At 37.8% G+C, this 288,358-nt stretch overlaps 4 protein-coding genes and 1 long non-coding RNA gene across 7 annotated transcripts in view; all 5 read right to left on the bottom strand.

Annotated features, from left to right (window-relative positions):
• LOC309513978 (twitchin) overlaps nucleotides 1-3,338 on the bottom strand; it is a gene marked incomplete at its 5' end in the record, with an annotated part of 28,989 nt that extends 25,651 nt beyond the window's left edge. Inside the window, one exon of the mRNA XM_082190099.1 lies at nucleotides 3,122-3,338. Within this exon, the coding sequence (XP_082046225.1) occupies nucleotides 3,122-3,338 (217 nt within the window). The remainder of the gene's footprint in view (nucleotides 1-3,121) is intronic.
• A 2,535-nt stretch (nucleotides 3,339-5,873) lies between these two features.
• On the bottom strand, nucleotides 5,874-14,636 carry LOC309513699. Of its 2 annotated transcripts, XR_014211515.1 has the most exons (4): nucleotides 14,431-14,636; nucleotides 14,151-14,231; nucleotides 8,921-9,245; nucleotides 5,874-5,997 (listed from the first exon to the last, which is right to left on the bottom strand). It is a non-coding gene; the product is annotated as an uncharacterized lncRNA (long non-coding RNA). The 2 variants fall into 2 exon arrangements; XR_014211516.1 differs by lacking the exon at nucleotides 5,874-5,997 and having other exon boundaries at nucleotides 8,637-9,245.
• Nucleotides 14,637-15,512: 876 nt separating this feature from the next.
• LOC309513977 (immunoglobulin-like and fibronectin type III domain-containing protein 1) lies at nucleotides 15,513-42,775 on the bottom strand (the record flags this gene model as incomplete). Its single annotated transcript, XM_082190098.1, has 26 exons — nucleotides 15,513-15,535; nucleotides 16,625-16,897; nucleotides 17,080-17,146; nucleotides 17,253-17,293; nucleotides 31,656-31,982; nucleotides 32,094-32,390; nucleotides 32,713-32,905; nucleotides 32,998-33,083; nucleotides 33,487-33,795; nucleotides 33,954-34,082; nucleotides 34,196-34,375; nucleotides 34,787-35,083; nucleotides 35,662-35,955; nucleotides 36,069-36,210; nucleotides 36,355-36,479; nucleotides 38,412-38,834; nucleotides 39,637-39,909; nucleotides 40,518-40,680; nucleotides 40,770-40,883; nucleotides 41,179-41,356; nucleotides 41,517-41,565; nucleotides 41,678-41,719; nucleotides 41,830-41,929; nucleotides 42,251-42,390; nucleotides 42,486-42,608; nucleotides 42,727-42,775. 26 exons carry the CDS (start codon nucleotides 42,773-42,775, stop codon nucleotides 15,513-15,515), a joined length of 4,437 nt encoding a protein of 1,478 aa, XP_082046224.1.
• Nucleotides 42,776-48,287: 5,512 nt separating this feature from the next.
• On the bottom strand, nucleotides 48,288-77,316 carry igfn1.1 (immunoglobulin like and fibronectin type III domain containing 1, tandem duplicate 1). Its single transcript, XM_082189664.1, is given in 28 exon segments — nucleotides 48,288-49,190; nucleotides 49,448-49,774; nucleotides 50,552-50,848; nucleotides 51,802-51,994; nucleotides 52,257-52,342; nucleotides 52,451-52,759; nucleotides 53,008-53,136; nucleotides 53,218-53,397; nucleotides 53,501-53,797; nucleotides 53,924-54,217; nucleotides 54,310-54,454; nucleotides 55,014-55,135; nucleotides 58,378-58,734; nucleotides 59,880-59,999; nucleotides 60,894-61,497; nucleotides 61,502-61,767; nucleotides 62,576-62,848; nucleotides 63,315-63,483; nucleotides 64,017-64,130; nucleotides 64,250-64,430; nucleotides 64,625-64,670; nucleotides 64,821-64,862; nucleotides 65,464-65,563; nucleotides 65,999-66,138; nucleotides 67,379-67,498; nucleotides 69,171-69,200; nucleotides 71,094-71,181; nucleotides 77,176-77,316. Coding segments are annotated over 27 exon segments (4,995 nt in total). The 5' UTR covers nucleotides 71,143-71,181; nucleotides 77,176-77,316; the 3' UTR covers nucleotides 48,288-49,185.
• Nucleotides 77,317-98,744: 21,428 nt separating this feature from the next.
• On the bottom strand, nucleotides 98,745-282,639 carry grm4 (glutamate receptor, metabotropic 4). Of its 2 annotated transcripts, XM_082189601.1 has the most exons (12): nucleotides 282,255-282,639; nucleotides 229,564-230,459; nucleotides 181,504-181,720; nucleotides 162,014-162,149; nucleotides 159,223-159,377; nucleotides 157,946-158,086; nucleotides 136,037-136,237; nucleotides 125,007-125,143; nucleotides 123,218-124,153; nucleotides 111,444-111,693; nucleotides 101,738-101,770; nucleotides 98,745-100,076 (listed from the first exon to the last, which is right to left on the bottom strand). In XM_082189601.1, the coding sequence occupies exons 2-11, from the start codon at nucleotides 230,089-230,091 to the stop codon at nucleotides 101,751-101,753; spliced, it is 2,721 nt and encodes a 906-aa protein (XP_082045727.1). In that variant the 5' UTR covers nucleotides 230,092-230,459; nucleotides 282,255-282,639; the 3' UTR covers nucleotides 98,745-100,076; nucleotides 101,738-101,750. The 2 variants fall into 2 exon arrangements, with proteins under 2 accessions (XP_082045727.1, XP_082045726.1); XM_082189600.1 differs by lacking the exon at nucleotides 101,738-101,770.
• Between the last annotated feature and the right edge of the window lie 5,719 nt (nucleotides 282,640-288,358).

The raw sequence follows: 288,358 nt of genomic DNA, 5'->3' as shown, positions 1-288,358 counted from the left end.
TGACTTTCTTCAGCAGCTGAAGCAATGGCCCTGTACTATAATGCTGGGATGAAGAGGATCTGGGGTCCTAACCTTAACCCTTTATTCAGATTGCTCATCTTTCCTGAACATTTGTCAATCGATCTTGAGAGTTGAGACTGTAACAGTCTATCCAAAAGCCTCCCCTTTTCACTTTATCTAAATTTTTTTCTCTAGTACACAAAGACAAAACACATCCAAACAAGATAAACAATTTTGCCTCTCGAGTGCGTTTAAAATAATATGTCTAGAGTTTTTTTCTTTTTCAGATTTTATCTTGAATTACGTTTTTTTGTTTGTTGCTAAATTACAGCCTCAGTCACCATTCTCTTTCATTGAATGTAAATTGTAAGTTCTGCCTAACTTTTTATGTCTTCCATGCAAGAAAGTAAGTCATAGAGGTTTGGAATGATACTGTAGGAGTAAATTGAGATTAACATTACTTTTAACGTCCGAGCTCCTTCTTCCCAGAACTTGAACATTGTTAGTTACGTTTGATCACTTACAGTATATTCACTTGCTTTACTTCATTCCGTTGAAATAGTGCTGAATTCCTTATCACACAGGTCACTTTGTTTGACAAATTAAAATAATAACGCAGCGCTGTTTTACTAGGTTAAAACAATCATACTAAAATACATTTGAGTGTGTTGAAAGTTAAGTTGTAACGTTACTCTGTGCATTTGCTCTGTGGCTGCTATGAGACACTTGTTGCACACTGCAATAAGCTAGATCGATATTAGAATATTATATTAATAAAAGATGGATGACTTGTGTTGTTAAATTGCATGCAATTAATTTTGTTACTCACGCTAAATCAAGAAAACAAGAGATTCAAACAATTAGACTAACCCAATAAAGGTGTCCGAACAGTAGATCACCTGTCTAATAAAACACATACTATATTAAAGCGTCTTTGGTGTTTCCATGGTTTCTACGGAAGTAAAACCATGAATTCGAGGGTAATGCGGATATGACGCCATTGACAGGTGACGCAACGATACGGGCCGTTACGCTGGTTAAAATAGCTGATTTCTCTGGATTTAAACTTTATTGGAAACTTTTGGGATAATGTAAGAACAAAATATAACAAAATATATAACATTGTTATAGTGTTTTTTTATTTTTATATTTTAGTCCAAAAATCTTACATATTGTGCCTTTAATTCTGTGTAACACATCCTCAGGTAAACATAATGATCTAAATTCAGTTAAGAGCCGGTGTGGATGGGAGTGAATCTCGTAGCAGTAATTAATGATGTATGGCAGTAGATGACTTGTTAAATGTACATCTGACTTTCCATTGTGGTAATGAAATTATGTTCTCAAGTTTGCTCCCAGTGAATGAAAACCATTATGTTTGACCAAATTTGTTTCCATTATTTGTTCATAGTTCAAGGACTGATGAAATTCATAACAATAGGTGAGCTGTGAATTTCAAATGGTAAATTATTCCTGATGGTTTCCTGTGTTGCATGTCAAATAAAATGGAAACTCACCTTTAAAATCCCGCTGCTCCTTCAGCTTCTGCTTTAAGAACATTTGGTGGACTGAATGGAAGACTTCCATGCAGTTGAATCAATCAGCTGTCGCATTAAAGCTTTTATTTGAGAAGCTGAGGTGGGGGGATGTCCAGCCCATGAAGCAGATATTCATATTCATATATCATTTTATGATCCTGACTGAATGTGAAGTTAACTTTTATTGTTTTCTGTTATGTCAGTCATTGCAAAAAGGTTGTTTACCATCTTATTTTGATGTTTATCTTTTGAATTGAAGCTTATCTCAGTCTTGCTGTTGAAAGTAAATTATTGTTTAATCAAACTGATAATGAACTCCATCCCAGCATCCCACTTATTTTGCATAGCTGAAATTTTAGAATTATGATTTCAGTTGAAGAGTTTTTAGCATTAAAGTCATACATTTGTCCTAAATGTAGACACTTGCTCGATACAGGCCTTGCCATTTACAGTAGGATGACGATCTCTTGTAACATGACCGAACATATTGCATGTTTATTGGACAATTAAAATGTATCTTGAATGGCACTTAAAATGAAGACCTTAGCTGCTGGTTAAAGTGTTATATGAACGAAGCTATGACTGGTGATTTTCGACTATTGCATTGCGATTTATCTAAATATAAAGCTTTTACAGATACAATTATAATATTCAGGGGCTCATACTGATATGAACACTGGGTCTTGTAAAAAAATATATATATTCATGTGGCAGCATATTTCCCTCACAGCCCTGAGGGAAGGTTTCATTTTACATTGACAGGGATTTACCAAGCTTGACATGCCCAGACAGCTTGTCTCAAAGTCTGGAGCCAGGCAAATTGCAAGGACCTGTGCTTGAGTTAGCCTGAAGACATCCTTGGACTTCTGGAAACTGAGTACACAAACGTCACCCTACGACCTGAAACACCTCCCAGTGCCACAAGGTATGCAGAAAAATGAGTTTGTTTATTCTTTAGCAAAGTCATTGATAACTTCATGACTTTTGTGCAAAGTCTATTGTACTAGACCCAGAGCAGGTTATCTTTGCGGTGGTATCATACTTGAACTTTTTGGTATATAAATGCATTATGTTTCATATCTAAAAGCTTTTGTTGAATAAGGGAAAACTGTAATGACCTATGCTCAGATTTTCTTTCTTTGCTTTTTTTTTTTTTTTTTTTTTTTAAATCACCATGCAGAGAAGTTAAAAACAAAAAGCAGTTTATTTCCATTTCATTAAACACGTCACATTTGAGTCTTATAGCTATCACAGCGCTAATATATTGTTATATTATTAAGATTCTGTTTTTATCTAATAAAATATCACAAAGAGTGATAGATCTATATATCTTCCAGGCCGATACTGTAGTGCTTTTCACAATGCATATTGCATATTCAAAGTAGCTTTACATAAAATAATTCACTGTATATTGGTTTGCAGTACACAAGCTAGCTAAGGGTCAGCACTGAATTTCAATCTGTGAATAAATAAAAAAGAATGAAATTAGAATAAAAATGAAATTTATGATGGCACTTTATAGTAGCAATAACATATTCAAATGAGCATGTCAAATGTGGAAATAATCATTACATCTAACATACCTTTCACTCTTAGTTTGGTGGAACATTCTGCTCTGGCAAATGAGTTGACCGCCACCACTTTGTACTCACCGTTATTTTCTGGCCCAACTCGCATGATGTACATTGAGCAGACGCCATATGCATTTGTGATGTAGTAGGTGTTGTTGGAGTTGATGCAGTTGCCATTGAGGTACCATGTGACATGAGGTGTGGGGAAGCCACGGACAGCGCAGGTCATGTACAACTGATATCCCTGCGGTGGACTGTGGACTTTCAGTGGAACCAAAATGGAAGGACTTCTCTCAAAAGTTATTTTAGCCGGAAAGCTTGTGACCAGTTGCACTAGAAATAAGAACGAAAAATTTTTTTTTCCAAAAAATGGAGAATTGTACTAGTCCTTCCTACTTTACTGCTGCGACCAGATCATTGAGTCAGTGATGATTCATTCAGAGTTTTGAAAATAAGGGCAAATGAGTAATTGAAAAGATCTATAGTAACTTTGAATTATTTATTCATAAGGCAGACATTCACTATTATGCACCAAGGACATTTTTGTTAGTTGTTATGGCTTCAGAAGACTTGGACAAATCATACATGCGTCATATGAACTAATGGTGCGTTTACTTTACATCCTTCTTTAATCTTGAAAGCCTCAGTCCACATTCATTGTAATTGCATCAAAATGAGCAACGAGTACAAATCTTGAAATTTCTACTTTTGTGTTTCACTGAAAAAAGACAATCATTCAGGATTGGAATGACATGAGAGTGAGTAAATGACAATTTTCATTTTAGGATAAACCGTTCCTTTCAATCAACAGATTATGGTGATATACTGTGATGATAAAAAAAACAAAAAAACATTTGATTAGACAATTGAAGGAAATGAGCACTAATTAGTTTGTTCTCTCCAGCAACCCACCTCTCAGTTCGTTAATACCCTACGTTGGTGATTTAGATGGATCAGAAAATCCCATATAATTTTTTGCATAGACTCAGTGGTATTCTCGACCGGATTGGACAGAGGCAGTGTACTGTTGCAAAACAAAAGGTCAGCTATTGTACGCCAAAAACGTGAATCACGTTCATCCACCAGTCGGTCGTCTTTCTCCTGGTCTGGAGATGGAGTCCATGTGATAATGACTTTACCATAAACAACCTGTTCCAGCTCCACTGGGCCTGGAGGCTTTGGTTCATCTGTAGAGAAAGAAAGGAAGCGTTCATGCTGCAGGGGTTGGCAAACTTGTGAGGCAATGAAGGTAATAAATTGGCCCATGTGTGATCAGATAAAAACTGCACACCAGAGGACCTTGTAGTGGTGCATATTGGGCACATGTTTCATTTAGTCATTTAAACAGCCTCACAGAAATAAACTCATTAAAAGTATTTGGCTGTATACAAATTTACAGGGGCACTGTATTTATGGAATTTACAGGATTGCTTGTTGACGTGAGGTCATTGCCCCCGCTTAGAGCTGCTCCTGGATGCAGCAAGGCCTAATTATTAGTGTGATAAACTGGACAGCATAGTCACATTCACAGTGGTTATGCACTTTGGCTTGCTATTTTGTTGCTTTTTGCTCTCAACATAATATATAAATGTCACTTAAGGGCAAACAAGGTTTTGAACTGGGGATTGTGCATGCATACATACAAGGGGGGTTGTTGATATGGCACAATGATTTAAGTGGCTGCAAGGGATTTCTCCAATGGAGCATTGCATATGACATACTTAAATCAGTCTCCCTACATTCTCAAACTACTTGTGAATATCTGAATATCTTGCAATAATTTTCAAATATATTGTATTGTACTTAACCAATAACCATAAAAATATTATATATACCTTTGCCCCCTATTTTCATATGTATTTTTATTTAAATCAAAATGTAACTTAGAGCTGTTAAGGTTGTTTAATAGCTTAGAGGTCTTTTATTTTTATTTATTTTTTTTTATCTTGGGGACATTTTTGACACATTTGAGGTGTCTGACCCATTCGCATGCTATGCAGTAATGTTTTACCATATATTCAGATAACTTACTTACCTGCCACTCTAACTTCTATGTCAAAGCTGGACTGTCTAGAGTTCTTTGCCATGATGGTATAAACACCTGAGTCTGAATACTTTGACGAGGGGATGACAAGTGTGGATGAGTGCACACATTGATGATGTTGACCCAGGGGGTCACAGGTTTTTCAGCCATGTGATGTCAGGTTGCGGAGAGCCCTAAACATAAACACAGTTTGAAATGAAATGATAGACTGAATATTGTGACCGATTATAGACATTGAGCTGAACTGACCCTATATTAAGCCTCGCATCCCTTGGCTATTGTTGCTTGCAAGCTTTACAGAACATCTTATAACGTCCTGCGAATTTGCATTTTTTTTTCGGTACAGCAGGTACTAAAAGTGGTAAAAAATTAATGGATAATATTTGTATGAGGGCTGGAATGAAGTTTGACATTGCAAATAATTTTATCAGCTGTTAAATTGATTAAATTAGGTTGAAACTGCAAACGTCCATCAAGTTATTAATATTAAGTTGCATGTACATGTTCTTACTCATGTTAGACATGTTCATTTGGGAATGAGGGCTGACACAGCATGCACAATAAATCTAAGTACCTCATAATCGACTTTGATTCTGATAGAATTTCCTGCTCTCCTGCCTGACTGAAAGTAAATGGTTGGAAAGTAAAGAAGGACGAAATGTTCAATTTAGTAAATTTATAGTCTCTTTTAAGAAACTATTATGATCAGAACTTACTGTTGGGGTTTTTAGCACAGATCATCACAGAGGGAGCACTGTGTTCTCCAGCCCCAGACATATTAATGGCTGCACTCTGAACTCGTACTCTGACCCCTCAGACACATCCTTCACTGCATACTTCAGAGCTGTAAGAAGCAGATTACTTTAATTGTCAGAGTAGCACGTCAAGTAAAGCCAGTGACTTGATAACCAACATCGGAGATTCATAATTAGTCTACTGTTGGTGAAGTCATGACACACTATTGTACCATTGTGCTCATTACGACACGTTTGAATCTTGCCTTTATCGTGTGGAGATTATTTTTAGGGGAAATTGTCAGTTTTTATAAAAATGGCATGCGGATGTATCAAAGCGGGTCCTTTAGGTGAGGGTAGGTGAGATTGTGTTAATTCCGTTTGGAGAATTGGGATAAGCTCAGTGTAGCCTATTCCTGGAGTAAATGATAATGATAAGTAATTGTGCTTTAATTTAAAGAAATATTTCATAAACGTTTAATAGTAAAATATATTTTCAGCTGACGAGACGTTGGTTTATGCAGTTTGGTTTCTGTTGTGATCAAGCCGCTGGATATGATGTGAGGAAATAGAAAGGCGGTAAGCTCTTGAAACTGATTGGAGGCTTCTATGAGAATGCATAAGAGATCCCTCAGGTAAAGTGCTAGGCTATTTAGACCCCTGCCCAGGGGCTATTATAGGATTTCAGTCTTAGGGGGTCTGAGCCTTCTACCTAAACATGAGCGCTTGTGGCTCAGAGTAATATTTCTTGCTTTACCATTTGCAAATTTGAATCTTGCTCCCTTGACTTTTATTTTGAATACACAAAATAAATGAAGAGTGTATCAATAAGAGTGACATTGGTTTGATTTCATTTTCACTGCAGGGTGAGTGTTCAAATGAGAAATGAGAGAGCAATGGGCTCTCTGTGCCATATATTTCCATAATGGATACTACTTAATTTAAAGTTGTTTTTAATGTAAAGTCTTTTTAGTGTCTATAATGAGGATTCAGAGTGAAATAACCTCAGATAGCTTGCTGCAGCTGCTGTTTTTAGCAAATGTGAAGAGAAATCATAATAATCGCTGATTTGTATGTAGGATTTCATGTCAACAGTCACCAATGCACAAATGTAATGATGACAAGATGCAGCTTGGTGTGCTGAAGTGTTTTGGTTGGAAAGTACTCAAGAAACACGTTACGAAATATTGCATATTTATGAGACCCAGAAGAATATGTAAATCATTAGAACAGTCCAACCTCACAATTCTAAACACTGTCAAGTTTTTGTCATTTAAAAGTTATCCATGTCTTGGAAAACTTCTGAATGAACTAGTTTTATTTAAATCATAAACATTATTATATTATATTATATTATATTATATTATATTATATTATATTATATTATATTATATTACTTATATGGTGGTTTTATCTAAACTGAGGCCATTTAATCATAAAACTATTGTTTTCTAACTACATAGTTTAAAGGTACGGAAAAATAATTTTCATTTACTTTGGAATCTGCATCTGTCCACAAATGAATATCATATTTCTGGGATTCAAACCCTATAATTCTTGTTTAATTGTAACTTAATGATTACGGTTCACTTGCTATACATTCATTGGGTTTATTAGCTGGAAAGTTCATGGCATTTGTCACTTTAGCTATGTCCACTCTTGATTTTTTTTTTTTGATTTTTTTTAACAACTATATAAAGCTGAATTATAGGGTTTGGGAAGTGACAATTAACAATTATAAAGCATATAACTCTTGTGTAACTGAAGTTGAACCAAAAACCATTTGATTTTGAAAGTGAAGCCAATAATCTGCCCATGTGATCATAATTTGTGTGAAAAAATAAAAGTTATGTTTTGCAGAAATGTACAGTAGGTAGAGTCACTCTTTTGCTGTACCAGTTTTGGGAAAAAAAGGTACCTTGAATAGGGTCATTAACTGGGTTCTATGGTGAAGTCCATGTTAGGACAAGTTTTGATTACTTGCTTAAGATTGTAGAAAAAAAGAGCGTATAGTTAGAGGTCCAGTTTTATTTATGTATTTTTTAATTAGTTTATTTATAATATGTAATTTATGTCCCTTAATGATCAGCGCTCATGCAGTCTCTCACTCAGAGTTCCAGCCGTGATGCTTTCCGTCTCCAGAGGATCACTGATACCCAGCGAGTTCCCAGAGTAGATTCGGTATATGTATTTCTTGCCATGGGACACATTTCTGTCTCGAAAAGACAGGCGGTTGGCTGATCTATGCCATACCTTCTTCCACATACTCTGCCCTACCTGCTGACCCTCAACAAGGCAGTTTGTCACTTCAGAGCCACCGGTGTCACTTGGTGGATTCCATTTAAATTCAATGACAGAAGATGAGCTGTCAATCACTTCTACTGGCCCTTGTGGTGGACCTGGTTTGTCTGCAGTGCAGAGTTATTTGAAATACTTAATGTGTCAGTTTAATGTTAATGCATGAGTCTGTATGTAAAAGGCGGAAGGCTTATAAATATTTATTTCAGAATATTTTCAATATAAAATACAGTTGAGTAGAAACACACCGACCACGATAAGCCTAGAGAAGGCCTCTGCGGTACCAAACGGGGTTTTAAGCTGGATCCTAATTTCCCCAGAGTCAGATCGTTGGCATTCTTTTATCTAAAACTCTGGTTTAGTTCCTTTACTTCTTTTATTCTGCCTCCATCAAAAAGCTCTGTGTCATCCTTATATTTAATTTATTAACATTATCCCCTGGTTTCACAGACTTAAGTGTAGTCCCAGACTAAAATGCATGTTTGCGCTGTTTTAACTGAAAGCAACATGCTCTGACATATCTTAAAATATGTCAGTGGTATTGTTTTGTCTCAAGATGCACACCAGTAATGTTTTTTTTTTTCTGAGGTATGTTTATGAAAGCTACTTAAATGTCCTAATTGATCTAAGGCCTAATCCTGGCTGTCTGTTTTCTCAATATAATAAACATTAACTTATTGATGTTTAAACTAGTAATATACAATTGTAAAAAAAAAAAAAAAAAAAAAGCTATACCTCCAGCTGTTGCCATGGCGTCAGTCTTGCACTCAGTCACTTCAGCCCGATTCTGTCTTGAGGATAAATCTTTGCAGCTTTGTATTACTAACTCTTGTTTAACTTCAACTTTAGAGTACAACTAGCATACAGACAGAATGAAATATAAAGAGCAATTACAAAAGACATTTTAACACATAAATCGATAATTTATAGTATCATTAATTCACCGTCTCCCCATCCCTGTTGGCTTTGTTGGTGCTCAGGTTACAAAAAAGTTCTGCTGGTTCACATCTGACAATATGTACATTTGACTTGTCTCCACTGGTGAAGTGAGTTCTATCATCTAGAAAAAACACGATATTAAATTATTATTAATAATAATAGTAATTATATAATGCATATATTTCTTCTTGAAATACTGAAACAGTTGAGGAAAGAAGGTATGAAGGCATGGATCAGAGATTTAGTGTCTTGAGCTTAGAATTGGGAGGAGAAATGCAATATTATGAAGGTGGAAGAATGCAAGTTTATCAATGATGTGTTTATTTTGTATCAACTGTAGTTGTGGTGTTCATTAACACAACATGCTGTAGCTGTACTTTTTTAGGTTAAAACGTCGTCAAGTCACGTTTATTTATATAGCGCTTTTTACAATACAGATTGCATCAAAGCAGCTTCACAGTGATAACATGAAAATAATACAACAAAGTTTGTTTCTAGAAGAAAATGCTAAATTACATATTTCCTGATACCAGTATGTCATATCAGATCAAGCCAAGTAATTATGACTATGTTGTATGATCAGAACTTTTCCAGGGACTGAAAAGTGATGCATTTTTAAAAGATAAGGTGGTTACACTTTATTTTTTAGGTGCCCTTGTTGCAGCATGTACCTACTCTATAATTGGGGTTAGTGATCTGGATACACTTTATTTAACAGTACATGTACTTACAGTGTACTTACCCATGAAAGTACTGGTAAGGGTATGTTTACACGACAACGATGTACTAAAAATGACAACGTTGTCAAAGCGATCACCATTCACACGGATCTGAAAATACGGCTAAAAATGCTGTATTATGCATGCCAGGCCAGTAGTTGGCGATGTCACTTTGCAAAGAGAAACCCAACACCTATAGACAGAGCATGTAATACTCATGCACATAATGCCACCGTTTTCACAAATTCACATTTTTGTTGTTTACATGGAGACGATAAAGGTATCATTTTCAAAACCTTGCACTTTGAAACCTGTTTTCAAAGGCTTGCGTTTTCCGGCCCCCAAAACGCCATTGTCGTGTAACCAAACGGCCACAACGTCCCTGGAAAAGTTCACCACGTGGCTACGCGGATGTGATAAATAATTCTGTATTATACATTAAGGCCAGACAAGTTGTTTGTTGAGGGTTGATTTGTAAAGGACTACACGCCTGCGCACATATATATATATATATATATATATATATATATTCAAACGCGCATACCTATGGACTGAACACGTGATGCGCATGTGTTTGCACAGAGGTCGCATAGGTTTGCCCAGAGATAACTGATAATCGTTTGCACATTGGAACCTATTTCCGGGAGTGCGTTCTCGAGCCACCAGGCATTGTTTTGTGCGGATGGGCGGCCGGAGCGTGTTGAGGGTTTTCTGTTAGAATGGTGTCGTGTTAGCGGCCCCTAAGTTAATAACTAATGATCTTCGCAATGGAAGTGAATCAATCAATCAAAAATAACTTTAGCTGGACAATGACTTTATCCTAGAGCTGCTGTAAAGCCAAAACAATCTCTGTTACTGCAATTTCCTATTATCACTGTAAGGGCCCTATCTTGCACCCAGCGCAATTGACTTTGTACACCGACGCATGTATCATTCCTATTTTGTACCCGATGCACAGCGGACTTTTCCCTCCACAGACGCACGTTGGTAAATTAGGGAATTTACTTGCGCTCCCGGGGGCGGTTCAGCGAAAAGAGGAGGCGTGTTCCGGCGCAAACGTTCCCTGGTGCTATTTTGCAGTTCCAGAAAAAACAGTTCAGGCACCGACCAGGAAAAACCTAGTCTAAAGTCAGTGGCACGTTTTCAGTGGCGCGTTCAGATGCTATTTTAAGGGCGCATGCTTAGCCATAATGTAGCGTGTGCACGACGTGCATACTTCGCTTCTCTCATCTACACACAGACGCAGCAGTTCCAATTTTTGCAAACCATACATAATTGCAAGGAAAAATATTACCACACAAGGGAAATCATTGTGGTGTCCATGAAGATGTGAAAAAATAGGCATAAAATCTAGCTTACACATTTACCCAAATTATTATACGTTTGTTTAACCGAAGCTAATTTGGGTGAGTTTCTCCCATCCCCATACAATGTCACTTCTCTGTCTTTTACGGCCCTGATGAGAACGTCGGTCTCCTCGGCTGTGAACCGCTCCTGGCGTGTGCCTGGCAAATCCGTCGTTATAAGCAGTGGCGGTTCTACATTGAATTACACCCTGGGCGAGACCCCCTTCGAGCGCCCCCCCACCCCATAAGAAATTGTTCTTACCCCATTGGCAGATCATGTTTTGCTTGTTTTAAGCAAAAACTCAATTTTTATTTATTTCCCCAGAAAACAAGACTTAATATCTTATGTCATTTTACTACTTTAGTAAAATAACGTTATGCATCTTTATTTAAGAAATGTTTGATATTTGGACTGGAAACAAAAGCATTTTTTGCAGTGTAATAACTGAACTTGTAACAGTTTTGTTGCAAAGCACAATATTATGGTGAAATTAGATCTTGTGTTTGAGTTAAAACCGAATTATTGTTAAGCATAGCAAGAATCATAGCAAAAAGGCTAACAAATAAGAGTTATACCACCAATTAATATTGCCCCTTCATTCATGACATGGATACCGTAATCATACAGAGAAAACATAGTTGCATACCTTTATCTTTCGCTCGTTTCTAAATTGGGCACCTGATGGCTTTGACCTCTCTTGTCCATCTCTTATTTGGCACTCGACATCGACAATCAACAGATTTCCCCTGATCCCCCCCACACCAACTGTCACTCACGACGAGTCAAGACTAAACCAATTCACCTTGGTAGTGGTGACCAAGTAATCGTTTTGTATTATCTATTTTTATTAGCCATTCAGACAATTCAGAAAAACAAAAATGTGCAGGAAATATAGAGGCCTGTATTTATAATATTATGAATGAAATGTGCGTTATTTGGAAGAAAGTCGAGGTGTGACTGACTTAGATAACTATATGGATCCCCCCCCCCCCCTTTGTCTGTTCCATTTGGGAGAGACCCAGAGGTGAACTGTCATCCGCGCCCGTGCCTCCTCCCCTTTCCCCTTCTCAAACAAACAGCTTCTGTGCACGGCATCTTCTCAGCAAGCAGGGGCGCAAATTTGCCAATTCCCCACACAGTGAAATGATAGATAATAGAAAACCGCTTCGCGGCGCAGATTTTTTATTTATTTATTTTGCTCGAGCCGGCGGCGCCGCCCCCCCAAAAATGCCGCCCCGGGCGATTGCCCGGTCCGCCCGTGCCAAAAACCGCTACTGGTTATAATAGCAATCCGCCATGGAACAAGCGCGCCTGCTCTTAAAGGGAATGTGAGATGACGCTCTGATTGGTTTATTGCACGTTACGCCCAAACAACACCTATGAGTAATGTAGCTACTTCAGACCAACCCTTTTTAGATTTGCAACAGCGCCCGAGATCCACCCACAAAGTTACTTGCGTTTCGCGTTTGATACTTGCGTTTCAGATCGTTAAAATAGAGCCCTAATGCTGCTTTGAAACAATTCATATTGTTAAAAGCTCTATATAAATGAAGGTGACTTGACTTGACTTAAACATACCCTAAGGTAACTACATGGGTTAAAGGGATAGTTCACTTTGAAATTAAATTTTGGTATGTTTTAGCTTACCTCAAGGGCATCCAAGATGTACAGTAGGTGTCTTTTTTTCTGCAGTAGTTTCAATTTTGATATTTTTAGGTCAAACCGTTCTTGTCTGTCAGTCATATAATGCAGGTCGATGGTCACTGTCTCAAAGAGCATGCACAGAGTCCAAATTAAAACAATTCCCCATCGTCCAAATTAAACAATTCCCCATCGTAAGTACACATTGATGGCCTAAGACACGAAATGAGCGGTTTGTGTGAGAAAACGAATGCGACATCTAGTGTATATATCTATACCCGCCCGCGCTCTCAGATCACTCGGACATGGCTGTGTATAAGAGGTAAAAACGATATAAATACTGTTCGTTTTCTCACACAAACCGCTCGTTTCGTGTCTTAGGCCATCAATGTGTACTTACGATGGGGAATTGTTTAATTTGGACGATGGGGAATTGTTTTAATTTGGATTCTGTGCATGCTCTTTGAGACAGTGACCATCGACCTGCATTGACTGACAGACAAGAACGGTTTGACCTAAAAATATCAAAATTGAAACTACTGCGGAAAAAAAGACACCTACATCTTGGATGCCCTTGAGGTAAGCTAAAACATACCAAAATTTAATTTCAAAGTGAACTATCCCTTTAAGGTTAGGTTTAGAAGTAGGTTCAGGGTTATACCTTGTTATAACCTAGTTATTGTAATTGCTATAATAAGTACACAGTACATGTGGAAAAGGACTGTAAAATAAAGTGCTTTTAGTTTCTTGTAATAATGCATAATTTTACTATAGTAAGTACATCATGTAAGATGTTTAAGACACTTGTGTTACCGAAAACAAAATGTTATATAATAATGGTTGTAAAGTTTATACATAATTATATAACCAGAAAAAAAACAAAAAAACAAGGACTACACAAAAGCTCTGTCTATAAGAAAAAACGATTAAGACAACGTGGAAAATATGAAAGATTGCAGGTTTACTAACCCCAAACAAATGGAAACTTATTAATACAGTTGGATACATCAATTATATTTGAGTTATAAATCACTTGCCTAAACTGCCTAAATTACATCTCTTCCCCAGTAAGGACCATTCATCTTGTCAGTTGAATGTGTAGTGAATAATTGCTTCAAACTGTTGGCATCAGTCTAATCATGTGCTGATCATCACAGTGCCACACTGTGGCTAAGTGTGAATAAAGCACTGAAATAATGTCAGAGCCAAACTTGCTCACATTAATTGAAGTTAATGTGTTAATGAGGACAATAATGACTTTTGTGGTTGTACAATTATAATTTCTCAAATAGTATTAAGTACACCATCAAAATATATACCGATTGAGTCTCCAGACAGCAGGCCTCCATCCGAATCTGTAGTCACACCTCCACTTTTTGACAATTTCTCACCTGAAAATCCTGACAGTCAGAGATAATTTAAAGATCAGTCAGAGATTTAAGAGTTTATGCACACCTTGATTTTAATTCTGTTTTTGGACACTTATGTCACACTTGAAAATGTATGAATGTCTGTAGTATGAATATCAGTTCAGATGTGGTGTCTTTGTGGCGAAAGATAAAATTTCCCTTATTGAAATTAGTTGTGTGGTTCTCCTACCTTTTCCTGTGTCTTTTCCACTAGTGTCTGGTACACTCCTTGCCAGCCCAGTGTCTTCAGAGTCTTCTCTCCTGACCTCTTTCTCTGCATTAGAACAATCTCCAGAAGAAGATGGCAAAGCACCACTGTCCAACGCACCTGCTACTTTTTTCTCAGCACTGTTTTGAGAGCCACAATTCTCTCATCTCTTTCATTCTTTAGCTTGACCTGCTGTTCTTCAGTGATCTTTGCCAAGTCAACTCCTGCCCCTCCGGCTTGGGTTGTTTTTCAGGTTTATTTTTGCCTTAGAATCTAGATTGCTATCGGCTGGTTCATGACATTAGACAAATGATGAATAGGACATGGCAAAACAAAACAAAACAAAACAAGAAAGCATACAAGAATATAAAATAAGATATATTGTGCACAATATACAAGTCTTTTCAGAGACATATTATTGTGGACTATAACAGTGTTTGGGAAACTGAGTTACAAACTACATTTAATTTACAGTAGTTCAGCTACAGTAAAGCTAACCTTTTAAAGAAGTAGCTTACAGTTTAAAAAAAAAATCTTTTAGATGTCACAGGCCCCCAAATATCATCATAAGTGTAAGGGACTCCCATCCCAAAAGGCTAATATATTACCCTATATTTTCCTTTATAAAGACCCATTGTGAAAAATTTATATTATAAATGTGTAAAATATGTTTTGGAAAATATTGAAGTATTATGTTACGTTATTGCATTTTTATTGCAAGACTGTAGGCTACTATTAGATTTTTATTGATTCATTTTATTTATTAATGTATTTTAATTAAATTATTTATTTAATTAATTAAAATTATTTAAATTCTTACATATCTTACATATTCTTACATATCTTAAATTTTTTACACTTTGTTTCTATAAACTTGTCCACAGGCGCTCTAGAATTCCTTTTGCGGGCCCCTCTGGTTCCTCGGACCACAGTTTGAAAAACCTGTTTTAAGGTACAATATGGATTATATAATTATCAAATTACATTCGTTATTTTAAAAATCAAAATCATGTATATCTGGAACAGAAATAATAATCTTTGCTATAAAAATGATGAGTCTTATATTATCCAAGTTCATCTAACAGAACTAAAACACCCAAATTTGAAACACTGATTAAAAAACAGTGTGAAAAAGTAGCAGTATATACAGTATAACCAAATATTTATGTTTCTAAAAAACTAAATTAAATGACATGCTTTTATAGGAACACTATTGTGTGATGACTGGGTGGTGGTGGCGCAATGGATAAGACACATGCCTTTGGTGTGAGAGACCCGGGTTCGAATCCACTGTGAGACACCAATGTGTCCCTGAGCAAGACACTTAACCCCTAGTTGCTCCAGAGGCGTGCGACCTCTGACATAATTAGCAATTGTAAGTCGCTTTGGATAAAAGCGTCAGCTAAATGAATAAATGTAAATGACTCATATGTGACACATATGAAGCAACTGATTGACTAAAATGAATTCGTTGATAGTTTGTGTGGTTTGTGTCTTCTCTTAACTGGTTGTAAGTACAATATGACATAAAACCTTAATGTTTGGAACATAGTTTACTGAATGTGTTATACCAGTGTTTCACAACCGGTGGGTCACGGAGTGTTTCAAAGAAACAACAACGAAAAACTTGATTCTAAATGGTTTTCTAACAGGAGACTTATTTTGAAAGACGTGTGAAGGCTGTTGACTCTTCTATGAAAAGCAGTTTATGTAAAGTGTACCTGACTAAAGCGTCAGTATCTGCAGTCAGATTAGATGTCAGGCTATATGTCAGTGTCATTAATCTAACATTATTTATTATTTTTACGAAATAAAAAGTATCTCACCTCAGAAAAACAAACTATTTAATAGTCTTACCTTATACTGTTTATTCATCAGCATTAGTATTTGTATTCTTACTATTTATTTGTGGGGTGGTATTTGTGTGTGTGTATTAACCATTTTTTTGTTGAACATTTGGGTCGCAGCTGAATGACCATGGCCTGTGGATCCCATGGCCAAACCAGTTGAAAACCACTGAGCTATACCATCTTGAAAACATTTGAACTGCTGTGACACTACTAAAAATGTAGTTCAGTTGGCAATGTTGATGTATACGACCAGTTACTCCCCAACACTGATTTTAGTCACTTATTGCAGTCACACCAAAGATGTTTTGAATATGTTGAGATCGTACCTTCCTCTATCAGCCAGGCATTGCAAGACTTGATTCCAACCACAGACGCATAGATGCCTTTATCTACCTGTACACAGTCCTTCACCACCAGCCTATGGATCAGTTTGTCTTCGGACACAGTGATGTCATATTTCTCTCCCTGTTTTAATCTGTTGTTCTTTCCAACCCACATGATTTTAGATAAAGGTTTGGAGAGGATACACTCAAAAATGGCATCATCCCTCTCCATGGCTTTCACATCCTTTAACTTGACCAGAAAGTCCACCATTGGAACTATGAGAAAGTACTCTTGGTTACTTAATCTCTTAATTATTCTGCATCATAAACAAGGTGGTTGAATGTAACTCACTCTTAAATTCAGTGGAGAACACATTGATGTCCTCTATGTCCAACTGGTAAAGGCCAGCATCATCTGGGACAAGGTCCCAGCCTAATTGTGAAGGCGTATATCTTGCCTACTTGTTTCAGGCTGTGTTTCATTTCTAGATTGAGATCATGAGAAAATGGAATCATCTCATCACCCTGAGGGAGAAATAAAATCTCACAGAGATGTTCAGCATCGCTTGCCTTGTACTGAAATCTTGTGGAGATATGAGCTCACATGTGTTATAATAACAATTCAGTTTACCTTGTAGATGAAAATCCTACTGCTGGAGTCCAGAAGGTTACCTACAGAAGATCAAGTTCAAAAGAAGCAGTTCCATCAGGATTCAAATCAGTGTGTTTGAGGTTGGAAATGCTTTTGATGAACTGTGAGTAGAAATATCATTACAACATAATTTTGCATAAAGATGTATATCCCCCCCAAAAATTTAAAGTGCACCTCTGCTTGCTCTTGTTCTCTTTCCCTTTTCATCTCATTCAGTTTCTTCAACATCCAGCGGAAGTCAGCCACCCCATATTCTGTACAGATGCACTCATAAGCTTTCTTATCGGAGCTCAGCAAAGTCTCGCAGAACTTTAGGTCAATTTCACCATCTTTCCTTACTTCGGTTTTCGGGCGAACCTTACTGCAGGGTTAAAAGGTATTTCACAGTAGATTAAAGGAAAGGTATAGCTAGGATATGGGATATATTTTAGGAAAGGGTTGAGAGGGATATCAAACTTTTAAACCTAATTTCTTACTATATATTTTTTTCAACCACTGAACTTTATTAAAGCTTGTGGGACCTGGTCTACCTAGCTCTCCAAGGCAGTTCATATGTTAGAAAGATGCAGTGTTGGTAATGCACTAGTCACAGAAAACGCCTAAAATAACTTTCTCTAACACGATAATATTTACAACATATTTTCCTTTTCAGGACAGCCTTGAGCTATTTTGGATCAGTTTCAGCTGAAAAATGCATGAGCCAAAAAATCTAATAACTGATTTATGTTATAAAGTTTCTTACATTGCATAAGGTATCACACATATTATTAATACTCACTGGACTCCTGGTTTGCTTTGTCTTTCTTGAAACCCACTAAACTGTAAATGACACACACACATTACAAATGTTTGGGGTGATGAATTGCTGTGTTGGGAATGGAAAGTTCCCAATTTTCATACCTTCAATGACGTTCAGGATAACAGTGACCATAGCCTTTCCAAATTCCTTAGTAGCAAAACATTTATGTTTCTGCTTGGTGTGGAGAAACATCTGGCATTTAGAAAAAGAACATGGAGTAGAGTCTAAGGAATGCACATTCTGGAATATACTTTTACCTTGTGAGCTGAAAACTCAGCTCAGCTCAATATATGTGAATATATATAAATATATTCTGTATATGTATATACAGTGGAGGACATTTCGGAATATAAAAAAGATTGACCCCTCAGTTTGACTGCTGCGATTTACTGATCTTCCACTCAGTGACCATCTCACTTCTCCTGACTATTTGGTCTCCTTTTATAACTTTGAACTACAGCAGCTCCTTGACACCCTTGGACCTCTTAAAACTCGGACTGCATTATTCACTCACTCTGCGCCCTGGTTTACTCCTGAACTTCGCCAGCTCAAAACCAGAGGCCGGCGATTGGAATGCCTTTATAAACGAACTGGACTTATGATACATAGAGAGCTGTATAGTGAACATGTTCATCTTTATAAAGATGCTCTTTATGCTGCCAAAAATGTTTTTTATTCACATTTGAGTCTGGAGATGGTTATACTAAAGCACTGTTCTCAACTGTAAATCGTATTCTGAAAGCTCCTGACACTGAAAGCTTCCCGCACACCTACTGCACTGCTCATTGTGATAAATTTATGTCTTTCTTCAATGAAAAAAAAAGTACCATCCACCAACATTTGGCCTCTTTGGCTACCCCTTACTGTAGTTCGCCACACAGTGTCTCATTCTTCTTTCAACTTGCCATCCGAAGAAGAAATTTCTCAGTTAATTTACAAATCTAATTCTTCCACATGTTTACTTGATCCTATAGCAACTCATTTGGTAAAGGCCTGTTTTCCTTCACTTTCTTCTTCTCCACACTTCTCTTAGCTCCGGCATTGTTCCATCATCTTTTCAAATAGCTGCCTTAACCCCAGTTCTTAAGAAACTTGGTGCAGACCCTAACAATCTAGATAATTTCCGTCCCATCTCAAATCTTCCATTTATTTAAAAAAAAAGCTTGAAAAAGCAGTGGCAGCACAGGTTCATGCTCACCTTAGTGTAATAATAACTTCTATGAGTGTTTTCAGTCAGGGTTTTGTTCTAAGCATAGCATGGAAACTGCCCTAGTGAGAGTAACTAGTGATCTGTTAATGGCTGCTGATGGCGGATTCTTATCTATTCTTTTTTTACTTGACTTGAGTGCAGCTTTCGACACAATTTCACACAATATTTTCTTGAACCGTTTATCCGATATTGGTATCACTGGTATTCCTTATGCCTGATTCACTTCATACCTTTCAAACCGTTCACAGTTTCTACAACTAAAAAAATTTAATTCCCTACCTTCTTCTGTTAGCTGTGGTGTCCCCCAAGGTTCTTTCCTAGGTCCCCTATTGTTCCTAATCTACCTTCTCCCACTCGGTAATATCTTTTCCAAATTTGGTATTAAATTCCACTGTTACGCTGATGATACACAGCTTTTACATATCTACAAACCCTGATTCCATTCTCCCCCCTGTCTGTCTTACCAACTGCCTTCACGAAATAAATGTCTGGTTTTCTGCCAACTTCCTCAAACTTAATGGCACTAATTCTACTCTCTCCAAGTCCTGCAGTTTTTCTTTATCCATTGACGGTTCTTCCATTTCTCCTTCCCGCCAGGTTAGGAACTTGGGGGTCATCTTCGACAGCACCCTTTCATTTGACATTTGACATTAATAACATAACCAGGTCTTGGTATTTTTATCTCCACAATATTGCTCGCCTCCGTCCATTTCTTACTCCACGTAGTTCCGCTATTCTTGTTCATTCGCTTGTCACCTCCTGCATTGATTACTGTAATTCTTTTATCTGGTTTACCACACAGATCTCTTCATAAATTCCTGCTGATTCAGAATTCTGCAGCTCGTATCATAACCCGGACTCCATCTATTCAACATATTACCCCATCACTCCAACAGCTACATTGGCTCAAATTCCGGATTGATATTGATATTATATTATATTTTAGAACTTCCTGAGATTTTTTTTATTAAAAAAAAAATGAAAAAATGTCCATGTCATCACATTGTTTAGACTAGAGCATAAGAAACAAATGGTAAAAAAAGAAAAATTATATTTGTATTCTTATGTTATGCTATGTCGTCTGTAGTGGACACCAGGACTCAGTTGTTTAAAAAATAAAGTGACATGAAATTATATGTATAGGCAAAAACAATAGGATTTTTTTTTTCAATCACCAATACATTTTTGGGTTTCAGCATTTTTTTTAACCAAAATTTGTATAAAGATGATTCTCAACTATGTTATGAAAAATATGACGGAATGAATTGATACGCCATTTTACTTTATGCAATATATGGGTAAAATGGCCATAAATTAATATTCCCATTTAATGCAATGTATCTATACACTGTATCTAATTTGCACATTAATGTATTCTTGGAGCAACATTTAATAAAAAAAAGAAGTGTAATAATTGGAGTAATAATTAGCAACATTTTAATAATAATATCTAATATTTCATAGGAATATTGATTATAATTTATTTCCATATTCACTTGTGTCTCCCAAAATGCCTGATAAACATGATTTAAGTTCTGATGTCCTCTACAGTGGACATGTATGAAATCAATGCCCTGTTCTGTAACAGAAAGTCATTTTTTGATTTGAAACCCCATGACGTTTTCATGAGATGTTGGGTTATGAAATACAATTTGAAAAGTAGTCTGATTTAAATTATAATTACATTATATTATAATTTATATATTATCATATTTCCATAAGAGTGCGACATTTGATCAATAAATTAATGTCAGACATTTTTAAAGACCAAGGAGAAGTTGTTTTCATGGTGAAACCTCCAAACATTTGGTGTCTCAGAAAAGCCCTGAATGTGCTCTTTACAGGACACCCAGGATGTGACATGTATGGTGTCAGAGAAATGCACTAAAATATAATGCCCACTACAGTGGACAAAAGTCTATTCCTGGGTCCCAGGAGTGTGATTAGCCTATAAATTTGATTAGTTTGTTTGATCGTCTGAATAATCTAATGGATGATGGTAACTTAATGAGGAAAATGAGTAATTAGTCTTTTTATGTACAGTCTGGTTTTACTGCAACAACATGATTGTAAATAACCTGTAGGGGTGATCACCAGGGCTGGTAATGCAAATTTTAGGGTAATTTATCAAACTAGAGCAGTGAAAGATTTGTACTTTTGTTTATTTACCAAGAAAATAAATCATTTCCGTTGACAGATGATAAATTGTTTTTAAATTTGCATTTCCAAATAACCACTATTCATTCTGACCATTGATGGATATGGATCTGCCTGGTGACAAGGAAAAAAAATTGGTCTCCACACTGAAAATATGACCTATAATTTTTGAAACCGTGCCACTGTCACACCAGAAATTGCTTTGCGGGATAATAGCGAGGCTTCGCAGAAGAAATTGTTGTGGCGGAGTCAACATAAAGGTTGATAGAAGGTTTTTTCCCCCTTTTTTTTCGGAAGCCAATCAGTTCACAGGAAATATTATTATAAAACTTGTCATGTTGCATTCAGGCCTCTGCTTTTATCTCCTTTTTGTAACGGCAATATGATTTGACTAATTTGATAAACTTCAGTTCATTTAACCCTGTTTTTTCAGACTGGACCTTTTTACGTTTGTGAGAAATGACTATAACCAAAAATACCCCCCACAAAAATTTCTTCAACAGATTATTTTGGTTTACCTACAAGTGTTTACACATACATTTATACTGTATATATATAATATTTAAAATAATTTTTAATGATATAAATACAATTTGAGTAGTTCAATCCTTATTTTTTCTGACCAGAAGTGCTTGTGAAATCTATTAATTCAAAGTGCTCTCTGTTAGCATTTTTAAGTGATTTTATGTCTTTCAAACTTGTCCATGTTCATTAAGCAGGTAAGCACTAATCTTAATATCATAACCTCAAAACATGCCCACTGCCCTCTGTGACTCTGCTAATCAGACGTTCTCAGTCTGTAAATCATTCACCTTATTCTAGAGCCTCTTAAGATCACTTGATCACTGAGACCCCAGCATTACTTAGAAGAATTACAGCTGATGACAATGTTTTCCTGGCACCTTCAATGTACTTAAAACCCCTGCTGTGCAGATGATTCATTGAACTATCATTCGTCACTTGAACAGGTTCCAAATGCTGTCCGATGGGGCCGATCTTCACGAGACTCAAGTGCGGTCATGAGTTGGGCCAGACAGTGTATGGTATGTCTTCTCAAAGGGAATGTAAACTATGCCTGTTGGTGTCAGGCCTTTTTTTAACCAAGGTTTGAGCCAGGTGACACAAAGTGTCATTGAGTTAAAAGGAGCCTTTTCTGTCTCCAATCATTTGCCTTGTTGTGTATGATGGGAGAAGTCAGCAGGTGTCACTCATATTTTGGCCTCTAGCATTAAATGGAGATCAACACATATCACTGCGGCATGTATTGCTGACATGTTTTGAGTGATGTCCGGACTCGCTGAGTTCTTCCTCTGAAACATAGGTTAGAAGACGTTGCCAGTGAAACAAATTTGGAAGTTGGAAATTTCATTTCAGTACTGTCTTTTTTTAATTTATTTTTTATTCTTCTCAGTAGAATGCAGATGAAAATTTTGATGGAAAAAGCGACCATTTTTGTGTGGGTTATGGGTGATGGAAATGTGTTTTGGCATAGAAAGGAATTGGTAACGTTGACTCTTATAAGATGTCTCATAGTTTTCTACACTGAAAAATATTTTTTGGAAGTTGTAAATAAAAGTCTTTCAGTCTTTCTACTTCAATATTTCATGCTTAATTTAATGTGTTGAATTATGGGTCTCTGTAATCATTTTTGAGATATATTAGATATTTACAATATATCAATATTGTCAAAGTAAATCCTAAAGCACATTTTTTTTGGTGTATTGTAAGACATCATTTACATAAAACATTGGTCTGCTGTATTTCAGTTTCAATAATTGTATATATTGAAAAGGCACTTTAAAACACTGTGTGCCTTTGACCTATCAGGAATATCTAATAAAGATATATTAGGATTTTGATTTATGCATCTGAAGTAATCTAAAATGGCATGTGTGTGACATTATAGGGTTCCCCAGGCTGGCCTTTTTAGGCTTGCAGCAGGTTACACAGTCACTTGATAGGGTCACATGTCACATGTAAACAAGATCATACCATCGTAAATGTCATGATGTTCAGATGAATGACTAACCACCTTTTACATTTCCTCGACTGTCCAAAAAATTATTTAGAGATGCCCGTCTTTAAAAAAAAAAGACTTTGAAAGGCATTGACAACTCATCGCACCCTGTAAAAAATGTCTTCTTCGAAGTTGTAAATAAAACACTTTGTCTTGCTGAAAGTAGAAGGTGCTAATCTTTGCTTTGTCAGACATGCATGTTCAGACATTTGGCCCCTAAATCCACTGGGAGCTGCTCTTTTCTTGGCTCAGGAAGTGTGGCTGAAAATGAGCCTGCGGTTCACTGACAGAACACCATTGAGATCAGATGCCTGATGCAAATCGGGGTTAGTTTTTATGGGCCACGTGGACCGCCAAGCATGCTAATGTTAAACCCGGACACCTCCCACACATGTTCTTGGCTTTGGCAGGATCATTAAATCATTTAAAGCAAAGCTTACGTATAACACTACTAGAACACGGCTCTGTTCTAAAACATGTGCTGCTTATGTAGGATGTTTTACAAGAATCATTATGCTGCTCTAAGATAACTTTTTGTTTAGTTGAATTCTAAGGCAGCATCGCATGGGCAATCCCATGGTGCATTGCAGTGAGCTCAGTGAAAAAAAAAAAAAAAAAGGCTGACAAAGCAAGTTAATTTAATAACAAAGAGTATAAAAATAGTTTGATAATTAAATATGGATTTTTTTTTTCATGTAGTGTTTGTTTTATGGTATTCAACAGTGTTATGGTGTACAATTGTGAGAGAGTCTCCCATTAAAATTGTAAAAACTTAAAAGTGCTATTTGTACAATACAATGTTGAGCCTTCTAAAACAGTCACCTTTGAGGTTCCATTTCAGTTAGGATGCTGCCTAAAGAGACCGGAAGATGGCACATTGGGTATGAGAACAGCCAGCATGTCTCAGCTGACTATAGCTGTGTCTCATTTGGAAGGCTGCGTCCTCCGGAGGTCGCATTTGTCAGCTGCATATGTCATTGAGGCGGCTTCATTTCAGTAAACTGACCACTACATTACAAAGTCATTAAGAAATGACAACAATTTATGCCATAGGAATAACGGTCAATTTTATATGGTTACTGTTCCGAAATAAAACATCCTTTATGAAGTAAATGCGACATCCGGAGGACGCAGCCTTCGAAATGAGACACAGCTTGTGTGTGGATCAAATAGGACTTTAAAATGCCTTGGAGGAGGGGACAAATGTCTAACGACTTTGAACTCCAAAAATGAGGCAGTTTGGATCCTCTTAGCAACTGAATCCCCTGTCCTTTTTCTGGATAATACAGAAAGGTTTTTTTTATTTTATTAAACCAAAGTCATTTAGCAAGGACACCAAATAAATGTACAAACTGTAGCAAGTACAATCCTTCTTACAGTCTTTGGCAGAAAAAAATATATATTGTTTTTTTTAAAAGGACTTTTGTGATAATTTATAAAATGAGTTATACATTACCAATCCTTCTTCCAAAACGTGTTTTCACCTTACCCTGATTCACCATGGTAAGCCTATTATAGAGTCTCTCTCTCTCTCTCTCTCTCTCTCTCTCTCTCTCTCTCTCATTTAGTCATGAGAAAGAACATAGTCACACAGAAGCACAACAAAAACAATGTTCTTCCGCAAAATGCATACAGTTTTGTTTGTTTTTGGGGCCAAAAGTTACATAATGTACCTTTAAAATTGTTATCATAATAATTAGGGCTGTCAACTGAATTAATTTGAACTGACTGAATACATAGGCTAATACGAACGTGCACGGGTGATGTCATCGTTTTCACAAAGTATTTGTAGTGGTCACACTTATACTAAATTAACTAACTATTAACTATGACTTTTGCCTCAATAAACTCATAATAACTGCTTATTAATAGTAAAGTAGTTAAGTTTAGCTATTGGGAAGGATTAAGGGATATAATAACTAGCTTCCAGCCAAACGAACATACGGATTCCACTTAAATCTAAAGCACAACTTATGTGAGTAATGCGAAGTACTGCTGATATTTACACTACGCCATGACGCACCCAACGCTATCTCACGACCAATTCGTATGAATTCGTACGAGTGAGTAAAATGTGACTGATTCGTACGAATTTGTTCAACCTAACTCGTATGAATTCGTACAATTTGTCTAAGCCCCAGTGATGGTTAGGTTTAGGGGCAGGGTCAGAGGTAGGTCATTCATACGAATTGGGCAACTTGTAAAATATGTACGATTTAGCAAAAAGTGAGGAGTGAGCTCATATGAATTTGTACGAATTAGCCACCTCGTAAAATTCGTATGAATTGTCGTGAGATCGGGTTGGACGCACCACTTCCAAACTTCACAAGTAGTTTAAGTTGCGCTGTAGGCGTAAGTGCAATCTGTATGTTCGTTTGGCCGGAAGCTAGTTATTTACTTTATTTGGCCCTATTTTAACGATCTGAAACATTAAATTGACAGCTCTAATATGATTTATTTATGTATTATTTAAATGTATTGTCCTTGGTGTTTCACATAGACTTCAGACATTAAAGAAAGGCTATTTGAGGAGTTTGTATGTAATGTTACAATCCAAAATCAATGTACCAGAGTGTGTGGAGGAAAATGTTTTAGAGCTTATAGTAAAAGGTTAAATACACACATACAGGTGTGTTAGGAGGACATCGTCTATGTTTTGTCTGAACAGTATAGCGTGAGTCATCTCTGAGCTAGCAAATCATACATTAGCACCAAACAAATATTTGACACATAAACAGTTGATTGAGATAAACAAATCCAGCGTCTGCAAAATGAAATGAATCTACTACTGTGCAAATCCGCTTCACACAAAGAGGTGTATCTCTATAGGTTTATATCTCACAATTCTGACTTTATAACGCGCAATTGTGACTTTATATCACGCAAAATATCACGTAAACTCGCAATTGAGATAAAAAGTCCCAATTATCTTTTTAAAATGTTTTATTCTGTGGCGGAAACAAGCTTCCATAATATCTATCTGTCTGTCATCTACATAGATACGGTATATGGTTTCACAATGCAGACATTTTTCTTATTAACACTGTAGATTGTGCTGTATTTTTACAGAGATGTTTTTAAAGGGTTGTGTTACTGTTGTTTGTACCGTCACGGAATGTTACGTAATTTATAACAGGTGTTTGAATGGAGTTATATCACTTGTCTGCTGAATAACGTGGAATATTTATCACCTAAATGTAAATTTTTTGCTCATTTGGTACATTAAACAATGAGTCAGCGATGAGTCAACAGTGATTTAAACTGTTTCCAGACATGGCAGGCCGGCATAGATGTTTTTCTTCAAACAAGCTTCAGTCACAGAAGGCTCGATTTAACCAGTCGGTGGTTTCATAACAGCAGGGTTAGCCGATGTTTTGTGCCCTTCAAGGTCATTGCCAACAGAGTCTTGCTTCAAGTTTGTTTTTAACTGCCACTTTGGAGTCTCTCAGTGCCGGCAATTATAATGGCTAACATCCAAAAGGTTCATTTTATAATTTCATGGGAAAAAAGAGGTGCAATAAGTTCCTCTTTAAGTACCTGCAATAAATCAGATTTGCTGATGTCCAAGTTTCAGCAGAGTAGATTATGGTTTACATTTGGATGTAGCATATCAATCACTGAAGAAAATCCAATATATTAATTTCATTAAACTGCCCGTAAGATGCCAAGCACCGGGTTCGCACGAGGACACGCGGGATTGGCTGGAAACTCCTCGCAGTGAAACTGAATTTATTTGATTCTTACCACAGGCTAGAGGCAATGAGAAGTAATGACAAGTGTTTTTAAGGTCTCAGCAAGAACACCAATACATTCTGACCGCTGTCAGGCGGGGATGAACATCGCTTTTGATAAAAGACACCTTGGGGGTCCTCTGTAGGATCATAAGACATTTTTGCACTTCTTTATGTGGTGCGACACACAGCACAAGGGACGAGAATACAGAAACAACCTGGAAAATGGAAGTGTTGCGTATGAAGAATATCCAAAGAAGGCTTTTGTAAAAACCTTTTTTGACATTTTTTTGTGCTTTACACTTAAAACAGGAAGGAAATGGTCTGCAAACTAAGAAATAAGTAGACAAAGGTGATTACAAAGTCTCGTGCCATTATGTGTTGATTAAAATGTCAAACGTGTTTGCATAATATAAAATTCCCTAAATCCTCCTGGAAAAGTAATAGATTTCTGTGGGACAGTGTAACAAGATGGTGGGATGTGTACATATGGATATGAGGATAAATGTTGTTTCTCTAAATATTAATGTCATCGTCTCATCATATGTTTTATTTTAGGGCTTAAAAAGTTGAGCTATCTCCTTGAAACCATTTCATAAACTCCGACTGGTTTATTAATAAATTATATTATGGCAGCTGTGAACACTGCTGAGGACAGTGTGACACCTATTATGTAAATTACAGCTGACCTTTCTATGATGAGTGGTCTAAACTAGTCATTTCTTAAGTAAAGAGGCAAACAGTCTGAGGCTCTTCGTCCAATATAACTCAATGGATAAATTCAATAACAAACCAACAAATTGGAGCTGCAGTTAAACGGTATTATCACACTTAAAAATATAGTCCTTTGTGCTAAACCTGGAACCAGTTGAGATCCATAAATTGAGGTTCCTATAATTTTTGAACCCTTGACCATGGCAGTTAACCCTTTTTAATATAATTTAATATAATATTACCTCATCACAGCAAAACTCAGAAGGTATGTCATTGCTAAATAGTATCCAGCATATATATATATATATATATATATATATATATATACATACATACATACACGCAATACAAATGTACAAAATATATTTTATATAAAAATGATATCAATATTTTTGATACCTGTATAATTGTCCCTACGTGACTGTGCTACTTTCACGTCTTCCATATCACTGTGCGTAGTCTCTTCCTTCTCAGATTAACAATTTCCATCTCACATTAATCATTTAAACTCAAGTCAATATTGAATGTCCATTTATTTATGTATTTAGTAAGTAGCCTTTTAATGTACAGTCAGCCGATCATTATGCTACAAATAAACCCACACAAACCCATGCACATTTTCCCTCACATGTTTAATAATACAAATAATTTTAGGAAATGTTCATGCTCTTTAAATTCTTCAATGGAGAATTACACTTTTTTTCTTTTTCTTTTTACTTTCTTTTACTTTGTAAATCAAGGCCCTTTTAAGTTCATTACAAACGGCTCAACTTGTGTTAAAATATACTGTGTGATGTAGCCTAACCAGGCAAACAACTGGAAGGGTCAATAAAGCACATTGAGCTAATCTTTGATAACTTGCGCAGTCATCTGTCTAGTTTTGCTTTGGTCAGTTCTCTGGCCCATTGGCTACAGTCCTCTGTTGTGTGCGTCTTATCCATTTACAAATTATAGCCAGAACCCACATGCCAAAGTGCATTTGTCCTGCGTTATGTTTGAAGATTTATTTCCATTTGTTTTCAATAAACCTTTTATATGTACATACTAGTACATACTATGCATATGCACTTGGAGGGACAGATATTTTAGGAAGGGTAGTATAAGTTTTAGTGCTTGGTGCCTTTGAAAGCATTTATTGCCACGTCAAGCTCCAGATTGAGCAGGAAATAATGTTAAAAGTAATACTTTAATTTGACAAAATAGCACAAGATTGTGTCTACTTTCTGTCTGCTGACAGATTTTCAGATAGGATCACTTAGTGTTCTGCAAACTACTAGAGGCCTGCACTCCTTGTCTGCAGAGGCACTGCCAGCTGTCCGCTTGACCCAGTCCCTCTCTAACCCTGCCACACACTAACCCATCTGCCACCAGGTTTATGTGCATTCCCATATTTACTACTAGCATGCTCTCTCGTCTCTGTAGGGGAAAGTTAATAATGGAAAGCTATAAAGCAAGACCCAAGGCCAGGTCTATGAAAAATAAAACACCTTTATGCTTTTTATTTATTTATTTATTTCATACATTGGGTGACATGTATTTGTAAATGCCTCAGAGTAACATATTTTGTACTGATTTTGAAAATGCTTCTATGGGGAGATTTCAACATTCCTTACTGGTATGGGGGGATTTTTATGATCATGTTTTATGGCCAACTTCAAATATTTACAAGGAGAGATATTGAACAACACTGACATTTGCAAGCAGGTTTACTAGCTATTAAAAGCAAATGTTACTTGTTTTCACTTTTAAGTGTTTATAAACGTTGCCCTAGTGGGGTAACGTAAAACATAATAGTATAACATAAATTTGGAGACCAATATTTGAGACACAATTGAGGCACTACGTATCTGTAATTCACTCCTTTTAATTATTGAGGGCAGTCAGCCAAATTAGGGCAAATTAATACAATGATCAAAATGGCAAAAAGTTGCATAAACTCATTGAGATATTAAGCAAAATATTGTACTGAATTGGCATTATGAAATCAAACATTAGCATTTGACAATAATACTCTTAAAATATTTAGCAGATGTTTTCAAATAATCGATGATGAGTCACAGTCTTTCACATGTCACAGATAGTTCACTCTGAAAAAAAAAAAAGCAGAAATGATTACTTATAAGGATACAATGCTTTTCCCAATGTTTATAGTAATGTCCAATAAGCATACATTCACACTACCGTTCAAAAGTGTGTGGTCAGTAAGATGTGTGTTTTAAAGAAGTTAAAACTTTTTTTCAGCAAGGATGTATAACATTGATCAAAAGTGTCAGTAAAGACATTAGTAATGTTACAAATGTTCTTTTGAACGTTCTATTCCTCAGTTTCCATAAAAAACATTGAGCAGCACAACTGCACAACTTTTAAAATAAGAAATGTTTCCTAAGCACCAAATCAGCATATTAGAATGATTTCTGAAGGATCATGTGACACATAAGACTGGAGGAATGATGCTGAAAATATTTGCCATCACAGGGATAAGTTGCATTTTAAAATTGTAATAATATTTCAAAATATTACTGTTGTTACTGAATATTTGATCAGATAAGATTCAATAAGGTTCAAAAACATTATTTTACCAACGCCAAACTTTTGAACGGTAGTGTAGGGTACAACAGGGCTAAAGGCACACCGGGGTAAAAAGTGCATTCGATTTTATTTTCCTCTAAACCACTAGATGGCATAAAAAGTGCACTTTCCAAAACATCCGCTTGTGGAAATTTAGCTGATCCTTAACGCACGCGATCGCGGGCAACAGCGCAAATTTGATTCCATAGTTCATGGTAAACAAAGCAACAGTTTTTCAATAACGAAAGAAAATGTAAAAGTATGGTATTTGGGTAAAAGGTGCCCCTGCTGTTGGGGTGAAAGGCACATATAATTAACATGATAATAAACAGCTGGCTGACTTTTCCATTTGTTGACATGACATGGTTAGATTCAGATGGTAAATATCATATATCACATTAGGGGCCCTATTTTAACGAGCTGAAATTAGTATTAAGCGCGAAACGCAAGTAACTTTGTGGGCGGGTCTTGGATCACTGTTGCTATTATACCGGCGGGATAAATGACTCTTGCGCCCGACGCAAATTCACATTCCCTTTAAAAGCAGGCGCGCTTGTTCCATGGCGGATGGCTATTATAACGGCGAATTTGCCAGGCGCACGCCAGGAGCGGTTCACAGCCGAGGAGACCGACGTTCTCGTCAGGGCCGTAAAAGACAGAGAAGTGACATTGGGGATGGAGAAACCCACCCAAATTAGCTTCGGTTAAACAGGCGTATAATAATTTGGGTAAATGTGTAAGCTAGATTTATGCCTATTTTTGCACATCTTCATGGACACAACAATGATTTCCCTCGTGTGTTAATATTTTTCCTTGTAATAATGTATGATTTGCAAAAATGAAAACTGCTGCTTCTGTGTAGATGAGAGAATCAAAGTGTATGCGCGTTGTGCACTCGCTACATTGATTATGGCCAAGCATGCGCCCTTAAAATAGCATATGAATAACATGCGCAACACGCGGAATTGTTTTCTAAACCTGCAAAATAGCATCAGGGAACGTTTGCGCCGAAACACGCCTCCTCTTTTCACTGCACCGCCCCCGGGAGCGCAAGTTCATTCCCTAGTTTACCCTGTTGTACCCTATATATATTGAGCATCTGCACAAATATAAATGTAGCTCAAACACTTATATAAGACAGAGTCAAACTACAGCTGGTATTTTCACACATATTCTGACAACATACCTAAGATTGTCAGCTGTGTGCTGCATTCAGCACGGCCAAAAGAGTTTTCTGCCACTGCTTTGTATTCTCCGTTGTCTTTGGCACCGACTCTCAAGATGAGCATGGAGCAGACGCCACAGGTGTTTGAAATGTAGTAGTTGGTGTTAGTGTTGAGGCTGACGTTGTTGCGGTACCAGGTGACGTGAGGTATGGGGTTGCCTCTCACGGCACAGCTCATGTAGCACTCGTATTTCTCCGGGGTAGCGTGCTTCTTCAGTGGAACCGTGAAAATGGGTGCAGAGTCAAAGTTGCAAGGTTTAGATGGGGTTAAGTTGAGGCTGAACTTTTCTGCAGGAGACAGGAAAGCATGCTAAATACATCAAAGAGTATTAAGGAGTAGATTTAATTTTTTTTTTATCGAGAGCGGATCAAAAGAGGTAGAAGCACCAGCCAGCTCACCTTTCTTTCTTATAATGCCCCATGTTTGGGACTCAGATGGTTCTGAGAGGCCTATGTCATTTTTGGAGTACACACGGAACTTATATTCTCTTCCTGGCATGATGTTAATTGCTGTGAAGTTGTTGTTGAACAAGCGGTCAGCGACTGTGTGCCAGGTGCGTTTAATGGAGTCCCGTTTCATCACCATATAGTGCAAGTGATTATCTCGTTTCTCATCAGGAGAAGCATCCCAAGAAACTGTCAATGTGCCAGGGACATTTTCTTCCAGCTCCACTGGGCCAGGTGGCTTGGGATCATCTGCAAACATGCCAGGTATCCACACAATCCATAATATTCCTCAATATTATTTTAGAGATTTTGCCAAGAAGAATGTGTTCCTTGATAAACATGTTTTTTTGGTCCTGGAATGACTAATAACAATCTCTGAAATCAGAGGGAAATTATTCATAAGTTGTTGAAGCCCCGGCCCTAAATCTAACCCTAAAATCTGATTGGCTGATGCTGTTCCTGGATGAACAAGTACAGTACATTTATCCAGAGACACATTCTACGTGTGAAATCACAGTAAGCAAATTAGATTTCAGTCCTGATGCATTTTGCATTTAATATTATCTCTCACCCGTCACTCTGATCTCAACACTGAACGTCTCCTGACCCACTATGTTCTTGACGATAATGGTGTAGATCCCAGAGTCAGAACGCTCAGCAGATGGAATCAGGAGCTGGGATGTCCCATCTGCATTGCTCACGGTTACACGTTTGGACACAGGCGTTCCATCTTTCAGCCAGATTATAGTTGGCATTGGGGATGCCTGCAAATGAGATTTCATATTTTGTTATTAAATTTAGTAAGACATCTGAGGATAGGAAAATGTCAGTTTAGTAAATACCACCATTTTGTTACCTCAAAGTCTATGATGACCCGAGCAGAATTTTCAGCTCTTACAACCATAAAGCTCTTCATTTTGCGATTGGTAAAATTTGGCCTCACTGAAAAAGAGATTTGGAGAGTAGCAAATGTGCTGAAATGTATCATTTCAATGACAACTCTCGGAATAGTTTTAGCGTGTTATTGAATATGGCAATGTTAATGTATTTGGTCTTGGGGACTAGATCTGCTACGCTGCTGCTGCAGAGCAAGTATGAATTTGCTACTGCTAATAGATACACAGACACACTGCTGTTAGCATGTATAATAAGCTGCTTCTGCATAAATAGACATGTACATCCTGTAGCAGATCTAGGCAGGTGGAGCTGGGGGAGGTGGAGGGATTCTGAGGAACTCTGCAGGACTACCTTACAGCAAACTAAAGTATAACAAGAAATGTAAATACAGTGATGCACGTCCAACCTTTTGACTGTACACATTATAAAAAATATATTCATATTATACCAGGTGGAGGCATGGCAATGATGTAGTTGTCCAGATCTCGGGGTTCCCCGTCACCTCCTTCATTGGTTGCAACTACTCTGACCCAGTACATAGCCATAGACTTGAGGCCAAGAATTGTATAGGAAGATGAAATGAGTGGGTTGGAGTTGCAGCGACCCCATTCTGTGTTCTCAGCTGGCCTTAATTCCACAAAATAACCTTTGGCTTCATCCTGGACACCTTCCTCTTCCTTTGGTTTTGTCCAACTCAAAGACAAAGAGGTATAGGTGGAATCTGTGACTTTCAGGTCAATGACTTTACCAGGGGGTTCTGAAATCCCAAATTGAAGTACAAAAAGGTCAGGATAGTTCAGTTGTAGGATTATTATTTTTCTTGTTTTTTTTCAGCAGATTTGGAACACATTTCATCTTGCACTACAAAAATACTTATAACGTGTTAATATGATAATTATGTGAGTATCGACTTACTTTTAGGATCTCGGGCTATCACAAATTCAGAGGGTGTGCTTGGTTCTCCAGCACCAGAGAAGTTGATGGCGGACACGCGGAATTCATATTCCATTCCTTCAACAACCTCTTTCACATCACACTGTTTGCCTTGGGGAGGACAACGAGTGAAATAAGCCTAAGTAAAAGTCTAGCATGTTTTATAGAACTATACGGCAAAACAAAAATAGATTAGAACTTTGAGAGCCAAAAAACAAACAAACCTTTGATTGGCTCATCAGGGGGGTTCACTTGACCCCATAAGTTGCTGCCCCGTTTGCGTTTCTCTATATTGTAGCCAACAATGTTGGTTCCACCAGTGTTGCTTGGAGGTGACCATGCCAAAGTGATGCAGTTCTTGAAGGCACTGACCACTTTGGGTGTAGATGGTGGTCCAGGATATGCTGTAACAAATGAGTCCTTTTAATACAACAGTTCCTGCATGATTTGGCGGGGGGAAAAAAATCGAATTTAAATTATTCTGATAAAAAATTGTGATTGTGATTTAAAATGTTTGCCAGGTTTGCTGTGCTTGTATTTAGGGCTGCACAATTTGAACCGAAACTTGACGGATCATGAGCTGATTGTGTGTAATTGAACACAGTGCTGCGCTTAACTCTGAAACACACAGCACGTACAGTATATTTATTTAACTAAATCCCCGCCTTTGCGATTTAATAATCATTATCATGATATCAGTTGTATTTTAATTAGTTGTGCAGCACTACATTTCTGTGATAAATTTCTGGATGTTTATTTACATTTTCAGTAAGATCTTAATGCTGTACTTAAGATCCAAACACATGGAATCTCACCTTTGGTGCCAGCCTGGATGTCAGTTGTCTCAAAAACATCACTGGTTCCCTCTGCAGTCAAGGCCCTGATGCGATAGCAGTACTTTCTTCCGTGGTCCACATCAGTGTCCTTGTAATGGGGCTCTACGGGGATGTTTCCAATCTTTGTCCAGGTGTTGCGTCCAATTTGGTTACGCTCCAAATAGTAGTTCATTAAAGGAGAACCGCCATCATCTTTTGGGGGCCTCCACTTGAACTCCACACAGGATGCTGAGGCTTCTAATACTTCAACAGGTCCCATTGGGTTGGTGGGTTTATCTGAAGTACAAGAATGAAATGCCAGGTTCTTCTTGTTTTTGTTTTGTTTTGTTTTTCCAAAACAAATGTATTATGGATTAAGAATTGGATTATATTTGTAAATTCTTTTGGGACAGGTTATTTGAAATTTTCCTTTACTGTATACCCAGCTAATAAAAATATATTCTAAAAACATTTTGTTAACGTCCCGTTAATAAAACATTTTTATTTATTTATTTGGTTATGTGAAACATAAGGAAACATTCCATTTTATCATACTTCAAGCATTATGGGAATGTTACTTTTGAATGTTACTTTCTCTGAACATTCAAAAACAAGTAGTAACATTTAAAAAAACGTCCAACTAAAACATATTAGGAAAAAAATGCTCCATGAACTATGTGTGCTTTATTACACTGTTAAAGACCAGATAACTTTGAAAGAACTTTCTATTAACATTACTGTAAGAATGTTTGTTCATAACCCTGAGAAAACCTTGCCAGAACGTTAGCTTCATGAGAATGTTCCCTGTTCCCTGAAACACAGCATTCTTCTTAATTACATGTTACATGATATTACATTGCCTTTCAATTACCAACCTAGAACGATGAGTCTTGAAAGGGCTTCAATGGTTCCATACTCATTTTTGAGCTTCAGCTTTACTTCTCCACTGTCTTTGCGTTGACACTTCACAAGTAGAAGGCGGCTGTGACTGGCCGATTTCTCAATCCTAATGTGATTATCCTCAAGCATCTCCTCACCCTCTCTGTACCACTGCACTTTCATTGGCTCGCGACCCACAAACTCCAGTTTGAAAGTTGCATTTTGGCCAACCTTGATTATTACAGGCTCTGAAAATTTAGCCAAGTCATCTTGATTCATCCTTGGTGGATCTGAAATGCAATATACAATAGATATTCAATGTAAAGTTTCTGACTTGTTTATCAAATAATGCGCCTACATATTTTACATGATCAGTCAAAGATTAATAACAAATATTAATTACCTTCCACGACCAAAATGGCCTCAGTTTTACGTCCATCTGCCTCAAATCGGTACTTTCCATTGTCCTCCTCTGTGCAGTTTGTTACAATCAATTTATGAACTGCTCCATCTTTGACTATCTTCAGATCATCTGTGGCTGTTATCTATATGGATATTTCAACAGAATATTTGCTCACTGTATAAAATCACAGCTCTAGATCATGTCTAAATGAATAATATTGATTTGTGTATTGGTAATGAAGATAACTATTACACTGGACCTTTGAGCATTATAAACCTGTGCTTACCTCTTTTCCATCTTTATACCAAATGCCATCGCATTTATCACGGCTGAGTTTGCACTCCAATTCAGCTGACTGACCGATGATGGCATGAACATCTGACAGCCCACTGATGAAGTGAACTCCCGGGTCTGAACAACAGGTGCATTGACAACAGTTTGACGATAAATATTTCTACTTAATATCGTAAGTAAATGGTGCATTGAGCAGATCTACAGAAAATAGACTGTAAATAGACATGAAAATAAAAAACATCTCAAAACTAAATGAATTTTGTTCCGTTTGGTTTCGCCATGGGTTGTCGCACATGTATTTTTCGTGAATTTAAAAGCATACACCATGGCTATTGTCACACCTGTCAGCTGGAGTGCTGATGATAGCCACCAGAGGGCAGTCACCATGTCTCCTTAATCAAATATTGAACTACATTACCCATAACACCTTGCCTGGACTCATTATGTTTGATTACTTTCAGCTGTGTATCATTATCCTTTTAAGCTCTGCCTATGGGCTTGTTCGACTTCATGCAGCTCTGCGCAGAACGATCGGCGGCTGACTTGAAGCAGTGCATGCCGGTTAGAAATTTTGTCCGACTTGATACAGCGCCGACGCCACGTGACTGTGACGTATGGCATCAAAGTACCGCGAGAGCGTTTCGAGAGTAGCCGGAGAACTCAGCCAGCGCAGCTTCTCAAGAGCGGCTGCACTGGGCTGCAGGAGGGCTGATGACGACACAGCTGTTCCACGATTGGCCGGATTCACCGCATGACAACGATCACGTGTGTTTCGTGTTTATTCGAACACCTTTAGTTCCTCTAATGCTCTCAAATCAGTTTATTATAACAGTGAACACTCTTTTCATGTCGTTGTCATGTTATATTGTGTCATGTTTATCAAATTAAAACTGCTTAAAAAACGTAGACTCCACTTCATTGATAGTTGCTTATGTTGAACTTTATTCTTGTTCAAACAGACGCTGTATGAAGCAGTACATAAAGTATTGAATGAACATGTCTCATGAAATGAAACATCTGTGTATTATTTGGCAAATATTGCATTTATTTCACTGCAGCTGTGGTAAAGTATGCAAACACCACGTGAGCGGTCACTACGGGAACCAGAAAGTGTCCGACTTCACGTCTCCGTTTGCAGCTCCTCCCCGCCTGCACGCGGCTACTCTCGCCGATCGGTTACATCCAGCCGCAGCCGATGTCGAACACACCTAATATTAGCCTTGTGTTTTCACTCACTCTTTGTGAAGTCTTGTAAGTGTCACAATGCATTTCTGAGTTCTCTCTTTCTCTCTTTCTCTCTTTCTCTCTTTCTCTCTTTCTCTCTTTCTCACTCACACTCACTCGGTTTCTTGGATTTCCCTGTGTTTTCTCACCTGTTTTTTGGGGCGGGATTATCTGCCCTGTGTTTTGACAATTTTTCTGATTTTGGATTATGATTCTGGATTGAATAAAGCTACATTTGGATCCTCAACCTCTTATCTGTGTCAGGGCAGTTCATGACAGCTATGTCTGAAAGTGCATCTTTTGAGTAGGTACTTATTTTGAATAAGTAAAATGGAAAGTATGTGATCTTGGTTGCAGCCTTTGACTGGATAAGCCTGAATCCTGAGCTAATGATTCATTTGAGCTTGTTCTTTTTTTGTGAATCAAAAACATACAGCACGACAAAGAATATTCGATTCCCGAGCGAATTACTCTTATGAGCCATTTTTGTTTCACGAGTTCACACTTGCATATAATTAGATCGAGTAAAGGTTTATATGTATTGAGAGGGCTCCGAGCTTGGAATTTGGCCTGAATTCCCGAGTACTGCAGGTTCTTTTTAGTGAAAAACATACTTTGATCACAATTATTGACTGGCTGTTCATATGAAAATGTGTAGTCAAAGATACATATTATGAGATTTGTTAGTGGTATTTTTTTATATAAAAAAGGAATTATGAAATATGTAATGTTTTACATTTATTATCTAACATTTCTGTTTTTTGTCTTAATTTCTTCCCCAAATTCCAAAGAATCAGTAATGGAAATGGTAAATCAGTATCTCACCGATAATGGTGTCTGGGATTAAGGGCCCAGTCCTCACTCTCTTCCTTGGCTCCTCGCTGGGAGTCTCTTCCTCTGGTGGAGGTGGAGCAGCTTCCTCTGGTTCTGGCTGTTCTTCCTCCACCTCTGGCTCAGGTTCTGGCTCTTCTGCTACAGCTCCAGAGTCTGGTTTAGGTTTAGGTTTAGGTTTAGGTTTAGACTTTGGTTTTGGTGCTTCTGGTGCAGCAGTTTCCTCCAGTTTCTGTTCCTCTTTTGCAGCAGCCGCCTCAGCCTGAATCTGTTTCAGTTGCTCCATCCTCTCTTCACGATCCTTCTGCAGCTTCTCCTGTTGCTCCGCCGCAATCTTGATCAAGTCTGTGCCTCCACCTCCTGCTTGAGTGGTTTTGCGTGCTGCCTTCTTGCCCCTCTGGTTTGGATCTGGGTCAGCTGTTTCAAGGGCAGACCAACATAGGAATAAGGTGTTAAAATTCGGGTCATTGAGTGGAAAACTTGCTGGATGTCTACATGACACTGCACACGTACATCCAGCTCTCAATGATATAATGGATATAAATGGTCGTTTAAACAATGTAAGCAATCAGTTTTCTTCTGTGCTATTTTTGCTATTTTACTTGGAATTGAGTTCTTGTCAGGTTGGTCAAATCAATGAATTAACTATTAAATCAATTAATTAACTACACTTATTCAGTCCCACAATGCACCGCAATAACGTGTACAACCGTTGTGTGCTCAACGGCTAGAGAATACCCATAATGCACTGTGAGAGTCACACGTGAAGTGAATTCCCACGTCTGACCAGAAGATGGTGCCTGCACCTGAATCATCCATCCATGCATCCATTTTCCAATCCGCTGGTCCAATGTGGCTACAGCGTATATCATACAGGTATAAATTACTTTTTAATTAATTATTACATTTTTAAATTAAGGTTTCCATGGCAGAGTTCAAGATAAATCTTTTCAAAACTACTGGAGCTGCCAATTTGCTACGTTTCAAATGATTATTAAACAGCAAGCACAAACTAAGCAAAAGCTCTGAATTCACACACTCGTTTTCATTCACTCTTTCAAGTGGAGTAAAGTAGGGAATAGTGAATTAGGGTATAGAATTAGAACACAGCATGGGAGTTAAATAGCTCTTACTGTATATGCAAGGATACACACACTTTTACATGTTTGTCAGTTAATCCGATAAATGTAATATGGTTGATATCTGAATTTGATCTTACGCTCCACTACCAGCCAGGCGTTACATGACTTCATCCCAGCCACAGCTGCATAGATGCCCTTGTCCACTTGCATACAGTCCTGCACCACCAGTCTATGGATTAGCATGTCCTCGGAGACCGTGATGTCATACTTTTCACTTTGTTCCAGAGGAACGTTCTTGCCTATCCAAGAAATCTTAGGGAGCGGAGCAGATAAGACACATTCGAACACGGCATCCTCTCTTTCCACACACTTCACTTCCTGAATCTTTACCAAGAAGTCTGCCACTGGAACTGCAAAGGTAAAGACATCAAAACAAGCATGTATTAACCTAAAACTGTACTTTTTATGTGGTAACATCTAAATGAACTGGTTTGATCAATCAGAATAGTTGGATCAAAAATGTTTATTCTGTCATTGCTTATTCACCCCCATGTTGTTCCATCAAGTTTTTTTCTCCCTTCTGTTTAAACTGAATCTCCAAGCTGCTTTTCAATCAGAGAAATTGAATAATTTACTGTACACTGTCAAACTCCAAAAAAGCACCCGAAAAATACTGAAATGTAAATTGCCATTGCATTCATTTGAATGGTTTGAATTTGAACGCAATTGAATTTTAAAGTGCAAAATAGATTTGAAAGCTACTGTGTTTAATGAAATAAATCGCCGGTAGTTCAACATATAAATCATGTCTTGAGTCATGTTATAGCACTATCCAATTTGATTTTATATATGAAAAAGAACAGTTCAGGCATTCTCCACAATATTGTGTTTTAGATATTATGGAACATTATGGAAAGATATGAGGGTGATATAATGCTGGCAGAATGTTAAAACTTTTTTAAAACAACTTTTTAATGTTAAACACTATAAATGATCTTTCTAAATCCTTAAAGCTCACTTTTGAAGTCAGTGGAGAAGATATTGACCCCCTCAACATCAACTTGATACAATCCAGCATCTTCTGGATTCAAACCATGTACACTAAAGATGAATTTTCTGCCGACTTGACGCAGAGAATGCTTCTCATCTGTTTCATTGGTAAATGGAACCATAACACCATCCTGTGACAAAAAATAAACTAAATATTATTATTATTATTATTTTATTTTACTGTAAAATGAAGTAATTAAAAATGCGTGTGTTGTTTAACCTTGAAGAGAAAGATTTTGGAATTGGGATCTTTGAGATCCATCTCAAATTCAAATTCGGCACATCCAGGCGTCTTGATTTCAATATGTCTCAGGTTGCTCAGGTGTTCAATGTACTGTTAGAGGAAAAGCAAGTTAAAAATATACATTGAAACTTTCAAAAGATGCCTCTGAGGTTAGATTTACCGAGGCATTTAGCACATACACTTCCTGGGCAAAAATAGTAATAGAGACCAGTGAGGTATTTCACACGTCATTCATTTTCAGAGCCTGAGTATTTATATGTTGAAAATTATGACATTTGTTATTTTGTTTGATGGATTTGGTTAAGCCTTGGCAAGACCTTTTTTTTAATGAGGTGTATCACTTCAATGATACATAATGATTTTTCACTGTTCATTTGTAATGCACCTGAGACTGCTGCTCCTCTATTTCCCTTTTCTTTTCATTCAGCTTCTTCAACATCCCACGGAAGTCAGTCACCCCATATTCAATGCAGATGCGCTCGTAGTCTTTCTTATCAGCGCTCAATAACAGTTCCCAAAATTTCTCGTCAACTTCTCCATCTTTCTTCGCTTCCTTTTGTGTTCTACAAACACAAACACAATACACCATGAACACGTCTTCCCGGGATGTCCAGGGTCAGGCTGAACACATGCATCTGCTTTTGCATTTCAACAAACATATAAACCATTCAAAATGCAAAATTTGTGCTAGAATCATCATTGGTATGATCAGCAAGAACTTACCGAGTCCTCAGGGTCTTTTTTAAATCGACTACTGCTTTTTCTCGTTGTTCTGAAAATAAATAGAGTTGCACTATTCATCTTTATTCTCAAAGAGAGGTTGTATTTGAAATACTTTTTTGTTTTGCTTCAGTGATTCACTCAAGACTTGAATGCAAACAGACCTAATCGTGCCTCCTGCATTGCTTTGCTCTTCTTGAACCCAACTGAAAAAAAGGAGAATTTTTGTTTTTCTCAGCACAGCTGAGGCAGATAACTGATTCACTTTTTTATTTGTGCTTGCACAGGTACAGTTGGAAGAGGTTTTTCTACTGACCTTCAATCACATTGAGTGTGACCGTGACTACAGCACGTCCATACTCATTATTTGCATAACACTTGTACGTGTCTGCTTGATCAACTCCAACATTGGGCATCTATTAGACACAATTTGTTTTTTATTAATAATACTGTATTTTTATTGGTTTGAATTCACAAAAGCAAATGCAAGTAAAAGCTTAGAACTAGATACACTACATGGCGAAAAGTGTGGAAACACCTTTACGTTTGGCTATTGTGGCCCTTTTCTTTTTCAGCATGGTAATGCATGAACCCCATTGAACAGTATTGGGGTGAAGCAGAATACATTTTTAAATTAAAAGTGTTTGTTAACTTTTTTTTGGCCATCTAGTGTATTTTTATGACGTTTTTTTGAATGCATTTTAATGCTATTGTACAAGTTGCGGACAAAACGGCACCTGAAATTGATGTTCTCCTGAGACTGGATCATACAAAGCAATATATCTTCCTGGATCAGATGTATCTCCGTTGTTTCGAGACCATGTTACGTCTGGTGTTGGATCTCCAGTGATGATGGCTTTGAAAAATGCAAATTTCCCTGTGTGAGAGTTTAACAAAGTCAGTTGAGTACTTCTGAAACACAGTCATTATTTTTTTTTAGCATTAAAGATGCTTTGAGCTGCTGTACTATACCTTCCTGAATAGTCAAGGCGATGGGTTTGCGGGAGAAATCGGGATGACTTTTTCCTGCCGGGATTTCCTCCACAAACTGTGTGATCATTACTCCTGGGACTTTAGATCGCTTCTTAATGGCCACTGAGGAATCAAAAGTGAGCAAAAAGTTAAAAGCTGTGATACTTCATACATTAAATCAATGGATTTTGAAAAAGTTCACAGTGAATTTTTTTAAAACTGAAAATAGAGGAATATCTACCTTGCCCAGGAGCAGTGGGTTCCACTTCTTTACTTTTTGTGAATTTCATCTTGGCATATGGGATTCAGAGAACTCAGTCCTGTAGGATGAGTAACAGTAGCGATAAAAAAAAATCATCAGATCCATGAACTTTTGTTTTAAAGGAATAGTTCATCCAAAATGAATGAGGAAATAAGCACATATTTATATTTATTTTTAAACATCCTTATAGTCTTCAAACCTGTATGACTTTCTTTATTCTGTAAGGGAAAAAATACATACAGATATCTGGAAGTGTTTTTAGAAAAGGAATATTTTACACAATTTCATACTCTGTTAACTCAAGAACTGTTGTGACCGGACCATTAAGTCAGTGGTTTGAACTCAAGAATTGGATCAGAGAGCAAATCGTTCTTTTGAGCTGGTTCTTTTCAATGAACCATTTGATCCGGTTCACAAATCGGTCTAAATGGTTTGTTCACAGATGGGCTGATTTGTGGAGTAATAGAACCATTGAACCTCACTGAATCAATGGTTCTCAAGTTCAGCTCATTGGAGTTGAAAACTATGAGTGAGTAATAAATTCAGTTTTGGTCTCTTCAGATGGTGACTGTGAATTGTATGGATATTTTTTGTTAAATGTGAATTTCTGTGTTCTACAGAAATAAAATGACGGGTTTGAAGTGTCAAATAATGTATTTAATTATTTATTAAATTTTTTGGTATTTAAAATTTGAATTTTACCTAAACCCAGTTGAAGTGAATTCACTTTATAACTACTGTACTTTTGGTGTGTCGGTTGGTCTGATCAGGCAGACGCAGTTAATCCTTCAAGTTTTGTGATTTGTTGTGAAATAAGGGCAAAGTTCAAGAATTTGTTACATTTGAAATGCTAGATGTTGTTCTGATGAGCGATCGTAATGAATATTTGACTCTGATCATGTGTGTTCCCTAAGGCAGGGAGCATGGAGCTTAGCGGCAGGGTTAAGCTAAGAGCTTCTGTCAGCTTTTCTCTACAGCAACACGAACACTCCAGCTGTCTAGAATGTAATTCATGGTCCAGTCACCGGGGGAAAAAAGCTGGCAACAGTGTCACTTACACCGATCCGCAACCTCAGGATTTAAGCAATATGTCTACTACAGGAATGTAATGCTGACACATTTTGAGTAAACCTCATCTCCTGAAGTCTCTATTAGATGGGTTTGTTGGAATGAAAGTAGAGACAATAATTGTGTCTGGAGGTGGTGGCTGTAAATTAGTAAGAGAAATGCGGCAAATATATTTTCCTTGGATTACAACTTGGATTTTTATCGACACAGGGTTTCTAGAGCTTGCCAGAAAGCCTTGTTAGTTTGGTTTCTGGTGAACTGAAGAGTGGTTGTGACCCTACATGTATATTGTATGAAATACTAAATTGACATACTGGAAACTGTATTCAGAGATTTCAAAAGTGTATGTATTTAAATTCATCAAACGCAGTGCTGTAGCTGCTTGGAATTGATTCACATTGAACAGTGTTATTGAGAACAGCATAATAAAGATGCATCAAAATTGCTGCTTTCTGTAGAGTAGTCATTTAAAGTGACAGTAAATTGTGGACTTCACTTCTCAATTAACACTATATGCACCCACCGGTGTGAGTCAAGTAACCCTGCATGTTTTTGTCTGTTATAGGTCACATACCTCATAAAACTATCAATCAAAACACCTCTGACGCACACTCTCATCTTAAATGCAGAGTGCTAACATTTTTCAAGAGCTCTATTTCTCCTCAATCTTCTGTGATACTATTCCCAGATGAGTTTCATAACTGCTAGATTGAAAGGAAAGATTTCATAAACAAAATGATTGGTTTTCCTTTAATATTTATGTGCAGCAGTTGTGTATATGTATAAAAAATGGATTGGTAAGATTTTTTAATGTTTTTGAAAGAAGTCTCCTCTGCTCACCATGGCTGCATTTATTTGATCAGAAATACAGTAATATTGTGAAATATTATTACAATTTAAAATAATTGTTTTCTGTTTGAATATATTTAAAAATGTAATTTATTTTTGTGATGGCAAAGGAGAATTTTCAGCATCATTACTCCAGTCTTCTGTCACATGATCCCTCAGAAATCATTCTAATATGCTGATTTGCTGCTCAAGAAACATTTCTTATTATTATCAATGTTGAAAACAGTTGTGCACAATTTAGTGAATAGATGATTTTTGATGAATAGAAAGTTCAAAAGAACAGCATTTATTTGAAATAGAAAGCTTTTGTTACATTCACTATACTGTTCAAGAGTTTGGGGATCTCCGAATGCAATGTAATGAACTGAGCTTTCCATCTTTACTCTCCTCATGTTACACTGCATTTGGAGATCGACTACTTTTGACTGACAAAATTCCAGCCACCGGAAACACTAACTGATAAAGTGAGTCGGACAAAACCTTTCTTTTTAGTAAACTTTGTGTACACAAACAATGTTTTCAATGCTCTAGTTCATGTGTAGAGCCCCTGGTGATACTTCAAGCACAGTTTCATGTTGTGTCGAGCCTCCTTAGTGTTTTAAAAATAGCGATTTTGATGCTATCATTGTAGTGCCCCTAGCACTCCCATTCAAAAGGCATTTTGACCGAAAACAAAAATACGGTCAATCTTAAAAGTGGCGTTTCCATTCTAATTACGCTTTTACACGAATGTTTGACTCGGGTAGATTAACAAAAATAGCCTAGGTTGCAATTTGGCGAGAGTTACCCTTTAGCGGACCCTCGCACACGCTGAAAGTATAAAGGCCGTATTAGGTCCTTTTTTGAGTACGACTACGAGTACGAGCGCAGTATCGGTATCGTTGCATCCCTACACACACACACACACACACACACACACACACACACACACACACACACACACACACACACACACACACACACACACACACACACACACATATTTATTGTATACATACATACAGGGATTAAGGCAGACAGAACACATTATAATCAAACTACTATAAATTTGGTGTTGATTTATAGTGTAAGCAGTACATCAAGATAAGTTTATCTGCAGACAGCTTCTTATCAGGGATAACCATATTTGTAGGAGATGAAAAATAGCCATGCCTAGCAACTGAGACATATGATTGATTTATAAATATGCCCAAGGGAGGCCTAGAAAGGGTCTTGAGTCTTAAGATGTCAACCCCCAACTAATGGAGGCAAGGCTCCTCTTACTGCTCTGACATTTTTTTTGTCAGATTTTATGACTTATTGAATTATCTTTTCCCCTTCTCTGGTTCCCCTGCTCTTAGGATTGCCTGTGGTATTTTATATGCATAAACAACATATTGAGACAGGTTATCAGTTATTGGTCTCATCATCATCATTATTCATTTACATAATTATACATGTTCATTTGTTAACATCTATGACATATGCATACAAATACTTACATACATATACAAAATAGTCTATATTGTGAGGATATTGTGGGTTGTTATTTTTCTCTATAATCCATAAATTCTGACCTATTTTCAGCATTACATTTTCCCTAACCCATTAAAATTAATTGCCTTCCAGTATAATCGACCAGCAGAGTCGGTGGTTGCTGTGTGATTTGAGACCAATAAAATAATGGTGTAAAATAAAGATTGTTTACATTTATAGATTAATGTAAGAGCTGCATGTCATACAATTTGCTCCATACTAAGAAAACAGACGGTGTAGCAACTGTCATCATAAAATGATAATAGGAAACCACTTTTAAGGGAATAGGGACCATCATGACAGTTTATTGGCCCAACAGATAACTATATGCATCTTAATGAGAACTCTTCACTATAGTGGGAATCTAACATTTTGCATCTCTACTGTTAAGAAATAACAATAATATTGTGAAATGACATAAAAAAGTATTGATACCACTTTATTTAAAGCATTTATGTTAATGGTTTATAAAAATAATGTATGTTATAATACATTATATCTTTTCATAAATAATTGCAATAAGTTCAAATGCATTATATTTGCAGATTCCTTGTTACATCTGAAATTGGTTGTTTGTCATGTGTTTAAATGCATTATACTTTCTAAATGTTTGTTCGGTGATTACAAGTATTATAACTGTAGTTACAATTATTCATAAGACCATACAATGCATTGTGAGGCGCATTACAAGGCATAATTAATACATTAAAATACTTTATAATGCATTATAAATAAAGTCTTTAAGTAAAGTGTTACCACAATATTTTAGCCATTTACTAAACGAATCAATACACATGCTGCTTTTGTTTTCTTGAAAAAATGCTCATATAGGTGGCTCAAAATGTTTCATCTAAATTCAATGAAGATGCTTTACAAAAAAGCACCCAAAAAAGCAAAAAAATTAAATAAAAAATCAATACATAGTTATGGCTTTTATCCATTGATATGGAGTAGTCCAGGGCCATCATTAACACTTCAGGCAACCCCAACCTGTGCTGATTGGCCAGGTGCATAATTATTATATTATAAATACTAAACATTGCATTGGCTACTTACTTTGTGCCCCGTGCCCCGTGCTCTTTGTTCAGCTTTGAGTGTTGACTTCTCCTTTGCTACCCAATTTGAGATGGTCCTCAAGGTGTCCTGTTGCTCCTTCGGGGTGTTGGCTGAGGGATAGGCTTACCCTTGATCAAAGACATGAGTGTGATGAGGATCTGTGACTCCTCCCTTAGATATGGGTCCAGGCTGGAAGATGAAGCTTAGAGAGTCTTATTAACTATCCACTGAAAAAGAAACTCCAGGAGCAAACGCGCAGTGCAGCAGTGACAGCGGAGGAAGCAGCGTCCTCATGATGTGAGAAAGGTAAGCTTCTGCTTCTCAGAATGATGCGTAGAAGCCTACTGATATTGATGATTTCATTCTAAAAACTGTGTATCATTTGGCGTTATAATTGTGTACCATTTAAAAAAAATGCTGCATGGGTCATAGGAGACGGCATAAGAACAACATCTAGTTTATATTGACAAAATAAATTGGTTCTCTCTTGAAGTTTTAAATGAAAAGCCATTGTTTTGGGAGATAAATGATTCTTAATGATTTATGGGTTGCATTAACTTTTAATTGGCCAAGTCTGAAAATCCTTTGCTTGTTGGATACAAGTTTAAAGTTACAATGGTATGGTCAGGCCAGGGTGTTATGGCCCATATATGGATAAGAAGAGACAGAGAGGTCATAACTCATTATGAAATAGTGACTCTTAAGTCTGACATATGCACATGAGCACATACATAACTACGCCACAGGAGCACAGTACTGATGTTACATTTGCCGAACACTGTCAGACCATTTAAAAAATGTTGTGGCAGTAAAATGCTCCAAATATAACGCGGACAAGCATTTAAGTACTTTTAAGTGATGACTTTATGGTGACATCGGTATGCATTCATATGGCACTTCTGTATAATATTTCTTTCTTTTTGTCTCTTTCTGAATAGATGTGTTCAGCTCTTGAGAATTTTAGGACCTTGTGCTTTGTGAATTCATACGCAAGAGTAATGGATTTATAATGATAAGTCACTTTGCAGGTACAATAATAGTTCGTACAAGTGCACTGTTCAAAGAACCTGAATATTTTATTTATTTACACCAAACCATATCTGAAGAAGCAAAAGCTTCTTTTACGCTTTAGCATTTCCATACGAGCAAAAAAGGAAAGAAAATGAATGCGAGCAATCGAAACTTTGCACATATCTTTTTTTTTTTTTACTGTAGTACAGTATAATTGGTTTTGTCAAAGTGTGAAAGAGCAGGGTACATACACAAAAGAAAAGAATAAATTATTTCAGAAATTAAATAGCATAAAAGAACAACCCCCCCCCCCCCCCCCAAACCCTAAGCTAAAGTGGTAACACTTTACAATAAGGTTTATTAGTTAACTACCTTAGTTAACATGAACTAAGTGTGAATGATACTTCTATAGCATTAATCTTAGTTGATATTAATTTCAACATTTACTAATACATTATTAAAATCAAAGGTTGTATTTGTTAACATTAGTTAATACACTGTGATGTGAACTAACATGAACAAATAATAAACAGCTGGATGTGTATTAACTAACATTAACAAAGATTAATAAATACTGTAACAAATATATTGCTCATAGTTAGTTTATGTTAGTTAATGCACTAACTAATAAACATTATTGTAAAGTGTTACCGCTGAAGTAAAATCATTGTCAAACAGGATTAGGTAAGCATGGCGTATTAAGAATCAGCCACCCAAGAAGCACACTTCCTTTATGTTTTTGTGCTATTAAACACAGTAAGACTATATGTAGTTTTACCACATGCATTTGATTTGAACATTTTTGTATAATAAGGCCACACAGTGTATAGTGTTCGCACAAGCCACATCTTTCTTCAAAAATATGTAGGGCCTAAAATCCAAAAAACAACATGATGATTGGAAAGATGTTTGTTTTGACATCCTCCATACGCCATGGTTTTATTCTGAAAAACAAATAAAGAAAACATGGTTAAGGTGTTAGATTCAATTTATCTAAGGTGTTATGTATGAAATGTTCTAAATATACTGAATTTACTTTGTAACTTTTATGAGTTAACACTTAAATATTTGAAATAGAAGTGTTAACTTCTATTTAAAACTTTTAAAATTGTACTTGAAGCTTTGGGAAACCCAGCTGTCCTCTGGTGCTTAATGGTGTAATTTTCATCCAGTGAGGCGAGTTCTTTATGTAGAGCCTTACCTCTCACTGTGAGATTGGTGGAGCACTCTGCTCTTCCCAGCGAGTTCTCGGCGATGATTTTATACTCTCCCGTGTCTTTGGGTCCAACCCTGAGAATGAGCAGGGAGCACACTCCACAGGTGTTAGTTATTAAGTAGTTGATGTTGGTGTTGAGGCTGACGTTGTCGCGGTACCAGGTGATGTGGGGTGCGGGGTCGCTTCTCACGGCACAGCTCATGTAGCACTCATAGCCTTGTGGGGGTGTGTGGATTTTCAGGGGGACCATAAACCTCGGAGGCTTCTCTAAGTTGCAGGTCTTGGACTCTGGGATGGTCAGTGTGAATTTTTCTGCAAGAGATGAAGGATTAATGTGACCTTCACATGTCAGTGGGTGGGTGAAGGGTCACATTGTAGTGCATGTGCAGGCAGAGTGTTCACAGTAAACATAATCAAATATTATTTCAACTTAAGTAAAATATTGTTTCAACTTAAAATTTGTAATTTTAGTCAACTTGAAATTAGAAGTTGTACTTGCGACAACTTGGATATTTGAGTTGACTAAACTTCAAATTTGAAGGCAGCACAAACACTTATTTTTTAAGTTGAAACAATTTTTTTTGTAGTGTGTAGCAAAATGTGCATAAGACTAAACGCATATACTGTGGTTCTAAAATAGTGAGTGGCAATCCAAAAACAGGTTACAGGTCTGATACGGTTGCGATTTTAGGGGGAAAAAAGATGCTAAAAGCAAACAATAGAATGAGACTAACCATAGAGTGTTACCATGTAGAATTATGGAAGCAAAATAAATCGGCTTTTTTACGTTTAACACATTGGCGGTGGAGAAAACACTTCCCATATAATTTGTTGTTGAAAGATATTAAATCAAAATGTTTTTTGCGGCCAATGTCAGATACATCACCACCTCAGATTTTTTACCTTTAGTACACATAGCATATTACTTTTATTTACACTTTATGGGTAAATAAAAGTATTTACATATAGAGCAAACAGTATCTTCCATGATTTGCACTCAGTATAAATATCAGTATAAATACTTTTTTAGAAAATGACTGAACATACATAATGCTTGTAGTTTGAATAATCACTCCCTATGTCACAAACCTTTCTTTCTTGTGATTAGCCATTTTGGTGACTCCGAAGGGGCAGACAGGCCAATGTCATTTTTGGAGTAGACACGGAACTGGTATTCTCTCCCTGGCATGATGTTACAGGCTGTGAAACGGTTGTTGAAGATACGGTCTGCTACAGTGTGCCAGGTCCTCTTGGTGGAGTCTCTCTTGGTCACAATGTAATGTAGGCGATCATCACGTTTCTCGTCTGGGGATGGTTCCCAGGAAACTGTCACCGTGCCCGGAACGTTCTCATCCAACTCTGCGGGACCTGGGGGCTTTGGCTCATCTACATCAAAACAATCAGTAGTTCATCCGGACTGGCGGATCAAGGCTATTAGATGTACATTCCTCTACAGAGCAAGCGTGGTGGAGCATTTTTTTTTTAATTTTTTTTTTTACTATCTACAAATCTATACTGCCATTTAAACTTTTGGGGTGAGTAATTTCTTTTTTTAAAGAAATTAAAACTTTGATTCAGCAAGGATGCATTAAACTGATCAAAAGTGACAGCAATGATTTTTTACATTGTTTTGATACATTTATATTTCTAATTACTTTCTATTTATCAAAGAATGAAAAAAGTATCACAGTTTCCATACAAATTTTAAGCAGAACCACTCTTCTCCACATAATAATAAGAGATGTTACTTGAGCAACGAATCATCATATAAGAATGATTTCTGAAGGATCATGTGCCACTGAAGACTGGAGGAATGATGCTGAAAATTCAGCTTTGCCATATCCAGAAATAAATCAAAATTTGTATTACATTAAAACTGAAAACAGTTATTTTCATTGTAAAAAATATTACTGTTTTTACTGTATTTTTGATCAAATCAATGCAGCCTTGGTGAGCATAATAAACTTTTGAATGGTAGTGTACATTTTTGTTATGTTAAAATAGCTTTAACTGTCCCCAGCTTAATATGTAGAGACTATAAGTAAGTCATTCATACGATGATTTCCCTGAAAAGTATAAGCATTATATGGCTACAATACTTACAAAACATTGATATGTTTAAGAATTCTGACCAGCCCAATATAGCAACATGGTTTGACCAATGGTGTGAATTGGGGACGTGGCTGTTTTTAAACCAGTGACAGACTGGGACCATTTAGAAACACATATTTTCCGTTTGGTGATGCTACAGTTGTGCCACAGAAATCACAAACTATGTGTAAAGGATTTAAGATGGTATCTTAAAGATGATAAAATACACACTGGTACCCTCATCTTACCTGTAACTCTAATCTCAATACTGCAAGTCTCTTGTCCCACAATGTTCTTTACTAGGATGGTATAGATTCCTGTATCGTTACGCTCTGCAGATGGGATCAGGATCTGAGAGCCTCCCTCAGCATTGCTAATAGTGACACGTTTGGACACAGGGACACCATCTTTAAGCCAGATGACGTCAGGCCGAGGGGACGCCTGTAAAATAAAAAGTAATATAGGGCATGTATCGGACATGTGGCCTAAGCAAAACATAGTTTTCATGAGGTGAGTTGGAAGGATCTGAAAAGTGAATGGGGAGGGAGCACATTATAGCATGGCTCATGAATATTAATTAGGCTACATAATGGTCAGCAAGTATTCCCAAATGATTTGCTGATGCAAGTATAACATGTCATGATAAAGGTTGCTACACCCCTGGTTTGGTCTCTAAAAGCATGATTTTAGTACTGCTCATTACCTCAAAGTTGATGCTGACTCGTGCAGAATTTCCAGCTCTGACCACCATGAAACTCTTGAACTTAGCATCTGTGAATCTTGGTCTCACTAAGAAAAAATATTGCATTAATGGTGTGACATATCCGTACAGTGATGGAAAATGAGGGGTAGATCAATTTGCATTGCTGACCATATAGACAAGTTGATGCTACTCACCTGGAGGAGGCATAGCCAAGATGTAGTTGTCCAGCTCTTGTGGCACTCCCTCTCCACCTTCATTGACGGCGGCCACTCTAACCCAATACATGGCCATTGATTTCATTCCCTTTATAGTGTAGGTGCTCATGATGATGGCATTTGAGTTGCATCGATCCCACTCTGTGTTCTCAGCAGGCCTGATATCGATAAAGTACCCCTTGGCCTCATCCTGAACCCCGGGGTCTACTTTTGGTTTAGTCCAAGACAAGGACAAAGTATTGTAGGTGGAGTCCGTGACTTTAAGGTCAATGACTTTACCAGGAGGTTCTGATAGGATATTGAGAAAAAAGCATTTGCATGAGCAAATTTTGAACGTTTATAAGAGAAAATAGGGAGAAGTGCAAATTAAGTTCAAATTAGCTTGTTATTCCAAAAATTCTGACCTAAATCCACTATTTTTGCATATCTTTGAGGGAGGCCATGGTTCATTTTTCAAAATGCACAGCCTTGATAATACTTTTGCTTAATTCCTCTTCCCTTTTTTAAGATAATGAGCTACCTGACAAATTACTTACTTTTTGGATCTCTTGCAAACACAAATTCTGAGGGGTGACTTGGTTCACCAGCTCCAGATATGTTGATGGCGGACACGCGGAACTCATACTCCATTCCTTCAACTACATCTTTTACAGCATATTTCTTTGCTGTGGAGGGTAATTGACAGGTTAAACATTACTATCAGACAGTAGTTCACAGTAGCTTGTGTAGAAATGTGATAAACCAACCTTGGATTGGCTGCTCTGGTGGATTGACTTGGCCCCACAAGTTGCTGCCCTTCTTGCGTTTCTCTAAGTTATAACCCAAAATATTGGTTCCTCCGGTGTTGGTTGGGGGAGTCCATGTCAGGTTGATGCAGTCTTTAAAGGCACTTGCTACTTTAGGAGTAGATGGCTGACCAGGATATGCTAGAAGGAAAGACATTTGACAGGGTTTGACCTTCTGAAATAGTCAGGATGTTGACTGATAAGCACAGAAGTAACTCAGAGATTATTTTTTTTAGTAAGTCACCTTTAGTGCCAGCTTGCACATCCTCTGTTTCCATCAGTTCACTGGTGCCTTCATCACTCTGGGCTCTGATTCGGTAGCAGTATCTCCTTCCATGGTCAACATCAGTGTCTTTATAGTGGGCTTCACCTGGGATCAGGCCTATTTTTTTCCATGTGTTGCGACCAATTTGGTTGCGTTCAAGTATGTAATTTTTAATAGGGCAACCACCGTCATCTTTTGGTGGTCTCCACTTGATCTCGATGCTGTTGGAAGATGCTTCAATGATCTCCAGAGGTCCAAGTGGGGTGGTTGGTTTATCTAAATGAGGTAAAAACTTGAACTTTGGTATATGTTGAACAAAATGGTGTATAAACTTGTTGGCAATCTGTGCTACATTCTTATTAAAAATACAGCCTGTTTAATTAGTTCGCTTTTTTTACTTACCAAGTACAACTAGATTAGAAAGGGCTTCCACTGTGCCAAACTCATTTTTGATTTTGATTTTGATTTCCCCAGTGTCTTTACGCTGTAATTTGGTGAGAACCAGACGGCTTTCACCCTCTGAAATCTCAATCTTGCAGTGAGCATCTGGCATGATTTCTTCACCATCTTTGTACCACTGAATTTTGCATGGCTCACGGCCAATAAATGGAACTTTAAAGGTGGCTTTCTGATTGTGTTTGACCACAATCGGTTTAGCAAATACTTCAAGTTCCTTGGCATCGAATCTTGGTGGATCTTAACACACAAACAGAATTATAAGTGTAAACGTGAAATTCAGAACATTTGCATATGCATTAGCACAAATTAGCAAATGTTAGAAAACAAACCTTCAACTGCAATCACACATTCGGTTTTACGCCCATCAGCCTCAAATCGATATTTTCCAGAAAATTCTTCCGTTACTTTAGCAATTTTCAGTTTGTGAAGGACCCCGTCTTTACTGATGGTTATACCCTCAGTGGCGTCACCAATCTACAGAGAAAAGTAAAACAACAGTGTATATGTTTGTATACACACACCAAGGGACAAATTTATTACCAGCTTGGGCCAGCGCAAAACCTCTTTTGGCATTAAAGAACTACAGTCACGATTTACTAAAAACACACAGTGAAAATTGAAACGCTGAAAAGCCGTGGACAGGGTTATTTTTGTGGCTGACCTTATTGAATATAGGACTTTCCCTTTCAGACGCAAAATTTATGGGAGGAGAGTATTTAAATGAATCATGCAAGGTTTGCGCTAGTCAATTTACTGGTATTTGCACCATTATTTAACGGTCTTCAACTATGTTTTAAAAAAGACGCTAATTTGAGCTGCTCTTGGTAGATTGCGTTGGTCATTATGGAAATGATCCGGCTTCTTGATCTGTGTTCTTTAATTTGCGCATCGTCAGTAGATCATGCGCAGAACTTTCCACCCCCATCAGCGCTTTTTTTGGAATTGTGCTCTCACGCTATTTTTCCCTATTTAGTAAATCTAACCCGATATGCCATGTTATACTGTATATACATATATAATATGGCATCTTTACCTCGTCGCCATCTTTGGACCAAACACCCTTACAGTCAGCACTGAGTTTGCAGACCAGTTCAGCCGCCTCTCCCACAATAGCTTTGCAGTCTTCCAGCCCAGCAGAAAAGTAAACACCAGGATCTGCAGGCGATTTGTGTAAAAAAAAAAAAAATTGATGCATGGGAATAATTTCTGATCATTGTTCAAGCATGGTTATAATTTTGCTGCAATGTATGTGAATTTTAGTCCACTACTGTAGCAATTTTACAAAGGTTAAATTTTACACTTATGTACTGAGCTACATATTTTACAGCATGTGTTAAAATACCTTAAATAAATGTCATTCAAATGTGAATGAAAGATGTGTGGAGGGTGGTGGGGGGTGAATCAGATGACCATTGTCTTGGCATTATCTTCTGTGCTGACTTCTTACAATCTGTATCTTCTTAGAACCCATGTCATGATGATAATGATAATTATGAAGCATTTCTGAAGGGCTGCTACACATTTCAACTGACTTATTTCGAACTGCATTGTACAGCCATTCTTTTCATTCCAATAGTGCATAATTATCACTTTTGGGTTAAGTTGTTTAGTTGAAATAATTCTCTGAATTAGCAGTCCCTCTAACTATTCTTCAGCTTCACCACTACTGGGCAAATAATTGAAACCTTCTGCTTTTGGTTGTATTATCAAATATTGTTGCTTTTCTAATGACAATTAGAATACTTTCCAGTTGTTTTTCCATTTCGTATTGTTTATTCTCTGAATGCCATTCAAATAGAATGTGTTCTTGTGGTGAATTTTCTCTAAAATCTCCTGGTAAATGATTGAGTCACTTTCGTGTGAAGAATGCCAAGTGTTTTGGCAATTAATAACCTTTGCTGGTATGACTTCTGTTTGAATCTTCGGGTCTTCTAAGGCACATCAAATCTTTGTCTTCTCATAAAGTTTCTGAGGTCATATTTGGTTGCATTTGTTATTATCATGTCCCGGTTCCTCTGATTAGTGAGCGAGGTGATTTGCCTTTAGCAAGATGAGCAAGCGTGATGAGGACAAGCGCATACTGATATACACAAACAGCAGACACACAAACAGTGTATAAGAAATATCTGGCATATTGCAGACTGGGTGGATGCTATTTAAGTTATAATTGAATCTTACAAGAAAACATAATTTTTTTCCACAAAGGTATTGGTCCCACCTCCGATTATATAAAGATTGTTTGTTTTTTTTCCACTTAATTTATTTTAAGGAATAGTTTACTTAGAGATGTCACTCCAAACCTGTATATATATAGTCCAAATCAATCCAAAACAGGTAATCCAATGAATTTATCACTTAATTTAAAATATAAAAAATTAAATAAAATTAAAAATGATATCCAGTACTGTATGAGAGCATTCTTTCAGAATTATTTTGTCTACCACAGAAAAAAATAGCAGCAAACAGGTTTGGAATAACATGAAGGTGAGCAATTAATGACAGAATTTTCATTTTTGGCTGAATTATTCCTTTAATAAACAAAGTTATCCAACACCCACTGGCACCCAATGTGAAAAAAAAAATGAAAAAAAGAATTCTCCCGCCTACTCAAATCAACTGAGCTTGTTCATCAGATATGCCTTCACAAAGTTTCAACAAGCACATTATGCTGAAGAAACTGCTGATATGAATATGCATATGCTTACAAAGCCAGTTCTATAGCTGTGGAACCCAAGGGCATAATCTTTAAATGAAGAGCGCTTGGGACAGTGGATCTGACTAAATTTCTCAATGGAAAGCCGTCAAATCTGTGGTGAGATGTTTGGTCCTGCAGAAATAAGACCCAAAACACAAAGCATGTCTAATGGTTGAATTAAAGCTAAAATATACACTCACCTAAAGGATTATTAGGAACACCTGTTCAATTTCTCATTAATGCAATTATCTAATCAACCAATCACATGGCAGTTGCTTCAATGCATTTAGGGGTGTGGTCCTGGTCAAGACAATCTCCTGAACTCCAAACTGAATGTCAGAATGGGAAAGAAAGGTGATTTAAGCAATTTTGAGCGTGGCATGGTTGTTGGTGCCAGACGGGCCGGTCTGAGTATTTCACAATCTGCTCAGTTACTGGGATTTTCACGCACAACCATTTCTAGGGTTTACAAAGAATGGTGTGAAAAGGGAAAAACATCCAGTATGCGGCAGTCTTGTGGGCGAAAATGCATTGATGCTAGAGGTCAGAGGAGAATGGGCCGACTGATTCAAGCTGATAGAAGAGCAACTTTGACTGAAATAACCACTCGTTACAACCGAGGTATGCAGCAAAGCATTTGTGAAGCCACAACACGCACAACCTTGAGGCGGATGGGCTACAACAGCAGAAGACCCCACCGGGTACCACTCATCTCCACTACAAATAGGAAAAAGAGGCTACAATTTGCACGAGTTTACCAAAACTGGACAGTTGAAGACTGGAAAAATGTTGCCTGGTCTGATGAGTCTCGATTTCTGTTGAGACATTCAGATGGTAGAGTCAGAATTTGGCGTAAACAGAATGAGAACATGGATCCATCATGCCTTGTTACCACTGTGCAGGCTGGTGGTGGTGGTGGTGTAATGGTGTGGGGGATGTTTTCTTGGCACACTTTAGGCCCCTTAGTGCCAATTGGGCATCGTTTAAATGCCACGGCCTACCTGAGCATTGTTTCTGACCATGTCCATCCCTTTATGACCACCATGTACCCATCCTCTGATGGCTACTTCCAGCAGGATAATGCACCATGTCACAAAGCTCGAATCATTTCAAATTGGTTTCTTGAACATGACAATGAGTTCACTGTACTAAAATGGCCCCCACAGTCACCAGATCTCAACCCAATAGAGCATCTTTGGGATGTGGTGGAACGGGAGCTTCATGCCCTGGATGTGCATCCCACAAATCTCCATCAACTGCAAGATGCTATCCTATCAATATGGGCCAACATTTCTAAAGAATGCTTTCATCACCTTGTTGAATCAATGCCACATAGAATTAAGGCAGTTCTGAAGGCGAAAGGGGGTCAAACACAGTATTAGTATGGTGTTCCTAATAATCCTTTAGGTGAGTGTATATATAAAAAGAGACACACAGTAAATCCTTTGGGAATGCTGTGGTAGTGCGACAATTAAATGTTTGATAACCACCCACTCAATTAAAGAAGTTTTCAGATAAACAATGTGCAAAAATATCAAATGATGTGAAAGACTTGGAATAGGAAGTGTTTGGATAACTTTGTTTCAGATTATGTGATTGAATTAGACTCAGAACTCCACAATTATTCCTGATTGTTCTGAATGACTGTGAATAATGACAATGCTTCAATGCAACTGTCACTGCAACTTCAAACATCTCTTACCAACAACTGTATCCGGAGCTTGTAGGCCATGTTTTTTACGGCCTGAACGCTTGCCAGCTTTTGCTGACTCATCCTTTTCATCTTCAGCACCTTTTTCTTCCCCTGCAGCTTCAGTGCTGCCTCCTGTTGGGCCTCCGGGACCTGGTGGCTTCCCGGGTCCTGGTGGGTCCCCAGAACCTGATGGGCTGCCAGAACCTGGTGCGCTACCAGACCCGGATGGGTTCTCGGAACCTGAAGGGTTGTCAGAACCTGACGGGTTTCCTGAACCTGATGGGTTACCGGAACCTGATGGATTACTGGAACCTGATGGGTTGCCAGACCCTGATGGGGTTTCTTTATCTGATGGGTTACCTCCACCTTCAATCATGCCATTTGGTCAGTCGTGAAGCATTTTGAAATTTGACATTAATAAAATAAAGAGGGTTGAAAAGAACATTTAGGATAAAAAGAAGAACACACAACAAAGAAGAACATTTAAGAGAACAGTGGCAAAAACCACCACAAAAATGCAAACAATTAACATTTTCAGAGGTCCAGTCTCTAAACGTGCTTTAGATTGAGTGTATGTACAGTAGTTTTGTTTCTGTTGTGTCATGAAGGGTTATTCCAGCCACAATGAAATCTCATTGGTCCAAAATCCTGCTATACATATCTGTGTATTATGCATATTATATATTATAAATCAATTTATCAAGATCAAGATTTATATGCCATATAGTACTACTATAATGATTTATTTATTTATTTTTATTCCAGAAAAAGTTTCCATAACAAAAATGATGCACAACCAATCAGAACATGATGTTATGCAGAGCTTGATATGTGGCCAATGAGATTTCACAGTGGGTGGGGCTACCCAGTATGGCACCACAGATATAGAAACCAAACAACCAGAATATTGTTTTCGAAACGTTACACTCTGACTCTGAAAAACGCTGACACACCACACAAAAACACACAATACAGGTACACGAACAACAAATAAAGAAACAAACAAACAATAAAGACAGACAAACCGAGCAGCACATTAAGCTGGTTTGCGAATTTGTGTGGTAGAATATACATTTTGAAAAATGTTAATTTTATCGAACATTCGATGATAGAGAAAATGGAAACAGATTTATTTTTTGATGTAGAGTTTTTTTAGTTTTATGTTGTCATTTTACTGGTTCATATTATTGGAAATTGCATTAGTCTCTCCTCTGCTCTCCTCTGTTTTCCCCTATGTTAAAAGTAGTATTACTTAAATATACACATTAATTATTCTTAATCACTGAATATTAATAATCATGCATAATTATTATTATAAAAAAAAAGTTAATTCACAAGTTAAGATTTTATCAGTCATTCAAGAAAAAAATATTTGTTTGTGTTACTGTTGATAATGGAATTAATTTTCTTAATGGAAAAGACACTTTTTAGTTAAAAAAACACTATTTAGTTTCTGTAATCATTTTAATTCATATGAGCTGGATTTAGTGTGTTCATCCCCACACTCTTACCAATCACCGTGTCTGGTATCAGTGGGCCTTGTCTTACACGGGTACGGCCCACAGCTTCCCCTTCCTGCTTACAATGCTCCTTGTTCACATCTGGAACTGGGCTGGGTGTGTTTGAGTTTCCTATCATGATTTTTGATGTAAACTGTAAATTAATCAACATAGGATGTGTAACGATTTGATTGTGTTGTGTGTGTGTGTGTGTGTGTGTGTGTGTGTGTGTGTGTGTGTGTGTGTGTGTGTGTGTGTGTGTGTGTGTGTGTGTGTGTGTGTGTGTGTGTGTGTGTGTGTGTGTGTGTGTGTCCCACTAGAGCTAAAAACACCTGCAGGATGTAGGTATGTTATGATGATAACTGCTTATGTTTGTGCAGAGTAACATCCGCTTATAAGCAAACAGAAAGTTGTGCAAAGATGTTGCACAAAACAAAGTTATATTGCAATAGCCTGTTAAATGATGGCAAAAAGTATTTAAAAGGGTATCAAAATTGCTGTTGATTTTAGAGTTGAATAGAGTGTGTATGTATATAGCTTTGTTTCAAATTACATAACATTAAATAATATATATGACAGTATGATAGTAGACTTTTACATTATCAAAAAAAAAAAATAATCTACTTCAAATAAATGGTGTTTTTTTAACTTTCTATTCATGATTCTAATTCATCAAAAATAATGATTTCTGAAGGATCGTGTGACACTGAAGACTGGAGTAATGATGCTGAAAATTCAGCTTTGCCATCACAGAAATAAATTACATTTTAAAATATATTTAAATTGAAAATATTTTAAATTGTATCAGTCTTTTACAATATTGCTGTTTTTACTGTATTTTTGGTAATTAAAAAAAAAAAAATGTCAAGATGATTGCAGACCTCTGGTTTAAAGTTTGGCCTGCTCTATTTTCTGTAAGAACCAACCACTTTTGCCATGTTACAGTACATATTTTTAAAATAAGAGATTAAAGCGAGAAGAAATCTAGCGTAAATATGTTTTGTGTCTCCTTGTATAATTTCTTACCTATAACAGTCTCGGGTACAAGAGGTCCTGCTCGCTGACGCTTTTTGTCTTCTTTGTCACCTCCTCCCTCACCACCGCTTCCACCAGAGCCATCAGCTCCTCCAGCCCCACCAGCAGCTCCAGCTCCACCAGCACCACCGGCTCCTCCAGGACCACCAGCTCCACCCGCCCCTCCAGCTCCACCAGCTCCTCCAGCTCCATCAGCTCCACCGGCCCCTCCAGCTCCATCAGCTCCACCCGCCCCTCCAGCTCCACCAGCTCCTCCAGCACCTCCGGCTCCACCGGCTCCTCCACCTTCTCCGGTACCAGTAGTTCCTGTAGCCCCCACCGCCCCTGCAGCTCCACCTCTACCTCCAGCTCCAGCCTTCTCAAGCATTGCTGCCTGTGCAGCCATTGCAGCAGCTGCCGCAGCCCCCGCCGCAGCAGATTGCTCAGCACTCAGGCCTTCGCTTAAGGCCTTGAGTTCAGCCTGCTTCCTGGCCTCCTCCTGAGCTTCGACTTTGGCTTTAGCTGCTGCAGCCCGTGCCGCTGCATCTGCCGCGGCTTTAGCATCAGCCTCAGATAGACCTTTGGCTTTAGCTGCAGCAAGAGCATCTTCTGAAGCTTTAGCAGCAGCTGCAGCCGCGGTAGCTGCAGCCGCCTGAGCGGCCGCTTTTGGCTGCTTCGGCTTCAGCTTTGGCTTTGGCTTTGGCTTCAGCTTGAGCTGCCTCTCGTTCAGCCTGGAGTTTCTTAGCTGCCTCCAAAGATTCTGCCATCTCTTTCTTGTGCTTCTCAGCCTGCTCAGCAGCAATCTTCTGCAAGTCGTCTCCAGAACCGCCTGCCTGAGTGGTTTTACGGGCTTTCTTCTTTCCCTTTGATGCAGGATCTTTGTCAGCTGGTGTGGAAACAATATTACCAATAGATTCAGTTAGTGCTTATTACATTTATTAAGGATTTACATCATGTTAATTTGACACAAATGATTATTACAAAAATAAAATAAAACAAACAATAGATAGTCTTTATTTGTGGACAAATTTTGAAAATATTGACATGCTATTATTTGTGATTTATTTGAATACCTAATCAACAAATAAAAATTTGAATCGATTTTTTAAATAATTAACGAACATATGTTCTAATAAAAGGGCTGGGATCATTTGTGATTGATTATCAATGATATGCATATCATACAATTTTCCATTCATTGACAGCCCAGTTGTCTAATAGAACGGCAGTCAATTTAACATGTAAATTTAGTACATTTTGGGGACTCACTTGCAATTAATAATATGTGATAATTTGCTATTAATTTAAAATGCCCCTATTATGCTATTTTAAAGGTTCCTAATTGTGTTTTGGAGCTCTCTTACAACAGGTTTACTCTATTTGCATCATAGTTTAAAAAAACTGTTTAATTTTCTCATAATAAACTTTGCACCTCACCACATTTTTTAATTAATCTAAAACGACTCGACGGATAAATCAATCTCTATAAATCCCTCCTTTCCACGAGGCTACTCTGCTCTGATTGGCCAGACGGCCCAGTCTGTTACGATTGGAAAGGGAATATTTGAAAAGGGAATATTTGAAAAACCATAATAAGGGCACTTTAATTAATCCGCATGATGATGTATTTAATTTGATTACATTTTTATTAATTGACAGAACTTTTTTCTAATAATTGAAAAGGTTGTACTTACCTTCTACAATCAGCCAAGCACTGCAAGACTTAATGCCGGCTAGAGCAGCATAGATTCCAGCATCCAAAGGCATACAATCAATGATTCTCAGACGGTGGATCAGTTTATCCTCTGAAGAAGTAATCTCATATTTTTCATTGTTAGAGAGAGGTGTATTTTTTAGGGTCCAAACTATCTCATTAATGGGCTGAGTTAAGACACACTCGAAGATGGCATCCTCTCTCTCTTGGGCCGTCACCTCCTTAATCTTCAGGGCAAAGTCCACAGGGGGAACTGTGTGTTAAATATGGATAAACACACATCAGTCAATCCATGATGGCATTATGCATTCTGTGAGAGCGCTGCTGAGTGTTTTGGATGCTGGTGTACTGGTGTCTCCACTAGGCTTAATTTTCAATGGAAATACTTTAGTAAAAAATTTGCTTAGGGTATAAATATTATTATAATGTTAGAGTAGAAGCAAAACATGATTTAAATAGCAGACCAGAGACCAGAAACATCACATTCTGAATTTAATATAACTTTCGCAAGTGCGACCAAACAGATGCATCCAGTGTAGACAGCTCCATTGATTATAATGGAATCGATTTAGTTTTGACGCATCATGGCACTTAGCTCACATCCACTGTGTGTGGACGTGGTTAACCAGCTAGACCAGCATCAAAGAATTCAGAATTCATGCTGGTCTTTTCAGCAGAGGGTTTAATGACAAATAAACAAATGTGGTGTGAAAACGTACTCTTGAAATCCGTTGAAAAGATATTGACACCCTCAACATCCACTTGATAGATTCCTGCATCTTCTGGATTGAGATTTTTAACAGTGAAGATATACTTCTTGCCAACTTGTTTTAGACAGTGTTTCATTTCAGCATCAGCTTCGCTGGTGAATGGAATCATGACACCATCCTGAAAAAAAGGGAAACAAACTTGTATTTTTTTTATTTTTACATGATGTATGTTCAAGGCTGGTGCTCATAATAATGCTGGATGAATGGATGCCACTTGTATAGCATGTTTTCTCTATATAAATTTGCAAAGTATTTTCATCTGCAAAATATGTGCAATATCAGAAACCTTCATAGCCACGCAAAAATTATAAATAAATGTAATGTAACCAGCTAACAAAATTGTAGTCAAAATAATTCAATTAATTTTGGGTTGGGTGAATTCAGTACAATGGCAGTACGCCACCTACTGGACTGAAGTGTGAAGCACTGGATGGAGCGCTGGAGGGCAAATATGTCCGCCACAATTCTACTGTTAAAATTTCTTAAATGACTAATGTTTTTTTGTTTTGTTTTGAGATATACTTGTATACGAAGCAATAGTAAGTGGCTGTCTATCGATTGTCAGAGACAATTTCAATGTGCTCAATATCATGCATTGATTGTTTGTAACTAGCATTGATCTACTATATCACACCTTAACACAGTTCTCACCTTGAACAGAAAAATGCGACTGTTGGGGTCTTTGAGCTCCATTTCCAGTTCAAAGGATGCAGCACCCTCAGGTTTCACCTCAATGGGTTTGAGATTACTGAGATGTTGGATGAACTAAATCAGTGAAACAAACAGAACAGAAAAATTTGTCTCCACATGCAGTTGAGCATCCAGTCATGAAAATGTGAAAGCAATTCTTTGTGAAACCTTCTGTCATCCTGGCAGCTCTTTACCTGTGCCTGCTCCTCTTCTCTTTCCTTCTTCATCTGGACAAGTTTCTTTAGCATGCCACGGAAATCAGTGATTTTATACTCAGAGCAAATATTTTCATAGTCTTTCTTCTCAGCACTCATCAGCAATTCCCAAACTGAATCGTCAATGTCACCTTCCCTTTTCTCCTCACTTTTGCCAGCACTTTAAAAAGATTGTGATGACAAATATGAGGCCAAATGCTAGCACTTAACTGGGTTAACGTGACTGATGTTATAATATGAGATGGGCTAATTAACTATGGCAAGAATCATGCGTATGAATAGACCCTAATGAGAAACTGCACAGCTGATAACATGGCATTAATGTGTAATGTAATGGAAAAAAAAAATTCTCACCCTTTCCTGAGCCTCTTTCTAAACTCTGTTGGGTCACCTGCTACAGCTTCAAAATGCAATCAACAAACAGAAAGAAATGAATGCTTATGTGCGGCATACTAGATGTCACACAAATCCCATTAAATCGCTTTTGGTATAAACTGCCATCCTAACCTGAAGAAAATCCACTAGCAATATGTTGCCACAATTGTCTTACCTTCTTCAGACTTTTTCATTGCTTTGTCTTTTTTGAATCCAACTAAAAAGAAAAAGGAAATTTTGTGTTTGGAACTTTTTTCTCTGTTACTAGCTCTACTTTTTTATGAATAGAGGGGTCATCGGATGCCCATTTTCCACAAGTTGATATGATTCTTTAGGGTCTTCATGTAATGTTTGTAACCTACTTTGGTTAAAATTCCTCAATGGTTGTGTAAAACAACACAATTTTTACCTCCTCGAAAACAGCTCTGTTCACAGCGACCCGTTTCGGTGCATGTCTCTTTAAATGACAATAAGCAACTGCTCACCCCACCCCTTTCTTCCGTGGGGGGTGTCGACACAAGACTGCCTTGTCACTTGTCAGACAGTATACAAATGGCTGAGGGAAATATGCTAACACGGGACAGTCGGTCAGTGGTTGTGGGCAGGGCATGAGCAATATGACATCATATTGCTCAGAAAATCCAAACGGCTTGATTATTGAGAGTTTTTAGGCTTTTTGAGGATAAAAAAAAAGGAGTGAATGGATTTTTTTCATCGTATGTTGGTTGTGTCCACACACTGCAAAGACACATTTAAATGCAAACACCATATAAAAGTGAATTTTGCATCCGATGACCCCTTTAAGAAATGTGTCCTACCTTCAATGACATTTAGGACAACAGTGCAAACAGCCTTCCCATACTCATTTGTGGCGTAGCATTTGTAAGTGTCGACTTCATCACCACTGACTTTAGGTATCTGCAAGTAAATAATCAGAGAAATGGGTTCGTAGCTTTTATTAATCTTGCATAATAATTGAATAACAATGATAATGAAATGAACATTTAAAGGTAAAGTGTGTAATGTCTGAGAATTGTAAAAATAGTAATGACGGTTTCCAAACAGGTTTCTTGATCACTCCCCCCAACCTCTACCCCTGGGTAGCAAACAAGATGTCCCGCCCCAAAGTTGGGCCATTGGTTGTGACAATGTTGCTGTGTTAGGCTGCTCAGACAACAGAAAACAATGCCTTGATGGCACAGAGAAACTGAATTTACACTATACAAGGGAATGAACCTACGAATCAGTCTCTTCATATTAATCTGGGATATATATTTTATAATTAAAACATTACACACTTCACCTTAAATATTGAAGAGTAGTTTAAAAGTAAGGCTAAAAGCCTGTGCATACCTCCAAAGTGTGTTCACTTGTTGTGGGGTCAAATTTGTTCTGAAACTTTTGGGGATCATTCATTTCTCCTTTGGCTCTACGCCAGGATACAGTGGGTGTTGGATTTCCATTCACTTTGGCTTTAAAAATGGCCAGCTTTCCTGTTTTACAAAGATTTAAATTTGAATTCTTTATCAGATAAATATTGAAAGGCTTTCAAAAACAAATTGTGAAAATTATTGGGGTGTAGAATTCTTTTTTCAGAAGTCAACATAACTCTTGTGCCTTGATATCACTGTCCTTGTTATGTCAAATGTGTGTTGGACAATTACAGATTTTACAGTAATCTTACTTTCATTCTTTAACAATTATGTGTACATTTATTTGTCCAGGTACTTGTAAAAAGTTTGTACACACTTAACTAAATTTATGCCTCTCCATTATTAAAAATGGTTGATGGCTTGAATGATTGAAATTAGTTTGAATTTCTGTATAAAACAAACATTCGAATAACAAGTCAAACTAGTACCCGACATACTGTAGACTATTTAAAATACATCCCAATTGGTTGGGTAGATATCCAGAGAACTAGCAATATTTCATAGTTTAACCCCTGGTTTCACAGACAAGGCTTAAGCCTAGTCCCAGACTAAAATGCATGCCATATCTCAAAATATGTCAGTGCCATTGTTTTGTCTCAAGATGCACACCACTAAAGTTTTTTCTTTTTCTTTTCTTTCTAAGGCATGTTTATAAAAGCTACTTAAATATCCTAATTGAACTAAGGCCTAAGTCTGGCTTAATCTAAACCCTGTCTGTGAAAACAGGCCTTAATGACTTTATTATTCTTATGAAATGGGGAAAATAGCTATGATAAAAATGAGTGCGTTAGAAAAGGTTACAGTTTTGACACTATTGAGTTTTTTTTCTTTTTCTGAGAGGATCTTAATTGTATTGCAGTACCACACTATCAAAGTCAAATAGTTTAAAATCAGGGACAATAAATTGCAAAAAAAATCCATAGCTTGAAAGGTCAGACGTCATTATAAGCGTAAATGAAAGCATGCATTACACATTTGTGGTCTTGCTCTGTGCATTTCAAACTAGCATGAAATGGGATATATGCTATTTGATTTCCTTTCCTCTGTGCATATTTAGCTGTAGTCACATGTTAAAGCGGTAGGACAAGCAGCAAACCTGATAAATCACTCATACTGTAAGTCTGTGTTAAGTCTGTGTAGCTGCACAGCTTAGACATTTAGGGCAGTAAATATGTGTGGTAATCCTCTGTACGTGCTCATAGCTTGTTAATTTCACATCCAGGATCGTTTAGCTCTCAACTGTCACCTCTAATCATATTTGCATTCACTTTTGCAGTTTCTTCTCTTTTAATGTGCTTACCTTCTTGAATGGTTAAAGCGATGGGTTTACGTGTGAAGTCGGGAGTTGTCATCCCCTCAGGAAGTTCCTCAACATACTGTGTAATCATAACACCAGGAACCTTAGATCTCCTTTTGATGCCTGAGAGAATCCACATTCAGGGTACAATGTCAGAACTTTGGGGGGAAACGACAAAACAGCAGGTGCACAGTGACGTAACATGCTGACTGAATCATATGCATGAATGTATTGCCTATGTAAAAAAACTATTTACAAAACTGTGTACAAAATACCAAACATTTTTATTTGGCGTTGAAATGTTTCCAGGAGATAATATCTAAGACATCCAATGATATTTGAACCATGAAAATGTCCTCCTTGATTTGCTTTTTTTTTGGATTGGAATTTTTTTTTTTTAAATAGAGGAAAGAAGTGGGGAAGTTGTCACTTCAGTGAATATTTCTCAGAGTAGGCTTATTTTTGAAAGTCAATTCCTGTGTAGTCATTTGCCTTAAATGTATACCATTATTACCCAAAAGATATAGTTCACTGAACACGCGTTGAACTTTGTGACCTTTCCTGTAATGAGATATGTTGACACACTATAGCCTAGTCTCGTGTAGCCAGATCTTTGCCTAGCGTCTCCTGCCCGTAAATTTAGGTAGGCTATGCAGATTCTAAGCTGAACACATGCAGACAAACTTTTGGCAGAGTTTGCTTTATTCAACCTGAGGGTGGCGCTCTAATGTTGATTGACAGGCTTTAAATACACAAGAGGCATGCATAAATGTAGAAAGCTAGCTTAGAATTGCCTTAATGTAGTATTGCCTCCAGATTTTGTTCTATTACAACTTATGGAGGACTTCCAGTGACGAAAAGAGACAAACATAAAACAAACACAACATAATAAAGGCTATTCACATAAGCAACATGAGTATCAATTAAAGGATTTATACTTTCATTTATTTGATACGTTACTCCGCATATCATATACACATAGCCTAACTGAAGCGGATTGATATCGTTTTTGTCGGGAGCGGGGTTCAGGCTACGTCAGGTAAGGTACAATGTCAGTAGGCAAAAAACTCCCTACAATATTTAAGATGTGGAAAATTATAAGTGTTCTAGAAGTTTTATGCAGCTTTTTACAGAGGGTGCCATTGAAAACACGGTAAGTCTATCCCACACAGCCTCGCTTTCACAGCGCTGCTCTGAATAAGGTCCATGGCTCTTAATAGAGCATGCTGCAGTTCCATTTTTCACCACAGATTTACATTGGGAAAATTGTGGGGCGCTGTAGAGCTGGGAAGCTCTATAATATATCCTGCTAACTGTACAAGCTAACCTTATTTGTTACAGAATGCAGTACAATTTTCAATTTATTATTGATTCAGTTTAATAGAGGTCTTTGTTTTGAATGAATATTTTTGGTGGTGCCCTTCACTGCCCCTACAGAAGAGCTTCGGCTGCCTTTGCTTAACGATAGCTGTGAACTTCACTAACTTTTTTAAAACATAGCATTTAGTTTCTCCTCTAATTGCTGCAGAATCTGAACTTTTAAACATGTTTTTTGTCCCTGGCAGACCGTTAAAGATCGCCACACACTAGGCTCCCAGATAACCTCTAGAAGTCAGCCAATCAGATTCAGAATGACAGCAATCTGAACATTCATATGCACATTATATCGTTTGACTGGATATCATGATATGATATGATATGATATGATATGATATGATATGATATGATATGTTATGATATACTGGATATCATGACATGCATGCAAATTCAGGTTGCTGTCATTCAATTACCTTACCTTGTCTCTTAGGAGGTAGAATTTCCAGTCCTGGTACAGTATAGCCACAACATTACAGTACAACAGCAACAAAGGAAGGGGAAACAAAGAAGGAGAACACAAAATTGTGAATCCTGGCTTCTTTTTTTCTGTGACAGGATTACGGACAAACACAAATGTAGGCTACTCAAAAATACAACTAAAAAACACAGGACAAGGGAGAAGACGGGGAGATTAAAGCAATAAAACATAATTATTCAATCCACTAAGGAGTTGAATGTGAGATTACAATAGACAAGACTAAAGAAAGAGCAGACAAACTGGGAAGGGAATAAAAGTGTAAGACCTGTTTCACACAGCATACATTAGCAGCAGTTTTTTATTCTGGCTACAGTATTCACACTGTAGCCTATAGCTGGGATTTTCTATGCAAATCATATTTCGGCTGAAAATATAGGATATTATAAACCAAATGATCTGTTCTTTCTCAAATATGGATTTTTTTTGAGTTACTGCAATATATAGCAAATTATGAGTGAACATATAATCACTTACCAGTTACATTTAGTAAATCTGGCATGATTTGAGGGCGCTGTGGAATACTTTATTTTGATTGGTCAATCACGGGTTTCAGCAGTGATCTGTCATCCATGGTGTATCCCCATCCGATTGTAGTGAACATCGACCCAAAGGTCTTGACGTATTAATATTACTGCAGGGTTGTTATCACTGATTGTATTGTACATTGTAATGGACTATTATTATTATAATTTTTTTTAAACAAAAGTTTTAATATAATATATATGCACTTCTTTGCTTGCATTTGCGGTGTGAAACAGGCCTGTTTTTAATGTCCTGCAATTGATATATTATCACCCATCATAATAAAAAAGAAGGGGTTCATGAATAACATAAGAGAAAAAAAAGGAATAAAAAATGTAATTAAATAAGATAAAATAAATCCCCTTCTCAAAGCAAATGAAATAAATAAAGCAATTAATCAAAGAAATAATCAAAGAAAATAAATGTTAAGTGGGTGGATTTGGTGGAAGTGGAGGAAAAAAAACCCATGTAATGATGTAAACTGGTTTGTTGAAACGTAAGAGCTGTGAGTTGTGCATACAGGTTTGAATCCAGCCTGGTTCATTTCGCCCGCTCTTCTTTTCTCGCTCTATTTACTGTCCTTCACAACACAGACACTTCACATTCAGGTTGGTTGATGGTCGTCCCTCGCATCCATGGTTACGCGATTCAAAGAAACCCATGCTGAATGACAGCAAATGCTCACAGGGCTGTTTAGTGAGCTTCCAGATGAAGGACACACTAGGCACTGATAAAGGCTCTGATTCATAAGCCACATTCACAGCCTCTTCTTCATTTGCATCTTGTGCACAGTGGCCAGTTTCCAAACCCACAACCTACGACTTTAACCAGCTGTTTGATGGTTCATGTGTTTAAATAAATGTGTGTGGCTAGGTTAGATTCAACACTTGCTTTTATCTCGCTATCTTGCTCTTCTAACCCCTCAGGGACTGATATATTATTCACTTTGCCATGGAGAGGAGGTCATTAGATTTTTATCTGGAAAATCCGGCGTTGCCTTTTAACACAGCTGCTTACCGTGGAAGAACTTTCCGAAATGAGACTCATGTCCTATCAAGTGTGTCAAATTCCATTGCTATACTTTCATCATTATGAATACAATGAAAACTGATTAACTAAATTACATCCTCTGTGAATAGTTACCATTAAGAAAGAGAAAGAATTACACAACAAAAAAGGAGATTTTTTTTCACTATCATCCGTGTTTCTCCACTAGCAAGTCTTCACGGAGAACATGGCTGGATTTGTTGTTTCAGTAATTCAGTAATAGAGCATTTGGACAAGGTTCGGTGCCGGTGTCAGCCTGCCATATGGGAGAGAGAACAATTATATTGTTCTTACCGCCTTGCCCGGCAGCAGTTGGATCTAAAACCTTGGCTTTTTTCATCATCTTGATGCAGTCCAATGGCTCAAGAATTCAGAAGTATCTCTGGGTAAGAGAAAAGCAATATGAAAGGTCAATTCAATTTCAGTCTTATTAAACATTTGGAGAGATTAAAATGTTTGCACGGGATGCAATTAGAAAATGTATGAAAAAGCGAATTTTATAAATCAATCAGTCTTCTGAAGAATTTATCCCCATTAAGCAGACACCTCGAAATAGGTGCAACTATTATTTGCACATTTAAATAACCTATTAAGTCCACACAGTTTAGGGAAAAGAGCAATTCAGGTGAAATAGGCACAAAGACGGAGCAAAGTAGGACGGCAGTTATCCCATCTGTTGGGATGTGATGCAGTGTGACAGTGCGGTGCATTATGTTCCATTAGAGAGGCTTTGGGCCTAGTCAGCAAAACCTCCACGGCTCTAGTCATTCATCTTTTCAAATCCACTCACATATACAGTTCAGATCCAGTCAGTGTGTCCTCACTAGTATACCAGCACTAGCATAGCACTAATATGGGATTTTGACATGTTCGGATTTAACTGTCTACTGCAGGGAGACAAATTGGCTTTGAGGAGGAGAGCTGAAAATATTTTAGTGAGCATGTGTTCGAGATTTGTAGCATTGTTCCAAAACCTAGTGTGCTGTCTACTGCCTACATAGGGGGGTGTCACACATTATGTACAGTATGCATCCATTTGTGCTGTTTTAAATGTGTGAACACTGTTTTTGACTCATGTGCACTGAGTTTTTCTAAGACACTATGACAAGGTAGCTAGCTCCTTGTGAATAAAGGAACGCATCCTTGAATGTAAAAGGGACCTAAGGCAGCGTCCTAATTGAAATAAAACCTTATAAGTGACTGAATTGCTACCCCGCATGCCACACATATAGTGCTTGTTGCGTTAATCACTCACAATTGATTTCAACAGAATTAGCCGTTAGCATGTTGCTAAGATAAAAGTCTATGCAATATATATCACACACCTTAATATTTCAGTAAAATAGGTCATTTTTTTAATTAAAGAGGCTATATGTAGAATTCACAAACCCTTGAAATTAGTGACACCGATCGTGGTTAAGTGAACTGCAGCCAGCAACCTATTGCTTGCGCTTGCATTCATGCTCCTTTTTTGCCTGTGTTTTGACCCGGAAATTCAGTGCTCTTTCAGAAGCGCCCCCTACCACATAACAGTGAAAACACGGAAAGACAGAAAATGCCGTCAATGGCGGGGAAAGAGTTAAGAAAGCATCTGATCTTAGTGATGTGGATATGTTTGCACCAGCTCTGCAATTCACCGTCATCATGTCGAAAGATGAGGTAAATCAAATTACACTGTTATGATAGTTTGATTATAAAGTATATTTGATTGAGACTATAGACTACATAGATCTGGCTATGTGTTTGAATTAATCCCTTTTCTTTGGAGGACACATTGACATTACAGTATATAATAGCTTATGGCATTACGGCATTATCCTGAACATTGTAAGCATTAATTTCAATGCAAGGACACCTTGAACAGAAGAGAGACTCTCAGGAGCACGTGTAAACGTCACATCCTTTCAATTTTCCTGGCAAAAACATCCTTCAAAAAGTCGTTAAAAATCATTCTACAGGCATTAGACAACCTAGGATGTTTAAACGTTTTTAAGTTTCATTACAAGCTTTTTACACATTGCACCAACAAGTGATTCATTCATGAAAATTCTTACATATAGCCCTCTTACTTGAAACAATTTTCATGAATAGTTTTCAGAACTGAATAATATATATTTTTTTTTATTCTTCACGCAGCTCATCACAGTTCATTACAGGATTCCCAAATTGAAAGTTAATTTCTCAATGAAAGCTAAGTTTGGCCAAACAAGGTGAAATGGTGAAAGAGGTTTTGGACAGAGCTTGTTTATTTGGAATGATCTTGTAGTCTAGGGCCTTCAATGACTCTTGTCCTACTCTAGTCATTGACTCCTGCTAATGGTAGTCTCAATCTCATCTCCGAAACAGAACAACGCAGGTTGTTTTATGCAGTGGCTGTCTTTTTTCATAAATAACTATGAAATTGCATTCTGTGCTACATCAGTCATCTGACCGAGTGGCATATTCCATACACAATAGCATGCTGATTGGCCTCTTATACACACTGCACAGAGCATAATGGGATATAAATGCAAGCGTTTTGTGGATCACAATCTGCTGAAATCGGACGTTTGAGTGTCATCCTTCAACATGCATGTGATTCATTGCACTCATCATTATGCACGGTTTGGCTTGTCATTTCTGTTGGCGTTAAACCTGCCAGCTATTATTTCAATTGGTTGCATCATGAATAACACTATGACAGTTATATTACTGCTTCGGATACAAATTTTGCTAATAATTATCAGCCTCAGGTTGAACAAGTGAATGCATGTACTGAAGTCATGTTAACACTTTACAATAAAGTTCATACAATGAATTTGAATTAAGCATCGTGAACTGAAATGAACCGTATTTATTAATCTTGATCATTAATCTAGATGACTGTTAATTTCTACATACATTTATACCATTTAAAGTAGCATAAATTAGCATTATTCATGAATTATCTTATTAACAACAAACAATAGTATATTTATCAATTAAAATATCAACAATAACCTAGATTTATGAATGCTGTAAAAAGATGTTGTTTATTGTTATTTGATGATACCTAATGCATTACAATAAGGTTCAATTCATAAAATTAGTTAAAGTTTTACCAAAACTGCGATATCTATTATCCCACTGGTCTCACCTGGTGGGTCTGATAGGGTCACAGACTGCCATGAAAAAACAATGCTAAATGGAAATAATAAAAGAAAAGTAACATTTATACTATGGTGTAGCAAAAAAAATTATAATAATTACCATATAAGCTTTTAATAGGGAGGAGATTACACTTCCTGTATCTTTTGTTGTTCAACAGTTGTGCGTCCAGCCAAATACGTTATTTTGATGCAGATTCATCTTTCACTTAGTAGAAGCAGCCAAATTCATGCACAGGTTGAGACATCACCCATTCTCAAAAACATGGACAAAATGACATAAGGTAGGACAAACTGGATCTAGACTATATTGCAATACAGATCAGTTTAAGCGAGAGTAAACATGGATTGTGCCAACCACAATTTGTTTTGGGCATAGATCACAAAACCATCAAAATTCAAGAGGCATGTACAAAACAAAATGGTCAATTTCCCATAGTTTTGTATGAGAAACGCTTTCAGTATTGTGTTGATGTTCAGTGTGAAATCTGGCTGCTAGAACAAAATTATTGCATATTCTCTGATTACAGCACAAGGTCTCTTGGACTGGGTTAGGGACAAATTATCAGAGAGACAAATTATTTGAACATGCCAGTTTTCAGTAAGTCCTAAGCAGCCATTGGCTTCAGCTCATTTTGGAAAACGAGCTATCTAACCCTCCTGAGCAAAATACCCCGACACTGAAGCTTGCCAAGCTGAGGGTCTTCAGTTTACATGCAACCTGAGCTTCACACCACTCAGCGCAATCACATGCTTATATGGGGACAAGAAAGCACTTCATTTCACTGCCATCTTGGGCATTCTACTCCTAAATGTAGGTATATTCCCATCTTACTTAACAAATTAGTGGTTTATTGTGCAAAGTTCGCCTGTGTTAGTATAGCTTCCAGGGGTTTCCACCTGTATCTCAGATCAGAAGAACTGCTGCATAAAAGGAGACATTTTCATCGTGCTGAGAAACCGATGAGAAGTTATGAAGCATGAGAAGCCATGCTTCAAAACATAATTACATGCCAGCGGCAGGCCGTGCTGTATAGCAGTAATAACAGTGCATGAGTAAACTACCACTTCACACGACTATATGAAAAGCAAGTCTAATGACATGCTCAAGTTTTAAACTATACCACTAACCCTTTTTTCCTTTCTGTGAATTGCCCTGCTGACATGTTTAGTAGGACACAGTCATTTGTCAAATTATAGGCTACTATGCCAGCCTAGCGCAGCCCTCGGTTGGCGCTAGTTATTTACATTTCGAGAACCGGCGAAGTTCAGTAAGAGAGCCACTTAGAAAGTAATAGCATGCATATCATTAATGTACAATGTATTAGGTGACATTTATGCGAACACCAATGGGTAAGTTGTACTTTCGGCTTTGCCAAGGATCCTGTCTGAAATGTCTAAAATTACATTTTCTCTCCAAAATTGACTAATTTTTAAAGGTATTTAACCATCATGAGGAAAATGTTATTAAAAATAAGTCTAATTTTCACAAAAGGGATTATTTTAGTAATCCCAGTATCTCAGCAGTGCATAAGTAAGTTTCTCAAACAGCACACTAGCCAGGCATGCATTTAATCTAATATTGATGGGAACATTGAGTCTATTTTTCCTTTTAGGGAAGGCTGGCAATGAGCCCCTCAGGTCTTAGATTGAAGCAACACATGTTTTAGGTGAGGAAATGACCACGTTATAAATCAGCCTGCTTGTCAGTACTTTATTTAGAGTACAGAAGATGCGATTCCACAGGGTGTTTAAGTGAGCAAAATGACTTTTAGTAATAGGCAAAGCCAATTTTGCTCTGTCTATCACCCTCCTATATTTCTCTGATTGGCGATAAAATCTCTTGCTCTGTCCTTTCAGCCTTTCCCAGTTAAAATGGCTCCTGTGGATAGACTCTCCAGGCTTCTCAAATGTCCCCATGCACCTCTTAAAAATCTGTCGCTCCCAGAAGACAACATTTAAAGATAAATGAATGTCTGCCAGTGACAAGCTTAACTGGTAAATAATAATTGCTGAGCCAATTTGTTGTTTATTTCCAGTTTCTATATTTCTGGAAGAGCTTTAAAATGTTCAGATGTGTTTTCAGCACTTCAACACATAAAGCATCAATGCAGATGCCAGCATTAGGAGTTTATGTGGATTCACTTTATAGTCACACTGAATATTTTAAAGCAACTCCCATAGGTACACATTAAGATTTTATTGTTCCATAAGGTCTTGTTGCTTTTTTCATACACAGCTTCTACTTCATTTCTGTCACATCGATATTTTTGTAAATTCTGTATCTTATAAATTATATGTTTAATATGATATATTGAGGTTGTGTTTTTGAGAGTTAGTAAGTCAAATTTGAATGATTCACATTCAAACCAGAACGTTGAATCCAGGTACGAAATGGGTGCTATAGTCGCTTTTATAATCCAGACGTTCTTTATTAGTATCCCACATTATTGAACGTTACACCATTACTTGCATGCTTCCTCTGTTTTTTTCTCCCACAATCGCATTTTTCATTACAATAGTATCTTTCGCATGATTTGTTAAAAACTCAAAAGCACTGAAAAAGCACTGAAAATGATCAGTTCACTAATCATTCATCAGAAGATAATTTTTATTATTTTAAATATGTTACATGGCACATCTATCATGAACATCTACCCAATGATTCAAAATCCTTCATGTGCATTGGCTTGGTTTGATGTGATACTTGTATCTATAGTTAGAACATCTCTGCAACTGTTCTGATGTGACTTCATGCCACCTGACTAGTAGCTATCACAGATTCCAGAAACCCAAGTCGGGAAGACCAACTCGAACGATTCTGATGTGTGGCCACCAAATTAGTTGTAAGAAACTGCATTTAAAACATCTATGTTATGTTCAATAATGTTATGAGACTGTGTAAAGTAAGTCTATAAACAGGGAGTAAGTCTTTAAACCAGAAGAAGATAATTTTAGAGTTTAGAGGTGTCAGAATTCAAAGTAACATGAGGTTGTCAGCTCTGCATTGTAAAAACTCCACAGGCGTTATATTAAGTCAAAGTACATTCATAGTTCAGTACACCCAACAGAGAGGAAAACTTAGTTTGTGTTCCGTAGAAAACATACAAGTGTCTGTTGAAGGTACACCGGGTGGCAAGAGACTGTGGCACAATACAAAGGTATGAAGCTCTTATTGTTTTCCTGTTCTTTGTGCACGTCTCTCAGTTCTGTCACAACAACAACAAAAAGGCTATAAAAAAAATCCATACCTGTTCACAGTTCTCTGTGTTCCGCTCTTGCTTCTTTCAAAGTGCTCTGGCCTCTTCTGATATTTGAGTGCTGCTTCCAAGTTGTCCAAGGTAATAAATCCTTTGAGTTTGTGTGTGTGTGTGTGTGTATGTGTGTGTGTGTGTGTGTGTGTGTTGTTCCATGTATTCAACCTTGGCTTCCGCCAAAAGCAAGTTCTCCTATTGGAAGGGAGGGTCTCTGGGAAGAATCCTCATGACACCTAACTGTTATGAAATGACTTTTGAAATGATTTCATCTTGATCTTACCTAGGAAGTGCATAGTATTACTTCAGACTGACAGTCAAATACCGGAATGAATTGTGGGTTTATTTTAGGCTTTATGCCTCAAGCAGCATTGATTAACTCAATAGTTCAAAAAAAAAAAAAACCCTGATATCTCAACAGCGTGGTTGATGTTTCTGCTCTTTAATTCCTTGTAATGTTTTTTTTAAGAATCATTTGCAATACAACTTGGCAAAAAAATAAAATAATTTATGTCACTGATAAAAAATGAAGTTAGCTGCACAGAGAACATGTTGTGATCTAATACAACAATACAGAGTGTTCTTACAAGCACCACTGGTTGTTTTTCAAAGCAATCACAGATTTTAAAACATCATCTTTTTCAAAGTCCTATTTTTTACAAGCTGCTTTCTAATATATCATCAGTGATCATTCAGTGAATCAAGCTGCAAAGCCCATTAAGGAAGAGGAGAAGACATTTACTGTTGCTCATATTTAAAAAAAAAAAAAACAACGTTTTTTTTTTTTTATATAGTGGAAAATAATACTGTAGTATTTTTATAGTTCTTTACACTGAGAAAATAATGGTTATTTTATGAACTGTTCACTGAAAGGTTGTTCAACAAAATGGTTCTTCTATAGCATTTCTGTAAAAACCTGCTTTCTTCTGTGAAAATCTTTATTTTTAAGAGTATAAAGAACCTTTAGTGCAATAGAAAGGCTCCATGGATGTTAAAGGTTCTTTGTGGAACTGTAAATGCCAAAAAAGAATCTTTAATTTTGAGTGATGCACCTAATCTTATTATTATTATTATTACATTTTTTTGCAAAGTCCTAAAAGTTTTGGTTTGTTTTTTTATGCAAAAAATATCCCAGATTGTTTGGCCTAAGACTTTTGGACTTTATGCACGTATCTTATATATGTGACATAACATTATGAAGCAGTCTTGAAAAAATAGCCAATCATAAAATACATGACATTATTATTTTACATAATTATATTCATTTAGTAAACAATCCCCTAGGCAATTATGTTTGTGAGTTTATCATTTGGTTACAACCATGGAGTGGAGCACAGATTGCATTTAGGTGTTAGGAAAGATACACTCCTCTCATTTCAGCCAGATAAAATAGGCATTTGTGTTAGAACATAAATATAATCTCCTCCATAATTATCAGCATGTGTTTATGGCCACATTTTAGATGTAAAAAGTATAGTGTGCATTAGTGTGTCCATGTTAGTTTGTTGATACTCGTGTTTCACTGTAATCTCCTTGACATTCTCTGTGTTCAGCTCCTGTGTACTTGGAATTAAACCCAACTAATAAACCACTGAATTGCGAGTGTAACGGCTTGGATGTTCTGGATAGCAGAACCACGTGAAGGCTGACCTGGAGCACACATGGTAAAATGTGGGAAAAGATGGCTAATCCTCTTGGAGTCATGAACGACAAAGGCCACTGGGTCATGAGTTTTTATTACCTTCTCATTAAACTGCACCATGGCCTTGCTGCTAAATCTACAAATGGAAGCAGGACGAATGGGTATTGGATAACATTGTGCACTGAGCAAAGTTATGTAGGAATGTCTACAGTGAAGAAGCGTGTTCTTTGTTGATGAGTGAGTGATTGATTGTTATTCGGCGCTCAGTTACAAATCGTACATATTGACCTTTTTCAGATTTCCAGGTTTGAGCGGAAGTCGGCATAGTTGCATAAATTTCCATAGCGGTGAATGAGAGACTACATATAACTATTTGTTGTGTTCCCAATAGTGTTTTCACAACTTGATGATGATGTAATCCCCAGCTAGAAAAACATATGACCCTTTCACATATTTGTCGGACATAGCCAGACCTTTAGACTGACTGCAGAAGGTCTGGAAACCATATCAGATTTCATTGGCCAAGGACTGCCCATTAGGATGAGCAAAGCAACCAATCACAGTTCATTTTGTTTAGCGTCATGTTTAGGTGTGATGTCCCTAAAATAACAAGTTTGGAAGTTTACTGCAACAATGTGAACTTCACATACTTTTGAAAATCAAGCATTTAGTTGATCCTGTTAAGCCAGGGTTTCTCAGACTCTGTCCTGGAGGGCCACTGTCCTGCACAGTTTAGCTCCAACCCTGATCAAACACACCTAGCTGTGAGTTTCTAGTGATCCTGAAGACATTGATTAGCTTGCTCAGATGTGTTTGATCAGGGTTGGAGCTAAACTGTGCAGGACAGTGGCCCTCCAGGACCGAGTTTGAGAAACCCTGTGATAAGCGTTCATTGTTACAGTTGTAAACACGATGGTATTCTTCTTCAATGAGAGGTTTGGCGTTAAAGCGGCTTTGTTTCCAGGTGGAACGTTAAAGAACTCGACACACACTTCTCCCCGGAAATCCTGGAGAATTCAACCAATCAGATGACGACTGATTGAAACTCCAGCAGTGTTTCCCATTTTGTGCGCCATATGCATCAGACGTTCAGCCGACGGTCCGTGGGTGTTTCCCTAGCCATGACTGCGTCCATACTCTCTTCTTTCGCTTTCTCCCTGATTTTTTTAGCGCATATAAAAAACACAATTGGCAAAGTGTGATTCATCTTGCTCTATTTGTTTACCAGCGCATGCTGATGAAGTTTTGTCCTTCTATACTAACACTACGACTGAATGGTGCCATCACCGTACAGTCTACATACATGTCGTACCCAAGTTTATTAGATCCATGTCGTACACTGTAATTTGTAATGATCTTATAGGATTGCCGAAATCGCACAGTCTGTAGCAGGCATAAAACACACACTCATTGCGACCCATTTGACAGATGCATAATTTTATGGTAAGTTAAAACAGCCTGAACCAGTGACGGACAATTACAATACAGTGAAATAATCTAACTATTACTATTACCAATTATCTAGCCCTCAAAACATTAATAAAAACTAATCATAACTTGAACCTAGAACTGCCGTCTTAGGCCACATCCACACGAAGCCAGAGCTTTCCCTATCCGATATTTTTTTTCCCCGTTCCAAAAAAAAATTCCGTAAACACGGCGTCGTCTCAAGAAATATCTGCGTACACACGAAACCACTGAAACCGACTCAAAACGATGTAGTATACATGCCAGACCAGTATGTGACGCTGTAATTCTGCCACAGACATACACTAAAAACGGAGAAGAAGACTTAAAGCATGCGCAATTGCTATGGCTGTATACAACAATAATATTAGGCACAGTAGCTTATTTTTTTCTTTTCTTTTTTCTTTTTTAAACAAGAACTTTGTTGAACAATATGAAAAACCATAAATGTAGTTGCTGTGACTTAACGGTGTCTGACTAGTTGACACTTGGTGTGATGACATCATCGTTTCACAAAATGTACGGATTGGCCGTACACACGAAAACGCAAGGGGCGGCGTTTTCAGATTTATCCACCTTGGGACCCGGTTTAAAAAAATAGCGGTTTCAGTCTCCGAAAACGCCGGATCCGTGTGGACGAAACACCAATACGATAAAAAATGTATACGTATACAGCGAAACGCGTCTCCGTGTGGACAGGCCCTTAGTTCTTCTCACATTTGACAAAGTTCAAGTGTCAAATGTGCCAATCAAAATGTGATTGTGTAACAGATTGTCTGTTTATAGCCTAGTATTAATGCTAGAAAGCCAATGCTTTGCACTTGGCAATTAAATTATTTTGTTCATGGAAGCACTATTACTCTATGCAACAATTTGCACCATATTATGTTAAACATGTAATGAACATAATATTTGCACCTTCAGTGATGCTTTGCATTTGGTTTACAAGTTTCCATTTATACAGTATATGATGATCTCTAACGAGTGAACACAGCTGGTGGCCCTGGTAGTAAATGAACAATGCTCAGAGAATTACAGCATTGCCCTACACACTGAATGCCATGTTGCACGACTATAATATTCTGCATTGTTGTCACTGTTGTATGTATTCTCTTCTGAAGTTCAAAAGGAAGTAATAAACTGAATGCTGCAAGAAGTCAACTATGATTTGTAATTAATATATACATCCGTTATAGACGATCTAACAGAATATGTAGATTTTTGCATTAAATTACTTATGCTTGTTAGCATTGAGAATATATATTTAAAGACATTTTTGTTATACTTTTTATGTCAAACTGTATTGTTTTAATATATTATGGAAATAAAAGAGATGTGATTTTTTTGCATGAATTAATAAAAAACAGTGGACAACATAATATGCAACTTGTAATTGTCTTGATCCGGCATTATTCTCTATCTTGAACCGCCTCACTTGTTAATTAATTAAAACATCGTTAGGAAATGAAAAAGTCAATTATTTTTTTCCAGGGTGTTAATTTGTGGTGCATGTGCAAATGAGGATGGAAGTGGAAAAAGTCGGATTTCAAGGTGTTAAGCAATCTGCAAATAAAGTGATTAGCCATGGACATTTTTATCTGGATTAAATAACAAAGACGAGTCATTACAAGAAATGTATTTCAATGCAGACAAATATTTGTGAACTAGGAAGATAGTGGTTATATGAGACAAGATTTATCACTTTTGATCAGTCCAACATACACTGTATAAGTCAACCACCGATGCATGTCTGAATCTTGTGTCATGTTCTGAAGGGCTCATTTGTTTGCATGTCTCCTTTCTAGACCTAATACATATAATAATAATAATACAAAACACTTCACAATAAGGTTCATTAGTTAACATTAGTTAACTACATTAGTTAGCATGAACTAACAATGAACTGCTCGTATACCACATTTATTCATCTTTGTTAATGTTAATTTCAACATTTACTTTATTAAGATCTTGTTAACATTATTAATGCACTGTGAACTAACATGAACAAACAATGAACAGCAGTATTTTTATTATATAATGTTAATAAATACAGATTTATTGTGTATTTATAAAATACAAATGTATTTTATACATTTGTATTTTAAATGTATTTCTCATTGCTAGTTAATGTTAGTTAATACATTAACTAATGTTAACTAATGAACGTTATTGTAAAGTACTACCAATAATATTATTAACACACGAAGTAAAGTAAATTATTTAATTTAAATGATATTATGGTAAAGAAATATTACAATGTCAAAAGAAAAGTCAATGCTTTAGCAAGAGAGAAAGGTCAGGCATATACTGAGACCAGATTTGATTTGATGGTGGTGATCTGAGAACCCCGTTTTACTCAACTGCGAATCCAACGTGGATTTTATTTAGCCTCCTCCATCACATGCTCTCACTCATCAACACTTTTCCCAATTTGACAGCCTGTCAGCACTTCAGTCATTTCCCTTATTTGTTTGTGTTTGATCATCCACACCCCCTCTTGTTCTATAAAAATAGATTTATTTGCACCATCATCTGGACTGTAACAGCGATATGGCATGTTTTTTTCTCACTAGCTATATGGAACTGATTTTGAAATATAATTGAGTCTTCATAACTGAAGTTACGAGCAAATTTAAACAAAATGATGCAGCACTCTTGATGCTTTCTGATGTTTTATTTTTGCTCCAATGGCCCAGAAAATCAAAATTTTGTGGCGAACAACTATACATAAACCTTTATTTTACAGCTAATGTTTGCACGGTTCATGCCTCCCAGGAGGCAATTGGTTTTCTAGTTAGTCGTTGTAGAGAGTCTCGATGAGTTGTAAGCAACTGTTAGTGTGACATCACTCTCAAACCCTTCAAGTGGCAAAAGTCACCAAATGAAGCCCTAACACGGAACCCCTGATTTACAGCACCTTCAAGGCAGCCATTCCAGCACAGCTTGCACAGAACACAACTCCAGACAACATGTAAATCAGCAGTTATTTTTAGGGAAGACTGGCTGTGGAGAGGTTACTGGAAGGTGGGAAAAGTTTGTCACTTACACATTGTGTCAAGGTAATCCAGATCTATTGACACCCCATGATGTTCTCATCATATAATTGTAGCCCGTTTATGGAAATTGATATATAAAAACACTTTAAACATTGCAATAACAGTGCAATTATAATAAATCATGTTTATCCTAGAATGCTGATTTTGTACCTCAAAATCATTTTGATGTTGCTCTAGTTCCAGGTTGAAGTTGGCAGTTCAGCAAGGGCCAGCAGGGGTCAAATCGAGCCGAAACGATCCGGAACAGCATTCTGGCGCCTTTGATGAGAAATTATATTTTTGGTTGTTTGTTTGTGTAATCTAATCCATCCATGTATGCTCCAGGCCAGTTTTTGAATGACCCAGTATACAATTTCTGTTCCCATTTATCGAGTGTACAACGTTTTGGTCTATTAACCCATTTAATCCCAAATTTTTCCCAGAGATGAAATTTATGAGTTTGTGTGGTATTTGCAAGTATATTAAACAATCAATGTCAATAATGTAAAAAAATATTTGAAAAGTCCATGAAAATAAGAGTTTTATCTCTGGTCACAATTGTGACCGGCGGTAGAACACAGGGAGTCTAAGTCTATGGGGTATATAATAAATTAAAAATCTCCAGAAATTAGTTTGAAGACAGAATTCAATTGTTGAAGTGATTTATTCGATTAACAAATAGTAAAACATTGTCTGGCCCAGTTTAAAAAATGACAAAATAGCAATCCTATGCAGCAACATGGCACAAATATTTTAATTAAATTATGATGAAATAATAAATTATAGGAAATTGCTTAGAATGCAATCATTATAAATGATGCAAAATACTTAAATTACAAAATGAAAAGAAAAAAACGTACAGAAATAAAATAAATAAATTAAAATAAACAAATTAAAATAAACAAATGATTAAAAATTAGCCTATGGTAGGAAACATGTAACAATGCCAAGGAAAATGTAACAATTCATGAATAACAGGAAAGCATCACAAAAATTATCAATCAACAGTCACAACTGTGTGCTGGTGTGGAACTCATTATATATCACCTTCCTAAAGAAATAACAGTGGAATTATATATTATTTTTTTAAATCACAACTGTGTCCTGCCTACCTGTGTTTATCAGCCAGTGGGCAACACCATCAAACCTGGGTATATCAGTCACAGCAGCTGACATTGAGGATGGCCTCCCTTGTCCTTTTGGTGCAGTACCAAATATTTTCAGGAGACTTTGGGCAACTACTTGCTGAAATCCAAGGAGATCATAGTCACAATTCATGACATCTCTGTGGAACAGCCAACTGTTGATCACAGCACTGTGTAGAGTCCAGGCATGTCATGCTTGAAGTTGCATCCACCTGGAACACCAGCTTGTTCAGCCAAACCCATCACTACACTGGGCCCATGACCTAACCCAGTCTCTGGAAGACAGAGCATATCCAGCTCCAGCAGCCATATCACCCTGTAGTCCAAGAGTGGTCTCCCACTGAAGCTAAGGGCTGAGGCTGGTTAGTACCTGGATGGGAGGCCTCCTGAGAAAACCAGGAGTTGGTGCTGGAGGAGGTGTTAGTGAGGCCAGCAGGGGGCGCTCACCCTGTGGTCTGTGTCGGTCCTAACACCCCAGTGTAGTGATCGGGGACACTACTGGCAAAGAGGACCGTCCTTCGGGTGAGAATAACGGTGCTCAGAGAGTCACTCTGGGGTCATTAAAAATCCCAGAATGTCCTTCGAAAAACAGTAGGGGTTTAACCACGGCATCTTGGCCAAATTTGCCCCTAGGCCTCTGTCCATCATGGCCTTCTAATCATCCCCATATACTGACTGGCTTCATCACTGTCTCCTCTCCACCAGTAAGCTGGTGTGTGGTGGGCGTTCTGGTCCAATATGGCTGCCGTCGCATCATCCAAGTGGATGCTGCACATTGGTGGTGGTTGAGGAGATTCCCCCTTCCATATGTGAAGCGCTTAAAGTACCCAAGCACTTTATAAATGTAACAAATTATTAATTATTATTATTATTATTAAGTAAATCCAAAACTTGACTTAAAGTCAGTCTGAAAGAGAGTTCATAAAAATAACACAGAATTACATATGGGGAACATAGACTCCCTGTGTTCTACCACCGGTCACTATTGTAACCGTCTTCATTTATCTGCAGTTTCACAACAGAATAAAGCATGTATTAATTTAATTTCAATGTGTATGTATAGGTAACCCTTTCATGATGATATGTGCAAAAAATGTATAAGCTATTCAAAAAGGAACTTAGTATTCTTACCTGTCCTTTCTGAGCTTTTATGTCATCCTTTCGTTAAGACGACAGTACCAAGAAATAAATGTGTGTGGTCACATAACCAAACAAACTAATCATGTTAGACCTGCCATAAACTCTTATAGACATCTTACATTTTCATTATATATGAATATGTACTTCATAATATGAGTTACTTTTTAATTTCACACTAAAATATGCAAAGAAAAATTGTGGTCACAATTGTGACCAGTGGGATTAAATGGGTTAAGTGCAGCATGCAGACGGGTATTTACAAAAAAACTTTAGCTATAGGCAAATATGCCTTTTTGTTGATGATTTTAATGTTGCCTCACCTCCAAAATTACACATTTAAACACAGTATACGAGTTTCCATCACCATTTCAGATATGACTGGACAACTTTTTGGAGTGAGCAAGAAACCCTTCCTATAAACAACATTAATGAGATGTGAGATGACTGAGAATTTTACATAAAATGTTTGTTCTAAGCCTTTTTGGGAAGAAATAACAGCATTCTAAATGTATGTTGTTGTGCAGAGGACAATCTAAAGTAGTTTTTTTAGGCTGATCACAGTGTTTGGGGAGAAAATAGCATATGTGCGTAATGAAATGTCAACTGCTTATCTGTGAATCTCAGCTCACGAGGATACATTTTTAGTTAATCAGTTGGAATTGCTGCATCTTGCAGTTATAAATATGTCATGTCGCGCATGCAAATAATAATTTCCAAATAAAATGATTCATCATGATAATCTGTAAATACCAATGCTGTCTTTTTCTGTCTGTAACAGTTTAACTGATGATCTTACAGCGTAACCAACTGATGATTTTGATAACAAACACAATACCATATATACCATCTTAGAGGGAATACATACAGTATTTCAGGCACCAATTAAAATCAAAACCTGAAATCTTATTTTGGTTTTTCAGACTGGATTAAATTCTTATTTGTTTAAACCGCTGCATGGAAATTTCCACAGGCTGCCCTTTTTTGCTGTATTGCAGAGAAACTTGTTTTTATGTTTTGTACTCATGCCTGTGCTAACTTCTCAGTGGTGTGTTTATGTTGGAAATCTAGTTCAAGAGTCTATTAACCAGCTCTCCCATGGCTAAATGATAACCAGTGCAGGGTATTAGACGGCTTCCAGCAGGTCAAGGCCTGATTCATTTTAAGTCACTGTGTGTGGGAAAATGAATTGCTTCCAAAAATCAATCACATGGCTACCACTGTTTTATATTCTTCCACATTCACATTTGACAGTGCCAGGTGCACTTGCAGTATTCTTAAAACAGAAAACTTGCATAAAACTGCAATAAATATTTGAAACCAGAGCAGCGAAATTAACACTAAGCTATACAAACATAAATTGTATATTGTTTCTATGTAATAAACATCTTGTTTTATATTTATCCATAATTTGTGTTTCATTTTGTTGTTACTTAAATATGTAAAAATACAAATATATGCTTATATTTGCAATAAACGTAAGACATATTATTTGATTGTTATTGTTATTTCAATTTTGTCGCTATAATTAAACATTTGTGTGCGTACATATGTGCATATTTTGCAATAAATAAGATATATTGTCTATATCTTTATTTCTTCATTAATCATTTATTTATTCTTTATTTAGATTTCAACACCTTTAAATCAGTTGTTTTGTTTATCCATTGTACCTTTCCCTCATTGAAGCTTGAGGACACAGTCTTTGTCTTTTTGTCTAATTTTCAAATACATTTTTGCTTCAAATCAAAGTTTATAATGTTATGATTCAGTTTGTATCTGGTTGGTTTAGTTCGTGGCTTACAACTCTTTAATGAAGAATACACCTTATATATTGTTGCAGAAGCACCGACACTAATAAGGAAACAGCTTCTTTTGTTGCACGTCGAGTTAATAATCATTTGGTGGAATTATCTTTTAAGTCTGCTATTGTTGAGTACAATCAACTTGGATTTTTAAGTTATTTCAACTTAAATTACATTAAACTGACGAACAGACGAAGTATATAAGACATATGGGGCCCTATTTTAACGATCTGAAACGCAAGTGTCAAAGCGCAAAGCGCAAGTAACTTTGTGGGCGGGTCTCGGCGCTGTTGCTATTTTCCCGGCGGGATAAATGACTCTTGCGCCAGGCGCAAATCTAAAATGGGTTGGTCTGAAGTAGCTTCATTATTCATAGGTGTGGTTTGGGCGTAACGTGAAATAAACCAATCAGAGCGTCATCTCACATTCCCTTTAAGAGCAGAGGCGCTTTTTCCATAGCGCATTGCTATTGTAACGGCGGATTTGCCAGACGCGCGCCAGGAGCGGTTCACAGCCAAGGAGAGCAACGCTCTCGTCACGGCCGTAAAAGAGAGAAGTTACATTGAAATGGAGAAACCCACCCAAATTAACTTCGGTTAAACACGCGTATGATAATTTGGGTAAATGTGTAAGCTAGATGTATGCTTTTATAATAAATTATCTATCTATCTATCTATCTATCTATCTATCTATCTATCTATCTATCTATCTATCGTAATAATGTATGATTTGCAAAAATGAAAACTGCTGCTTCTGTGTAGATGAGAGAATCAAAGTGCGCGTTGTGCACACGCTACATTGATTATGGCCAAGCATGCGCCCTTAAAATAGCATATGAATAACATGCGCAACGCGCCACTGACTTTAAACTATTTTTTCCTGGTTAGTGGCGCAATTGTTTTCTAAACCTGCAAAATAGCATGAAGGAACGTTTGCGCCGGAACACGCCTCCTCTTTTCGCTGAACCGCCTCCGCGAGCGCAAGTGTATTTCCTAACTTACCGACGTGCTTCTGTGGAGGGAAAAGTCCGCTTTGCGCGGGTGCAAAATAGGAATGATACATGCGTCGGTGTACAAAGTCACTTGCGCTGGGTGCAAGATAGGGCCCAGGGTGTCATAAGTTATTGACTAAGTTCATTTTTTTAGTGTAGGGATAAATAAATATATTTTGAATGTTTATAATATTTGCCAGTTATGACCTTTTCTGTCATTACATTCATTCCCAATGGATGCAAGACTTTTTCACACTGGACTCATAAGACGCATGTATTCAGAGCAGAAGCTACACACACCCATTGTGCTCTCACACTGCCAGTGTTTCTAGCTGATCATGAAGTCCTACATTACGTTTTTGCAAATATATGAGTACATTTTACAGTTTGCATTCTGTAAAGCACATCTGAGTGACTAGCAGTGACCAAGGTGAGTGGAGCGTAGCTCTGAGTCAATTGTATAATCCGAACAAATATTACCCTGATCTTCACTTTGAAAGCTGACACCAGAACAATCCCAACCTTGAACTCTGCCCAAAAAGCCTGACACATTACTAAGAGGAATGGCATATCACGAGTACCATATAAACGACTGATCGCGTGTATTAGGTTTATATTAAGCCTGTAGTGCTGCAGTTGCCAGTCACTCCAAATCCACCTGGATGTACTATCAGAAGAGTCTTCATTAGAGAGAGAGAGAGAGGAGTGAGTGGGTGGCCTGAATGGTATTTTCTGTACATCATGTGATCTGTGAGGGGAGGTTGAGCCGTGTGGGGGAGGGGGTGGGGTGCTGAAAACCGAGACGTCTCTATTTACAGCTGCAGTCGATATATGCTTCAATTTCCCCCCTATCCAACAGCTAATCGGCGAGCTATTTGCCTCGCGCTCAATGTGTTTTTTCGTACATTCTCGTGTTACCCATTAGGCAAGGTGGTTTCCCCGTCTCCTCCTAATATTCAGTGTCCTTGTTTTTTTGTCCTGTCTCTTTCTCTCTCTAGGTGTAACACCAATAGCTGGTTGTCGACTGTGAATTCTTTAGGTCTTAAGCCAGAATCTTGCAAACACAGTGTCTTCTCTGTTGACTTGACCCTACAGCCACTGGTGCACTCGTGACGTCCAATTAATGGCACTAGATCCTGTTTTACAACGTGAATAAATACTTCTTAAAGGTGAAAGTTCACCGGGACTTGCCTTGGCTGCATGTCAGCGGTGAATCAACACAGTCTTGTGATAAAGCGGACAGCCTGGGAGTATTATAGGCCTGGAATTCTTCAAGCCTGGTGAGTCAAAGCTCCAATCTGCAAGGCTGTAAACCAGTGGACAACCTCGAGGGGCTTAATATTCAATTTTGATGTATGTGCTAGAATTACTAGACGACAAATAGACTATATGATGAATGTACTGTAAATACTGTACTGTAAGAAGATAAATATACTGTGCATAGTGCCAACAAAAAGACTCGCATAACAGTGGGATACATAAGCTGTTATGAAATAATTTAATCAATGTACAGTATTTTTATGTAACACTTTTTTAATAATATATTATCTATCTATCTATCTATCGATAGATATATCTATCTATCTATCTATCTATCTGAACTATATAAAATTATATATATATTAAAAAAAACTCATTATTGAAGCTTAACAGATGTGGTCATTATGAATTTTCATTGTATGGAAAACAGCTGAGATTATGACAGAAAATCTTTGAACGTAAAATCGCGAGCTATAGATACTCGTATTAATGTGTTAGTTGTTCACTAATACCTTTTTAATACCTTTTGCTTTCTAGTCCTTATGGCTTCTATTGACGTCTTACAGAACAAGTTAACTATTTTGTAATTAGAACTCATTTGATCTTTTGGAATTCAGTGTGAACATGATTCAGATTGATTCAGATCTTTTGACATTTTTCAAGTTGTGCCCAACTATAAGGCATCCATGGTCCGTGAAAACAAATGTTTTTAATTACACTAGTAATTTGGTCGCTTGCTGGTCTGTATCTTGCATTTCGCACATTACTCAGACATCTATTTCCATCTTTCAACTTGTGTAAATTAACACTGTCACAACACCAACATGGAGTAATTTGCAGTGTACAGCTCCCTAATCGAGATGTGATTACCGTTTATATCCCCTCGGGATTGGTGACAAGTGCACTGGTCAAAATTACACACTCTCAATCTGCTGACAAGTAAAAAGCAAGAAATTACACCAGATACTTGGGTGACAAGCTGGAGACTGGCTGTTAATCAGAGCAAGTGTGGTTCGCTGGTAATCAATCAAACAGCTGTGCAGTGTGTTTACCCAGAGGCACTGAGTGCACACTGGCACACTGGCCTCCCAGGGCTCTGACACAGCACTACACTCTGGATTCCCCACAGGGCAAAACATATTATATTGACAGTGCTTATTGCTTCATCAAACCCACCGCATTTGTCATTAGATGCAAAATATAATTACATCAGATATTACATCTAAGACATGTCTACTTGACATCTGTGTGCTGCAGACTCAAAAACATGGCTATTTGATTTTACACGTTTTTTTTAAAGGTAAGTGTTGCACATAATTGATGCGTATGTTATAGACAAATAATACGCACGCACGCACATTGTGTTTTCATGTTTTATGGGGACTTTCCATAGACATAATGATTTTTATACTGTACAAACTGTATTTTCTATCCCCTTTCACTAAACCTACCCATCACAGAAAACTTTCTGCATTTTTACATTTTCAAAAAAAAAAATTAAAAAAATCACTTAGTATGATTTATTAGGATTTCGGATATTGCCATCTTTGTGGGGACATTTTGTCCCCATATTGTGGTTTACCAGAACATACATGCACGCGTAGCCTGGGAAAACCCAGACAAACTTCCGACAAATTTAGATTTGCTCTGCAAGTAGTCTGGCAAAGAGCCCATTCAAGCCGATTTCTAATCCGTCCAAATCGAGGCACCAATCAGAAACGTTGAGGCGGGCTTTACACGATGACGATCGCTATGATTGGTTTTATGTCTATCCAATGCCCAGAGGCATTTGAGCGACGTCCGTTGGTGAAGCGCACCAACTTTTAAATGCATTATTATATTCAAATTGCAAACACATGAGGACAGTCTCCAAGAAAGACCCACTGGCAGATGAACGTGCTACTACATTTCTCTCCGAAACGGTAGGAAATTAAATTAGATTTAATAGAGGATTTTAACTGTGACAAGATGATTGACAGGGCAGTTTATGTGACAGGATGCACGCGACAGATCCGTCCGATAAAGATGACGAAGTATTATGTCCCAAAGCTTTCCTACTTTTTTGCTACACATTCAAAAGTAAATACCTTTTCTTCACAAAAAGAGTACATACTTTTATGGCGTAGTGTAACTTAGGCGAATTGGGACGCAGCATATGGCTTTACACGATGACGATCGCTCTGATTGGTTTTAGGTCTATCCAATTGCGCCCAGAGGCATTTGAGCGACGTCCGTTGGTGACGCCCCTTTGGAAATGAGTTATTAATGAAGCTTTGCCAGACCATAACTCAGTTACTACTGAGAATGGTCTGGTTTTAACCAGGCTAATGCACGCGGCACACACACAAACCATTCAAAGTTTTGGGATCAGTATATATTTTTTTTTTATGTGTTTAAAAGGAGTCGCTTCTGTTCACCAAGGCTGCATTTATTTGATCAGAAATAGTCAAATGGTCAGAATTTAAGTATTCATTTCTTTAAATACAAAATCTGGCCCCAAACTGACATGATGGTGACTTCAAATAAAACAATTTAATGCTAAACAAATCTGTAAACACAATTAAACCCCACATGAATTATGAATCCGGGCAAGACCCTAATAAGCCCCCATTTCTTGCCAATGGTCTATGTAATGACTAAAAGAGCTTATGGTCACACTCCACAAACACAAGGCCTCTGGTGAAACTTCTCAAAAAGCTAAATTCACTAAGGCCCAGTGCAGCAGCTCTCTTAAGCAGTTATGAGATGAGCCCATCAATTAGATCTGAAGGAATTAGTAAGTGTTCACTTCTGTGCACAGTTATTGTGTAGAGCGGCTGCAGGGGAATCCCCACTGGAGAAGCACAGCAAGTTTGGGTTAAATGACTTCCTCTGGAGCACAATAATAATAATAAAGCAGAACGTGATGTGACTAACACGTGAGACCACATCCACAGTTCAGCAGCTCTGGGATCTGCTCAGCTGCTACGCCTGATGTAGTTTAGTATGCATAACTGAGGGAATATTTTGAGTGAATTTATGCTTTTGGGAGGAAGGGACAATTCAGCAAATACACTTGACCTAATTCCTTATTTTAGGATCCTGTTGAATTCTCTCACTGTTCACTATTGTTTAAGTGACTGGTCTGCAAATTTCTGCAGATGTGTTAGAATTGAATGCCCTAAACTCTATTCGTAACACAAGTTATTTATCAGAAAGTCCAGGCTGCTCTTTTTCATTTAACAATGGAGGACAATGGTGACCAGTGGCTTTCAAGCTCCAACAGGGTAAAAAGTTTCATAAAGAGCTGATCTGAGGTCCTGAAGCTTTGCGTTCTGTCCACATATAACACAAAGGAAGATATTCTGAAGAATGTAGGAAACTATGAACAGTTCTGAGGCACCATTGACTTCCATAGTATTTATTTGTTTGTGTGTGTGTGTGTCAATGGTGCCCCAAAGCGGCCTGGGCTGCGTTTCCCGATAATGTTGTCTCTTAGCGCGTTATGAAGACTCTTAAGGTATAACTTAACTGAAGGTATACCATTTCTAGGCGTGTTCCCCGAACCATACCTTAGGAAGCTGCTTAAGATATACCTTCTTACATGTGACGTTACCGGGTGCTGTCCGTGGCGATGGTGCTGAATCTGCTGATATCGATGGCTCGAGAATCAATTATTCTCTCATGCAGGGGCTGTTTCACTGCATTATGTGAGAACGTGGTGTTCTTTATAAAAGAAGCACTTCAGAAATAGTTGAAATTGCATTTATTAGGACTCATGGGATATAATAAAAAATAATCCAAACTATAATAGCCTAGCCTACATATTTTTTAATTGTTTCATATATTGCTGCCATAATAACTATTTCACATTTTTACGTGCTTTCTTCTCTTTCTCATTTTTGTTCGCTGAGGTGGAGCTGTGATGAAATATTGTTATACTTTCCAGCATTTCAGTAATAAAAGTGTACATCTTACGTATGGTGCTCAGCAGTGATCAAAAAGGATTTAAACAGTGAATTTTGAATCTCAGATTCAATTAAATTAAATTACCACACGACCGGTTTGTCAAAAAACAGTAGGTTGGCTAATTTGGCCAGGGATTTTTACGTGGGTTTGGTGAGAAAAAACACTGACATTATGGATTCAGACGGCAATAAAATCACTGACTTACCCCTGTAAATGTTTAAAAATACCGGACGAGCCCATGAGAAACAATATTAGCGTCCGAATAGGACTTAACTGACAGTAGCCTATGCTTTCACAGGCCTTTGAAAGCGCTCCGCGGACGGCGCCGTCTTTTAAAACAACTATTCGCTGTATCGCTGCCATAGTTTGAGCAAACTCCCCACCACAATCATTCCCTTTAAATAGACTATTAAGCCTTTAATGGTTTGCCAGCTGATGTACCTTTGGATAATATAATTAAAAATCTAGCAACAATCAGTGTAATGACAATTCTATTCTTTGCATGAAAACACTTGAATTCGCCTAATTGAACACTGTCTGGGTGTATTAAAACTTCAGAATAATATTCGTTTAGACCTGAAACAGTGATAAGGTAAAGCTAAGAGTGGTCCAGACCAACCTTCCGAATGTATGACTTACAGAAGGTATACTTAACTAAGAACGTTTCGGGAAACGCATATTAACGATAAGTGCAGCTTAAGGTGTAACTTAAGAACAACGTAGCGTTAGGAAGGATTCGGGAAACGCAGCCCTGGTTACAAACTTTCTTCAAAATATCTTCCTTTGTGGTCAACAGAACAAAGAAATGTATAGGTTTGGAACAACTTGAGGGTGAGTAAACGATGACTGAATTTTCATTTTTGGGTGAACTATCCCTTTAATGTGAGGAACAGATCACAATTTGAGTTGTATAGCCCTATTCGGACGGGATTAACTTTACAAGGGGAGTAATGTAATTTTACCACAGGACGTCTGTAATAATAATGGCCAATTCACACGGGATAAGATATCTCAGTAAAACCAGCAGAAGTGGGAGGGGTAACTCGATTTGCGGATTACTTTGCTTCCTGGTATCACTTGCGCAAACACATATAACCTATATATCAAACAGTTATGTCCGGTCGAACGATGTATTAATTAACTTCAGATTGGATTGTGTTGGTAATAGGCACTTACCTAATGCTAAAAGATGTTTCGTGCCTCTAACAAGTGCTTTCGGTCTTCTTTCTTTCGGGACTAAAATCAAAGAGAAGCTCTGGTAATAATTACTTTACTCCACCTCTCCATGTCAAACTAGTCCCGTCCGAATAGGGCTATAATCTTCAAATCTGGCTTTAATACCTTGTTGATTGTTCAAATCTGGTTTCAGGAAGCTAGGTAGTACTTCAGACTATTGATATGAAGCCTTCATTTTTATTCTGGCCACGATAACCTACTTAGAGAAGAAAAAGATCGTCTAACATGTGACCAAAGTGGCAAACTTGGCTAAATCAATTGATTAAATAAACCTGATACCTAGTAAACACACAGAGATATGTGACACTCAGACATTGTATAAAGCAACCAATAAAAGAGGAGCTAAATGGCAATTATGTGTGCAATACAGAATCTATGAATTGCACACAAAATTGTCATTTAGGAAGCATGGTTGAGGAAACCATGAGGAAAGGTAGAGTTCAACCCGCAAAGGCTGCTGACAATCTTTTATTTTTTGACATTTTAATCATAAGACACAGTAAACTAAATAAAGAAAAAAAAAAAGAAAAAAAAAAAGCACACTCTCTTCAGGAGGAGTCTCTAAGGACCTGCACCAGCTGCCATTATGACAGATTGAAGCTCGGTGCAAATTGCTTGGCCCGACTATAACTTGACACCTCAGTAACAGTAAACAAAGCCGCTTTTCATCACAGCACATTCCCAACACATGTACGCTTGCAAACACACATTTACACAACCTAATCCGTTAGCCTTAAGTGTTTGTGAATCCCTCTTTAAGGCAGAAGGAAGGGTTAGCGCTGCGAAATTAGTCTGAGTCAGGGAATTTAAATACCTTAGTGTCTATTTTGCTTGAAAGCTCGGGTTGTTCTTACTATTTACGCAGCAGCGTGCCAGAATGTGATAGCCTAGGCTATATGAGACCACGGTGCACGTGCTAAACACACATCCACAAATTACCACTATGAGGTGCTGTTTGACTGAATTCAACCTGAGCTGAGCTGTTTGTTTCAATTTCTTTGTTTTGCTCCTATGTGTCCAAATGCATCTGAATGCAGCTGATTTGAAATGAAATCTGAGATGCAATGTGCATACTGAGCTAAAAGAATCATACATATCTCTAGTAATAGGCCTAACCCGAGTAAAGCGTTAGGCTAAGTGTGCTCAGTTTGTTTTGGAATAAAAAATGGCCAAAGAACATTTGTTAGTAGCTATATAAAAATAATATGTGCTGATTGTTTGAAATTAGTCTGCAAGCAAAACCGCCAAACATTGTAACTTACGTAACATCTGCAAGTATCAAATGTATGGTAGTATAAAAATAAAGATTGCATAAACAAATGTGCAGTGGGGTCCAAAATTCTGAGACCACATGCAAAACCTTCGACACCTGGAAGAATCTGAATGTTTCTGCTTTTGAAAGATTAATGAATAACAAATATTTAAGATTCTGCCCCCTGAAAATGCTGGGTCTAGAATCTAAGGAATCATTATCACATTATTAATAAATTATTACATGGCTCTGTGGAAGATTTGATTCTGATTGGTCAGTCGCAACATTCTGTGGTTGTATAAACTAAACTGTACAGTATATTTTGAGTCTTGTCCCTGGCAACCACTGTCCTACATTGTTTCATGTCTCGTATATAGCAGTCTTCTCACATATACAATTATTTTTAACATTTATATTTTTTGTTTCCATTTATTATCTTTATTTATTTGTTAAGTAGCCATGTAACGATCAGGATAATGTACAGTTGATACAGTTCAAGACTCCGTTCGCTTAATACCTCTCAGGTGATTTGACAGATGAAAGATCTTCTAATTTTGATCATTGATCTCTGGCTAATTTGTTTCTTCAAACGAATTTGCAGATTTGATTCAAATATCTGGATTATGTTTCCTGATATCACTTCATGTTCTTGTGTTCACTGGAAAGGGCATATATATCGTTTCACTCGTGATTGGCTGGCGTCAAGACAGCAATATTATTAAAAAGGTAAACAGCCAAAAGGGCAAAATGGCCTTAATTAATGATCTAATGAATAAAAGTTCTATTAGCTCTTATGTGCCAACAAACACGCAGCCATCTTTAGAATTTTGTGTTTGAAGTTGAACTTCCGTTTTTGCGGTTGCTCTGTCTAGATATTTCTTTGGCATCGCTGTCGAAGAGTAATAAGCCGGTGAAGTGGATTTACTTATTTTAGAATTAACGAAAGTTATCATGGGCATTGTAATGTTTGAAACGGATGTCATATCAAACATCAGTAGTAATTCATTTCCTTTTACACTTGAAGAATATTAAGCTCATTAAAGGGATGGTTCACCCAAAAATGAAAGTTCTGCCATTAATTACTCATCCTCATGTCGTTGCAAACTCATAAGACTTTCGTTCATCTTCAGAACACAAGTGAAGATCTTTTTGATGAAATCTGAGAGCTTTCTGTTCCTCCATTGACAGCTACGCAACTACCATTTTGATGCTTCATAAAGAGATCGTAAAACTAATCCATATGAATTGAGAGGTTTAGTCCAGCTTAGAGACTTGATCACTTTATATGATGAACAGATTGAATTTAGGCTTTTATTCACATATAAACATTCAAAGTTCATTAAGTTCATAAGCGAACTTAAATAGAAGCTCAACAGAACATGCTTGGGGTGCGAAAACAATTAATTATCTGTTTCTCCTGCACTGCATTAAACCACCAATAGCTGTCATCTTTCAAATGAATCCACGGTTCATACTAACTGTAAGCAGCCTAATATGTGTAAGCCTCTGATAAAATCATAACATCATTATTCTCTCACGAATAAATCTCTCAATAAAAAAAATTGCCAATTTTTTTGGTTATAGTCTATTTATTATATGGTCTATTTTTTTTTAAATACATTTTTAAATAAAATAATATTATATTTCTTATAAATAAATGGTAATGCATGTTTCACTCATCTACAACCCTTGTTAACAACCCTCTTCAGCTTACATACTACAACGTCTCCCCCCCACCCCATACACCCCCATACACACACACTCTCAGTATTGATCTCAGAGTACATGACCTCCTTTGCACAGCATCCTGATCCACCCTTCACTCTACGCTCTTTCCATCAATTTCTAAGCACTGTCAGAGAGATTGAGCAGCATTCCAATCAAGCCCCTGTTTTATGTCCTGTATTCGAGACAGACCTAAATAAGCCTAACATCGGCTATAATTTATGTCTGCTAGCGATGCCGTTATACATCACTGGCGCTTTTCTTTATAGCACCTGTCTTCTACTCTGTTGCCGCTGATGGCAGATACATCTCACACTTAATAATGGGGCCTTCAGAAATGCACATTATGATAGACGGCTGCCTGTTGTAAAAGCAATATATTTCAGAAAAAACTACATTTCTTTTAATTTCCACTGTGCCTCTGTGCCAGGTTGTCTCTGAATCTTCAGGACTAAGTGCCTTCTTGAAGGAGATTTTAAATGCACTAAAGATAATATTTTTTATTTAGTTATGAGAATAACCCTTTTGTGTTTTTGACCAATAATACATATACAAAGAAATGCAATAGAGTATTAGCCCATGACGAGGAAATGCAACTCTCAAAAAAAATTTAAGCTTATAATGCATGTTTCAGTTTAGGGTTTGTCTATTATTACTAAGCTTGTATAACTATTATTGTTTGTCGTATTATTATTATTCTTGTCACAAAAGCTTGTGCTACATAACTGAATCATCACACAATTTGGGTTTATAGAAGAGAGCTGCGCTATTACTTTTCGAAGCAATCCAACATTTGGGTTTTGCCTGACAGAAGAACAATGAGTGAAAAAGATCTAGCAATGAGCCCAAGCCATATGTGACATAAACATTTGACATCGCAAACAATGCAGAGATGATTTTTTTTGGGCAGAAAACAATGCGTTTTGAAAAATTTCTTTATTAGAAATTATTTATGTATCAAAATTAACATGCTTCACATACCTCATATGTCTTATTTTACAAATACTTTAATTCAGGCACTGTTTCTGACGATTTTTTCTCTTTTAGGATGAAAAGCAAACATTAGCAATCGGGAACACACATTAAGTTGCCATTTATCACGGTCAACATAGACATTTTATTCTGCAGCACAAACAGTGCAAAAACAAAGAGGAGAAATCATAAGAACTGAATCTTGAATTCACAAACATCTAAAGAGACAAATCAGCTTGTCTCTATCACCTGACATTTCCAGATACGAATACTGAATCCTGTCATCTACTCTCTCCGAGCTTCTCAGAACCATTCCTTTACTTGAAGGTGTAGTTTTACTTGAAGGTGATGCTTTTAATTTCTTTAAAAGTCTTCGGTAGCTGCATTCTTATGAAGGTAACTTACGCGCGCCCTCCTGGTCCAGTGGATGTTGGTTCTAATATCTCGAGCGTTCCTTTCCAAGCCGGCGTCACGCCATTTCTAAATTGTGATTTTTCGATTTCGCACAGGTGACTGTGACAGCTATAGCACATTTTGACAACAGGGCAGATTTGAGTTCCTCAAAGGTGTGTACTTATGCACAAGCAAACATTACTCCAAAGAGCACTTCGTACATCTTCAACAGTTTCACAAGGCCCATGGTGAGGTAACAATACAGCAACATACTTCAACAGCATTCCAGAAGGTTCTTTTTTTTGTTGAAAAAACGAAAAAGAAAGAAAGAAAGAGAAAAACAACACAGCACAGGATGTCAAAACCAGCATGCTCAACATCTGTAAACAATGGTCACTGCCTTTGCTGTTGTCATCACCAAGGAGAAAACAAGAAGAAAAAGCTCCAAATGTTTTTTTTTTTTAAATACTTTTTTTTTCTTTTTCTTTTTTTAGCCACCACATAGTGTTAGCGTCAATGAAACAGCAGACACTGACATGTTGTCCTTAATTAGTGTGTATCACTTTAACAATGACATCTGGAATAGATAGAGCAAGCTGTAATGGAATAGTCTGGGTGACAGACCGTCATTCCAACATCAACGTCTCAACAGTCACGGCCTCCCCAGATGCTCCCTGTGTGACTTCACATAAGCTTCATTAATGGAAACATGTCTGTGGAGGTCCCCCAACCATCCGCTGTTTCACTTCCATACGTGACATAACGTGAGAGTGATTTATCTTGAGATGCTGTCTTCCAGGGGTCACTTCTGGGATTCGGTAGTGGCCTTTTATCACTTGGCTAGATTGCATGGTTGCTGTAGCTGATGTACGTTTGTTTAGGGCTGAGTCCTGCAAGGGAAGAGAGAGTGTTACAAAAATAGATCATTTGAGTCTCAGAAGCACTTAAGCATGAACGCAGCTGCTTTATTAGAATTTCACAACCTGAAGTGTGTGGGGGGTAATTCGATAACACTTCGATTGTCCACATTCTACTATACTGTATTTGCAACTACATGCCAACTACCAGTCAGAGTATTAGTAGACTGTCTGCTTAAAGGTTCACCCAAAAATAAAAAATTTGTCATAACTTACTCACCCTCAAGTTGTTCCAAGTTTCTTTCTTTTGTTGAACACAAAATATTATATTTTAAAGAATGTTGGTACTCAAACAGTTGACGGTAGCCATTGGCTCAATAGTAGGGGGAAAAAAACACTATGCAGGTCATACCATCAACTGTTCTTTAAAATATAATTTTGTTCAGCAGAAGAAAGAAACTCATACAGGTTTGCAAGTACATGTCAACTTATTCTACTAACCCTAACCTAACAGTCTTACTCTAATGAAAGTGAGTTGACATGTAGTTGCAACTGAATAACAGTTGGTTGACATGTAGTAATTTGGTAGGATACGCACTAGCGAAAACCTTTATCAAAGCGATATGACACAGTTTTAATTTCTTGTCAGGCCAGGTTGCAATGTGAAGACTCCTTCTTTGATACTGCTATTAACTTGCCAGAAGTCAAGTAGCGTGTCTCTTTTGATATCAGACTCTGTCTTTCTTGAAATCAAAGTGCAAATTACTTGACTGAGACGGTTGTCACCTTTTGCAGAGGAGGGCCTTTTAACACCTTCTAAAAACATGCCAGTTACCAGCAAAAAGTGACAAGTCTGCTATTAAAGCATTCCATCAACAAAAACCCAATCAACAGCATAATCCTGTCATTCGGCATCCATCTTGCAATAGCTTTGTCGTACAAACAATCACAAAGGGTAGCACGAGTGACATTGCCTTCAGCTATTTATGTAATGACCTTGCCAAAGAAGGAGGGTCAATGGAAAATTCAAGCTCATTGCATCATTATATGGAGATCAAAAGGTTACCTCATGCAATCATGCAGGGCCGTTTGAATAAGGAAGGTGAAGTGACATTTGACCCAACACTATGGTGCGGTTCTCAGTCTGGACTGTCCCTCGGCGTATGGAGCACTGACCCATAAGTGCAGTCAGATAAATAGCTCCATTTCTGCTTAGAGGGAGGGGCGTTGACACAAAACGCAAACTTAAATGATTCTTGCTCTATATAAAATATCATTGGAGGTGCTTGATTTTATCTAGCATAGATTCATACTGCTCTATTTTTAATGCTTTCCCAATTTGTGTTTGTGTTTATGCAATCTAGGCCATGCACTGTTCTGAAAGTTTTCATACCTACTCTCTATTGGTTGAAAAATGCATAAAAACAAATTTGTTGCTATCTTTAGGTTTTTCCCCAGTATAGTGTTTCTCACCAACAAAGCTCTGTGTAAACAAGTGATTTGCAAAAACAATGCGGCATGCATGCTTTTTGTATTTAGCAATTCTAACAAATGTCAGCGTATTCTCAATGCATTGTCTATTATAAACTAATTGAAATGCACAGTTTAAGCATTAAAGCTAAATTGAACATAGTTGAGTTTAACAATTAGGTCCAACAATAAGCCAAGCAATAACCAATAATTAAATTCTTTACCTGTCTTCACTGTTTAGTTATCATCAACACATCCTGAAACACAGGTTGAGTGGTTACATATATTAGACAGGTTTCATTTAAAATGACTTTGCAGCATTCTATACATCTATAACATATGACTGAAAAATAATAATAAAAATTCAAACAATGGATGCTGCTTCTTGACTTGGTTTTGCAATGCACAATTCAAATGCAACACATTGCAGGTATTACATGTTTGTCAAATGGCCATGAAGAAAGAAAAAAAGCTTTTGAACCTTGTATACAGATGTTTCTGCAGTATGCAAGGTTTGATTTTTTTTCACAGTGCATCAATCAATGTTGGATCCAAATGATTATTTTCAGATGCATCCTATTTGAAATGCCCTTCAACCCCCTGAATGCTCTCTTTAAAAGAAGTTTAAGCTTGAGCGGTACATTATGTTCTTTTAAAGTGTTTACAACAATTTAAGCATTTTCTTTATCTTTTTCTTTATAGGTTGATTCATACTCAAGTACCTCAACCTCGAAGATGCACTTCATATTCACAACCTGAATAATGTTCCCTTTACTGTAGGGTTACATTTTTTATCCAGAAAATATGTGGTCTTTATTTTAATGATTCACAGGCAGAGCACAATTGTAAGATAATTGTGTCCTCATCAGGACAATTGTTTTCCATCTGGGTAAATTGGGATCGTCCACGATGCAGGGACAGGATACTTATGCAAAAAGCACATTTCAGCAAGTTTTCAAACACAACAGTGTTATAATAAAATCATTTTGAGTTCCAGTGTTTCAGAAACTCTTTGTGAGGTAGATTTCAATGTAGGATTTGCAAAGGTTGTGATTGTGAATACATTTGCAAGGCACAGTATCAAGCTACTGCAAATGCCAATCATTCTAAATAATTTAAAGATAAAACGCATATACCAGTATATTAGGCATAATGCAGTCGAATAAATTACACTTCAGTAGTTTTTTATATGCTACAAGCAAATGTATGCTTCACAAAATTATAATACAGCCTATAAGCTTACATAAAAAGTGCATCACTAGCATTGCCACTGGTCAGAAAAAGAGTCACTTTTTAGGGAAATCATCCTACAAATTGGCTTATTTATAGCTGTCTTTGCTTATTAAGCTGGGGTAGGAGAAAGCAACATAAAAAAACAAGTGAAAGTGACTTAAAAACATATTTTCACTAACATAATTTTCTCACAAATACAAACTTTTGCATACATGCTGCACACGTTATAGCAGAGTTTGTGTTGATTATAGTGTAATCAGACTTTAGCCAGAAAATTAATTATTTAATTAACATTTAATTAACAGAAATAAGCAAAAATGTCTGGGCATATCAAAACACCTCCAGAGCCCAGAGGGTTAAATACTGTTTATGCACCAAGAATAATAGCATATAGCAATAAATAGCATCTTGTTTACAATGTGCAGTGTAAGTGCAAATAATAATAGATGTGAATCATACAGAGAGTAAATAAAATGTTATATGTTATTTGTACTAAACGTAAAATATCAGAGCAATGGTGGGTGGAGCTAGTGAAAATATGGTCTTTGGCTATTTGCAGTCAATGAACTGTAAATAAACATTGCTTCAGAAAGCAGTAAATGGTAAAATAATGTGCGCTACAAGCCAGTGTGTTTATGATTATGATCAATTTAAATAATACAATAACAAATAACTGTTTGCAATATCAAGCAGCATAACTGATGCTGTACAGCTGGAAGAAGATGACCAGAAGCCTTGAAACATTCAAGTTAGAAATGGCCACACCAGCTCACATTAAAAAAATGGTGAATAGAAAAAAAAAAATACACTATTTGAATTAGGAGAAAATAAGCCCAATGGACATAGGACCTCTGGGATGCTAGCTAGATACTTTTAAAAACAGCTTTGAGAGTTATAATAACCACTGGGTGTTTATGACGGGTTGGGTATTACACAAAATAATCTGTGTTTATGTGTTCTGGAACGAAAAGTACAATATTGTGTATAAATGTGAACATTTGTATCTCAGAGATTAACAGTAATATCATTGCACGTGTGTTTAAATGATAATATTTGAGCTTTGGCTAAGCCCATAGATGGATAAATGAACAAGCATAATTTGGTGCTGAAAGAAGTTTATTTCAAAGTAACATTATGAACTCCTTTGTATGCATGAGCCCGTTCGGCTCTAGCTCTGTGATCATTACATGGACACAGCAACTCACACTAACACGCTCTTAAAAGGACAGTATGCATCCTATGATTTGAAGTTTTCTGTATTTTCTGTCTAGATCTAAAAATCTTGCAGTCTCATTTACAGCAAGCCAAAGTAATATACTAGAACAGGTCATGTAAAGCTTAACAGAATAAAACAGTCTACAATGTTAAGTCTCTCTCTGTATTGATAAACTCTATAGTGTGTGGCCACCTATTGCAAACACAGACGTATACGTTTCTGTGTTATAATTGAACCTGTTGGGGCCCATTTGGCCTCAAGGCCCATTGAACTTGGATATGCAGAGGTGCTTTTTCTCTGACTCAATATGCCCTGAAATTAAACGACCTTGCACAGAAATTGTCAGGAGGCATTAAAAATGTAATTGTCATTAAAAGGTAGCCTGAAGGAATATGCTGCATAAATTAATCCTAACTATTAAAAAAAAGAAAAGTAAACCAAAGCCTAACAAAAATGGAATGAGTTTTAGATATGTGTACATATCTAGAAACATCAAAGTATGCGGCATAATATTTTAACCACTTTGCTTTGTTTAACAACAGAAAAGATATTCCTGATATTAAATTGCAAAAGTCTGACTTTCTTTGTTTTTGGGTCCAGAATCGGGGAATCTGCAAATTATGTATCAAATTACTATATGTAATACACTGTAAAAATGAATACGCTATATCTAATCAATAAAATTGTGGCAACAGATTACAAGCAATATTATTAATTCAATTTAACAAATTAGAATTGAGTAATAATTAATCAAATTAATTCCTTAAAAGGTAACCATTTAAAATGAGTAAAATAAAATAAAAAAATTAAACAAATTAAACCATTTTTTTTTATATATTGCCAACATTGAAGACACCTGATGTTAAAGGTATAGCGGAGGATCTTTCCAAATTTTAGATAAGACCCGCCCTCTCCACTTTTTGAAAAGTTTGATTGATTCACCAGAATGATTGACAATTAGGAGGACCAATAGTATAGGTTACCCACCAGGAAGTAAAACATCCTCCGCTATACCTTTAACAAGCAGAATCACTGAAGGAGAAAAGTCATCATTATGGTGATCAGTGTTTGTTTTAGTTGGGCTCTTGACCTTAAATCATTTACTTTAGATTTTGTTTGGCTGCTGTACCTGAGTTACAACAGCCAGATGAACAAAGAGAAAAGGTGATCTGGTGGTGTTGGTTGTATTTTAACAATCATTATTTCACAATCATTTGACCTGAATCACTGAACTCATATAGAGCCCAAATTCTGAGTTAGGTTTACTTTATTAATTATAGCAGCTCTGTCCTTGTAAAGCATAATACTTTAGCCTTTTCAATGAATCCATATGATCAAATCAATAAAAATAAAAATAAAAACTTCAAAAACAAGTTATGATGTAGGCACACACAGACATCAAGAATTCGCGTATGAATCTCAGCAATGGTGACAAACAGATCACCTCTGATCATAAGCTCATTATTTATTCATGCAGCAATGTATGATGGGAGCCATGCATGAGTTTTGATTGGTGTCACCCAGAATGCACTGCAACATGCTTTATAATTGTCGCCATTGTTGAGATTCACAGGCTGATTATTGATGTCTGTGTGTCTTAAAACTAAAAAAAAATATATATATATATATATATTTTTTTTTTTTGTAAATGAGACATGTTTAAGAAATCTTTGGATTACATTGTAAAAGTTCAAAATATTATGCTGTGCAAGAACAGTGTATATCACATTAAGGATTCAATGCAAAATAAATAAAAAACTACATAAAAAAAAAATAATAATAATAAATTGTTTAAGCTGTTGCACACTGCAGAAAACTCTCTAGCCAAGGCAACAAAATGTGATATTGAATTGATATCTTCAATTCAACAAGTCATTCATTAGAATGGTTATATTGTGGTCAAGAGACTATTTCAAGGAGATCCACAATGATCTTTTCAATCATTCAAATCCTGACACATAAAACGGCTTATGTAAAGCAGACTTCGTATGCTATTAATCATATTTACAACTCACCCAAGAGCAAAACTCTATTCCTTAGAGAACACAAAAGAAAACCTATTGATAAAACGTTTCTATGAGTTTGATCAACTGACCTTGTCATTCTCATCCTCTCAACCTCATTCTTTGGCAAGTTTCTATGATCTTTGCAGGCAACATCAGACACACACATTATATTTTGATCTTGTTTGCATGCATGCATCACTGAACTCAATACACATACTGCATTTCAATGATATCAAAGACGGACTGTTACTTCAGGATGTATTGGTAGCAAGGTGTCCTCTATATCAGTGATAAAACTGCTTGCCAAGTACTGACTTTTGTAGATGCACTAATGGAGTGTATGACTGTGAATAATATGTCACAAATACACACTGACACTATACGAATAGCTACATCAAACATGTCTTGTGCTCATCTTGATTAGTCTCAAGATCCTTTTTTTGTTACAACCAGCAGGTGAGATGACAAGAATTGTGACTTCAGAAGTGTGACATTAGGAGCTTCCGAGAAGACAGAGTAAACTATGCCACATATGTGTTAAATGTGATACTGTGAAGACTAGTCACCTGCGAGTTAAAAACCGTGAAGAAGCAATGGGTGTGAAATGCGTCATGTTCCTTTTGTTAATGGCTAATCACCTAAATAGAAAGCACTGCTGCAAGGTACACAGTGTTTCTTCAGGGGTTGCGTGCTGCCTTTTTAGGCAGCATAAATAATCAAAACACAATTTAATTATGATATTGCTTATTGCACAAGCCAGATAAATAAATAAATAAACAAACATCAGTGTTGCATAAAATATATTATTGTAAAAAATACTATTGAATAATAAAAGGTCCCAAGACAGTGACCTAAAACAGACCTACTTTTTGAAGACCTCAATTTGACCTCTCCCTTAAACACTGGACTGAAATCTTCTCTAAAATCCACAGAAACTGCATTTATATAACAAAATGCATCAGATCATTCCAAAACAATGCCAGACAGACTTAATCAAAGTCAAACATCATTCAACTGCATAATTCTATATCATGGGTAAAATGATACCCATCAAAAGCAAGCAGAAATGAGCAGTTATGCCTATACATATACTTCTATATCATATGTCTATGTACGTTGTAGAACAAAACGTCAAGGTATCAAGGTACATACTGTTTATGGTCATTCAGCTTTTGATTTTGCTGCTCCAAATGATTGGAATGTGCTACAAAAGTCATTGCAATTAGAATCATATATTTCAATCTGCATTTAAAAAAACTACTAGGGAGTGTTTTCATTACAGCTTGTAAATGTTTTAAATGAATGCATGTGTGTGTGTGTTTTGTAATGTATGTTTGTATGACTTTTAGGAGATTTTAATTCTCCTGCCAGGCTGTTGTTGAAAATAAGAACTTGTTCTTAAGTGACTTGCCTGGTTAAATAAAGGTTAACAAGTTGTGTTTACCACAGGCTTTATTTTACCCATAAACTGAAAAAGTCCATTACAAACCCTTTAGGAAAATCTCGAGGGAACCAGTGGCAAATCAGTCTTCCGGGATTTAACGTGATCACTGCACCACTCTATTGAAACAAACTATCTTTTTTAGTCATCTTCAAAAAATCATGATATATTTGACTCCAATTGACATCTGTGTTATTGTATCGCACCAATGCAAATAATAATGGTGATTTCTGCCTATAACATGCACACAAAGATGAGTCCTTGCTTGACTAGAAACACAATTAGGAACTACATAATAATTCAATGTCATGTAATTCACTAACACTTTATAGCAATGTTTCAATCACATTACACTACATTAAGACACTTAGCAGACACTTTTATTTAATGCAATTCAAATCTTAAAGGAGGATCACAAATCAATTAGAATCAACAAAGAGATCCTATTCCACCATTAATGCATTCATGAAATGTTAGACATCCCTGAGCCAAGGAGAAATTATTTGTTAGCTAGCTTTTGCTTTAAATGTAAAGAAACTGCCTGTATTAAATGACTCTGGAAAGATTTTTTAAAAGGGCACATGCTAATGTAGTCACTGACTCTAATACCTCATTTACAAAAGCACATTGTTCCACTGCAGTGAATTCAAAGTGGTGCTATAGAGAGCAAACAAAGCACAGAGCACATGAAACTCACACTGGTGATGGTGGTAGTCTGGCATGGTCATGCAACTGGTGTTAAATATTTGCTGAAAACATTCAGTGCTAACCAGTCATGCTTAATTGGGTGAATTTTCATCTATGTAGCAACATTCATTACACAATTTAACTCTGTTGTCAAAACATTTATCTGGATGTCTCCCTTAATTCAGAGCTATTTGTTACTAAGACCCACACTATGATTTACTGGGTATTGCTACATTGCTAAATTAATACAAAATGCAACATAATGAAAGCAGAGTGGATGCGCGTTGCTGTGAATGCCAAATGCAATGTAATGGAAGAAGATAATTTGTTCCTTCCTAGTCAAACATGATACTTTGAATCTGCTTAACACAATTTTATTCAAGCACTATAGTCAAAGTAAAGATATATCTTAGGAAAAGTCTTAGTAAATTCATATCATAATTAATTTGAATATTCTTTGTGCATATCTCTGACTGGACTAATATTTATTTATGGTTTCTCAGCTTACATGGCCCAAAAGCAAGGGGTCAAGGTATCGCTGGTCAGCATGACCCTGTTAACCCCTGCTGGTAGATGTGACACCATCTGGCTGCAAATAAACAAGTTGCTTCAACTGATGACAATTCAACATCATCTGTTTATTCTGAGGGAAATTCTTCTTGTAAGCAACATATTTAACTATATTATAGTACATATTTTACCATATCTATTAAAAGTGTGAAATGGATTTATATTTTTTCCCTGTCTGATACATTTGACATCATAGGTTATAGTAACTAGTAGGGTTAGTTGCTAATAGCAGGATGATTTTAAAGTCACCATGAAATCAACAATGACAGTTCTTGTTTTCTATAGAATATTGCAGTATTTATTTTAAATGATGTATCTGCGGACATTATTTTTATTTCATGTGCAAAATAACTAAATAAAGTCTTCTCAAATAGATATGAGAATGAGATATGTTCCAAGATGACAGACAAGATGTTATAGAATAATAATTTAATGAAGACCCAATTGTGACATTTTGGACAAAAACTGACATTCTACCTATTTTTAGATGTAACTGAAAACGTACCAGCGCGACATTTGACAGGTTTTCCCAGATCGCATCACATATAAAAACACATGCAAAGCAGATGGCACATTAAAAAAAATAAAATAAAAATTACTGTCTACTGAGGATCGTGTATTCCAGATATAGCATCAGAAATTAGCACCTCTTCTCTGTTTCTCAGGTTTCTCTTAATGAAGATGTCATTTGGGGCGTGCAAAATAAAGTGTAGTGTCAATGCAAAAAATACTTTAGGATAAAGGTAACTGTGTGCAGATTAATACCACATTATATTTAGAGAACAAAGCCATATCTAAATGTAACATACGTATGTTGTCATATTGAAAATGTATATACATTTATTTTTGGCTTTTTTTTTGTTTGTTGTTGCCTTGATTGATATAGGATAGAAGAGAACTATCAGGAAGTGAAGTGGGATAGAGAGAGTGGAAAAGGATCAGGATAGGTATCCGAGCAGGGACTCAAACTCAGCGTAGAGCAACCGCTCTACATGGAGCGCTGGCCAGCCACCGCCAGCATTTTTAAAATAATTTTCACAAAAGTGTAATGGCACCCAGAATATTTGGTGGTATGAATATCTGAATTTGCAATATATAAATAGAAAAAACAGAGCCTCTGCTTAAAAAAAAAAAACAATAAAAAAAAAACCTGTTTCATTCTAGCTTCATGCATTTCTTTTTTATTAACACTTGGGTATGTGGGTAAGTTTAGTAAAAAAAAGCAAAATTTTGAGCAAAAAGCTGAGAAAATCGCATTTTGTCAAAGACTACATCCAGATCGGATTCAGAACGATGATCAAAACACAGATGGAGTAGATCGAGTCCATCAACACCCTCAAAGTTCACAGTCCTATAGCTCGTCCTGGGTTGACATTTCATTCGGTAACATTGTGTAGTTGTGATTTATATGCTGTTTAAAGGGTAACTCTCACCAAATTGCAACCCAGGCTATTTTTGTTAATCTACCCAAGTCAAACATTCGTGTAAAAGCATAATTGGAATGGAAATGACACTTTTAAGATCGACCGTATTTTCGTTTTCGGTCAAAATGCCTTTTGAATGGGAGTGCTAGGGGCACTACAATGATAGCATGAAAATCGCTATTTTTAAAACACTAAGAAGGCTCGACACAACATGAAACTGTGCTTGAAGTATCACCAGGGGCTCTACACATGAACTCGAGCATTGAAAACATTGTTTGTGTACACAAAGTTTACTAAAAAGACTATTTTGTACAACTCACTTTATCAGTTAGTGTTTCCGGTGGCTGGAATTTTGGCAGTCAAAAGTAGTCGATCTCCGAATGCAGCGTAACATGAGGACAATAAAGATGGAAAGATCTTTTCTCTCCTCATGTTATGTTGCATTCATACTTTTTGTCGAGCCTCCTTAGTGTTTTAAAAATAGCGATTTTGATGCTATCATTGCGTTTCCCCTTGCACTCCCATTCAAAAGGCATTTTGACTGAAAACGAAAATAGGTTAAAATAGGTCATACAATCAAAAGCTTAAGAGCTATTCAACAACGAAAATATTTGTTACCAATTTTTTTCTTTACTAATCTGTTCAGCCCTGAACTTAATCAATCAATCAGGGCATTAATGAAAAGTATAATTATGCGAACTGGGACTCTCTTGACTCTTGACTGGGACTCCACTCTTGAAGATGGAGGCTACAGGTTTGCCTCTGCTTTAGAGTGTAAGTTATTTCTGCTGCGGCAGCAGGCTTTTTTTTACTGCTGTATTACAAAGTTGTTTATGAGCTGCTGTTTTATTGATATTCAAATTAGCAGGAGATGGGTTTCAGCAAGGACTGTAGTACCGATTCAACTGATTTGCCTCTTGATGATTTAAAAAACACACTTCTTACAGCATCTCGGATGCTAAGCGGTAAGATTCTAACATAAAAACATTTCGCAAAATGAGGCAGATGATTAGGGGTTGTCTTGTTATGATCATCACACTGATGCCATTAAATGTCTTCATTGCATTTCATGGCATTATTAAATCAAAAATGTAATTTAATGAAAACAGTTTTGTCAATTTTGGGCGAATTAAATCAAAAAGAAATCTAAAGTTTTTGCATTAAGACTCATAACCGGACTGCTGAAGCATAATTTTGTTACTGACTCCAAATTTGGATCCATTATCCAAATGGATCCAAGTGAGCAAGAGAATGATGGTGAATAAAAAAAATGTAAGATTACAAAAACAGGTTTATGGCAGGATAAAAATCGTTGTCAATAACAATAAAGTGTTTATCCTCAAACCCACTCACCCTGAGTTTCCAGGTTTTCACACAGCTCCGACTTGGCTTCTCCGTTGGGCCGCAGACTGGCCTTGGGGTTGAACTTGTTAGACATGGTGGCGGCAGTGACCACAGCTTTCAGGCTGCGAGTGCTGCGCTTGGCCACATTCTGCTCCGGGTGGAAGAGCACCACATAGACTTTCGGCATGTACAGCATCCCCAGAGACACGGACGCGCTCAGACTCACTGAGATGGTCAGTGTGGTCGTTTGTATGTACATCTGCAAAACAAAATCACAGCATATTTAAATGACAAATCACTGAAAACAAAGCCATTATTACATGGCATACTGGGTTGTAATTGGTCAATCACAGCTTTCTGTGGCCAAAAAATTTCACATAATGAAACTGTATATTTGTCCGTTGCCCCAGGCAACCAATACCCAGCAGTGTGCTAGTTTTATATCACACCACAGTCTATTTCTTCTCACATAATAAAATAATTTTCACTAAAATCAATATTTGAAGACCATTTATTTACTTATTTGGTAGGAAAGAAATAATGTAAGGGACAAAACAGGTCATTATCACAAAATAAACTCCTTCAGGATGATACAATAGCCCTCTTCTTCACAGTGGGGTCCTGTCAGGGCTGTATTTTGCAATAATGAAGACGTGTACACATGACCTGGGACCTTCTTTTCACGAGGGCTTGTTGACATAATATCCCCCTGATCTAACTGACACAGTCAATATGTCAAGCCTCAACAGCCATAACCTTGTGACTCAACATGCCCAAAGCATCACCGTCACCACATTTGAATATGCGTAATTCTCTACTATATAATATGCAAATGACTAGAACGTCAGAATACAGAGTATTCATGATATAGGAGGTAGCCTAGATGATGTACTGCATTTGCTGAGATTTTCAAGTGTGCAACCATCTGACACTTTGCTATCCCATGAAGCCATAAGCAATGAGAGGTATATAGGTTAGTGGTATTATGATGCTGAACAGTGCTATAGGTGCCCAAAAAAAATATGTTCCTTGAGTTTAATTGTGCTGTATTTGACTGCAGCAATCAGCTATTTTTACGCTCACACTTCAGGGAAAATCCATCCTTGTGTGACTTCATTTTGTCACATGATTATCATGATGCTCAATGTTTCTCAACTTCTACAATTGATACAGCTTTCTCCATATTTTATGTTTAATATAGAGTGGAATCCAAAAGTAAATGAACAGAAACAATTTTGGGGGGGATTTTGAACAATTTTAGAACAAAGAATGTTTTGTTTAACAATTAATAAAAGATGAAAAAAAATATATAATATCATTTGTAGAGTAAAATGGTATTAGATAAATAAAGAATTAAATTATTATTAACCGTTTAATACATACAATTATAATAAAAATGAATAATTACGATTATAAACAATAATAAAAAATTCTATAATAATATATTAACAATAATACATTAATTTCAGTGGACCCCACTGTATAAATGACGAGCAGGATTTCTCCGCACGACGCCACAGAAGTAGAAACCAAGCGACTGATAAAGCTGTTGTTTCACTTGTCCTGGCTAGTTAGCTCAGAAACTCAGATTAACATGCAAGTGACTGCTTTCATCGCTAGTCGCTTTGTCGCACCGTGCCCGGTTAGGACGCGGTGTAAGGCATTATTACTCAAATAATAAGAGTGTAATCATGATTATTTTTAACCAACCACTTGGAGCGACACTGTTTATGGCATATTTTCAGTGACACACAAAACAGATACACACACACACACACACCAGCACTAATGGCTCCAGCCACTCCATGGAACTGCTGCGAACCCCCTGCTGTTGCTTTAGAACGCTGCTGTGTGTTTTGGCTCTGGCGGACGTGACCTCGGCTCTGGCTCCACTGTGTGCTGTGATTAAGTGTGACTCACTGCTGTGATCTCCATCCAGAGGGACTGACTGGAAAGCAGTCTCAGCACAAGTCGACAGGAAGGGTTAGGACCACATCAGCTGTGCTGGGGCTCTTCTCGAAGAAGAGACAGATGGCTACCACCCAGCACTGGCCACTAGGCAATCCTAAAGAAGTGTGTCGTTCAAATATAGTGCAGTGTCTTTAAAAAGGCACTTATTAGCTAGTCACGACACCAATGTTTCAGTAGTCTTGACCATGTTGTTTGCAGAGCAATTTAATTTTCATTACACTAAAGCCAAAAGAAGTGATTATAATCACAAATGATATCTGTAAAATGTTTAGTTTGTATTAAACATATAGAAAAAAAACATGTATCTTTTTCTACCAACTATTAGAGCTACTAGATATATAAGTCTGAAGAAGAAGCTATTTTGATACCACAGCAATGTTATGCTACTAAACACTCCTACATTTAATTAAAAAACATAATACTATAAATACATTACATATTATAAATACATTTAAATAAGATTATAAGTAATAATATTTAGTTTAATATTATATAAAATAAAAACAATGCCATGCAATTAATTAATTCGATTATTTCAATTCAAGTCAAGTCAAGTCAAGTCAAGTTTATTTGTATAGCGCTTTTCACAATACAGATTGTATCAAAGCAGCTTCACAGTATTAAATTTAAATAATACAACAAAGTTTGTTTCAAGAGGAATTTATTGATTGATAAAATTAAATTAAATATCCCCAAAATATCCCCAACTGAGCAAGCCAAAGGCAACAGTGGCAAGGAACCGAAAAACTCCATCAAGTGACCTAATGGTGTCCTAAAACTCCATCAGGTGACCTAATGGAGAAAAAAACCCTTGGGAGAACCCAGGCTCAGTCGGGGGCCAGTTCTCCTCTGGCATTTATGAGCTAGAGGCCGGATTGTAGTTTGAACTGTGGGATTATATGAATGCCTGGCTGAAGAGATGCGACTTTAATCTAGTTTTAAACTGGGAGAGCGAGTCTGAGCAACGAACAGTATCAGGAAGACTATTCCAGAGTTTTGGAGCCAAATGTGAAAATGCTCTCCCTCCTTTGGTGGTTCTGGATATCCTAGGTATGACCAAAAGCCTTGAATTTAGTGATCTTAAAGAGCGCGATGGATTATAGGGTGATAGAAGATCCGTTAAATAGACTGGAGCTAAGCCGTTTAGGGCTTTATAAGTCAGTAGCAATACCTTGTAATTAATACGGAACTTTATAGGTAACCAATGCAGTGATGATAAAATCGGTGTTATATGATCATATTTTCTTGATCTCGTAAGAACTCTAGCGGCGGCATTTTGGACTAACTGTAGCTTGTTTATTGAGGATGCAGGACAACCAGCTAATAAGACATTACAGTAATCCAGTCTCGAGGTCATGAATGCATTAACTAACTTTTCTGCATCAGAAACTGATAGCATATTACGTAGCTTAGCAATGTTTCTAAGGTGGAAAAAGGCTGTTTTTGTAACATATGAAATATGATTTTCAAAAGACAGGTTGCAATTGAGTATAACACCCAGGTATTTTACTGTAGAGGATAAAGTAACAGGACATCCTATGATGTTAAAGTTGTATTGTGCGAGGTTTTGTGGGCGGTTTTTTGAACCGATAAGTTTTACCTCTGTCTTGTCTGGATTTAATAAAAGAAAATTACGCGTCATCCAATCTTTTATATCTTTAACACACTCTGTCAATTTGGAAAATTTTGCGTTTTCATCCGGCCTTGATGAAATATATATTTGAGTGTCATCAGCATAACAATGGAAACTTATTCCATGTTTCCTTATAATATTTCCAAGTGGCATCATATATATTGAAAATAACAGAGGGCCTAATACAGATCCCTGCGGCACTCCATAGTTTACTGGAGTTATGATCGATTTTTCTCCATTTAAATAGACAAAATGGTAGCGGTCAGATAGGTATGATTTGAACCAGCTTAGTGCTTGTCCTTGAACACCAGTATAATTTTGTAGTCGATCTAAGAGTATTGTGTGATCTATAGTATCGAACGCAGCACTAAGATCGAGTAAAACTAGTATTGAGATACAGCCTTGGTCAGAAGCTAAAAGTAAATCATTTGTGATTTTAACGAGCGCAGTTTCAGTGCTATGATGCGGTCTGAATCCAGACTGAAACTTTTCATAGATATCATTTTGTTGCAAGAAAGAGCCCAGTTGAGCGGACACCACTTTTTCTAATATTTTAGACATAAATGGAAGATTTTATGACATATAGAAAAAAAACATGTATCTTTTTCTACCAACTATTAGAGCTACTAGATATATAAGTCTGAAGATTTAATTCAATTAATGCCCAGTTAATTGAAATAAAATTACAAATAATAATATTAGATTGAAAACTTAAACTTAAAAAAAACGTACAAATGATACCCATGGCAACTAACTGGAATACGTTTTAAAGTACTAAGATTACTAAAATGGAAATAAAAAGTTAAATAGAAATATTTTTTAAAAGCACATAAAACGATGACTAAAATTATAATGAAAAGGAAAATATAAAAATATAAACTAAATCAACATATTAGTAAATACTATAAATAATTCAAGAAAATGCATGGCTGTGCACATGGTTTGGATGATGAGATTTTGACCCAAATCTGAAAACTGTCACATGCCAGCTAACATCCACTTATGTTAAACTGGCTTTGTTAACATTTATACCTCCCAGCCACCCAGCAACCAACCAGAACACCTTAGCAATAGCATTAGCAATGAAATTGCAGCCACTGTTTTGACGTGGACAGTTTAAACTCTGCTCACATTTTCTTCAGTAAAATACAGTGGAAAGAGGGACTGATAAGATATGTCGCTTGCCACAGCTCAATATGTCAGAGGTCTAACCAAAAGGCCATGGCTCAGATAAAAGCTATTGTTAAATATGATCCCTGGTTACTTCAGTCAGCAGAGCTACACTTTCAAATTTAACCAGAAAATGTATGGCAGGGCTCCAACAAATCACCTGAAAGGACATGACTGGTCCATGCATAGTGATTAAACAGGCTAGAAATTATTAGCTTTAGTCTATACGTCGAAAACTCTCACTAATCTTGCTGAACCTGAAGTTGCAATTACAGTCACAAATGAGGATTTAATGGCGCAAACGACAAACGATTCATAGCGGTATCTCATCAATGCCTCCGCCTCGGGCCCTGTATGTGCAGACAGCACACCTGCAATCTAATGAGGCTTTTGAGAAATACTGAGATGAGAACTAGACAGTGAATCAGCGTTAGTCCTCTGAGACGGTCTCTGTTGTCTCTACACATACAAAGTGTTCCACTTTTTTGCCCTCGAATTGAAACCACAAGTTAAAAAAAAGCAGCTGTTATTGCACTCGCACATATAAATGGATGACTTGATAAAACGTACAGCGGAACACCATCAACTTTAATAATACAACAACTGATTCAGCTACTTCTTCACCTGCTGCTGCCAAATTATCTCTTGGGATAAAGAAAAAAAAAAATTAACTGTCATTTTTTTTAAAGGAAGTAGGTCTTATGTCAACATCAAAAGCTTTTTAAGAAAGAAGTAGGTCTCATGTTAATAGTGGCGCTGTGGAAAACATCATTCAAACGGATGTGAATGTTTGCCATTCAAATGAACAATGAATTATGCACATTTAAAATCATTGAATATGCTGTATATACACACACACACACACACACACACACACACACACACACACACACACAAAACGTCATTCTGTTAGATTCCATGCTGCTCTGAATAACAGAAAAAAAATCCAATGTTTCATTTTTCTAGTGCAGGGATGGGCAAAGTCGGTCCTGGAGTGCCGCTGTCCTGCAGAGTTTAGCTCCAACCTTGATAAAAAACACAACATCACTTGCCTCTAGCCTTAGCAAAGCCACTTGAAGGCAAGCCTGCAACCTTAGCTGAAAAAAGCGCAATGCCAGCTAGCGCAGCGGTGTGCAGGGAAAGAGACAAGAGGCCGTTTTTTTTTAATGGATGTCAATGGAGGAGAGGCTTCACTACATAATAAACAGAATAAACCGCTATTCTAAGGAAATAGCTTATCATTTAATGAATTGACAGCCCATTGGCTAATCTTCAACATGTTTGCTCTTAAACGTTCATTTTGAATAGATCTATTGCTAGTTTACACACACACACAAAAAAAAGTTTTATAAAAGAAGTCATGGACAATTGCGCAAAAGGTATGATTCAGTTTACAGCACTTCTCATTCATTATATGGTGTCCGCAAACAGTGATTGCCCGTCGCACAACTTCATGAAATTCAATGACGTCAAGGCTGTAATGTGATTGGTTAACAAGGCACGCGTGATCAAAGAAAGCCATTATACTTTCTGCAATGATAGAGCCATGGACCCTCTTATCTCCTTATAAGAAGACCATGGCTGTGTCAGAAATCACCCTACACCCTTAAATTTAGGGCACTATTTGAGGGGACAGCCATTTTTAGTGATGTCAGAAACCATAGTGGACGTTATCAAGTGCACTCATCCAATCCCACAATGCACCGCAATAATGAGTGTACAACCGATGTACATTCAACGGCTAGAGAATACCCATAATACACTGTGAGAGTCGCAAGCCGAATGAATTCCCACGTCTGACCAGAAGATGGCGCCCGGACCTGAATCATCCATCTATCCATTTTCCAAACCTCTGGTCCAATGTGGCTACAGCGTAATATGATACAGGTATAAATTCATTTTTAACTGATTATTAATACGTTTTATACATAGTTTACATGACAGAGTTCAAGATAAATATTTTCATCTTACTACTGGAGCTGCCAGTTTGCTAAGTTTCAAATAATTATTAAACCGCAAGCACAAACTATAAAAAAAGCGTCTGACCTTTCGGCACACTCAACCAGTGTCAAAATCACCCCTTATACCCTCATTCACTATTCCCTACATTGCTCCACTTGTAGGAGTGAATGAAAACCGAGTGAGTGAATTCGGACACTGAGTGCTGGAAAGGCTGCTGCTTTTGGATTGTTTGTGCTTGCTGTAATCATTTGAAAGAGCAAACTGGCAGCTCCAGTAGTAATGAAAAGATTTATCTTGAACATGGAAACCAGCATATATAGACCTTAATTAAACAATTTAATAATCAAGTTAAAAGGAATTTACACCTGTATGATATTATGCTGTAGCCACATATTGGACAAGCTGTTTGAAAAATGGATGGATTGATGATTCAGCTGTGGCCGCCATCTTCAGGCGAGTTGCGGGAATTCATTTGGCTTGACTGTCACAGTGCATTATGGGTATTCTCTAGCCATTAAGTGTACATCGATTGTACACTCGTTATTGCGGTGCATTGTGGGATTGAATGAGTGCACTCAATATCCACTATGGTTTCGGACACCATTACAAATGGCTGTCCCCTCAAACAGTGCCCTATTTAAGGGTATAGGGGGTGACTTCGGAAAAGCCTCAGTGTCCAAATTCACTCACTTGTTTTCATTCACTTCCTCAAGTGAATTATATTAGTGGACTAATGTAGGGAATAGTGAATGAGGGTATACGGGCGATTTCTAACACAGCCCATCTCTTGCCTGAAGACATTGATTTGCTTGTTAAGGTGTGTTTGATTAGGGTTGGAGCTAAACTCTGCAGGACAGCAGCACTCCAGAACTGACGTTGCCCATCCATCATATATCTAGGCCATCCCTGAACTTCATAATGAATTAATTCTATATGTCACTATGTTAATCTACTTTCTTCTATGTTAATGCGCAGAGACAACTAACTATAAGCAAGCCATTCGTAGGTTGATTTTTCCGAGGGGTGTAAACATTGTGGCTCGGTGATGCTTTCAAAATAATGCTCTGCTTAATTGAACTACCCAGCCTAAGAACTTCTGTCTCAACCAATGGCATGAGTTTGGGACCAGGAGTACCTCTTCGGCTAAGCAATGCTTGACTGGGTGGAAATAAATGTACATGTTTATGCCTTGAGCATTGGCCATAATACATTATTACTTTTTTTTTTTTTTTTTTTACACTGTAATACTATTATGAATGCATCTTCCTTTATTTTAATTCATAGCAGATAGTACCAGGTTTACAGTGTAAAACTTGCATTAAATTATATCTGTGGGAAGCTGTTTAATATTTCAGAAAAAAGCTCTCATGGATCTGTCTTTACAAGGTGCTTATTTAGGTGACAGCAAATTAATGACAGACTGAAGGAGTTCAATAGCGGGAATGTCAAAGAAACTGACATTTAACAGAGGTCAGGGCCCCCCTCTACCAAGCCTGTCACACACATTGATACACACGTATGTACATAAGAGATGTTGACCTCGCTCAGAAAGAGACAGTGATTACTCTGTCAGCAACACAAAGGAGGAGAACCCCTGCAAGTGAACCCTAACGACATGATGGCACTCTAATGATAGCTTCCAGTTTTGGAGGTTGGAGATGCATACAAATAGCAGGTCCATGTAAGGCGATACACTAGACTTAAGATATTATCAAGCTTCTTCAAAACCAACATGAGAGGGGATGTGATAGCATCAAGCATCAGAAAGAAGGAATTGTATGTTTTGCTTACGACATCAACTTGTCCAGGGAAATCCCATCAAAATGAGTCGTCTTCGCAAAATCTGGCACACTCAAATTTTGTATTTGAGGAATTAAAGTTTATTGTCCCTGACAAATAAAATGCAAAAACGTCACGCTCATATAATCGCCTGATAAGTTGTGCAATCAAAATGCTATTTGTGGGGATGAGGGTTTGAAATCATGAAGATATTCTAGATGCATAAGTAAACTAACTGATTGGACTTGATTTTCGTTATACAGACGATCAGAACTACGAAAAGTCCCATAGACCATCAATGAGGGGGTCAAAACTTTTATACAATAACTCTAATAGAGTTACATCCACTATCTATCTACTATCACAAACAATGCCAAGAAGCTAGTTAAGGACATGTTAGCAACGTGCTAAGGCTTTGTCAAGCCAACATAAAAGTTTGTCCCAAAGATCTTTACCTTCTACTTAGTCATGCTTTTTGATTGCACATTTTTTTATTAAACCATTAAAACAGAATACAGAAAATTAGAAAGGACAAAAAATAATTCAGAAAAATGAAACAGATTTTGGGGGAAAAATAAAAAGAGATTTAATAGGGATCTATCTATCTATTTCATGTCAAAGCACACATGAACAGACCAAAAAGATTTTTTAACAGCTTTAATTTTGGTCTATTCCTCAAACAAAGCTATTGTGTGATTTCATAATGCTTGGAATAATGATGCATAATATGGGCCACTTTTACAATACCTTTATGGTGATTGTGGTCTTTTTTGGATCAGTCGTGTTCTGTGTGAGTGAGTAATGACAAAATTCTTTATAAGGGGGGTTTGAACTATTCCTTTAACAAGGACGCTCTAGGTTTCCAATGTTTTCAGAGTGTTAGGCTACAGTTTTTACCAGAACTGAATATATTTAGGATAGAAACAGCTGCTTAACTGCATTCATTTTATTGCTTTTGTATCTATTATAATCCATACGTTTGTTTTTAGATGCAGACAATGATCATGATTCTCTTTTTGACTGAACAGTTTTTTTTTTATATACAGGCTTTTTTCAATGATCGGATTTCGGGCATGCTTTCAAATTTACCCAACAAAGCAATCAAAAATCCATCTGGATCCTTCTAAAATCCAGGAAGGAAGCATGCTAAAGCCCTTATACCACAATGAGACCTACCTGCCAGACTAGCTCATTTAAAAAATCTTTTGGTTAAACCACAATAAGATGACCTCGCGATTAATCATTTGACAGGCTGATCAAATTCAGCTGGGACCAGACCAGCTGCCCACATTCAAATGCTCCAGAAAGCCTCCAAAGACATTCATTATTCACTTTGACATAAGATGACAAACAACTGATGGAGCCGGCATGCTGATGAGGCGTCTGGCAGAAATCGTGTGACAAGTGCACAGGCAGAGAGATAAGGTAAATCACAGGCCAGGAGGAAGTGAGGCATTTAATTGCTCTAAAAAGACATGTCATCTCTGACTCGCCAGGCTTTATTGTGCTTGCCAGCCTGGATGATTGTGAGGTGCTCTTGTTTTGATATGTTAATTCCCCTCTGAAAACACTGTTTGTTGAGCACACAGTGGCGGGATTGTGTCATATGACGCATGCTTTATTTTCAATGCGAAGCTAATTGCTAAAACTTTTTCTTCAGTCCTGGGATGTACAGAGCAGAATCAACGTCAAACTCTGATTACACCATGAGAAGATTGGTAGGCTTTGAGTGAATAACACTCAAAAATTACCAGCATTTTACAGGATTCAGAATGTCACTGTGCATTCAAAGCATCATTTTCTATGGTAACTACTGTATAAAAATCATAGTGCGCTGCATTTAAACAAAATTAAAATAAACCAGAAAAAAAAAAAAAGGCAACTGTTTAATTTATTCATGCTGGGATACTGAATACCAGCAATACTGGAATGATCTGTAGATCAGGTCTATAGTAGATTGACCAATAGTAGACAACTGAAATGTCAGCCATAACATTGCAATTAGAATATCAAAACCCATTTAAACAACTTCAATAGCACACTGAATTGCTATCTTTCGACATAAAACTAAGCTGCAATATTTAAACGAGCCATCATTCAAGTGCTCAAAGGAACATGACACATTTTTAATTTGATAACATAATTCCTTCATGTTTTTCTTTAACTCATCATTGCCATCCGACCGTAAAAAGTAAATTTGAGACAGAATGCATTCCGATCACTCAAATGATCAACACTAATTGCTATATGAGTCAAATAAAATTTTACTGAAAAGTAAAAATGACTATGAAAGTAAGTCAATTAGTTGCCAGAAATACTGTAAATTCACACTAAAACCTTTTACGGTGCAGATAAAAAAAAGCAGATGCTGGGAAAAAGAGAAGGGAAGAGAGACCATGCGATACAGGGTCACGTCATGATTTTTTTCTGATCAGCAGAAAGATAGTTATTTGTTTATTTTTGTTTGTTGTTGGCAGACACTAGTCTAAGCCAGCATGCAATTACCAAAATCAGTTCATACAATCTTATATCTGAATGATTCATTCAAACAGCGGTTAAAAATGCACAGTGGGAAACTGAGTTTAAAGCAATAATAGCTCCCTACCAACAAGTATAACAATACTCATATTGCTGAAATTGCTTGTTCAAGGCTTTGCTAAGGGAGACACTAATTAAATAAAACTTAAATTGAAAAAGGAGAAAGCCCTTATCTTAAGCTTCAGAAACAGAAGGTCCCAGGTTTTCTAATTGAAATGAGTAATGCAGCCAATGCCAGGGTAGTTGCATATTTAATTCGGCCTCGAAACGAAGAGCAGAGCCTTTTTTTTTTTTTGGTATTCCAAGTCAGTTAGTGCTTGTCAGTTGATTACATCATCTACAAAAAGCTGACGCTCAATCTCCTTGCTATTTTCAAAGTCTCTTTTATCTTTGAGAGCAGTGCTGGATGGGCAAAAGAGAGTGCCTTTGTTTTTCCCAGCCGCACATGTCCTTTTCAATATTAGAAGGAAACCACGTGAGTTCTTCGCTGTAGCGTAAAACCTCATGATTCTCAATTTCTCTTTGAAACAAACTGTCTGTTTTACCGCTCTGCTTGATCTAAAGCCCAAATGAACATAGTCAATTTGGTCCTGCTGGTCTGTTTTTTGCTGAAAATGGACCGTGCTGAATGGCATGTTTTGTGGGAAGCTGAGGCGGTAAATGCTGTCATTACTTTAAAACGCTTGATTCGCAAGGTCTTGAGGAGTTGCGCTCACTCATCTACTCTTACCTTTTCCGTCGACTGCGATGTCCCGAAAAAAATGGGGATGAAAGCGAGCCAGATGATGCAGGTGGTGTACATGGTGAAGCCGATGGGCTTGGCCTCGTTGAAGGTCTCGGGCACACCTCTCGTCTTGATGGCATACACGGTGCACGTCACCATCAGCAACATGCTGTATCCCAGGAGGCAGATGAGTGATAAGTCTGATATGTCACACTTTAGAACTCCACGTGCCATCTCTGGGTTTACCGTGCGCTGGTCCTCATAGTCAATGAGAGCTTGAGAAGGGGCCCATGCGAACCAGATGCACACCCCTAGGAGCTGAATGGATATCAAGCTGAACGTGATTACCAACTGCGAAGCTGGGCTGATAAAGCGTGGTGCACTGACCGTCATTTTTCCCTGCTCGAAAATCCGATAAATCCGATTCGTTTTGGTCAGCAGCGCCGCATAGCTGATACTCATTCCGAGCCCCAGGAAAATTCGCCGTAGTGAACAGATCCCTACATCTGGGGTCGAGATCATCAAGAATGTGGTAGCGTAACACAAAAAGATTCCCGTAAGGAGGACGTAGCTGAGCTCACGTCCGGATGCCTTAACAATTGGCGTGTCATTGTAGCGAATGAAGGTGACCACCACAAAAAGGGTGGCCATGATGCCAACAATAGCGATCAGGACCGGTATAACAGCCCATGGTGAGCTCCACTCCAGCTTCACAATCGGGGTGGGCTGGCAGCCTGTGTGATTCTTGTTTGGTCTTGAATTATAGCGGCACATCTTGCAGGTGTAGAGGTCGGCCTGATACTGGTAACCATCGCAGCGCTCGCAGTGCCAGCAGCAGGAAATGCCCTTAACTATCTTCTTGCGCCACCCGGGTTTGCAGGGCAGACTGCAGATGGAAGTCGGCACCTGCTTCCCTCCACCTGGCCACTGCATCGTCCGTGTCTGAATCACAAAAACAAACACTATTTACCATTCATCTTGGCTAGAGACAAGAAACAATGTTTAACATCTCAAATGAGTCTTTTCATTTCCTCATCCACTGACTCATTAAATTAATTCTTGGGGATCTCAAAGGAGCAATTTTAAACTGCATTCCTCAAGGCTATACTTCAATCCTTATTCATAAGCGATGTGTCCGTCAAGTTCACCAAAAACTCTATCATTGTTTGCCAACCCCATATGCTGGGTTTTTTTTTTCCCCGTGGAACAATAAAGAACATTTTTGTGAGGAATTATTGTGCAGCTTTTACTGTGCAGACATAAAACGACAGTTTAAAGTGATCAGGAGTTGTAAATCTGAAAAAAATATTCTGAAGCCATGTTTGAGGAAGAGATCGAATTTAAGTCTTTATTTAATAATTACTAACATCACTGACAGTAAAGTGTTATTTGTTCACGTGCATACAATTTTATGTGCCATTTTTAAATCCTGTGGCATAAACTTAGCCTCTATGTTAAGACTGTGACTTAAGATCTAGTTTGACCAACTTGCAGTTAGTTAGGGTTAATCAGTTTATGTGACCTTCAGAGTATAATAGCATTATTTTAGTCTGTTTTTCACACAAAGCTATTCGGAAGACTGCACACACACTTTTAAAGTGTATGTGTTGCCCTGTTTGGAGCTTGAAAAAGCTATTGTCACTGTTTACTGTTGCTGTATGGTAACAACTGATAAAGATTCTGAAAAAATTTGTACTTTTGTGTTCCACGGGAGAATATAATAACAAAATACGGGTTTGGAACGGCATGAGAATGAATAAACAAGGTATTTTTAAGTAATCCTGAATACGCTTACATTTAGGTAAAGTTTGTCAGTCCAGTGGCCGATGATTTTGTATTCAGCTGTTTTGTTCTTTATCTGGTACTGGTAGATATCGTAACGTCCTGGGGCATCTCCGTTCTCATTGAACTGGACCGGATTGCCAGCTATGCCTGAAGATGTGAGCAGAGAAATCTGATTAAAGACATGCAAAAAGTGTTCCAACACCATATACCTTCACATTAATGAGCAACCGCTCATGTATGGACATATCTAGGTCAGTGTCCAAAATCCGTGAACGAAATTCAGCTGAGATTGATGGTGAGCTGGAACTGCTATATGTGTAAGCTGCACTAAATTTGCTTACAGTCAATTTAATACAACTTTTGCCAAATACATAGATTTAGAGGCTTTTAATGCTATATTTTACACTATAGTGAATAGCCATGAGCTTTTTAAAGACACTTATATAATATAACAATGAGCACTGTATCTGAAGGACCCGAAACAGAAAGGAAAAAAACACCTTGCATTACCACTGCTTCTGCTTAGTATAAAATGCATGGGCATATTTATTTACCTCCATATACACAAGCTGAAATTCCCTTTGCAGATATCTAACCTCAAGTACATTGAGTGCAATTTCTATTTTGCCAAAGCAATAGCTTATGGAAGGAGGCAGGCGAGGAGGACAGGATAACAATGGTGCTGCATCCCATGATGCATTTTAGATTAGGTGCCTTATTCTGTGGAAAACCCTGCTGTCTCAGGCTTTAAAGTTTTGGTTAAGCTATCTGTATTCCAAGCACCTGACCGTGTCCAACTTAATTCCCTGGACCCTGTGCAGCCGAATCTACCAAACAATAGCACAAAAAAAACGTGTTTTCACTACTCAAATTTTGGTTATAACTATTCTGAGGCACAAATTCTCACTGAAATCTAAAGGTGATTATCAGCAATGGTGGATTTCTGTAGATGAATATCCATTCTTTGTGCAGGCTTGGAAGCTGCGAGAGGCTTATTTCAAACTCTGATGAGTCAACCGCTCTGGATTAAGGAATTAAGATTTTTTACAGCCATGCTTGGTGGCGGTGCAGCACACCATATAATGCAGACATATGTAAAGGATTAAATATTCCTCAAAACAACAGTGTGCACATGAAATGACTGAGATTCCCACAGTAAGCACAAAAGGCCAGATTTATTAAGTTTGCGGCGGCGCAAACCCTCTTTTGGCGTTAAAAAACTACTGTCAGGACTTACTCAAGACATGCAGTGAAAAATTTGTCCTGAAAAGGTGTGGACACGGTTATTTTTGTGGCTGACCTTATTGAATATGCATTTGTAGGTGTTTCCCTTTTAGACGCAAAATTTATGGGAGGAGAGTATTTAAATTAATCATGCAAGGTGATTTACTAAGGTTTGCGCTAGTCAATTTACTGGTATTTGCAGCATTAATTACTGCCCAAGCGGCAACATTCTAGTAGTATGATAGTGACACTGTAAAAATCTAGTTCTCTTACGAGAGGTCTATCGTACTGCGTAAGATATCTTACGCTAGGGGAAAATCCTTTTTCCGCGAGATATTGAAGCCAAAAATTATCCTTAATTTTGTAATAATGCAAAACGCGTTGCGGCAGCATGCAGACATAGGCGAGGCAGCTCGCGCGCCTATTGGCTGCTCTGCGGCAACTGCAGCAGCCTATCGAGCGAGGCCTGGTGTGACGCCAGACCCAATCAGGGCACTTCGCGCCCGCTGCGTCACGTCCCGCCGAAATGGGCGTGGTCTAGGCCTATAAATACCGCTCGCAGGCAGCTATTATCTGATTTTTCATCCTTCAAGCGAAGCACACGCATCGCTGGAGCTGGATAAGAAGCCGCGCCGTCTGAAAGAGAGCACCTTCAGCGGGACGAGTCACTGAAGTCGCTGGCCGCGCCGCCTTCCTTGCCTTCCTGCTGCGCTATCCGGCGTTATATCCTTTCTCTGCTACTGTGTTTATGTATGTGTGTGTGCTCGCCGCCGCGACACACACTCCCATTGCACTAAAAGAGCTGGGCGTCTTTTTCAAGACGCCCCTTTTCCTGATCACGCAGCTCTCGCACTCCCCCCCCCCCCAACCCGCAAAGCTTGACGGTTCGCCCGCTTGCCTTGCCTGCTTGGGGGACGATACCTGTTCTCCCTCTGTTCGAGCCGCGCACACCGCGCCGCTCACAGAGGATGTCAGGAGCGGGCGGTCACGGGGCTAGCTTTCTCTCTCCCTCTGTTCAAGCCGCGCAAACTGCGCCGCTCACAAGGGAGGCTGGAAGCGGACGGTCGGGGTTAGTTTTTCTTTACGTTATAAGAAAGCTACCCTGCCTTCTGCGCCCCATTCATGCGTCACTCACCGGCGAAAGGAGAAAGGTGTGTTTTTAGTCCCTCCGAGGATGGACTGACCTTGAATTTCTCATACATTTCCCAGTTCCCTGATCATGCGACTGGAAATATCAATATTGCAGCAGGCGAGCCTGTTTTAATACAAGCGCGCCTGCAAGCATACGCCGAAGAAAGCATGTGACGCTCTTATATGCTCGTGCATCCGAAAACCTTTGTGTTCCCCCCTGTGGCTCAGTGGCGGAATCATTGGTTTTCCTCACGAGAGACCGGAGTTCGAATCCCGGTCTAGCGGCAGTTAAAATTATGCCGCCAATGCTTCGCTCTGTCAGTTCCCTGAAAAGCGACTGCAGATGTGCATTTTGCAGCCAACGAGCGCGTTGCACAACCCGCTCGCCTGCACCCAAACACCGTTTCTATGGTTTCCGTGCGTCACTGGCGAAAGGAGAAAAGAGCGTTTCTGGTCCCCCCGCGGACGGACCGACCTCCTCTTTCTCGTACATTTCTCATTCCCCTCTGAAGTTCGGGCGACTGGAAATGTCAGTATTGCAGTGAGCAAGCCTGTTGTAATACACGCATGCCTGCAAACAAACGCCAGCACGTTGACGCTGTCTTATAATACTCGCGCTAACTGAGTTACAATGTGTCTCCCCCTGTGGCCCAGTGGCAGACTCTCAGGTTTTTGCACGCGAGAGACCCGCGTTCGATCCCCGGGTCTACCGGCAGATAAAATTATGCCGTCAATGCTCGCTCTGTCAGTTCCCTGAAAAGGCGACTGCAGATGTGTATTTTGCACCCAACGAGCGCGTTGTACAACCCGCTCGCCTGCACCCAAACACCGTTTCTATGGTGTTCCGTGCGTCACTGGCGTAAAGAAAAAAAGGGAGTTTTTCTGGTCCCGCTGCGGACGGACCAACCTCCTTTTTCCTATACATTTCCCATTCCCCTCTGGAATTCAGGCGACTGGAAATGTCAATATTGCAGTGAACAAGCCTGTTGTAATGCACGCAGGCCTGCAATAAACGCCAGCATGTTGACGCTCTCTGTTTCTATGGCAACTTCTCGCTCGTTCAGTTTCAGTAAATGTGACTGTTCCAGTGTATCCTGCAGTAAACAAGTCGGTTCTGTCACCCGCTTGCCTGCACACAAACGCCGTTTTTACGGCTACCCAGATAAATCCCATAAGTGTGAATTTTTCTGGTGTCCCGGCCACGGCCGATGGTGCTTTATGTGTAGAAAGAATGCCCACTGCCCAGTGCCCATCTCTACACACAAGCACAGCCCGTCACACAGGGCTCGCGCACATGAATCGACTCAGATCGATTGCGCTTCAAACATGGTGAATGTGCCCACTAACACCACGTTATGCATGTCTCACGGTTTCTGTAAAAACGAAACCAACGTGCATTCGCTTCACTCAAGCGAACGATGCTTTCAGTGTGGTAAATGTGCCCGCTGTCCCGCGCCCACATCCACACATAGACATGACAGTTCCTACGGGAACCGCCCAGCCCTCCCCCTCGCGGTTGACCACCGCAGAGGAGTCGAGCGCGGGCAATCTGCCCGCTGTTATCAGCGCGCCCCATGCCTCAAATGTCACGAGCGCGACGCTTGTGTTACAGCACTCCGAAGCCTCCCCATCGCTGAGCGAGCGGAGCGCGCTTCGTATTCAACCCCTAGCTATTCATGCGGACGCATGGGCAAAGCTGCCCGGGGTTTCGAAGTGGGTGCTGAACATTATAGAAAGAGGCTATTCGCTACAGTTTCGCCGACGCCCTCGCCGCTATGTGGCGCGCGTCGAGACCACGGTAAAAACAGAAGTAGCACATTTACTTCGAGCCGAAGTGGCGAAACTATTGAGCAAAGGGGCCATAGAGCCTCTCTCTCAAGTTCAGAGCGAAGGAGGGCTATACAGCAGATACTTCCTGGTACCGAAAAAAGACGGGGGTCTCAGACCCATACTAGATCTAAGGCAACTGAACAAAGTGCTTGTGAAGCGACAGTTCAGGATGCTCACGACCAGACAAATCCTTGTGCAGATTCGCCAAGGAGATTGGTTTGTGTCAATAGATCTGAAAGACGCGTATTTTTCAAATACAAATAGCGTCACGTCACAGGCGATATTTGAGATTCGCCTTCGGGGGCCAGGCATATCAGTACACAGTCCTGCCGTTCGGTTTGTCCCTGGCACCCCGTACATTTACGAAGTGCATGGATGCGGCGCTCGCACCCCTCAGAATGAGAGGCATGCGAGTACTGAACTATTTGGACGATTGGCTGATTCTAGCGCAATCTCGCGCAGTGCTCATAGAACACACGACCATTTTACTCGATCACCTCGAGGATTTGGGTCTCAGTGTCAATTGGGCGAAGAGCTCTCTGTCACCCAGTCAGAAGATATCTTTCCTGGGCACAGAATTGGACTCGCTGTCCATGATAGCGCGACTATCACCACAGCGCGCGGTAGACATTCAACGCACAGCGAACTCGTTTCGCTGCGGCGCGTCTGTCCCGCTCAAGAAATTTCAGAAGATGCTAGGTCTCATGGCCTCAGCATCATCAGTGCTCCAGCTGGGCCTGCTCCGCATGCGCCCGCTGCAGTTTTGGCTGAAAGCGCGAGTCCCACGCAGAGCGTGGGCATCCGGTTCGCTTCGCCTCAGGGTCAATCAGAAGTGCGTCACAACTCTGAAACCTTGGAGAGCGAACGACTGGTACCAATCAGGTGTAAGCCTGGGGACTTCCTCGAGGGTGAGAGTGGTGTCCACGGACGCGTCCACCTCGGGATGGGGAGCGCTGCTCGAGGGCAGACCGTTCTTCGGCCAGTGGTCGGAACGGGAAAAGCTCCTGCACATAAACTGCCTCGAAATGACCCACAGACAGTCCAACTGCTGTGGAAGAAATTCGGCAGAGCGGAAGTAGACCTGTTTGCGTCTCAAGAAAACGCTCACTGTCCGGAATTTTTCTCCAAGAGCAGGAACGCGCTGGCCCATGTGTGGCCCCGCCGCCCGCTCTATGCTTTTCCCCCCGTCTCTCTCCTGCCTCAGGTGATAGAACGGATCAGGGAAGAAGGATGCTCAGTATTGCTGGTGGCACCGTTCTGGAAAAACCAACCTTGGTTCCCAGTCGTGATGTAGTTAGCAAGTACTGCCCCGTGGCCAGTACCAGTGAGGAGAGACCTCCTCTCACAGGCCCACGGCTCGATCTGGCATCCTCACCCGGAACTATGGTCCCTTCATGTCTGGGCCATCAACGGGTACATGTTGGACTCCCTAAAGGAGTATTAAACACGATCACGCAGGCTAGAGCTCCGTCTACGAGACGGCTCTACTCCTCGAAATGGTCAGTGTTTTCGGGCTGGTGCACAGCCCGTGGTGTGTCACCCACAGACTGTGGTGTGACGGAGGTGTTTTCCTTCCTACAAGAGCTGTTGGATGAGGGCAGGGCCCCCTCCACGCTCAAAGTTTATGTGGCGGCTATAGCAGCGTTCTCAGGAACAACGCTTGGTCAGTCAATAGGAAGGAACGATTTAGTCATCCGCTTCCTTAGAGGGGCTAAGAGACTGAATCCTCCCAGACCTCCCTCAGTCCCCGTATGGGACCTTTCTACGGTTCTGGAAGCCATGAAAGGTGCGCCATTTGAGCCTTTACAGTCAATTGATTTGAAACACCTGTCTTTCAAGACGGTGTTTTTGCTGGCTCTCGCTTCAGTGAAGCGCATAGGGGATCTACACGCGCTCTCTGTGAGTGCGGCGTGCATGGAGTTTGGGCCTAATGACTCAAAAGTTATACTCAAACCTAAGCACGGTTATGTTCCAAAATCCCTCAACACACCGTTTAGGGCGCAGGTTATCTCCCTGTCAGCCCTACCGGTCCCTGATGAGGAAAGAGACGCGAGCCTCCTTTGCCCAGTCAGGGCATTATGAGCTTATGTGTCTCGCTCGTCTGTTTTCAGACAGACGGAGCAGCTCTTTGTTTCATTTAGCGGGCGTTCTAAGGGACTAGCCGCGTCGAAACAGAGCCTATCCAGATGGATAGTTGATGCTATAGCGCTGGCATACGCCTCCAAGGGCATGCAGTGCCCGTTGGGTGTCAGAGCGCACTCCACGAGAGGCATGGCCTCTTCGTGGGCCTGGTCAAGTGGGATTGCCTTGCAAGATATTTGTATGGCGGCAGGCTGGGCCTCCCCGTCTACATTTATAAGGTTTTATAACCTAGAGGTTCCCGCCCTGCAGGCCAGGCTGCTGTCGGTCTAAGTTTACCAGTATTATCTGACCTGATGCTATCAGCTCAGAATGCTGCGTCTACTGAGCACAGCTCAATGCTCGACAGTAAAAAGTAGCAGCACGAGATGTGCCTGGGCAGACTGTGTAAGACCCACATTCCCCCATCAGTTCAGGCCGTACCCCGCCCTGTCTGTATGAAATTCGCGTCTCAGCGACGCTGCCATATGTGGAAGAGTGCGGCTTCGCCCCTCCCTCTTCCCGGACTCCCTGTGAGTTCCCTGAGTGATTGTGCACTATATGTACCCCGGGCTTTCGCCCTTGGGTCTTTGGTGTCAGATCTCAGCATGCACGGCGTTTTGCATTGGGTCCCCTAGCGTAAGATATCTTACGCAGTACGAGAGACCTCTCGTAAGAGAACGTACTCGGTTACTAACGTAACCTCGGTTCTCTCTAGAAGAGGGAACGAGTACTGCGTATCTTGCCGTGCATGCACACGCTCTGGTTGCTTCGATGATGAAAAACCAGATAATAGCTGCCTGCGAGCGGTATTTATAGGCCTAGACCACGCCCATTTCGGCGGAACGTGACGCAGCGGGCCCGAAGTGCCCTGATTGGGTCTGGCGTCACGCCAGGCCTCGCTCGATAGGCTGCTGCAGTTGCCGCAGAGCAGCCAATAGGCGCGCGAGCTGCCTCGCCTATGTCTGCATGCTGCCGCAACGCGTTTTGCATTATTACAAAATTAAGGATAATTTTTGGCTTCAATATCTCGCGGAAAAAGGATTTTCCCCTAGCGTAAGATATCTTACGCAGTACTCGTTCCCTCTTCTAGAGAGAACCGAGGTTACGTTAGTAACCGAGTACGTTATTAAACATACAGAGCAAAACTAGCATTATTTTATGGTTTTTCCTCATGTAGTACAGGGCTTTGACTCTACCAGGAAGATGGCACTAAACAGTGAACTGTCCCAAGACATATATCCTTATTAGAGCCGTGAGTGTACTCCACGGCATCAAAGGGTTGAGTTGAGGTTTCATCTGAGGTTCATTTGATGAGACATTGTGCAGTACTTCAAACAATGGGATCAGGGAGAAACAAAGGTAGACTTAGCTCTAGAGAGAAGGCTTACAACTCAGCCAAGATATCCTTCTCATAGATAGATAGATAGATAGATAGATAGATAGATAGATAGATAGATAGATAGATAGATAGATAGATAGATAGATAGATAGATAGATAGATCTACAGATAGACAGACAGACAGATAGATAGATATAACTACAGACGGACAGACAGACAGATATATAGACAGATAGATAGATAGAACTACAGACAGACAGATAAACAGACAGACAGACAGACAGATAGACAGAGTTGCAGACAGACACTCGTTGAGCGCCAAAAACAAATAGCAGCCGCCTTTTACAGTTCCTCCTGAACCAAAAAAAAAGAGCTTATGCTGTGTTCACGCCAAGCTGTATCCGTAATTACAATATGGCAACCTGTGAGCTGTTCATGTCCTCAGTCTGGGATTTATGCGTTTCTATTTCAACACTATCAACAACGAAATGAATCTGCAGCAGTCAGTTGGTACAAGTAAGAGCTCTGTAAGTTGTTTATGTTCATTATTATTGTGATGTTATGTGCTTTGAGATATGAGGTAATATAACGCCGTCTCTCGTCTCGTGACGCTTTGTAAACTCTGCTGTGTGCGTTCATGTGTTTTGAAGGAGTGGCGGCTTTGGAGAGCTATCTGAAGGGAGGGTGGGATCTTTTGCTTTCAAAGCTAGCATGCTATTGCTAGCCTGTCCGAAATTGCCTACCCTACCTTAAAAAATCCTTAAATTATTTATTTTATTATATCCAGGACTCAAAGTAAATTCAAAACAAACTTGTACAATTGTTTTGTCGTTTTCAACCAACCATCAGCAAAACTCTGAAACCCATTTTGGCAGTAATTTATGTTGTTAAAAAAGACAATGTGGAGGAAACCTGCAATTTGAGCTTTGGGAGCAAAACCAGCAGTTTAAAGGCCATCACACTCAGTAGACTTACAAAGAAGAAACCATTCTAGACGAGAGTGAAGTCTGCATGGTCTTCAGAAGAGTATAGAAGCAAACAGAAGAGTGATGGGGCCGCCTCGCTTAATCTCAGGCTATTGAAGACTCTAACTAACCTCACTCAAAGTCGTTTCAAGAGAGGAGGACAGGGTTATGTGTGGAAAGTAGCGCTGGAAACAAGCAATGCCGAGTTACTAGACAGTTTTGTGAGATTTGACCTGCTGTGTGTAGCCAAAGCTGTTTCAAAAGCAAAACTGTCCCTCTCATCAAGGCAAAAAAATCTCTGCCAGCTCAGCTGCTGCTAACGTCTGCCATGGCCACTTCTGAACTGGCAGGAGAAGTGTTGCAAACTGATTGCATTCTGAACACTCTTATAATTATCAACATATCTGTTTATTAACAGTAATAGGATAACACTGAGTAATACAAAAGCTGTTGATTTGCTGTAAATAGGGTTAGAAGTGTAAGATATAGAAGTGCTTGTAGAGCCTCTTTCAACTCAAGAATAACATTAGGATAATTCTAGCATAACTAAACATTAAACACTATCAATATATCATATTATAATTATAATAATTTATCAAGTCTACCCCTTTTCTCATCTTGCACAAAACCATGTACATTTCTAACTTCAGCTTTTAAGTGTCAATTTCTGATGAAAACGATTTCAACAGTGAATTTTACATCCCACATTATATACAAATTAAATTTATTTAATGCTGCAAACAGTTTTACCTTATTGTTATTAAAATAGAAGTTTATTTTTCTTAAAAAGGGCCACTAATATTTATATACACATTACCGTTCAAAAGTTTGGTGTCAATAAGATGTAAAAAAAGGATGCCAGGACGCATTAAACAAAAGTGACGGTAAAGACTTTTAACAGACATTGTTATAAAAATACTTGTTACAAATAAATGCCGTTCTTGTGAACTTTCTATTCATCAGAATCCTTATTAATGTCACGGTTTCCACAAAAACATTAAGCAACTGTTTTCAACATAGAAGAAATGTTACTTAAGCAACAAATCAGCAAATTAGAATGATTTCTGAAGGATCATGTGACACTGAAGAGTGTAATAAATAATCGCTGCTAAAAAAATCAGCTTTCATCACAGAAATAAATGATATTTGAAAAGATATTAAAATAGAAATAATTGGTGAGTTATAAGAGACTTCTTTCAAAAACATATAAAAATATTAGCAAACCCCAAACTTTTCAAACAGTAGTGTATACACTTCATTTTGAAAGGAAAAAGCTACTCACTGGATTTTCAAAATTTCCGAGGTTAAGCAATCTTTTAAAGAACCATCACCTTTGATGCACTGTCTATTACTCACATAGAAACAACCAAAGTGTGACAGGTGGTTCAACATGACAGTCAGACCTTTGCTTTATGTAAAAATGGACATAATAAGCTAGATACCAAAGCTTAAGCCACCAGACCTTGAAAACAACATACCAAGACCTAAATAAATGTGAAGAGCACAAAATTACCGTTACCGATTACCGGCTCCGTTCGACCACGGAGTATAATTCATTAAAACATCAGTTCTTAACTGGTTCCCGAAGAACTCCCCAATCAAGTGTTTATATTCTGAGCTAACATCCAACTACCGCGGTAATTGTCAGGCACTTCATTAATTCAATTAGATCTGCATGTTTTCTGCTGGAAAAACGTTATGGCCTATTCAAAAGCAGACGCTATTGACTCAGTAAAAAGCTCAGTAGAGAATCATTCTATCAAATGCACTAATGATTGAAGGGCACTTGGTCAGAGAAGCATGTGACAGATCAATTTGCATAACAGTTGACCCAGTTGATTTTTTTTTTTTTTAAATTACCCCCGAAAGTCATATTCTATTAGCCGGTTACACTTCAGAACTGTAGGCCACATCATCACGGTCCTCTGAGTAATTGTGAATACTCAGTAAATTAATTAGTCATACTGCCATTGATAGTCCAGGAAGAACATGTCCAAAGGGTGTTGTGAGCCCACTGCAAACTGCTTTAATTAACACATACATGGCTCTGGAGGAACCTTGGCTTGGGTACGCTAAGCACATATCAAAATACTTTTCTGGGGAGCAGTCGGTCCTTCCTCAGGGCTTCTGTTGTTTCTCACAACTCTAATCCGTTACAGCAGCTAATCTTTGTAAAACCAATTGTTGACAATTTATAACCAGGGTGGGGCTTTAGAAAAAGGATTTTTGGACAGCTTTCAAAAACGTCTCCTGTGAGAGAGTCGTTTTAAAATTGTTGTGCTGCGATGAAGAAACTTGAATTCACCATCAGAGGGATAATTATGCAAAAATCCCTTTTCTTAAGCACCCATAAACAGATGTTTGCTCTGTGCTGGTAGGTCTGTGGAAGGACAAACAGAAGAGCAGTAATGCAGAAGGTAAACAGTTTACCTGAAATCTTGACAGCGCGGATGTACTTTAGCAGGAGGGTTCCATCAACAGGGTCCATTTTGGAGCAGAGTCCCACCTTGCCAGGGCACAGGTCTCTGTGCATGTTGTGGAGGGCGTGCGCCATTGCGTACACTGCGTCAATCACGAACATCACCTTTCCTTCTTGCTCATAGGACGAGTCTTTTCCGATCCGCTCTTGATCTGACAGATGAAAGAAAACGTGTGTGAAGTGTCATTAGATTTTGACTGAATTGTCACACTTACTCTAGTTTAGGAGAGCACTGGAAAAGAGGCTGATGTTGCACAGCTTGATGCTTTCTATACTGAGTTACTTGCCACATCTCACTGTTAAACCAGCTGTGAGCTTGAGGCAAGACTTAGGGTGTATCTCTGAATTTAAAAAAAAAATTAAAATCCATAAAATAATAAATGTTTTATATATGTGTAACGGGGTTCAATGTTGTATTGCAAGGAAGGAAGAAGACAGGGGTCGGCGTGACTGAAACACTCACTTTAATTGCAAAATAAAAAGAAACAAATAAACAAAAGAGGCGCACGTAGCGCATTCACCGTGCCACGCACAGTAATAACAAAGAGGACAAATAACAATCACAACTTTCATTCAAACACAGCGTACAGGTGAGGTTCCAGTCCAACTCTCTCTCCCATCTCCTCCCGCATGCTGGCTTATAACCGGTCTCTCCATGCCAATCACTGCAATCAGACACAGGTGTTCCTCATTTTGCACTTGACCTACTTACTCACCGATCAGCCCCCTCCTTTCTCTCCTGCTACAGACTTCGCAAAACCACGCCCCCCTCGCCACATACCCCCACCGCCCGACTCAGGCCGGGGAGCCATCCGGCCTGCAGCCTCCCCCCCCCTCCTCCTGGAGAGGAAGTCAGCCACAGCCATCTGTACACCCGGCCTGTGGATCACCTGGAACTTAAACGGCTGTAAAGCGAGATACCAACGAGTGATCCGCGCGTTGGTATCCTTCATGCGGTGGAGCCACTGCAGGGGAGCGTGGTCCGAACAGAGGGTGAACTCCCGTCCCAGGAGGTAATAGCGGAGGGTGAGAACGGCCCATCTGATGGCCAAACACTCCTTCTCTATGGTGCTGTACACCGTCTCTCTCTTAGAGAGCTTTCGACTGATGTACAGCACCGGCCGCTCCTCACCCTCCACCTCCTGGGACAGGACCGCGCCCATCCCCCTGTCCGACGCGTCGGTCTGTAGGATGAAAGGGAGAGAAAAGTCAGGGGCATGTAAGAGCGGTCCACCACATAAAGCAGCCTTTATCTGGGTAAAAGCCCGCTGACACTGCTCCGTCCATTGAACCGTATCTGGTACCTCCTTTTTAGTTAGATCAGTCAGCGGGCTGGCGAGGTCCGAATAATTAGGCACAAACCTTCTGTAATAACCCGCCAGCCCCAGGAACTGTCTAACCTCCTTTTTGGTCTTAGGTCTCGGACAAGTCGCAACCGCTGCCGTCTTATCAATTTGGGGACGCACTTGTCCATGACCCAAGTGGAAGCCCAGATACCTTACTTCCACCCGCCCAATTGCACACTTCTTCGGGTTGGCCGTGAGCCCCGCCCGTCTCAACGTCTTCAGGACAGCCCGCACCTGCTGCATATGACGCTGCCAGTCACCACTATAGATGATGATATCATCCAAGTAGGCAGCGGCATATGCAGCGTGCGGTCGGAGAATCCTGTCCATCAGACGCTGAAACGTTGCCGGAGCCCCGAACAACCCGAAAGGAAGAGTGACAAATTGGTGTAACCCGAACGGCGTGGTGAAAGCTGTTTTTTCTTTGGATAAGGGAGATAAGGGGATCTGCCAATATCCCTTGGTTAAGTCCAATGTCGAATAAAAACGAGCAGTACCCAGCCGATCAAGCAATTCGTCAACCCTTGGCATTGGATAAGCGTCGAACTTCGACACAGCATTCACCTTCCTGTAATCTACACAGAACCGGATCGAGCCGTCCGTTTTAGGAACTAAAACTATCGGGCTCGCCCAGTCACTGCTAGATTCTTCTATTACTCCCAACTCTAGCATCGCCTCTAATTCGCTTTGCACAACTTTCTTTTTGTGCTCTGGCAGTCGATACGGCCGGCTGCGAACCACCACGCCCGGCTCTGTCTCAACGTGGTGTTGAATGAGGTCCGTCCGACCAGGCAGGGGCGAGAACACATCAGCAAAATCTGCTTGTAAATTACGCACATCAGTGAGTTGGGATGGTGAGAGGTGGTCTCCCCCAGCGGCCAGGGCGAGAGATTTTGTTTTGACATTCGCCTCTGGACCGAGATCCTCCTCTCCACTCACTACCATCGCCAGCATCACTGATTCCACCTCAGACCATTTTTTAAGCAGGTTGAGGTGGTAAATTTGATGTGCCCCGCCCCTATCTGTTCGTATTACCTCATAGTCAAGATCTCCAATTCGCCGTGTAACCTCAAAAGGTCCTTGCCACTTTGCGAGTAATTTTGAGCTAGAGGTAGGAAGTAATACAAGCACTTTCTCTCCCGGTGTAAATTGACGCAGTCTAGCCCCCCTGTTGTACAGCCGACTTTGCTTGTCCTGAGCCTGTAACAAATTCTCCCGTGACAGCCGCCCCAAAGTGTGGAGTTTTGTTCTCAGGTCCAGGACATACTGAATTTCATTTTTACTAGCTGAAGGTCCGTCCTCCCAAGTTTCCCTAAGGACATCTAACACCCCGCGGGGCTGACGCCCATAGAGAAGCTCGAAGGGGGAAAACCCCGTGGAGGCTTGAGGGACCTCCCGTACAGCGAACAAGAGGGGTTCTAACCACCGATCCCAATTTTTGGCGTCTTCTTGTACAAACTTTCGAATCATGGATTTCAAAGTGCGGTTAAATCGTTCGACCAGCCCGTCTGTTTGTGGGTGATAGACACTGGTCCGGATCGATTTAATGCCCAATAATTCGTAAAGTTCGCGTATCGTTCGTGACATAAACGCCGTGCCTTGATCGGTGAGAATCTCTTTCGGGATTCCCACCCGGGAGATTAGTTGAAACAGAGCGCTCGCCACGCTATTTGCGGAAATATTGCGAAGCGGGACTGCTTCAGGATATCGCGTTGCGTAGTCCACCAGGACTAAAGCAAAGCGATGTCCCCGTGCTGACCGTTCTAATGGCCCGATGAGGTCCATACCAATTCGTTCGAAGGGGACCTGCATCAACGGAATAGGGCACAATGGTGCTTTTGGGTTGGCCGGTGGATTCACCAGCTGACATTCCCGACAAGACGCACACCACTTGCGTACATTCTCGTGAATGCCCGGCCAAAAGAATCGGGCCATGAGACGGTTTAGTGTCGTTGTTTGTCCTAAATGCCCGGCCATTGGATTAGAATGAGCCGCCTGGAAAAGCATTTCCCGACGGCTTTTGGGTACCAACAACTGAGTTGTATCCTGCTTTGATTGGGCATCTTGGGTCACCCGATACAACTTATCTTTTATAATTGTAAAATACGGATAGGTGAGCGGTTGGTCTGGGTGGAGAAGCTGGCCGTCGATAGAGCGAACCTGATCAAAGGCATGTTTCAGCGTGTCATCCTGGGACTGTTCCAGGGGAAAATCATCGCGCTCTGAGAGAATGGTTCTCTCCAGTGCGCTCTGTTCCCCTGAACCAGTACCCAGAGGTTCCGGATCAGCTTCTCCCAACTGAGCAGTCGCCACCTTCCTTTTATCTTTTTCTACCCAAGAAGCATCCGCACATAAATGACCCAATAATTCATTAAACGCTGGCCAATCCGTCCCCAAAATCAGCGGATGCCGGAGATGCGGGTTAATCGCCACCTCCACACTATGCTTTTGTCCCCTAAATTGAATATCCACAGGCATTAACGGATAATTCACCACTTCCCCGTGCACACACCGTACCTTAACCATGCGGCCATTATCCAATGCCTTAGGTTGAATCAGGCTTTGGTGTATAGAGGTTTGGTTACAGCCTGAATCCACCAGAGCCTGAAAAGTACCCCCCTTTATACTCACGGGTATTTGGTACAGGCCAGCTTGATCGGGGGCAGCTTGCGGCGCATCGGGGACCCGGATCAGCGTCCCCACCTCCATCACCGGACACCGATCGATAAAATGACTCGGGTCCCCGCAGCGCCAACAAGCCGGCCCGGACCTCCCCGCCGCTCCAGTGGCAGGAAGCGGGTCAAGGGATTGGCGTGGAGAGAGAGGTAGCGCAGCCTGGGGAGAGAATCCCCCCCTCGATGGGCCCCCTCCCCGGGGAAGAGGCCTGGGGGCAGATACCGGCTCCGCAGCACCCCCTGTCCTCCACCTTGGAGCCGGCCGCGGCGGCAGATTCACCCGGTACCTGGGAAGGGGAGAGGGCTTAGGGGGGGGGGTAGAGAGAGAAAGAGAGAGAGAAGCAGATGGCAGGGGTTCGCCGACCCCCGGGCACGCCACCATTTGGTCCTCCGCCAGCTGGATGGCCTGGTTCAGCGACGTCGGGCGGTGGCACTGGACCCACTGCGCGGTCTTTGTTGGCAACCGCGCCACGAACTGCTCCAGCACCACACGATCGATGACTTCCTCGACGTCGCTTCCGTCGGCCATCAGCCACTTGCGGCACGAGTCCCGGAGCTGTTGGGCCATGATGAAGGGTCGGCCAGACTCCTCGAGGTTCAACGTCCTGAACCTCTGGCGGTGTTGTTCCGGAGTCCGGCCAACCCGCTGGAGAATGGCCCGCTTTAAATCCTGATAGACCAGGAGATTCTGGACTGGCAGTTGGTGTGCGGCCACCTGCGCCTCTCCGGACAGCAGGGGTATCAGCCGCATTGGCCAGTCCGTCGAGGGCCATCCCCGGTCCTCAGCCGACCTCTCAAACAGTTCCAGAAATGCCTCCGGATCATCCTCGGGGCCCATCTTGTTGAGAGGTATCGGCGAGGACGAGTCTTTGTCCGATGGGGGGACGGCCCTAACCTCCCGGTCTATCCAGCTCCGGAACAGCTCGCGGTCTTCATGCTGGCCTCGGAGGAGCGCCTCGAACCGTTTGTCCTGCTCCTCCTTTATGGCCAGCAGATGTTGATGTTGTTCCTGGTGAAGACCAGCGAGCGATTGGATGATGTCCGCAAATGGTGTACCTGGCGGAGTCTGCATGGCGGCGATCTTCTTCCTTCCCGGGTTTCGGCACCAGTGTAACGGGGTTCAATGTTGTATTGCAAGGAAGGAAGAAGACAGGGGTCGGCGTGACTGAAACACTCACTTTAATTGCAAAATAAAAAGAAACAAATAAACAAAAGAGGCGCACGTAGCGCATTCACCGTGCCACGCACAGTAATAACAAAGAGGACAAATAACAATCACAACTTTCATTCAAACACAGCGTACAGGTGAGGTTCCAGTCCAACTCTCTCTCCCATCTCCTCCCGCATGCTGGCTTATAACCGGTCTCTCCATGCCAATCACTGCAATCAGACACAGGTGTTCCTCATTTTGCACTTGACCTACTTACTCACCGATCAGCCCCCTCCTTTCTCTCCTGCTACAGACTTCGCAAAACCACGCCCCCCTCGCCACAATATGAAATAAAATAATATTTCCTTATTTTACCAAAATACAATAATAGTAGTTCTAATGTGATGCAATAGAAATATTTCAACTGTTAAAATCCTCAAGATTGCATTTTAGTTAGGAGCTAAACACAAATGTGTCTTATTTTATGAAATTTTAACAAATTAACTGAAGTATTAAGCAAAGAGCTTTTGAGGACAAGAGGAACATGCTTGTAATATTTACCTACTGAAAAAGACAACTCAAAATATAATAATTTAGAGCGCATTGCTTCTTTAACAAGCATTGTGTAGAGTGGTGTTACAGTTTTATCAAGGGTAAATCTTTACACTTCAAATTAATCAGCTTGCCAACAAGAATGCACCAGAATGAAAATTGACATTAAAAGTGAATGCTCCTACATAAATGAATGCAGATGGTTAAGAACAAACAGTAAGCAATTTCTTGATCAATGACAAAACCTGGTTCTGAAACACAGACAGTAGGATGTAATTCTGCCAAAAAGAAGCGCACATTTCCATTAAGGTAGCAGCTCAGTGTTCTATCATCCTATCATATAGATGATGGACACATATGGAATTGTAGTAAGACTTCTATAAAACCATTACAGATGTACGGATGTAAGAATGAACTGAAAAAGGCACATTATAAATCTCATCAAGCTCTCTTCACAAGTATGAGAATTTTAAATGCCTAGTTGCTATGGATACACTAATTTGAGATACCATTAGAATATGTAAAGAAGCATCATTCTAGCATTTTTGTCATAAATGTTTCATAATTAGGCCTAAAACGTTGTGACAATTATGATATAATATAAAAATGTATATTCAGGCACAGCTCGGGTCATGAATATTACTTATGTGATTCACTGAAAGGCGTATATATACAGTAACATCTTTTTTTTTTTTTCTTACATATTACCAATTAAAAGCAATGCATAAAATGCTTACAGTACAAATATTACTAGATAAATAATTGCAGAACATAAAATAGAATGAATAAATAAATAATTTAAAATAAAATGTTATACCATTAGAAAATACAAAATTCTTTATTTTCTCACCACACTGTGAAAAATTATATGATCAATAAGTTATGACAATATATGTTTTTTACATTGCTTTAACTCACCAAAATAAGTTGAGCAATTTTCAACTTTTTTATATAACTTATACAAGATTAAACTCATTTAAGTCATTTTAATGTAATTTAAGTTGAAATTACTTAAACATCAAAGTTGATTGTACTTCAAAATTGCCGATTTGTTATGCCAAAAATCATTGGGTATTAAGTGAAGATCATGTTCCATGAAGATATTTTGTAAATTTCCTACTGTAAAGATATAAAACATTTATTTTTGTGAGTGAATGCAGCACAATCGCCATTTTTTTGCACCCTCAGATTCCAGATTTTCAAATAGTTGTATCTCGGCCAAATATTGTTCTATCCTAACAAACCATACATAAATGGAAAGCTTATTTATTCAGCTTCCATATGATGTATAAATCTCAATTTCAAAAAAATTTACCCATGTGACTGGTTTTGTGGTCCAGGGTCACATATATTAATTCAATTAATTAATCTGCATACTTAAAAAAAAAAAAGGAGGGGCAACCAGTTGGCTTCTTACAGTACTGTACAGTTGTATGTGTAAAAGGTTGTTTTTGAAATAATTTCTACAGGGCTTGTTAAATAGTATTTAAATAGAAAGGGGAAGAAAATAATCAAATATACAATATGCCACGAGTTGTCATCTCACATGTTCAGTTATCCAAGTCCCGTATCTTGCTCTTCATGCCACGGATAAATGAAAGAGGTCTGGTAACACACGAGGGTGGAATAATAGACAGGGAGACAGCAAGCAAGATTAATTATCTCTCAGCGCTCATATAATCATGCCAGACAGCTGTATATTCATTAGAGCTGGAGTTGCTCAGCATGTTTTTTTTTTTTTTTTTTTTTTTTGTAAGGTCTTAATTGCAAAGGAGCCGTTTCAATTATGACCCTGCCAGAACAAACCGGAGAGATAGCTGTCAGATGTCAGGTTGGCAGATTGCAGGGTACACTCTTTAGAATAAAGCCTGTGCCATTGTCATTTTGAGTTAATGCCAGCGTTTACAGTACTTTTACAGTATTTAAAACAACTGCAAAAACTGAAAGAACAATCATTACTCCATACAATAGGATTCCTTTCAGGTTAATGCCACTTAGTGCAGTATTTTACTGTTGTTGGAAATTTCAAAAGGCTGGTTTCCTCTTTTACTCAATACTATTTGCATGTTCGCCCAAGACAAACCCATCCATATCCCTTCTCTTCCTACATTTGCAAACCTTTTCTTATCTAAACAAAGCCAGAGTGTTTTTTTTTTTCTAGAAGCTGCTGTTAGTAAAGAAATGTCTGTCCTATTCTTCTATGGTTTCTAATCACCAGCACTTCAGCTTTGCCTTAAACAGAAAGCCAAAGGCAATTTAACATCCTCGACAGTCCTTTTGCATCTTGAAAACCCTAAATTAAAGAGGCAGGTTTTGCTTGTGTAATTGTTCACCACAAGCAACCATTTGGGGGGTGGGGGGTGGGTGGTCGGGTTGGGAAATGTTCGACTTCCGCCGTGGAAAAACTCCATTGTAAATCTTTCACACTGGGGGAGGATGGCTAGCCCACACACTTCTTAATGCTCTTCGTACGCAAACACACACAAACGCATTAGCACTCTCTCTGGCAGACGAACACACCCATTCATGCCGTTTGTGTGCACACAAAATCCTTCAAATGCGACAAGTTACAAGTTAACTCCTCATCTGAGCACATTCACATACGCAACTGTACAACTTGTTAACATTATTTATTAACATTCACTGATTTGCTGAAAAACCTTGTTTTATTTAAATTATTTTTATGAAATAATTCAAACACTAAGTACTGTGACAACACTGAAACAAAAATAAAAATAAAACAGAATTAAAATAGCAGAAAATAAAAACCTATTTATTTAATTAATCAATAAATATATTTATTTAATCAATAAATAAAATAATAATAATTACTAATAAAATAATATAATATAATTAATACATACATACAATTTAAAATTAATAAAATATTTAGATTTTATCTTCATATGGGGCTTTTTTTTCACCAAATAATGATATATCTGATTAATTCAATTACATTCACTGCATACTTAATGCATTTTGATCCCAATTCAAAATAATTCATAGAGATCAAATACATACATACAAACATACATACATAAAAATAATTGTAAATAATTAAAAATGAATAAAACACTGATTTTATCTTAATTTGGGGCATTTTCTCACAGAATATTGATACAAATGATTCAATTGATTAGCATTCATAACAAAAAAAAATTTAATAAAAAATAAACAAAGCAAAGCGAAACAAAACGCTTTAAACACAAAATCCTACAAATCCGACAGATACAAGCACAAACTCCTCATCCTAGATTCTAAACACATCCAGGATGGCTATAGAGCCGGCCGCCGTTTGAGGAATCCTTTGCAATTAAGGGAGGCATCTCACAGAGTTTGTCGGGGGCTGAAAGGTGGCAGAGATGGTGGCCGTGACAGAGTAGCACGCTCATAACCTTCCGTACCTCTCGCTGCTCCAGGGCTTTAAAGACACTAGATGTCCTGCTCTGAGGGCTCATGCTCTCACTGGGAATAATGGCTCTGACTCTCCCCATTTGCCAGAAAAACCTCCAGAGTCCTTTGTCTCACTTAAGTCTCTTGTTTGTGGTTTCGGACGAGTGATTTTTTTTCTCAAAGGGTTTTGTGGAAACTCTGCTGTAGCCTTAACCTCAACAATGGTAAAAAAAAATCTTGATACAAAGTGCTTTTGATTCAGACACAATGTGAGCGGTCTATAGAAATGGTTGTGGTGTGCGCGTTACTCAAGGAGTGCCAGACTCTGAATGCACTTACTGTATAAAAGCAATCCATTAACTTCGACGAATGAATTAAAATATTCAGCATGGAGATAGCTGCTATAATTGATTCAAAGGACAGAACGACTGCTTTAGATGTTGCATACATTAGTTTTGGATCTCGGACCTCAAAAATCCCTCCAGCAATCAAAGAAGGGTAATTATTTCTGCCCTTTCAAAAATAATTCAGGTAATATTTTGTTGAGAGGCTTCAGGCTTTTTGTCTTAGGTCCATACAATTTAAATATTAATAGTACATTTACATATACGTAGAAACGTACGTTTTCTTCAACAGTCTGTTTAAATGTTTGTTTTACATTGTAAATCATTCTTTAGCTTTTATGCCAACTGTTACACTTACTACTCAAGGGCACATTTTTGATGACTCATGTATTGCTCTTTGTAGGGATTTACAAGCCCACCTCTTTCATCCGTACACAACATTTAGGTGGGATGGTGATAATAGATGGAATCTGCATCACCTCTGCATTTATCAGTCATCTCCTCTGGATGAAAGATGGGTCTTTTTGATCAACGCTCCCATGCAAAGCATTTAAGACATATGATGTCTCCTCCACCACGCCTGAGGGAGGTTTTGTTGGGAACCAAAGAATCTAAAATTTCTCTATTAAAGCTTGGCAATCCAAATCCAATGAATCGCCCCTGGGAGACATCCCTTAACACTTTTTGAATACAAACACGGGCGTCTTGTGTCTTATCATTGTTTTAGAAATAGCCCTACATGGGAACCATATATTTATTTCTTAAAAATAAGCTAGCAATTCACTAAAACCTCAACAATACTTTACTCAATCCAGGGGTTTTCAAACATTTCCCTGAATATGATGATAACCTTGCAAGGAACCCCAAAATATATCCCATTTATTAAGACCCATTTATGTTGTATGAGAAAAAAATATTAAAATATAAAATTATTTATACAGTATTTCCAAAATGAAATAATTGACTAAATATTGCAATTATTTACGTTGGCTTTAGTACAAATGAATAGTTCAGCCATGAAACTTTATTCACGTTCTGATTGGTTGTTTTATTGTAACTTCCACAGTCAATTGATTTCACGTTTCCAGCACTACTTCCCTTTATAACCACGACTCATATTCTTATTCTATCCCTCCGCCTTCCCAGCACCACCAGCCTAGATCTGCTACAGGGGGTCTTCCCTCTCTCTAGTATAGCAGCAGCATGTTTCTATTCAGTTTATGTTCTGAGTATTTAGCAGAAGCAAGCCGTACTTGCACTGCAGCAGTGTAGTAGATCTAGTCCCCCACGACCAAACCCATGTACATTCCATTTACATCAACAAAATGTCACTATCCTGAGAGTTGTCATGACTGAAATAGCATACTGACCCGAGACGGGCATAAATACATGGAAATGTATTTTAAATAAAAATACAAAATACTGTGTGGAAAAAATGTATTTAAATACAAATACAAAAAAAACACAAAATACATGTGAAATTGGCCATCCAGTGCAAGTATAGGTCACAGTGAATGAAGAAACTGCATAGGCCTATTGACTTTTAATTCCTAACCTCATCTCTGCTATCATTCTTTCTTTCTATCTATCTTTCTTTCTTGCTGGCAATTACAACTAAACTTATGCAAAATAGCAGCCATTTATATACTTATTTCTGACCAGGTTACAATGTTATTGTATCTATTACTTGAGGTGAACACTATTAAAAAATTCATACTGTATGTAAAACTGTGGGAACCTTTTCTGCTATCTAGCAAAGAATATGGATGGGCGATATGACCCAACATTTTAAAGCTGCAGTCCATAGTTTTTCCTCTGTCACCATCTCTGTTCGAAATCTGCAATTGCAGTTATTTGCGGAATTATCAACTTTACGTGGGTTGTGCCTCGGCACGGCACAGCGCGGATGAATCCAATGTGCGGCTGTCAGTCACCGCGCCGGTGTGGATTCTGTCATTAGGAATCACAGATTATACTTTTGGGAAGTATGACCAACATAAGAATTTTCACTGGAAAATGTAATCTGACATCCGCTTTTGTTCTGACCAACTAAGGGGAAAAAAGCATTGAGGTAAATCGCGCTACTTAAATCTAACGATCGCTTATCATATCACGTCAAACCGTACAAATTATACTTTGTTCTCAAATTGTTAATGTTAACAACATCAGCAACAACTACATTTAATGCCCTTCCGATATTATCCTTGTTTTCGCATGAGCCCGGTTGCAGTCTATTTTTTTCTGTAGCCACTCCGAAGTCCGAAGTCTTTTGCGTTTTACAACGGGTGAATCTACAGTTGTCACTGGTGATTGTCGTTTGAACCTTTCTGGATTCGCCATCAAATTGATAAGTTTAATTATATCAAGTGCTGTGATCAGCTATAAATCTCCACCCCCGACATCCTCACACGCAATATAGCCTACTAGCCGAGACACCTTGTTTATGTGTACAGAAATGACGTAATGGAGCAAAGACATGGTCGAATTTCCCGCGGAAATCCACAAGTACCACTGGAATTAAAAACATTATTACAAGCTTACCGTTTTGAATCGAGCTACGGCAAGCAGATAGTTTTGAACACTGGCTGGTTATGTACCTGCTCAAAAAAAATTTTGGGATAATTTGCTTCTTTTTCCACTCCAGCATTCCAATAATTCCTAAATTGCCCACTAAAAGCTACACGGATAAATTTGCTCACCCCACAAATAGGCCTATCTATGTAAATGATTTAGAAAAAGTTCCATCGATTCAGACTTTATATCATCGCTATGATATGTAGTGTCATATCACCCAGCCCTAATATGCAGTAATGCTTTAAACACATTTGACAAGCTAATTGATAAAAATCAGCAACCGATCAAGACTGATTGGCTATCGCTATTTTCCCACTTGTCTGTGCTTTAAGGCAAATCGGAATAATGAACTATTTTGTAGAATTGATCATGACATCCTCATCTTATTCCAGAAAAATCACTGATCCAATGCTGAGTTGTATTGCAGCTCACATGCATGAATGTTGGGGTTGTCTAAACTAGTTGATGCACGAAATTGTACAAAAATACTCATTTTAAATGTATTTAAATACAAATTAAATTAGATTTTTTCCAACGGCTTCAAAATACAAAATATCTGAAATACTGCCCATCCCTGATAATGACAAATGTCATTATACTAAAGATAAATCTAAAATATCCACTTTGTACTAAGTTTAATCTAACAACTTAAAGGTGAACTAAGTAACTTTTTTTACCTTAAAGGGTTAGTTCACCCAAAAATGAAAATTCTGTCAGTAATTACTCACCCTCATGTTGTTCCAATCATGTAAGACTTTCGTTCATCTTCGGATCACAAATTAAGATATTTTTGATTAAATCTGAGAGCTATCTCACTCCTCCATAGGCTTCCAGAGGGACCGAAACTCGCCGGCCCAGAAAGTCAGTGAAGAAAATGTTGAAATAGTCCAAGTGACTACAGTGGCTCTACATTAAGTTTATCATGCGACGACAATACTTTTTGTGCGAAAAAACAACAAAAATAACGACTTTATTCAACTATTAGTGTTCTTCAATGTGGGCCTCTGACGAGAGTTCACGGGAGCGCCACGACACATGCGCGAGAACTGAGATTACGGCGTTCTTCTTCTACTACTACTTGTTACTGGCTGCTCACTCCTTAGGAGTATTATCGCCATCTACTGTACAGGATGACGTCCCGACATTGCCGGGAGCGCAAAACGGTCTGTTTACAAGCAGCTGAAGACGCGCGCTGTATGTAAAACTGTATTCGTAAATATGTCCGCAGATTTCGATGTAGATGAAGATTTGATTTTTTTTTTAACCAACCATACTTATTTGAACCAGAATACACAGACATTGAACTACAAGAGATGGAAGATGCTGCAACACAACCGCAGTCTGCTTCTGAAAGACAGAGAGCATTGGACAGCTGATGGTGTAAATGTAATCAGTGCCGAGCGATGCCTTCTGAGGCCATCCTTAAAAATATTTTGGTTTGCCGTAACAGCCAAAAAAAAAAAAAAAAAGGGGTCGGTTGGTCGGTCTATATATAGCCTATATTCTTTCGCAAGTTAACGCAAGTTTACAACCGGCAAGTCGTTTTTTTATCAACTTAAAAACCAAAGGGGACTTTTTTAGTCCAAAAGGGTAAAAAAATTATATGGGTTGGTCCTAAATTGACAGGGTCGGTCGGGTTATGGCAAACAAGACTATTTTTAAGGATGGCCTGAACAGGAGAGCGTGTGCTGCATCGATTGGGACATACAGTTACATACATTACGAATACAGTTTTACAAAAGCAAAATAATATAGCCTAATATTTGATGATTGATCGAAAATCGTATCTCTCCCCCCACATGCTCACCTGCAAGACGCTCCGACATTAAATTTCTCTGTAGGCTACTGTAGGCTTTTTGTAGAAAGCCTTTCTTTAAAGTGAATTTCGGTATTAATTGTAGCATGCAGGCAATATAATCAGGACACCCGGCGCCCGCGCGCTCGTCTCTTAAATGAACCAAAACTCTACATTGAATCTTTAAAAAAAAAGAAGAAAGAATATAGGCTATATATAGACCGACCAACCGACCCCTTTTTTTTTTTTTTTTTGGCTGTTACGGCAAACCAAAATATTTTTAAGGATGGCCTCAGTAGGCATCGCTCGGCACTGATTACATTTACACCATCAGCTGTCCAATGCTCTCTGTCTTTCAGAAGCAGACTGCGGTTGTGTTGCAACATCTTCCATCTCTTGTAGTTCAATGTCTGTGTATTCTGGTTCAAATAAGTATGGTTGGTTAAAAAAAAAATCAAATCTTCATCTACATCGAAATCTGCGGACATATTTACGAATACAGTTATACATACAGCGCGCGTCTTCAGCTGCTTGTAAACAGACCGTTTTGCGCTCCCGGCAATGTCGGGACGTCATCCTGTACAGTAGATGGCGATAATACTCCTAAGGAGTGAGCAGCCAGTAACAAGTAGTAGTAGAAGAAGAACGCCGTAATCTCAGTTCTCGCGCATGTGTCGTGGCGCTCCCGTGAACTCTCGTCAGAGGCCCACATTGAAGAACACTAATAGTTGAATAAAGTCGTTATTTTTGTTGTTTTTTCGCACAAAAAGTATTGTCGTCGCATGATAAACTTAATGTAGAGCCAATGTAGTCACTTGGACTATTTCAACATTTTCTTCACTGACTTTCTGGGCCGGCGAGTTTCGGTCCCTCTGGAAGCCTATGGAGGAGTGAGATAGCTCTCAGATTTAATCAAAAATATCTTAATTTGTGATCCGAAGATGAACGAAAGTCTTACATGATTGGAACAACATGAGGGTGAGTAATTACTGACAGAATTTTCATTTTTGGGTGAACTAACCCTTTAACTGAACAGCTTCGGAGTCATTGGAATGGTTATATTACTTATTTCGGGTTGAATGGTGGTCGTTTCGCACCCCCCTGGTGCCCGTGAGTGGAAAATACGCACTTGCAACTTTGAGCCGGCGGGCCGCCGGCCGCTGCGTCAGGAAGTCTCGCGTGATATCAGGTCTCGCGATGTAAACAATTGCTTTACGGCCAAAATAAATCTGCTAAAATGATGTCATTATTGCGCTCCCTCACGCTGTCCGAACCCGAATGAAGAAGACGTTTTAAAGAATGTCCCATCTGCTTTGATGTCGTTGATCTATAGCCTCTGGTGTCTGAGAATCACCAACGAGTTTTTACAACAGTGTTGTCAAATATCTATTCCGAAGCTGTGGGGGGAGCTCTAGAGAGAAACCTGCGAGCAAAAAGCGAGAATACAGCGAAGAAATCCCGAAGCTACTGAGTGCTGCTTTAATGCAAAGAATTTAATTAAAAATACATTTGAATTTGAATTTTACTTCTACCTACTATTAATGTTAGAAGCATAGCATGAAAACATTTTCAATTTAATTCAAATTCATTCATTTATATACCACTTGTTTGCACCTGGTATTAAGAAGCGTTTTGGTCGATCGGATCACAAGAAGATGAAGCTAAATACATATGTAAATGAGTTTTAAAACATTTTGAGCTTGTCCACTTTCGACCACTTTCCAGTCAAAAACGCATTAGACCGGATTGCTTTCGTAGTGTAAACGCTCATGTGGTCGAATGTGTTTGAACAGCCACAGAAGACCGCCTACTCTCCGCCTACTCTCCGCCTACTCCCCGCCTACTGACTTAATGCATAAAAATTATGGGAAGCATGCTAGCCAGACGGGATTTTAAACTTTGTCGGCTGAAGACCCAAGTTTGGTTTGAAGATGAAAAATGTACCAAGCACAATGTTCTCTCACCATTCCTGATTTCTATCACGCACTTGATATTTCGGCCTTGCGGCTGACAGAGCAGAAACGAAAGCTGCTGTTCTCCATCCGTTTTTTCTGTTATCTCCAGACTTATTTTGCCCATTAGATCGAAAGATCTGAAAAAAACTATACATTTACCCACCCATAGACTCTCCACGAAGAAATCAGGACAGAAGTGGTTGAAAGTGAACAAAAGAGATGGATTAAAATACAGGTGTAAACTGATATGTCTCTCCCTCGTCTACTTGTGATCCGATCGACCAAAACGCATCTTAATACCAGGTGTAAACAGGGCCAAACTTGCCTTACAATCCCCATTGAGTGTAAGTTGCAAGGAAGGAGAGATGCAAATAATGATAGAGCTTGTGCTGAGGTTGTGTTCACGGGTACAGCTTTGCTGTATATTGCTTTGCTCAAAAAGCAATTAATGTGCAAATGTTTGTGGAGTGACCACTCTTCTTAGTTTCGCTTCCTGCCAACACTATACATCTCAGTATGGTGGAAAAAAGTTATATATTCTTCACTAGTAGTTAACTTCAGGAGATTCACTTGGGTAACACATTTTTAAGTTTCTGTGCTAGGTTTTTGTGCTTCCTCTACAGGACAGGTGGTGTTATAATGGCAAATTTTGCACACACATATATGTTTTTCAGATTCATAAAGCCATTCTCACAAACTCTTGGACCTGCTAATCTAAATTAGCAGAAAATTGCTTACAAAAGCTTATTATGCAGAGCCTCATCTGCATACAATTTACATATACATACTGCGATCCAGACAGGTGGTAGTACCATATTTAACTTAATTTATAGTGTTAAGAATGTTTAGATAATTTTGCTGAAAATAAAACAAAGACTCTGATTAAGAAAAGTATTGCTGCACAGTAAGTGCTGTGCAGCGGACCGATGAAAGAATTTGCTCACCATTTTCTTAAACACTGCTTAAGTGTTTGAAATTAAGTGGCACAGGGCTGCACAATACAGCAGATCTGTGTGCATATTTACAGCAACATCATGCTTACATCCATGAATACCAATGATCAAACTGATCCAGACAGCTGACAAAAGATGTTTCCGCGGACCAATGGTCCATTCGACTCCAGAACTAACAACTCCATTTCAAGCTAAGTGTGCATTATACATTGATGTTTATTTTAAATAATTGTTTGGTCCGTTTTTTGAACTGAGAACGCAATTTATGCAATTTAGAACAAGCCACAATTCCACAAGAAATCCTCGCTTTGGTTAAAAATATACTTCTCATGGAATATCATGGGGAAGTTCTAAATGCAGTGCATCCATTACCAATCTTTCCACTTTATAGCTTATAAAAAATTTTTATAAAAAAATATTTTATAATTCCTGAATGACTGCATCTGATTTGAGTGCTTAACCCTATACATACATTTATAAAAACTAGAAATGGTACTTTCTGAGGGCCATTTTGTAGGAAATATTTGGGCCACTACACCATATATATTCTGTAACAATTAATTGAGATGCTTACACTGGAACTGCTTTTTCTGGTCATTTGGCAAAAACAAAAAACAAAAAAAAATGGATCAAATTAAACCTTTTTGCCAGCAGCAACATTTCCCTCCAATATTTATACCTTTTGAAACTAGTTAAATGAGGCATTTTGTGTACAATCAATACCCAGGCTAATATATATTTATCAGCATCAGTCAGTCCGATGCTACTCAGCTTTCAGACAATGTGCATGTAGATAATTACTGACTATCTGATGCATATTACACACAAAAAACTGCCAAGAATAAGAATGGTGCTATGCAATTTCATTAAGCCGCTTAGTAGCCTGTAGCAACTAGATTAGTGGTTCTCAACCATTTCTGCTTTAGGACCCAAGTGGAGCACCAAAATGGAACCCAAATTGTAAAAAAAAAATGCATTGGTCTTTTATACGTTTCTAGGCTTATTTATTTTCCAATCCTATCAATACATGATTATTTGACTATTTTTGGGTCACTACCCCACCGAAAACACTGAGTATAAGCTATAAAATGGACTCAAAAGTCAGGCTGCACGTCACCCCTACTCAAGAGAGCAGTGAAATCATGTAACTACAGCAAACAGATGTCAACAAGTTAAAGTTTGTCCTCCCATCCTCTGATATCACAGAGATCCATCTCAACATGTGCAATCCATAATCACAAGCTGTTCCCTGCATGGAGAATTTCCTGTATGTTCAACCCTGATAAAAGCAGAGCCGAGTGCTACAAACAGAGAAAGACAGAGAGCGAGAGATAGAGAATGGGAAGGAGGTAGAGAGGAGGGGAGGCAGAGAGAGCTGAACGCTGAGATATCCAGCCTTTTAATCCGACAGTAACCAGAGGGCTTTTGTGAGGGCTGGAAAATCGCAGCATTGATGTAGAGCACTCTTCTATCTCTGGCTGCTGGATCTTCGATAAGCGTGGGGGTCAACACAGTCTTTATATTCAAGCTTTGCATTCTCTCTGATAAAACAGCAATGCTATACATTGCACTCATTAACTTGCTATCGAATGCATTATCTAAATTAAATTCAACATGATGCATACATGTGATTTTGTACTAAATCTAACAGACACTACCATGCAAAAATGTGGGGTTGGTAAGATCATTTTAATGGGTTTGAAAGAAGCAATCCATTGCTCTGGTCTTCAGTGTCACATGATCCTTCAGAAATAATTATAATATGCTGATTTGCTGCAAATAAACATTTCTTATTATCATCAACGTTAAAAACAGTTGTGCTGCTTTAATTTTTGTGGAAACCATTATTTGACAAATAGAAAGTTCAAAAGAACATAAAAAAAAAAAAATAGAGTATGGAAAATTTAATGATCAATTTAATTTGTCCTTTCTTAATGAAAGTATTGAAAAAAATCTTACTGACCCCTAAAAATGCCATTTTAAGCTTTTTAAATCAATAAACCAATAAAGTCATTTGATTGTGGGGTCAGATCTTGATGTCAAAACTATACCACAGTCAGATAGCACATTGGGACTCATTTGTGAAACATGAAACGAACAATTTGTGTAGCAACAGTTTTCCGAATGATTTACACAGAAATTGGTCTTGCACGTGTTTCATGAATTAGGGCCATTGAACAAGCTGACAGCACGTCAATAAAGGCCAAAAATCAGGCTTATGCCTCAAGGTGAAAAATATATTTGTGCCATTTGTGTTTTGCTTCAACCATTAACCTTTCTACAAAAAAAGGAACACTTTAAATAAGAAATATGACATCAAATGACTTCATCACTAGTTTTTCTAAAGTATAGCACTCTCCAACAGTGACATCAGTGGATTAAGTTTCAGCGGGGGACTTCCCTTGAGCTCGATGTGTTCTCACTAAGCTCCAACAGCGAATGTGAGGAGGGAACGGCAATATACTGGCAAACATTGATGTGATTGGTTGATTACACCGTCAGTGCACAAATCCACATCAACGGGTCAAACTGATGGAACAGGCCTGACTAATTACAGAGTAAACAACTCAATCATTTGGTCAACACTATGTTCAGGCACGTCCGAATCAAAGTGAACTTGAAATGACTTGAAATTATCTGTGAGTGAGCCACGTTTGTGAGCACTCAGCCTGGTTAAATTGAAGCTGCATCTCTGTGCCTGTGGCCATCATTACATCTGCAATGTTTACCAAAATAAAAAAAAGAAGGTGAATTCAACTAATAATAATAATCACCAAAAACAGTTAGTGATAAATATAATATGCATTAAATACTTATTATATGCTTACAAAAATATTATAGTTAGAGATGCACCAATATTTAAATTGTGTCCCATACGAAAAGGCAATAATTATTTTCAGGCTATGGCAATAATCTAAATTGTCAACATTATACTATTTTGACTAATCAAAAATAAAACAGTACAATTAGTGATTTTAATCATCACAACATACAGGAATGTACAGTATGGAAAATGTACATTAGAAGGATTTCTGAAGGATCATGTGACACCGACGATTGGAGTAATGATGCTGTACATTATTTTTTTTTAACTGTTATAATATTAATACACAATATTACTGTTTTTTGATCAAACAAATGCTGCCTTGGTGAGTATAAGATACATCTTTAAAGAACATAAAAATGGTATATATATAGTATTGTGCTGCTTGATTATTGGTATAAGCTAAATGCGGTTTCATAGGTCTTTAATCTGAAGTTCAACATCAAATAAATAAATAAATACTGCAAATAATACCTTGCATAGTGTATGTAAAACCCAGCTCACAGCTAATAAAATGAATGAAAGACAGTGTTGTCATAGAATCAGCTTTGATTCATACCCCAAATATGTTTCACAGATCCTCCATCACATTAGTCATTATCGAAAATGTCAGCTGGAATTCAGGCAAATCTGTGGGTGCCTGTTGACTCATGCATTAGCATTGTCCCTCTGAGGCTATATTTGAGGCTACACTGTAGTCTGTCTAGATGACAAAAAAAACAACAACTCCTCACTGTGCTTATAACACTATGCAAATCAAACTCAGAATTTTAACGGAAAGTACAGGTCCTGAATGCATGACATGCTAGGAACCATGCTAGCTAAACCTTAATGGAAAATACATGCAGATCTAGACTGTTAATCTCCATCAGCAGTTATTACAGCACTGAAAACACCCAGACCCTGGAGACCGTCGCTATGCTAACTCGAGACTCCACGCGAACGATAAAGGTTTATCCAGCCACAGCCGTAGTGGCCTCCGGTTCTGAATCCGTGCTTTCAGACAAATATTACATCCTCCCTTTGAGACAAAGCTGTTAGAGGATGCGACCCAGTTAAGGCTGCATTGTCTTTCACCATGAAGTTGTTTTCTTGAACTACAGTAATAAAGCTGTGCAAACAGTCTTAACACCATTTTCATTTCCCACGTGGCATTATAAATCTGCTACAATGTGCATGGCAAATGCCATGTTCTTTACATGAATAATCAAGCCTGATTTCAGCATTTAGTATGTGCAATACACTCACACGCCTCGTTTTTTTAGATGTGAACCATTGGGTGTTGCAAAACCATGCAAGAAATATATTCAAACACAAAACTACCACAGAAGAAAGAAAAAGTTGTGCTCAGTGGCATGTTTTGCATCTCATTCAAGCACACAGAAAACAACATACCATGTTTTTTGATCAAGTGAATAGAAGCACGGCATTTAATCACCAATGGCTATTCAAGAATGTAAGGTAACAATGATGAATTTTCTTGTGGGTGCAGCAATTAGCATAAAGAAAAAGTGATTTATTATGTTGTGGCGGAGCGATGGATTTTGTTTCAGGCCAGATACTTCTTGCAGCACGCTAAAGGCCAGCCATTACAAGTGAGCCCACTGACAAGGATTATGCACGGTGACATTTAGCGCGCTGAGATGTTACAGTGAGCCCCTTTGCCACAGTCGCATATAATTTGGCTTCCGCCGTCTCTAGGAGGTCACCGCACCGACACTGAACCGAGAGGTTAATATCCTGCCCTGCTTACTGGTGCAGTGCAGTAAGCGCTGTAATGCTCGGTAGGCTACAAGCTGAGAATTAGATGCGCTACCGTAACCACCCTCGAAAAGGTCTGCCGGCGGAAACCCCTCCTCGTAAGATCGCAACCTGCACTGATTGGATGAAGCCTGAAATGTGTTGCTAGGAGTCAACCTTTCTCCACAGCCAAACGTGCGGGCTCTGACCAGGGCTGAACTTATGACTGACGGTGCCGCCAAGGGCGGCTCTTCCCCCGAGAGAAGGCTCGAATCAATTAAAGATCATCATCTCTTTTCCAATTGGCTGGATTGCATTGGTTCTGTGTGCTTAGCGTAGGGATGCTGCTGCTGTGCATCAGAAAACATCAGACATAGAACAGCTTTTCTGTGGTATGACTAATCAGACTCTGGTGTAAACAAAGGCCCATTTCAGGCGATCTGAGAAAAGCAGGCCTAGTCTTTTACGATAGATTTGGCTTCTCCCTTTTCTCACTTTCTCTCTTTTATGGAGCTCTGTGAAATGGAGTATTGCCAGAGGGAGAGGGAGAGATACTTACTTGTGCATTTCTTAATGCCAGATCCCTTCTTCAAGGCATGGCGGCTGAGCTTGCAGTTGAAATTGTTCTCCCAGAACTCTGCAAACCAGATATTCCTCCGGTTGTTCTCGAGCGTGCGGCTGGTGAAGTAGCGATCAAAGCCTGAGGGTAGATCGATGAGATCTGTGTCACTTTAATGCGCTCTGTCAGAGTCAAAAGCTCTCAGCCAATGAACTTCAGAGAGCAACATGATTTGACGGAACATTTGCATGTTGCATGTAATTTTTGTCTCACCGAGAATGTTCTATTTTGCTATGAAAAGTTCACCCAAAAATGATATCATCATTTACTCGTCCTCAAGTCATTACAAATAAGTTGCTATTTTTCTGTGGAACACATAGGGGGCATTTTTTGAACAATCTTCATGCAGTTTATACTGCAGTTACCACAGCAGTTATTTTGTTGTAAATTAACTGGTATATTTTCATTTGATTAAAAGCTTGATTAAATTGTTACAATTTTATGAAGTCATGTCATTAGACAATTTTTATGATAAATTAGTTTTGAAGCATATAACAGAAAAAAAAAACAAGAAAAAAAAAACACAGAATTTGGGGGGAAATGGATGGTTTATGGATTTAATGGGCCCCATATTAAAAGTTAGCTTACTCTGTGGAGTTTACTTGCATGTAAACAAAATGTTACGTGTACATGCATTTCTTTCCTTGTTAAAGAATATTGTGATAAATATCAATATAAAATGATGTGGTATTGTGTTGTTCTGAAATAATAATAATAATAATTTTTTTGCCATATTGTTCAGTCCTACACACAAGATACTTGATGATGTCATTAACAATTAATCAGAATGCACCATATTTAAATGGAGGCTTTTCAGTGAATTACGACTTACAATTTGGTCCGTTGATCACACAAAACCATAAAATGGCTTTAAAAGACTTGGAATAAAAGCATACAAGTCGATTGACCACTTCTATAGTGCTCTTTCAGAGCTTGCTGGTACTTTTTTGTATGGAAAAGTGCTGGATGAGGATATTTCAAAGTCCTCTTTTTGTGTTCCACTGAAGAAAGTAAGTTGCATATTTGAAGGAATTTTTGTTTTTGAGTGAACTATTCCTTTAACACAATGCATGCATCATAACTTGTTATGATTACTAAATGCATCACAAGTAGCTAATGTGTTGTCATAAAACATTAAGCACACGCTCTGGTTCAGAACTGCTCTCTAATGGATGAGAGCAACCACTGACAAGTGGAGGATTTAATCTGTCACTTGCCTCTGATGGACTGTCGTTTGGGTAAGATGGTGACAGCTCCCTCTGCCATTTCCTCCTGGTGAAGCACTGGCGATATTTTCGAGCCCCAGCTATCTGACCCCACCCACAGGAAGTGACCCGTCTGATTGGCTTTTTTTGCTGCCTGGAGTAGCCGTCTGTTAAAAGATGAGTGCCAGTAAAAAGTTGAATATACAGTAGGCTTTTCTACCAGGCTCTGAGTCACATCAACTCTAATTACTTGTTTGCAATTATTGTCTACTTTCTGTGGTGCTTTGGTGATTCTCCATTTACAGTAACTGCAAATCAATGTGTTATTGAAAGGTCAGTATTGACACTGCTCAGCGCAGAAATTTCTAAGCATTCTCCGTCAGGCACAGTAGCAATTGATGTCAAAATTAGTCATGCACAACTGACAGCAAAAGCATTTCCCCAAGATAATAATGGCTCAATAAAGTATGTTTCAGGCGGTGCACACAAAATCATTTTCTGTCTTTTAAACAGACACAGACACATCTTCGCATGCAGTTTTCCATAAGCCGTGGAATACATTTTCTGGGCTTATATGCTAGTAACTTATCAACATTTTAATAACTGAATTAAATTCGCCCACATCTTTGCCGGCTATGCCCTTGCTGCTATTTATTTACCTACATTAAACATGAGATGCCATTCCCAACACATTTTACTTTCAAAATGAAGCAATAACTACAGGGGTTGGAGAATGAAACTGAAACACCTGGTTTTAGACCACAATACTTTAATAGTCTGGTGTAGGGCTTCCTTTATCAGCCAATACAGCATCAATTCGTCTTGGGAATTGTCCTTCACAGTGGCCAGAGGGATTTTGATCCATTCCTCTTGAAGAACAGTGGCCAGGTCACTATGTGATGCTGATGGAGGGAAACATTTTCTGATTTGCTCCTCCAAAATACCCCAAAGTGGCTCAAAAATATTTAGATCTGGTGACTGTGCAGGCCATGGGAGATGTTTAACTTCACTTTCATAACCATCAAACCATTCTGTCACAAGTCTTTCTGTGTGTATTGGTGCATTATCATGCTGATACATGGCACCCCCTTTAGGGTACAATGTTTGACCATTAGGTGCACATGGTCCTCCAGAATGGTTTGTTAGTCCTTGGCAGGGACGCGCCAATCAAGCACAGTAGAGAAATGCCATGATATAGCAGCCCAAACCATCACTGATCCACCCGGTGCTTCACTCTGGACAGCAACAGCCGGGTGTTAAGGCTCTTTGGGGCTTCTCCACACAGGAACTCCCATGGATGTGGGAAAGACAGTGAAGGTGGACTCATCAGAGAACAATACATGTTTCACATTGTCCACAGCCCAAGATTTGCACTGTTGGCACCATTGAAACATTTGGCATTGGCATGAGAGTCCAAAGGTTTTGCCTAAGCATCCCAACCATGAATATTGACTCTGTGGGGCTCCCGATGAACAGTTTTGGTGGAAAATGGAGAGTCGAGGTGCATGCGCATTTAATTCTGCATTGAGTTGGGCAGATGTGGTTTTATGTTTTTTGGATACAACCTGGGTTAGTACCTGGACAGACAGCTTTCTCTTGCGTCGACAGTTACTGTGGTTCGTCCTACGTGGTGGTATGTCGACATTATTCTGGATACATTAGCTCTAGAAGTCTTGATACACCTCAGAGACTTGCTGTCCTGGTTACAGATAAGCCAGTGAGACGTGCACTAACAATTTGTCCTCTTTTGAGCTCTAATATGTCATCCATTATGCTGTGTGGATTGCAATATTTTATGTACAGCTAGGCTATTGCTCAACTAATTCAACCTTCACACTCTGGGCTTATGGAATGTAAAATCAATGAAGATCGGCCACCAGGCCGCACATATATAGGCATGAAACCTCCAACACTATATTGGTCAGTATTTCAGTTTCATTGTCCAACCCTTGTACAACAAAAGCCTAATACAATTCCTAAATAGCCATTTGGTTATTGGTTAATATTAATCAACAATCTGCATGGCCGAGGTGACACCAGCTAAAAAGGAAACTTGAAGCAAGTTATCAAGTTGTTACATTCTAATGAAAGATATTTTTGGAATATCATGCAAAATAAAATCAAGAACATGTATAAAAATACAAAGAGTCCATTTTAATTTCATCATGTTGTCTATAAAGTTTCTTTTTTTCCATTAGGAAAAACATACTTTCTGAATTACAGGTGCATCGATGTGAACATGGATAAACAAACCATTATGATCTCAAGGACAATGGCTGACAAACAATAATTAGATAAGCATGATTAAACAGTCATCCTGAACGCTCAAGCAAGCAACAAATTGAAAAAGTTGGACCATAATTATTCCTTCAAATTAAAACGATTATTATTCAATGGATGTCTAATAGCACATTTAAGTGAAGGCTTTTTGTCAATTTTCATGAGAACAGCTGGGTTCTAATAGTTCTGATTAGGTACTCCAGGTGCTCATTGCTGGGGCATTGTAGACCTTCCCATGGGGCAAAATTAAACATGTTATAATAGAGGTCAGGGAAATTAGTTTTTCACCTCTATGCAGAGTCCTTGTTGTGTGTTTCAAATGTTAGATTAGAATACAATACACATGTTGGTATTTCTTTTATTAACTTTTTAACTCTGCAGAAGCCAATTAATTGCAGAAATGAGTTTAACTGCTTCGTCGTAGCCACAATAAAGAATTTCTACTATATAATTCCTGGAAAAAGAAAAATAGTATAATCCTTTAAGATAGTTGTTAATTTAAAAAACAACAGAATCCACTCACCTTATATCATCCTCATTTGCAAATATAATAACAACCCTCGCATTCGGATTTTCTCCCAGTCTCTGAATTATCTTATCAAACTCCCCTGGTTTTGGCTCACGGGGGATTTTCACCGACTGTGAGATACACACACTTCCTGTGAAAAAAAAAAGGTGTCATGATTACTAGTTGCAAAATAAAGAACAACATGTCGGAAAACTCCCATCGAACAGCTTATTACTGGTAGTCCTGTCCAAACTCACTGCACTGGTTGAGGGAGACGTTGCTATGTTTGGCAGCTCAAATATATTCTGTAAAGATAGGCATTTGTTACCGTAAGGAGCTATTTCAAACTGATCTGACCTTTAAAAATGACTTGGTAGTGTAACCTAGTGCAGTCAGATCTATTCCGATAAATATTAAATCATAAGCTCATTTAGATGTGACCACATAAAGCATATTTTTAGGTTACCTGAATTTTTTTTTTTTTTTTGTGTACTCGAATAGTACAATGTTCTAAATGCACCACAGAGCCATAGGGCCCTATCTTGCACCCAGCGCAAGTGACTTTGTACACCGACGCATGTATCATTCCTATTTTGCACCCGCGCAAAGCGGACTTTTCCCTCCACAGAAGCACGTCGGTAAGTTAGGAAATACACTTGCGCTCCCGGGGGCGGTTTCAGCGCAAAGAGGAGGCGTGTTCCGGCGCAATCGTTCCCTCATGGTATTTTGCAGGTTTAGAAAACAATTGCGCCACTAACCAGGAAAAAATAGTTTAAAGTCAGTGGCGCGTTGCCCATGTTATTCATATGCTATTTTAAGGGCGCATGCTTGGCCATAATCAATGTAGCGTGTGCACAACGCGCATACACTTTGATTCTCTCATCTACAGAGAAAGCAGCAGTTTTCATTTTTGCAAATCATACATTATTACGATAGATAGATAGATAGATAGATAGATAGATAATTTATTATAAAAGCATACATCTAGCTTACACATTTACCCAAATTATCATACGCCTGTTTAACCGAAGTTAATTTGGGTGGGTTTCTCCATTTCAATGTAACTTCTCTCTTTTACGGCCGTGACGAGAGCGTTGCTCTCCTTGGCAGTGAACCGCTCCTGGCGCGCGCCTGGCAAATCCGCCGTTACAATAGCAATCCGCTATGGAAAAAGCGCATCTGCTCTTAAAGGGAATGTGAGATGACGCTCTGATTGGTTTATTTCACGTTACGCCCAAACCACACCTATGAATAATGAAGCTACTTCAGACCAACCCATTTTAGATTTGCGCCTGGCGCAAGAGTCATTTATCCCGCCGGGAAAATAGCAACAGCGCCGAGACCCGCCCACAAAGTTACTTGCGCTTTGCGCTTTGACACTTGCGTTTCAGATCGTTAAAATAGGGCCCATAGTGTTTATACTCTACAATGAAGTCAAGTGGCTTGCTTTATCCGTATCATTTTTTCTGCACTGTCGACTGAGATCAATACCAGACCCCCTAAGACCAAGGCCAAGACCTGCCGGTCCAAGGGACCTGAAAAATAGAAGATACTGAATTTATTGCAGCATTCAATCAATGAGATACTTTGTATAGTGGCTAAGTAGCCATTCAGAGCTGTGGAATTGTCTGTAATGGTCAAGATACCGTACCCGCCAGTGCTGGAGGTAATTAGGTATATTAAACTAGACTGTGAGACTTTCAGAGAACATAAGCTGAGACCCATATCCAGAACATGACTTACATTTTGAAACCCAGAACAAGACTGAGTTGAGCCTTTCTATATTAAAGGCACAGCTAAATGTGATTTTTATTATAATGGATTTATGAGAAGATTGTTTCAAAAGTTAAAAGTTATATTTTTTAAAGCTTATTAAAATGTAAAAATTAGGGTTTTCCTCTTGTTAAATGGTAGAAAAATCTGGATGTTCTACGGAGAATCTTCATTATTTAGCCTTGGATCCCGAATGTGTTAAAGCTTTGCTCTGCTGGGTCCTTAAATTGCACCAGTTCTCAGTATCAATGTATTGTTTTGTTATTGTGTACTTTACTGTGTTTAACAAATATGCTACCGCTTTTGTTGTAGAGAATCTAATCGTTGCAATCTCCAACCCTCTTACTTTCACAGATGCCTTAAATTAACCTCGTGTCATATCAGCAAATAGTCATATGCAGATTAACTGGGAAAAAAAGAGTGCATAATAATAAGCTCATTAAACTTCTTATATCCTTTCTGAGAAAACACTGAGCCCTTGTAAACCTCCACACAAACCGATAGTTGCCGTTCCAAGGAGAGGGCGTTTTCAAAGCGTTTGACCTGTCCTCGCTGAGAGCAGGGCCGGTTCTAGACATTAGGAGGCCCTAGGCAAAATTCATGTTGGAGGCCCCCCACCCCCAATAAAAAAACACTTGAAACAAATATGATTCCTAACCTTTTTATTTATACAACATTTAATTTTAAAAGCAGTATATTTTTACTTACACAGTACATAAGTTTGGACACATTACTATTTTTAATGTTTTTGAAAGAAGTTTCTTATGCTCATCAAGCCTGGATTTATTTGATCAAAAATACAGAAAAATAATATAGTGAAATATTATTAAAATTTAAAATAATGGTTTTCTATTTTACTATACTTTATATTTATGTGATGTAAAGCTGAATTTAGGGTCACGTGATCCTTCAGAAAACTTTATAATATTCTGATTTATTATCAAATGTTAGAAATGGTGCTTAAAGGAGAAGTTCACTTTTAAAATGAAAATTCTGTCATCATCACCCTCATGTTGTTTCAGACCTGTATGAATTTCTTTCTTCTGCTGAACACAAAGGAAGATATTTAGAAGAATGTCAGTAACCAGACAGTTTTTGGGTCCCATTGACTTCCATAGTAGGAAAAAAATATACTATGGAAGTCAATGAGACCAGAAACTGTCTGGTTACTGACATTCTTCTAAATATCTTCCTTTGAGTTCAGCAGAAGAAAGAAATTCATACAGGTTTGAAACAACATGAGGGTGAGTATATGATGACAGAATTTTCATTTTAAAAGTGAACTTCTCCTTTAATATTTATTTTATAACCTGTGATACTTTTTTTCAGGATTTTTGATTATTAAAAAGTTGTTTTAAAAAAGTCTTCACTATCACTTTTTATATATTTAACACATCCTTGCTGAATATTCCTGTTTTTTTCTGTATTTTTGATCAAATAAATGCAGGCTTGTAGAGCATAATAATAAACTTCTTTCAAAAACATTAAAAATAGTAATGGGTCCAGACTTTTACCGGTACTGTATGTACATATTATTCAAACTTTATCTAAGGTAATCTCTTTTTTGTTTAATGAAGATGTTATTGTTGTTGTTGTTATTTTGCTGTTTTATTCAATTTATTCACAGTTCCAGAATCCCACTTCAGTAGATGAGCATAAGTGCTTTTATATTGCATTGCTACCTTAAATATGCTATACACACAAATCAAGTGGAAGAGAAAGACACGATCGCTACTGAGCAGAAAAAAATATATAAACTGATATTATTGGCGTAATGTCAGGTATAATCTAATCATCAGCAGAATTTAGAAGATAGACCCATAGATATGAGATCCTTTATTTGAAACATTTAAAAATGTTGTAGTGTGTTGGCTTTTTAACTTAGAATACAGACGTCTTGTCTTTTAATTTTGTAGCTTTTTTACTAGTCAGCTCCGGACGCGATGTTATTCATTGTACGCGCAAATTCAAAGCGTCTCGTCTGGGCACGTTAATGACGCTCGCGCTCTTTTAAACTCGTAATAAAGCGGTGAATGATTTTTCCAGAAATGACGCTGATCTACAGTACAAGTTTATATTTAGAATACATTGCAATCACTCCAAAATAGATGACGACAACTCACACACCTGCATTATGAGCTGTGCTTCTTTGTGTGCTTATTAGGCTTTTGCCTCGCAGCACCTTATGGATGCGTTCGTTACACATACTTTCAGAAGCCGGCACCCGCTTTGTAACGGACACATTAATTGGTTTAACTGCAGTAATGTAACAGTCTATGGTTAAGATAAACATCGTCACTATTTTTTAGTTAATTAATAAATATTGAAATAAATTGTAGATAGGACATTTGTACATTTTATTATTTATTTATTTATTTTTGTCCCTCTGTCTGGGCCCCATCCCGCCAATCGGGCCCTAGGCACGTGCCTAGTTTGCCTTTGCGTTAATCCGGCTCTGGCTGAGAGACGAACACTGATTTGCTTTAATTAGACAGAAAAGAGAACCCTCAAAGATGCCATATGGAGAGGCTTCCTAGCGGCAGGAGTCTTGGAGTCACTTGCAGCCCTCTGCTGTGTGCATATGCTACGTTGAGTCAGGAGATATTTTAAATGACTGAAGGCCTCAAGGTAAGAACTCCAAATGTCACTGAATGAGACAACATTAAAGCAGACAAAGTCACACAGTGACTTGGGTGGATGTGTATGAAACTATTGTTTTATTATATTCTAAATAGGGATGTCAACGATTAATCGACGATCGATTAATTGTCGATAATACATTTAATCGATACAACTTATCGATCATCGATTAAGCAGGTCTTCATGCGCGTGCGTGCTGCTCAACCGCGAAACATGTAAAGCGAGCGCGCCGGAGTTATGTTTGGGACCATTTTACACGACCAAGTTTGCGTGTGCATTCGCAGCCTTTTGTTTTGTGCAAATGTAAGTTGTAATACTGTTTATTTTCTGTAGGCCTATCTATATCTGATTGATCTCATATTGGATGCATTTGGTTAAGAATTAACTCTGTAGTAAAGCGTCAGCTTCAGCGCGCGCAGCTCAAACGGCAGTGCACGACTAATAATGACTATTGGGACACTAATATTACATAACATTATAAAGAGAACAATATTGTAATAAAACATTGTGAATTATTTGGGTTTAGTTGCCGTGTCGCGTTGCTCCAGGAAGACCGCGTCCACAACATGAGTAGTTCTGAATGAATGGCACGTAACTTAGTTCAAGTTCACTTGTGCATGAATTTGCGTCATTTTGTGCAGATATCATTTGTAATATTATGTTTATTTTGAATATACCTGATTAATCTCATATAGGACGCGTTTCTTTTAGATAAATAACGTGCTAGCAAAGTGCTCCAGTTTAACGGTAGCAGATTCATTCAGCGCGTGCAGTTGTTCCAGGAAGAGCGCGTCCACAACAGTCACACATTCTAAGCGCATATGAGGCGGCGTTGGTGACACGTTGTATTAGTAGTTATATTTGATTATTAAATAATTAATTTAATTATCAATCACATAGAAACATTTTACAATCCTACTAGCCCTTTATTTATATTTAAAACCATTCTAATTGATTTGGTGAGGAACATAGCGTTTTGAGCAGCATTTGCAGACCCTGTCATGCTGTCATAGCCACTGCAGTAGACGCATATCGCAGTATTAAGGCTAACGATTAATCGATTAATTGATCGTTAATTTAAACGACGATCGATCATGGGAATTTCATAAAGTATTTTACAGTAGAAAAAGGAGACAGACAGACAGACAGACAGACAGACAGACAGACAGACAGACAGACAGACAGATAGATAGATAGATAGATAGATAGATAGATAGATAGATAGATAGATAGATAGATAGATAGATAGATAGATAGATAGATAGATAGATAGATGACAGACAGAAAGACAGATGAAGAGAACTTAAAGAGAATTGCAAAAAATAATGATTGTTTCCAATCAGGTTTTCCAGAACTTCCCATCTGCCATTGGTTGTCCCACCCCAAACTCACACCATTGGTTGAACCAATGCTGATGTGTCAGTCTAATGCAATTTAGAATTGTACTAAAATGGTTATGTTCGCACACAGTACCTGTTGTAATAGAATTACACTTTAATCAAATTTAGCTCATTTATTTTTAATATAAAAATACTTTGTAAAAGGAACAAATGGTGTTTTGATGCATTCAAGAACGTCTTGCATGAATTGACCAAAATATGCACAAGCATTTCCAGCAGGGTTATATTTGATGCTTAATCAAATAATAACGAACAGCAGGAGGGGTGATCTGAGAACAGATGGGTACTGACAAGATGGAGAAATATAGGAGTTCTTTGTGTGGGTAGGTCAGTTTTCTATTTATTTACTTCTTTTTTGGAACCGACTTCCTAAACAGATTGAAAGTAGCTCTTTCTGTGTCCATGGAAACGTATGGCATGAGCAATGTATTAAGAAACTTCCAATAAAGTAGAAGTAACAATAATTTGATAATGCAATTTGAGATCAAATGTTCTTAAGAATTGGAACATCTATTATTCCCAGGGGTCAGGGATTGGCTGTTAACAGACCCTGATGGCTATTTGAAAAGAAAGAAAGAAAGAAAGAAAGAAAGAAAGAAAGAAAGAAAGAAAGAAAGAAAGAAAGAAAGAAAGAAAGAAAGAAAGAAAGAAAGAAAGAAAGAAGACCAACTTCTTGTTTCAAATGTAAATACATAAAAGTGCTTGTCAAAACATTTCATAAGGTCTTTAGGGAAATATATAAGAAGAAAAAAAAATGCTCAATCTAATTTTGTGAGAAGGCTCTAATAATATCAATGACACATTCAGAGTCAAGCCCAGAGTCAAAGTGACAGGATGTCAGAACTTGATCGCCTGATTGGTGGCAGAGTCAATTATCCTTTCCAGACACATTGTGAAAAAAGCTCAAGAGAAGATACTAACAAAGCATCCATATGTTTTAGAAGCCTGTCTTGGCTAACAATTAAAGGGACAGTTCACCCAAAAATAAATATTCTGTCATCATTTATTCACCCTCATCTCATTTCAAACCTATATGACTGTCTATTGTCTGTGGAAAAAAGAAAAGAGAATTCTGAACAATGTTTCTATTCAATTACAATGGAGAGAAGCTTCAAAAAGGACAAGAAATCAGGTATCATAAAAAACATATAGTTATGCGCTAAATTCCAAGTCTTCCTAACCCTTCCTAACAGACAGAAATAAAAGTTATATTTAAAGGCGAGTAAATTTTAATTTCTCTGTGAAACATTCACTTAAATAGCTCATTTCAAGTCATATAGATTTTCTATTGTACCAATTTATATTTTCACTAGAGAAAAAGAAGCTGATTCATTATTTCTACATTCATAAAGTAGCACACAATGGAGGAAAAAAAGTTGTTTGTCTTCTTCCTTGAAGCAAAAGTTTTGTCTTAGGATTTGAGACTTTATGCCTCTGTCGTCCCTTTTAAATCGAACACGGTAAACCCAGACAGAGTCGCATTTTCACGAGTGACTGGATGTCTATGTTTTCCTCAAGAACTCCCACAGACTTCACAATGATAAAGAACCCTAGCAATCCACAACGTCAACTGGGATATCTAACTATATATATATATTTATTTAAAAAATCCCTTTTAGCAGGGCACTTTTATCAACAGAATCCGTACTGCATTTGCACCTCGCCTGGAATGAAGCATGCATGGTTTCTGAGAACAGCCTGAGCAGAATCTCAGAGGAGAGTAAATGTCAGACTGAATCTTGAGCACTATATATAATAATCTACATGTTTGTCTCCAGTAATTATGAAGGTTATAATTATTGATCCATTATTACAAAGCCTTAGGTAACTCACCATATGACTAACCTCCCTCTTGATTAGATTTACCAAGGCCTCAGAGGTTTCTATTTGGATCTCCACATGGAATCAATTACAGCAGGCAAATCTTATTTATCAAATATTGTAGATTTATGTATGCTGAGAGCAGCATAGGCTGTTTACTTTGTTATTGTGCCATGCTGCGACTGAAGATTGCTCATCACTCAGCGGTGGCCCAAGTCAACTCCACAGTACCATTGGGCAACCATTTTCCATGGTGATGTATGCTACTGGCACCTTTCAAAACTCTCCAAATCTATTCCTTCATTTCAGAATTCGACCCTTCAAGGTCCCTCAGCAGCAAGCGCATTATAAATTTGGCCCATTACTGGAACCCAGAAGATATTGAAAATATCGAATGAGGTTCTGCTTGAAGGAGAGTCAACAAAGAGAACCGGTGCAGTATGTTTCCCATCAATGCCTCGGATGATCTTGTGCGGTAGGCTACTTATCGCACACAAACGTGTTCATTTGATTAGCGTGAACCTACTGCGGTATTAGATAACACACTCGGTTACAGACATTACAAGCAAATAACTGATATTGATACAGGGTTAAGATGTCACAAAGCCCTCCTTTGAAAACAGCTTAAAAGACAGAGGAGAAAAACAATAAGGCGTTTCACAAACATAGTGTTTTTCAGCTTTTTCCCTGGAGGCAGGACTGAAGACTGAATTGAATCATGTGCTGGTCAGGGCAAAAAAAAAACAAAAAAAAAATGAAGTCGGGAATGCCTTCGGGTCTGGAATTGAAGAGTGCTGTCTTGCGCTCAAAAGGTATGAGTCTGTATAGGGAATGATGAACAAATCATAAGATGATCAGACATTATGTGGCAAAGAGGCAGCTCTTCATGCCCATCTTTTAAAATGTATGGGCTAAGGTTAGTACATGGTCACCGTAATCAAACATCCATAGCCTACGGACCCTCAATGTAACAATATCTTTACTCTGGCCATTTTCTCTGAGGAGACAAGGGATGCCGTGCCTCCTTCAAAAAAAAAAAAAAAGATTTGCTGATTAATGGTTAGAAAAAGGTGACTATCGATATCTAAATAATTTACTCTATTGTTGCAGTTATTCTTTTTGAAGCAATGTTTGAAAAGTATAAACTTGTATATCTGTAAGATGTAAACAATATGTTAACATAAACATACAAAAATATTGGTTGCTTGTGGATAGTGGGAGATAAGACAATGGTGTTCCATATGCTTTCAATCCAGCAACCGTGCAAAAATCATTGTGAACAATAAAAGAAAACCTAGATCAACACAAACCCAGAAGATCAACACAAGTAACTGCTCTTTACCCATTCAATTTGTCTCTGATTCACTGCAGCCAGCTATAAATAACTGAGAGAATTCTGTGTACATCACATATTATATTACATTAAGTAAGCATTATTTATTAGCCTATCATGCAGAGATTCTACGAGGTGCAAGATACCATGCTCAGTCCCTTTGCTCTCTGTGGTACACCACTGCTCTATCATCTGCATTATTTATTCATCTGTTGCCATGAATTATGAAGGAATTAATCCAAGCAGGCAATGCTACACAAATATCATTTCATTCATAAACACCTTCAGTATAGGGCCCAAAAATCTGAGACCATGTTAAAAATCTGGAATTTCTTTTATTCATACATGGACAGGCACGGATTAACGCACAGACCTACTGGGCACTTGCCCAGGGCACTGGGCCAGCAGGGGGCCCTGTCAAATTTACTGTGTACATTCTTTTCAAATAATAATAATTATTTTTATTTTCAGTAAAATTGTGTTGAATATTGTGGAATAATGTGATTTTTTTTTTGCAGTTGCAAAGTTATTTAATATTTGATTTGATTTTAATGTAATGTAATAATTTTAATGTATTGCTGTGCTGTTGAGAGGGACATCTAGAGGCGAGTGAAAATCATTGCATAATATAAAGTCACACAAAAGTGAGTTTAAAACCACAACCAAGTGGATCAATGAAAAGAAAGCAAAAAAAGGACAAAGAAGCAAGAGAAGCTCACTAGCTAGAAAAGCTACCAACAATCTCCAGCTTTTTTAAAAATGCAAACACTGCTGATGCTAACAACAACGTTTCTGCTGCTAAAAAAAGTGAAGATGGCGCTAGCACAACTATCCGTGATGGCAGTGATACTGGCCGGCCTGTGATTACTACAACCCGCTGGCGCCGCAACAGCCGGCGGGTTGTAGTATGTCTAGGATGATCACCGCATCACAATGTCAGGATGATCACACTAAGAGTAAGACAGATGATGACCACCTGTTTTGGGAGACAACGACCCAGCATTGTGGGGAGATATAAAAAGGGATTCGGTGAGAAGTATTCTTATTAACAGAGGGGCTGCCGCTTTCCATAACCGAAGCTCAAAATATACTTCTTCCGTAAGGGATAGCGGTCTGGGTGGCAAGACCTCACTCACTTACCAAACGGCCAGATTGTGTCACGAGAGTGGCTTTTATACTCTCCATCAACGGGACAGGTGTTCTGCTATTCTTGCTAACTTTTCTCGTCCAAAAGACACGCCTTTACAGACGGATTCAGTGACTGGAAGCACCCAGAACGGATTTTTGAACATGAGAGGAGCCCAGGTCATATTTCCTGAATGCTAGCCTTATTGCATAGATCTAAAAACACTCAGGCGATGGACTCAGCTCTGGTCAAACAAATTGCTGGAGAGAGGGAACTATCTAGGAAATTTAGAGCTGTTATCTCATTTTGACCCCTTTCTATCGGAGCATATTAAAACACGCGGCCAAAAAGGAAGGGGAATTTTATCTTATTTGTCATCAAGTATATGTGAGGAGTTTATTGATGTCTTAGGAGAAAAACTAAACAAGTAATCGCGAATGAATTAAAGGATGCCAAATATTTTTCAGTCATCGCTGATTCAACACCAGATTTGTCCCACACAGACCAGTTAACATTCATCTTCAGATTCGTCAATGAGAAAGGGAATGTACTAGAACGATTCATAGCTTTTGAGCCCATTTCATGTCACACAAGTGAAAGTTTGCGTGATTACGTCATTAAAATGGTTAACAACCTTCGATTACACTGTAGAGGCCAATCGTACGATAATGCAAGTAACATGTCGGGCAGATACAATGGACTGCAGGCTCACATGAAACGGATAAATCCATTGATCCATTTCCACCTTGTGTTGCTCACTCATTGAATTTAGTAGGTGTAAACAGTAGTCCAGATGTTGAACAGTACTTTAGTCTGCTACAGTCGTTGTGTTCATTTTGTTCTGCATCTACTCGCCGATGGGCAAAAGTGTTTGAAAAGACAAACTTAACACTTAAGCATTTGTCTAATACTCGGTGGAGCTGTAGAGCTGATTCGGCCAAAGCTCTCTGGCAAAATTATAGTAATATAAGAGAGGCCTACAGTATAGCTGCAGATGAGAACGGAAAAAGGGACACACGCAATGAAGCATCGGGACTGCGCGCAAAGATGGACAAACTGGAAACTGCATTCATGGCGCAGTTCTGGAATACTATACTCGAACGATTCAACGTGACCAGTTTATGTCTACAAAAAAATGATATGGACCTTTGAACAGCGATGCGACTGCTTGAATCATGAGTTTGTATCAGCTCAGCGAGAACTATTTGAACACTTTGAGAGGAGTGCTTTAAGTGTGACAGGTGTATGTCAGTCTTATAAGCATGAAGTACAACGCATAACCTTTATAACCTTTCTGCTGCTTACCCTGATGACTTAACTGATGAGCTGATTCAGTTCAGATCTTTCATTTCAATGGAGCCGGACAGATCACCATCAAAAATTCTGAAAACAATTATTGATTATGGACTGCCTTCGGATTTCCCCAATGTGTATGTTGCCCTAATGCTTTTCCTCACCCTGCCAAAAGCAACTGTGAAGGAGAACGTTCATTTTCTCTCATGGTAAGAGTAAAAAAACGAACTAAGAAGCAAAATTGGCCATTGAATGCGATCTTGTGAGGGAACTGGATTTTGATGATGTTATGGAAGCGTTTTCACTGAGAAAATCGAGAAAGATACCCCCTCAGCTAAGGTAAAGTTAAACCAACTTTTTTGTTCTAAGCTAAATGCCTGTGGTGAACGACGCTACATGTAGGAATGTAAATGTAAATTATTAATGGACTTTTCTCCTGTGATATGATTTGGGGAGGTCAGAAGCTTTTTGATAGAGTATGTTGTACAGTATGTTGATAAACCAATTTGTGGTGTGAAAGTACAGAATATTGTGTGCATTCTCTCCCTGCGTATTAGTGTCATTGTTAATCCTGTATGATGGGGCATACAGGTGCAATACTGTTGTCAAAAAATTTGGTGAAGGGGGCCTTTGAGACATCCGTGCCCAGGGCACATCATCGCCATAATCCGTCCCTGTACCTGGATATAAACAAAGTTTTAGAATTTTGAATTAAAAAACACATGATATAAAATGAAGAAATATAAATTCTGCCCTATTTCTAGGTCACTAATCAAATTTGTGAAATTAAGCATTCAGTACTGATGAATTAGCTCCCTTTATTTTATTAAATAAAATTAAATAATAAATAAAATACAAATCCAAAGGTATTCTAAAAATCATGTTTCAATTCAACGTTTAACTTAAATTATTTTTCATCAAGTGATCTCAGACTTTTGGCTCCCAATGTAATTGAAGATCCTTAGGGATCAATCTTTGGAACAAAGGCAACTAAATATGATTGAAAATGCTTTCGTTTGTCCTTAAAAAACTGAATTTCTAAGTCATAGGGAAACATTTAATAGGATTATTCAGTTGGACATCCTACTCATCTACTGTATTACTGCGATGCAGAGACAGAATGGAGATATATGTGAGCAAAGCACCATGGGAGATTTTCTATCGACCCGCACAGCCAAGACTTAAGCTATTAATTATCTTTGTTTGTTTGTTTCTGCCTTCCTTTCTCATTCCCTGTCGTCCCTTTTCTTTCATTCGGGCTCTTGCTCTTTCTTTAGGCCCTGGACAGATGTGCAAACACTCCCATGAAGCTGTAAGGAGACGCCATGGCACTGCAGTGATGCTCATGGTTATTCATATCACGGCCCTCAAGTCTCACTCCATCCGTCCAGCATCCTCTAAATACAGCTGTGGGAGTGGTCTGGATAACTAGAGTTACATAATGGAACCTTTTATATGTGTATGAATAAAAAATAAAGCATGAATAAATGCACATAACTGTCACCATTCCTTCTGTCCATATCCAGCATCCAGCAATGAGTTACAATAAATCTTGGAGGTCTTATAAGCATTTTTTTTATAAGTACTTTATACTAGCATATTATAGCTAGGTTTGTCACAATACCAAAATCTGAGTAGTCGGTACACTGGAAATGAAAATTGGGGGGGGAGACATTATAAACCTGTCTCATGAATATTCATTAGGTGATATAATGTTCCCCCAGTGAGTGCTAGCCATATATGGATGACCATTTACTGATTGAGCGTTGATTCGATTGACTGCGGATGCAACCAGTGGACAGTGAATTCAGCTTGGTCTTAAAGTTGCCATTTTGCAGTGTTAACAGCCAACCAAAATGCTCTAAAAATCATTAGAAATGTATATTATTACAATTATGAATTATTTTAATAACATTTTGGATTCAAGACTAACCCAAATATTCTTAAAGCAGCTGTTTTTAATTAAGCAGCACCAAATTGCAGAAATAAGAATAAGAAGAAGAAGAAAAATTCTAAGAAATAATAAATAAAATAAAAATATTTATATTTTCATATTTCTTTAGTGTGTAATGTTGCTGTTTGAGCATGAACACAGACTGCAAAGTTACAAAGCACAACGTCACTCCAAAGGGAGTTATTCCAGCCTGATCTCACAGCAATTCGTACAAATTCTACAAGGTGGCTAATTCGTACAAATTCATACGACCTCACTCGTACGAATTAGTACGGTTTTTGCTAAATCATCCATATTTTACAAATTGCCCAATTCGTATGAATTCATACGAATGACCTACCCCTGACCCCGCCCCTAAACCTACCCATCACGTGGGTTTAGACAAATCGTACAAATTCGTACGAGTGAGGTCGTACGAATTCGTACGAATTAGCCACCTTTTTATCACTCATACGAATTCGTACGAATTGGTCGTGAGATAGCGTTGGTTATTCTCTATATCAGCAAACACCGTTTCTGAACTCCCTGAAACAACTCTATTGTAGTCTTGAGTTCTCTTCCAGGAAAGTATGCCACAATATCCCTCATTTAAATAATTCCCACCCAAGGCATTACATATTTATTTTTTTATTTTTTAAGTTCCAAGGCCTGGTTGAGTTGCATGTGCTGAAGAAACTCAAGGTTATGGTAAGGGGCGTGACATTTCCTAAACTTATTTTGCATTCAGTATCGACTATTTTAAGCTTTTAAGAACTTTAAAATATATATATAAATAAATAAAAATTATTATGCAAGAAATTTTCAATTTAAATGTCAATAAAAAGTTTTATCTGGACTTTTTGGTTTGGATAAATGGGTAGTCCGGTCTTAAAATTAAGCTGAAAATAGGGGAAACTATTTTAACATAACAAATTACACACATCAGCTTTAAATGAGAATGAATTACATATGACTTTTTACCAGTGAAAGTAAAAATGACCTTTGGAAAACTTTTCCTAGCTCTTCTGGACAAATATGACTTTCACAGTTACATTCCAAACAGAGCAGTTTCTTATTAATTCAACTTTCTATAAATGCAAGCCCATTTTTCATTTCATGGCTTTTAAATTTTTCCTCTCACTCAAATTGATTGTCTTTCCTATTGGTGAATCGAATGAAACTTGCTCTCCATTCTCGAGCACCAGAGCGGCTCTAAGAACAAAGATTTCCTGAAACACGTTATTTAACTAACAAACGCATTCATGTGTTAATCTATTCGGCACTGCCTATCTAGAGTCATGAGATGCTTTATTAGGCCACACGTTTTTAAGCCAGGGTGTATGACGGCGCATATCACCACCCGTTGTCCCCATTAGAAGAAGGGAAGAGTGATTTTTCTACAACGGAGCCTGAAAGAAACGCTTTCAGCAGTAAGTGTGACTGGAAGCATGCGAAGGTGCAATTATGCATCATCAAACAGTGGTTTGCTTCTGCAATTCTGTGAGTTCGCAAGAACCACATCCCAGATGTAATTGTTCACGCCAAGCAAACGAACTAGAGGTTTTGGGGTGGAGTGTGAAAACACCCAGATTCTTCATTCATGAGGAAGGGCCAGATCTCTGGGTAGAATATTGAGAGGAACAGATGTTGATAGCCTCACTGTGTAGGAGAAACCAAAGACAAGTGAGGCGGACACTGTTACCCTAGAGACAAGAATGCAGTATAACTCCATGTCCCCCAGAACTTCCTCAAGGCGGTTTTGAGTATTCTCACGAAGACTATTAATAGAACTTGACTCAAGCAATTTTAGCTTCCATCTGTTTGTATCCACAATTGCTTGAGGGTTATGACATCTTTTAAGATGTATAATGTAATGACTGACAAGTTCTATATTCAGTATTTGATGCAGCATCTAAATTTGTAATAATTTAGACTGATTACGGGTTTTCCCAATTTACAGTATGAGCAATGCAAAGGTTCTGCAGATATTTACTGGTAACATAAACCCGGGACCCTCCGCCAAAAGGACGACATGTTGGTTTCCAGCCTGTCAGCTAAGCTTAACCTGAAGCACTAGTGAGAGTAACAGACTTGGGAACTCAAAGAAGTTTTGGAAAAAATCAATGGTTGAACTCAGTATTCCTCGCACAAATTGCAAGACTACTTTCCCCCTGGAGTGCACTTGAAGTTTCATTTCTCAGAAAGGAAATGCAGTTGGGAAGAAAAATGTTTGGAAAATATTACTGCTTCTTATAAGCTTAAAGTATGGGATTCGTTTCACAAAACAACTAGATTTGCATTTCCAGAAACAAATATCAATTCTTTCAAGGCAATAGAATTGTGTTAAAGTTCTATGTAAAATGAAATAAACCAATGATAGAAGAAATGAAGAGAGATCGATAGTAATAGGCCTATGCTATATAGATGCATAAATAGATGCCAGAAAGAAAAGTCCATTGCAATTCAGTATGCAAAGTTGGGTGGGGATTAAGTTCAAGCTGAATTAATTGCTGAAAACTATGGAGAAGAACCACAAAAACCCCTAGATTTGCATTTGCTGAAAGAAACAAATAAGTACACTTTAGCATAGATTCAAAAAGAGTTATTATTACAGAAAATAATTACTAAAAGTTTATACTTCGGTGTGTACTGAATATGTTTTCAGAAACTTAATTTCATAATAATTGCAATTAAATGAATATGTATTTTAGTTAAAATTTATATTAAATGCAATTAGTTGAACTTTAGAGAGTTTTTTTTTTGTGCTGCTTAAGTAAAGGGGTCATGAACTGCATTTTTTTCAGTATGTTCTCTGAGGTTCACTTATAATGTTATCAAGTTTTTACATCAAAAAACATACTCATTTAGAAGTAATAAGTTATTATCTATCCTGTTTTTGACCCTCTCTTCCAAACACCCAAGCACTGCTATGATTGTATGATTGGGTAACAGTTTTGTATATTAAAATAATTTTCAATGTCACTGCCATTCCATGTGTGGAATTGTTTTGAAAACTTTCAATGTTGAAAAATATCTCATTACATAGTTGAAACATTTGCCAACAATGTGAAACATGTATGTGTACTACATATGTTTTAAGTCTTGGTTGTAGCAAATAAAGTTACCACAGTTATAATTGACAAAGGATGTCAACGGAATTATGAATGTAGCATTTTTTGTCACACTGTCGTTCTTTTCGGCTATTTATAGTTTATGCTTTTCAATAAAGTGAACATATGCATTGTCATTTGTGTGCACGTGCATGACGTCAGATGATTATGTCGCTGCGGTGCATAATTTTTTTTTTGCATCTGTCTTGTATTTACTAGTACATGACATGCCCGAATCGTTGGTCAGGACTAAAGAGGAAATTATGTAGAAGTAGGTGTTGTTCTTCTTCCGAGAGCATATGTGAAAAATAATGTGAAAAATCCAAAACAAGTCATTTTCTGAGCTTGGTTTCAAGAAAAGCTGTTTTTGTACTAATGAGGAAGTTTTGAGTTCTGAAACTTACAGGATATTTTTTATAGTACAATGACCTCCTATATGTCAAAAGATCAAGGAACATTTTATTTCTCAATTCATGACCCCTTAAAATAAGACTTTAAATGCACTTTCATAATTACTTTTATTGCCTACTTATTATGGGTAAAGTGTTCAGCCAAATACTGACAAGCTTTTATGGTAAACTAAATGTAATTTCTGTTGATCCTGGTATGTTAATTTAAATATATTTGTAATTACACAATTGTAATGAAGTTGCAATTTAGTACATTTAAAATGTTAACTTTAAATGTAATATTGAAAAACACACTACAGTTTAAACTATCAAGATATTTGTGTGCTAGTCAACATCAAAATAAGTGTACTTCTTTAACCTGTTAGCCAACAACCCCACTTTTGAAAAATCTGCAGAAATGGCATACCCAAACTAAAAAAGTTCATGAACCCTTTGCACTAAAAGCACAAGTATGATCTCATTTGAAAGCTGACACTTGGCAGTTTACTGTAAATTTAGAATTAATTATTGTCATAATGAAAAAAAAAAAGTTATAAATAGCTTCAAAGTTTTGTAAAGTTATTAGAAATATATTTTTATGAAATATCTTCATGAAACATAATAATAATAATTTATTTTATCAAAGTTCTCACTTCACATTTTAAACTGTATCAAATGCCCTTCTTGAAAAAAGAAACATTTCAGTAAACATTCCAGTTTTACCATTCCAAACAGGTGCATCTTAGGGCTAGCTAGCACATTCGCAAAAAAAAAAAAATTTGCACACCATTTATACACAACGATTTATGCTTCGAAGAACACAGATAAATCATATATCGTTGCAATCATGTTTATTGTCTCCAAAACGTTTTTATCTGCATGTTACAGCCATAGATATCATATAATAAAGGCTAGATGTCTCGTCCGCACTGCTGGCCAATGGAGGTCGACGTCCGCACACGGTGGCCATCTTACCACAGGGTGCTCCCTCACTCGTAACATGGAGCATGTACTTTTAAATAACCATAACTTGCTCAATTTTCTACCGATTTTCAAACGGTTTGGTTTGTCATAAACGTCAGAGATGTAGCTATGACACTGCATACATATGAAAAATTATAACATACATCTTCAAGCATTCGGAATTATAGCCACGTTAATAACGTTTGTAAGAAACCAAACCGTTTGTAAATCCGTCAAGATTTCAGCGAGATAAGAGGATTTGTGTGCGTGCTGATCACTCACCTTAATTCACAGCTTCCCTGTGGTAAGTTGGCCGCCGGTGATGCCGGAAATGACTCCGCCTTAAGACATCTAGCCTTTATATGATATCTATGGTTACAGCGATCTCTGGAAGCTTTGTTTATGTCAGAGAGTTCCTGGAATGTCACATGATATGGCTCTTCTTCGTGTGTTCCATATGGACCAAATGTGCATAGGGCGCCCTCAGGCTGCCAGTATGGATTGAAAACACGGTACATCAGAGTATCCAGCGCTCATAATGATTACATCGGCCTATTTTGGGTATAAATTCAATATATATTATTCCTCTCTATAGAAATCTGACGTAAACCTATAAAAATCGATCAATATTTGTCAAAATCTGCAAATTGTTTAGCTAAAAGCCCAGAGGGACGTTGTTTTGTGAAGCGCTTTCATGACGACCACACAGGAGGTTTGTCAAGGTAATAACCTAAATCTAAAAGTAACTTTGAACTATTTAAACAAAGGCTAGCAGGTTTAAAGCATGATAGAAAAAATATATTCAAAAGATTTAAAATGTACTTAATTAAAACATCTAAATGTGCAATTTGTAAATTTTTAAAGGTGCATTGTGTATTATTTAGAAGTTGATTGGCAATGTATTTTATCTGTTGACAGAAATGCAATATAATATACATAACTATGTTTTCAGTGGTGTATAAAGACCTTATTTAATGAACCGCTATGTTTTTATTTCCTTAGAATGAGCCATTTCTATCTACATACACCGCGGGTCCCCTTACATTGAAATGCGCCGACATGTTTCTACAGTAGCCCTAAACGGACAAAAGCGTTTTGTCACTATGTTGTTCTTCGTGCAAAGAAGCTACCTAAAGTCAGCGAATAAAACACTGACACAATGATGAACTAGTAACAATAATATTCGCAATAACATATCATTTTACTGAATAATTAAGTAAACATCATTTCTTACTTTATCTTTGAAAAGAAACCTCATTGCTTAACTGGCTACTCTCTGCTGTCTCAGATGACCACATCTTTTCCTGTCAGCCACCGTAACTTCTGTTGGTTGCAATTCGCAACCTCACCACTAGATGCTGCTAAAAATTACACAGTGCACCTTTAAGTGTTAAGAAAGTGTTAAGTACCCATAAGTGGCCTTCATTTCATTAATATCATATTATATGGAAGTGCATAAGAAAATACTTTTAAGAACTTAAGTACACTGCACATTGAATACAGTTATTCACACCTCTTTTCCACAAGGGAATACCAGTGCAAACATGCAAATATTGTGGTTGGTGGTTTTTTTTTTTTTTTTTTTTGGACGGTCTCTTCCTGTCTGAGTGGGCGGTTCTTGGCCATAATAAGATACAATAAAGTCTATGCTGCAAGACAAAATTCGAGGCTAAGGTAAACAAATTTCAAAAATATTCCCAAATTGATTGCAAACACTCTCTTACCCTCTTCCCGAGATTTTTGGATGAAGGCATCCACGCCACTCTCTCCGTAATTCCCCTCCGACGCCACCGTAGAGACGTAATTCCAGCCAATGGAGCTGACAATATCCACCATAGCCTGTGCCTGGTAGGTGTCCGGCGGTACCACGCGGGAGAAGAAGTCATAACGGGTGTTGTCGCTCAGCTCAGGAGCAGTGGAGGCATAACTCATCTGGGGAATCTGTAGGAGGAGACAGAAACATATATCCTATTCAGAATCAGGCACTGAAGTACACAATTCCCCAAAACCCCTGCTGCTTCTGAGCTCACCTCTGACAGATTATAACACGCTCCATCATCCCAGACTACATCCCCTACCAAGCTCTCCCTTACACATCCACAGGTGGTGCACTCAAGACCGCAGGAATGAGGACAGTTTGTTCAGAAATGAGATGTGTGTGGAAAGCAACAACAAACTGGTCAACAGCTACCACACTTTCACAGACTGGCTTGCAGGAACACCAAAGAGACAAGAGTCTCTTAACGGAGTAGCTCTCCTCAAGTAAAATGTTCTGCTTTATTTACTCATCCTCATGTCTCTTCCAACTATTATGAGTTTACTTTTTCTGTGAAACACAAAAAGTGCATTTCAGAAAACCTCCAAAAATACAAAAAGCGCCATAAAAGTACCATTAAAGTGGCTGATATGATATTTCTTTGGCATGTTCATTTGAGATCATGAAAAATATCTGATGAAACATTTCGATCAGCCCCTGGTGGCTGGCTACAGTATAGGTCATAAACCCCATAAATCCCACCCCATGTAACTGAATGGGATGCAAGCCAAACTAAAAAATCCAAAAGTTTTTACCAAAGATGGTTTCTGTCATTTTAGGTAGTTCTTATTACGCTAATGTTTGTTAAAGTGTTCGTTTTTTTCATTAAGTTTGGTTTTAGTTAGTTATTTGATGTTATAAAAATGTACTGTGTAAGGCTCCAAATGACGTAATCGCAACAACCATTTCTAGGATATTTTGGCTTCATTTTTCTACAGTGGAAGGAAGTGGAACCTTTTCCAGGTTATGTGTCTGACTCATGAATAAGTCAATATTTCGAGTTGGATCTTTTCATTGGTTCAAATGATTCGCTTCTCAAACCCCTCTCAATGATTCACGCACTATTTTTATTCTTGACCTCAGTTCATGTGACTCACTGAACCGGTCACAATGGTCCACTAAAGTGAAAGAAATCAGATTATCAGCTTCAGTTTCAACATGTTTGTCACACAACTAGGCTTGCGATACAACAAATCATTTGGATTACTTTTTAGATACTTTTATGGTGCTTTTGAATAATTCAAAATATCTTAAAAGCCCTTCAAAATGTCATCATCTGAGTTCTGAAGAAAAACTGAGGACATGAGGATGAGTAAATTATGACAGAAAAAGGGTAAACTAACCCCTTAAGGATCTCCCCAACTGAATCGTGTTGAGAATTCATACACGGACTACGCCGAACAACAGACACACAAATCAGGCGTGATGTGAAACTTAAGCAATCACCATAAAATGGATCGCTGGTGATGCTCGGAATACATTAAGCTAATGTCAGGCATAGAATAATGGATGGCTTGCACCACCAAGAATGTAATTTATACAAGTTTATTAACTTGGCTATTGTGAACACTCTGGCTTTTAAGCCCACTCTCTGCAGACAAAATACCAGCGGTATGGCTCCATTAAAAGGGATCATAAATTCATCTGCGTAGAGGACAACAAAATATGAGTCTAAACAATGACAGAACGAGAGGCTCTTTTTCAGACCAAAACAGACAGCAAGTCAGTCATCGTCCACCTTGACATAGGCTAGTACTATTTTTTTATAGAGAATATCTATAATTTGTGATTCAATTCAGCATGTTTTAAATACAATTGTATTAAATATTAGAAACCTGCTTATCTACACACACACACACACACACACACACACACACAAAGCTGCAATTAACTCACTGTGCAACTCATGTTTTTACATTTGGTTTCAGGTGGACATTGGAATTAGGAATTCATATAATTACATACAGTAATGCTGAATGTTGCCCATAAATTCATAGTTTTGACGGATTTAACTTAAATAAGCAGAAAAATGCCATTTGAAATAAATTTCAAATTACATATTTAATTATTGATGGAATCTAATTCATGAATTTAAATCTTAAAATTGAATGTTCATAATATAGCACCTTAATGAAGAGCTATATATAGATGTAGAATATGCATGCTAGTAATGCCTCTAGGTAGCAAGGGTGCTTGCTCTTCATACAAGAATTTTGCAGGTCAGAAGAATAGCGACAGGCTGAAAAGCAGCTCTTAATGCCTTTGCATGGTCACACAATGCTGGCATTCAGTGAGTGAATATGATGTTGCTGTCTGTTGCACATCTAGTTCATTGGTTCAACTTTATGAGCAACTGATTGACACCAACATTGCGGTGCATGGTGAAATATTTACCTTTCACATGGATGCAGATATAATGTTTATATTGGGATCCAAACATCTGACACCACATTGACAAATCTGGGATTTAAACCTGAAAAGTTTTAGGATAAAAAAAAAAAATAAGATTCATACTATTTAGGTAATCAAAAGGCAAATTTGTGGCATTAACCATGTGAAATCCATCTTTTAAATGCCTAGGTTTCGTTTGGCAAGACATCTCAACAAGCACAGTGTAGCAGAAAAGCAAATGTAATCTCTAAAAATGATAACCAAATGACTGCCTCTTAGTTAGTTGGAAATTCTTTAGTTTAAAAGTAACATTTTTCACAGAAAATATGAATCTGCTCTTTTCTCCCCATCTTGTGATCTATCTTTATCTTTCTAAAAATTGCATTGGATGGGAAATACCCACATCTGCAGAGGGAGTATGACTTCCATAAGGACCACACACACACACACACACCTGTACAAGAAACAGAGCTGTAGTGTAGACCAAAACCAGTAGAATTTTATGATTCTTGATAGTACCAGAGCAGAAACGAATATGCTCCTGACCACACCCCTTTATTTAAAGTTACATATTAACATAAATACTAACAAATTCAGTTAAAACAATGGATTTTAGTCTTCACATTTTTCATCAATGTAGTAGCAAATTAAATAAAGTATTTTTATACTTTATTTATATTATAATAGTAATAGAAAAGCCAAAGTAAATGTACAAAGTATTGCAGGCCTTTTCTCAGCAAAAAAAACCTAATATGAAGAAGTAAACATTTACATATAAAAGGCCCACAAGAAGATCTGCGACGCTGATATATTTGCTGCACATGTTGATGTTTTCAACCAGAGATATGCTTAAATATATGTATACAAATTCTGTCAGGGCCAATAACTTAAAGCATTACTCAACTGAGAAGAAGCTAGCTCACAAGGCATCGAATGTGACAAGCGCGGATGGACGTGTGCACACAAAGTAATGAAGACTCAAAATATTGCTGAGATTTTCTGACTGACACTGGATGACACAAAGACATTTTCAAGGCTGTTATTTTCCACAGCAAAACCAACAGCTGTAAAACTATAAAATCTACATTAATGTTTAAGAAAAACATCAGCAATGAAAAAAATCTTGTTTATACGCCGGATTTGATCCTATACTAAACCTTGGCATTGCTGAATTATTTGTAAATGTCATTGAAATGGTTCAAGTCACCCTGCTGATTTCTCCAACAAAGATTTATTTAATATTCCATGCTGAAACGGGGGACAGAAAAAGGATTGTGATGAATCTCTTTTCGTTGTTTCCAAACCTCCGAGGAGTTCTTGAGGAGAGAACCAAAGGTTACAGCTGTTGCTTCTCCTAACATGTGCATGTCAGAAGTAATTTAAAATAAGATTTATTAAACATACGTTCTAGGTGAAGGGCACCTAATCATAGGCGGCAGCTTTGTATGAAATGAATGTGTCTATTCCTATGCATTGCTGCAAGCCATGTGCGTATAAACACGTTTGCATAATTATGTTTGACTGTTTTAAGCAAAGGTCAGAAGTAGCATTTCTCTGATAAATAGCCATTTGCACGGTGTGCTTATTCTAGTCCTTTAAGTATATCAAAAGCAATTATTTTATTGCATTGTTTGCTGTCATTAGATAGAGGCTTGTATAAATGATCAAATCTAAATACTGCGGTTCCATGCGTCAATGAATGAGCAAAATGCAAGAAATATGCTATTTGCATCAGGTGCCGGTGGCATCGGGCGAATCAGAAGAGGTTTGTGGACAAACTCATTCGAAACAAATATCCTTCCTCCATATCTAACGGCTTCTCAATTGGTATCAGCTGTTGTTTACACTGATAGTCAATGCAATTTTCACATCTGTTACTGTCAGCTGAGCAGGGCAGCAAATGGCTGAGCTGTGAGAACAGAATGACAGAAAACGCTGCGTAATTATTGAACAAAACAGATTGGGACACATTGTAGCCAGGCAAATAGTGTTACAGTCTAGCCATTGTGACAAATTCATAAGTCTGGCTCAATTTTCAGTGAATATTTGCCTGAATAATCAGGTCGAGGAGCGTTGGTCTAAATATATAGCGCATTTTGTCATTGTATAATGACATGAGCATGAGAGTTATGATGTGTTCTATGGCATCAAGAAGCTACACCTTATTTCTTAATCACTGGATCCCAAATGTTGTACTTGCTTTTTGATGACGCACAATCAATGACTCTTTAGCCATACGGAATGACAAGCCCATTCACAAAACTGCAGCATCTCTGGTGCTCACAGAGGCATTTAGAAACTCAATCTACCCTTTTTGAAGGCCGTGAGCTAATTGAGAAATCTGCTGGTGCATTGGCCAAACTTCCCTCAGTCTGACAGTGTGACAATCTGTTCTGCCATCAATGGCAATGCCTCTATAGTGACTTCCATTCACAAATGGATTGCTTGGTCTACAAGCCTAGATTGTATTAGAAATTTCCCAAATATAAAACAAATTATAAATATCTATATAATACTATATTGTGACTAAAACATTATTTAAAAAAAATCATGTTCATTTTATTATATATAATGTGACCCTGGACCACAAAACCAGTCAAATGGGTCAATTTTTTTAAATTGAGATGCATCCATCATCTGAAAGCTGAATAAATAAGCTTTCCACTGATGTATGGTTTGTTAGGATATGACAATATTTGGCCGAGATACAACTATTTGAAAATCTGAAATCTGAGGGTGCAAAAAAATCGAAACATTGAGAAAATCGTCTTTAAAGTTGTCCATTTATGTTCGGGATTGTGCTGCATTCATTTACAAAAGTAAATGTTTTATATATTTATGGTAGGAAATGTACAACATGGAACATGAGCTTTACTTAATATCCTAATGATTTTTGGCATAAAAGAAAAATCTATAATTTTGACCCATACAATGTATTTTTGGCTATTGCCACAAATATACCCGTGCGACTTATGACTGGTTTTGTGATCCAGGGTCACATACATATATATATATATATATATATATATATATATATATATATATATATATATATATATATATATATATATATATATACCCACACACACACACACTTACATATAACTTTGTTTTCAGACACATATATAGGAAATTAGGGTACACAAATATATTTAAATATGTTTTAAAGATGCTTTTAGTAAGTGCATATTGTACATTTCAGCTTATTTCCAAGCATACAAAATTTAGACAAAAACATTACGAACAAATAGCTACAAATTCTTATGAGATCAGGCTGGACAAACAGCCTTTGACATCGACAACCATATAGGGAGCTTTCTCTCCTCTCTTAAATGCACGATTATATGGTTTGTTGCATTTAATCACTTACGTTTAGCTTTGTTTTGACCTTATCAGAACATACATGAATCACCAGCTGCGAACCACTTTGAAACCAAATTCACAAGATGCTTCTGTGCAATTCTGAAAAGCCTCCTCCAACAGGCATCCACATGGGCTGAAAAGCTGTATATAAAACAGTAAGTGTTTGCATGAAATACCATATGGTTAATTAATCACGAAGTGGCACACCCTTAAAAAATGCAGCATTTATCACGCATACGTCAAATAAAAAGTCGGTTCATTAATAAGCAGATCTTGCTCTAAAGCTGAAGACACTGACTCACCGTGAATAATATTTCCCAGCATGCCTCAGATCTCTATTTAATATATCCATCACTCAGTCCTGACCTTTGTAGATTTAGTGCTCTTTTGCACACTGGAAAATGGCATCTAGTCATGCTTATCTCTTTTAGCATCTCTGGACTCATGGGAATACTGTCACCATGGCGTTTCCTTATGGCATTTCCTTGGTCAATCAAATTATTGTACGATTCATTTTTGGACCGAACCCCCGACGCTTGACTGAGCGGATCCTTCTATATATTTCTACAGTAATGAGGCTCTCGTGTAGCACAGCACTGGGTAATTCAGGCGGACGAAGTGATGAATTGGAAATTGGGAATATCATTTGGAAAAGGTCAAACTTCTGATCAGAGGTAAAATGTATGAGTTAGGAAGGGCCCCTGGTTGGAAAAGGTACAGCGAGGCTTTGTCAGTTAATTATCTTCTTCAAGCTGATCAACATGCCACTTGTTAAGGTTGACAGCATGAGAGGAGCTTATCGAAGCGAAGGTTTAAAGAAGGTTTTCGGGTATAGGCACTGCAGGGAGCCGAAACCAAGCAATCTAAACAGAATCGACTCCTCATCAGTTTGTTTTTTACAAGACCTCTAAAAGATAGGATAACTATTCCTGACAGTATAGACAGGAGAGTTTAATATCCGGTTATTTGGGAGCATAAATATAATAATCCTTATTTCCAATATTTATTATATTCTGAGCATGTTTGCTTATGTTGTCTGGGTCACTTTTGGAGAAATCCCCAGTTTAGCGCATTAGGCCCTAATATTGTAGAAAAGCTGCCTTGAGTTTTAATCGCCTTAAACAAATTGCCATTTTTACATTGTTTGAACCAGTTGGGCTGGAAATTTTCCAAAAGCAACTTCTTTTTCTATCACCCCCCACCCCCCACCCTCTACCCTCTGTTTAAAGAACATTAATCATGAAATTAGAGACATATTCAACAACGATATGTTAATTAGCTCTGTCAGTGAGAAATGTCAAATCATCCACACAGAGTTTAGAGACCATCTATGAGTGATGGTTTTACAGTCGGCTACACTGAAGAAATTAATAAGATCCTGAAGGAACAGTCAACATGATAGCACCCTAAAGGATCGATAGATAGCCTAACAATGACTTACGGAAACACTTGTTAGCTCCTCTGGTTTGTTTCCCCTTCAAAAATCTCATTTAATTTCATTAAAAGCATAATGGAAATCAGGATGGAAAACAGTGAATCGACTGTGCTACAATGAATAACACCCAAAGGAATCTGACTTCATTTAGCTCATCTGAATCTGCATTTTACTACTGTAGTATGAGTTGTTGCTACAACCCTTTGATAAATAGGGTGGCCGTGGAGGCAATAAAAGCTGCCATTAACAATATGTGTGGCATAAACCAAGGGCACTATGATTCCCACGATGCGGAAACGCAGAATCCAGGCATAAAAACGGAATTTACTGTATAACGCGGAGTTTTCACAGATTTTGTCAATTTTTGTAATGAATAAATAAAAATCAGGTCAGCACACTTAAATCAAATCGCGACTATAGACTAGTGTCTGTGAATATTAAACCGCAAAAATTTAACTATGAATCCAGCATGTTCTGTGTCCAGAGTATGTGAGCGGAGTGGAGCGGGAGCGAGCGGGGAGCGCGAGCGGGCGGATCTTGGACAGAGCGCAGAGCGGCAATTTCAAAAGGACGGAGTGTCTTATTTCCCGCTCCAATTCCGCTCCGCTCACGCCACGCATCAGTCAAAAAATGCGCCATGAAGAAGAAAAAACATATATAGGCATAGCATAAGTCGCATTTATTTAGACATTTATTTCACAAAAAAAAAAAAATGTTACAGATGGGACAGTTCTCCGTTACGGACGTGAGCGCTCTGACAGCGGCACTAAAAGACTGCTTTAAAACTTTCACTGAGACCTCAAACAGAAAGCACAAAGCCTGTCTTTAAATTTAATTTAGTTTTGTATTAATTGTATCTTAATTTTGATCAGTGTTTCATCAACCAATTGTCTGGATAGACTGGATTTAATAAATAAGTAAATATATTAGAAAATAGATAATCACGACACGAAGGCGCCGGCGGGTGAACCTGGAGTTTGTCTCATAAATGAACCGAAACTCAGCGTATAGCCTACTTGCCTGACAGACCTGAGACATATATATAAAGCTTGAAATGTCTAATTTTAAACAGAACAATTCAAAACGAAAGAAAACAGACTGCTCTCTTATTTAATCCGTATGAAATGTGCATTTCTCTCTGGGGCGTTCAATACTGCGAAGATCGCGAGTCAGCATTTTTCCAGCGACACAGACATAAAAAAAAAGGTTTATTAGTAAACAATTAAAATGTCTCCTGCTATATTTTACATATACATAATCATTAATTTTGCCGGTTCGTTGTGACAGCTTTTAGGTGCGTTATTGGCAGCGCCACCCTTACATGTTACATGAACGCATCAGCACCGAAAACATGGAGATTTTTTTCTTTTGGGGGCATTTTGTTTGTGTTCAGACTTTCTCAGTTGTCTTTAGGCGCGATGTTAGAGGACGCTGCTAATAAAGTTGCTAGTATGGCCTGCACATATTGGATTCACGTTTATTATTATAGGCTATTTAAAAAAAATACCCCATTTTTTTATGCCGTTCGTATCATTTTATTTTGTTGTATTTATCCGCCACACCTTGGCCGGTCTGTGAAAATATTGTCTGATATTAAACCGGTCCGTGACGCAAAAAAGGTTGGGGACCGCTACAAGTGATATACATGTAGATTTTTTTCCTTTTTTGGAGCGAGCGGGGGGCGATTTGAGTGGAGCGCGAAGCAAACTGCGTTGAGCGCTGAGCGATAATGAGCGGAGCGGCCTGATGTAGCTTTGAGCGGGGGAGCGGAGGGGTGAACAGTTCCGTGAGCGATGAGCGGAGATTCTCACCGCTCCACTCCGCTCATATGCTCTGTCTGTGTCTATGTGTGAATGAATGGAGCAGACGCGAGGTTTTTTTCATTTACCATGCACACAATGAAGCACGTGTGACGCGCGCAGTGTTTTCAGCCTCTGCTGCCTCACTATACAAGGACATGAATGCATGAACTTCATCCCCAGAGTCACTTCATGAGCATTACAGTTTCATTTGAGAAAAACTAACGTCATATCGTAAACGCACAGAAACTCAAAAGGTCTTCAAGGCGCCCCGTCAAAATAAAAGTTCGGTTTAACTTGAAGATATTGTGACAGAAATATATTACTGTTGTACAGTAGAATTTAGCTGTCTCAAAGTAATAATAACACTAACAGTAATAATAATAATACATTGCTATTAAAACAATCCTTTTTAAGGGCCTATTCACAATTTTTCAATAATGTTTTGAAAATAATGTTTTAATTTAACAGTAAAGCTCTGCTGTGCAGCAATTTGTTTGACAAAAAGTTGTTTAATTTCATATGATTAGAAGATAAATAAAATGAATGTTTTATGCCTTCATTATGTTGCCAGAAAAAATTAAACATAGAAATGAAAAAAAGTATAAATGTTTTTATGAATTCAATTAATTAGATATGCTTTTTGATTATTAAAATGAATTAAACCATTAAAATGGAATCCATAAAACTTAAAACAGAAAAAAATGAATTTGGTAAAAATAAAATGTATTTCATAGGGCCCTAAAGATGTCAATTTGTTAAACCTTTAATAAATTGTTGTGAAATTGTTCAAATTAAAATGATTTGTAATTAATTAGACATTCATTTTGATTTCTAAAATGTAATTAAACCATTAAAAAACAGAATCCAGAAAAATATAAATGAAAAAAAAATTGATTTTTGGGGGAAAACTGAATTTGGGCAAATAAACCCAGTGTTAGAGAATTCCTCAACTACACTGCATTGCTATCTTTCTCAGATGGATAAAGGCATAAATTATGAATGCTCACAAGCGGCGTCAATTATTCAGAGTTGCCTCGATGCTCTAGAGCTCTCAGTGGCTGATGTCAGTGAAATATTGGCAAGAGAAAATACCACCTGCTTAATTATGGTGATTAGCTTCGGGGGCCATCTCAGCCTGTCTAAGCCATACATTCTTACTTATCTATTTGACTGCAAATTGAACCACTCTAGATGACGCATTAATAGCATGATTGTTGCTGATCTATTTGTTGCTGGGTCAAATCTTCCCTTGAAAATTACTTATTACTTAATGTTGGTGTAATAGCATGTCACCACTGTCATTTAAAAACCATACACAACAACATCTAATGAAATAAATATCCCAGTTGCAGTGTGGCTTAACCAATTATAATGGAAACTTTAACATACAATGCATAAGAAATATTTACGTTTCCCTCTTTCATGCGCAAAGGCTATGAATAGGAAGCTACTATTATTATTCCCTATGTAGGCCTACCATACTACTTCTACACACAGTACAATTCCAGCAGGATACTGTATCCCACAATGCAACGCACTCAACTTGGCCTTTCATTGCCAGTGTAACAAATGTCAGCTGAGATTTTTAAGCATCTTTTATAATTTGATTGTATTGACAACATTTAAGGTGTGTTAATCCAAGATTTGGATTGAAAAATTAAACATGCAACTTTATGAGATCATGAGGTTACAACAATGTAACATTCTACTCGCAAACTAAAATTTGAGCAGCAAATCAGCATATAAGAATGATTTCGGACGTATCAATGGAAAATGTGACTGGAAAATGTGTCCAATACAGGCGATATTTTAAATATATTTTAAAATATTAAAACAGTTGCTTTAAATTGTAATGATATTTCACAATATTACTATTTTTTTACTATGTTTATGATCAAATAAATGCAGCCTTGTTTTTTTTTCTTCAAACCCTATTAACAAATGTTTTAAACTTTTAACCTGTAGTGTATACAGTATATCTTGGCTTTAGTAGCTGACTGTTATATATAACACTGTAATGTAGTTATAAATATAATGAACATTTTCTTTGGATATTGCCACTCTTATTGTTAAGGCACTCCCCCTCATTACCACAAATCATTTGAGAGAGCTGAATGCCTCTGCTGAAATACTGCAGCCACTAGATTGCCCTCCAGAGTCTAGTAGTCATATTTTCTTTACAGTTGTTTCAGGCCACCTTCACCTTCTTGACCTCTGGATGGGTAATTAAATCTGTGCCTCCACAATTAGCCATTTCCTGTGGTTTCTACACTTTGGTAGAGAACAGTTATTATCATTCATAGAAGGTCACGCCACCCCAGACATTTCCCCAGGAAAAAGCCAAAGACTGACCAATGTGCTGAATTCATCATTGTTTTTATTGTGTTCTTGTCACATACCTTTTGTACAGTAATATGCCTTTATGCTCTCTCTCAGTGGGTCCTCCATCCATTTATCCCGCTGTGATTTTTGCCTTCTTTACAAACATATGCAAAATTTGGAGCCCACAGAAGCCTGTGCAAGGTGCATTGTAAAAAAGGCAATTGTTAAAGTCTGTTAATTTAACACATTAATTTAGTGCAATTAATTAAAGAAAATGACACGAGTAACAATTAATCATGCCACCTGACCTGTACAGTATGTGAATTCCAAAGATGTTTTCATCTGCACAATACTATAATATCAATAATTTGCCTCCAAATGAAGAAAACTCAAAAACTATACATGCAATTAACTTGATTAGAAGTTAGAATTGATTTGCAGCCCTAGTAAAAACAATACGTGTCATGAGAAAATCATAAATGAGCTCAGATGAAGCAAATTCTAGACATGAAAAAAAACAAATTCACAAAAGCCCTTTTGCTCTGCCAAACTGAGACACGTTTAGATCTCAGCATGGCACTAAGTGCTAAAATGCCCCTCTAAATGTCAACAGCAGCATAAATACACGCGCATTTGCAAACACAGGCACATTGTTTCCGGTTTTGTCAGGCATTTTTGGAGCGCTGCTCCTGAACGTTTTTCTCTGCGTGTTTGTGTAGCTAAAAAACAGCAAATCTATATGGAGCCGGATGGCGATCGACTCCTAGTCAGCAGATCAGCGTTGACTTTATCACAAGAGAGAGGGCAGCTGGCCCATCAGGAAGAATGACAGTTCACAAGTCGCCGGAGGGGGTATGCGCCTTCTCTTAACAGTCAGCCTGCAAGGCTTCGACACAGTGCCTGAGTGTCACAGATCACTCCGAGCTCCTCTGCCTCATGAAACTGCCCCTGATTCATAGGCACTCAAACTACCACACACAAGTAATGATAGATGGCAGTTGTTGAAAGAGAGCTAAACTGTTGGCTTATTTGCTCTTGTGACAGCGGAAATGAATATAGGTGCCTCGAAAAGTCACGGCTCTTAAGTAATTCATAACAATCAAGAGTACGGTGAAGCAGAATCTGTAATTTGTCATGCATTAACAGCGCTCTTTTGTCACAGTGAAAGCTTTGCGTTGTCGCTGGCTTATCACTGTTATCACAAAAACTACAGTATTTACGGTTGGCTCTAGTTGGCGGGTGCAATGTTCAGACGCTGGAGCTGATAAATGGTCTTTGTTATGCCAATATTCCAAGCACTGCTAACTGCACACACGGGAAAGCAGCTACTTTACTGAGTTTATCAAAGGCAGAGGAATATATGGCAGTACTTTTTTAAATTTAAAATCATAATTCAGCTCTCGGTATATTCATTAAGAGCTGAAAGCGCTTTTTTACCCAGAACTTTAGATTTCCATAAGCTCATTAGTGATCATGTTCCTGCTATGGATCAGGCAGGGTTGGGGCAAGTCGTTATTATGTAACAGCAAGGCTACGCTGTTTAAATAGGAATATTTTAATTAATAATGCCTTTGTGCGCAAACTCATTCAAATTCTAGGAGTGAATGAATACTCTAAATCTTGTTACATCCAGAATGAGAGTAGAAATACATGTAGGTTATGGTCCAACTTTTCCTTTCCCTTAAATAACGTGAATATATTATTATTCCATTGCTTATGGTCTGCGTTTTACCCAATTAATATTTTACGTAAAAATGCATTTAAACATGAAAGACCTAGGTGTCCAGGCCCAAGGTATTTATTAATAAATAAAATCATACTGCATTATATAAAATGATCAAAAATGTAACACAAGTTTTTCCACATGTTGAAACGGTAATGGATTTCACTGTGTTTGAAATATTTTAAGCATCAGGTCTTTGACTTGCTTTTAAAGATTTCGTTTTCTTAGTCTCAAGAAAGGAAGCAAAAACAGAGCATTTCACACTTTTATTTATGCATTTTCCCATGAGACAAGATGCAATGTCTTAGCAATCCTGTTGTCATGGCATTGCTTCTGTACTGATCATAAGTTTATTCTTGATTTAAAGGGATACTTCACCCTGACATGACAATTCCGTCATCATTTCATTCCAAAAACATTTAACTCTTTCATTAAACACAAAAGGAGAAATTGGGATGACTGGAGCTTTGGAGTGTGTGCTCTATTGCAAGTCTAAAGCCATACAATACGAGACGATTCTTTTGTGTCATAGCTTCAATTCACAAATGAGACTAATCTGATTCTCAGGTTCAACTCACTGACTCAGTGATTAATTTGCAGAAGCCAGCAGCTAAGAAAAGATTATCATTCTGTTCTTCACGCAAAGCTATCATGATTAAATGTTATATAAATGTGCTATCACATGTTTTAGTGCACATGTACTAAAATGTTGAATCCATAAATTTTGCATGAACTGTTTCTTCAGACTCAGGCCTCTAGATAATCATGCTATCAATCATCAGAATCGTTAGATAAGTAAAAGCAAAAATGAGGCTGCTTCCAATTTCAGATGCAATTCAAGGGTCAACTGCAGTTCAAATTCATCCAGCGATAGACCTGCTCAGGAATGAGAACCATCGTTGGTTTAAATCACTAAAATCAACATTTGGAATTGGAGCTTTATATTGGCACATCTCAGTCTCCTAAATGACACACCAGAATTGTTGAGCCTAAAGCCATTGTGTTGCAATGTTTATACAATAGGTTGACGATAGGTTCAACACAATCTGCTGCTTACCATACATGTATGTATCAAGTGTGCCGCACAAGTCCTGACAAGGGAAACCAAAATGTTTTGATCGCCCCAAGGTGGCTGGATGCAGAATAGCTCTTAAACCCAGCCCTCTCCATATAATCTAAAGGGACTAAAACAAATTAAACTTCAAATAATTTTTTTTCCAAAGATGGTTTCTGTCATTGTAGGTAGTTTTTAATCACGCTGATGTAAGTCCAAGTATTCGTTCTTTAAAATGAGTTTGGTTTTAGTAAGTTATTTGATACTATAAAAACAGGACAATGATTAAAAACAGGATGTCATGATTGACAGCTTCTCTGAGCAAAGTAGTCACTGAGACACCAAATTATTTTTTCAGGATTTTCAGGAGATTGGAGCTTCAACTTTAATTTCTACATTTCAATAACTGTTTATTTCACACTGACATAAAGAGTTGTTCTGCAGTAAACTGTACAAACTGATTATGAAGGAGTGTAGCCTTGATACCGTGGCTCCACTTCACGCTCACTACTGCGCACACTCTGGGCCCTATTTAGGCCCTGCTAGTTTAACGAAGGGAAAAATAGTCAATGTATGGTCTAAAAGGGTTGTCCCTATTCTCTGAATGTTTTGGGCATAAAGTGCAATAAACCAATCAGAATCTCAACTCCCATTCCCTTTAAAAACCAGTTGCGCTGGCGCCAATGGCGGATTCGGTATTTACATGGCGGAATTTGCAAGCGGAAAAACTGAACGCTTCTCTAGCAAAGAAACGGATCTGCTCGTGCGCGAGGTTAAAGCGCAAAAACTAGCAAAAAGCACTTGCGCCGGGTGTATGATAGGGCCCTCGGGCTCCAAGATGTTAGCGCCATATTTGGACATTGGCAGGAATGGCAGCTTCACTTCTCTACAATGGAAGAGAGTGAAGGTGCGTCGTTCATATTTTTTTTTTTACAGTCTTTGGTATGCATTCACACCAGCAAATAACCTAATTGGAACAAATAAAGCTGGATTCAATGTGACTTGAGCCCCATTTGCAGAGGAGTCTAATTGAATTGGCAATAAACGTAACTTCAAATTTTAATTTGAGATGAATGTTTCTAATTGACCCAGATTTTGGCATGAAGCTTGAAACCATGAAAAACTAATATACAAAATTGCAAAAACATGACACTGGCCCAAATCTCTCTCTGGAAATAATGCAGTCACTCAGTCCAGAACAAACACAGACCTTATTGTGCAGTAATGCACTCCTACTAATTCACTCTTTTGCTTAAAGGCCTACAAAGATGGTCCAGACACAACAAGACGACAAACCCATAGGGCTCCAAAGTAAAGGTCTGAAAACATAAAAGCCTATTTTAAACTAACATCCATATTGTAGCTCTTGTAACTCAGCAGATAGTATAAAAACCCTTTCAAGTTTAGACAAAAATGAAATAATTTTTTTGGTTTGTTTCCGTGAGCTCTTTCAAGACCTTTATTTGTGTCAGTGATGCTAGTCTGATGCTCCATTAGTGTAAGTTGTCTTTTCCAATACACGCTCCAATGTGAAATCTCCGTACACTCTAAAAACTTGCCTCCAGCGTGTAGCGGTTTTAAAGGCAAATAGAACAGTCAAAAAAGCAAGAGGTTATCAGATTGTGATGTAACCTAATAATAAACTCAACACCCAGTGGCCGGCATTTCCTGTTACACTGCCTGCAACCATTGATTTCTCTCTCAGGTTGCCATTTCAATTAGATACAGTATAGACTCCCCTCTCCCAGGGCAGTGGATTCAGTAGTGCTCTCATTGTGTCTTACTCATTCAACTGAAATATGCTGGTCTGTGCAGAAAATTGTTTGTGTCTACATCTAGATGTCCTAAAGCACGGCTGATAGCAACATAACTGTCTTCAAGGTGATTAAGGCTAAAATATGGGGCAAACACACTCTTGTTCGGTTGCCTCGCAGCCTATACCTGAATAATTGCGCTTAATATATATTTATATCGATATCGATCCTACACTCTAGTGGGAAAATAATTGGTGGCCACACTTGTAAAACACCTGCGAGACAATTACTTGTCACAGTTTTCATTCTCATAACAGTCGATCAATATCATGTTTGAACTTCATGAAGCTGTTACAGATGTCATCTGAATCTGGCAGGTGAATTGACGTGTATATGGTAATCAATATTAAATTTGGCTCTCTAATGCGTTCACTCTCAGGGGATCAGTCACAACTTGGTACTTCTAATGTCTCTGATCTTTGCATGCATGGGATATCTTGAATGGATAATGATTTTTATTGCTTGTGCTTGTTTTTGTTACATCTGACCTCTTTCTTTGCTGAGGTTCGGTCTTTGATTTCTTTAAGTAAATACTGTAATCAGCACAGAGATAAATGTGCAAACTCAAAAGTGTGAATAAAACAAATAAGCGCAAAAAAAAAAAAAAAAAAAAACTGATTTACATAACCCTGTTGGCCTCGTTAAACACTTTCAAACTCTTTATCCTCCCTCTTAAGATTAGGACGGTTACAATAAATGATTAAAAAATGCAACTCTAGCACCCTTGTGAGCAAGAGATATGTATAAGCTCTCTTGCTGAGGTTGCCTTTTGTCATATATGGTGGAGAATATAACTATATATTAAGTATTTTAAAATGACAATTTAAACAAACATACATACAATTGAAAAACTGTTTTCTCCTGGAAAACTGTTTTCCACAAAAATACTAAGCAGCAAAAAGTTTTTTTTGTTTTTTTTTACATTGATAATAGGAAACAATATTAATAATTGAGCATGAATAATAATTATTAATAATTATATATATATATATATATATATATATATATATATATATATATATATATATATTAATAACTGAGCAAAAAATCTGCATATTAGAATGATTTCTGAAGGATCATGTGACACTGAAGACTGGAGTAACGATGCTGAAAATTCAGTTTTGATCATTAAATTACATTTTAAAATATGAAGAGTTCAGATGCAAAAGCCTCTAAATGCCATTTGAAATTTTCTTATAGAATGATAATTTTTATCAAGCTCGTATACTTAAAATCAATAATTTCACTTAAATGGCAATGAAGATTATCTATTAATTATCATTTAAGTGAAATTACTGAACTTAAATGTACAAGCTTGATAAAAATGATCATTCTATAAGAAAATTTCAAATGGCATTTAGAGGCTTTTGCATCTGAACTCTTCATATATTATATGATGAAATGTGGTCATCAAAAGTTGGAGTAATTCACCAAGGGTAACATTACACAGCGGTAACTCGGAGCAGTGGGAATACTAGAGACATGGAGATTGGTATTATTAATGCTGGTCTATCTGACAAGGCACATTAGCACACTGGTGTGCGTCTGTGTGTGTGAATTAGGGTTCTGTAAAATGAATTCTTCGTTTGACTGCCCTGCTGAGTCCCTGAGCAGGTCCCTACAATTATTAAGGGACCCAGGTCACATTAAAGGGAACATAGATCTTTTAATCCTTTGTTAAGCCTATTTCCAAGCTCAATTAGTAATCGACTTTAGAAAGTAACACTGGCATCTAGTGAGACTGCAAGTGGTAAGTGTATAAAATACGATTGTATCAACATTTACAGGACAGAAAGAACATCAATTAATGAGAGTTTTGGCAAAGCTCCATGAGAACGACAACCTCCCATCTGCACTAATTAGCCCATCACAATCTACTTTGTTCGGAAAAAAGTACATCATCTGCTTTCTTGCCCTCCATTTCGGTTACTCCCATTGCCATTTTAGCAATTGTCCGTGTCATCTACTTCAATCTCCTTTTCAGTGGTCCCAACTAATCAAATTTTTCCCATCTTCCTTGCCACCGCCTGCCATTTTTCCGAGGGCAGGTCAGATCCACCTCTAATCCGCACTGTCTACTTGAAGGTCATGAAACACTAAAACCTGTTTTCAAGACGTTAACTGACGCGTACGTGCTGCGCATGGTAAAAGACAATGACAGCCTGCATAATTTTTTTTAACAACCTCAGTTTTCAAAGTGACTCATTCGTTGAAGTGACCATCGTGTATACTTCACTAATGGCCCTTCGAATAGCATCCACTTCCCACAACGCCCTTCAAGGGAGGGAAAAAATGTCATTTGGAATTCGTCCTTAATGACTTGAGGATCCTATCCCCTTGGGACGTTGGGACTTTGCGTGTAATGCCTGATTAGAAGTCACTGTCACATCTTCCAGTTGTAGCCAATCACATAATTGTCATAATTAAGCAGTACTTCAGTGTGGCTAATATAGTGGAATACAAAAGATTTCTTGTAGTTGAAGAGGTTATTGAATCTTTGTTATCTAAACATTTTTATTTTTTATTTTTTTTTATTAAAATAAATGTAAATATATTAAAATAAATTAAAAATAATAATAATAATAATAAACAAATTCACATTGCCATTAAACTTCATTTTTAGTCTTGTACATGGAACTAGCATATACATTTGACCATATAACACGCAATTTAAAGTGTAAGTTCTGCTGGATATGATAGCTTAGTAGGCTAACTAATTAGCATGTTAGTCATAGGAAATGTGTGACCAAGGAGTCAAGGTTGAGCTGGTTAGAATTCTCCGGTTAGCCCCTGTTGGTAGATATTGCGAATACACCAGTATTTCAGCGAGTTTTTCCAATATATTATAGTAAAAAAAATTGTGAGTTTAACATTTTATTTTATTAGGAATGAAACAGACCCAAATAATAGTGGCTGATCGCTAACAAAAGCCGCTTATCCACAGTCGGGCCGAACAGTTCTAAGAACGGTAATATGAAGGTATATTTCCACTTCAGCTTGGTTCGGTACGGCACGATTACAAACCGTTCTCGTTTCAGAATTTTCAACGCGGTTGGCTAACCGTGCAGGTACAATGCATGTGGTGACGTCGCCACTCAGGATTGGTCACTTGTTTGTTGCCCGACTACCCATTTCTCTGTAGCTGACCAAGCGTGCTATTTGAGCAAAGTTAACAATAACATTAAAAGAAATTTAATTTACATCTATTTACATCTCATCGACCTTGTTCACACCAACGCCATCTTTGGTTGTACTGTTATTTAATGTGTTTTGGATTGTTCTGCTGACGAAACACTGCAAAAATATCTTTCCGAGAAATTTCAGTAGACAAAACACCCCAGACAACATGAGTGGTGTAAAATTATAAGAGATCTAGGAGCTTTATGCAGCTTTTTACAGTGGATGCCATTGAAAACACAGTAAGTCTATCCCTCACAGCCTCACTTTCATACCCGTCATGGCGCTGCTCTGAATAAGGTCTATACCATCTGTATACACTCTTGTGATACCAAGGAAACAAATGACACATTTGTATTACATTCAAAAGAGCTCTTATCAGCCCCACCACGGTGGAAAATGAAACCATATCCGTACCGGCTAAACCGGATCGGCACGGAATGGAATCGTTAAGCAATGAGAATGGTTTGGCCCAACGGTGGAAAAACGGCTAAAGATTGTTTCCATGCCGACTCTTCAAGCACTTTAATGACATTTGAAATGTGTGTCAAAGTTGTACAAAACTATAACATATGATAAATCACTTCCTGTCTCTGCCTGTAGTTGCCCTGCCAGACCTGAGATTCAAGCCGTTGTGCACTTGAGAAAAATATGAAAGCTAACCCGTAGACATTAGAGAAGTGTTGTGCAAACGTAATGTAAACTGAGTTAAATTTCGAACTAATCTGGGGATCAGATGGATAGCAAAGTGGACAGGCGCCTTGTTACGGGACGGTCTTTTTATCCTGAAACATAATCTGCCTCGATACGTGGAAAGGCTTCAGTTGAACATTTCCCTTGAGATATATGAAAGCAAACAAACCTCTATTCCAAAAGCACGGCATAGACAGTAGATAGCAACATACTTTTCCGATAGATTCAAGTCGATTGAAGAGGATTCAGATTCTTATAGACCCCTCAAGGATACAGGAAGAAGACAGATGCGTTTCTGCGTTACATGAACAGAATTGAACGGAAACCATCTTTAATCCTGATCTCAATAGCATTGTCTGACAGATTCCTCCATCTCTAAGCACAGGGCAACTATGTGCGACTGAGTTCCATCTCAGCAGCTCGAGATGGAGGAGGAGGAAGCAACAAGACCGAGTTCAGCCGAGTGCCTCCCTATGGAAGCCTCATGCATTTTTCATGCCGACGCATGCCTTTGAAAAACCCAACACAATAATTTCCATCACTGCTCTGTTCTTCTGTAGTGATGTATATGTTCTTTGGCTCAGAGCGAGATTGCATTCCCTCTCTCGATAGAGCCATGGATGAACCCAGATGGCTGAATGAGAGAACAAAATGAGGTTCCTGTATTAAAACGCAATTCATTTACTTTACGAGTTACAGTACATAGTGCGGATGAATAACGATAAAAATGATAAATATCTATTGCTCATAAATAAACCTAAATAGTCAAGGATTGTCAGAGCTAGTGGCTTGCTCCTGCTTGGTTGAGTACATTACATACATTTTGTAAATACCTGTAAATTCATGTAACCTAACAAAAAAAAAAAGGTGCTTCTTGTGGCAACATCTTAACTAACCCGTTTTCATTCAAAAATCCTTAAGTAACATTACGGGTTCAATACATGTTAAACTCAAACGACAGCATTTGTGACAACGTTGATTAACACAACGTTAATTAGTTAACGTTAACTCTCATTAATTGATTAACACAAATTCATTTCCACTTGGGCCTCCTTTTATTAAAATAAATAAATAATATAGGTTACAGTGAGACACAATGGAAGTGAATGCTATCCGATCCGTAAATATTAAAATACTTCCTGTTTCAATACTAGTATAGAAACAAGATGAAAACAATATGCATGTAAACATTATTTTTTAAAAAGTGAAAAAAGCTTACCAACCTCTTCTGTGTAAAGTTGAATTGAATTAGAAAAATATTCTTGAGGTAGCAATCTCAGCTTTTAAATGTTTAACTTTTGATGACTCTGAAATCTTGGCAAATCTGTGAATAGTTTGACAAACTGTTCAAATCTCTTCTGAGATTACAAGGATGTTCTCTAAGGACAAAAGCCTACAAACTTCAACATTTAATCTCATTAAACAGAGATAAAAAAAAAAAAAAAATGATTACAGGGTCAAGGATAAATTTGCTTTGCAAACTATTAGGAATATTAGATAAAGTGCAAGAATTAACATAGTAAAGGCATGATTGATCAGTGTTGATAACTGGAAGCTTTTATGAAACGTTTATACTCAGAAGTAACTCAAACATAAGCATATGGATTTTAAAAACATACACCATCCAACTAATCCTTCAAAAGCCCAATTACATGCCCCCTCGCTGACATTTAATTATTCTTAAAAACAGTCATAACTCAAAACATCCCATTACAGGGCTCCAGACTGCGACTAAATGCTTGCATTTTGCGACCTTTTTTGTGGCAGTGCGATTAAAATTGTTCGAGTTTGCACTTGTGCCACTACAAAGTTGCCGAACTCTCTTAGATTATGCGCACAGATCATTTATCAGCTCAGCCCAATGGAACCTTTTCACAGACTGTCATGACGAGTTTCCACAGTTATCAACATCACAAAACTAGTAAAGTTTTTCATATTTTCATTTAAAAAAAAATTTATATACAGTAACACTATACTTGGTATTACCTAGGCAGTAAATTACAAAAATCGTTAAAACTGCTGTGCTGCGTGAGTATTTCTAATACGGCTAAGGGAGTGACGACAAATTTCATATCCTTCTCTCATCTGATTGCTGTAATTAATCTCTCTTTTTTCTCTCTTTTAGAAAGTGGTGTAAAAGCTATCACACTATTTTCTATTGGAGTAAAAGGGAGTGCGTTTACTGACGGACTGATCTGGATCACGCAACCATTATTAAACAGCGCAGAATCCACAAATGTCTCCGTGATTTAAACTATTTTAAAGCCTGATGAAACAGCACTGACTTTCTCAACAGTACTGACGTAGAAAACTGTGACATAATGATCCAGGCTATTCAATCCACAAATAACCAAAATTTACCATGGAGTTACTGTAACCATGGTATTTTGGCAGAAATGTGGTATATTCGCATTGAATGTCATTATGTAATAAATGTATTACAGGATTAATGGAATATTAAAGCAATTTGAATGCTTAAGCTATGGCAGTTGTTTTGCATTTCTATTTATACTAAATCTGTTTTAAAAAAATATGTCAAATATCCATTACCTTGAGACAAATTATGTAATATTATAACTGCACTACTGTTATTATTAATATCTGTCTTCGCCCCCGGTGTTACCAAATCGGATGCTGGTGTAGAGTTTGGTGGCAGCAGTGCTACTGCTCTCACGAGTTAGTCTAGAGACCTGCATCATATGAGTCAGATTCTCACTTGTGAAAAAAAAAGCATTGTGCCGTATACACACACTCTGCAACTTGATTTGTTATTATGGAGTCTGTGTGGGATATAACACATGCGGTGAGTCCTACAGATAGCCTTGACAGTCAGAGGATAGATAAGCCTGGAATATCACTCAGAGGTGCTGCTGGCCGTCCTGAGAGCTGTGATCACACAGCGAGTGAAAATGAGTGATTGATGTTTACACCACATCAATAGGCATCGCCTGCTTTCGCGGCTATTTGCAAGTATTGCGAAGCAACCTCGCCAACCTAAGCCAATCTTACATGCAATCCCATATGCTAGTGAATTTCTTAATGAATATTTACATTACAAAGACGCATCCTTAAAACAGAGGGCGTAATGTTATGCCTTCATACAGCCACTCAGCTCCATTAGGTTAGTGTGGAGGGCTGGAAGAAGCTCTGTGGATGGTTGGGAGCAAAAGCTGGTGGAGAGAATGAGACACAGGAGAATCATTTCCAAGCTCCTCATCACTCACACTGCTCCAGACCAGCGTGAAATGTCCCCACCCCCCACTCCCACCTCCAATGGCCTGCTCAGGATTCAGCGCTGGGATAACTCCACACAAAATGAGGCAGCGCTCTAAAGGGAACGGCTAGCACCGTGGCTGTGTGTCCCCACAGGCCCAACGAGCTCTCGTTGTGTACAGTGTGCATTTGCACAGATTTCCCACAAGACACTGTGCTTTACTTTATGATGCAGTTTTTGTTTATCAGTGCTGACAGCGCTAACCCTCTGTGGACACCGGCCATACTGAGAACTGCTGTTATGACCATAAAGTCAAACAATATTTCACCATATCTGTATAGTACAAAATATTTGTTATATATAAGGGTCATTCCTTAAAGGAATAGTTCACCCAAAAATGTAAATTCTGTCATTAATTACTCACCCTCATGTCGTACCAAACCCATAAGTCTTTTGCTCATCTTCGGAACACAAATGAAGATCTTTTTGATGAAATCTGAGAGCTTTCTGTCCCTCCATTGACAGTTGTTCATAAAGAGATCGTAAATTAACTGATCCATATGAACTGAGCGGTTTAGTTAAAATTTTCTGAAGACTTGATCGCTTTATATGATGAACAGATTGAATTTAGGCTTTTATCAACATTAAAACATTAATCAGCAAACATAAACAAGAAGCTCAACCGAACCTGCTTGTCACGCGAAAAAAAACAAAAAAACCTCATTGGTTCTTGCTGAAGCTCAAACGTGCTGTGTAACACGAGAATGAACCTCATTGGTTCTTGCCTGAAGCTCAAACGTGCTGCGTAACACGAGAATCAACCTCATTGGTTCTTACTGAAGCTCAAACGTGCTGCGTAACACGAGAATCAACCTCATTGGTTCTTACTGAAGCTCAAACGTGCTGCGTAACACGAGAATCAACCACATTGGTTCTTACTGAAGCTCAAACGTGCTGCGTAACACGAGAATCAACCTCATTGGTTCTTACTGAAGCTCAAACGTGCTGCGTAACACGAGAATCAACCACATTGGTTCTCGCACGTCAAGCGAACATGCTTGAGCTTCCGTTTACCACAACTGATGTGTGAGTTGATGAATGTTTAGGTGAATAAAAACCTAAATTCAATCTGTTCATCATTTAAAGCAATCGAGTCTCTTCAGAAAATTTGGACTAAACCGCTTAATTAATATGGATTAGTTTTACGATCTCTCTTTATGAACTTTTTGAAGCATCAAAGTTGTAGTTTCTGGTATAGAAAGTTCTCAGATTTCATCAAAAAGATCGTAATTTGTGTTTCGACGATGAACGAATGTCTTACGGGTTTAGAATGATGTGAGGATGAGTAATTAATGACAGAATTTTCATTTTTGGGTGAACTATCCATTTAAATGCAAAATGTAAAATGAATATGCATTTGGTCAATTTAGGCATTTCAAAATTTTTAATAAAATTATTAATAAAACAGCAAGAAAATTACAAGATGGAAAAGATCTGAGGTGCAATTGAGAGTTAGCTCAAATAAGGGTGTAAATTTGTTCTGAATTCTGATATTATTGATTTTATCTATAAGGATGGAGTTTTGTAGAGTGACACAAACCAAATAATCCCACAAAACATTACATATTTTATCAAATCCATTGCTATTACATACTGATGTTTAGTTTTCTCTCCAAAGTGATGATGTAATTGAGATGATGACAGTGAGAAAGTAGCTTTTGCTATGTAAAGGGATTTTTCCCCGCTTTCTGCAATATCACTGTCTAATGAAGAAAATATGGAATATATTTAATAAACTGCCTGTTATTTATTTTAAAATCAAAGTTTGTCAAAAATCAAACCACAGAAAACTGAGACTTTTAATGTCAAAACAATTTATTCATATTATTTATTATGATTAATTTATTTATTACTATTCCATTGATATTATCTTTAAATTTTATTCAATATATTAAAGGGATAGTTCACACACAAATAACTAACTTTCTTCTGTGGAACACAAAAGAAGATTATAAAGAACACTGGGGTCAAAAATAACATTGCATCCACTTCCATTATACTGTAAAACATTCAGATTTAAAAAAAAATATTTGTATTGTGTTTCAAAGAAGAAAGAAATATAGACTGGTTTGGAAAGATACAAGAATAAATAAATGAACTATTGAACTATCCCTTTAATTCATGTATGATGGAGACATGTACTACATAGTATGAATGACCCTTATATTAATAGTACTGTTATTATGAAAAATTTGTATGAGCTAATCATAAAACCATATCACGGTAATTGGTTTGGTCAAAGCACAAGGCTAAAAATATTGTATTTCTTGTGATTAAATTTCATCTAGGCTCACAGATGGCTTAGCCCACCTTAAAGCACCTAAGCTGATTTTATGAGCGTTGAAGGTGTGATAAAAAAAATCAAAATAAAAAAAGCTGTGTTTGTGGTGGAACATATTGATTTGGTGTTGAAATGCTGCTTTATTTCAAAGAGCGGGAGGAAGGTTAAGAATATCATACAAGTGAGAATTTAAGGAAAACAATGTTATCTGCACCTCAACATCTGTTTCTTTTACGGTTAAATCTGAATTCAGTTCTCCACACACCCACTCTCAGATCCATTAAGGCTAAGTCTTGTGCACAGCAACCTCATCCTTCTGAGCCATTGGCCTAAAGAGTGAGCAGCTCAGAAACCGTCTCCAAGTGCAATCGATCCATGCATTTCAATGTCTCATTTACCCTAAATGCATGTCTAACGTCCACCTTGTCTCAGAATGAAGGTGCCCTAGGTTCAATGATGCATATAGAAAATGCTGAACGTCAGCAAGAGAGAAAAAAAAAAAACAGTTCATACAAAACTCATTGTTTAAACTCATCAAAATGCTGTACTTTGTATGTGTCATCTTAACCACTCAAATGCAAACAGTGGTGTGGTAAACCAAAGGTAAAAAGACTGAAAAACATGAAAAATAATTAACTTGTTGCATCCTGCTAATGGACTAATACTAAAGTGTTTCATTTACAAACAGGGTGAAGCTATTTAAACAGCTTAAGCATGACTCATGATGGAGTATATCTAATGTGGAAACAACAACAAAAATTGCAATATCAAATACTTTTGTTGTAACTGTCTTTTCTTACTGTAAAAGCCCTGGGATTAATCTATTTGTTTGTTTCACGTCCATGATTTAACCAGCCTTTTTATGTTAACATATATCAGAGGGAATATGAATAATTAAAACAACACAAAAAAAAAGCAACAGCCTGGAGAGATTGCTCTATTCTGCATTCCATTGTATTCCATTAATCCAGACTCATAAATGCAAGGAAACTCATTGTGCAGTCTTAGATTAAGGTATCTACTGCATTAGAGTAGTGAAATGCAATAATGTAGCAACTGTCTATTTAACCACACTTTATAGCTCATGAAAGCTGATACTTTAATACAGACACCAAGCTTGGTTAACATGTGACTACCAAGCCACATAATCTTGGACCTACTGTATGAAATTTAGGATTCAGCAGATTAATATGAAGGTGACTAACTAACACAACTACAGTACATTCAATAATGCAATATTGGACTGGAATACATAAAATATAATATAATCATTTTAATTAAATATTGAATAAGAATTAACATGATAATAAAACCAGATGATCCATGATATCCAGCATGATTCAAATAAAATTAGGAAAGAAAATAGTGACTTAAAAATACAGAATCTTAAATATAGCTTATTCATTGTATTTTATTTATTTTCACTGCCCACCCTACCCCACCCTAAATCCTAAAACATTGTTACATTGTTTATTTCCTTGTCTAAATTATATTAGACTTTCAATGCGGAACCCCCAGTTTTATTTAGCCTTATTTATTCAACTGATTTGGGCCGTACATAAAGCATGTCTCAAATAATGCCACTGCCTTCTTCCTTATTCCAAGTTTTGAAGCAATGAGAAACCACACTCATAATTTACCCTCGCTGCCCACCTGCAATGCTGCTATTATATAGTTCAATGGACCATATGCCTAACAGCAAAGTATTAAATCAGACATGACTGAGGCCAGCTGGAATCAATATCTCTCTGTTTTGCATCCTCAGACTCTGCTACGAAGACTGCACCAATATAATAATGTGTGATTACGGCCACGGGCATTATGACGGCATTTCATTCTTATGATTTGTGGCCGTAAAAGACTGATGTGATGTATGGCCATGATGTAGACATTGCTCATGATATTCCCGTGTTGTCTTTCTGTAGCACAACATAACGATACAACATAGGTTTAGAATCACATGCTTTAGAAATAAAATGATGAATAATGATAAAAGCAAATGTTTATATAATGTATGTTTGGAATGTGAAAACAAGAAGTTCCTCCAGTTGGACCAGTTAAGGCGAGAGATCTACATTGGAATATGAAGCTGCTGTTTGAGCAATGTGACTGTCTGGCAGCTTGGAGTTTCATTAGGGAACTACATAAAATCTCAGTCAATAGTCTCAATAACCTTTAGCCTCAATAGCTAAAGTGTAGAACGGAGTCCATGAGATGTCAGAAGCCTGCTGCAAGTATTGGCACGCATGCAGCTTTAATGGCACAACATGACTGCATCCTGTTTCAAGTAGGTTGATCCATAGATTAAACTGACTGTACAACGAAATCCTAAAGATGTTTCACAGAGTTCATGTCCTTCAAAACAAGAATATTGCATTCTGAAATGAGATAAATTCTTCTAAAACTATGTCTCGTCCATTACAGTAGCTTTTGACTGTGTCGTCTGGGTGAATGATGGACAGCAAAGTAGCTAGAGTAAATCAAGTACGTCCGTGATCCTGGAAAATCACATCTTAAAAACACCACAAACCATTACAGCACATCCAATACCCTGAACAATTTCCAATTGATGTCTAATTCGATTCACCCTTGTCTACATGAGGTGCGCAGACCGGTGACGCAGCAACAGCAATGGGTTTTTGAAAAGGACTTGAGATTCTAAAACTCTAATAACGTTGTGAACATTGCACATGCTTAATGTATTTTAGGGTGCTTATGAGGTGCATCGTGTTCACTGCACTGTACTTTACAGAAAAAATAATAATGTTCCCAGAACTCTTGACAAGCTGGAACGTTAGGACTCCATCATGTGCACCACATCCGAGATGGAGTGGTCTGTTTGGCATCTACTATCTGTTCCCTTTCTAACTCACTTAAATAACACACTCTGCACATTATCGCATGAAACAGCATATTACACGGAGGCTGTGGCCTATTTAATAGTAACTGCATTTCCCAGTATAGGGAGCAGTATACATTACACACATCCATTTTTCAAACTGCTTACCCTACACAAAGACATGCACATACATACATACACACACTACTATATACATACTGTACACATACATACTCTACTATTCAAAGGTTTGGGGTCAGTAACTTAAAAAAAAAAAAAGAAATTGATACTTTTATTCAGCAAGGATGCATTAGCTAATTGGATTAAAAAAAATTGGGGTCAGTAAGTTATAAACAAACGTTCTTCCATTAACAGAAAGTTATCTTTAATAACATAATTAAAATGTTAGCACAAAAGTATTATTTATATATTGTTCATGGAACGTTTTTTTCTAAAACATTTAAGTTGGACTTTATTTTTTAAACATTAACTACTTGTTTCAGATGGTTCAGAGAACGTAATTTAAACGTAATCTTCCCATAATGTTTGCAAAATGATAAAATTGAACATTCACTTCATGTTTTCTCTAACATTCACATTCAAAAAGTTTTTAAAACATAAAAAAAAAATTATGCTTTGAAAGATCTGAAATAATGTTTTCAGCCTTAATAGGAACATTATCCAAAACATTATTGGAACATATTTTTGTTTGCTGGGTTTGCTTCTAACACATAAATGTTCTTGTGGATAAATGACATTGCTGGGTCATCCATCTACTCAGAAAGCAAGAAAATAGCTCCCATTGTTACATTTCTCATTTCGGTGACCCAGTAAGTCCTCTGGACAGTGTGTCCAGTTTGAAAGCTCCACTGATCTGGCTCTCAGTTGGGTAAGTGTCTGGCACTGAGATGGCTATTGGACGTTATTAGGGCTTTACTGCTTTGTAGTAGGGCACGCTAATGCTCAAAAACAAAAGAGTCCATTGTCAAGATCTATCTAGTAAATGAACTCTTCCGGCTCAGGGAGCACCTTTAAGAGGCACTCTACATAAAAGCAATAACACACAGTTGTTTCCTCTCTCACGGTCTGACTGCATGGTTGATGTTAGATTTTCTCCTGAGTGCACAAATACCAAATTTTGGGAGCTTTTCTTTCTGCTTTACTCTTTATTTATTTGTTGTAATGGTTGTGTGATGTGCATGTGTTATTTAATATTTTTTTTCAGAAATGAACACCTCAATCAGGTCATGTAAAATGGCTTGCAGTGTTTCCCCTAGGATTTTTTCCGGGGGGGGGGGGGGGGGGTAGACCCCCCGAAACTACCAGTGTAGTGGAGCGGGCGTGTTACGGATATGTGGTGTAAGATTTTTAGTAATCAAAAGGCATGGCTAATTAATTGAAATCATGAAACTTATGCAATTATTAAACTTATACAACATTTAAAAAAAAAAAAAATTACATTTAAATGTCTTTTTTTTTTTTTACACAAATTCGGTGTTGTTTTAATCAAATGAAGACATAAAACATTAATTTAATCATATGCAATTAAGTTTTGATGATAATTTATTTGTATTAGTATTATTATTATTACATTAAGACATATCTAAATTCTACTGTACAACAGAAATATATTTCTGTCAAGTTAAACCGAACTTTTATTTTGACGGGTTGCCGTGAAGACCTTTGTGTTTATGACATGACCATAGTTTTTCTCAAATCGGATCTAGAGTTTGGAGATGAAGTTCATGCATTCGTGTCCTCATATAGGCAAAAAACAGTGCTAGCGTCACACGTGCTTCAGTGTGTGTGTGAGGTAAATGAAACTGTGCGTCGTCTGCACCATTCATTCACACAGAACATGCAGGATTCGTATTTAAGTGTTTTTGCGGTTTAATATTCACTCACACTAGTCTATATTGCGAGTTGATTTCAAGTGTACTGAATTTGTATTTTTTTTTATTCATCAAAAAATCTGTGAAATTTATCATTATACAGTAAATTCCGTTTTTATGCCTGGATTCCTCGATTACATCCGCATTTTCGCGAAAATATAGCCACTAAAGTTAGGCTACTACATGGAGCGCGCCCGTCTATTATATATATATTTGTCATTCATTCATTCAAAACAATGGTATAGGGGAAACACTGGCATGCTCCCTACAAACAGAACATACATGGGATAAAACAGTATGGTTGTGGGTACCCAGTGTGGTAACACAATCTTAATTTAGCATGCACAAATAGATGGATCGATGCTGCAAGAAATACAGAGATAAACCCTCAACCTTGGTCATTTGTCTCCATAGAGATTGGAGAGAGGGAGAGTGTGCGACAGAGAGAGGCCCTAGTTGACAGAAACAAAGGCAGTGGAGAAAGTCTCTATAATAATCCCAATACCACCCTATTTGCTGACCTCCAGCAACATCAGAAGAAAGGACTTTGATAAAGTTTGAGTTCAGATAAGGCCAGATTCAAAGGAAAGAAGAAAAATGAAGATTTTGAGAGAACACGGCTACACAAGTGGCACAATATTGAACAGAACTAAAAAAACATGTTATGTTAGGACATTTAAATCATCCATGAATTTCACTTCTAGGGTTGTCACAATAGCATAATTTCAGTCATTAATACTAATACCACCAAAATGTCACAATATTCAATATCAATTTCGACACCACAGCAATATTCAATAGCAACTGACGTGCTATCGAATGTGTGTACTACATTTATTTATAACGTAAATATCAATATAAACTTTTCTTTTTAAGGGCTTTATCTTGATTTTCAGTAAGGATTTAGTGTCAAAATAAATCCTATTTTCATAGAACATATCTTGAATCCGGTTTATTTTTCTTATCCTGCATATGGCTCACAAAATAAGTCAAATAAACAGCATTTAATGTATATTCTATGAAAATAATTCTTATTAGCTTATTCTATTTTCTTGCAATCCTTAAAACAAGATCTTGTTTTAACGATGTTTAGAAATTTTTTAAGCGAAAATAAGACAAAATACTGATTAAAACAATTATTTTTGCAGCATTTTCCAATGAAGTAAATGCAGTTTTTACAAGAAAAATATGAAACAAAGAAATAAACTGATTAATGATTGGGCTGCATTTACACCGCAAGGCCTATTTACCCAAATCTGATTTCCTGTCCCGCCTGTTTATGTCCAATTAAGACAAACCAACTATCATTACATTAATACACCGCCAAGTTGTCTCACGTATTTGACCGCTCATGCACACAGCTACTTTACTGTGCAAGCATGCATGCATACAAAAAAAACACACACACTATATATAAGCATTTAAAAGCAGCAGCTTGTCAGTCAGTCATTGAACATTTAACAACATTGTAGAAAAACTGCCATCTTTACATTTTTTTACTATAGTACAGGTACTTCTGACATCCCTATATACCCTCCTCTGCCAGCGCTTTCTGGCACAACTCCATTTGGCCCCATCACTATAACAGACCATTAACCAATGGGCAGTTACACAAATATGCATGGCTATACACACACACACATACACAATAGAGTATAGTGAAAAAGAAACACCCCAGCACGGTTATCCATCAACGTCGCTGCAGTGAGAAAATGAAAAGCTTTCATAAGGCGGCCCATTCCTGCTGGTGCATTTGCCATTGAGTGCGCTTGACAGTGTAAACAGATTTGTTGGCCAGCTTGGCTATCACCCCTCAACTAATGGGGTTGAAGAGGAATGGGCACACCACGCAGATATTGAACAGAAGCGTTAATCTTGATTCAGCCGTCATTCCCCCAATGAGGTGTTAAATCAATATAGATATGGCTCCCCAGTTCTAAGCTTTACTTCTCAGGTTCGCTCTCAAGAAGAAAGCTAAGACTTTAATGAGGAGCATGTAAAACATTTGCCGAGACTCTTTCAGCAAAGACAAATTCATCGGGCGCCGTAGTCTATCAGCTCAATCATGGGGAGTTGTCAAGGGAAAATCGGATCTACCCACCACGCAAATAATGCACGCTGTCGTCTATCCTCTGCAGTGTTTGCTGCTGTTAGTGAACCAAGACAATCCTGTGAGCAAACAATACCAATCAGCTCAGAAAAATGGCTGCGCTGATAAAGGTTGACTTGTTTTCAAAATGAGTGCTGATGTGCAAAAACTTACTAACAAATGAACAAGCAAACTAAACGAGAGCTACAGTATGCTTGCAATCAAATTGCATTGTCAGGAATTATGCACATAAATATCAACAAGCAAGGCCCGCTGATAAACCTTTCATACTTTGTGGTGATCTATGGCTTTGGCATTTTCTGGGGTTGTTCACTAACCTCCAACTCGGCATCACCTGCAGCCTGAACATTTGCATCAAAAGAATAACTTGTCCACTCGTCCAACAACAAAGAGGAAGACTCACTTGAGAAATAATGAATTGATTTTTCATTCTTCCTGCTTTGTATTATCTATCGAATTTTTATTTTTATTTTTTTTTACCAAATGCCAGATACTCTTTGCAACAGAGAATGGAAAGGACTGGTGAGCTTCACAATTTAAAGGTTTGTTACTTCAAATGAAATTTAAATGAATCGCTTAAAGTCAGTCTCTTTGTAAGCAGTGATGCCTGTACTTCTCAGCAACTGGGGGAATGCATCACACGCTCATTATATTTTCGGTTAAAGATTTTCTCTTTCTTTCATTTTCTCAGTCTTAAAAGGTTTTGTTCACATCTTGCACTGATATTAACTCTCTTTGATCTTGTCATGGTAGATGATTTGCTGCCCTGTCAAGACTAAAACGTATCGTAATTTGAATGTGAAGTCTGAGGTTTCTGTTCTAGCAGAATGTTCACAGTGTTATGTGTGCAGGGGTCCAAGACAAAAGGTTTATGGATGGGCCCCCTCTCTCCTGGCTCAATGAGAATATATAACGGGCCCTCCTCAGCCTCAACATTTCTGACTACGGCCCTGCAGTGAAGTAAAAAAATCTGACAGCACATTGAAAATCTGCCATTTTTATGTAGACCTGAAAATGAACAAATTAAATTACGACAACAATATAACAAAATGCCAGATACTCTTTGCAACAGAGAATGCAAAGGGCTGGTGAGCTGCATGATTTAAAGGTTAATTACTTCAAATGAAATTTAAATGAATCGCTTAAAGTCAAGTCTCTTTGTAAGCAGTGATGCCAGTAATTCTCAGCAACTGGGGGAATGCATCACACGCTCATTATATTTTCGGCAAAAGATTTTCTCTCTCTTTCATTTGTCTTAAAAGGTTTTGTTCACATCTTGCACTGATATTAACTCTCTTTGATCTTGTCATGGTTGATTTGGAATAAATAAAATAGTTCTTTTAAAAATAGCAATAAACAAGTTCAAAGCACAATATACACTACCATTAAAAATTTTCTGAGATTTTTTCTAAAATAAATCTGCTGCTTTTAATGCTGCTTACATAGGCTACGTTTACATGCAACCAAATAATCCATTAGCAATCGGATTGACGGCTCAATCGGACTGAAAAACCTTCATGTAAACACCTTAATGATCCGATTGAGCTCGATCCGAATTCAATTTCGATCGGATTGAAATGGGTGGTTTATTCCTTTTCTAATCCGATTAATCGGATTGAAAACTGAAACTGAAAGGAATGCGCATGTGCAATGACATAGATATAGCGTAATGACGGGGAGGGGCATTTCAACCCGATCTCACGGGAAAACGTACAAATTCTACGAGGTGGCTAATTCGTACGAATTCATACAACCTCACTCGTACGAATTCGTACGATTTTTGCAAAATCGTACATATTTTACGAATTGCCCAATTCGTATGAATTCATACGAATGACCTATCCCTGACCCCGCCCCTAAACCTACCCATCACGTGGGTTTAGCCAAATCGTACAAATTCGTACGAGTGAGGTCGTACGAATTTGTACGATTTAGCCATCTTTTTATCATTCGTACGAATTCGTACGAATTGGTCGTGAGATAGTGTTGGGCATTTTCACTGCGTGATAAATATAACCAGCATGGCACAACAGTTCATGATATACCAGGAACCATTCAGCTGTGTCCTATAGATAACAATGTGTTGCAAGCAGGTTGAGGTAAAGACCTATTAGTTTGCACCATCTAGATTTCATTACAGATCTTTGTATTTATAATGTTTCAAAAGATATTACAGTTTTACAGTATTTTTGCTCAAATAAATGCAGCCTTGGTGAGCATAAGAAACTTCTTTCAGAAACAAAAAAATACACTAATGTTGAATACAATAATATTCATATTGTGTTGAATTAGAAAAATACAAAATAGAAGCATTTTCTCTAGTGGTTGCAGACTTTTGTATCCCACTATAAATATTTTGTAGCGTTAAATCAATGTTACATTACGTTACGTACAATAGTACAGTTTCCAATTCAAACTGGCATTGGTGATGTGGTTATATCCAAATATGAAGCAAATATGCTGCTCCAATCATATTCTAATCATATGTACATCAAAAAATGTGTTCTGTGATTGTACTGAATTATGATATGGATGTAGGTATATCCAAGATGAAGGAAAGGATTTGATATGAGATATTGACAGGATCGTAAGCCTCTAGCCTATATGATATTGTTTGTGCCGCACAGTGAAGGAAAAAGCCCAAAGTAATAGGATGGGGGGAGGGCCGGTATGCTTTGAGGGAATTGACCACCTTGACAAGTGAGGTGGAATGGAAGTCAAAGTCAATCTTCGAGCAGCTTCACCGGTGAGACAAGTATACTGGAGAAATCCCTGAAGGGAAGGGCACTCCAATGTGTTTTCCCAAGTTTAGTTCCAGACACTAGCAAACAGACAGGACCACACATTCAGGCATTAATTCAGTTTTGATACACTGTAATGTTATTCCCAACAAGAAGTTAGGGCAAGTAGCAATAAGTGCTAAACATTGCATGCTGAGACAGTATATGCTAGTATAGAAAACAGCATAAACAAAAAATATATGTGCATTATTTATGCAACAGGTAAACAAACCATGCAAGAAAAGAGCAAAAAAAACAAACAGCATACAACATTCAGAAGAAAAGAAGTAGCCGACTGCCATTACACGCAATCACACTTGATGTGCTCTCTACCAAACAACATGAGCACTTTCTGCACTCATTCAACATGACAGGGACTACGGGCAGATCAGTCTGTTTTGTTTTAAGAAGACATGATTCGGTCATTGAATTAGCTATATCACTCCAGGCAGATTTGCACTAATTCACTTTTACAAGGATGCACTGGAGACTTGGGAAAAGACTGGACAGGGTGCAAAACCGTCAAGCAAAGCAGCAACCTGCTGCAATGTCACAGCACTGCGAAAATGTACCTTACATGATGATTCTACCTCATGCATTTCATATCTCATGAATTCTACAAGTTGACTGATATTACAGGCTGGTCTCTATACATCAAAATATTACAGAATACAAAAAAAAAAAAGCTTATTGCTTTGAAGCTGCTCTTTTATATTCTGTTATGAAAATAAAAGAGTGTCAACAGTGGCTCAATATAGCAAGAGTATAGAGCTATAAAAGTGGCATGGCGTCAGATAATTTGGTTTCAGACAAATTTCACATTAAAATATGTTTGCTGGCATGCTGTATTGGCAAATACGAGCACAGTTTGTACCATTAGGTTCACATACTGTAGAATAAAATGAGGTTATCAGAATTGTATTTGAGCGCGTAATGTGTATTTTCATACCCAGGTTGGGTGTTTGTGAGACTGACAACCGCGTTCTTGTAAAATTTCACAACCTTAATAATTAGACGAACACCCATGTGAACGTGAACGGAACTGCAAATCATACAATGCAACAGGCATAGACTGTTGTGCTTTCATATATGATTTGGGTAACTTTCAGAGACGCCGAAATTGTCTCACCTGACGTTTTCGAACAAATCCGTCTTCATCCGACGCGAATTGTGGCCTGCATGCGCGCGATTCGGTCTCCACTCAGGAAAGCTGCCGTTGGTTCATTAACCTGATACGCCACTTTTGAAAAATCCCCAGAAATGACATACCCAAACTGAAGCAGATACAGTTCATGAACCCTTTGCACTAAAAGCACAAGTATGATCTCATTTGAAAGCTGACACCTGGTAGTTTATTGTAAATGTAGAATGAATTATTGTCATAATGAAAAAACATTTTTTGAATAGCTTCAAAGTTTTGTAAAGTTATTAGAAATTTATTTTTATGAAACATATTCATGAAAATAAAATTGAAGTGGGCACTGTAGCAATCTAGAAATGCACTGCAGCTAAAGCCACATGTGTGACCATGTTATATTTCAAATCTGAAAATGATAAGTCTCTGTATTTAGTTAAATGTTTTTCAAGATCATGTCAAATTACTTTATTTTGGGCCTAGCTAGCATGTTAGCTTAGCACACCATCAATACACGACCATTTATGAGATTAAAACCATGTTTGTGCTTCAAACGTACTTTATAACGCATTTCGAGTATTTTAAATAATCTTCTGTGATCTAATTTGGCTTCAGATAAAAAAAAAATCAGACAGAAAATATATTTATAGAATTATGTACAATGATAAAGTCTATATCGATTAGCATTACATTATAAATATAATCTATTATTATAAAAATACCTGGCATTGCTTGAAGAACACAGGCAAATCAAATATCATTGCAATATTTTTTATTGTCTTCAAAACGTCTATATACAGCGATCTCTGTGTTAGCTTTGTGTGTAGCTGCTATCAGTGACGTCAGAGAATGTCTAATATGGCGAGAAGTTTGGTTGGATTTGTCAAAACTCCTTGTTGCAAAATTAAAATTAGATATTGAATTTGTATTGGGTGATGTAATTTGTTATTTTTCTCATTGTAATCATAAAATAGAATATATTGGGAACATATTTATTTTATTAGCTAAATATTTTATCCATAAGTGTAAGTTTTCTCTAAAAGTACCCAAATTATATAATTTTTTGAGTGACTTTAACTATTTAATTAAGACGTTGAAAAAAATTAACAACAAAAAAAGTGTCAAATTTTTGAAATTATATGATATTTTGTTGAGCGAAGTGTAATTGGATTAATAAGTCTTTTTTCTTTGTAGGAATAATTAAAATGTATCTATTGTCTTCCATTTCTATGTTTTTGTCATCCACTGTCATTTCATTGTTATGAATGTTCAATTGTATTATTATTTGTTACTTGATTGTTCAACTGCAATAAAAAAAAAAATAAAAAAAAAATAAAAAAAAAAAAAAAGTTTCACTCTCACTACACTTCCGGCTTTTGAACTGGTTGCAGTTCCACTCTGATTCCATATGAGGGCGCTCACAGGACGAGTGCAGAATGAATGGAGGTCAATGGCGGTATACCCCTCAAAATCCACTTTTCTCAGGATATAATTTTTTGTCTAGTAATTTGAATGTTGTATTCGAAAGGAGATGCAAAGAAATTACACATTGCTGGGTGTTAGATTTTTTAGAGTCACTTATTTGCTTTAAAAAAGTCTTTCAAAATGTCAGTGACGTCAGAATGCTGACGTCATTAGCAGAATGCTAGCGTGTTATGGGCAACAACAACTCAACCTGTAAGAAATCAAAACGACATAAGTACTCGTTCATTCAACTTTCGACCTAAAACCCATGTTGAACTTGCAAAATCTACAATCACATCTGAGATTTCTCAACGGCAATCGGGTGAAAGAGACAAATTTAGCCGTCTAGCCCCATTGACTCCCATTCATTTTGCACTCATGGCAAGCGCCCCCAGTGGAACTCTGGTGGTACTACAACCAAAATTCGGTACAATAGGGCTTAATAGGGAGTGGACAGGCTCTCCGTAGACGGGCTCTGGTGACGTCCTTGAAGGTCACATGATTATGTCTCTTCTTCATGTTCCATATATGGAGTATTATTGTGCATATAGCGCCCTCAGGCTATTGGTATGAATTGAAAACACAGCACATCTTAGTAAGAAGCGCTCATAATGATTACATCGACGCATTTGGGTATAAATTCAATAAATATTATTCCTGTCTATAGAAATATGATGTGAATCTATGAGAATATATCAATATTTCTCCAAGTCTGCACATTTTTGAGCTAAAAGCCCTGAGGGACGTTGTTTTGTGAAGCACTGTCATGACGACAGCACGGAGTTTTTTTTATGAATGGACCAGCTGACGCTCATAAATCATATTAAAGGGATCGACGCATTTTTTCATTTCATAACTCCTGACACAAATTAAGACATAACTGTCACTATAAGTTTCTCAGAATACAATAGTGGTCAAATACTGAAACTTGAGTCTTATATCTTTTTAATGATGTATAGTTTGTCAAAGTATAACATTTAATCTGATAGTAACTTTGAACTAAATAAATAAAAAAACGTTTCAGTGCGCCGACGCACTGGTAAAGCTTAACAGGTTAAAGGGATACTTCAGGATTTAGCATTAAGCTTTGTAGTAGTAGAAAACCTGTAGTATTTTCGAATTACCGTGCTTTCCACCCTCATATCCCCCTGAGACGAGAGATTTATGTATTTTTTGTCTGGAAAAAATCCTCCGATGACGCAAAAATCGTAATTTTGTGTCATCGGAGGATTTTTTGGCCAGAGGCTAAAGACTACAGCCAGTAGGAGGGGCTGTCCCGCATGTTTTCAACCCGCCCATAGAGGGTGGGATCTCACTCACAGAATGTACACAGTGTCAGCCGTCTTTCTTTGGAAGCTAAGCTAGCAGGCTCTTGTTCTGTTGAGAAAGCTGAGTAGTAGGAGTTACCATCCTCTTTTTCCCGGACATGTCTGGCCATCGAGATCGTCCAAAATGTCCGGGATTCGGCTTTTGCTTTCTGCAGTCGCCATTCATTGTTTACATGCACACCTTTTGTTTCAATCTAACTGAATTCATTCCGATTGGTGAGTCTGAATGTAGTGTTTACGTGAACGCTAAACAAGTGATCGGTTGATGTGCGTTTTCAACATTGCTAAGAAAATTCCCGCTCCTCCGTGAGAGATACGTGACCGGTGCGTCTCAGTAATCACGCCACCGGCCTCGCGCCGTTCTCCCGCGCCCCTCAGTCTCGTCCTGCTCGCCACAGTAAACATAATGAATGGCGACTGTAGAACGCAAAAGCCGAATCCGGACATTTTGGGCGATCTCGAAATCCAGGGCAAACTCGTCACGGAGACTCACTAGTAGCCTAGCCTTGTTGTTTTCAACTGCGCTCTCTTACCGGTAGGCGTGGCTTGGGAGTGGCCTCCTAGAGCAGCGAAGCAAGTGCATTCTGGGAGTTGTTGTCTTTTATCCACATAAGCCAAACATACATTTTCTGGCTTTTCTCAGTCTAGAAAGCTCCAAATTCAAAAATAATTTCACATTTCTTCTACATAAATGACCTATTTTAAATACACATTCATCTTTCCAGAGGTGAAGTATCCCTTTAAGTTCTGACGGGTGAACGAGCACCTTCATCGACTTCTATCGCATCAGATGCGATTTTCCAGTAGACGTCGCCATCTTTTATATTTATTTGAGTCGCTGTCACTGTTTAAAGGTGATATTGCTGGATATTTGCAGCAATGGGGAGAAGAGAAAAGAATTAGCTACTCGAATAGTAGGCTATCCTATGTAAAAGTGAACGGAACAGTTTAACTACAAACTCTAAAGGAGACTTGTGCCAGATTACTAGTTGTCTACAAGCAGGAGACAGTCTAAAGACCAGTTCACACCAATAACGAGAACTAACACCAATGGGCGATAACATTCTGTTTATTATAAAAGCGGTTATTTACTTACCCTCTTTTCCAAACCCATATGACCTTTATTCTTAAGTGAAACTAGCTTTTGAAGAATCTTTGCACATATATGATCCATTTAACACAAAAGCTGTTAAGCACCAAAAATGACAAATAAAGCAGCATTAAAATAATCCTTAAATCTTATCAGTGACTTTGAATTAATGATGTCAGCTTCACAAAATATTTGCTCTTTTTGGTGAACTGGTTGAACCGGTTCTTAAAATCGGTTGATTGATTCGTGAGTGAATCAATCCCGCTCAGTACAATTTCTGGACCTAATCAAGTTCATTGAGCAGACAAAAGAACAATCCTGATTTAGTTTTTAGTCCCCTACAGTCAATGTACAATATGGTACCAATGGCTCCTACGGTGGAGAGAGTTGGGTTAACGCAAACATTTCTAATACCTCACACATTAATGCAAAAACCAGATGAGAACCCAGTGGGAACCTCTGAATAGGAAATTATGTTAAATTTGTCACTCCAATCTCTTGCAATAGAGTATTAGTTTGTGAGGTGGTAGAAACATGATCACACGCTGGGTAGGTGTAATTGAAAAATGGAGGCGCTCTTAGACAGAGAGCTATTACGATGTAACCCTCTTTGAGATGGAAGGCGATGTCAAATTGAACCTCTAAGCAAGCTACTCAAATGATGGCAAGTTTGCTTCAGAAATCAAAGAGACCCAGTGTAGTATTTTTCTGCTGGTGGGTAAAAGCCCCATCAGTCACACAGGAAGATAGACTATTTATTTGCCATAACCTGTGCTGAAAAGAAAGCAAATTAAAGTAAATGAAGGCTATTTAAAGCATTTGAATCTTCTAATACATGAAAGTTCATATATCACACATTGGCGTGTAAATAGTTACATTTACTGTGCTCTAAACAAATAATTAAAACGATATAGAGAAAAATAAAGCTCATTAATATCAGTCCCTTAGACCTACAATGTCAAGAAAAAAACTCACCATAAACCAGAAATTTTATGAAAAGGTTCAATGCCTCAGATAACAAAGTGGATCAATTGCAATTTTCCTGGTCTATAGGCCTAGCAATTGCCATTGTCTGGGTAAATTCAATGATTCATTTTAAATGTCAACATTGTGTGTGCTTGCATCTGCTCTCTCATGAAATGTGCTAGAAAATCAAACACCACTGAGTGATTGATAAGCAATAGACTGTCGCTTCACATTAGATTTGAGTTAATAGGAATTAATTTCCATAAATGCAGAGCAGTGCAGTGCCTTCAAAAATAAAAATAAATCTGTTAGAATTGTGTACTTAAAGATGAAGTGTCATTTATTTATTTATTTGTTAAAAAATACTTTCTTTTATCATCCCAGACAAATATATAACAAGACACTTTGACACCATTCATAGGTTGATTTCTCCCCCCCCAAAAAAAGAAGTGTTTCCATCCTGTCGCCAAAGAAATTACACGCTTCCCCTTTAGGGTTTAAATGTTGAAAGTTTTCCTCACTGAAACAGTTTAAAACAAATAGGTGAACCGTGCTGAAAGTCCTAATTGCTTTTCTCACTTTCTCTTTGAAAACTGCTCTTTTTACTTTCTCTTCCAACATCACTTCAAATATAGCCATCAGCAGTGATTTTTGAAGTTATTTGGTGAGTGCAGTCAGGTCAGAATCCTGGGTAGTAAGACATAAGAGGACAAAGAAATGATAATATGGAGGAAAAGAGAGCAATATGTCATGACATTTGAGTGAAAACAGGCGGTGAGACAACAGCATACTCAGGCCAGTTGAAGAGTGAGTGTTAACAATTGTTATAGCGACCCTTACCTGACTCTCTGAAACTCTTTATTGCTCACTGCAGCTAAAACAATCAAACATCCAGACAGACAAAACAACCATTGAGAGAGTTTATATCATGAATCGACTGTCCTCCTCAAAGTGTCTGGGCAGGAATTGGGGTTTAAAATGGAGGTGTAAAAACTCTCCAGACAATTACATCGCTCTCCAATTTAATAGCTAAATTGCAGGCTTAGCTACAAACCATGTGGCATACACATTCACAGCCTGCATTCAAAGCACAACAACATTGATCAGTGATGTACGTGAATACAAAACTCAATGCAAGCAGGCAGTGATTATTGTAATTAATTGAGGCTAATTAGCACCCTGAAAATGCTTTGAAACCATTGACCTTTTTTGGATTGAAAGTAAACATCTTCTGTTAATGTCAACACGAAACGCCATTTGCAACCCATTTCGACGCATTTATGAGTTAAAGGGGGTATTCAACAAGAAAAAAACTAATGTTGGGTGGGGGACATGATTTTATCTGTTGAGCATTGATTGGATCACTAGAAGTGGTTTTGGACATCATTAGAGGGGAGGGACTAAAAAATATGCAAAAGCCATTATACATTTTGAGATTTTTTCTTTGGAATAATGTGCACCCACGAATCATGCAAGAATAGGAATGTGTATTTTGAATGTACATAGGGTCAGTTTTGCTTTCATGTTGACTTTAACACTTAAAAAACAGTAGGGATAAATGACAATACAATGTAAAAAATGCAATGTTTTGAGTTAATGATGTACATAAATTTGGACCAAACATATTAAAAGTCTTTTTAGACAACAATATTGCTCAAATAAAATAGACTGGTGTTGTTTATTAGCATTGCTGTGAACCCAGGGCAGTTCTATGACCCATAATAGCAATTCTGATGGTCTGCCACAACATAAATTTGTAACAGACTGTTTGCATTATATCAAGATAGTGGGGTAGTTTTGCTTTATAGCCATGAAAGTAAGAGACTGTGTAATAGCTAGTACATTATCAGTGGTGGTAAACATCTAAAATGCTTCAGATAGTTTCATTTCAAGCGTTTTGGCACTGAAAATTCAGTGATTAATTCAAAACAAGCTTCCATTTTACTTCAACAATAAGAGATAACAAGAGGATGTGGCTGTAGAGTTTATGACAGCTGTGAGTTTGACTGAGCAACTCTCTTGTTAGATAAATGATACTGGCAAATTTCACAAAAACTCCAAACAACAGTTAGTGCTTTTTCTTTCAGACTCTAGCCTCTACTCTGAATGTGCTGTCGGATTTTTCAATACATAGATGTTGGGGAAGGGTAATTTGCTGCTTCTAGCTGCTGTTATGTAATGCTGATGTGAAATATTAATCATGAAGCTCAGAACTGCCAAATCTATGCTAGGGAAAGTGCTTTTTGTTAACCCCCTAAACTGCATGCAGGTGGCAGACCTTCCATCTTGAGCAGGGTGTTCTTGCAAGAGTATGCAGTTTTCTTTCTCCCCGGTGTTTGCTTGTGTGCATGTTTGAGGCGGTGGGCGACGGTTGTGTGTGTATGTGTGTGCATTTGCGTATGCAAGTATGCATTTTTCCTGTTCCTCAGTGCTTTGCATTCTATAATTGAAAACTAGCGAAATGCAAGCAAAAGGCCAATACCTGCATCTGGTCTGAGACATGTTCAAATTCAGGGAGACTGTCTGGAGCAAAAAAAGCTTTTTGCTGATGCACATTTTTTTTTTTTACTGCCTTGGGTAGTAAGGCATAGAGATGTGGCAGATATTTACAGGTTTTTTTTTTTTTTTTACTCTGTAATGCATACAGACTCGTATTGCACTTAAATAAAAAGGTACTGAGGCAGTGTCTGTTCCATGGTGCTTTGATATGTATAGACTGTATAAGGACATTGTTGTGCAAGAATGATCTATTCCTTTGCTATTAGCTGAGACAACATTTGTATGGGTACTTTGAAAAAGTATAGCTGAAAATGTATTTACTGTGCATTTAGTAAGAATCATGAAAATTAAGTAACATCTTTTCAATTACTTATCACATTTTATATGCATTTTCAATATTTTATCACATTCCAAGGGTGCTGGTTAACAGTCCAACAACATTGCGCATTTTCACTGTTTGATTTTTTTTCAGTGACTTTCACATCGTGTTTCTGTATATATTTGTATATTTTTAACGCTGCTAACTTCACATCCCAAAGTTTCTGGATTGACAACCGTATTTAAATGCATGATTGAATACGATTGACAGTTATGATCATAACAATGGACAGAACAAAAACAAATTATTTAATGAATAAATAGGATAAGTTCATATTCTTTGTATTTCTTAGCATAATTGTTTCTTTTGTATTTAATTTGGATTTATTGTTAGTACTGGGCTCACAGATCACATGGATAGGGTTAGGGTACTTTTGTACTGTATGTGAATGATCGTGTTCATCTGCCATCAACAAAGACCATTTTTGAACCAAGAAAACCCCCGTATTGTTATTCATCATGAGGCGTTATTACTGTCATTGCTTTATTTAATGAATTTGCATTAAGAATTTAAGCTAGCTTTGATGCGTAACCCCTCCAGTCCTACTCGCCCGAGCGGGACTAGAACTGGCGTCTAAGGCATGGGAGGCGGGCACGCTAACAAGCAACACAGGCTCATTGGAAAAACGTACCTGTGGCAACATTTTTGCAAAACGCAAAATACATACCAATACGTACATATCACTGCAGTTTCCAACAGAAATGAACTCTAGAGTCAGTAAAACAGCAAGCACTTTTAATCGTTTTCACACACAATTGTGATTACAGGGGCAGATTATGGATTAATAAAGACTTTTTTCACACGGCACCTTTCACAATTATGTAATGACCTCAAAACTCTTTTTACCATAGTGCAAATTTTTATAAACTAATATATTTTGAAGTTTGCATCATTAACCAGCTCCATATGTTCAGTTTTACTGACATACCAAACTTGCTCAATAGCTCAGCTGGTACATAATTGTACTTGCGGAGAGCAAGTACGGAGAGCTCGGGTACAAATCCCATGAAAGAGTAGTCACGATAAAAGAGCTCGAAGACAAGAGTTTAAAAACAAGTTAAAACACTGTGGTTATTTGTTAACACTATCGGGTAGGTTTAGGCTTTAGTGTAGGTGTACGTTATTTTAAAATGGAGCATCAAGCTTTTGGCGTCACTCACCGGACATTTCAAATCAGATCTGCAGTGAAACGTGCCAACTCCAACCTAATTAAACGTTGCCATATTTACGTTTCAGGAAAAACTAAACACGCTTTTGGTGCCGCTCACTGGGCATTTCACTTTGAAACTGTCGCGAAACGTGCACAACGCAATGTATTTTGCGTTTGCCAAAAATGTTGCCACAGGTACGTTTTAATAATGAGCCTGGGCTGCTAACACGGACGCTAAAGACCACAGCCGCAAGCGTCAGTCGCTAGTCCGCCTCTGGAGATCAGGGGAGTGAGGTTTACCTGCACAGTTCTCACTATCTGGCCTCTGTTACATATATAGCCAACAAATGTGACCTTCGGAGAGCACAGCCTTCAAAATGATACACAGCAAGTGACATTTATTTACTGAGCGAGTCATTGAATCAAAAATAGTCAAGTTTAGTGTAGTTTACATAGTTTTTTTGAACTGTTGTATAAAAGCAATATAACGTTTAAATATCTACATATACTTTATTCAATCACAATCTCACTTGTCAAAGTGTATATTTATGTACATTTATGTAAAAATACAGTTTTTAGAGCAAGCTTAGCTAAGGAAAACAATTATATGAATTCATATTTTTTTTATGGCTGATTTATAAGTGTAATTTGACAGGCAGCTTTTACCATTCAAGTAGACAGTAGCATTACCTAACATGCCTACCGAGAGAACTGACTTGCCTCAAAGGGACTTTGTATGTACCACAGCACTGAGTGATTACACACTCTGGTACTTCAAAGAGGACCGTGATATTACTACAGTACATGATCAAAATACCATGGTAATACTGCCATGATACCTTTTTTGTCAGTGAGGACTCTGACATTTTTCAGTCAAATGAAAACATCCCTCTTACCATTTATTTTTTAACACATTGTACTTTGATGGTCAGCATGAAAAAGCTGAAGCCATTATCTAAGTGGATTATGAAAAGATTCCATCAGCTCTGACTGAAACCTTTTTCAGGCTTTCCGGTAAAATAGCTCTGAAGATTCTGGAAGGAACGGACACATGTTGTAGATGAGTAAAGGAAATTGCAAATGACTGGGAGAAACCAAGGCATTTATGCGTAGAGTGCAGGACCGTGTGGTTTATGAGTGAGGTACATCTTCATTAACTGCAACTGAGGTAGGCAAGGCTAAGATAGATGCAGTTTGTACTTTTGAAAGAGAAATTCTTGTAAAACAGTTGATCTGAAGATCCTAATAAGAGGGTTTGCACAAAAACACTCAGTGAATTTATGAGCGTACGAGCTCAACCCGCAGTGAGGACTCCCCAGTTGCCCTGTCGCTGCACCTGCTGCCTCTTTTTCTCAATAACACCAGTGTTTTAGCTGTGAGCTTTAAATGCGCTTATATCAGCACTCGTGCTCGAGGCCTGTCATCTCCACGCGCTGCTGCTTAGTTTCCTCCGCCTGCGATCTGTCTTTGATCACAACTCTCTGGCTGATGAATGGCACCGTGTAGTCTGCATTTCAGAGGGTAAATATCCATTAAACGTTGGGCATCTGTCTCTGGGCGGCCTGGCTGAGGAATGAATGAGAATTGGCCTCGCTGATGCCAGGTCAGTGCAATGAGCTAAACATGGAGTCCTGCATTATTCATATTCCTCCGCTGTGAACAGATGCAAATCTGATCTCCAAATTCAAACAAATTTTTTCTAACATAACATAACCATAGTCCCCTGCAAAAAGGAGAAGTATTTGGTCTCTTAAGTTGAAGAGAACATTAACATATACACGCAGAGGGTCCTAAAGAGCTTCTTCAATTCTTCAAAAACTCTTAATGTCAGGTTGATGTTCACAATTCACAAATTCAATTAACAATTCATGCATTACATATAAAAGACAAGACACAATACATCATGTTAAACCCATAATCCACATTATCCGTATCCCATATTGTATGTTAACTGCATGTTCGTGGGTGCAAAACTATTTTAATTTGCATATTCAGATTATATCCCCCCCCCCAAGGTGATCATCAAAGTGTGAAAGTGAGCAGTTAAATTTCATCACAATGAAGAATTACCCACCTCCATAACAATGTGAAAAGAATCAAATCTTGAAGACTGGAAGTGCAGTCGGAAATCTCTTTCAACTGTTTATCATCTGTTCATCAGTTTAATGTATTAAATATTAAGTTAACATTTGTTTGGAAATGAGCCATGTGTACATTATCACACAGGAGCCTTGCGATTTGCACAGAATGAGTTTAGGAATGCCACTGACTTTGTTTGGTCATGGCTAAGTGAATGTAAGAACCCTCAGATTGCTTTCTTATCAATTATACATTCACTGGGATAATGCCACTCTGCTTACCAAAGGAGAATGCCAAACAGCAGGAAAGGAAAGATACAGACGCAACAGCGACAAAATCCAATCTCACACATCAATGTATTCATTTCAAACCTGTGAAAAGACCAGTTTTATTTTTCAAAGCTAGTCTAGTTATGTCCAAACCAGGCTTCTTCACTTCCAGCAAGACCTCCAAAATACCAATTACATTTAGTCAACAGGTCTTTTTCATCATGTTTTGAACTTTAGCCCATTATATTCTGACTGAAATGGCTACTGCAACAGACCAAACTTTAACCAATAATTATAACAAACTAAATAAAAAAGTAAAAACATTTATTATCTAATAATTAATTATTGTTTTATCATTTATAATCATAATTCATTATTTTCTATTTTCGTTAATAATTTGATTAATTTATCAAATAATTTGTCTTAATTTAATTCACAAATTTTATAATTGTATTACTTTATATCTATAATACAATAGCAGATAAGGATACTAAAGCGTTTGAAACTATTAGTCCTTTCATCAGTAATTTCGCTGACACTTTAGGTCGGCGCAAAACCAGCCTGAACCAGCATGGAAATTGAGTTCCACCATGATCAAGTTCAATCCAAATCCACAGCAAAAATAAACCCCAAACATTACTGTATGATAATGCATTTACCTTAAACAGTCGGAGGATATTAGCCACCATTATAGACACGGAACTGGACGACGCTCCAATGACACCCACCACCCTTTCTGGCTTGGTAATGATGGGTGATCCACCACCTTGGCACTTCACATCCGTGCCGTCCTTTTCGATGAGCGCCTGGACAAAAGTAAGAGACTGCTCCAGAGCGTGAGTGTCCCGTGAGCATGTGTCCAGAATGCGGGCCCCAAGCGTGATGTTTGGGAGCAGTTCGTGGTCATTGTTGATGCGGTCCAAAGCAAAGAGCATAGCTTCCAGACGATGGATTCCCTTTTCCTTTTTTAGCTCACCACAGGGTTTCCCCTCATGACCTCGAGCATGAACAGGAAACAGGCCGCCCAATGCAATGTCCCCATCAATCCGGATAGAGTTTAGATGTGTGTGGCCTGGACCTTTGGGCTTTGCAGCCAAAACAGTCAGGAAGAGGTAGAGAAGAACCAATGTTGAGGCCTGACAGTGACGGTTGGTCCATCCAACCATTTTGCCCAAGGCGGAAGACATCGCACCAAGCCTGTTTCAACCCAAGCGTGTCTATTTTTGGATCTGAGATGTGTCACAACTGAATTAATGGGTCAGTGGAGGCACCCTTTCACAGGGCTCAATCTTTTAAAGTTCATAGTTATGTCACGTTGCGATGCATTTGTAATTGAATGGAATGCTCATCAGGTTCTTTAGGCAGCAGTTCTGAGTCAATCCGCTTTATCTCCTGTCAAGGAACTTCCTCTAGGTTCCTTTGATGAGATTAAAGGTTCACCGTACGTCTTTGGTCCCTTGCTCCCTCTAGGTTTCCAATTGCCTAGTCTCCTGATGGAGAAGGTTGGGGGTCTTGTGCTGCCAACACAAATCTTCACCAACCCGTGAGCGCCTTTCTGGAAAAAAAAGATAGGAAGAGTTAGCACCAGAGAATCTGTGTCAGTATGGGCATTGCAGGACTTGTGTTCTTTTCCTTAAAATTTCCTTTAAAGCATCTCATTGAAAACCGCTTTCTTACTGAAAACTCACTTGCTTTTTCTCACATGCACCCCCCTCTCTCTCTATAGTTTGAATTTAAAATGTTGCTATGGGCTCCCAAGGTCGAGAGAAATATGCTTTGGCTCCCACATGTCTCTTTTCAACATTCTGAATGAAGGAGCTGCATTCCAATGAAGAGCTCCTATCCAGAGAGAGGGAGAATTATCTGTGTAATGTGATGTTTTCGTTTTTTTTTTTTTTCGCCCCATCTGAAATGACAAACTCTGATAAAGGAAATGAGTTTGGTTGATGAAAATTGTTCTGCACACACCGCATACTGACATAAAGCAAACCCTTTAATCTTTTCCCCAACGGTCACCGCAGGATATTCAAAGTTCTCGGAATGGATTGTTACTTTGGCAACCTCGAGGTCATGATTTAATTTAAGAAATGAGATTTAATTTGTATGACACTGTCCTCGATGAGGGGACGAGTTATCTCCCACAACTTTGACAGACACTGTTATCATTACTCCCTTAATCATTGCCTAATTGGGTTAAAATTTGCATACTGGAATATTACAACAGGCTTTTTTTTATTTTTATGCATGTGCGTACATTTGAGTTGCTGAGTCTTTTAAACTCTGAATATTTTGTTTTAATGGTGAGTGCCAAATACGGCAAATTGATCTTGCCATATTTTTAATGCCTACACAATATCGTTATCATGCACCATCGTGATTCACTGCTTGACTTGTTTTCACCTCCTCCAGCACAATCTTCTACTTTTTTTTGTCAGAGTCAAGCATAGCATTAAAAACTTCCTTTATATTGCTCTTTATGTACAGTACTTTATATTTTTAAATGATCATCAATGTAGTTACGGTCTTGCATACTTAAGAATACTGTGCATTTCTTTAAACATTGATGCAGTTTAAACAGTTATGTTCAAGCCTTGATCGCTGCAAATCGTTTTTTGCACCGTTTCGTTCACTTCACTTATTTACAAAGTGACAGAAAAAGCTTGGAAATTCTCTTTTATGCCTTTGTAAGTTCTAACTGACCTGCTCTCATTCTATCTATTTTTTTTTTATCTCTTTCACTCTTTCCACCTCCTCCCCTATTAGTACACTATACGCTGGCTCCACACTTCTCCTCTAGTGCACAGGCACTTCAAAGAATTACAACAGGGCTTCTGAAGTGACTATGAAATGCTTTTTCAATGTTGGCAAATGTGCTTTGATATTAAAGAGTGAACTGGGGAATCCTTCCTTTGGGAAAAGAAGTTCGTGAGAGAGACCACGGTGAGGCTTGAAGCACATGTTCCACTCTCCCACGCTCACAGCTAAGGGAAACATTGCCAAACACGTGAGAGATGGAACGCAGCCTAGATTCAAAAGTGTTTGTCTTGAATGGTGTTGTTAACGGTGTTGGGGAGTAACTAACTAAAAGTAGCAATTCTACTAACTCAACTATTTCTCAGTATTGTGTCAATAGCTCGGCTATTTTATTGTTTATAGTAATAGTGGCATGACTTATAGTGGCATGGCTTTTTTTTTAAATACAGCACTTAAAAAAATAAATAAAAAAAAACGGCACCTTGTATGACAAAATGCTATATTTTGTTCCACGTACATCCACAAAAAATGTCTCAGGGTTTAGCTTGACTGTAGCTTAAGTAAATTCTGAGTAGTTATAGCTTAGGAAGCTACCGCTTCAAGTAACTTCCCCAACACTGGTTGATAATAACTCCCTGTGATTTTTTAAGGAAAAGCCAAGCTTGTTAGGTGACTGTTGACCCATATGAAGCTGTCAGCATGATCTGCGATCATTGCTGTGATTTGCGGGGAGTGTCAGCCCTACCACAGAAGTTAATTTAATTCATTAGTTAAAGTTAATTGACACTGCATGGCTGTCTGAGGACGTAATGGAGATATAATAAGCACTGAGAGTTTCTATCAGCAATAGGCTTGGAACCGATAGTGGATAACAGCAATTATAGATTTTTTGCTCTTTTTGGGGTAATTTTCAGTTATATCAGATCTGGAGTGCTAGAAACAGTTTGGTGTATTTAATTAGAAAATTCTGAATTATTGAAATGTTAAAACTTGATTGAAGTTCACATCTAGCGTTAAATAGAATTTACACCAAAACGCTTGTGTTTTTAAACAAAGAAAAATTTATTTGTGCTATCTGACTACTACACTTAAGAAATGCAGCATGTTAATATAGCATGAGTTTAGCAGTGAACAAATCATGGTAATGCCTTTCTTTTTCATTTTAGCTCAAATAGCCTACTGTGAGGGTATCACCATAGTGTTCTTTGAACTATATATGAAGCACCATGTAGACTTGTTTTCCAGTAAATAAATTATCTAATTTTTTTTTAAACAAGTGTAGTGTATTTATTTTTGAAAATACTCGTGTTAAAGATACATTCTTAGAAAACTATTAGCAATATCTTATTCAGTGTTGATTTTCGAGTAAACTTATTTTGCTTTGAGGATTTGTCTGATGTTATAACTAGAAAAAAAAAAAACCTTTTTTTCTTTTAAAGGCACACTCTCCTTGAAGTTTAACTTTTTATTGCTACCAAATCTAAATTTTTATAGTCTCACACCATAACCGGCCACTTCTGAAGACAATCTGAATAATATTATACTAGACAAAGTTTTCAAAATACTATTGAGGTTTTGAAATTGCAGCCCTCTAATTGGGGCTGTAAAGAATATGTTTATGGCATTCTGAAATATCTGCATGTGTCAACCCAAAATGCCTCCTGCAATTGGCCGTAGCACGTAACTCGATTGGTAACCAAAACCACATTATAGCCAGTGAATGAGCATTCGATTCTTTTAGGAAAGGGGGAAATGGTTGGAGCAGACTTTTGTAAGCCTATAAAGCAAAAATACCTTCAATGTAAACACTTTCGCTTTATTTGACGTTTATTGGATGGGAAGACTGTCAAAACAACATCCACATACTGGCAAGTACTCAAGACATTGCAAAATCTCACAAATGAGCCCACAACCAGGTGCATACTTTGTGTTTCACACTGGATTATGTTGCCGTCTGTTCCTTTTTATAAAACACAGAGCAGCCACAATTTTAATGTGGTCAATAAACAAAAGAATCACAAAAACAACACAGCACTGTAGTGCTCCTTGCTATCTCTAGATAGCAGTTTAAAAAGTTAAGTTGTTTCTACAGGAAATTCGGTAACTGCCAATAATGTTTTGCCTTTTTAAGGGCACTTATTAAAAGAAATTTCCAGTAACCCGAGAGCGCTGTATTTCCTAATAATCCATGTGTGTGAAAGATCTAGTATGCATACTGTAGAATACCAACCTTTAGTCTGCAGACTGCCCAAGGGAACCTCGACTTAGCAACAGGCTAATAAATCTTCGCTGGTGCAGCGTGCCGCAGAGAAATTGTATTATTCCTCAAATCCTATCTGATATCATACTCAAGTGTGTGCTCAAGGAAATATTAGATATGGCAATTATAAATAGCGGTAATGAGATCATTATCTGTTTCTCATAACGCAGTACATATATAGTGGATGCTTGTATTAGGCTACACCTCCAAGACTCTTAAAAGCCATTGCTGTTGTAAAAGGACAATTACTTATCGTGCGCTGCAAAATTAGAAGCACAAATTGCCGTTTCACTGGGAGTGTTTTTACAGTGTACACATTCTTTATCAAAATGAACCCACCTGCACAGTCTTGGGGAAAGTCACGTGCAAAAAAAGCTGCGCACCGCGCCCACACATGCCATTCATGGGTTTCTTTTTAAAGCACCTCCTTGTCTCGGTTTCTTTAAGCGTGTTAGGCTGACACCATTCAGTCAGTAAGAGCAGTAATTGATCTTAAAGGAATAATCTCTTTCCCATCTCTTCTAGAAACAGATGAGATGTGGGCCACAATGGGAGGAGGTGCCATGGAAGACCTCTTATTCTGGGAGCAGATCTTTTGTAAGAAGCCTGAAGGTGGTGGATTTAATGCACACCCTTTCGAGCGGAGAAGTTATTTGGGCCTGATCATTCACAGCAAATTCAGTTTAATCACTGTAGAGTGAATCAGGCAGGCTAAGGTCAGACCTGTTTTCCAATTCACAGCTCACTATGGCTTCAGTTTGAGTCTCGGAACAGATAAGGGGCTTACACAAATAAAGTGACTGTGATTAGTAGAGAGGGGAGATGGAGACGTTGAAACACGGTGAAGAGACGGATTCATTTTTATTTTGAGTTGTACACACTGACTTAGTAGTTCCCATCAGTACTAACAAAAGCCAGTCATTAAATAAGTTTGATATCTCAGAAAATTTGGCAAGGTTACTCTGGATGTCCAAGATGTCCATTTCACAGTTTGCACCGTTTTCAGTTTGCACCGTTTCCACCGTTGAGTTGGTTGTTATGGTTTCTGAATAGTTGTCATTTAGTTTAGGTATGTGTCGTTAATTATCCTCATTTGCTTGTATACTTAAGTCATTTGTGTCTATTTATTTGCTGTCGGGTCTCATCTGTGATATATGTGTTGTAAGTCGTTCTCTTTGTGTGATTTATCTTCCTGTGAATTTATTAAAGATACCCTTTGTCTTCATCGTGTTTGTGAGTGTTCTACAACACAGCATTGTGACAGTTCATTTATGGTTTCGCACCATTTTATTGCTAGCAGGATCGAGATCACATTTAATTTAAAGCCAAAAGAACAACTATAGGAAGTATTTTACGAAAAGAGAAAATAAAGTTTTATTGAATGGTCTGATCATTATTATGAATTATTTTCATTACAGCACAGTTCCCCTAAATTCTTATTTTAATCTTGATTAATTCACATTATTCTCATTATTTATTTAATGTTTAACTACCTTCATTTACACATACACCAATACATACTGTACATACACATGCTGCTAAATATTTTTGTGGAAACTGATTTAAAAAAGAAATATCTTTGAAAGCAATTACTTGAAATAGTAATCTTTTGTAACATAAATGTACTGTCAGTTTTGAAAAATGTAATGCATCCTTGTTGAATAAAAGTATTAATTTCTTCTTTTTTTTTTAAAGAGAGAGAGAGAAATGATGTGGTGCTCATAAACATCTCGATGGTCCTAAAAGAGGCTTTGTTTTCCTTAAGTTAAATATTATTTCTAATTTCCTCCTTGGGGTGAAAAATGACCCCGAAATGGCTGTTGGATCTGTGTTTTAAAACAGCACAGCAAAAACACCACAGGTTGAAATGACTTTCAAACATTATCATGTAGATGCAGGATTTGTTAATATTAGTTGAGCGGTTGTTTACTCATTGTTTCTGAGACCTAAATAATTCAATCTGGGAATTTGGAGCCAGATAATCCAATGTATTTTAAACATCAGTTCCCTGTATCTTACAATCACCTGGTTGACTCAAGGCCTAAAGAGACTCCACTAAATTGAAACACCAATGAGATAAACACAACATGACAATTCACAAAGCTTTGTCAACGTTTCTATCACATTAGTGAAATAACAGCATATTATCACATCCAGATAACTGTACAGCCTACAACTGAAATTAGCTTTGGGATCAAGAGAGCACGTCAGGAAATATTGTTCGTTTGAGAGTTCCCTCGGGCTCCCTTGCTGATTTAGGCAAATACCACAAAGTTTTTGGCCCAGGCATTAAAATGTTGCCACGATAAGCATTTTGTTGACTCGCTGACCTTAAGGGCCGTTATTGTTGTCTTGTGATTGGCTGACGGGTCTTTCAGCTGTGCAGATCTCTTTCTACAATACAGTGGACTCACAAGCACTGTGTGAAGATAAGAAGCTGAGGCACTTAATATTTTACTAGCTGCCTGCTAGTGAGTACCATGGGGCTTTCACCCTGCCAAAAGACAAAGATAGAACTTGAATGTGGGATGTCACAGTCTCCGAAAAGCTTCGAGACCGCATGGCAAGCAATAAATCAGAACACACACATAAGTTTTAAGGTCAGAAACATACTCTACATATGCTACCACAGAACTTAGCAAACACACTGCAAGCTTGCAGCCCTAGTGTACATGCATTAACATGCATAGTCATGTAGCTAGCTATAAGAATTTTAATAGTTTATCCTTAAAGGCACACTATGTAATTTTTAGCCGCTAGAGGTTGCTTATTCAAAACAAAGGTGTAGCTTGATAACAATGATTAGTTTTCTGTCGATGAATGTATCCAAGCAGAAACATGTCTTTGGTGTTTCCATGGTTTCTACAGAATAAAAAAAAAACGGAAATCGAGGGTAACGTGGATAGATAGTTGGCACACGGACACGATCTCTGTCGTGGTTAAAACTGCTTATTTCTCTGGATTTAAACATTCTTGGAAACATTTAGGATAATTTAAGTATATATAAATATTAGTGGTGGGCCGTTATCGGCGTTAACGTGCTGCGTTAACGCGAGACTCTTATCGCGCGATAAAAAAAATATCGCCGTTAATCTATTCTCCAAATTGGGTTGGGAGATGGCTCTATACTACACAAGCTATGATGACGCAATCTACCCGCGGCCGCGAGGTAAACCCGGCTGCAACGCATATTCGTCGTCATCTTAAGTAAACACGGCTGAACGTGAAAGCTGGTGAAAAAGATCGGTGCAACATCCATTATTTGGACTTGGTTCGGGTTTAAGCCGTCAGACGAGCAGCAGCAAACTATATACAGAGTGTGTGGGGTAACAGTTCGGTAAGTTAACACACGACTAATCCGTTCGACCACCTCAAATTCAAAACGAAACATGATATCACTGAATACCAGCGCGCGCGTATTATTCCCATTCCAATATATCTTAGTGGTGTAGCACATAATCTCGATTTTAAGAATCGTTGTTGTGTTTCTTTTTAACTGAAAAGACATCAGTTAGACAATATTCTAATTTTAAATTTGGGGTTTCATAAGCTCCAAGCCATAATAAACATTAGACCTACTTAAGTCTCTGCAGCTAGTGTACTTAAATTTTATTTTTCTGCAAAATGATGTTGTATACTTACAGTTTTGCACAATATATGTTCTCAAAACTACATACACCCTTTAAAAAAAAAGACATTTAGCAGTTGTTTAGCATGGGTCTGTGTAATCTGTTCTGAAATGGTTTTATTATAATATACTGTATATCGTTATCGCAAGAGGCTGCAATGTATATGACAATATAGATTTTAGGCCATATCGCCCATCCCTAATTGATAGCCTATAGTAGTTGATAATAACATAGGCCTACCTAATGTTGCCTACGGACGGTAACGGTACAGTAGTAACCTTTTACAGTCTATGAGTAGAACAGCTTTCTCAAGCAGTTTGTGATGCATTTTGGAAACAGGAGATGAGCCCCTGGTCTAATGCGCCACCTGGCTTGAGAAACCCGTTCTCAAAGACTTACTTTTATAGTCATTATTTGGGTAGCACACATATTCTGAATGCCTTCGGCAGAATTCAAATGAGCCATTTTAATCTAGATTAATCTAGATTAATTTCAAAATTAATCTAGATTAATCTAGATAAAAAAAAAAAATCTATGCCCACCTCTAATAAATATATAACATTGTTCTAGTAGTTTTTGGATATTTTAATCCAAAAATACTACATATTGTTAGCCTAGAAATCTAGACGCACCCTAGCGGCAGCAAAAGGTATTTTGCAGCCAGGGCAGTCTAGCAACTCTCCATAGACTTTGGAGCTGCAAAAACCTAAATTGGGTCAGGCCAATCACGTCGTGTATAGACTAGGCGGGGCGGGCTTAACATAATGACGACAGAGTTGCGACGGTTCCCTGGCTGCGACTTGAAAACAAAGAATGACGCTGCTGGCGAACATCTTTCGAATCGGCTTTGTCCGCAACTCTGGAGGACTTGGAGTTAAGCTTTTCTTTGAGAAAAGAGCAAAGAACGGCACTTAAGTCATTCTTAAAAAAAGGAAGATGTGTTCGTCGTTTTGCCGGCCAGATATGGCAAAAGTTGAATCTATCAACTAACGTTAGCTCCGCTGTTGGGAAAATGCTCTAGTTGGTTGAAGCGCTGTCCTATAGGCGGATCTTTTGTGACGTCATTGTTTATGTTTGTCGCGTTGCATCATGGGAATCGTGTGGCAGGAAACACCGCTAGATACCTCTAATTTGATTGTTTTGCACGTTTGGAGGAGGATTTAGAGAAGAGGATGGTTCACTCTTGCTGTGTGGTCGATTATACGGCTCGTTGGGGGCCTGATAAAAAGTTTTTTCGAATTCCCTCCGAAAAGGATCGCGAAAAACGAAAGAAATGGTTGCGTGCAATTAGGCGATTGAACCTGGACGCTCCGAAGAAAGCCTGGATTCCTGCAGCTAACGTTACTGATCGAGTTTGTGAGGCTCATTTTGTTCATGGTAGGCCTAAGTCTAGTGACTATGTATTTATAGAAGATTGAATAAAAAAAATAATAAAACTGAGTCAAATCAACCGAGTCATGTTTTCGCGTTCTGATTCAGGTGTCCCAAACCGCGATCCACAGCACCCAGACTATGTTCCTCACATCAAAATGGGCTATTCTGGATCGCAAAACTTAAAAGCAAAAGAAAAGGCTGTTCTAACCTCTGCTTTTAGCACGATCACTGCTTTCTGTTTGGCAGAAAAGATCGGCCCAACTTTTTGAAAAAACAAAATAATCATAGGCCTCCAGACTTTTGAAAGCCTTTAATCTTTCATGAGTGAAGGGTCCAGGGGTTTCTATTAAATAAGAATAAATGTCTCCCCAGCAGATTGGTGGCCAAGACACGGGCAAGTCGGACCAACGTTTTTTGTCATCCCAGATCTCATATGGGCTTTGAATAACTTCGATTTTGTCACCAATACAAATTTTGAGCTTCTCTCCAAACCTCCTCCGGTCTTCAGATGTTAAAGTGCTTATATATTGTGGATTTCGCCCGCTAACTCTCTTGAAAGTGCTCGTCGCGTCTTTACTGCCCGCAATACTGTTTGTTTTGTTGCCACACAACCACTCGCGCATGCGTACAAAGATGTCAACAAAGATCCTCCTATTGCGTGCAGAGGGAATTTGAAAGACAGCCGTTTATCCCGCCCATCGGATTAAGCCGTGTCTATGGTAAGTTGCCAGACTAAACATCTTGATGTAGGTCTGGCTTGCAGGCTAACATATTGTGCCTTTAACTAAAATGCTCAACAAGATTCTCTTTAACACAATTCTTTAAAAAAAAGATATGCAAACAATCTTAAAATGCAACAATACATTTGATGATATTTTATCAAATAATGTCCATCTTTCTAAACAAGGTTGGTTTAAAGAGAATCTTATTGAGCAATTGGAACTTGTTCAGACAGATGGACCATATTTGATCAAATAGATCAGGCTTAAAGCAGGGGTTTACAGCAGGAGTGTCACGGGTGGTTATAGAGAAGTATAGCGCACAAGGAAAATAGTAGTAGTAATAATAATAGTTCAAACAGGAACACGTAAGAGAACAACAGGCAAACACAACCAACACATTAACGAGACAGAACAAGAAACCGAGGAAAACTCAGGTCCTTAATACAAAGGGACTAACTATTAATAGAACAACAGGTGAACGGAGAACATAATCAGACACTCTGGGAAAATGGGTCAAATGATATGCTCAGGGAAAACAGAACAAAAAATAAAAATGACAAAAAGTCAGCGAAAACTGACTGTAGACAGTGCGGACCAATGCCTGCTCTTGCAACCCTCGAGGCAACACAGAGAATGCAATTTGAAGACCTGTACAGAGTATGTTTAAAGCCACGTAACGACCATTAGATTCATTGAAAGTTTGAACTGTGAGGCCAAAAACACGATGACAATATGACATTTTATAAGAAGATAGGAGCCCTATACATGCTCTAATTGAATATTCTGATCTTTTTCCTCCCGAAAGATGGGAAACGGTCAACCCACAAAATTAAAGCTGTAAATATCTTTCAGAGCACATTTGGACTGGAGCGAATAACCAGATATCTTACAGCGGCAAAATGTCACAGACAGCTGTGGGACTTCCACACGGCACAAACACACACAGCAATATCACCACATGTTTGCTGAGGCCAGTCATGGGTAAGAATAAACAGATATCTAAAGGTTGGGTGTAAGATCCTATAGGGAACGAGATAAATGTCATTTCACATTTCCTTAACCTTTGCACTGATAACAACACCTGCCTGGGTTGGAATCATCATGTAAACGCTGACTTTTTTTTTAATAGCAATTGTCTAATAGCAATTTGACAGCACATCCTAGCAAAGAAATTGCTTTTGCCTAACAAATAATGTTGCTGACAACGGACAGAAAAAGAGGACATACAGTACTACGGTTAGATCTTCAAGTTTTTCTTGGGCCCGTTGTTAATCATTCATAAATGTAACTTTTTCTTCTCCTATGCTCAGCCTTTTTTACCCATATAGCCTACACTGCGAAAAAACGATATCTTGTTTTGCAGGACAAATTTAAATATATTATTTCTAATGTAGCACAAGTAATTTGTCACGTCTTGTTGACAAAAACTCAGATTTCCATTAAAACAGCTTATCATTATCATGTCAACCTGGTTTAAAACATGGTGTTGGTGTGCAAACTCTTTTGAGCTTTAATTATTTGCAAATTAATTCCAGTTGGTTTTCTTTCCTACATATATTTGCACACTAAATCATTATTGGTATTCCTTTTTCAGCATTGGATATAAAACAACAAATCTGGTGCTTTTACAAAAACAAAAAAAATCAAAGCTTAAAACCTAAACTTACTTTAAATCGTAACGCTTTTCTTTTGCGGCCTTGAGAGCACTGGCTTTTCCTCAGGAAGTGCAAATTTGTCTTTGCTTTATTACAGCAAACGCTCTTTTAACATCCTTTAAAATTTATCCATTAAAAGAGAACCAAAAAATGCTTTCAAGCTGAATTTCAAATGAGGACAATTTTGTCGTGACGGAGGCAAGGAATTACATTCAAAGCGCATTTAGCACAGGCGGTATAGAGAAACCCCCACATTAATATTTTCGATCAGCCATGCAGCACATTTCTTTCCTGATGTTTTCAGATGGAAGCGGTACATGCACACTGAGGCGCACTTTGGCGGCACTAAAAGAGGGAAACCACCAACAGTCTATTTAAACTTCAAAGGGGAGCTGTGTCGGCTCTCTGATCCCAACACATTGGCACAACATTTGGAAAAAACTAGCAAATGAGGACAAGAAACAACATCAAGCAGATGTGTTTTTCTGACAAGCTCATATCTCTCTTTCTCTCTTCCACCCTCTCTCTCTCCAACTGTTCTGCAGGGGGAAAGAGGAGGAGCTCTGTAATTATCATTGCAGAAGAGCCATGCACAGCAGGAAAGTAGTGGCGGGAGGGAGAGAGGAAGAGACCTCCAGACACACAAACTAAATTACTCCGCAGCTGCCTCTTCCACCGCAGGTATGCGGCAGTGAGATCACCACAGAGGTGCTCAACTCCAGGACAAAGTACCAAATATTATCGCAAAATCAAACACTGAGTTTATATATTTATTTAGATTAGAGACACAGAACCAAAATTATTATAGTAAAAATCAAACACTGACTTTATATCTAAAAATATATATCAAATTTAAATTCAGTTTTTTATTTTGCGACAATGATTTTGATACTGCGTTCCAATGTTGAAACTTGTTACTGGAGAGAATGTGTGTGTGTGTGTCTGTCTACAGGTTTGGCTATACTTGTGAGAGCCAAATGTACTCACTGATATAGTGAAATATTATGACAGCCGACTAGTGAGGATATTTTACTAGTCCTCACTCATTAAAAAGGCTAATAGATAGAGATGGATGGACGGATATTTTTACTACAAAGTACTATAAAAGTATCGTGTAGACTATCTGTGACCATCTAACTTCACAAAACCATTACCAGTTTAGAAATTGATGCACCAATAAACTTTTATAGATGAGAAAATTAGCAGAAAATAACAAATGCATTTGTCTGTTCCTCAAACAAAGCTATTGCATGACTTGAGAAGACTTGGAATATAGTGCATTAGTTGTATGCACCACTTTTATGTTGTTGTTGTTGTTTTTTTCAGTTGTTGGAGCTTGCATGGAAAAATCTGCATAATGCTTGAACAACAATAGAAGTGACATTCAACAAACAATAAGCTAAATTTTCATTTAAAAAGTATTAATATTAGTCATGTTTCCATTTGACACATGCATTGAAATAGAATAGAGTTTGTGTTGACCATCAGCATTTTCGCACTTTTTTATGTTTTGTTATCCTAATATGTACAAGTTAGTTGCATGTTAGTCTTTGCATTTAGCATGTTTTTTAGAACAGTTTTGCAACTCAATTTTGGGCCACAACCCACCAGTTAAGACCTACAGTATTAGTATAAGTAGTGTTGGGGAGTCTCTGTAATGCATTACAATATTGCATTACTCCCTTAAAAAGTAACTAATTGCGTAACTTAGTTACTTTTTAAGAAAATGTTATTTTATGTTACTTTTGCGTCACTTTTTCTCACCTGGGCTGGGCTTGTTTTTTTGTTTTGTTTTTAATAACAAAAAAGTTATATTTTTTGCCAAATGTAAAGGTCGTTTCAGACCAAAATTTAAATAATAAGGCTGAAGAAAATGCATATTTTCTAAATGTACAAAAAAAGTTTAACACTTACTTCACCAATAAAAACAAGTCATTTTTGCTTATGGTTTAACTGAATCATCGAAGATCAGCAGCAAGTACATTGGTCAATAAAGTGAGATTAAATGCATACAAATATTTGTTTTATTTAACATATTTAATTATTGGAGGTTTGCTTATTATTCTGATTTGGCATTTCACTGATTTTATTCATGTTGAGGAATACTGAATCTTTTTGTGTGCAAGTGAGATTAGTAAATGCACGCTCACATTTAGTCTATAACTACTGTAACCATCATGTTTACACACAACGTCTCTGCACTTACTCACAATTTGTCTCAACATGAGGACATGAGAGCTGTCAGTCAATAAATGTGAAAAAGTAACTTGCGTTACTTATTTGAAAAAGTCATTCAAATATTTTGCTGTAAATTTAAAAGTAATGCGTTACTTTACTAGTTACTTGAAAAAGGTAATCTGATTATGTAACTTAAGTTACTTGTAATGAGTTACCCCCAACACTGAGTATAAGTACTGTATACTTACACATAAAAACACACATACAATTGTACTGTGGCTTTAAATTAATTTGGGGTTTGACATTTTCCTCAATATTTACACTGAAGTGCTCAAATGTATATGAGAGCCTCTTGACAAGCCACATGCTCGTTACATAATCCAATCTCCAGTTCAGTTTAGTTAAGGATCATTTTTATTTTGATGACACAATTATGCGACTACCATTATCATCTCCAAAAAGCAATGAATTGTGAATACTTTCTGAATAATTTTATTTAAATGAGACTGATTAAATAAATAGACAATAAGTATACTCATTACGTATTGCAAACTAATATCGTCAGCTAACAAAATAGTAATTTAACAGATGATCTAGGAACTAATCATATTTGTTTAATTGTATTTGCTATTTTATTGTATTCCAGCAGACTGTTGCTTAAACAAAGCTGCAATGTTTTCTCCACGGTAATCAAAGTGCACTACTGCGGCGTTCAGAGCTTATTGACTCATCTGTCAAAAGTCTCGGAGGTCTGCCATGCAGAACAATGCCCTCTCATCAATAATGCAGAATGCAAGCTGCAAGAATGTATGTTGATGAACGTGATAAGACTCATCAATTATGCAGTGGTTCTGACCGTTGCATTTTTCCACCTGCTCTTTTTGTAAGTGATGGAATCCAAATGGTGTACTGGGTACAACGCGTTTTGATTCAATTGACAGTTTTACGTCACACTGCAAGATGAAAATACAGTTTCAAATGCTCAGTGCTCAATATTGCAGCATTTCTGTGTGCACCTGCAGCAGCAACATTAAAGGTAGAGAGCCTTGAATGCTTGAAAGCAAGTATTTCCGATAATCACGCCTTTAAGCACCTGATAAAACAGTCCGACTTTTTCCCTCAAGAATTCGCTGAGAGCCTACAGGAAAGTTTTGTGCCTTTGAACGTTTGTAAGGATCCAATGCAGAAGGATAAGGAGGGCGTTGTTGTTTTTTGAAGCCATTTGTTGTTGCACTTCCAACAGTACGAATTGTGCCTTTAAGATGTGCAAATTACTGTGAATCTCTGCATCAGAATAAAGAGAGGAATGCTCTCATTAAAGCAAAAGGCAACTAATGAAGGAATGATGCAAAGAGGGAATCATCAAAGGTAATAGGATGGGTCTAATGAGAGCAAAAGAGCAAAGCAAGGTGAATATTTTACCATAACAGTCTAATTAAATGCCCAAGCGATCACCCTCTAATTAATTAACCTTATTATGTAACAACTAGTGGAGACTTGTTTTGTTTGGGTGTCTGTCTTTTGTTGTTTTTTGTTTTTCAATGGTAGAAAAATCCCTTGAGGCCATTAATGAACAATGTCCAGCCATTCAGTGACACTCCAATCAATGTTACTGACAAAGATTACAATATCTTTCAAAAGAGGCCATATATAAAAGGTAATTTAATAAAAAATCATATATTTCTTGATCTTTTGAAATAATAGTTACATTAACGTATGACCCGCCCTGAGGTGTGTTTCCCAAAATGATTGTTTGCAACTATGGTCGCAAGTTCTGTTGAATTGTGTTGGTAGCGACGGAACTTGCGATAGTTGGCTTCGGGAAATGCACCCCAGATTGACACATCAACATATATTAGCAACCCCTACATGACAGTTTGTGCAACAGATTGTTTATATATATATATATATATATATATAAAGGCATAATTAAAGTACAGGGCTGCACCACCCATATAGGCCAGCATTGTTATTTACTTAACATGCAAAGAGTTTAATAAAAGTCTTAAAAGATATAGTGACAAAAATGCCCGATTAATACTAAAATTCAGAGATGATCAAGTAAAAGTAAAATGATAACTTAAAATAATGAAAATTCGGTGAAAATTCAGACAAATGTTGCTTTTAAATATCATTCAGACAAATATGCATATATTAAAATGTTGTGCATTGTTATTGGTTACGAGACATGCAAGAATCAATGGTGTCCAATGTGTGAAAATGTAAAATTTGATTAGCTGCGTTTGAAGATTATTACTGAATAATGACTTTAAGCCTTTTTCTTAAACAAACGTTATGACTTCACAAGACTTTGCACTAAAACTGTGGTGTTTTTGCCATCTTTGGAGCTCAATTCTGCTCATTTGGTATTCAGCAGGAATAAACAATGCATGACACAAGGTAAATAAACAATGACAGAATTTTTTTTTTTCTGTTAACACTTTTGGTAACACATTTTTGGTCCCTTTTGAACATTCTGTTGACTATAAGTAACTTTGCAAATACATGTCAACTAACTCTCATTAGAGTATTAGTAGACTGTCTGCTTAATATCTGCTAACTCTTTATTGTGATGATCCTCCAACAGACATTATACTAACTATAAGTATCTTTGCAAGTACATGTCAACTTATTCTAACCCGAACCCTACCAGTCTACCAATACTCTACTAACACTCTAATGAGAGTCAGTCAACAGAATGTGTTAAAGAGACCGTCAAAATAAAGTAAAACCTAATTTTTTGTTGCAAAACCATTATAAATGAAAAAAAAAAACTACAATTAATGTAGCATATCGCCCCTTTAAACGGATGAGTAGTTGATGATAATAAAAGAGATGTGTTCTAAAAACAAAGCAGGCCAACTCTCTTGTCGGGGAGAATGCTTTTGTGAATAAAGGGGACATGATATTATGCATGATCTGTCGCTCTGCAGCTGTTTGATTTCCCCTGGCTCTGAACTCAGTGAAACACTGGTGCAATTTGTCAACTGAAAATACAGCCTGAAAGACATCTACACTAGTGAGAGACTCCAAGTCACTCCACCGCCTTGCTGAGATGCCGTTCTCCCGAGGAGCTCTGCGAAATGAATGCAACACTTATGAAAATAGAACTCTCAACTGGGCTACATGTCAGACAGTGAGCCGGTTTATTTTGGGGGAGATGGAGCCATTCAGTTCATCCTAGAAAGCTCCCAAGACATACAGACGAGGCCAGCGACAAACTACCTCAGGCCCTGTATGCTAATTAGACCCTCTTGTGAAAAAGAAGAAGCTCTCTTCACACGGCTAACTTTTATTTTAGTGGCACACTTCAAAACCCCAGATACTGAGAGAATCAATTAAGACAGTGTGCAGTGCAGAGGACATGAGATGAAACGGGAGGAGAGCCCTGACCCAGTTTCAGGTACTCTAGTACAGAGATGAGCATCTTTACAGGCCTGAGGGAAAATAAAAGAGTGCAAATGTGAGAGGAGTTAGAAGCCAGCAGGTCCAGGGGAGACTGCTCTCCTCGGCTGGCGCTTTTCATTATTTTTTACCAGTCACCCAACCTTCCTGACTTCTCGACCTGTCTATGGAGTGCCAATTTAGTCACCTCAGAAAAGGAAGTCACCTGGGTGTCCAGCTATATTATAACTGAAAGACTTGATCTGCTTGTATAAGTCGTGTAGGGTCTTTAAGTGCCGTGAGAGACCGGCTCTCTGTGAAAACGGCGACTCTCAACCTGTTATTAGGAATAAACTCTACTGAATGTTTATTCAAAGAACCCGAGTTGGGGAAGCTATACTTGGCAACCGTAGCTTGCCGAGCTACATTTAAGTGCCACTATTATGCTATTTTAAAGGTTCACAATTTTGTTTTGGAGGTCTCCTGCAACAGGTTTACATGCAGGCCAAAAACACTTTCATTTTCCCATAATATACATTGCACATCACCACATTTTTCAGTGATTCTCAAACGACTAGTCGGATGAATCAGTCTCTCTAAATCCCTCCATTCTGCAAGCCTATTCTGATACCTCCCAGAGGACTACTAAGAACTACTACATACAGGTTCATAATTAATGTTAATAATGCATACTGTATAATTAATTCTACAAAGTGAAGTTCGTGGTAACCCACTAATGACGGAATAGTAGGAACAGGTCCCAGTTGTGTCACCGTATGTATGGGGTAGGCGATTTTAGCTTAAATAACACAAATTAATTAATACATTTTCCCCAATTATGTAGCAAACTTGAATGTTGGACATTGTATTTTTATAGTTTTTGTTATTTTGTTATTTGTTTTTTCCCATTTTTAAAATACTATATGGTATATTATTTCACTTGTTTGAACACTTGAATTATAAGTAAAATTGATTTAGTACAATAAAGTTTTGATAGTGTACACTGTAAAAAATCCAACTTACGTTTTGTATGACAAATTCCGTTTTTAAAGTTTATTCAACTATTTAACATGAAAAAAGTTGAGAAAAGTTGAGATAACTCAAACACGTAAGTTGAGAAAACTCAAAAATGTCCTGCAGCTGATTGCCTTAAACATTTAAGTTTTCTAAATTTTTTTTTTTTTACAGTGTATAATAAGTGTTGTGAAACAAAAAAGTTTGCTTATTTGCAATACCTATTAAATGTATGCACTAATCGTTCTTATTTGTGCTGACTACTGACCAGTCTCACTAGTGCTGGCTAGAATAAATATAGCCTATGCGTCTTCAATCAGTACTTTTTACTTTTAATGCTTTTGTGCTTTTACTCAAGTAAACCCAAAAAACAAGTACTTGTACTTTTACTAGAGAAATGTTATTTTACTGAAGTGTACCTTGTCCACCTTTGCTATTTTGGACTGGTGTCACACACCAGTTAATTGTCTTACCTTTAGCTTACTTACTGCAAAGGACGGCCTTACTAAAGCATACAGAATCCCAGAGCTGAATTGTCTAAAGTAGACGGGTCACGAACCATTCTAGCCGATTAGACTACTGTAAGTGGCTTAGCATGAAACGCATCTCCTAAATGGCAAGTGAATGATTTGCATGACAATATCTTCATTCTGAGTAATAGAGCTCAGCTAAAGGACGTAATGACAACAGATTCAATAATGATGCTTCTTACGAACACAATCTCCATTTGTTAGTTCCGTCCAAATGAAGGGTATCCATGGTCATCCATTTTCTGAAAATACGGATACAGATGACATTCAGACAGGCCATTCAGAGCATACGATTCAAAACATTAATCCCTGGTATTCACTGGAATACCAAGTAACAATATTTTACGGCTGTCAAACTCCCTGCATATTGCTCAAAAGTCCTCGCAGTGTCTTACCATATTAAGATGAAGTGGCTTTATGTGATTGAAAGCTGTTGGTTAATGAGCCTGTGAGAGGATGGAGCGATCACAGCAGTGCATCTATGCTGCTGGTTTCTCGATAATGGCATCGACACCAGCCGCTCTGGTAATGATCCAGGACAAGGTGAATGAAAGAGAGTCTCGCTTAGCCACTCAAAGTCCAGCTGAATCAGAATGACTCAGATATTTGTCTTGAAATATATATAGATTTATTTCATTTTCCTCATTTGATGCAATATGCAACCTAGACACAATCATTGGGAAGGGAAAAAGTAAACAACAATGTGGTAAGGAGGCTAAAACAAGCGTTTGGAGTTATTGGAACTGGTGGGTTATACAAATGAAATGGGATAGAAGGGTTGTGCACTATTCAGAACTGAGGGTCTCATTATTATGGTTTCCCAAAAAAAATATCAAGCAGTGCGACTGTTATCAATATCAGTGATAATAAAAAATGTCTCTTGAGCCCAAAAGCAGCATATCAGAACGATTTCTGAAGTATCATGTGACTCTGAAGACTAGAGTAATGATGATGAAAATTCAGCTTAGCATCACAGGAATAAATGGCATTTTAAAATATATTAAAATAGAAAATAGTTATTTTAAATTGTAATAATATTTTACAATATTACTGTTTTTACTTTATTTTTGATCAAATAAAAGCAGCCTTGGTAAGAATAATACAAACATTTAAAAATCTTAAAAATCCCAATCTTTTGATTTGGCTAATTCATGTCTTTGAACGTGAGTTAGACTCACATGGTATGACTCATTCATTCAGTTCGTTCACAAACAAGATTTGGGGTCCCACTTTACAGTATATTAGGTGTCTTTAACTAAAATAATAATTTGATACAATGCACTTATTGTGTACATACATGTTTTTACACAGAACTATATTGTAATCACAATTACACTGTTGTGTTGGCCCTTCTCTTACACCTTAACCCACCCTTAAACCTACCCATACCACCAAAGTCCCTAACCATACCCGTATCCCACCTCAATAGCAGCAAATGTGTTTTGCAATACAACATGAACACAATAAGTACATTGTACACTTAATATAAAGTGTTACCAAATTTAGTACCAAAACACTGACTCGTTCAATGAAGAACAACGTTTGGTCAGTATCAATGATATTATGCTTTACAACCCATCTTAAACGGCTATCATGCTGGCAAAGCAGTGACACACTTGGAGGGACTTAAAGGGATAGTTCACCCAAAAATTGTAATTCTCATTAATCACTCACCCTTATGTTGTTACAAACCTGTAAGACCTTTGTTTGTCTTCAGAAAAACAAAGATATTTTTTAATATGATATCTGAGTTTTCTGACCCCCTGTAGACAGCAACGTCATAACCACTTTCAAGGCCCAGAAAGGTAGTAAAGACAGCGTCAGAAACTGACAAGGAAGAGAAGAAATTGTTGAATAAAGTTGTTTGTTTCTTCATAACACTAGGGTTGAACCACTGTATATAGTCACATAGACTATTTTAACAATGTCTTTACTACCTTATGACGTTGCTGTCTAAAGGGGGGTCAGAAAGCTCTCGGATTTCATCAAAAATATCTTAATTTGTTTTTCTGAAGATGAATGAAGGTCTTATGGGTTTGGAACGACATGAGGGTGAGTAATTAATGACAGAAATTTCATTTTTGGGTGAACTAACCAATTTAAGGATTAGCCTAGCACTAAAAGGGCCAAAACAACACTACTAAACATTATTAAGTTATTAATTAAAATAGTTTATTTATAATTATTAGCTGTTAGTCACTGTTTTGGGACCTTTCATCTGCATCCTGGCTGATGCTTCTGATTATAGAAGCAGCTGTCATCTGTCATTTGCACTATCACAGCTGTGGAGACTATATATAGATGAGATTACATTGCTTGTCAGGTTTACAGATCTTATCACACTCAAAGCGTCAACAGACTTTGTGTCTTTATTGCAAACAGTGAAAGCAAAGTGGCATGTCATAGAGGAGGAGAAATCTGGCTTTGTCAGCACACTAATCTTAACAGTTGAAATAAAATGGCTTGATCGCTACAGAACATCAGAGCACGTCGACGCAAATCTAAAAGGGGTCATCTAGAGCTCAGCCACGTTTCAGACAATCTTTCATCCGAGGTTGCTCAAAAAAATATGGTCTACAAAAGAAAGGGACAAGAAGGCTTTCAGTGTTGTAGCAGGTCTGATTGCCTCAATCAATGTGCTTCCACAACCCAATCAGCGTTCCACTCGAGTCCCCCTTCCAAAATCTTTGTTCTTATCCTATTAGAACTTAACCATTCCATTTGCTATACTGTAGGTCGAACCTTGATTTTGTCCCTTCTCCCACATTAAACAACTCATCGTGGTCGTGTAATCCTGATGTAAAACCTTTGATGCGGAACCATTTTAATATCTGGATCTCGCTCCATCCGTAACCTGCCCTATGCCAGAAACCTTTACCTTGCATGTCTTTCATTATTTCCCCTCTCTAATGCCACAATTTTCTACTTAATCAGCTGCTAATTAAAATATGACTCCAGAACCCCTTATGGGGATTGTTACTTTGGAAAAAAAAAAACCCTCAAGGAACTGTATAACATGTCTAATGAATGGCTAATCAAGGGACTAAATTGTCAGATAAACCCGTTTGGTCTAGTTTAATGTCTGGAGTGTCGCCTCTGTGGAAATGGCCTCATGTGATGAAGAATTGACAGTGCTCTCATTTTTATCAGCAGCTAAACCCTCTTACAAGCCCTGAATATTAAGTCTGTCGATGCGAAATGTACTAATTCAGAGGGATTCCTCTGCAAACGATCTTTGTTTTCTTGACGAGCGCTTTGTTTTCCTTGTGTTTATTGAAGTGCCTTCAAACCCGGCTGCTCAGTTCATTTCTCTGCTCATTTTTCTTGATGCTGAAAGATACTGTATTCAGGTACGGCATTCGACATACTGTTCATTGTATACGTTTGGTCCTTACGGTCTATTGGATGCATAATTCATTTTATGTGCGTTGCTCCATTATATGGGTCTTATATTTCAGTGAAATGAGGGGATATATCAGGGTGATGGATCACAATGCTAGGCTCAGGTCTCTGGTTGTCATGGAGATGGGTATGAATGGTAGATATGTCAGCGTTTCATGGCGGCTTGTCAGAAATGGTGCACAAACCAGGATTATGCTCTCTCATCCACAAACATTTACAATGAAAATGATATATGAGCTCGTGTCCTTTCTTTCGGATGTCATTTGAATTTCAATGATTGTACTGCAGAAAAAAAGGCCAATGCGCTTTGTACTTTTTTAGAAAGCAAACTTCCCGACAAACATATGCAATATTCATTGATTTTCTTTGATCTTATTCCACCGTTCCCAACATGTGGATTTAAAGTGTGAGTTGAAAAAAGGGCATGTTGCCTCGGTTTAGAGGTATGTCAGGGATTTATCAACATTTAATGTGTCAACTGTCCACGGGAATACATTGATTTTTCTATCAGATATGATATATATCCAGAGTCTTCATATCATATCAATCTATTGCATTAGAGAATGGTGGAAGAGAGGAAGAATGAGTGTCTTATAAGAGCAAGATTCTCAGAAATCTTATTTACACAAAGTCCCTGAAGATATAGATATATATATATATATACACAGTAGTCAACATTTGAAGTGGATCTTGAGATCAGGAGAGTGAGATTCACATGCACAGCTCTTACTGGCCTACGTCCATTACACTCACCCCCTAACCCTCACTCCCATCCGGGTCACGGCACCAAATGTAACCAGTCCTACTTGACCAGCACCGAGAAAGATTTGAACCAGGGTCTCCGGCGTGGGAGGTGGGCACACTAACAAGGACACTAAATTACTGGCCTGCGTCTGTTACACTGGGATAAATAATTTGCATTATTTTCAGAAGTATACCTGTCAAACTAATTGTCAAGTTATTCTTTTTTTTTTTTTTTTTTTTTTTTTTTTTACAAATGTAAGAATCATTTCCATCACAGAATTCTACCAAACACAATACATACTTGTGATGTAGATGTGGTGGTAATGGCTTCAATTTGTTTTAGTTTTGTTTCTCCTGTGATCCATACAGTATATGTGTTTGAGGGCTGAAATTGCTCATAGAAATACCTGTATATGTTAGAATGAGCACGGTTGTAATGGAGCTGTATGTGGAGCCATCCATGTTATGTGAACTGACAGTGCAAATCTTCCCTTGAACACTGTGCGAAAAACATACTGATGCTGTCAAATCAATTGTTTGAAATTTTCATATGATTCTGACTGTAGCCTAAAACTGGTAATGCGGACAATACTAATACAATTTCAATGAAAAAAAAAAGCGTTTTTGTCTCAAAAATGAAATGGGTATGAGGATTTTAAGCGTATCATAAAAAATGTATTCCATTTATTATGTAGGACCATAAAGAGATGTACTGTATAGTGAAGGGGAAAGGGTATTTAAAACACTTTGAAGTACATACATTATATAACAATACGTTAAGAAAGTTTTCACTTGTGTATTGAGAACAAAATCTTTAAAGAACAAGGCGAATTGAAAGCAAGATAACAATTTAGAGAGAAAAAGTATTAAAATAGAAAAATAATTTATAAAAGGAAGAGTTTTGAGTTGTTTCCTAAACTGTGCACAGACATGACTTTCTGGATTGTCAGTGGTGGTCCATATATGTCAGTGTGAAGTAGCAAAACAAATATTCAATATGTCTTTTATGGAATTGATGTATTGCTTTATCAAACTGATTTGAGTAAAACTGTGAAGTGAAAATGCTATTTTCTTAATTGTCTTGTTTTTACATCATAATTCTTCCATTCTCAGATTTTTTTTCCCGCATTGTTTTTATCCAGATTTACACTATATTCAAAAGTTTGGGGTTTAAAAAAATAAAATAAATTATTCGGCACGTATGCATGAAATAGATTTTCCTTTTTTTCTTTTTTTTGAGATTTTGTATTGTTACATAAAAAAAAATCGATATAAAATAAAAGCGGTTCTTTTGAACTTTACATTCATCAAAGAGAGATCTCACACACAAAGAGAGATTTTTCTCATCAAAATAATCATTTTGGCAATGGTGAAACCAGTCAACAGTTTCTCCAGCTAAGCCTTTGGCAGCTCGACACCACCATGGGTTTATTCCATACAAATTCACACCTCAGGCCTTTCCAAACATGTTCTAGGAATTGAACAGGGCTTACACAATATAAATAAGGGAGCAAGAGCCTGTGTGTCAAAGCCTCGCAGCCTCGCAGCCTCGCTGCCCAATCCTGCCAGGCTTTTCAGTTGCTGTTTTTAATCTTCCAGACTCCCCAGCGCTTCATTCAGAGAACCACCCCTGAGGAAGCTGTGAGTCCAGATGAACAGTGAGAGGTGTAACTCGGAACATCATCACCTTGTCAGGGGAAATGTGACGGAGATGAGAAAGGCTTCTTTCTCTTTTTTTTGGTGGGGGGGTGGGCATTTTGGAGCTGACCGATTGTCCCCAGCTGGTCAAATTAAAGGGACAGTTCATCATTTACTCACCCTCATATGGGAAAAGGACATGATAATGGGGAGGAAAATGAGATGGGAGGAAAAATCATATTTCAATGATTCCCTTACCTCTCCTGAGAAACTTTGCATTTGTTTGCAAAACTTTTGTGATGGAAATAATATAAGACTGGATGAACTCCCATCATAGCACGACTGACTGAGCTCACTCACGCGAAAACTCTTCTGTTATAATCAATGAATCTCTTATCTAATATGGGCCTACGCTTTGTTTGTTATATAAGAGGATTTGCAAGCATGTAGCCTCTGGTTGGCTTTCAACAGACATGCCTGTCATTGGCTACAGTATTCAATGCTGCAAAAACATGTTGCAAATAGAAACCTTTGCCTTTTTCAATTAGAAACCAGAGCACACACGCAAAAACATGGAGCGTTTGCAAAACTTGTGAAATGAAAATAATATAAGGTGGGAGGGTAAAACTATATTTCAGTGTGAGTGAATGTAAAGTTTCTTGGGGGAAAATGCAATAGTTTTGCGAGAAAAAAGGCAAATTAATGTTTTGCGAGCGAATGCTTTTGCAGGCGAACAAATAGGTGTTTTGCAATAGAACACATAGTTTTTCGTAAGAACGAAATACTTTTGCAAGAGAACGCAAAAGCATTTTTCCTCTTTTTACATTCTATACCCTCATTTCATTTCAAACATGTATGACTTTCTTCTGTGGAACACTGCGGAAGTATGGACAAAAACAGTTCTTCAAAATATCTTTTAATAAATAAAAAATATGTGTTCCATGGAATAAATAAAATCATAGAGATTTGGAATGATATGAGGGAGAGTAAATGATTCATTCTGATTCAGTATCCCATTAATTCAGTATCCCTCTGCGTCACTATTTTGTTAGATTTAAAGGGTCATTGCTGATGATCACCACAGATTAAAAGTAAATTATGGAAGAATTTCAGGTAATACTTTATTTTGATAGTCCCTTTTGAACATTCTGTTGACTATAAGTAACTTTGCAACTACATGTCAACTACTACACTGTAAAAACAAAATCTGTTAAATTTACGGTAAAATACCGGCAGCTGTGGTTGCCAGAACTTTACCGTCAAAAATACGGTAGCAACATTTTAGATTTTACAGACTTTACTTAAATTTACAGTAAAAACTGTATTTCATTATATGATATAATGTTACTTTATTGACCTATTGATGTATTTATATCTGTTTTGTACCATAGTAACACACTGACAACCACCAATCACAGTGGAAATGATAGTCACATGATGAATTTAAGATCATCACAAGCAGCTCTTACACAAGTAAGTTAACAATAATATATAGAAGCTGCTCAGTGTCATTCATACAAACACTAAACACCATCATGGTAACACACCTGAAATTTTAGAAATGCAATAAGCATTAATTTAACAACATTAAATGTAACATAAAACCCTAATGTACATAACTGATTAGAAAAAACTAAGAAAACTATGAAGAAACATATTTATTTCAACAAAAATACATAAAATTGTATATTGGAATTGTGGGAATGTCAATTTACGCTTTTTCACTGTAAATTATACAATGACTTGTTCTTTTTCACTTCCAAAAACTGTAAATGTAACAGTATTTTACAGTAAATACTGATCTATCACAGTTTTTTACCGTATAAAGTAAGGAAACTTTCTCTTAACCATTTAACAGTTTTTCACTGTAGCATTTTTACAGTCTTTGACCGTTAAAATCTCGATCATTTTAGTCATTAAAGGGATAGTTCACCCAAAAATGAAAATTCTGTCATCATTTACTCACCCTCAAGTTGTTTCAAACCTGTATGAATTTCTTTTTTCTGCTGAACACAAAAGAAGATATTCTGAAAAATGTCTGTAACCAAACAGTTGATGGACCCCATTGACTTCCATAGTATTTTTTTTTTTTCAACTATGGAAGTCATTGGGGTCCATCAACTGTTTGGTTACAGACATTTTTCAAAATATCTTCTTTTGTGTTCAGCAGAAAAAAGAAATTCATACAGGAGGGCCACTGTCCTACAGAGTTTAGCTTCAACCCTAATCAAACACACCTGAACAAGCTAATCAAGGTCCTCAGGATTACTAGAAAATTACAGGCAGGTGATTTTTTCAGGGTTGGAGCTAAACTCTGTAGGACAGTGGCCCTCCAGGACCGAAGTTGCCCACCCCTGAACTTGAGGGTGAGTAAAGGATGACAGAATTTTCATTTTTGGGTGAACTATCACTTTAAGAGTATTAGTAGACTGTCTGCTTAATATCTGCTAACTCTTTATTCCTCCAACAGACATTCTACTGACAATAAGTATCTTTGCAAGTTATATTCAAATGTATTTATTAGGATAAATAATAAATAAGTACAAGTCAACTTATTCTAACCTGAACCCTATCAGTCTACCAATACTCTACTAACACTCAAATGAGAGCTAGTAGACATGTAGGTGCAACGTTACTTATAGTCAACAGAATGGGTTAAACGGACCACCAAAATAAAGTAAAATCAAATTTCATAATTGTGAAACATATTTCATGAGCTAATATTTCAAAAGTCAATAAAAGTGCTTAAAAAGGAAAGCTACCGCCAAAGTGAAGCGGTGGTATTATGCATCCTCGCTTAGAAATCTGAAACGTAATTAAATTTTGATGAAGAGAATCAAGTCTCGCTCCGTTTCTAGTCAAAGGGACTTAGAATCTGCACCTCGCGCAGTCCAAACCTTCAACTCCCATCAGCCTTTGTGGCACACATCATTGGTGACAGAGATTTTCCTGTCCTACAGTGTGGCCGCCCACGCAGGGCCTGCTCCTCAAGCCCTCTGAGGCCATCACAGGTCGGGGCTCTGGAGACGACTGCTCCCACTCTAGCTGTGCCAGTGACTGCCTCCGTTTCGCTCCAGTTCCTCGGCTGTCTTGCTCCTACAGGCCCGTATGAGGGGGTTACTATAATGCCAGCTGACATTCTGACAAGCGCATGATTGTTGGGAGTATACGGGGAAGGGGGAGGAGGGCGCGCTCTCTCGTCGGGACCTTTACAAGTCTTTTAAAAGCCTGGAGAAATGTTTGGTGATGAATGCGAGCCTCAGAAATGGCCAAAAGTGCTGACATGGCAGGGCTGGAACAATGGGAGCATGGCTGGATTCCTGGAATGCGACGGCTTCTGCAGTTACACTTGGGGATTCTTGCTTTAAGCTGTCATCTGCGTTAAATACAGCAGTAATCGATAGATATTCAATCATCTTTAATGATCATTTTGCTCATCTGTTTAGTATTCTGTGCAGCATAACCGTCAAGGTTTTTTTTTTTTTAAAGCTTAGTGCATTCATCTTGCAGTGTGTCACAGATTACAGATGTGTAAATACTATCTCTGTGGTACTCTGAAAACATTGGGTTATTTATTTGAGCACGCTGCATGATTCACAACGTTGCAAGGTCCAAGTAATTTTGCATTCTCAAAGCCTAGCATGACCACAGATTTAATTGTTTAGAAGTAGCAGAAAAACCAATAAAAATTCTAGGAAAGTACAGTGGCCTCAAAAGCTATTTGGACCTTAAGCTACACTTAAAAATGTATGAATGTCATTTTCTAAGATACAAAATATCAACCCAAGTGTCATTTATTTAGAAGAATTAATAAATAAAATAAAATTGATACAAGCATTTCTAAGACCTCTAAATTATCAACATCATCAAAACATAAACAATAATAAACATAATATTAGATGTCATATTGTTAATGATATTTCAAGATGAACATTTGAAGCAACTTAGGCTTACTTGATTATCCATACAACTTTCTTTCTTATTTTCCCCTTTTTTTTTACATAAAAATCATGTTAAAATATAAGTATCAAATTTGACCTATCAAGCTTTTGAGGAATGGTTATTTGTACATCTGTCAATCATCATTAGATGTTTTGCCCCCCACAATTATCATAAAACTAAGCATTTAAATATCTTCTTACTAAGACATATTATTGGGAGATATAGAGTGACAGCTGATATTTATACATTTTATGTATAATCTCATTGACTATCAGAATTTCATTCTACTTTTGGCCCTCTATATCATCTGCACCAAATTGCATATTTTTGCTCAGTTTGTGCCTGAGAAAAATAAATAAATAAAATGTACGAGTTAAATGTATGATTAAAGTAAAAAAAAGCATAAATGTGGCTGATATGCGAACTTATTTTTTATGTTATTTTTATATTTCAAAAAGAATATGTGGGTGCATTCTTATTGTCAAATGTGAATCACCTTCACAGTTAGAGTGCTTTCACTAGCTTGCACTTTTGTTGTGCACCCAGGTTCGGTTGATGTCAGAGTTTGGTTCATTTGGATGATGTGAACACTGTTTTCGGACCTTGGGTGTGCATCCGTGAACCGTGATCTCCAGTTCGCTGCTGATATAAATGTAATCATACTAAATCGCAGGAGTGAACTGCTGTTGATACTGGATGATTTGTTAAACAGTGTGTTTCCTCACGAGCGTGACTGATACACTGCAAGTAGAACAAATGTTCAGTATGTCTAAATTCTGCTCACCTTCAGCAGAAATGGACTCCTGCGTTCTTTAGAACATTTGCAGTACATTCGCAGCAGATAAAGTGCTGACCAGTGTTGGGTAAGTTACTCTATTAGTATTTAATTAGCTACTAATTACATCTTCAACAGTGTAATACGATTATTGTAGTAAATACTCTCTCTAAAAACTATTACATTACTTATTACTAATTACTTTCTAAATCCCACATCAACCTCAACTATTTGAACAATGCAAGGAAAGTCATGAAACTTCTCTTTTCATTATTTCAAATAAATAATATAAAATTGCATAATGTATTCCTGAACACGTTCATTTAAAGGAAGGTTGCATTAAAAACATATATTTTATCATTAGACGTTAAAGTTGATGTTAAATCCATAATTGTTTTATATAGAATTGTTTTATAGTCTATACAGTATTTAATGCAATTACATCAGAAGTAACTGTGATTCAATTTCCTTTTTCAAGGGAAAAGTAATTTAATTACAATAACTGAATTACTTAGTAATGCTTTGAAAACAAAATCTAAAATTGAGGTTAGCAACACTAGCTGTGTTGTCATTACACTGTAAAATCCAACAGTGATTCTAACTAACACTTTTTAGTTAACTTTACTTAATGTCTTAACTTAATTGTAAAAATCTAGTAATCTGCACTATTCACATACTATGTTTTGTTTACTAAGAAAACCCAAGTTAAGTTAATTGACTGGTTTGAGTGTGGTTTTTGAGGCGGGGAAAATCTTAATGGACTTTTCACTCATTTCCTCCACTTCTGCAGTTATTTTTCTCTGTTTGCATTCACTCATTTCCCAAAGTCATCTTGAATGTTGAAAGTTTAATACAACCGAAAAATTTTAGAGAACATCGCACAAGCTAACTTCATAAATTGATGTTGATTTTCCTAAAATGTTTTTAGTCACCATTATGGTGATTATGGTGATTTTAGTCACCATTATGGTGACCATATATATATATATGGGTTTATATAATCCCTCTATATTTGTGACAATCTTGCAATTGATCATACTTGAGTCACACAGACTTCAACATTCAGCCTGCAAATCACAACAATGGTAACAATGATATTTTATTTAAAGTAAATGATCAAGTACTCTCTACAGTTCTTTTTTAGTTACTAGAACTCTTGTGTAAGTGAACTATACTAACTAAGCATTTGTCAGTACCACATACTATTCCTATTTCACTTTACTTGTTTGTTTCGGTTTGACAATCGGTTTGCATGCCTTCTTTTAATTAAGTCCAACTAATTAGATTTTACAATGTACCAAGCAACAGGTGTAAACAACTACTGCTTTTCAGACCCAAATGATATAATGTGAGCGGGATCAATCTAACTCTGGTTCAGACCAGGTAATCTGACCTGTCATGAACTACACTTACTTGGCTAAGAGTGAACCTGTGGGGAACTGATAACCTTGAGACCAGCTGGTTAAAAATAATTGAAAACATTTCTCAGAAAAGTAAAGTAAGTTCTGAGAAAAACTCTAGTTTCATGTGCTTGCAAATCCTGCTTGGTTTGATATTTTGTTGTCATGTTTAAGCAAAGCTTAAATAGGTGTCCAAAAAAGTTCACATTTGGAGGCCACTGAAGGTTTAAATGGTTAGTTTAATACTGAAATTTCTGCAAATTTGAACTAACTTTTACTGTCAGTGGACCTTGATAGTGTGTATGAACACTGTTGATAAGTTGACATCTCCTGACCTTGTGCAACTGTTTACTGTAGTTTCTCGCATCCTTTCCTGCCCGCAGGCTCTCAACTGCTCACAGTTGCTCTTCTGCTATCATATTGTATTGTGGCACAGATCCTAAAAAAAGAAGAGTATGAGGAGTTTAAAATAATGCTGCCGAGTTCAGGACGGATCTACTGTACTGAGCATGCCAACACCAGAGTTATTATATTCCAATATACTGTCAAAAGCAACTGGACAGAATCACAAAATTTTACAAATATTTCAGGAATCATCCAAGAGGCTTGTTTTGTTTATTTTAGATATGAATTTTAATTGAAGTGTCATCCTCATTAAGATTTATGAGCCAAGAGGATTTTAAATACAGCTTCCAAAATAAATGTATTAGCATATTTACAATTAGGCTGAATGATTAGTCTAGATAAGACGTGTTTGTTTAAAATGCATAGGCAGAAATCACACATTTTCTAAATGTGATCTAATTGAGCACCTTCCACTACCCTGGTAATCCAGAGTTCTCGCGAGAGCACAAGTTGAATTTGCTCAGCGAGTTACTCTGGTGTCGAGTAATAATGCTCATTAAATATGCCCCTCGATCTGAGCTGCACCAATCACATCGGGTTATCTGAAATAGGCGGGCCAGAGGCGAGCTAAACAGATGACGACAGCGCTGTGACGTCGAAGTCATTAGTAAACATCGGAAGATGGCTATGGATGAATACCAGTTGTTTGAAACGGCTTTGGCCGCTACAATGAACAAGTTAGACTTGGCTTTTTCTCTAAAAGAGGAACAGAAGACACCGCTCGAATCGTTCCTTTGCAAGAAGGACGTTTTTGCTGTTTTGCCGACCGGATACGGTAAGAGTATAATCTACCAGTTAGCTCCGCTGGTAGCTAAGCATATGGGGTTTATTGTTGTGATTGGTCGTAGTGTTATCCAATTGCGTGCAGTGAGATTTTCAAATGCATGCTTGGTGCCGCCCCTCGAGCTGGGCGATTTTCATTAGTCGACGCCAGACCATAAATCTTTTAGATTTAGGTCTGGATTTCCAGGCTAACCTTCCACAGCATTCAGGGTGTAAAGGGTCCTTTGGAAGGTAACAAAAATATATCAAGACTAACACATCTTAATCAAAAAAAAAAAACTACTTTGGGTTTAAAAGTGTTTAAAAGGTGTTGTTAATGATGTCACCATAGGGCAAAAAAAGAAAAATGGGGGCATGACATCCCTGCATTTGCATATTTAGAAGAAGCTCTTAAAAAGTGCTAAACTGATCAATTCTAAAGTATGTGAATACAGATTCATTCAACATGAATGTTGCCGCTCACAACCTAAAAAAAAACTGTAAACCTATAAACTGTATTCTATAGCTTCTATTCTCTGGAAAAGTGAGATAAAGAAAATGCCACCCACAGCAACTTCTGGTGTCCACTTTATTTCAGTTGTTGCAAGAGCCAAAAATATCCAAACGGACAAAAGTACATAGTTAAAAAAAAGAAAAAGAAAAAAAGAAAAATCCAAAACCCAAAACTAAACGTAGGCAAATATGGCTCTCTCTTTTTAATCAAATGACATCCATGACACATTTCCCGCTGACCTGAATAGAAAGAAGATTTTTATTTCCATGTTTTATTTTTTCCTGGTTTCATTGTACTCTCAAAAAGCTGATGCAGAACTTCACAGCCTCTTTGTATTTGTGCAGTATATGCACAATGTAATCCACAAGCGTGATGCAACTTGGTTAAAGCAGAATTTCTATATTGTTTCTGCCAGGCACAAAGATATTCAGCTACAAAGATGCAAACAAACCCAAACAGAGAAATATTGTTTGACTGAATCAATTATCTGATAACAAATATGACCGAGTAGGTGTTCCGAAGCCCTTCGAAAAGAACTTAAACCCTCGATAAACTGTACTCTCATTTAGTACTATAGCAACATTTATAATACCTGGAGAAAGTTATCCACCAGCATTTCCTTTGATTTCTATAGCAGATATGAAACCTGATATGAAGCTGACATCATGATTGCCTGATGGCACCACAAAAAAGCCCTCCACTATTGACCATCCTGAGCTGTGACAGCAAATATGTAACTTGATTTCATGCTTTTAAGAGCACTCAAAAAAAAAAAACCTAGGCACTGGTAACACATATTACAATGAAATATTAGCTATATACAGGAGACTAGGGCTAGTTGCCATTGCTATATCTGATTTTTTTTTTTTTTTTAAGTCTAATCAAATGTTTTTCTCTAGCTGTGATTTTGCATGTTTTGCTAAATCTTTTTCAAGTACCAACATTTAAACAATTTAACACACTAAAGCCACACTGACTTTATACTGTTATTATTGCTAACTAAAACTACAACTATTAAGCGAAATAAAATAAATACAAAATACTACATGAAAAACTTAAGCTTAAAAACACAAATAATTCGAAATCTTGCCTTTGAATAATTGAAATAAAGCTTTAGTTGTGGTTCTAAAATTACTAAAGCTGAATTTGAAATAAAAATAAATTAAATCTATACAGTAAAACCCCCAAATCTAATAGAAAATGCACTTAATAAAATTACTAAAACTAAAAACAGAACATCTAAAAAATAAAGCTAATTCAAAATATGAATAAATACTACTATATAAATAATACTAAAATTGCACTGATTCATACAAGATCAGGTCAGGCAAGCTGTCAAATTATTTCAATTTTAATTTATTTAAATGTATTTATTTTATTTTACAGAAATTACATCATTTACTTTTAAACTGCGATTCATAAACACAATGCATTATATCACTTCAAACATATGAATAAATGCAGGTATATGGTCTAACTTTGAAGCCATGGCACAATGATTTCATTCACATGGTTATCTAACACAATGAGCTAGAGCGTTTCTCTGACATTTGCCCAAGTAATAGTTATAAATTGCAGAATGCGAGAGGCGTCAGACTGCCGCCTTACCGATGTTTCACAGTACATAGTTAACACAGTCAGTGGTCAACCTTGTTTGGAATCCTGCTGCGTGTTTATGCCTGGATATCTCTGGCATGCTATCCATTATATTATCCCTTTTCTTTTCCATAGCGCAACAAGTACTGCCGAATCCGTTTGTCAGTGACGAATGTGAAAGGCTTCCTCAGAGCAGGAGGAAGCAAAGTGCCTGCAGCCATTTTAATCTCTTCCAAAAGGGAATCAAGACAGTGACTCTGTACACACGATGGCTCAGAAGCCAAAGACACTGGCAAGCCACTGGTATGCATATCCTGACGGGAGGGAAAGTGAAAGAGCTTGTTTTTTTATGGATTAAGATGGTGCTTTTCAATCATCTAAGAGCAGAAGCTACCCCCGCAACACAACAAGAGCATCCCCCGTGGGAAAGACAAAGAGAAAACACCCACGTTGTGCAGCCATAAGCTTTCAAACATCACTCATTTTGCTGCCTCTCCCCCAGTATGTGTGTGTGAGTGTATGCATGTCTATCTAATATCCTCGGGGAGTTTGCCATTTTACCATTATCACTGTCAGATATCATGCAGCTGGAGGAGCTGAATACCAAATGAGTGAGCCATGTTCTGAAATATGACAGAAATGCAGTAACATGTTAAATTACTTAAGGATTTTCCTATCTGTCAGCTCTGATTTACATTTTATCGAATGCGTATCTTTATTTCAGAGGGCATTGTTGTTACGACCCGGCTCAAAGTCATAACAAAGAGGACAATTCACAAGATGGGTTTCAATAGAGAAAATATAGGTTTATTTCAAGTTAAATAAATAATGTCTAGGTTCAAAACATAAGGTAATAATAGGAAATATCAATACAAACTCAAATCAATAAATCTACAACATATCAATTTATATAAAAAGAGAAAAAGATACTCAAAATGGGAATTTACCATTCACAAAGGGCCACAGTTATGAAAGAATCCCCAATTAGAAATTGACCAAAGGTCGCAGGCAGGAACATAGCATGACATTACCCACGACGAGACAGGGCGTCAGCTAAAACATACTCCTTTCCTTTAATGGGATGAATTTGTAGAGGATATGACTGCAGAAACAAACTCCATCTCAAGTGTTGGTTGGTGGTACAACTCCGCTGTAAAAAGACTAATCACAGTCATCACTTGACAGAAAGAGAAAATGGCTTGCAGTAGTTAACCCTGCTGGCTTGGTAGATTGTGCTTTCTTACTGAGAACAAAGCACTCAGACATCTTATGCCCTGGCTTTTTGCAATAAAAACAAATAATATTTGCCCTAGCAGGAACTGCATCATGTTTACTAGGAGAGGTTGGAACAGAACTATCCTGCCATAGCTAACTTACTTTGACCCGGATAGTAGTTTCTTTCTAGGCCACTGTTTTCAAATAACCCTTTATGGGTTAAAGCAAACCTAACCATGATTGTTGTGTCACTCAATTTGGAAACCTTCTGTTCATTCAAGTAAGTAGCAAGACCTTCTGGGACACAATTCTTAAACTCCTCTAAAATAACCAAGTCTGTGGGCTGTTCTTTGGTCTCAACCTGCTTAGATGCACACCACCTATCAAACATGTTCTCCTTTTCGAAAACGTTGATATGCTTCGGGCACTAACTCATAAGCATGAAGGATAGAGGTTTTAACAGTATCATATACAGTACTCTGTTCTAAACTACATGCTGAATAAAGTTCTTGAGCCTTACCCGTAAGCACACATTGTAAAAGCAGCATCCAAACCTCTTTTGGCCCCTTGAGTGAAGTAGCAACTTTTTTTCAGAGAGAGGAGGAACCATTTTAATATGCTTCCCATTATCAAAAACTTGCTCTACCCTTTGAGAAGACTCAGAGGGAACCACAAAAGGTGAAACAGGCGGTTGAACCTCAGGTCTCCTACCTGCCAACTCCAACTCCATTTTTTTAAGGACAAAAGCACGCTCGCGCTCCCTTTCCTGTCCCTCCAATTTCCTCAACTCAAGTTCTCCCTGCAGCTCTTTCTTTCAAAGCTATTTGCTCTTGTTCTAGACGACACTTCACTACCTCCACATCTAACTATTTTTCTCGTAACGCCATCTCTTTCAGCTTTACTTCACTGCCAACAATAATACCTGGCTCCTGTCATTTTGCACCAAAAACTCTCTATAGTCAAGTCAAGTCAAGTTTATTTGTATAGCGCTTTTCACAATACAGATTGTATCAAAGCAGCTTCACAGTATTAAATTAAAATAATACAACAAAGTTTGTTTCAAGAGGAATTTATTGATTGATAAAATGAAATTAAATATCCCCAAAATATCCCCTATAGTGCCCTTTAAACTTTTTAAGATCAACTCCAAGTTATTTTATCTGCACTAGTGAGCTCTATATCATAATGAGCAGCAACAGCTGAACTGTTACACCTTCTGCTAAACTCTACACCTTCAAAACAGTAGCTACATTAGGAGTTCTCAAAAACACCACAATGTCCTTTCAAATATATTTCACAGAAAAAAAACGATTTAAACTTATGAACAACTCCATTTCCACAAAGCTACTAAATGGTCATTTAATCTACACCAGTTAACATGTAATTCACTTATGCAAACACTAAAACACTATTTTTTCCTACAAAAATAGACCAACACATAAGTCACAAAATCATGCCTAAATTGCTGACCTCATTCAACAACCAAGCATGCTACTTTAAAACTGCATGTTACTTAACTACATGCCATTTCAACATGCCTACACTGTAAAAAAAAAAATATATATATATATATGATCAATAAGTTATGACAAGATATGTTTTTGCATTAATTTAACTCATCAAAATAAGTTAAGCAATTGAAAAAAATAAATAAATATTCTCATTTATACAAGATTCAACTCATTTTTGTTTGATGAATTCAAGTTGTAATGAATTAAACATCCAAGTTGATTGAACTTAAATTTAAAGGGGGGGTGAAATGCTATTTCATGCATACTGAGTTTTTTACACTGTTAAAGAGTTGGATTCCCATGCTAAACATGGACAAAGTTTCAAAAATTAAATTGTACGTTTGAAGGAGTATTTCTGTGCCAAAAATACTCCTTCCGGTTTGTCACAAGTTTCGGAAAGTTTTTTTCGAGTATGGGCCTGTGTGACGTCAGATGGGGCGGAATTTCCTTATACGGGTCCTAAGGGCACTTCTCCCGGAAGGGTGCGCACGCACCCGTAGACCAGAGCGAGAGAGCGAAAGCAGTACGCCAATCAAAGCGCTGTGCTTGGCTTTAGGGAAGTCAATGTCACCAAAGAAGTGGGTTTTTGGTTGCCAGGGCAAGACAACCCTGCACAGATTCCCAAAGAACCCAGCGTTAAGGGACCAGTGGATGGAGTTTGTTTTTCCAGAGCATCAACGGAGTTGTGCAAGTGTTCTTGTTTGTTCCCTGCATTTCGACGATGATTGTTTTATAAACTAAGCCCAGTTCGACGCCGGATTTGCAGATCATCTAATGCTTAAGGATGGAGCAGTCCCAACGATAAAGGTTCACGGTCGTGCGTTGGAACCGCAGGCGGTGAGTAAAACTGCTTCAAATGTCTGTGTGTTGTTAGCTATCGGCGCGTAAGCACAGCAAGTAAACAGAGAACAGTGCTCGTGATTCTTTAGCTCCGCCCACACGGCACTACTCCAGCCGCTCGTTTTTTTCCGGAAAGACTCGGTACAGCCTATCTTTCTTTTATAAATATAATAAAACTAAAGACTTTTTGGAGATATGAAGGATGCAATACTACTCTATAGGTACTCAAGATTAACATGAGATTGACTGAAACTGAGTGTTTCACCCCCCCTTTAAGGACGCAACTTTGTGCATGTATATGTATATGTATATGTATATGTATATGTATATGTATATGTATATGTATATGTATAGTGTAACAACTTTGGTTACTGATGCAAAATTACTTACCAACTTTAAGAAAGTGGGGATGAGAACAATTCTGCTCTCTCAAACAAAAACAACATTTCACAAGTCCCCAAAACTAATCATTGATGCTAAAGACCACACCAATGAACATGGACATCTTACAGAACAACTCCGGTACACTATATATATAAAAAATAATAATTATAAAATAAAACTCTCTAATCTTCAAAGGCTTACAGGCTCGGGCCACTTTAGACGCTGAGCTTCATGTCACCTCGCAGAAGAGATTAAATCTCCACCTGGGATACCTTCAAAAATAACAAAACAAACTTACAAAACAAACAGTGTGCCATTGGAAGGATTGACTAGCAACCCAGCTGGGCCACTTTACCTAACCAGAGACCTCTAAGAATCCAATAACCTTTTCCACACTCCACTCAACAAATAAAACCCCAACTCCAAACTATGAATGGACCCGGGAATTATCCCAGACGAGGCTCCAATTTATGTTATGACCCTGCTCAAAGTCATAACATAAAGAGGACAATTCACAAGATGGGTTTCAATAGAGAAAATATATGTGTAATGTCTAGGGTCAAAACATAAGGTAATAATAGTAAATATCAAAACAACCTCAAAATTGTTGGAAATGTGGTTTGTTGAGTCGTGGAAATGAAATGGGGCCACAAAAACTCAAGAACCCACTCTTCAAACAAAGACAAAACAAAAATGAGAGAGAACTAGACAAAGTCCAGGATCTCCTTAAATAGGTTGCCACAGGTTGCTGGTTTTCATTAGGGCAATCCCGCCCACCAAGGAGGAGTTGGTCCTAGAATTCTCACAAAAGAAACTAAAGTTAAAACACAGGGGCAGGGCTGTAACAATTGTCTTCAACGGAAATGCACTTAAAACCTCACTTGCTTTGGGGAGTAAAGCACTTGTTGACTTTTAACTGTAATACAAGGGTTACGACCCTGGTTGTATATACAGATAGATGAGGATAAGCGAATGACTAGCAGGATCTATTGGACTGCAGTAAACAAGTGCTTTCAGCTTGTCACATAAAAAATCTGCATAGTTGTTTTCTATAAATATATACAAGCAGGTTCAAAACACTACACTCACTACACTCCATGTGCAATCAGAGTATTTATCGGGCACAAAAACAACACAGATCTCAATTAGGATGACAGCTTTAAATAATATTAGATTGATCAGTATACAAAATGCCACGAATAACACTAGAAAATATCATGGTAAACTCAAAAAATCTAAATCTAGAGAAGCATTTAGCTAAATGTATTTTTGAAGATGGCATATATAAAATAAAATGTTGCTAATAAATATATTAATAAAATTTTTTAAAAACTGTTGTTTTGTGTTATATACATTTTTATTTCAACCATGGCAACTCTCTAAATAGTTTTAGCATGTTATTGAATATGGCTATGTTCATTTTGGGTGTTTGGTGTTTTATGCCCCCAATGGCGCCTTCCAGGCAGCGAGGGGATGGTAGGTTTAAGGTTGAGGGTAGGGTTAGCTGCCTCTAAGGAGCCATTGGGGGCTTAAAACACCATAGAGCCTAATTTTGTCTTGGTGGACTAGTTCTGCTATGCTTCTGCTGTTGATCATTGCTGCTGTTGCTACTGCTAATATACACAGACATGCTGCTGTTAGCATGTAAGATATGCTGCTGCTGCTGCTGCATAAATAGACATACAAAAATCTTTTAGCAAATCTAGGCAGGTGGAGCTGGGGGAGGTGGAGGGTTTCAGAGGAACTCTGATAACTGCTACAGCAAACACTGACCAACTGTTTAAAAGTTGAGCAGAAAGCTCATTGGCTGCAGGATGAGCAGAGGCCAATCAGCTTGTGCCATGTGGTAATGTGATTGCTTGCAGTTTGCATGTAAATGACCAATCAGTCTGCGCCCTTTAAAGTTTCATGACTGAACTAGATACAACAGCATCATTCAATAATTATATCACATTTTGTTTAAAAAAAATAAAAATACACACACACACACACAATATCTCCAAGTGTCTCGTTTGTTCAAACTATGAGATATTGTGATAATGCCCATTTTAATAATATTACTGCTAATGCTAAATGTTATCCATAATGTTCAAAACAAAATCACTCTAATAAGAAGAAGCCTGATAGCACTTCTTTTCCTTTTATTTTGGCTTTTTCTTTTTCTCCTGGGTTTTGTTAGACAGGTAGTGAGGGAGCAGCGTGTGTATTTTTTGTTTATAGGGATTTCTAAATTCTCTCAGATAGATCTCTTTTTGTTTTATTGCTTTTGGTTGTGCGGCTCCTCGGGTAATTTGTATTCTTGTGGTTCTTTCTATTTGTGAACAGCGTGAAAGGGTGTAAATATATTGTAAGTAACGAAAATAATTTTGACATCTCCCCTTGAGTTTTTCCTTTCCTTATGTTCTTTATATTCATAAACTTTACATATAACCTTATGTTCCCATATATTCTTCCATTGTGTGGATCAAGAACTGGCCGCATAAGTGGAATAGTCAGATGCTGTGTGCTTTTGTGAGGAAGGTGTGAGGACACGTTCTGTAAATCCAACAGAAACATTATAACAAGCACTTGCTGGACGCCTGCAGAATGTATACGAGGTAAGAGCATTGGTCTCACCTACAGCGCCATGATTCCCTCAACACAGGTCTGACGTACTTCTTTGGGCCAGGAAAAGATCAGAGAACAGCCCCTGAAGCTGTGCTTCTGCAGAAACACTGATAAACAAAGGAAGAACTGAGTGATATATGCAGTGATGGGATGACGCCCCATGGATGCAGCAACCATCTTCATGTACTGCAGCGCCGGAGAGCGAGAGTATACAAATCATTAACAACACAGTGTTGCTGAGACATGTATGGACTCCAGCAGGCTAGCCAATCCAGAGATGCCTTCAGACACATCTGAATCTGTAACATATCTTCATACAGAGTGCGTTCTTCCTCAGAAGGATCTTAGTTAGGGTAGACATAATATTTAATTTGACGAGGCTGTGAATGATGTACTGTACAGCAATGTTTTGTCTAATTTCTGTTCTTGCTCAGCAACACCCCTTAAAAAGTAATATAAAAATATAAATCAAGTCAGACGTCCCACTCCATGTCAACAGCGCTGTACTCAGGTGAAATTGGAGTGAAATTATACAGCAAAACCATCACTGTCAATAAAGAAACAGACACTCTTTTAATTTATTCAAATTATGTCTACTTTAATGTATAGCATGCATTACAAGAAATGAACTACTATAAATGTGTTAACGTATGTGAAACAGGACTGTTAAATAAAGTGATACTGATATGACATTGAAGTCGGCATGAAACGGAAGATTCAATAGTCTTTTTTCCCCTATTGTGACTTATATATTTGAGTGAAATGGCTTCTCGAACAAGAAAAAATGTAGGGCAGGACTTGATTTTGTCCATGAGGAATTCATTGGATGGTTGTGGTTTGCTATTGCTGTGTGATGTCATGTGAGTGACAGGTTGTCCCGCCCTCACACCAGTAAACACATCATCAAAGAAGAGAAGAGGCGTTGCTGCAAAAGTTAGTTTTATCAAAGATTACGAGGGCACAATAATAATCAAAAATAACAAAGTGCACGGATAAATCATTTATAATAAATACTGCAATATTACATAAAAAAAAATCCATTTGGATTTCATTGTGACTTTAAAATACAACTTCCCTTACTAAGACACACTAGCTCATAGTTACATTTGTGAGTGTGCATCTTAGTGTGTGAGACACACACACACATACACACACACAAAATAGTGTGTATTTTAATGTAATGTTCCTCATAACCAGTCTTTATCGTTTCTTTTATGTATAATTGTAATTTTTAACTAATAACTGCTGTAATAAAAATGCTGATTTATGTATATCAGTATGTGTGTGCTGGTTGTGTGGGTACGTGCTCATCTATGGATACTGCATTCATAAAATATAAATATGAGATACTGAATTCAATGCCTGGGGTAGATAAAATGGGCCAGCAACTAAACAGCCTTTTTCATAGAATAATTAGGTTATTTTCCAAATCTCATCACTGTTTCTCATAGAAACCATCACAACATCATTCATAGTTTTTTTCTAAATATATCACGCTTATATTATAAATAAACCTTAAAAGAAAAGCTACAATTAGAATGTCGGCGCACTCATCTTAGGTTTTTCCAGCCTCTGTAAAATGATTTGCCCTTCCCAAATTCAATCAAATCAGTTGATACATGTCTATAACTATTGTGGCAGCTGTTTAAAATGGTATAGATATTGAATCCTATAAAATAATGAGGACATGAAGATATTAAAATAAATAATAATATATACATGCCTTAGATTACTGTTTTTTGAGAGAGAGAAAATAACAATTTAAGAATTTTAAAATAACTTATAGTAATTATTATTATTATTATTATTATTATTTCATGGCAATAATGCATGACCTCTTTGGGCTTCTGAATGTGCCACTCTGAATTTCTCGTACAGTTTGTGGATACAGAAATTCTCACAGCTCCGGTTTCAGTGAGAAAAAAAAGAAAGGAAAATCAATGGACATTCGGATGTGCTCCAATTGAAATGCTGCCCGTTCATTAAGGTCTGATTCAAGAAATCTCTTGCTTTTTCCCACATATATTTTGAGCCTGCCTTCTGCAGATTTGCGCGGGAGCAACATGCATGCAGTTTAGAGGGAATATTGATGCGCAGCGTGTTCAACGGGTTGTACTCTTGTAGTGCTGAATGTTCAACCGACGCTACATGGAAAATAAATCTTTCCAAAAAAATTTACCTTAGAATCTTAATACAGTTACCTAAAGCGCAACCCTTCTCTCTAGGTTACAGACCATGCATTATTAATTGGGGCAGCTCAAAGTAAATAATTACATCTCATTATCAAAGCTTGGGTTTAGAGTATGGAAGCATGTCCTCTCTATTTCTTTAATGAGCATTGTTAGAGTTGTTAGGTCTGAAAGAGGCAACTCCTCCCCAACTGTGGGTTTGTATAGCGAAATCAGAAGGCGAAAGAGAATAAACTGCCGCTATCAGTTCACCGGCTCCAGTTCGCCATCAGGGCTGGGCTCACATTCAAGGGCTGCTTTCATTATTTCTGCCCCAACTTCTGCCATTCTGTTACATCTAGTGAATTTGAGAGATTGACTCTTGCTTTTTTGCTCACTTCAAGAAGATAGAGGAAACGCAGAGAACATTTGATGTAGGTCAGGAGCATGACTAGACTCAACATGAGGAGCTGAGCCCATGCTCAATTTTAGACATCAGAGATATAGCATGACTCAACTATATTGAAAATGTTCTTAGTATAAAATATTAAATTAGCCCAACAGGCTTGTAAAAAACCAAAACAAAAAAAGTGTTTGGTAATTCTAAAATCGAAATCATGTGGCATTAACCAATATTGATATAACAAAAGAGATTTTCTTATTACATTCAGCAGTTTCTGTTACATACACATACCAGGATTATGTGCCATTCAGAACTGAGTCGAGAATGCTTTTGAATTTCATCTCAGTGACTTAATTTGAATTTCATTTGAACTGCAGAATCGCAAAGAAATGTAAGTGTAAGCCAGGGCCAGCACCAAGTTACAAACGAGTTACTGTGTCCAAAAATCAACATGAATTTCACACAAAACCTAATTATTTTTTTTTTTTACAAATTATTTAGTGAATTTGAACAACAATATTGACAAAAGAAAGAAAAATAACTCACTGAGTTCACCCGAAAATGAAAATGTTGTCATCGTTACCCTCAAGTTGTTCCAAACCTGCATGAGTTTCTTTATTCTGCTGAACACAAAAGAAGATATTTTGAAGAATGTTGTTAATCAAATAGTTGATGGTAGCCATTGACTTCCATAGTAGAAAAAAAAAAATACTATGGAAGTCAATGGCTACTGTCCAGCCCGGTCTCACCCCAAAACGTCACATACTGACGGGTCTTGACCATACGGCAACATACGACGAAAAGGGTACCCCTATAACGTCAATATGAGACGAAGACATAAGCGCACCAGCAGCGCCTCCTAGCGGTACCCTAACACATACCTAAACCTACCCATAACCCGAATCGTCACACATGGACGTTAAAGGGGTACCCTTTTCGTCGAATGTTGCCGTTTGGTCAAGACCCGTCAGTATGTGACGTTTTGGGGTGAGAATGTGTTGTACTGTCAGCTGTTTGATAACAACATTCTTCAAAATATCTTCTTTTGTGTTCAACAGAAGAAAGAAACTCATGCAGGTTTGGAACAACTTGAGGGTAAGTAAATGATGACAACATTTTCATATTGGGTGAACTACTTCTTTAATTGTCACATCACACTTACACAGTAGAAAGGGTATTAAAACACAGCCAATGGATATTAAGTTAATTGCAAATAAATTTGCTGCAGTATATGCACATAAAAAAGAAAAAGAAAATATGATTCAGTGCTATAGTACAAAAGCCAGGGACTAGTCGTGTAACTACTGTAGGTAGGTCAGTGATTTCATAACAGTCACACTTTGTGGCAAAAGACCTTTTCTTCCATTTAGGGAAGACACATCAAGTGAGTTGTGTGAAAAAGAAAAAAAAAGGAGGGAAAAAATCACTTATCGCAACAGTTGAGTTGACGCACTGAAAGCGCAAGTGTGAATGACGCTCGTTTGCTCTATAAAGCATATAGTGATGTCCGTGTTCCCAGTCACCGTGGATTCGCTTCAGATGGTGGGCGAGGAGCTGATCGTTTTCATTTAACCTCTACATGAGGCCCCTTACCCCTGGAGTCAGAGACAAAAAGGAAATACATAATCTGGCGGCGTGAGATAGGAGGGAGAATATGATCCAATTGGCAGTGTCAGGACAGCGAGTCTTTGGCTGTAAGTCTGCCCCAGCCCAGGAATGAGCATGATGCTGGTGGGCTAGTTATAAATGTGTTCATTTCACACACCATTTCACATGAGGCGCTCATACGGGGGTCCGCCGCTCAACCTGACATAAGGGACCGTTCGGCAGACACAAAGTCTCCGCAGGACGCAGGCACTGTTGCATTGCTTTCTTGAATATCTTGAAGGAATATGTAGAATATAGCTAAAATCACTCTGCAGGATTTGTGTGGGCTGGGCTAATAAAGATCTTTGCTCAGGGTAATTCATGCTATGTGGGTAGCAAGGGCAAAGATCAATACAACAGCACAGAATCTCCTCAGGTGGGTTAATGGTGAGTTTTACTCCAGAGGCAAAATTACAGCATTCAGTCAATCAGATGATGATAAACTGTTGAATAAAACTGATATTTTGACTGAGTGAATCATATATTTTGCATTATTTTCTGATGAAAATGCAATTTTGTATTTGTAACCGGTCCTACTTGACCCGCTCCGAGCGGGATTCGAACTGGCGTCTTCCGGCATGGAACCACAGTCTCTAGCGTCAGTCGCTAGTGCGTCCTTGAGGCCGGGGAGTGAGGTTTACACGCACAGCTCTTACTAGCTTCCCTCTATTACACATTACAAATTATATGATGATGAAAATGAAAACTTTACATGAATTTCATAATCAGCGTATAGAATAGGTTTTCATGCTTAAATGTAAAAAAATGTTTTACATTGCTGCAGGACCTCTCTTCCTAGGCTTTCAGTAACGCTCTGTTTCGTTCCGGTCTCTATGAAGCCCCTTTTTCCGAAAAGTGCAATGTGGTCTGATTGGTCGGCTGGACTAGTGTGTTGTGATTGGTCAAATGCTTCGAGTGTGTTTCGGAAATGTCACGCCCCTTAACCTAACCATGAGTTTCAACACACTACTAACTCTTTTTTTCCCCTTTTTTTTCTTGTATGCTTTTGACGGGAATTATTTAAATGAGGAATATTGTGATGTACCTTGAAGAAAACTGAAGACTACAATCGAGGTGTTTCAGGGAGTTCAGAAACAGTGATATATAGTCAAGTCACCTTGATTTATATTAGTGCTTTTTACAATACAGATTGTTTCAAAGCAGCTTTACATTGATTAAATGAATGCAACAAAGATTGTTTTGGCTCTACAGCAGCTCTAGAAGAAAGTCCCAGTCTGGTTTAAGTAGCTTCATCATTGATTCATTTTCGTTGTAAAAAACATTAGTTATTAATTTAGTTTAGGGGCTGTTTACATGAATAACTAGAATAACTCCCTTTTGGAGTGACTTTGTGCTCTGTAACTGCAGATCTTTTTACAAAAGACACACTTTTTTCTATGGAAATCTGCCCAATAAGAACAGAAACATGTTAAACTGTTAGTTCACCCAAAAATGAAAATTCTGTCAGATGAATAACTAGAATAACTCCCTTTTGGAGTGACTTTGTGCTCTGTAACTGCAGATCTTTTTTTATGCTCAAACTACATCAACATTACACACTAATGAAAGTTGTAAAGAAATGTAAAAAAGCATAATAGGTCCTCTTTAACAACAGTAGAACTCAAGCTGACATGAAACCTACAGGTTTGTGCAAAACATAATGATCCATACAGTTCTGAGAATGTTCTGGAAGCAAACTAGAGAATTGAGAATTTTATATACAAAAGACCACATGATCAATGTCACAAATTTGTTTATTTGATTAGTAATCAAGAAAACATAGAATATTCAATATTATGTCCTCATTTTACTTATCTTTTTAAAAAACTCTTACTCTTAGATTTTCAATATCTTTTTGAGCCCACCCTATATATTCTCTTTCAATCGTTCGATTTGACATTTATAAAATATTTTGATTATACCGATACCATTTCTATGCAGACGATCTCAAATATTTAAAGTGTAACATGATTTATTGCCTCTTCTTAATTTGCCTGTCATTGTTTTTTTTTTGTCACTGTTCTGCCATATGACTAATGACCATTTACACACCATTTATCACTGTGGGTACCAAAAATATCTTTTTTTGCTTTTCAAGCAAGTCCTAAATCAAGCTCCTCAGTGCAGTCGAGCAAACAAAGATGATTTAACAGAAAATTTGGAGAAAGTGGAGCACTTCTGAAGAGACGCACGTGCCTTGCATCCCGACGGCCATGCACAAACGGGCCTAATGAGTTGGCTCTCACCAGAGAGGTGGACAATACCCTGCAACCATCGCTCTGAAATGAACCGATGCAGAGCGTAAGCCAGACTACGGAGTTCTCTGTTTCATACAGTCCATTGAGTTCCTCTGGGGGGGTACGATCTTGTGCCACAGATCCTCTTACCCAAAACACTACACGGCCCATTTGCTGTAATAGAGCACATAGGAACATTTTTGCTGTGTATGCTGTGGATTGAGAAACACTGTCGGGGACGGCGACGACACTAGTGCTGCGCTCCCCCTAGTCTTCGAGCAGTTGGCCAGGGTCGCCTAAAGCAGATGGTCTGGACTGAAGACACTCAATATGACCCAATATGTCTCATTACACACTTACGCAATCATATACTGAAGCACAGAGCTATTTTCTATTATAACCAATCTCTCTTTTAATGAATATCTAGGTCTTGTTGTTGAGTAAAAGTACCTAAACATCATTACACCAAGATGAATCTAACTGAGAAGAAAATTGCTTGTTTTAAACTCAATGTGAAAAGGCATTCATTCGCAAACCCATTTTGCATCCATAATGGCACATATTTACGATGAAACAGGATATTCAAAACGAAATATATGTAAGACGGGACATGATTTTATCTATCGGGAAATGATTACATTGTGAAAAGTGAGCATTTTCATACCACGATGGTGCAAAAAAATGCCTTAATAGCTATTTGGCTATCAGTTCATATTAAGCAATAGCCAGGACAGCCTATGTGAGCAGTTCAGAAGCTGAAACAGTTTAAATATTATTTTAATTATACTGTAGATTACAAAAGACACATTTTTTTCAATGGAAATCTACCCAATAAGAACAGAAACATTTTAGTTCACCCAAAAATGAAATTTCTGTCATTAGTTACAAGACAATGAGGTTCATTGTCGTGTCACTTTAGCCATTGAGAACCACTGAGGTTTGTACTCACGTCAAGCAAGTAGGTTGAGCTTCTGTTTATGATCAATGTTTATATGTGAATGAAATTTCACAATCTTTTTATGAAAGTTTTGAAGCATCAGAGTTTTGGGTGAATAGACTTTTAATAAAGGGACAGAAATCTCTTTGTGTTCCCAAGATGAACGAAAGTCTTATGGGTTTGGAACGACAAAACGACATAAATTGACAACAGAATTTAAAAAAATGTCGGTGAACTAGCCCTTTAAGAGGGCAAATTTTTATTTTCCCACCATTGACAGAATTTTCCATCATTCATGAGACAATGCTTCCCCGCAGGGTATACAGTAGGGGACGCTATTACACATCTTACAGAATCTCAGATCAAAACACAGGCAAAAAGCAGAAAAAGAGATAGCGATAATCAAACATTAAACAGCATATAAATCAAAACTGTCCAACGTTACTGAATGAAATGTTGACCCAGGTACAGGACTGCAGAGCTTGGGGGGTGTTGACAGAAGTGATCTACTCCATGGCTGCGTTTAAATTAAAGATTTTGTTCCCCTCTCTCGCTAACGTCTCAGTCACTCGGATGTACGTCATTGCTTACATTACACAAGTGCTCACTACTGGTGGAACCCTAGCAATGTGTTTAAATGGAACACCCTAAGCCCTTGATCACTTGGAATCCGCAATGGAGCTGATTTATTATTTAGGGTTTTATTTAATGAATTTTGTGTTGCATTGTGGTCTATGGATCTGCCTGAAGTGTACATATTGAGTAGACTCGCTCCCTCAGTCTGTCCTAATAAACTTCCCTCATGCACTTGACGAAGTTAAAAGCACTTCAAAATGGCGGCGGGGATTAGTGCTTAGGGAAGTTTGCGAGTGTTTGTCTAAAAGTGGAGTTAAACGCAGCCCGTATATGCTGTGATCATCGTTCTGAAACACGATTTTCTCAGCTTTTTGGTTAATATGTTGCTTTTTTAATTAAACTTTCCCACATTCAAGTGTTAACTGAAAAAAAAGACTGCATGAAGCTTTTTTTTTTTTTTAGAAGAGGCTCTGTTCATTCTTTCAACATATTGCATGTTCAGATATTCATACAAAAAAATATTCTGGAGGCCATGAAAGTTTTGAGAAAATAATAAAAAATGCTGACGGTGACTGGTAATTTTTTTTTTTAAACGCTGATGGGGAAAGAGTTAATAAAGCATAAATCTGACTAATTTTATAATTTAATTTTCCTGACAGCAATTTTTGCTGTGAATCTTCACGGCTAACACGCTTCTGACTTAAACTGTCATGTTGCAGCTTGCATCGCTTTAAATATGCAAGACCTGTTAATATTTGGGCAATGATCTTAATTTAAATTATCTCATGTCACAAGTCTACAGCAGACACTGAATTTACCCAGCCTGTGAAGGCGAGGGCGAAAAATAGAGGCGAGAGATATCGCAAGAAAAGGAGAGGGGGAGTCTGCATCTGATAAAGTCATGCCACTCTGAACTGTGCTGATGTGAAAAACAGATGTAGGCGATGACCTGCTAAAGGCTATCACACTACACTCAATACACTGTCTCCTCTTCTAGCCCTCTGTGCCAGAGGGTGTCATCAGATAATGTGGGCAGAAAATCCATAAGCAGGAGCCTCTGACACAGGGCTAAATTGAGTCAGAATGTGTTTTTATGCTTAGTCAGTTGGTTTAAGTAATTAAGTTGCGATATCGGTCGAACTTCCTCAAGCAAAGGTTTTTGACCTTAAAGAAGGCCGTTCATTCGCTGGCCAACGATAGCGACTTTAACACATGCACAGACGCTGAAAAACAGACATTACAATAGTTTTATCCACATGCATGACAAATTTTTCCACATTCAAACTGTGATATTCAATCTAGGCCTGAGCTCTGGCCCCGAACAGCAGGCAACAGATTTAAAAATACAACATTCATAGCAACAGTGAAAATACAAAGACTGAATTCCCACATCATATCATATCACAGTATGATCCCCTGACTGGTGCATTGGAATAAAGTAGGCCTGCCATTAACCACCCTCAGCAATGTTAAAAATATACTCATTATCATTTCAAATAAAATGTAAAATCCTCTATTTCTTTATCAAGCAAGAGTTCCAATCCAAAAAGAAGTATCATTATAATCATTTCTGGTAGCGTAATGCCAACCCTCCAACATCAGTAGTCAATCTGAATTACATTTAATCTGAATCTAATTGCAGCGTCATTATCGGTTGTAGCTCATGACCATTACTCATAAGTAAACTCAAATCAGAGCAAAGCTTTATGGATCTCTGCCAATCTATTTCACAACACAGAAATAGCATGAGCTGTTCCTAATACAAGGACTTTAGAAAATGGAAGCTGTTCATAGAGTTATTTAGGTGCTAACAAACAGCCTTTGGCCATCTGTCAGCAGTTAACTATATTCAGTAGCAAATAATGACAAACATTGACATACTGCCATGTATGATAATTCAAAACATATTTGGCATATTTGCTGCCTATAGAACAGAATGGTGACAGTAGGTGAAGGAAGAGCATTATGATTTATTTAGTTTATTCAGTCCGCCTATGTTGTCCGCCGCTCTCGATGGAGATAAACAACGTTAACCGATACAGACTCTCAACCCGGAGGAAACTCAGGGTCAAATGGCATTTACAGAGCATGAGTCCTAAGAAAACTAATGAATAATGTATAAAACCTAGTGTTGTTTCTCTTTTTTTTTTACCTTGCAGAACTTACATGGCGGTGCGTGATCAGACTCATAAGGAGTGCAAACGCACACTTCAGCAGTTGAAGTCATCCAGTGGCTAGAGAAAAGTACAAAATTTGTCACAGGACAAAACTTTACAAGTTGGCACCGCACCAGTTTTCCTGACTTCCCTATCGCCGTGATGGAAAAGTTCATTAGCTCATTCAATTATGTAATAGAGCCATCTTGGCGGAGTCTGAAATCGCCAGACCTTAGCGTTCCAAGCTAAAGCTCTTTCCATTGCTTTAAAAGCTTCTCTGGACTAATGAAGTCTAAAGAAGTGACTTCATACTGCACTAGGCTATACATACAGAGAGACATGCTTCCCTGTTATACAACCTTTTTCTACAGCAGGTCCTGATGTTGATGCCCAACCAGAGGCCCCAGAAAACTCTTTTTGCAGTGGCAAAACAGGGAAATGCAGTACTCTGTGCTGCTTTATGATCAATGGGATTGTAGCGCTCTCACAAAGACCCAGGGAGTGAGTCATTGCTGCGACAGCCTCTCCATACTACAAAAGTCAGTGCACTCCATCACACATTGTTGAAGCACATCATGTAGGTGTATGCTTTTACATAGCTGACTCATTAGGTCTGACAATGCCATGCCATATGGTATTGTGGAACAAAGTTACAAGTCAAGGCTCCGCGACTTCCATGCAGCATTCTCTCTTTCTGACTGACACCTCCCAACTCCTTTCTTTTACAGGTGTTTTATTTAACTTGTCTCTGGTAATTTCCAGTGGCAATTATAGACACATTTAGATAGCAAGAGCTTTTATTAATGCCAAAACATCCATTAATGGTATTAAAGCATTTGGAGGTTTATACAAACCCATCTAACATGCTGTCTAAACTAGCCCATCTGGTCCAGATGGCCTCAAGGTTTGACATCTGCAAGGCTGATAAAAATCTTCGCTTCCTCTAGATCTCCACAGGCTATATCTGGGTCAATGACATGATGTCGGCATCTATTCAATTATGAAATGTTAAAATGCAACATATCCAAAAATTATTTATGATTAAACTTGGCTTCAATTTCTGAATTCAAGTTATTTTGATAATTGTCATTGTGCTTACATAAAAAAAAAAAAGTCTAGTGGTACAGATTGTATATGAAATATGAAAAATTTGAAAATGAAAAAGCATAATTAGCTAAATAATTTAGCATAAAAAGCAATATATATATATATATATATATATATATATATATTATGTACTAACATTTTGATGTCATGTAACCAAAAAAGAAGGAAAAAATAAATAAACTAAGTTTATACATACATGTATGTTAAATCTTTGTCCTAAAATTGAAGTCAGCGTGGCATATACATAGTAAGCATTTTTATGCATACATTTTTTTATGCATTATCTTGGTACAAAGATCATATAAGAACTTGTCACGTACGCCTTAAATTGCATTTTAAAAAGCTCTCCTCCTTATCTTGTTCATCCTAATGTCACTGACCCATCTTCTATCTAATTTCTGTAGCTGCAAGTGACCAAGAGATTCAATATGTCAGACAGAATTAAGTATTAAATATTCTCATTGCAGTGAAGCCCACCTATCCAGTAAACCTTAATAAAAACATTCAATCCTGACAGGTGATTTGCATATGAATCAGTGATATGCATTCAATCTAAGAGGCGTTGATGCACAACAGAAAAACCTGTTGTTTAGAACAAAGTGATGGGCTCAACTTCACACTGCTATTTTCACAGAGCAACGAGAAGGAAAAAAACCATATGATCAGAGGAAAGTCAGATTTGCCAAAGTACCGCACTACTGGTCAAAATATAGGTTGAAGCCAAACGCCTCACAAACATCGTGCCTGCGCTATTAATATGTGTAAACCAGCAAATGTCGCTTTTGATATCAACAAATCAACATCGACGAAACGAATCGAGCGATGCTTTTCCTGCAAAGAATCCGTGAGAGATGTTCAAAGTTGACCCATTTCCATGCACTCACCTTCTTCTATCTGCTGCCGCTGTTGCCAAACACCTCCAGTGTGATCACCTAAACACAGTCGACTGCAGATCTTTGGGTATCTCGTTAATCGTTTGCTGTACGATGGCCCCCAATTCGACAAACTCCATTCCCCACGTATGGAAATCACACGCAAATCTCCCAAAGCACGATACCAAGTGGGAAAAGCTGTTGCGCTGTCCAGTGAAAGTGGTGCTGAAACGCTCTCGGAGCCGAAGTACTTTCCATTTCTCCAAGTCTCCGTGTTCATTCATTCAATAGAGGCAAATATTGTGCGTCTTGTGTTAGAAGCTCATACCTGAAGAGATAGTAGCCTACTGCACTGAGCATAACTAGAGAGCAGAGCCGTGCTGAGATGTAGGCAGTGCTCTTCAGTCGAAGCAGTGTGTTCAACGCCCACACAGCCCACTCCATTTGATCACACACACACACACACACACACACACACACACACACACACACACACACACACACACACTACAATACAATACAATACTAAAAAGTTATTCAAATGTATGAACCACTCTATACTTTATGGATAAATGAATTCCCTGAAGGACAACAAATGGATTTGAATTGCTAAAATATAGGTTGGTTTATTAAAATTGTGTAATTTAATATACAGAACTGTAAAATATACAATCACCAAAATGCCTCCTGTAAATATTGTCATTGTATCTTTTTACAGTAAAATTATGGTATGCTGCTTTTTTACAATTTTTACTGTAAATAAAAAGGCTCTAAAAAAGCAAATACTGAATAAGCAGCCATGTTGAGGGGATAACATTATTTTCAGATTTTCTAGTAGGATCTTTTTAAAGAAGTCTTGTTTGATCTCATTAGGATTGTTTCCTTACTTATTTTTAAGGTTTGTACTACTGTATGTTTCACTCTGGAAAGGAAATTAGTTGAATACGCTTTTAAACCCCAGTGTAAATGTCCTGGAGACAATTGTACATCTTCTTGTACATGCAAGAAGTAAAATATAAAGCATAAAGATTCAGGGCATTGATAACCACAGTGCAGTGAGCAAAAGAGGAACTAAAAATACAGAATGTCCCGAAGGACACTTTTTTCTAAAATATGCCCATTTATGTGTTGCTGTTTTTTTTAAGGACACATTTAGTCTCAAAGCACGTCAGTACAAATCTGGGCTTGAATAAAAGGCAGGCAACGTCTACATTTGGATGGTGGTTTAGTGTTGCATTTGAGCATTCTCCCAGGATATTTCATTGTGAATTCTTAATTCTAATTTATTCACATAATTCCTTCAATGTCAGTGTCTTCCAAACCATTTCCCCAAGGGGCTTGTGATTATAAAATCATTAATGTAGAGTGCATAATATACTGATATCTTTCTATTGTTAATTTGCTGCTCGTGTTGTTTATAAAGGCAGACTGGCATTTTAGGTTAAACCCTCTTCACAGTACAATGTATCAGTTTTCCGCAGATCATTTTTTATTTAAATGTATTCATTGAAACTCATGCAAAGTAATTTATAACAGTCAATCTTACATCAGTGGACATAAAGATTGAGTTGCAGACCCTTCTTTTAGAAAGGAGCTTGATATGGACTATTGTTTTCTGGTGTGTCAAGAAAAAAAAAATCTGATATATGCCTAATTGCTTATTAAATATTTTTCTTATTCATTCTAGTCCCTTTATTGCTCCTTGCATCTGCATTTAATTCTGTGGATTTGTATAAATGTTTTACTGAGGACATTTGGCATTACCTCTTGTCCCATTCAGCTATAATTGAATGTGAGTAAAGCTAAGGCACAGTTAATGGTAATTCTCCAATTAAGTTTTAAACTGTCCAAAATTCAGAGCTTATTGGCGTTTTGGGAAATCTCAGAGATAAGTGTCATTTTTAAATGGTACACTAGCACTACCTAGTGGAGAGAAATGCTTACTTATGGTCAACATTAATTTTTTTACTGCCATTTCCACATACCAAGAACAGAAAATATTGTGTCCTTGTATCACCTGAAAAACAAAAAACAATATGTAGTATATTTGTAATTTGCAAATACAATATAAATGTGTATATAAATATGCATTTACAAAAAATACATGTTTTATATTTATAGATATGCTATATAAACATGTCTTTTTTTGTATATATAAAATAACCAACTTTCCACTTTTCCTTGTCACCAACAAGCTTCTATTATTCCTCCTAAGTATGATAAAAAACCACCGGTACTAAAGTATCACAAACAGAGATATATTTAGTACAGTCCTGCAGCAGTGTTTTGTCCCTGTCGGACAGAGCCCATGTCTCTTTGGTGTCTAGCCAAGAAGCTTTACTGCTCAGAAGCCAAGCTGCCAAGCCACTGTAGGAACATTGGCCAGCGTGTTACAGATAAACTCCTCAAGGTGGCAAATTGCAGTGCTGCCAGACTCACTGGCACTACATCCAGTTTTAGTCCATATCTAGTGCTTTTGGATCATTGCTTTACTAATATAGTAAGAAAATGTGATGGTGTTCCTCCACGTGCTGCCAAAACAGCCCTGACCTGCTGAGGTGTCCTGTGGTATCTGGTACAAAGAGGTTAGCAGCAGATCCTCCAGGTCCTGTAGGTTGCGAGGTGAGCCGGCACTCACCTTCTGTTTGCTCTGACCTGGGATTTCATTGCCCTTTTGCATCGATGAGTATTGGGCGCCCAACACCCTGTCACTGGTTTGTGTTTTGCTCGTCCTCGGACCACTGTTGTTAAATTCTCACCCCTGATGACCGGGAGCAACCCACAAGCCTTGTCGTTTCAGAGATACTCTGACCCAGTCGGCTTTCCATAACAATCCGGCCCTTGACAAAGTCATTCAGATCTTTATTCCTGAACCTTTTATACTGAAACCAACACATTGACTACAAAAACTGATTGTTTGCTTGCCATCTAATCTACCAGACCTTAATATGTGGCCTTGTTAGGAGATGATCAACAATATTCGCTTCACCTCTGACTGGTCATAATGTTTTGGCTCATAAGTGTGTATGAGTAATAAGGCTTCTTCGTGTTAAGGCTTTGTATTTTACAAGGTCCTTCCTTAAAACTTAAAAGACATTCTTTCCATTCTTTGCACCAATTGCAAAACAAAGCCCTGAAGATAAAGCAGCACAATGATGGAATAAAGAAAAACAGAATAGGAAAGATTATTTTAAAGATATTTTGTTTTTCAGCATGCTGCAAGTAAAAATAAAAGAAATATCCAGACGAGACATTGTTCAGTGGTCTTAAATTTTTTGTGACATTTAAATAAGCCTTGGATTTAGGGGGCATATTTGACAGGCAGCACAGAAAGATATATACAGCTATAAGATGGATCATAGTGAGGACCCTTCAGAGGGAATAATTCACACTTAGCAGAGCTCATTGTGGACTACAATTATTAACTGACATTTAAATGCCCCTTGCTAATATTATGTTAACCTATACATCACCAGGTCCACGAGGAGGGGATAAATAAAAGAAATGGTGCCCACAGAGAAAGGGAGGATGAGGCTAGGCCAGATTGGTTCATGTAAATCAGTTCCAGCTATGTCTTCCTCCAACACACACATACATCTTTTATATTATTGGAGCACAAATTACTTTCTAGGACAATAATCATCATGCAATTTAGTGACATCAGTCTGCCAAAAAAAAAAAAAAAGAAGCTTAACATTGCTAATAATATTGAACTACAAAAAAATCTATCACTTACATCCTAGAGGAAAATTTAAACTCCTTGAGCAAACTGGCATAGCATCAAGTACATTTTCTCTGAACACTGTCTACTACAAAAGTGTAAACTTTAATTAACTACTTCTGCACCATTAAACAGACAAAAAAAAAAAAAAGAACAAAGTGCAGGTTGGTGGCTGTAGGAAATAACTCCATTAAATAACTTAAAGTGAGCTGGCAGGCTGATAATGTGAGCAGCTCCAAAGTAAATTGGTTTTCTACTGTTATTTGTTATACGTATAACCCTTGAAAAGGGTGCATCAGTTAGATAACAGCTAGAAAGTGTGTACTAGCCTTAGCCATACAGCAGATCATCATCAATAATCATTTAAAAACTTTTAGATTGTTGGCAGCTCAGTAATGAAATAAATCCAGTTTCACATTCATTGGGTAACTACTGTGACATTAAAAACAATGGCCTAATAAATCATAACATACTGATTTTTAGCTACTTTCCCATCATCCTGTGCAGCAAACATTGCGCGTAGTAAGACAACTGTTTACTCTTTGCCCTAAACAATGAAAACATTTCACAATGAGTATTTAAATCTGTAATGTAGCATTATTCTTCAAGAACAGTCAATAGCTGCATAGCTTCTAACCTGTGAGTTTTATCTTAAAATTCTGCCACCAATCTCCGCTTTGACTGCCCAAGCTTCTCGTAATAACATAGCACTCAATGATAAACAGTCTACAATAATTGTATTTTTATGCCCCACAGAACACCAGTTTCCAAACAGCACAGAAAAATTAGATTTAGATACATTCTCCAAAATGTATACTATGGGTTTGTCGTAATGCCTCTAGTCATGATGTCCACAGTGTAGTGTGTTAGTCATATCATTTCGACACAACAGATGGTGTGGACCACATCTACAAATAAATAAATAAATAAAAATACACAAATCGTACCTCCCCAGGCCATATAGAAACAAACTAAATGAGTTATCGCACAACATTGCTGAGATTATACAGTATCGTAATCATAATATATGCTATGAATCATAATATATGTTTTATTTTTATCACTTAATTATTCTTTCCTATTTTTGCATGAAAAATATAGACTAATATATCATGACTATTTTCTACACAGCAAAAACTCCAGTGTTAAATATGGCTCCACACTCAAGAGTGTTAAAGTGTTCAAATGTGAGTGTTAAATGAACACTGAAGCAGTGTTAAATTAATGAGCTAATTAAGTGATTTATTGAGTGATGATTGATCATTATTGAAGACACCTGATGTTAACAAGCAGAATCACCAAAGCAGAAAATCTATTTTAAGTCACCATTATGATGATCAGTGTTTGCTTTAGTTGGGCTCTTGACCCCTAAACTATTTACTTTAGATTTAGTTTGGCTGTTGTAACTGAGTTACAACTGCCAGATGAACAAAGAGAAAAGGTGATCAGGTGGTGTTGATTATGTTTTAGAGAGTTTTATCATTTAGAGAGTTAGGTTTACCTTGTTGATTAAAGCAGCCCTGTGATTCTACAGCATATGATTTTCAGCATTTTCAATGTAATCCAAAATATATATTTTTTAAAGTTGTTCTGATCAAAAGACTTAGAAAAATTATTTTATTTAGACACACTGACATCAATAATCAGCCTGTGAATCTCAACAATGGTGACAATAATAAAGCATGTTGCAGTGCATTCTGGGTGCCACCAATCAAAACTCATTCATGGCTCCCATCATGCATTGCGGTTTTTCACCATTGTTGAGATTCATCTAACTTAGAGATTATGCTCTAAATGAGTTTATTGATTCAGGTCAAATTATGATTATATTAAAACATAACCAACATCACCAGATCACCTTTTTATCTTTATTCATCTGGCTGTTGTAACTCAGTTACAGCAGCCAAACTAAATCTAAAGTTAAAAATGTAAGGGTCAAGAGTCCAACTAAAGCAAACACTGACCACCATAATGGTGACTTAAAATTGTGATTTTTTTTTTTCTCTTTTGGTGATTCTGCTTGTTAACATCAGGTTTCTTCAATATTGGTCAATCATCACTCAATTAATCACTTAATTATCTCATTAACTTTAACACTGATTCAGTATCAATTTAACACTCTTGAGTGTGGAGTCAAATAAACTCCAAGGAGAGGTAATTTAACGCTGGAGTTTTTGCTGTGTACCTTTCTCTGACCCATTATTTTGCTAATATGCCTTCTATGTAAACACCCTTTGTGTGTGTGTGTGTGTGTGTGTGTGTGTGTGTGTGTGTGTGTGTGTGTGTGTGTGTGTGTGTGTGTGTGTGTGTGTGTGTGTGTGTGTGTGTGTGTGTGTGTGTGTGTGTGTGTGTGTGTGTGTGTGTGTGTGTGTGTGTGTGTGTGTGTGTGTGTGTG

Source organism: Leuciscus leuciscus, assembly GCF_965113295.1.
Source record: "Leuciscus leuciscus genome assembly, chromosome: 14".
Lineage (NCBI taxonomy): Eukaryota > Metazoa > Chordata > Actinopteri > Cypriniformes > Leuciscidae > Leuciscus > Leuciscus leuciscus.
Note: the sequence above shows the minus strand (reverse complement) of the source record. Positions and strands in the feature narration are given on the sequence as shown.

Bases quoted from the DNA above. Each gene is read 5' to 3' on its own strand.
- grm4 (XM_082189600.1), bottom strand. From the start codon at position 230,091: ATGTCTTCCGCCTTGGGCAAAATGGTTGGATGGACCAACCGTCACTGT. The intron at 162,150-181,503 runs GTAAGAGAGTGT...TTTTTTTCACAG, and splicing joins CCAAAAATCTCGGGAAGAGG to GAAGTGTGTGTATCTCACAG. The intron at 125,144-136,036 runs GTAAACTGTTTA...TCACATCTTCAG, and splicing joins CCGCGCTGTCAAGATTTCAG to GCATAGCTGGCAATCCGGTC.